At 29.3% G+C, this 243,793-nt stretch overlaps 3 protein-coding genes across 4 annotated transcripts; 2 read left to right on the forward strand and 1 right to left on the reverse strand.

Moving 5' to 3' along the window:
* Positions 1 to 34,315: 34,315 nt before the first annotated feature.
* Positions 34,316 to 57,837, forward strand: LOC129988195 (translocation protein SEC63 homolog). The gene is made up of 19 exons (XM_056096352.1): positions 34,316 to 34,444; positions 37,319 to 37,475; positions 39,125 to 39,227; positions 39,389 to 39,503; positions 39,863 to 39,978; positions 40,083 to 40,144; positions 41,610 to 41,668; positions 41,806 to 41,856; positions 42,664 to 42,772; positions 42,868 to 42,962; positions 43,460 to 43,595; positions 44,124 to 44,216; positions 45,043 to 45,188; positions 45,285 to 45,572; positions 47,479 to 47,664; positions 49,512 to 49,748; positions 53,140 to 53,238; positions 53,946 to 54,050; positions 54,777 to 57,837. The coding sequence occupies exons 2-19, from the start codon at positions 37,352 to 37,354 to the stop codon at positions 54,915 to 54,917; spliced, it is 2,265 nt and encodes a 754-aa protein (XP_055952327.1). The 5' UTR covers positions 34,316 to 34,444; positions 37,319 to 37,351; the 3' UTR covers positions 54,918 to 57,837.
* Positions 57,838 to 68,837: 11,000 nt separating this feature from the next.
* Positions 68,838 to 98,153, forward strand: LOC129988595 (pseudouridylate synthase 7 homolog). Of its 2 annotated transcripts, none has more exons than XM_056096854.1 (16): positions 68,838 to 68,974; positions 71,601 to 71,847; positions 76,067 to 76,163; positions 76,370 to 76,450; positions 77,063 to 77,201; positions 79,581 to 79,686; positions 80,697 to 80,840; positions 80,970 to 81,032; positions 83,632 to 83,757; positions 88,019 to 88,080; positions 88,616 to 88,773; positions 91,566 to 91,698; positions 93,339 to 93,500; positions 94,840 to 94,909; positions 96,708 to 96,859; positions 98,018 to 98,153. In XM_056096854.1, the coding sequence occupies exons 2-16, from the start codon at positions 71,609 to 71,611 to the stop codon at positions 98,134 to 98,136; spliced, it is 1,851 nt and encodes a 616-aa protein (XP_055952829.1). In that variant the 5' UTR covers positions 68,838 to 68,974; positions 71,601 to 71,608; the 3' UTR covers positions 98,137 to 98,153. The 2 variants fall into 2 exon arrangements, with proteins under 2 accessions (XP_055952829.1, XP_055952828.1); XM_056096853.1 differs by lacking the exon at positions 68,838 to 68,974 and adding an exon at positions 69,280 to 69,454.
* A 4,429-nt stretch (positions 98,154 to 102,582) lies between these two features.
* On the reverse strand, positions 102,583 to 242,974 carry LOC129988470 (pro-neuregulin-2, membrane-bound isoform-like). Its single transcript, XM_056096704.1, has 6 exons — positions 242,424 to 242,974; positions 119,814 to 119,976; positions 116,766 to 116,893; positions 113,308 to 113,413; positions 112,750 to 112,808; positions 102,583 to 103,371 (listed from the first exon to the last, which is right to left on the reverse strand). The coding sequence occupies exons 1-6, from the start codon at positions 242,854 to 242,856 to the stop codon at positions 103,352 to 103,354; spliced, it is 909 nt and encodes a 302-aa protein (XP_055952679.1). The 5' UTR covers positions 242,857 to 242,974; the 3' UTR covers positions 102,583 to 103,351.
* Positions 242,975 to 243,793: the final 819 nt, after the last annotated feature.

The following is a 243,793-nucleotide window of genomic DNA, read 5'->3' on the forward strand; positions in this document are numbered from 1 at the left end:
GTAAACCACTAGCCAAAGCCGAAGGTTGCCCAGTGGAGCACGTAAAGAGAGGTGTTTCGATGGGTTGTTTTTACTTGGCTTTGTGTTCTCAATATGGTTACGCTATGATCCAAGACAAAGCTTTGGCTCAAAAATTAATTAAAAAGGTAAAGTTGCGCTCTCAGTCATACTTGTGATTTGGTAAAAGTATTTTTAAATTCAAATATGCGTTCATGTAAAATAACAAAAACGGCAAAGTTTATGGCAAAATCCGCAAGATCCCTCCTTCCGCCTTTTAGGATATATCTAAATAATATGTTGTGTTTTGTGCGTCGTTGTATGGTGAAGAAAATCGGTATTTTGGAATTATCCCGTCGACCCTTTTCGCCAAACCCGATATTATCGCCAAAAAGTAGCTTTGCGCCAATAACCGCAAATTACTTTTTATTATGATGGCACCAAAGAATTGGCGCATTTTAGCGAGCGTTGGCAGGTCGATAGTATAATCCCAAAGTACCAGAAAATCTTATATGTATTTCGGATGCTTCATTTTCAATCAAACGAACTATAATAGAGATTACTTACCAAATTTCATTTATGCAAACTGTAAACTAAAGCCGATATAGGTAGTTTTCCTTCCGACAGAGTGAGTCCAAAATTTGTCATACATTTACAATTCTACTAGTAAAAATAGGACACAAATTTTAACCTTATTTCTCTTCACATATTTTTGTTGTTCACATGCGCACGAACAGAAAGACTTTCGCATAATGCATTTCGTATAAAATCTATAAGATCTATAGAAATGTGTTGTAATGGTCATTTATCAATTTTCATCCGTCTAGACAAGCACATTTATGAGTGTTCGCAAGCAGGCAGACGAAGCGGCATTCATAATTCCAAATATCAGTTTCCCTATCTCATAGAGACTTAAAACGTGAATTTTTTTGCTATAATCAAAGGTCAAATATCAAATATTTTTATGATTTTAATACTTTAATTTTCTCGTATACGTGATTTTGAAAAATGTCTGCCTGTGACAAAGATAAATCAAAAACGCTTTGAGCTAGATGGATGAAAGCTGGTTTACGATTATTATACTAAATTTGTCAATTTATAATAAATTTTGAGCAAACTCTGCCCAGATGATATATGGTGGTTCGAACTTAAGTTAATACGATTATCCAAAAATCGCTGCATATAATTAACATCTATAGTCTAGACACTTTTCAAAATTTGAGGCAAATCCAAGAGGTTGGCCACCTTTTGGCCTGTACTTTCAAAAACATGTAAACATGATAACGCAAAGACGCAATAACTTAAAGATACTAATTTAGTATGGATTTTTGTGACTATAAGTATAACTTTGTGTCAATTTTTTGTTTTAATCGATTATGAAAAATGCGTCTAAAACTGCATGTCAGGGATTAATCACCAAATACCTCGTCACGTATGACACACTAGATTCAATGAAAATGCTAAATTCACGCCAAAAGTTAATGCTTCGTAACTATTGTGCGCCAACATAAGTAAAGCCATGCAAGACGTTCTCTGGGATATCACTTTTATTAGAGAATATGCGAGAACGTTTTGGGAAAACCACTCCAGATGGTTTATTCTTATACTCGAAAAAAGAAATACTACAAAACTAGATAATAGAAATTTGGTGCGTAGTCAAAACTGTTGATATATACCAAAGTTTAGATTTAAGCGGTGAAAAAGACATGTACTATTTCGAAATGCATGTTCTATTCTCTAGACTAAACACGAAAGAATACTATCACATCGAGAAGAAAATGCTCAGCGGGTTATTAAATTTGTCTTTACGATAAGGACATTAGTCTTAAGCCATTATTCTTCCCATGTTTTGGGATAACAGATGATAATTTTTTTTAATCAATAGATTTGATCCTTTTGCCTTTGAAGGACAGTTTTTTTTTTAATTGATGTCGAGTTCATTCCTTTATATACGATTGGATAAAATAACCAATCAGAATACCGACAATAATGGATGACGCTAAGGTTGCATTATCGTCCTACTGATAAACTAATGAAACCAAACACTAGATAGAGTACTGATACATGAAAATCTAGAAGAAAGGAGATTCAGATACTGAAAGTAATTTGATGACACTTTTTTAAAAAAAACAGAAAAAGAATTTTATCATAGAATTGCATTGAAATGAATAAGCTGATCTCTAGAAACACATTTCTTTTACTTTTATGTTTAACTGTATTACTAGAAATACTTTCTTTTTAAAATTTATCAGAAATAAATTTCTTTTACTTCCCTTAAAAGCTAAATACCAAAATATTTGAATAGAACTTCAAGTCTGGACAAAGGGAAAACCTATCCTTAACTGAAATTCATAAAAAAGTTATAGATATTTATTAAAAGTGTGAAGAGGAAATAATTGTTCTTGGGGGCTTTTTTCGCGTCAAATTATTCTGTATAGTTTTCCTTTAACATGCATATCGCGGTTCATTGATTGTCTTGAGCAATGTGTCAAGTCACTTAAGGAAAAAATACTTTATAATGTATTGCTAATCTTTTTTCATCGGCATATTTTTTGGCATATAAAGCAATTCTTTCGTAACGAAATCGAAATGTTCACAATAACACGTTTTTGAATGAGTGGAGCAACGGTTTTTATTGTCTTTTAATCTAACGTAAATATACCAAACTTTATAAAGGACTGATGTTGCTACCTTTGATTTTCACATGAATATAGCTTTTTTGTGTACGCATTTTGCAAACTATTCTCAAACATATTGATAAATGCCTCATGTCTTAAAGCATAAAGTAGGATGGAAAATAAACCTGAAGTCTAATAAATGAAACTGGGGATTTTAAAACTGATAAGATATTTGAAGACATTGTCCTAAATTTTATCTAATGGCATCAAATTTAAATTCAAGAAATATTTTTCAAATTAAAAAGTCATTATATATATAGTATTTCTATTATGATCAATTAAATTTAAAAACTATTGAGAAAAATTAAAGAAGCAGATGTGAAAACTTATTTTAATATATATAAATTACGTGTCACGTTATTTGTCCTCGATGGACTCCTAAACTACTCAACCGATTTTAATCAAATTTGCACACCGTGTGCAGTTTGATCTAACTTAAAAGATAGGATAGCCCTTTTTTTGAATTTTTAATTAGAATTTTAATTATTAATTAAAAACTAACTTTCTCGCTAAAAAAATCTTTTCATTTTCCCCACCGCCAATCAGTTTTTTTTCCCAACAGTCATGAGGCTAGGCTTAAGATTTTTCGGCTGATTATTTGAAACGATTCTATTTATTTTCTTAATGTTTGATGCATTTAAAATTAAACATTGTTAATGAATCGATCTTTCAGATTCATTCTTAAGTACTTTTGAATTAAAATAAAACAGAATAAAGGAAATTAAAAATTTCTAATCTGCATAGCGTTACCCCAACTGGCGTAGAAAAACTCACGCATTTGCGTTGCCGTAACTGGCGTTGAAAATTCACGCATGCGCATTATGTTCTGATTGTTGACATGACAACCATAATCAACGGATGATTTAAATTATTTTTAGGTTAGTTGCATGTTTTTGTAATTAAATTGTATTTTTGTTAGTTATATATTTTTTGTATACGCTTATAGTTTTAAGTACATCGTTTTTTTAGTTTTTTTTAACCTGTTTTCACCCGATTATTTTAAACGATTCGTTTTATTTTCTTAGTGTTTGATGCATTTAAAATTAAACATTGTTAATGAATCGTTCTGGTCATAATGAATCTGAGAATATTTTGTTGACAAATTCTTAAAATATTACATAAATTAGGAAAGATATTCTTTAGTGCCCATAAATTTTAAACGCTCAGTGACTGTTTTCAGTAATCATATTACAAAAAAATACTTTGTTTCAGTAAAAAATATTATTATATTAATTGCAGATTAATCCTTTCCACTTTAATTTAAAGCATAAATTCTACGGGTGCTAACAGAAAATTAGAGAGATACATAATACGTTATGACTGAAGGCGTTTATAATATTATGAGAGAATTATATGCCTATCAAAATTTGATGTTTTAAAATATTTTGATGAAGAAGCTATTAAAGTAGGAATTGCATAAAATATTTAATTATTAAAATTTTAACGAACATTAAGATTGGCGAACCGGCTGGTTTCCAAAGGCGGATAGTTAGTATATAAAATTTTGTAACGTTTCTTAGGACACATTACAATCATTTGTATTGCACATATTTTATTATTTTTTTTCGGTTTTTTAACTTGTTAAATCTGTTTCAGTAAATGCAGAGTATAAAGGGAAAAAAACATCAGAAGTAACTGTCATTTGTACTTCATGTTCATGAAAGTTTTTAATAAAAATTATTTATTAACAACTTTTATGACTAGTCTTATAAAGTTTCTTACACTAGGTGTCCATTGCTAATCAGGACTCTATAGCTAATTTCGAAACTGTTCAGCATATACCTATATGCTTCTAATTAGAAAAAGGCTCTAAATGACGAAAAAAAAAATTATACTTTATTTTATTTGAATCAATAAAATTTCTGCTAAAGAATTTCGAATTCTAAATACCTATACAGTTCAACGGTCATATTAGTCATATTTCATAAAATATTTTTATCGCTGAAAATATTCTAAACAAAAATAGTTCCTATCTCCTGAGATGAAATTTGATCAAGTTAAAAAAAAACTCTGTTTTCATTTATTTTATGCCAATCAAAGGCAATCTTAAGCTATCACTGATCTTTGATTGTCTGATCTTCCTCGAGATCTAAAATTACTAGAAATGGCCTAAAATCAAACAAAATATTAATATCCAAACCTCCATAACTTGATCAGTTTTAGACAAAAAAGAGAAGAGACCTATTGGTTTATAATGTTTATATACTAAGAATATTCCACTAAATTGTGACTAACATACTCGAGAAACTATTTAAAAATGCTGCTAATTTAAAAATAAAAAGTAAACATTTATTGACTCAAACAATATAAAATTTTCTTTACATCATTTACGGTAATTTTTAAATTTTAATTAAGTATTTTTCTCTAATGGTTAAAAAAGTTAGCTATTGAGCCACAATTGGAGTAGACATCCTATATGAAAAAAAAAAAAAAAAAAAAAAAAATCTCATACTTCAAAACACTTCCTGTCAGAAAGTTTGGTCTTAAAGCTCGTTTTCTTATTTTAAACATCACGAATCAATGAGCAAACAGACGAGACAAAAAAATATGCAACTATTTTCAGTAATATTATTACGACTTCAACAAAACACGTTGAACATTTGAAATGATGGGCATAAACGGATCGAATAAAAAAAAAAACTTATTTCTTTTGTATCTGTTAAACTACTAGGTTTTTTTTACCATGTCACCGTCAACTCGTTTGAATGTTTTGTATACGAAGCTTATTCAGATTCATTAATCGCTTGAAGAATAGAACCTATATGCTCACAGTCCAACTAACTTATGTCTGCTTATCATATTCTTCTAGATTGCCAACATTAATATTCAGTATATTCAAGCTTTAGGAAATTGCTTTCGTTTCTTTATCTAAATAAGTCAATCTACCGGAGAACACTTCAGATATGGGGATGAGAAGCTGCATTTTCAGTGGTTGGTTCTCGCTTCCTTGGTGGATAAAACAATAATGTAGAATCAAGTTATCTCCTCTTCCCTCTGTATGAAGGGTGTACAATTGAGTTCCTTGCAATGAGAGCTATAAAGTATTTACCACAGATCCCTATATCAATTTTCATGGCGATTCGGTCATTCAGATTACCCCGGGATCTTTAGCAGGGCGGGGGAGATGATCATGGTTTCATGGTTATCTAAATTAAGATTATCTTCTTTTTTTTCACCTTAAACATCATAAAATTTAATCTTTTTCATAATCTTTGTTCGTATCTGACAATCTATCGAAATACCATGGCATACTATAATAAGCTATATCATTATTCTTTTATTCGATGCGGTCTTATAATTTCTTTAACTGCCGTACAGTTAAATAAATGACTATTACTTCATAGAAAATCAAAATAAAGCAAAATTTTTGGGAAAATATATCTTTCAAAGCATATATACAGCGATTTAATAATGTTGTTCTTAATTATAGTTTTAATACATATTTAAAAGACGTTTCTCTTCTTTTTGATGCAGGCTATAGAGTTATCCCCGGATGTGGCTTACGATCTGCATGCAAAGGCTATTTTAGGCATCGCATGAAAACATCTGCAGAGCGAGATAAGCTGAAACAATTTCCTCTGGTTGGCAAATATGAACTTAAAATTCACAAATTTTAAATGTTTTCACCTGAAATTCAAATTCAAAGCTGCTGTAACAATCATTTTATATTCAAATACAGAAGCCATTAGAAAATTAGCCAATAAAATTAAAAAGCAAATAAAAAATTTTATCTGTTTCTTTTTTTTTTTTTTCAATTATGTTAAAGAGAACATGTAATCGCTACTTTGCTCATTTATTACATATCTAAAATTTTGTACTTTTATATGCTTCCATAGCACTATTTGTTTACTAAACTGCACAAATAATATTATAATATTTTCAAAACCTATTCATAAGCTGATTAATTCAAATTAATTTAATTTTAATCTGGCAATATAGTAGAAGAAATGATCTTTACAAGGTTTCATAACATTTATAATAATGAATTACTAAATAAATAAGTAAAAACTAAATAGCAGAAGATAATAAAAATGCAAAAAAAACAACATACTTTTATGAATGTTTAGAAAAATAAAAAATAATTTCTTTATCATAATTATAAAATTCAAAATAAAATAATAAAAACATGTGGAACTGAAAGCAACATTATGAAAAAATTAAACCACAATGAATATAATAAAAAAGATAATTCTTTGATGTTCATTAAAAAATTTTTATAAAATTTATTACCATTTCAATTTATTCAAAATACTTTGCTCTTAAATGATCTCATTTTAAATTCCAAATTTTTGAGAAATTAATTTCTTCTTAACGAAAAATTTTAAACTTTTTTAACTTAATAATATCTAGTAGCAATTTTAGTTATTTAATGAGTTTTCCCATTTATTTTTTTATTTTTTTAACTTCCAAAAATATTTTTTGGCCTCTTATTTAAAGACAAAAATATTTTCATGATCTCAAATTTCCATATAAATATGAAGTTTGTTTCATTGGTGATAAATAGAAAAAAATTAAATATGTTTATTTTTTAAATTGTACTAAAACACATCGAGTTAAAATGATTTTCGATGTCAATTTTAAATAAAGAAAAAAATTTGTATATCTCTTCTTTAAATTTTTTGAGTTAATACCGTGAAGTATGGCACATATTTCTTAAATATTTAAACGAAATGCATACAATAAATAATTATTGTACTGGCTTCTGAACATAAATTTATTTTTCATACTTTTCCTTCAACAGAGTTTTTTAAATCTAATGTGTAAAAAAGAGCAATGCTGCAGTCTCTGAAAGTACTTTATTAATATAAGTTTGTATTTTTTTACTCAAATAAATTCATTTTTCTTCGATATGATTTAAAAATTTGAAAGGCGGGTGTCCTTGGCACGCGCTTTGTAGATACTTTCCATGTTATCTAATCATCATTTAAAATGCTGAGACTGTATAAAAATAACCCTCCAGCAGTTTCAAAAAAGGATATGTTAACCTAAAATATCCTAAACCTAAATAACCTAAATAAATAAAATAAATTAGACAAAAATCTATATGAAAATTCATTCAAGGAACTAAAATGTTTAAAGATTTGGTTTATGAATTACTTCTCATGTTGCAGTCATGTAAAACATTATTATGGTAACAAAATTTTCGTGACACTTTGTTTAAAAATAACTCCAAGCAAAAATAGTTCAGAAATCCTTTTTAATTTCTAGTATACGTAGAGGAAATATAGTATTTGTCAAAAAATTTGAAGTCGACATTTTGACGAATTCCCACGTTTTAGATTTCCCTTAGTTCGAAAAACACATTTTTGAAAAATTTCTGTCTGCCTGTGACAAAGGTAACTCAAAAACGCTTCGAGCTAGATGTATGAAATTTGGTATACGATCTTCAGATCAAATGTTTAGATCTTTATCAAATTTTCAGCAAAATCACTTCAGAGAAAGTCGGTCTGTCCGAATAAAATTTAATGCAATAACAACAATACGAAGAATTAGATTGTTAAAATTAGGTACATCGATTTAACAACTATAGTATAGACTTCCATCAAATTTTAAGCCAAATCCAACAAAGGGTTAGTTGTCTTCCCTGTCTATACTTTCAGACAAAACATAATAACTTAAATATATGAAATTTAGCATCTGATTTTGTGGCTACAAGTGCAGCTCTGTTAAAAAAAAAATTCAATCGGTAAGGCAAAGTTTGTCTAAAACTCACTTTGGACTTTGGGATACTATTACCAGCATGCCAGGGATTAATTGCCATAACTTTCAAAGAATCAAACGATAGATTCAGTAAAAATTCTAAATTCACACCAAAAATTAATATTCCACTGTATGCCAATGCCATGCAAGTCATTTTATTACAAAGTATGCGAGTATTACGTATTATTACAAAGTATGCGAGTATTACGTATTATTACAAAGTATGCGAGAAAGCTTTAGGGAGATCATTCAAACTGGTTAAATATGACATTTCGTTGAATATATTTAAATGATTACTCTTTCTTTTATCATTAATTAATGTTTCCTGATCTGTCTTCAGATTTCCAACAGAATAGTGGCATGGAAGTAGAAATTTCAGAATCTCAATTTTACAGCAGGCATTTATTTTCACAATATTCGCTGAAAGAAACTAATATAAAGACATTATTATAGAAAATTTACTCACTTCTTTGTAGAAGTATTTTAATATCAGATACAAAACATTCTTTTTCTTTTTAATGTAAAAGAACATACAAACACGGAATCGGCCATGCGTGAATCAAATACCCAATTTTTTATAAATTACGAGCGATAAATAATAATCAAAATACCACTTTGTAACCTGTCCAGATATTTTTTTAAAAAATACAGCAAATGGGTCAGAATTCCTTATAAAAAACGAGTTCAATCATAAAGTACGTGTACAAAAATAATTTAATGTAAAAATAATTATTTTTATTAAATTATTCATCTTTAAAGCTGTATGAAAAAGTATAAGAACACAGAAATACTATAATCAAATATATATCTAATAACAACATAATACAAATGAATCAAATAGATGAATAAAATGGATGAATTAAGAACTCGTTACAAGAAAAAAAAGGATTAGAAAATATAATTAAATACAAAATTGAATGAAAATATTTTAAAAAAACCAAAAAAACACAATGTTCTATTATTTTAATGAAGGAATGCGTTAATGGTGATTCTGAAAAATTATTAGTTTCCATGTTCTGAAAAGAACATTTTTGTAAAGAAAAAAAAATAAATACATCAGACTTTCTTTTTTTTCCATCCCATTTTCTTACAAAGCTGTATATATTTTAAATTATATTGAGTTTTATATGCACGCACCCTTTATTTAAGACTCATTAGTGAGTTGGATTTTTGCATATATCTACACTCCTACTGATATAGATAGCATAACAAATAGAAACAAAATAAAAATTTTAAAAAGCTAAAAAACTATCATTTACTTTTAATCAAGCAATGTATCAATTTTTTTTAAAGTTAATTCTCATTGCTAAAAATAAAAATGCTATATGCCTGAATCTCATTCTTTTCGCAGACAGATACATACTCTCACATTGCCACTGTTTCACTCTCTTTATTTAAGATGTATCATTGGATTAGACTTTACCATCTTGATACATACATATTTTTGATGCAGCCTGTCAGATATAAATTATATTTAGATCTATTTATCGGATATATAGTATGAGAGATGTAAATGTGCAAGTAGATATAGTATGACAGATATAAATATATGTTTTGGTGCATTTGTTCTAAGGTAACACATTATAGCAAATCATAGCTTACAAACAACATCAATTATCTCATATTTCTAAATTTAGAAAAATTGGAAAAACGAATGTAGATAATTTGGGAAAAAACACATTTTTTTTTATCAACTATTAGAAATTAGTTTTGATGTTTTTTATATTTGGGTTGCACATGCTGTCTTATGTATATAGAAGATATGAAAAAAAAATCAAAAATAATAATTATTAATTGTGAAAAATGCTTTTTTTCTTCATTTTTGAGAAATGCTAAAAATGCTTTTTAAAGTTTTGACAAATATAAAGTATGATATTTTACTTCCTAGTTTTCCATCAATGTGTTTAAAATGAGTCGTCAATTTATATACATTAATATAAACATAAAACATAAAAGTTTAAAAAATTATGTAGCTAAAATACGTGCAGTTGCAAAATAAAATATTTTGCTAATTCGGTAATATTTTACTAATCCAAAGAGTAAATATGAACAAAGAACAACAAATTCTTTTTAATATATATGTTATAACCATTCATTAGCATATGTTAATAAAATGAAATTTATTGATAAATATTTTTATACTATAAAATGAAATCAATAGAAGGCATTTTTATTTTTATTTCATTTTTACTTAAAATATAAATACTTACAGATATAATCATCAAATTCATCAGCTTTTTTTTTTCTTATACACCAAAAGTCAATATCAAACAGCAATTCAGATTGTCTAAAAAAAATCAATTTTGTAAACATAAAAATTGTTCCTTTCGATTATATTTCAATTCACTGTTTAATACTCTCAATGTATTTTTGTTCAATTCTCATTTATTTCATTTGCAATCGATTGAAATATCCAATTCTACTTTCAAAAAAGCATATTGAATAGTGTTTTTCAAAAATATTAATATCTTACACAATTCTTTCACAAATTATGTTGTAGGATCTCTCCTCGTCTCACAAGTATATCTCGCACCTTATCAAGTACTCTTCGGAAATCGATGAGTTCATTTTGAAGTTTTGTTCAAATACATTTTCTGCATGGTTTCAAAAGCTAATTTAATGTTTTTCTTTGCCAGTTCATCCCATGCTTTTGTTTTTAAAATTGATTTTCCATGCTTTAAGAAGAATTCTAATGCTAATTTCTTTACTTGTTCATCTTGCTGCTCGTCTGCAAGGATCAAAACATTGCATGCATTGGATTCATTAATATTTTCTGTCATAAATTTCAAACATGCATGTTTGAGTGGCATCACTTGGTAGCGTTCCCCCGCTGAGAATAACTTTTGGGCTTTCTCCCAAGTCATGTTTACCACATTATTGGTGTAAATGAAATTAAGTAAATCTCTTAAAGTTCCTGGGTCCAAATCTGTTAGTTGTATGCTTCTTTTTGATAAATCGTTCAAAAATAGTTCTTTGAACTTCTGAGATCTCAAACTGAGAATCAATCTATGAGCTGGAAAAGTTTCATTTCCAACTGTGAGATGGACATCGCTGAAAGTTCCATCTTGATAGAAACGCTGGAGTTCCTCTTTCATGCTACTTGTAGGCAATATTTCTTCAATATTGAAACTTTTATTATCAAATTCAATAATTGTTTCATCTTCCACTGAAAAATATTCTTCATTTTGTGTTGGAGAAGAACTCTCGTTCATCGATGAGGAAGAATCTTCGCTTGAGACTTCTTCTAGGATTTCTTTTGTGTCCTTTCTTTCAACGTTAAAGAGTTTTGGGTCAGTTTCCTTAAGATCTCTGATAAATTTCTGGGTTGTAGAAATTGTCTCACCTACATCTGATGGTTCTGGGATTAAAGCAAAGGCTTTACCTTCAACAGTAGCAGAAAGACTTCTGTAACCATCTATGACATTTGAAACAACACCAAGTGAAATAGAAATGTTGCACTTTAAGACCAATATGTCGTTATGCAAACAAACATTCCTTTCTGCTATCAATTGGCTTTTCTTCACAAATATAGGAAATTCCCAAACCTTTCCTTCCAAATATCTAAAATCCCGTTTCGAGTAGGCTGCATTTTTAGATGAGTTCAAAACGCTTATTTCACAGTCAGTCATGTTAGGTTCCTCCATATGAGCATGGGAGATTTCGAGCAGCAATGCCTCTTCTGGTTTAGGAGTCAGAGAAAGCTCTATTTTGACGGATGGGTTAGTTTTCCGCATTGTCCGTTTCCTGCCTGAACGGATTTTACTAAAATTATCAATGTTCCAATCGAATGAACTTTGTTCCACGCCAATGACAGTAGTGGCAGAGCAAAATACAGTTTTCTGTGTCAGTTCCCCGGCTCGTCTCATTCTACAGCAAGCCGTCAATGTGTCTTCTGGCAAATATTCAGACCTCTTGTGAATGTAAACCACAGCTTGTTCCACGAATTCCGAAAACCCTTTGTTTTTATCTTTTGTAAATGAAGTTTCTCTGCTTCTCTTCACCAGCGGCATGCCGCAATGATCCAAGAAAGAAAGTTCGAATGCTATTCGAATGATTTCAGGCCCACTGTCAACTTCTTCTCTAGCAAGATAATATTCCATGTGAATACCATTGGTGTATTGCTTTGGCCACAGCTGCAAACACCATCTGGTCTTGTCCATTGATTCTACAGTGAAAGTAGGACTTCTTATCCATGTCCAAGGAAGACAATGACTAAATTTTTTAATCTTCCACTTAAAGCAGAATTCGGCATTGAAGGCATCATCGCCCACCATGATTTGGGAATTTTCCATGAACTTTTTACGCCTTTATGCTAAGAACTTCCGTACACAACGAGTTACAGCGAAAGAATTAAAACTTAGGTACCTCCTTCAAAGTGGAAAGGAAAATAGTTTCATTTTAACTTTATCATCAAAACTGATAACAGTGAACAAACATCGAGCTAATCGATTCTGTCTCCTGATATCTATCTTCATGTTCCAATCAGAATGACCGGAGAATACAAGATAAAAGATTTTCTTTCCATTTATTTTTTAAAAAAATAACTTATCTATAGAAGTTTAAAGTCCCGAGAATCTCTTTCGAATTTCGATAGCCATATTTTATACTCTGGAATTTTTTATTACTGTTGGAAAAGATTAATTAAAAATTTAAAAATATATCATTTTTGTTTTGAACCTTATAAAACTCCAAAATTATCAACTATTTTTCTTAAATACTTGCTGGGTAAAATTAAGTAAAAATTCTGTTTAAAATTTTTGCATAATTTCATATTCTTCTTTAATTAACTTTTTAGCTTTTTAATACTACTTGTGTAATTTGAATTAGTTGTGAAATGGTTTCTTGCTATATTATTTGATTTAAAATTCAGAGTATAAAATATGTAGGAAAGTAGAAAACATAAAAAAGAAGCAGGAATCCTACAAATAATGATCGGAAATGCTATTTAGATTAACTAAAGGCTCTGTAAAAGAAAAGGTTGAAAACTCTTTATTTGGCGATATTTAATATTTGGATATTAGATACAGAAATCTAGTTTGATTGTAATTTCTCAAAATTTTTACCATTCTTAAACGCGTTTCATATCTACAACTCATAAAATGAGATACTCTTCTGAATATACCTGGCATTTGTAGCAGAAATTGTCGAACTTGCAATGAAGTCAGCACGTCCAGCATTTGAGCATTAATAAATTGTTACATTTATCTTTTTAGTCATATAAACTTGAAATAACTAACGCTGAAATGTAAATACAGTGTATCTTCTAGCTCATTTAGTTACTGTTTCTGGCCATACTTTCCTTTATGTTTCGGATTTATTATTATGTTTCCTACTCACGCCAATAATGTGTGTGTCAAATTTTTTTATCATCCTGCATTTAGTAAGATTCCCATGATTTATTTCTTTTATAATGTAATATTTATTGCTTTAGATTTGAATGTGCCCTGGAATTTTATCACCGAAATTAATAACAAAACTATGATGGTTCCAAATTAGGTAAAAAAATCTGTATTTATTTCAGCAATATACTTAATATATTTTATATTTTTAAAAAAACGGGGTCAAATTTATACACCCAAAATAATGATTTTCTGAATTAATTCGCTTTGAAATGTGAAAAAATCAGAAAGGAGAAGATAGTTTGAAAATCTTAACTATAGCCAAAACTTTCACATCAACTACTCTTTTCGGATTTTCCAATATTTTAAGCAGAACAAGTACATAATACCAGTTCGATATAAATTTTAACTATGAAAATTTACTGAATAGCTCGTTTAAGAGAAGTTAGACTGCACTATTGCACTAGACACATCTCTATATTTTCTTCTATCTGTCTTCATTATATAATTTTCTTTAAAAATTTGCAAAGAGAGGTCACTAAATATTTAGATTAGACTCGGCTTCGGTATCGGAAAACTGTTGGTTCAAATTCCTCAAATCAACTAAGAACCATCGCATCTGTGCACTGGTATTCTTTAAATTTGTTGCCTATGAACAAATTTTGCCATATTGCTATGCCGTGGAAATTCAGAGAAGTACCGTCTATGACATCGTCTAACTAGTTCAGGTGCGGTCTATGACATTTGGTCATGGCTTAAACAGAATATAATCATTCCACCATAGTCCTGTAATAATTCAAAATGGGAAGGTTGTTCTAAAAAATTATAATTAGAAAATAAATTGTTTTGCAGAAAACATTAATTAATTAAAAGGACAATAAAAGATTTTATCTTTTGAAAATCTGTATGCTTTTCTACTTTGTTCATAATGCTTTTAATGTTATTTAACGTCTGGGGACACGGCAGTGCCCCCGCCAAGTCGAGCAAAAATAAGCGGAACGGCCGTACCATCCTTTTCTCGAAGCAGTTCAGGCCATTTTTGACCCCTTATAACTTTGTTGTGGATAAAACTAGAAGCCTGAATTTTCAGTAACCAAGCAGGCATTATATAAACACGGTATATTTCAAATTTCATTAAATTTGAACCAGTAGTTTAAGAATTATAACTAGTCAAAGTTTGTGAATTTTGTCACTGACTGACTGACTGACTGACCAATCATCAAAACTCTAAGGCACTTCTATCAGACATAGAAACTTCAAATTTAGAATACAATTCGTGTTTAGTGTATAAATCAAGGAAAAACTAAAGTATGCATGTAATAATGGACGGATGGATAAATTTCTCGAAGTTTCGAGCATTATCCATTTTGTCGGCAAATTCGTCGCCAAGTCGCCAAGTTTGTCACCAAACTCTGGGATCACTGGTTCGGCATCCGACAGCATCCAATACAGATTACTGTAAAACGGTCTTTCTTATGATGACACTATTCGCGATGGGAAGCAAAATTACAGGTTTGTAACAATATCTAATTTGAAATAATTCAATTTGAAGCTGTGGAAGCTGCAAACGCAATAGGTGACTTTCAGAAAATCTATCTGGTAGAAGAAGAGCAAACTGATCTTCAAAGTATGATCGCAAAACATAATGCCGATCAAAAAAGAGTCTTCGATATGATCACAAATAAAATGGACACAACTGATAATAACGCTGACGTTTTACGCTTTTTTGTGAGTGGAACTGGTGGCACTGGAAAGAGCTTTTTAATAAAAACTCTGAAAGTTTGGGTTAAGACTATTTAAACAAAAGAAGTGGAAGTTAGTGCTCCAACAGGAATAGCTGCATTCAATGTGAATGGATTGACTATACATAGACTATTGTAGCTGCCTGTAGAACACAAGCAAATACCGAACTACAAGCCACTTTCTGATGAAGTGCTCCAAGCTCTGAGATCAGATTTGAAAGAAGTAGTGTTGTTTATCATAGACGAAGTGTCGATGATATCCAATGTTACTTTAACAAAATTTTCATTTAAGCTTATCTGAAATATTCGACACAAGCGACGATCAGAATGGGCGGTTTAGAAAAAAACATCTTGTAGTTTTTGGAAATCTCTTACAGCTTCCACCGGTAAGAGAAAAGTCCCCTTTTGAAAAACTATCAACTGCTGAAACAAACAAGTTGTTAGGTTCCCATAATATACCGAATCTGGATTGAACTGTTCATATACGATGAACTTACAATTAACATGCGACAGCTCAATGATTCTAACTTTGTTGAAATGCTAAATAGAATAATATTAGGTGTGACTACACAAAAAGACCGCGACTTACTCTCGATTAGATTAATAACTCTCAAATCCAATTCAAATGAAAACAGATTAATTGAAATAATTGAACACCTCTCGAAACTTCCTGATGATACCGTTTGCTTAGTACCTACAAAAAACATGTGTCAACAATTAAATACTGCAATGCTTAAATCTCTTCCACATCCCGAAATAAAACTTACAGCTGTAGATAGCATAGATTGCCCCAGATACCTAACAAAAAGAGCTCGTGAATGCATAAAGAAATATGAAGATGATGCTTCTATGACTGCAGGCCTGGAAGAGAACATAAATATAAAAATAGGAGCAAAAGTCATGTTAAGGCGAAATATTGACGTGAGTCTTGGTTTAGTTAATGGTTCTATCGGTGTAGTGCAAAGAGTAAAGGTTGATCCAGAAAATACAAAAATAATTAAGAAATTATACATTGCATTTAATAAAGAACATGTTTACGAGCTTAGCTGGTCAAAACTAAATTTGAAATTATTAATAGAGCTTATGTTCATCGCGAACAGTTTCCCATATGTATAGCCTATGCTATAACTATACACAAAAGTCAGGAACTAAGTCTATATAATGCACAGATGGATATCGGCTCTGCAGTATTCACATCCGGTCAAGCTTATGTGGCACTTTCGAGAGTTACAAGTCTGGATGGCTTACATCTAATTAATGTCGACTTTGGAAGTATTAAAGCGCAGGAATCCTCAATTTGGGAATACAACAGACTAAGAAGCATTTACTGTCCAGACTTGTCAAAAATTGTAACATCAAAGCTTACGAGAAAAACCCATAGAGACAGGGAGTGGGCTTTGAGAAAAACTGTAGCTGAAGCTCAAGAAGTAGTACCGGAAAAGAAAAAGAGGAAGACTAAATACAAAAATAAGAAAAGGATTATCTACAAAAAGAAATGAGATGCCATCAAAAACATAACTTGTAAAAAAACCCAAATCTCGTAACTCAGTTCTTCTATCGTAAAAAGTGGTGGGATCCATGTAATACCAAGTCGGTCAGTTTATTCAGTCCCTACTTAAGGGCCCTTCTGTCTTAAGTTATTACGTAATTAGCTAACCTAACAACATCTTATAGTGACCATATCAATATTAGAAATCTTTCATGGTTTAAATAAATAGATTGACTTGGCCATCGCACTAAACAATCTAATTTAATATAATATGTTAATGTAATCTAATTTAATGTAAAGATACATTATGTTTTCATGCGATGGCCAAGTCAATCTATTTATTTAAACCATAAAAGATTTTCAATATTGATATGGTCACTATAAGATGTTGTTAGGTTAGCTAATTACGTAATAACTTAAGACGGAAGAACCCTTAAGTAGGGACTGAATAAACTGACCCACTTGGTATTACATGGATCCCACCACTTTTTACGATAGAAGAACTGAGTTGTGAGACTTGGTTTTTTATACAAGTTATGTTTTTGATGGCATTAGTTTATCTGAAAACGAAACTAACTCTAGTAGTGTTTTTAGCTAAATATTTCAATAGAAAAGAGTTTATGTGCTTTGGTTCAGCTTTTTGATTTTCCTACAGAATAGATCCCCCGGAGCGCAATTCAGAAATGGAAACTTCTGAAGTAGTGGATGGTTCCTGCCTCCCTGGAGGATATAGAAATAATACGTGGATGACTACCCCTACTGATGAGGGACCGGGATTCCTATGGGAGTGGTTGTACTGTGGCTGGTGATGACCCTTAGAATTCAACCATAATGCCCATGCTATCGTGGCATTTCTGCCATTCAGAATGCCAAATAGTCAAGAGTCAACCATAGTCAAATCTCAATGCCTTATGTGGAGTGGGGTGGAGTAGTCTTTTGTGGTTATAAAACAGATGGTATGTGAACCAAGAGGATCGTTCGACATACTAACTAGCATACTAACAATGCAGCTCGTTCTGTTATTTCTCTTAATAGAATTGCCAGGATGACGCCAGGTGGATTTATATTGATGCAATACTGCACGTTTTGCACTTAGTAATATAATTAAAAAACGCAAATATGCCTTTTGGAAGTATTCTCTTCATCCGATAGGGTCGAAAATTGGATACGAATTTAACCTTGTATCCTTGGCAAGAGTCTTGGCTATTAACCCCGGCGTGCGGTTAATGGTATCCAAAAATCGAATTTGTGCTTTAGACTCATTTTTCTCAATCTAATGAAATAAAGAATTGATACAAAACTCTATCTGAGGTCGAAAATTCTCATATCTAATTAGATATATTTAATTCATTGCATTTTTCAACTATCGCGTTAACATTTTTCTGAAAGTACAGACCGAAAGACAGTCAGTCCTTTGTTGGATTTGTCTCAAAATTTGACAGGTGCCTACATTATCGATGTTAAATCTGCGTACTGAATCTTCTCTAGCTCTTTTCGTTTTGAAGTTATCATGTTCACTTATATTCCAGCAGCCGGACAGACGTACTTCTCCTGAACGGAGTTTGCTCAAAATTCGAGAGAAATCTGTAAACTTGGTGTAAAGACCGTATACCGAATTTCAACTGTCCAGCTCAAAAGTGCTTTTGAGTTATCTTTGTCACAGACATTTTTCAAAAATGTGTTTTTCGAATTCAGAGAGTTTCTAAGACTTGGAGATTTCGTCAAAATTTCGATTTCGAATTTTTTAACGATTGTTATACTTTCTCTATACTACGTATACAAGGAAGTAAAAATATGTTTTTTTTACTGCTAGGAAATCTAAAACTTGGAGAGTTATTCAAATTTGAGTTCCGATTTTTTGACGAGTTCAGTCATTTCTTTTTGTATCTTTCGTGTTCAAGAATATAAAAATGGATGCAAAGAGCAGAGAAAATTGCATCGCTTACATTTTTTCAGTATTTATAGTTATTTTTCAGTTATTTAATGATTTAATAATAATTTACTGTTTAAGAATTTGAACTGAATCAAGAAAGATTCCAAATCTCTCATTTAGGAGAAGTGGGGGAAGGAGAGGTTTTTAAATTCTATCTATATGCAATGATTGCAAATAGGTATAAATAATTTTGAGATCCAAGGAATAGTTTATTTCTATGCAATTCTATGAATGTGTCATATAATTTGAAATTAGTCTATAACCAGGTAGCCAGTTGATTAACTTTGATTCATAAGGGTACTATTTCTAAATGAATAGGACTAATAAAGAAATTTTGATTAATATTTAATTTTATTAATTAATCTTAAAATGTTCTTATTGTTTAAGTTTCATTTAAGTAATAAGAAAATTAATTATCTAAATGAAAAATGTTAACCAAAGCAATTCATTATTGCTTCTTTATATCTCCCTCGTGCTCATTCATAAAAAATTAAAAAACTACTGTGTGGCAAGAAAAAGAATCATTTCTCAGAGTAATATTAAGCAAAATAAAGGCAGGAAATAAACGGAGTGACATAGTCATCCCATATCTCTCTTTGGATTGGCTAACAGCATCCAAAATCAATAAACACGTCCGTCTTCTCGTTTGCAGTGTCATCCAAAGTGTGTACAGGTGCGAGACAGAGTACAATATTAATACGGCGTGCTTTGCACTCAGTAGTCGATACATGCTTAAGTCAACGTGATTACTCAGCATATCTGCTTTGTTTAAGTAACAGCTAAAACCCATTCATTGACAGGTGTTTGAGCACTAGTTTTCGCCACACAAATCTCCGATAGAGATTTCCTAATTATCCCTTTCGAACTGCACATTTAGAAAGTATTGAAATCCTTGAAAAAAACTCAGTCTCAAGAACATAAAAAAATTCTGATATTCCAAAACATGACCAATCCAAAAATCCTATTTTCAAATTATGTCTCTTTGACTCTCTATACAAGAATATTATTAATTGAAAGTTCAAAAAAATTATAGGGATGAAATATGGCATATGACTCTAACGAAAAAAATTGCAGTAGACACTTGCAATTTTTTTTCATTGCACTTGATTGAATAATTTAATGTAATTTTACGTATAATCTAATACTTTTTGAGCAGTTCTCGATACGAAATTCATCAAAAAAAATGCGAAAAAAATCTGCATGTTATCATAACTTCTCCTAGGTTCATAATAAACTGAAAAGTGATGCAATTAAATAATTCCTAAGAAAATGCAACATCTTTAATAATATTCAATTCATTTATAAAAGGGATTGAAAAATGCTTACATTTTAAATACATAATTTTAATGGACGATTCAGAAATTGTCGAATTGTCTGAAGCGAATTTTAAACCATCAGTCTATTTGATAGTAAAAATGATGAAAAAATATTATTTAAAAACAATATTAAGCCAATCTAAGTGAAATTTCAAATGCTTTGATTGAACCAATTTTATAAGAATATTTATAAGAAAATGTTATAAATACATAATTATTTCGTTTCATCGTATATTTGTGGATTCGCCTATGCAAAACATTATCTAAATCTTATTTTCTCGAATACGAAGTATACAAACAGAAAATAATGTAATTATTAATATTCGAAGTCGAGATATTGACGATTATTCACATTTCAGTACTCCTCGAGTCCAAAAAACAAGTTTTTCGAATGATGTCAGTCTGCCACTCTGTCTATACATTTGTGAAGATAACACAAAAGCGTTTTCAGCTAGGTAAATGAAATTCTGCATTTGGCTTTCACACTAAAATTGTAGATTTTTATTATATTTTGAAGGGTGTTCCCTCAAAGGAAATCTGCCTGATTATTAAAAAACAAATGAACTCAATAATTACAAAATTTAAAAAGCTAAATCGATAAAATTTAAAACATAGATTTAGCATTTAATATGTAGATCCTATCAAATTTCAAATATCCTAAATCTGTTAAAGAATTGACCATCCGCTAGTGTGTATTTTCACGTGCCTATAAACACGGAAGTTCAAAAAACGCAACGACTTAAAAAAAAATAAAATTAGGCACGTTACCTAGCAATTATAACTGTTGTTCTGCCTTAAATTTCGTTTCCAATCGGTCATACAAAATGCTTTCAAAATTCGTATTTGATTTTCTTTACAAAAAGCGAAACGCTCATATACGGGACACTCAAAATAAAAATCTAAACACTCATGATACTCACTAACCTTGCCCAAGATCCATCCATCGACAGAACATTCAGAGTTCAAAAAACGCAATTTCTAAATCATATCTGTCCATCTATATGCCTGTCTGTCTGTGAACACTAATTCAAAAATGCGTTTAGTTAGAGTGGTGAAATTTGTTACACGTTCTTTAGGACAAGTGTAGAGATTTCTATCAAATTTTGAACGAATTCTACTCAGAGAAAGTATGCTTGCACAACTGGCCAAATACATTTAATTTTACTTACATTAACGTCCCGTTTTAAAGAAACGCTAGGGCTATTTTGGAATGGACCTCGTAATTTTGAACCGCGATCAAATGACGAGGACTACACCTGAGCTGGCACCTGCCTCGCCGCACCAGCGGGAGGACGTTTGGCCCGAACAGTTGAACATGCACCAGATCCGCTTACACGACGATTCTTCGGTGGAATCGGGTATCGAACCTGAAACCCTCCGAACACGAAACCTTGCCCTCAAGCCAACGCGGTCCTTGGCCAAGTCCATGTAAATACGATAACTGCAAAATGAAAAGAGCTAAATAGATAACATTTAGAACGTGGTTTTAGAAAATAAACTACAACTATATACGAAATTTAGAACAAATCCGTGTAGGAGTTAAACGCTTGTCAATCTGTTCTTTTACATGCATGTGATGACGATGATGATGTTGTGTCCGCGTTACCACGGAAAAGGGGTGCAGTACATTCTGTGGGTAAAGACCCCTGAGCACCCGAGGACAGAAGTCTGACTTCTAGCTCATATGAAGATGACACACACACATTCGATTGCATAACCCCTTTTCACAGAGGGGCGGCACATTCACACACCTCACAGATAGAACACAGATGAAGAACAACCATGCCCGAACCGGGATTCAAACCCGGGACGCCCAAATCACGGGGAAGATGCGCTACCCCTATGCCAGAAACGTGATGACTTATGTACACGAAATTAGGTTCTCAGTTTTGTCATCTGAAGATAAATCGTATCCAATTTTGAACCATTTCAGTCAAAGAGTTGACCGACTGTCAGTTTGTATTTTAAAGGACATGTAAACAAGATGGCTCAAAAATTTCAGTGACTTCAATAAGTGAAATTGGTATGTAATCTTGCTACAAAAATTGTTCTTTGTCAAATTTTGGTTCCAGATCATCTTTTAAAAAGGTATTCAAAACGCACATTTTATTCTTTTGTGTTTATATATTAACTGTAATACGACTATTAATCCGAAAGAAAATTCACTAATAGATTCTTGATTATTGTTCGTCAATGACGTGCGGTTAATGGTTTTATGTATCTACGAAGCACATAACTTTCATATGCGAGACTAAATATAAATATACGAGTTCTCGTGGTGCTTATGATCTTAACAAGGTCTACAGTTTTACATATTATATAATACTAGCCCCCTTTGGTGACCAGTTTGTTTGCCCAAATTATTGACTTCTTAGGTTATTAAATGGCTAATGTGAAATGCATTAAAAAAAACTCATTTTGTTATGCGACACGACTGAAAAAGCATGATTTTAATTAAAACGATTTACTGCAAATTATTGCAAATTTAAATTTATTACTTAATAAAGGCGGAAGCGAAAATCTTACTGTGGAGCTAAAAGCACGCGATTGAATGTTTTGACGGATGAATTGAAATTTTATTATAGCATTTAAAGCGATTTCTTAGATTGAATAACAAACTTAATTTAAAAATATAGTTAAAATTAAGAGAAAATTCATATAATTTAAAAACTACTGTTGTGATTCTTAAGATATAATAGGAAAACCATTTTTGTAAGGTGATTGTTTTGAAAAATATGAATAATAATTTCTATAGGCAAGTCATTAACGATTACCAATCTGGCGATGGTGAAGCCTGTTTTTACCCTCGATTAAATATTTTACTTGAAATTAATTTCTTTTATATCTTCATTCCTTTAATTGAATAGATTTTTGGTGACACGGCGAATACTTTGCTGAACATTTCTAAAATTTTGAATCACTATTAATTAATCAAGCGAAGTACTCAATTCAATGCAACTGTAAACACATTCAATGCGGTTTGTAGGATGGTTTGTTCACATTTGACTGCTGTCATTCCACATAAAATAACGATTGGCGATTTCTGGGCCACGTGCTTTATCATTTGATGTATAAAGAGAGATATACATAATTATTGAAAATGGCCTGAACTGCTTCGAGAAAAGGATAGTACGGCCGTGCCGCTTGTTTTTGCTCAACTTGGCGGGGGCACTGCCGTGCCCCCAGATATGCAGTAATAGGATAATATCTTTATTAGAGGTTATGTCAGAAAATTTCAAAATGGCCACTCCCGCTGGTTTATCGCAAAAACTGCTGGAAATTCAATTTTAATTGGATTTCCAATGAACTCAACTCGCGAAAAATTTCAACCATTACACAGATTTTTGTTCTTTTTTTGAGCATTTAAACTAACATTTAGTTACGTTTCGTGTAGTTTTATGTCAATTTTTTGTATCGATTGGAAAAAACGCATCTGAAACCCAAATTCAATTTTTGTATACTTTTGACCGCATGCCAGGAATAAATCCCAAAATAAACTCCCGAAGGATCGGTGGATAGATTCAGTAAAAATGCTGAATTTACGCCAAAGGTTAATATTTCGTAACTATTATGCGCCAATGCCATGCAAGGCGTTCACTGGGATTGCATCTATATTAGAGAGTATGTGAGAATGTTTTGAGGAAATCACTCCTGCTTGTTTTTAAAAAAATTTCTCTTGATGAAAAAGCATTGCTTAAATTTCCGTTCCACGAATTTATGCGAAAGATTTTAAAAGGATATCGAAAAGAGTTTTTCGGTTGAAAACAAAGGGAATTCTCTTCTTCTTGTTAGGCAACACTGTAAAAGAATATTCGCCGTGCGCTGGTACAGAAACAGCATTTTTCCGGAACGATTGAAGCGCAAGGCATTGCGTGACAACCATCGCTGGTTGATTTATTAGCTTCTCCTTTGCTTTCTTGAAACATATGCGTGTGCACTAACAGTAAACACTATAATGTAGTAGCAAAATCCAACTGTTCCGGAGTGATACTACAGGTGGTTACTGATGTGTGAAGTTCAAAGTATATGTTGCACTTTTTATAAACAAAAATCGGTGCTCGTGTTCGTGCGTGTGACCTCTGTCTCCTCTTCACATTTTTTTAAGGACAAGCTCTAGTTACATTGTGAACATGCTATGAGTGTAAAAACTGGCCTTTTGGCACATAATACATTTCATCAATTAGTAAACACGCAGCACGTCACTTCCTAACGGTGGTATGCATCAAGAAAGTAGAAAAGTTTGCAGTATCAGGACAGTTTAATCTACTGAACCCTCTCCAGAGCGGTCCGTTTCAAACCACTTTGGAAGGTCATTTTTGTATAAGGGATTAAATAGGGATGGTAGAAAATAGAGATGGTAGGGATTAATAGGGATTAAACAAATCTTTAACCTCACAAGACATAGTAAATGGTAAGAAAGAAAAAGAAAAAAGAGAGAAAAAAAGAAAAAGAAAAACTTTACTCAAGATTTCTAAGCTTTTTAAAGAAAGATACAATTTATATTTGCTTGAAAATATCAGGTTTTCCGAAAACTCTGAATGACCGGAATGCCACGACAGCATAGCGGGAACTATGGTTGAGCCATAAGGGCCATCACCGGTCACGGTATAACCTTCAGTAGGAGAAACGCCCCGTCATTGGTAGGGAGTCTGTATATTCTCTGTACTGTCTCCACATCATTTCTGTACTCACCAGGGCAGCGAGAACCAACCAAAATACGGAATCTTCTCATCTCCGAATCTGAAGTGCCCCCCACGGTGATCAATTGGAAAAATAAACACACTCATAAACTGACTGCTCCGACCCGCCGGAAGGCACATGGAAAAATTTGAATGACCGAATCACCGGAACTGCGGTTGAATTCTAAGGGCCATTACCGACCACGGTACAACCCTTCCCTAATGAAGTACGTTCCGTCATTTATTAGGAGGAGCCAGACCCCACCTTTTCGTATACTCAGAGAGGTGGCGAGAACCAACCACCATACCGGAAGCTTTTCATCCTCAATTACGAGGTGCTCCCATGGGACGAATTGGAAAAGTAAATCTAAACCAGTCTAAAGAAGTTGCATTTATGCCTATGAACTTTTCATGCCAATCGTTTAATATCAAAGAAATTAAGAATCTCGTACTCTTCGAGATACACTTCTTTTTATTTAATTGCTTTACTTGCTTGCATTCCACCCAAATTGAATTATATGGTATACCTTCGTTCTGTACGCTGATCTTTACAAATTCCATTTCTTTGGACTAGAGTAAATTGAAGCCTTATCAGATCTGCAACTAGGAATTTGAAAGTCAATAATGAAACAAATTATCCATCTAATAAAGTCATTGAAGGACAACAAAAGAAAAAATTCACTAATTCTCTGATTCACATCGCACAGGTTTGTAAATCGGCACTATTTCGTATTAGAATTTTCCAATGCAGCTTCCACCCTCCTGATTGTATAGATGATTAATTTTAACGATTACGTTATAAAAATGTTTTTCTATTCTATTATTCAACATATTTATTTAATATAGGAATACAATATTAATATGTAAGTTCATTTAATAAAACATATAAACACTCTGCATTTTATTTTACATGTTTATATTGGCTTATTTAACTGAAACAGAAATGAGCATTTTAACTTACAAGAAAAGAATTATTCAATTAAATCATTATATATGTGTGTGTGCGCGCGTTACAGTGAAATACCGAAATCAGTAGAAACCCGAATTAACTAAGTAAAACGCTTTTTAACAGCGCTAGGGAGAACCCGAATTAACTAGAGAAAACCCAATCTAATTGACAGTGCTAGGGAGAATCCGTTTCATTGGTGTTTCGACTGACTTGTTAGACATTATTATTTGTATCTATTTAAAAATAATTGTATTTTTTATGTTTAGTCTGCTAGATAAATACTTATAGAATTTAAAATTAATATAAATAATAACCATATAGTGATAACTAGAGAAAATAATAGATGAATAACTGGATAAAATCTGTTCTTCATGGTGCCGCCACTCAGAATGAGTTTTCTCTAATTAATTCGGGTTCCCCCTAGCACTGTTAGTTAAAACACGTTTGACCTAGTTAATTCGGATACTGGCTGGTTTCGAGTCTTTACTGTAACAGTGTAATATATATATATATATATATATATATATATATATATATATATGATAGAACATATAAACTAGTATAACAAATATGGCTAGTTATAACCCTGTGCCTTATTTAACTCGTTCACACTCATTTAGTTGATTGATTTAAATACTTCTTTTTAACTTTCTCGTATAGGAAGTATAGGAAAAGTATTATAATCGCCAGATAATTTGTTGTACCTGGTGATTAATTGTATTACTGTAATTTTAATCGTCGAGATTTTGGGAAATCTTCATGTTTAAGACTTCCTCGAATTTGAAAAACCTGTTTTTGGCATTATGTCTTTCTGTGATACAAAAAACTTGAAAACTCTTTGAGTTATATTCAGGAAATTTGATATATGGTTTTCATACCAAATCTGTAAATTACAATCTAACTTTTGAGCGAAATTCATTCAAAAGAAGTTTCCCTGTCTTATTGTCCGAATATAAGTTAAAACGGCAACAATAAAACGGAGAAAGCTAGATAGATAAAATTTACTTCACAAATTTAACATCTTAAGTATTGATACTTATCAAAATTGGAATCAAATGCATCAAAGGGTTGACACTCTGTACTTTCATAAGCATGTAACCGCGCTAACTGAATAATGCAACAATTTAAATATATGAGATTTGGTATATGATTATTGTGACTACTGACTTACATTTTAGTTTCAATAAATTGGAAACAGCGCTCTAAAGCGCATATTTGATTATCGAGTGCCTATTATTAAATTTCAGGGATGAATCAAAACTATCGCCAAGAATCACATGATAGCTTCAGTAAAAGCTTTAAATTCATGCCAAAGTTCAATATTTCGTAATTATTGTTCGCCAATGTCATACAAGGCATTCTCAGATTTACTTAATGTTTATAATTTTATGTAGGGAAAGGGAGATAACTCGTTTAATAAAGAGTAAGAGAGAAAGTTTTAAGGAGTACTGGATACTTTATAAAATTTTTAAGGCAATTATTTGAGGTAAAATGTCTAGTTATTTTTGGTATGATCTATATTTTCTGGCCTATTCTATAGATAAAATATTTAAATCAGATTGCCTTAGTATCGATAATAAATAACATTTTATCGTTTTTAATAACAAAAATAGCTTTTCTCCGTCACAATTTGTACTATCTATATTTGTGAATTTTCGTACTGCAACCTGTATCTTGAGAAATACGCATGCATAGTGCTTAGAATTTCCTCACTAATTTTTTTTCTATTTGAATATTTTTTTTTTAAGTTGTTGCATTATTGTTTGTAATATTGCAAAAATGAATGGCTGTCTAGTTACAAGCTCAAATTATATTTTTGCTTTTAATCCATTTAAAATTAGCGAAATTATGCGACTAGTTAATTTGCCAAAATTAATAATTGCAAAAAGAATTCAATTGAAATTTATATTATATTAACAAATTTGAATTAAATATTTTGTATAACTATATATTAATGGCTTCCTCGGGCAAATATTTTTAAAATTCAAATTTTTGCATACTTATAACCCATAACATTTTAGAGGCGTTACACCATTCTGCTCATTCTGATTTGCATTTCCCTCATTTTCGATCAATATTTTTTTATATATCCAATTAGAGCACACGAAAAAAGCTGTAATGTGTAAAAATGAAAGACTTTTTAAAAATTTTCGTCTTTACTCTTTTCTGAAATTAAAGAGTAACTGTAGAGCAACAAAGTTTTACGTCTTTTATTAAAAGCCTACTGTATGCTGAAACTTTCTCAACAAAGATAAATAAGCCAAAACATACATACCTTGATTACCAAATGCTGTAAGAAAAGCAAGACGAAATATTTGTGGCAACAACGAAGACGATTTGATTTTCATTACACTATGTGAAGTGAAAATCAAATCGTCTTCCTTGTGAAATAAGAAATAAGCTTAAGGTGTTTTTTTAATTCATTAAAAAAAGAATGGGAAATGTATGGCAAAATATTAATATCATTCAGAAAAGATAATTTTTGAATTTTAAGATGACATAAGAATTATTTTTCGAGTTGTTATACTTTCGGAAATTATCATGAAAAAATGTTGCTTAATTTTTATTAATTAAAATTTCAAAAAATCGCCCCAGATTCCCCATTTCCACCCTCCAAATTATACCTGTGCCAAATTTGGTATCTCTAGGTCTACCGGTCAGTTTTGTGAAGCCCAAACACACACGTACTCGCAAACGTACATTTATTCAATTTCTACTAATAGCTCACACTCTCGCTGTATATATCTAGTTCAAATTTTCAATCGTTAATAAAATGCTTTTTATTCGTCCACTCAAGTTCAAATACATTTTTTTTAAACTTGTAGTGGATGACACTTGGTGTTAATACACATTTTTTTAAAAATACTAATTAATTAATTAAATTTATCCAGTGATTTCTATTTGGGCGCCAGTCGCCAAATACGTCTCCATGTCGCTAGATTGTCGCCAAGTTTGTCACCAAGCTCTGAGATTACTAACGCGACACCCGATCATAAATAATATAGGATATATATAAATAATGTAAGAAAATAAGTAAGAATTCGATTTTAAAAATTTTGCCACTTAATATTGTAATTCTGTCATATGTATATACATATTTATATTAATTGTAATTATTTAATAAGAAGTAATTGAAATAAAAAAAAATTTTGTTGACCTAAGTAGGAATTGACTTAATTTATATATATATATATATATATATATATATATATATATATATATATATATATATATATATATATATATATATATATATATATATATATATATATATATATTACTTGTTTTTTGTAACAGCAGAGGTAGCGACTATAAAATGTTTTTCTTCAAAAATAAAAAAATAAAAATCGGCATAGTAATTTTTAAGCGTCCTCAATCAATCACTGACGCTTCTTGACTACAACTTAATTAACTCATTGCCTAACGGGCCCTAACGAGGGTTCAGATTTAGAAAAGCTCGCTTGGACGTCGTTCAGAAACCAAAAGACTAGACTTTTACCGAAATTGCTTCTTTTTATGCGTTCATTAACTACAGTCACCAGAATTTCCCACTTTGACCGGGCAAAGTCACGTCCACAGCAGAAAATGGGTGATTCATTTCTATTCGATTTCTACTTTTCTTTATGAACGCATCAATATGTAAATTCTACTTTTCTTTGCAAAGTTAAAAAAGCATGGTATGGACTTCATTGTAGACGAATACATCACTATCTCCTTACCATTTGGTGGGATACGAATGGTCATTCCTAGAGAGATGTTTTAACTTTATGTAGAAGGCCTAAAAATTTTCTCGAGAGTGAACGAACGAGATGTTTTACTGTAATTGTGTTTTTTTATTGATAGAAAATAAACCACCCTCAGTCGATGATTTTGTTTTTTTTCGAGGGGCTCATTAGTAAATTATTTAATTCTTTTATAGCCCTTTTATTGACAAGATTACTTGGATACATTTGTATTGTGTGTGTGTGTGTGTGTGTGTGTGTGTGTGTGTGTGTGTGTGTGTGTGTGTGTGTGTGTGTGTGTGTGTGTGTGTGTGTGTTTGCTTCGCTTGTAAAAAATATAGTATAGTTATTACTTTAATAATAAAATTAAACAAAGATGTGATTTATGGTTCCTTAATTAATTTTTAAACAATTATTCAAAATTCCAATGCAAAATATGCTCGTATTGTATCATCAGGCTGTCAATTTTTAATCGTTCGTCTCAAGTGGAATGATTGGAATTATAATAACATCTCAACTTACGCTTTCCCAAATTACATAGGCGGTATCTAATTAAACTTCGAAATAGGCGGTACCTATTAACTTTATTATATTCCACTTTTAGAATATAATGCATATATTAAATTGAAAAATAAAATAATTTTTTTTTAAAATCTTGGCATTCAAAAAATAAATTGCGAAGCAACGTGAGAAAATTATGATGATTATTTTCTAATTTAAAAAAACATATTAATAGTATCAAGTAGCTATATTTTCAAAATGATGTAATAACGCCAGTGAGCTGTTGAATTCTGTCAGTAAGAAGCTGTGAGCTTAAACTGACGCATAACATTGCTTTTAATAGAAAAGTTAAAACCTCAAACTCAGAGTCACCAAAGGAATGAGTTGACAATCGAAAAATCGATAGAGAACCTCATCTAGGGAAGGGATATGTTTTGGAAACAAAAAAAAAACCTTTTTATGCAAAAAAGACTTTAGTGACACGGCAAAGAATCGGAAATGTAATAAAACTTACTACAAGGAAATTATGCATGAAAGGATAATTGTTGTCAAGTCTGCAGTGGCGTATTAATGAGGGAGGAGAAAGGATATAAATCCCGGTCACAATCTTAGGGGGCACCATAAAAATAAAACGTTAGTATATCCCTTTAAAACGAATATCATAAGGGGAAGGAAAAATAATATGTTCCGGCACAGTTTGCATCAAATGAAGATGGGGCGAACGAATGATATTATATCACTATACCACTTCAAATCTCTTAGAATTTGTAACACCAGTCGTATGGAATATTTTTATTTTATTATGTGCTAGCTGGTACACAGCGCGTTGCTGCCGCAGAAGAAATAATTTTGGAAAAAATCGTTTGTCATTGGAAATGGCAATCTTGTTTAATTAAGAATGATATTTTTTTTGTTGTTGTCAACAATGAATACATTCACTGAAATTGAATGTTATATAAAGGAGAAGTATGAATAATATTTATTCTATTTTTTGAATTTATAATTCAAGTACTTTATTATAGACAAGTATTTTAGTATTGGCGTTCTACAGAAAAGAGCATTTGACCTACAGCTACCAAATTTGATACGTGTATATCTTGGAGGTCGGGAATGTGCACCTATGGTCCCTTTTTTTTTTTGAAATTTTAATTATTAATTAAATACTAACTTTCCCGCCAAAAAATCCTTTCATTTTCCCCACCGCCAAATGAGTAAGGCTTCAGTTTTTTTTTTTTTTTTTTCTAACAGCAATGAGGCTAGGGCTAACATTTTTCGGCCGATTATTTCAAACGATTCTGTTCATTTTCTTAATGTTTTATGCATTTAAAATTAAACATTGTTAATTAATATACCTTCCCAAGATGAATCTGAAAAAATTTTGTTGACAAATTCTTGAGATATTACATAAATTAAGAAAGATATTCTTTAGTGCCCATAAGGTTTAACTGCTCAGTGACTCTGTTTTCAGTAATCATATTACAAAAAAAAAATGCTTTGTTTCAGTAAAAAATATCATTATATTAATTGCAGATTAATCATTTCCACTTTAATTTAAAGCATAAATACTACGGGAGCTAACAGAACATTGGAGAGATACACATTATGTTATGACTGAAGGCCTTTATAATATTCTGAGTGAATTGAAATTTGAAGTTTTAAAATATTTTAATGAAGAAGCTATTAAAGTAGGAATTACATAAAATAGTTAATTATTAAAATTTTAACGAGCATTAAGATTGGCGAACCGGCTGGTCGCCAAAGGCGGCTAGTATAAAATAAAAACGGAAGCAGTGAAAATCCTACTGCCGAGTTAATGATTATTAAAAATACACAATCGAATATTTTCGTGGGTCAGTTTTAATTCTATCACATCTTTTAAAAACATTATTTCAGATAGTGTATTAAATTGTATTAAAAATATTATTAAAATCAAGAGAAAGCATTCTACGGAAAGGAAACTGATATCATTAAAATGGTAATCTTTTTAGTCTTAAGATAATACAAAGCTCATTTTTCTAAGACCATTGTTTTGGAAGACATGAATATTAGTTCATAATGATTACAGCTGGACTTGTTAATGTATGGTTGCCAAAACTGAAATAATTTGGAGATTGTTTACTAAATGTAATCGGGATAATTTTTTCAGGCAACTTGAAAAGACATTTGCTACATTTTTGGTATCCATCCAGGATTGCGGATTTTTTGCAGAGTTTTTAGATGATTAGGAAGACTTGGATGGGTTTTGTGAAAAACCATACTGAAGTTCCACTACGATTATTTATCTGGAAACAGTTAAGTTTATTTTTACATTCGATTAAACTTTTTGTTTGAAGCGAATCTCTTGCTTTCTTTTATATTATCTTTCCTTTGACTGAAAGGACCTTTTGCGAACTCTCTCTAGATTATTTCTAATTATATTTCGAGCCTCAATTAATTATCTAAGGGAAGAGTTAATTTCAATTCAGTTTAAAAACATTCAAAGAATGAAGCAGTTTGAATATCATATCAAGGTTTGTTTAAATTTGAATATTGCCATTCGACAACAAGTAATAAACACTATTTTTGAGATACGTATATTAGCGTTGTATACATGAAGAATCTATTTTTATCGTAATATATAAAAGTTTCTTTTACTAATATAATCAAATAAAATGACGTACTCTTTGATTAGGAACACTCATTTTAGAATGCCTTGGTTTTTAAGTAGAAAAATACTTTTATGGTGGTTCATATTCGCATTTATATCATACAAAATTTTAAAAAGAGGGAATTTTTCAACCTTTGAGAACCCAGTATTATAATAAGTACGATCTCGATTTCATTTCTAGAGCCAGGTTGGAAAAAAATGTGACAAAATATGAATTTCAGATTTAATTTCCGTCTTTCTTTTTCTTTTTTTTTTCTTTTTTTTGTAAAAGATAATTTATTATGTGAACCTGTAGGACAAACTATTAGAAAGCGATTTATTTTTTTCTCTCCTCGATTTCGAGTAGATATAAAAGTATTTAATGATATTTTTCAATCATCTCCCTCCCTTTTTTTTTTGATGAAGTTCAATAGTTCAAAAAACAATGGAGATAAAATATTTATCCTGCATATTTTCTTGCATAATAGTACATTGTAAATTGCTGTAGTTTCGCTCACATTGATATAAAAAAAATCTCAATATATGAATAGAATAAAAATTAAAAAATATATAAATCTCAAAATGTATATTTTTAAAGAATTACGTAATAAAGTTATCAAAATTCTGCGCCTAATTTATAGGTTCCTTTAAACCTTTAATTTTTTTATTTTTATTTTGAGCTTTTCTTTTACATTAATAATGTTTTTTAATCAATTTTTCTTCCCCCTTCCCTCTTATTTCATTAAGCGTCCGGGTACTTGAGGTAGTGGCATGTTTCGGTGGCCAACCTAACAAGTTATACTAAAAATGCTGTTATATGTTTTTCTCCTTTAATATATTTACCGACAATTCGACTAGATTATTTTATGCCTGGTGGCATTAAAAATATAGTCAGATGGAAAACAATTTATCTATTATTGTTAAGTTAAATAGAAATTAAAAATATGTACCTAAGAATACTCTTATTTTTTTATTACAGCTGCTCGACGATCAATATATTCACATTAGCAATCTTTCGATAACTCATAAAATCGTGTATCAATTCATAAATCTTCTTAGGAATTTCTCAGGTGCATTGTATTGTTCTTTGTTCAGTCTTTGATTTCATTTCACATATTCGTTTCCAATCTCCGATAAAAATGAAGAGAAGTCTATTCTTTCACTTATTACAATCAGATCATAAACATATTTCATTTGAAGGTTACTTATTATTTAATATTTATTAGGATTAGACAAGCAATTTTTTTATTAGCATTTGCAAGTAATATCAGTTGAAATATTTTTGATACCACACTTTAGACGCCGCAAATATAAAACAATTTAATAATGAACATTTCAATGGAGAATTCAAAACAAAATATGAGGGGTTTTTTTTTTTTTTTTCCCATTTCATAGCGACTGTTTTGCGAAAGTGGACAATCCCTGAGTCTTTATTTTGAGATTGACGTCAAATAATTAATTTTGCTTTCTTTGCATCTCTAATAAACTATCAGAGATGCATCTACATATCTTAAACATAATCTTTTGATGTTTTATGACATTTTAAAGAAAAATATATTTAAACAAAGGAGAAATTGTGTTACCTGCAAGCTCCATATTTTTTTAATAATTTACACGTCATGAAGTTAAGTTATGAAGTTAACCGTCTATGCCGCGGCTAGAGAGGAGAAATCAGAAATCGCATAAAAATGTGTAGTGTGTACAGTATGTACGTCACTGTTGTTTAATTTTGAATTTTCATGGAAAACAGCTAAAGTACTATTAATAATAGAAGTAAGATACATTTATGATTGCGCATATTTTATTTTTAAAATATTTCATCAGTTTTAATATGTTATTTCCGTAAATAAATGGCCGCATAGCTATAAAGATGTTCCTTATTCCTTATAAATTTTTTTGCACTGTCTGTCGTTTGAAGTCAATTGATTGTGCATATTTTGAATTAAAAATTTATGATTGAATTACTCTGATTCGTTATATAAGTGTTCAGTTTTCATTTTGTTATAATCTAAGTGATTTCAATTCTTTCAAGCTGTTTACAATCATTGTGTTCTTTTGATTTAATATAGTTCATTATTTATCGAATTTCAAAAGTCGGCATGTATTTTAAACTATATTATTTGATTAAGTTAATCAATAGAATAAATAAATTGAAGATTTTTATAGTTATATGTTATGTTTCAATTTTATTTTGGAATGCATATTACTATAAGAGTTTTCCTGTATCACTAAATTGTACAAGAAACATAACTTTTTCTGTGTTTTTGGAAATAGAGAAATTTTTTAGTCAATCTGATTGTTACTAATTTGATTTTTAAAGATGTCTTTTTATATATCAAATTATATGATTAAATTTAGTTCTAATTAAGTGCATTGTAATTGATATTCTGTTTTCTTTAAAATATATTTTCTTTACTTTTTTTCTTTTGTTTCTGTTATTATATCTACTGTGATTTAATCAAATTTTTATCTTATGGTAGAAGAGACACTTTGATTAAAACTGACATTAAAAAGATTTTATTGATGACCAATTTCTCGTCAGTCTTTAAATTTATCATTCTGACTAGTATATTTAAATCAAACAATAATTTCAAAGTTTCAACAAATGTAAGATTATTCTTCCATTAATTATTTTAAGAATTAGATAGATTTGTAATAAAATTTGCAAAATATATTTCATTGATACCTTAAGCATTGAGAAATAAATTTCTTTTAATTCGTATGCACCTTTATTTGTAATGTTAGACATTTCTTAAAGTTATAAAAAATTTTCTTTTTCAAACCAAAATATTTCTAGTTTCTCGTATTAACTTTAGAATGTTCTAGAGCAAAATGAACATTTAATCATTAAAAACCAGTTTTTCACCGCTCTTGCATTTCTGATAGTTTCCATTCTTTAAAATAACTTCTATTTTATCTATGTTGTATATGGCATTAAATATTAATTTTCCTATCACTTCAGATATTTAATAATTTTACTTAGTTTTTCTTAATTCCTTACAAAGTTTTAGTTATTTTGAATATTTTTTACTGGAAACAACACTTTTAATATTGCTTGTTTATCTCTTTGTACTTTTAGAATGTATTTAAATAATATTCTATTAAGGTATTCTCAGACACTGAAATGTTAGTTGTCTAAATGCTGTTAAAATTATGGATATGTTACTTTTTCAAATGTGGATTTGTAAAATTAGACTTATTGTATTCCTCGCACTTTATTTTAGAATAAAAAATGTCATTCAGTGATAAGTTATGTGATTCATGCATAATAAAGACTGTAGAACTTTCTTGAAGATGGTCATTTTGCTGAATAGCTGTGTAGGCTGTAAAATATTATTGATCTGTACTTATAATAAAGCTCAATGTGTGTGTATGTTGGCTCTACAGGCCAGACCATTGAACCTACAGCTATCAAATTTGGCATATATGTACTTTGGAGGCCGGAAAACACAAAATTGATTATAATATCATATTGAAGTTTAAAAAATTATCTTTTCAATGATACCAATGTTTTAAAATATAAGTTAAACTTCTATTTTTAACAAACTTTAAAAAATATTTTAACCATATTTTTCAACAATTTATTTCGCTAAAAATAAAATTTAACCTGCACATGCAAGTTACGAAACAATGGGGGGAAATTAGCTTTCATCAACGTGTTGCCATCATATTGACAAAAGCTCAGATTAAAAAAATAAATCAAATATTATTGCAAATTAAACATATAAAAGTGTAATTTCCAGTACGTGTCTATGAAATGAAATAAATATGGAGAAAAAAAAAGCCAAAAAACATTAAAGTTACATAAAGCAAAAACATTTAAATTTAATCGTGAAAATTTGTTATCATTTAAGAAAATACGCCAGAAATAAAATGGATATCATTGAATATCTAATTTTTTATTTGTATAAAAGAGTTTAAAATGTTTTTGCATGATAATATGCTCTGACATTATTGTACAAAAAGTTTAATATTTAGATAAATTTTAAATTAATAAAAAATTGAAATCTCCGATTGCAAATTCCGTGTCCTCGTGTGAAAACGCTATTATTTTTTAAATCATTGTTTGAATGCCTTTGTATTTGTCAGCTGTATAAATATGTTAGATATTTATTGCAAGTGTAAATTTTTTTACAGATGCAACCTTAATATTTTTAAAAAAAAAAAAAAAACCTGAAAAATGCATGCAAATAGCTGTTGTTGTTGTAGGTTTTATGCATTTATGATATTTTTAAAAAAAATTGTTTAGTTAGTTACTAGACTGGGATTTTTTTTTTTTTTTTGCGTTTATATCCAAAGTGAGTTTTAATATTTAAAACTTTGGTCTGAATGTGGTTGGCCTCATTTTGTTGAAATATGTGTAGTCACATGATGCCACGTTTCCATTCCAGGGCTAAATTTTAAATAAATACCAAGATTATTTTTTTTAATACTGAGCTGTATTTATTGTTGCTTTTTAACATATTTTTTTTTTTTTTAATTTATGGTAATCCATCAGTGCCAATATAAATAATAATACTTGACTTTGAAAAATAATCATATCAATCTATTACTCTAAATCTGATATTTTTATTAAAAAGTTCTATTTTTTAAAAAATTATTTTATTAATATTTTTATATGATTTTTATTATTGAATCTTTTTCTAGATTTGAAACTTAACTCCTGATCCCACATAAAAAATGTCGGGTACACGCTTTCAATATGATGAGAGTGGTTCTACTTTCTTTTATTTTCTGCTGTCATTTGAAGCTTTAGTGGTGATACCATGCACATACTACTTCTATCCAAGGTCTTCTACTCGAAGTAAGTAATTCTCTTACGCAAAAGTTAAAATAGTTTTGATATGGAATAAATTTTATTTTATTAAAATGTTCTTATTCATTTCACAGTCTGGTTTATTTAATTTCTTCTACATGAATTTATGTAAACAATGCTTTCTTAATCATTTTGATGTGAGAAATATATTTTTTAATTTAAAATTTCATTACATTAAAAGAGAAAAATAAGTTTCACAACTTTCATTTATTGAGAATATTGTTTGTTATATTTTTTTCTCATAATGTAGGTACTAAATTAGATTTGCAATATATCTTCCATTCTGTTTTTTGCTTATTTTTATAGGCTTAAATTTTATTCACTTGGATTTTAATGTTTTTTTTTATTATCATTATTATTATTCTTTGCATTAAAAAGAGAGAGAAATGTTGTTTGTATGCAATTGAATAATATTTATTCCTCATAATTGCCAATTTCTGGAGTTATAAGGGAAAATGAAATTAGTCGAAAAATCTTTAGTATATATGATAATTTATTATTTTAGCATTGGGTTATTGTAGAATTTCTCAAACTGGCCATTTCAAAAATCAGTTCAATTTGCCATAGAATTTTTGTCTCAAAGGCAAATTAGTCACTTGAAATCCTCAGAGAAACAAAATGGTTGGTTGTTCATTTTCCCTGATATGCATTAAAAAAAAAAGCAATAAATGCCTGCTCTCAAACACAACACTAAAAATAAAATTTAAATTAATTTTAAATCCTATAGTGGATATAAAGATGAGCTTCACCCTTTATCATAAGGAGATACAAAAGGTTGTGGTTTTTAAATGCTGAACAATCTAACATTTTTCATGCAAATTTATCCTTTTGATATCTGAATGATATTCAAACTTGGTTTTCTAAAGTCAGATCAGCATATTGAAATATTGCATTTATATACTAAAAAGCAGTGAGCAAGAAAGTTAACTGAATTTTTCAATTATAGGAAAGCACAAATATATAAAATCATTATCTTCTTTAGACTAGACTTTAGCTTAGCTATCATTTGCTTCTTTAGCTTTTGGGTAAAATTGTTATTATTATTGCTGACTCCTCTACATTTTCTAACAAATCAATTAGAAATTATTTTGAAGTTAAAAAAAAAACCAAACTAAAAAAAATTATAACCTCCAAAAATTTAAAAAAAAACATGAAGATTGAAACTAATGCAAATTATATATTTTTCAGAAAAAAAGAAATTGGTGTTCTTGGATTAAAACAATTTTTCTGGGATATGTTTCAAATTTGACTATGTCAGGATGTAATAAATTTGGGCTTCTTTTAATAAATATTTTGGTTTCTAAAAGGCAACTAACCCCTCTGCTTGGAATGAAGTATGGCCATTATGAAGAAATTTGATTGTATGATTTGAAAATATTTTTTTATAAATAAAAATAAGAAAGTTAAAATAAATTTAGGAGATTAGAATAATCTCCTAAAATTATTTTAAATCTTAGTGATCTAATTTAATTTGTAGCCCATAATATTTCAATTGAATTTGTTCTTATTTTTTATTTTTCTTTAATATTAAAAATTTTCTAGTTACATTATCATTGATTTCATACCTAAAAATTAATAATATACAGTATAGAATTTGATTAGTTTCAGAAATTTACATTACTTTGAATGTATTTTAGCTGAAAAAAGAGAGAAAACTTTATGTAACTGTGACCATTGCCGCATTAAAGCTTGCCGTTTGCGCCTGAAGGAGCCATGGAGGAAAGCGAAAGAAAGATTGATGTAAGTTTTTTTTATATCCATCCCACAGTGTATTTTAATTTTTTTTTTTTTTTTTTTTTTATTTACAGGAAAATATGGGCTTTGTGTGTGTGCATGTGCGCACGCACGCGTACGTGTGTTTTAAAATGCATGATTCATAATTTACTATTTATGAATTTCAGAAAGTTGCTGCTTTTTATTGGTTGGGTTGCTCTTGCCCTTACAGCATATAAAGTCACTCATTTGCAGCATGATTATGTTGCATATGATCCATTTGAAATTTTGGAAATAGAGGCTGTAAGTACATGTTCTTATTTTCAAGAAAATTAATGTAATTATTATTATTTCAATGATAATTTATAATCATATAAGGAAAATTGTATATTGACTATTTTGATAGTCTTGGTTATAATTTATATGAAATGTTATATAATTAATCAATATTTTCTGTTTCAAAGTCAGTAATCATGCCAATAAAGGAATGTACTTATATTGATTTTTTTTAATGCCATTAAGTTCTTTTTATAATCTGAAAATGCATAAATGTGCCCTTTATTTCATCTACTTAAAGGATTGCTGGTAGCACTCTATATACTATCAATGTTAGTTATCATTAATTATAATTCTGACTGTTTAATTATGGCCAATTTTTGTAGGATGCTTCAGTAGCTGAAATTAAAAAAGCTTATAGACGTCTTAGTTTAATTCACCATCCTGATATGGAGACAGGTGATGAAAAGAAATTTATGATGATTGCAAAAGCTTATGCTGCGTAAGTTTTTCTTTCCAAAATTTTCTTTATGTAATCCATTTTATTACAATATTTGGATATTAAGTACCTTTTCTTTTCTTTTTTCTTTTTTTTCTCCATTTTAGTTTAACAGATGAAGAAGCAAGGAAAAACTGGCAAGTTTATGGCAATCCAGATGGTCCTCAAGGTAAGAGTTTATTATATATACCCCTAAACATTTGCTATCTCTAAAATACTTTTGTGTGCTTTTCATAATAATAAAAACCCCTAGATTTTTCGAAGCTTTATATTAATTTCAAAAATGTTACGATAGTTATGTGCAAGGTACGTAATGCCATTAAAAACTTTTTTTTTAGTCATATAAGGGTTTTTAAAAATAATGCTTATTTTTTATACAGATTTTTTTTTTTTTTTTTTTTGTAAAGATCTTTTTTCAAAAAAAAAAAAATATTATTACTTCTATATTAGATCTGCCAAATTATATGAGTATATTTTCGGTTTTCTCATTTTTCTTCTGCATCTGAGGATAATTATAAATGGTTTTCTGTCTGTTTTGAGAAATACTGATAGTGTGGAAGAAAATACATCCCTTTCATTGACTTGAATTCTCTTTCATCTCTTTTTGCTTGTCTAATTAAAGAAAAACTCATTTCTTTTTAGAGAAAATTTTAAAACTTTTTAGGGAAGCAGTAAATATTTCTGAAGAATTGAAAATATCAGCAACATCAGCCCTTAGAGCAGAAAAAAGTCATCTTTTTTTGGGAGAACAGAGGTCTAAAGAATTTGCCATAAATAACATAAGAAAAGAAAGCAATCTAATTTCTTGATATATTTAGAGAAAAATAAATCTCCCTTAAAAAAAGAAAACTCTAAAATTGAATATAAAGCTAATGTACTTACTGAACAAATCGGGTTTTTTTACTAATAAAATTGAAAGTGTTGCAAAAAACTATTAGTGAGGAAACTGAATTAAAAAAGTTATCTCACAGAATTTCTAAAAGAAAAGAGGAGAAAATTTTGTCTACACGGTTCCTAAAATTTGCAGATTTTATCCTTGATTTATTTACTTGCAATCTTCACTTTTTTCTTTAGAAAAATGAAATTTTTAATAAAGTGTCTATGAATTCCTTCCCCCCCCCTCCTTATTTTAGTTAGAATGTTATAAAATAATTTCAGACATGTAATGAAAATGCTTTAATGAATTTTTCATAAAAAACATACCAGGAAAATATTTTTAATATGTAGATATTAAAAGAAAAAAAATGCTTAGATAATTAATTTTTATTCTAATAAATGGGATTTTCTGTGTATAAAATCTACCAACTACAAAAGCAATAAGTGTATCATGGATTTTTTTTTTTTTTTTTTTGTATAGTCATTTCCATAAATAATTAGTGATTTAAAAAGCAATTCAAAGTCCTTCATTGTAATCTTAGTAGGAGTCTTTAGAGAGCAATACACCTAAAATTTTAAAATATAATTTGATCCTAAAATTACTATTTTTTATTTACATCTAAAATTGCTAAAATTTGGTGATGGAAAAAATATTTAATAAATCCATTTCTTATATAATTTATTTATTTTTGTTGTTGTTTCTGTAATTATGCATGATGTGAAATTTACTTTCAATAATATCTTGAACTATTTTTTAGCTATGTCCTTTGGCATTGCCCTTCCTTCATGGATTGTTGAGAAAAATAATTCTGTTTTTGTAAGTATTTTTTTATATTTGGATTTCTGTGTAATCTTAAAGAATTCTTTTTTTAAAGTATTTAAAATATTTTTTTTTCTCTTATATGCATAAATATGTATAATGTTGCATTTATAAAAAGAAAATTTATGTTCCAGGTACTTGGTTTATATGCTCTAGTCTTCATGGTAGCTCTTCCAGTGACAGTAGTATGTATTTTTCTCTTATGTGTTGCTATATGTTTTGAAATATAGATTTACAAGTTGAAGTAACTTTTCTGTAGAAATTAATATAAAGGATAGATAAGCTGCTTCTATATTGAATTTTTTATTATTTCCATATTCAATATTGAACATTTCTCAGAATATAACTTTTAAATTGTTTAAATAAATTTATTTTTAGGTAAAATAAGTTTAATCTTTAAATTATAAATGACGAAAATCATTTGAATACTTTTTCAAAACAATAGTTTTTCTAGAAATGCAAAAATGTTTTTGATTACTTATTTTTTTCAATTTATTGGAAAATAATATTTGCAGCTTCTATGAATCTAGTGATGACACTTGTAGTATGTGATATAACGAGAAGATGCAAGATACTTCAAATATCGTATAGAGAAAAACCTACTAAGTGCTTAATACATATGTTGTGACAGCCTCGTATGCAGCAGAAAAGCACTTACTGCTAAAAATCTATGCTTATTGTTTATAAAATAAAAAAAAAAAAAAAAACCTTTTTATATGTAAAATCAATTCTGTATTAAATTATCCAACATTTCATCATAAATTTAAAATGTGTGGCTTTTGGTTTCCTCAAATCGGTTTTTAATATTAAATCTAGGTTTGTTTATTTTTAAATTTTCATTTTGGGTTTTATATATATATATATATATAGAAAGAATTTAATGCAGTGCTCTTTAACTATTTCTTTTTGTCTATTTTGGTCTCTTTTAGCATATGCAAACAAAACATTTTGTATTTAATAATGTAATTTTTTTTTTTTTTTTTTTCCTTTAGGGAATTTGGTGGCATCGCAGTGTTCAGTATGGAGGTGAACAAGTGCTGCTTGCCACTACCCAATTATATTTAAGCTTTATTTATAAAACACCACACATGATTTTTAAACGTAAGTTATTTCCAATTTGCATCAATTTTCTATGGTGATTTTCTAAGTTATTTTTATTAACTGATTTATAAATATACGCATTCCCTTTTGTTTAGGTGTGATCATGATTCTAGCAGCATCTGTAGAGTTTCGCAGACAATACAATAGTGAAATAATTGAAAGACCTTCCGATAATGTGGAAGTTCCTCTGGTAATTTTCACCTCCACTTAATACTATTGACTGATGTTAAATATAATGTTTCTATCAATCATAAGTTTATAATAATTTTAATATAGTTTATTGATAACTTTTGTCAGCTTTATTTTTGAAAACTTTAATAGTGAATTTTAAAAAAAAAAATCCTGAAAATTTGCTATAATACATTAAAAAAAGGCTTAGTTTTGATATTTAACTTTATTTCTTTTCTTAATTTTAAAAAGTTGTTATAGTCATTGTTGAAAAGCAGTTATGAGCTAATCTTAACAAGGATTGAAGCCATTTACTGTGACCTGTTAATTTTATTTTATACTAGACAGATAATTTGCTTTTCTTAAATGTTTGACAGAATTTTTATAAGAATTTTAAAGAATAGGTTTTTACATTTAGAAAATGCTTACAATAATTTAACTTTTAAAAAAAATTTCATATAAATTTTATATATTTTATGTTATTGTATGTATTAACATCAGCATTTTCTTTTTAATCAGCTGATCAAAGAACTTCCTAACCTGGGAGAGAAAAATAAGGAGCGTCCACTTTGTTTTAGTTACAGTATAAAGGCCCGTGCCTTGCTTCATGCTCATCTTCACAGGATGAAACTACCCAGTAGTAACCTTGAAGAAGGTAATTTGCTACAAGTATTTTTTCAATTCCTACTATTAGTTAACACTCTCCCTATATATATTTATATATCTTGTTCAAATTGTCAATCATTAATAAAATACTTTTTATTCATCCACTCAAGTTCAAATACATTTTTTTAAACTTGTAATGAATGACACTTGATGATAATACAGTTTTTTCAAAAATTAATTCATTGATTAAATGTAATTGATTTTTAATACTTTAAATAGAGTTTTAGTAATGAAAATTAAAATCAACAGGCAGTAGCTCAATCAGTAAAATGTAAGGATTTCAGTATTTTTCATGTGAAGATGAAGAGTGCAAGTTCAATTCTTGTGAAAATCAATAATTTTTTGATACTTAATAATTTTTTTGATAATTATTTAATAAAAAGTAACTAAAATAAAAATTTTCTTTGTTGGCCTAAGTAGAAATTGAATTTTAAAAAATTATATTGCTTGTAATGCATGATTTTATGTGATTTAATGCATTGTGTGATATTGATGTGTATTAAATTTCTTTTTGCAGATCAAATGTACATTGTAAAGAAATGTCCTACTTTGATATCAGAATTTGTTCAGTGTGCTTCACAAATGACAATGCTTGCTTTAGCTGGAAGAAGTAAGCTTTTTTTCTTACATCCTATTGATGCTTCAAAATTTCTAAGTTATTTGGTTTTCAATTTCTATAACTGATTAATTAGTTTTAAATTAACTTTTCTAAGTAATTTTTAAGAAGAATTATTGTAGAATTCTAAATGCATGTAAACTATTTTAAAATACTATTAGGTTATTAATTTAGAATACAATAGTTATTTTCATATATATATAATCATTAATGATTTTTTTTATGCTACATTTTTTTTTTTTTTTTTCATCTACATTAGTTGTTTAGTAGTGTATATACGTTATAAATTTAAAGGATATTTTTTTTTAACTTGACTTACTTGTTGGAACAAATAAAGCTTAAAATAAGTGTTATAATGTGTGTGTTTTTTGTAGATGTTTATAGTTACAATAAAATATATATAAAATAATACAGAATAATTTTATATTCTGCACTTTTTGACTTGAAAAGAATACATGTCTTATTTATCAGGCATTGGATTACTTTGTAAACTATATTTGCAAATTTGGTTATTAAAAATATGCATTTTAGGATAAATGCTTAGGGAACTGGATGAAGAAAATACACATTGTTTAAAATGTTAAATTACAGAATTATATTATGTAAAACTTAATATAATTCTGTACTTTATCTAATTCAAATCCTTAAAAATAGTATTCATGAGGTATGCCATCTTTAAAATATCTATTCATCAATTGGTTATGATTTTTGTATTATTGTGAGTCTTGCCTGTTTCTCAGTTACTGTCATTGTATGAAGCATCTATAATATATATTTTTTTTAATTATGATAGTTTCTCAATTTCATTTTTTAATTTTAGTTTCTAGAATTCCTAATCTTGATACCATAGAAAATGCAATGAAATTATCTGCATGTATTGTTCAAGCTTTATGGGATAACAAATCACCTCTGTTGCAATTGCCACATATTAATGAAGACATGTTGCGACATTTTTGTACCAGAAAGGTTTGTAGTAATATTGAGAAGTTTTTAATTAGATTGTAATTATTTCAATTGTTTCTGTTTTTACCTTTCATTTCATTTGCAATGATTTTTTTGCAGAGAAACATCAGAAGCATAAGACAATTAGCGTGTATGAAAGAGGATGATAGAAAAAATATGTTACGAAATTTAACGGCTGATGAATATTCTAATATTATGAATGTCATTGGCAGAATGCCTATAATTGATGTTAATGTTAAAATTGAAGTTGAAGATGATGAAGATAACTCTACAATCACTGCTGGAGCATTTGTAACTGTAACTGCAAATCTGATGAGAAGCAACATGTCTACTTTATTTGACACATTAAATGATGAATCAGCAGAATTTGTAGAAGAAAAAGATGAAGTAAGAATATGTTATAGATTATTCTTTAACTGACAGTATATATACATATATTAAAAAGAATCCTGAAAATTCAATTTTTAAAATGTAATTTAAAATTCATAAATTATTAACATTTTAAAAAAAGAAATTAAGTGTATCATGAGATAGGGTACATTGATTTTAAAATTAGAATGCTGTACTTAATGTTTTAAATTCTACAAAAAAAAAATGCATTTTTAGAAACTTTTTGAATGTTTGTTTTTTTTTTTACATCATCCTAAATTTAAATTTGAAAGATATATAATATTGAATTGTGTTGTAAAAATTTTGAAATATAGTAGAATTCAGTTTTGGATTTTAGAATTTGCTGTTAAATTTAAATTTAACGAAGCCCAGTTTTTGATTAATTTTAATTATTGGTATTTCTGTTTTGTCCCTTCAGCATCAAATTACCCAAGTACCATTTTATTGGTTAAAAGTATTAAATAAAATTAACCAAATGAAATAAAACTCTGGTGTTATTCTTTGTTTTGCATTTATGGAATTGTAAGAATTTGTTTTAAATACTTTCCTTATAGTTCCATTTACATTTAGAATTTAAAAAGTAAAAGATCTCTAGTCAAACAATTACATCAACCTTTTAAATCAATTTCTTAAAAACTAAAGTAATTGCTATTGTTGCCAAAAAAGTTGGAGGTTTAAATTTAAATCCAAATTTAAATTCTACTCCAATTTAAAAAAATCAGTATTTTTTTTATATATATATTTTTATGTGGAAGTATAATAATAATAATAATTCGAGATTTACAAAGAAGAGTAAAATCCTTTGATTAAGTAGTAGGATTAAATTATTGTACTAAATTTTTTAAGAAAATTGATCTTTCTTTCATGAGTCTGGTCTCACTTATAGTTACTGTCATATTAAACATTATCTTTATATTTTATGAAAATTGTCTCTAAATGAATTTATAATGACTTGAGAGATTATTAGTGCTTGAAGATAGATTTCCTCCAAGTAACAATTTGAATGCAATCAAGTTCATTTACTGTAAAATCTTTAACTCTGTATATAGCTTTAAACACTATGGAATTTCCGTAATTGGTACGAAAATTAGTTGTAAATTATGGAGTTGCAGATATATAGTGAAAAAACTACAAGAAACAGATATGTATGGAAAACTATAAAAGTTACCAAAAATACCTTCTTCGCAAATGCTTGGTCATAGCAATGGTGATAACAGTAAAAAAAGCATGGTGTTTTAAAAAAAAATCTTGTTCTAGCATGAAAGCAAAAACAATGGAGTGTCTTCTCATTACAAAAATGTATATGGAAATTTGTTGTGAATTTAAATTGAGCAATAATGACTTGAAAATGATAAAAGTACTTAACCATTTAGTGAAAAAAAAATGTAAATGTCTGACAAATAGCGTTAATTTGTTTGATCAACAAAATAATATATATATTTTTTTCCAAATAAAATTATTTCACTTATCTAGTTAGTCATTACTAAATGTCTGTCAAAAAGAACTTGAATACTGTTTGCAAATATTTGCTTTAATAAATTAAAATTCTTTGCTAATATCTATTCTTTAATAATATGCTATATGTAATATATCTATAAGATATCTAATGACTGGGTAATCAATGCAGGAGTGTATGTTTGTGTGCTGTTAAGTTGTGCCCACCAATAATTCATTTTTTCTTGGATTTTTTTTTTTTTTAAGTTCATGAATTGTTTCTTTCAAATTTTTATATATAAGCATATAACAACTTATTTTTTAATGGTGGCAGTTTTATCAATTATATGTTTTTAAGATTATTTAAACTTTATTTTAGCTTGGGTAAGAACTAAATTTTTATTAATTTATAAGATTGCCTAGTTCCTTTTTTCTTTGGTTAAAATTAACTGTTGCATTTTCAACACAGGCTCCTGGTGTCACCGAAGAAGTGCAGAAGCCAAAGTCTAAAACATCAGATAAATACAAGAAGAAAAAAGGAAAAGGAAGTAGTAAACTAAAAAAGAAAACTTTTACTTCTAAAGCTGCAGCTGCGGTGAAAAAAAGTGAACATGAAAATCACTTGAAAAATGGCATTTTACATCGGTCAAAAGTAGTATGTAATCTTTGCTATAATGTTTTTTTTTTTTTTTTTTTTCCCCTCTTTATTGTGTATGAAAAATTTGCATATTAAGAATTTCAGCATTATCATTATGCTTATTAATTTGAATATTATTTTTACAGAACATTATTTGTGGTAAATTGGATTACTTTACCTTTGTTTTACTTATAAAAAACAGTTGATAAGAGAGAACAAATAATTATATATGTTAATAATGAGTCTTTTACGAAAGTACAATTCATTATTATGTTGAAAATTATTTTTTGAATATAATTTAGGATTAATAAGAAATTTATAAATTTTAACAAGAATAAGAATTTCTTGGTCAGATAATGTGTAATTTGCATATGTGGGCGAATTGATAAGTCTTATATTTTTTAGATGGTTCCACAATTACAGTTTTCAAAAATGCAAAAAAAAAAAAAAAAAGTTGTCAACAATTATTTTAAAACAATGCAAAAATTGTTTGATTCCAAATTGGGGTGTGGTTTGCTGTGACATCACAATTCATGAGACATATTTCGTATACCAGTGTTTACATTTTGTTAGAAAGCAGCATTTGTATTATATTAACTTCCAAATTTATTTTAGTTTCGATCTTAATATGTCTAATCTAGTATAATCTAGGTTCATTTCTAGATATTCAGCTTGAAAATTACAAGATGATGTTGATGGAAGGGACACTGGCGGTGAAAGTATCTCTTCAATCAATGATAAACGTTGACGTTTCTTTGCACCCTTTCTCTCAATGGGAGATGTTTTTTTTTTTTTTTTTTTTTTTTCCCCATTCAAAATGGTGAAAGAGTCTCTGGTTTCAATTTCAACCTCTTCACATTTTTTGTTAGCTTTCATTGACAGTAGATTTCCATATACTCTTTCAACTAAAAAAAGAAGGTAAAATTCAAATAACAGCAGAGTGAATGGAATTAGCATATGCACATATATAAGAGTATGTCCTTAAATAAATTTTTTAAAAATATGATTTTTGAATATGTCCCTCCAAATTCAAATGTTTGTACTAAGTTGTCCTAAATTGAACATTTAAAAAAAATATCAATTTGGTACTATTTTGTGAAATATTGATCAGTTATGTAATAAGTCTTATGAGCAACTGGTATTTTAATAGTCATTTCAAAAATAAAACATCAAAAATAAAAATGTTTGATGTTTGTTCATAAAACAAACATCAAACATTTGATTCTCATATGCAGCCAAATTCCTTTTTGTTTTCTTATAAAAGAATTATAATATTCCATACTTATAAAAATCTTGCAGTTTATGTAACAGTGACATAGAATATACCTAATTTCTATCAAGGTCATATAGACGAAATTATACTTGGAAGTGAAGAAAGCAAATTTAGTTTTGCAAATTGAAATTTTTCTGAATAATAGATTGTTAAAAATTAGAATTCTTAATGTATTCGAAAATTTTCAAATGAAATTCGATTCCAAAAGAAAATTAAGCTTTTTGTCTTCATTTCCATTCATTTTATTATATGAGTTTTAAAATTTGGCAAGTGTGAAATGTTATTAAGATGTAAGCATAGCCTTTATATAGTTATACATTAACTTTTTTCTGTTTCAAAAGAATGTGTGAAGATCAGTATTTTGCTAAAATAATTAAATAGAATTATGGAAAATGCAATGTATTAGAAATAGTTTGTTTCTATTATTAAACATTGATCTTTGTTATATTAATATTAAATTACTATTACATGCTTGGAAAGTATTGGGATTTTTATTAGTTTATTACATTTTGTTTCATTAGTTTTTAATTTTATTAAATTTTGTCTTCATTGTTTATATTTCACTTAATGTCTCCTCTTATCATTAACTTAGGATGAAGAAAAAGCTTCAGATGACAGTGCTGCTGAAAGCAATGATGATGAAAGTGGTTCTAATAGTGGGCATTCTGGGTCTGAAGATAGAGATCATGACTCCAGAAAAGATAATAAACATGAGAAAGAAGAAGATGAAGAATGGGAGAAGTTTCAAGCAAAAGTCAGCAAAAGAGATAAAATATTAGAAGGAAAATCTAGAAAATCTCATCCAGTGCATTGCCCATTCTTCCCAGATGTAAGATTCAATTTTTTTTTTTTTTTTTTTTTTTGGGCGGGGGGTCAAATTACAAAGTCATTGACTTTGTAATTTTTATACTTTAATGTCATTATTTTTTAAAGAACAATCAGTGCAGTTTAAAAAATGTTTTTAATCTTTGTGCATTTCTTGCATTTAAAATAACATTCTGTTTTTATTCAGTGTACTCAAATGATTGCTCAGAATGACCCTCAGCAATAATGATGACCGATAAAGCATAACATTTACATGGCCAACGTTTCAAAATGAATCACTTGCGTATTGATGTAGCTCTCAGCAGTAAAGATGTATTCAATGTTAATTTCAGGGGTGTTTGTGCTCCGGGGAAACCCCGGAATTCCGGGGATTTTGAACTTCGATCCCCGGAAATTCCGGGGATCGTCGTTCAAAAGGAAGTAGGAATAATAATGAATTATTTATTTTGATCTGGGTAATTTTGTTTGCTTTTAAAGTAGAAAACGCAAGGTCAGTGTGTGTGGTGAAAACTTTTCCTTTCTTTCTCCAAAGGCAGTGATAATGCGTGAAAAGGGGGAAAAAACTTCTTTTTTGTTCTTTCCTTATTGCGAGTTATGACTCATTCCCCCGGTTCTCGGACATTCTCTTCTGGATTCTTTTCGGCAAGTAGGCGCGGCAGAAAAAAAAGGGGGAGATTTCGTTCGACCAGATGTGCGATAACGTGACTCTGGGTTCAAAGGTCTTATCTCTACTGGCGTGGCGCCAATAAGTAGAGAAGGGGGATTTTTCGCCGTATTAGCTATTTGTCATTGATCGCTTCGGAACTTTTTCTTCGCTGTGTAAAATTTTCGTTTCATTTATTGATGCACGTGTAAATTTTTCGTTTCGCTTATTGAAATATTTTTTTATTTATGTACGCAAGAGAATTTCATTTAGAAATTTCAGCATATGAAACAGAAATTACCCCTTAAAAATTCATATCTAATTAGTTTTACAGCATTAGATCCAGAGCTAAGAGGTAAAACCAGTACAATATTAGCTTTTGAAAAATTATCATCTTTTATGTCCCATATTTTTAGTGATAATGAAAAGTCAAAAGTAGAAGCTGAAATAAGGTTATACCAGAGTGATATTGATATCAAAAAAGAAATGCTCTACACATCTGATGAAAGTGGAAATCAAGTCAAGTGTACAATTGATAAATATTGGTCTAAAGTTTTTAATTTAAAAGATGATTTCACAAATGATTATAAGTATCCTACATTGGCTAAATTGGTCAAAGCCTGCCTTAGCTGCTTCCATGGCCCATTAGTGGAAAGTGCATTCAACTTAATGGATACACTTGTCACTGACTATAGAACCTCTCTTAAGATTGATTCCCTAGATGCAGTGCAGACTATTAAATATGATTTAATGGCTTCTAAAGAAACCTCATGTGAAAAATATGGCTCAAAAAATCCAATGACTGATCCAATTCACAAAGATCTCTTACTTAATATGAACAGAAGTTGGAAAACATATCAAGAGGACTTAAAAACATGTATTTCAGATGAGTCACCTATAAAAGTCTCTGAAAAACCTTCTACATTAGCAGAAAAGCAAACTGCTTCTACCTCTGCATGTGCAGTTCTCGAGGAAATTTCTTCAACTGTAAATGAGGAAAATAAAAGTCAACCTTCCTGCAATTATGAAGTTCACCACAAAAGAAAGACAAGCCCACAAACATCAGAAAATAAAAAAAAAGCAGCAGAAATTAGATAATTTTTTTTAAAAGAATTAATTCAGGTAATTTAAAAGATTTGCATAAAATGTAGTAGTTTATATGTTGAAAATTTATGGTTATTAATTTTGCAAAAAAAGTAATTCATTGAACTTTTATAATTAGGTCATTCAATACTTCAGAATTGTAATTTTTCATTTCTCCCCCCCCCCCCCCCCTTCTCGAAACTCCAAAATGCCGGTAGTAAGTCCGTAAAAGTTTCCGGGGATTTTTTGGGGTCCCACAAACACCCTTGTAATTTGTACGCTCGGCATGAAATCAAAATTAGGAACTAGCATTGTGTCTTTTGAATAGCAATTCAATATTTTTTGAACAACTCATGGAAGAAAATTTCTTTATATTTTTATAATGATATAATTTTTATTTCTAAAGGCTACTTTTAAATGAACCAAATAAATCATTTTCATTTTTTAAAAATGGGCAGGTTTATGAAACATTTCTCATTTTCAAAAGTTAAAAATTGCTAATGCTGCAGTTGCATGTCTGTATTTGTATGATCTATACATAAACATTCATGCCTAACTGAACAAGAAGAGGAAAGAATCAAAAACAGAATTTGTTTGTTAAAAGTATTGGAAGTGATGGCAAAATTGGATGAAATACAAAAATGATTTTAAAAATGCTATATAAATTAAACAAAATTTGTAATTAGAGGTGTATTAGAAAATGAATTGAAATGAAAGTATTAAGTTTTAAGAAGAAATCATGTAATTAAAGGTAACCATGATAAAGGTGAAAATTGTGAATGATTCATTATTTACCATTTAGGATTGTGGTAGTTTTGAGTTGTTTTGACTGAAAATATCTGCTAGGGAAAAAATTTTCTGCTTCTGAATTAAGAAGATGATTTAGATTCTTCTTAAATACCATTTGACGTTGTATTTTACATCATTGAGCTTATTGGACTATCAGTTATTTGAAGAAAAAAAGAAAAGACAAGGAAACAGTACTTCATTTTGATACCTGCAGTCAAATTTATTAGAATTAAAGATAGATTTGATATATTTTCATATCTGATAGAGGTTATCTTCTAATATAGCTAATTTTATTATATTAAAGGCAGAAAAAAATAGAAATTTATATTGTGATAGAAGAATGTTAAAAATTATTATTGTTACTGAAATCATATTTAAGTCTTTAAAATATCCATGGCAGAACATTATAGAAGTTAACTTTAAGAAAATCCACAAAAGGGAAATTAATGTATAACCTCTTGTGTATTACATTAAAAAAAAAAGCTATTAATCTTGAACTGCCATCTACATCTTATACAATTTACTCTCCAGTAGCAACTGATACTATGTGATTTCTGGAATATTCTTCTCTTTTATTCTATTAATAAATTCCTGAATATTTTTTTCTATGAAAGACAAAAACTTTATTACATTCCTTAATATTGGACATCGTTGTGCGAGTATGAACTAATTATAGAATTTTATATGTGATGACTCTTTACCAATTAGAATATAGATTCTCTGAAAGAGAGGTATTTGCTTATGACAATTAAGGGTTTAATAATCATACATAATACTTATTTATCAGTTTTAAATATGCTTATTTATTATAATTCTTTAATCTTTAGCCATTGATATAAGTGTAAATTGTATTTTTCATTTTAATTTCATTTCTTTACAGGAAAAAGAGGAGTTCTGGTTTGTATATTTGTGTGACAGAAAACGACATTCTTTGATCACAGCTCCATATTTGGTTACTAATTTGGTGTCAAAGGAAGAGGTATTAGTTTAATTTTATTATAACTGTAAAAACATAAATGAAATGGTATATTTTATTTTGTGTATTTAAAGTCCATGCAATTAAATTTTATTTTTATGTAAACTGTGATTTAAAATATTTCCAGTATTAAATTTATTTCAGTTGTCTTCATTTAAAATGAAGACATGCTACAATTTTGCTCCCATTTTTTATTGTGAATTCTTTTACTCTTGCCTGTTACTGAAATCAATATAGATTAGGGGGGGAGGATTGATTCATTTGTTTTGAAAACTGAAGAAATAAGTAAAAAAATTAAAGAATGCTCTTAAAAGAATTTTAAAAAACTGCATTTTCAAAAAAGTTATATAATTCTGTTGTCAAATTTTCATTGCAGAAACCTTTTTAATGCATAAAAAAATATCAATTTTTGTTTCTATGATTATCTCAATGTTCATCCTACCATCTGTTAGGGATTTAAGTAATTAAATTATCAAAGCTGTTCATTTGCTAAATGCCAGCTATGTTATCAATTTCAAAAATCATTTTTTTATGGATTTAGTAATAAATTTTTTCTTTCTATTGTTTGAGAAAATTGTGTTATTATTTTTTTTTCTTTAATAAGCATAATTGTTTTATTTCTTTCAATGTTCCTTTTTAAATCTTATTTCAGTAAGGTGTTTAGAAATAGTTCCTCTTCATTAAATTCATACTTAGCTTATATTCTCTAGGTTGAACTAAAATTTACTGCTCCTGAAAAACCTGGCATTTATACCTATTCATTAATGGTGCGTAGTGATTCATATTTGGATTGTGATGTTGTAAAAACGATTAAGGTAAGCTTCCACTATTGAGTTCATTCAATTTTTATATTTTTAAAATATAAAATTTTCCATCTTGCCTGTGCTTTTTATAAAGAATGTCATTTTTGAATATTTGACTTAAAAAAATTTTTTAAGGATGCTTTTTTATGTAAGTGCGTGATAAGTTGCCATATCAGTATAAATTCATCTTAAATTTAAACCAATGTGTGCTGACAATCACTGCGCAAATTTAAAATTAGACGTTAATGTATAAATGAATATGTATTTTCCCTTATTTTAAACCATACCTTAGTATCTTGAAAATGGCTGTATTAAATATATAAATTGTTAACTTTTTTCCATGTATATTATAGTTATGCAATTTGATGTATTTATAAAATATTTTATTTTAAAGCTTTAAGAATTAGTTTTGTATGTTTGCATAATATATCCTATTATTTTCCAATGGATATATTTGCTATGAATTATACCAAGCAAAATTACATTTAAGTTTAATGTCTGTGTTTATTATGTAATTAACTTTTTAATAACTAAAGTTTTTGTCAAATTAAATGATAGAAAAATATTCGTTATTTTAGTATGGGCATTTGAATGGTTGAAAGCCTTTTAATTTTTGAATGAAATTTTATGAGTAGCCCTTTAATGTACCTTAAGTTATATTAAGTTAATATGTAACTAGAATTAGTTATTTAAAAAAATAAATTTTTAACTCATTTTTTTTTTTTTTCACTTGCTTAGCTTGATGTGAAAGAAGCTAAAGAAGTAGACTTGTCAAAGTTACAATGGGATGTATCTGAAGAGGAAGAAGAAAAGGATGAAGAAGAAAGTGCTGTGGAAGACTCTGATCTAGCAACAGATGATGAAATTGATGATGATTAAAGTGATATCTGTCATAGTGTATATTTAAAAAAAAAAATGACAATACTTTTCAAATCAATATTTATTGAGCGCTGGAAGCTTTCCTTTCATGGAGGTCTATAATTTATACCACTTATAAGCTTGGAACTTGCAGGCAGACCAAGCACTCAATGACTGGAAAGAAAGTAATTAAGTTGGGTCCTTTTTCTAAAGATCATATTGTATACACTTTCTATAGCTTAAGTTCTTGATTGTAAAAACTATTTTTACTAGCCTACTGAATTTATAATCAAATGTCTTTATTTCTACATTTCTATTGTGTATATATACATATATAGTAAATTGACCGTAAACTTCTACTGTACAATATAAACACTTTTTTACAGCAAGTTGAATCAATTTTTTATCCCATCAAATAAATTGACATGTTTTTGTATTGTATATACTGACAGATAAATAGTGTCAAATTAATTTCGAATACAAAAGTAATATTGTGTAATTTTTTCTAAGATTTATTTCTACTAAATATCTTCTAGATCGTGTACACCAACGAGCCTCATTTGTGAAAGGTAATTTACAAAGTGAAATGTGGCATACATTTTTCTTTGCATTTTTAATTTTTTTTAAATATATATACTTTAATTGCAAAAGGGTGGAATAATAAACTGATAACTTTTTTTATATTTAGTCACTTTGTTTTATTTTTCTATCACCATAACTATGTTGTTTGAGTGTTCTCTGCTATTAATAAAAATTTCAAAGCTAAATTTTTATCTATTTCAATTTTTGCATATTTTCAGCAAAAATTTGTATGTTAAATGTACAAATGTGACTTATTTTTCTATGCATTGAATTTATTTTTATTTGAAAAGTACATTAAATCTCTTAGCAATGGCTTGTAAGGTTTATTTCCAAATTGAATATTTTATGAAATATGTACCATGTAAAAGCATTAAAAATATAAAATTTAGGAAGCATGTTCATAGAAAAAAAATATAATAAACAATGAACAATATTTAGCTAATTTTGTATTCTGTGAAAGTGTATTAATGAAATGGCTTCATAAAAAATTTGTGTGCTGCCACCACTCAGTACGCACAAAATTGCTGTATCCAAAATACAATTTTGATGTTTTTGCTTCCTCTAATGCAAATATCTCGTTTGCTAATTATTTATGTGAGTCTCGATTACCAGAAGGTGCAATTGCTATTTGTTCTAATTTTGGCTATGTGTGATATATGCTTTCAAGCATGTTGAATACTCCAGTTCTACTCTGAGAGGATTTTTCAATGTTGTTTGTATCTATTAATTGTTGTATGGGTTTGCATTAAAATTTTAATTATCAAATAGTGCTAGGAAATAATTTATTTATCACTACTTTCTTCAAACGAAAGTTCTAAAAAATTTGCACATATAAAATTATTTTTTTTTAAAAATTCAGTTCATAAGGATTTCACAAATACTTGCCTGTGTATTGTCACTGTATGCATGTGTATATGTATGTAATATTTTCTTGCAGTATATATGTATGTATGTAATAAATTATTTCTGAATTTTCATGTGTAGATATTGTTTATTTTAAAAAAGTGTATTGCAGTTGACAGTTTTACACATTTTCAGATGTTAATGCATTCTATAAATATAAATCATAGCACTTTTAATTCTCTTTCAATTATTCTGTACAATAAATTGGGGAGGGGCGATCATAAAAAGTTTATTTAAAGAGAGAGGGGAAATAAAATTAATGTTATTCAGACAAAAAAGTTCATCAAAAGATCTGTTTGATGCATTTAATTTTAATGATTTCAAAACAGTTATTGGTTTTATTTTGTAATAAAAAAAATGAGTATTTAAAATTTCATTTGAATCATAATCTATCTATAAAAATAAAATAGCTTTTGAACAATGAATTCCTTCAAATGGTGGTTTGGTTTGTATTTCAAGTTCTCTGAGTTATAAGTATGCAATGCAGCTATTGGTAAATAATACTTACTATAGCAATCTACTCTTCTGCTTTATGGAGTGAGTAGGCTTTGAATTAAAATTTATTTTTTTACTTAAAGGTAGTATTAATTATTGTAAATTCAAATGTTTTATCCTGAGAAAACTAGTTGATATTGTATCATTACAAAACATGTCTTCATCTCGGAATATACTCTCAAACTATTCTTTTGTTATTTCTTCTATCCTTCTGACATATTGGTAAATAAGGAAGTTAAATCATATTTATTTGCTATCAAAGACTCTCTAAGAGTTCTAATTTTTTTTCTCCCAACCTGTTTATGTTTGCTTTGCATTTAGTGTTTTAAAACTTAGCCTATATTTTCTCTTTTTATTTTTAAATAAAAGTGAAACTGTCAGCTGCACAACATCAGAAAAAATGTCTACTTATAAAGTAATTAAAATTTTAAATACAAAGGTGGCAGTAAGTAACATCTATGAAGTGCCCTTATTCTTAATTAATTTCCTACTTAGATATATTTTCTCTCAAGATAAAATTTATTGGTGCAGAGCATTTTAATTTCTTAAAAATTATATATGTTGTATGTATTTCCTAAATTCACTCTGGAGAGAAAAATAATAAGTTTAAAAAAAGATAATTTATATCCTGAAAATTATATATTGAATGTTTGTGATGTGATGGTATGAAAATGTGTTTGTAAACTATGTATTGGTTGTTATAGTCGAATATGAGTTGTCTTAAATAAATATGAATTTAATTTATTGTTTTTTAGATATGTATAAATATATTGAAGATATGACTCATTTGTTATAAAAGCATATGTTTATATATATAAAAACTGTTTAACACCACATTAAGTGTCAAGTGAATTTTCCTGCATGGCTTTTTATTTTTTTTGTATCCTGTTATGGATCCTGGTTGTGGAAAATTTTAAAGCATGTAATGTGATGAAAGAAAAAATAAATTATTTTATAGATATTTTTTTTTAATTTATGAACAATTTAAATTCTTCTTGGGAACACAAAAAATACATTATTTATCTTAAAGATTGTAGTTTTGAATCCATACTTGCTGTTGATATACTGGCTTACGTGTATCCTCGGGAGTATATATTTTAAAAGAGTTATAGCTAAATACTAATTAGTGAACATTTTTAAAATGAATAACAATAAAATTAACAAATAAAAAATAGGGAAGTATATTAATTTTTTTCAAAAGAATTTATTTCATTTTTTGTTATGTTTTGGAATCGAGAACAGAAGATTTAATTTAAAAAAATAACTTAAAACAATATGAAATGTTGAATGTATACTTCTATTAGCCAGCCGATCTGCACATTAACTAAGATGATCCGTTAAAGTGCGGAAAATCGTTTCATTTCTCAAATTACCTGAATACTCCGGAAAGCACGAATAATCTCTTGAACGTACGAAAAGAGTAAGTATCCGATAGATGTAAATCTAGCTGGACTGAAAAAAAGATTGTTTCATTTCCAAGAGATGTGTAAAATGCCAGAGGAAATTGAGACCGAAAGTTTTGAAAATTTAATTAAATAATATATTACGATAAATCGTCTCTATAAAAAATGTGACCTAGGATGTTTAAAAAAGAATCTGTAATAATGTTTTTTCTTACTTTTTCAATCAGAATTCTATTTTTCAATGTCAATCTCACTTTAATCCCTTCAATATATCTGAATTTAATTCATAATTTAAAAAAATGGCATTATTATGTTTTATGAAAAAAGATATCTCCCTTTCATAACCACAGACATGTCTGCTTTAGAAGAGATCACCGATTGTTCTATTTGTGTCCCTTCGATAATGATCCGTTCAAACCCGAATGCCGACGTCCCTACATTCGTTCATGCATTCAAAGATGGCTGTTTCAAAATTCCACTAGTAACTGCCCCAAGTTCAACGGAAATTCTTAAGGGGGTGGGAGGAATACACGGACTTGCAGGATGCCTGTTTGTATTATGATGAAAAAACCACCATCGGAAAAGAAGCAATTTGCCCATCTTGCCATTACCTATTCAACAATTTGTTTTATTTGCTTAACAGTGCCCATAATGCCAGTAAAACGGTCTATTTTTACATACTATATCGATGAAATTGGATCCGATATCACCAGGATCTATGGCAGGCAGCAGAATTGAATTGTTTCACACCTGCTGAACCGTTCCACGGAATTATTTCTGCTTTTGCACACGTTTTCTCTCGTCAGCCCGATACGATTTCATAGATGACGCCTTCCGTTTCGTCGCTTACCGGAACACTGATCGCCGGCTGCTGAGGAAATGAAATCAATGAAACTAGTACATCGACGGTGGACGAGAAACGATCGGTGATAATCAGATTCCGGAAGAAGCTCTCGATTTTGAGAACTACATTCACGTGATTGATTTGACATAGAGGGTCGGTGAGATCGAAACAATCATTGAACTGCTGTCGATTTGTATTCTGGAACAGTTTCAATATTCCAATTTCTTCGATGACTGTCGGTATATTTCGGTATCCTGATTTGAAATTTCCAACAGACCCCATAGGGTCTGGAGAAAGAATGAAAAATGTGCCGTTTTTTCCAAAATGCCCTTTTGCAAAGATTCCCTTTTGTTCTGTTTTTTGTTTTTTTTTTATCTTTTCGCAGGATGAATTCGATGCCGTTATGAAAGACAGCTATGCAATATGTCATATCTTTTTTAAATTTTATTCAAAACCTCTCGGAAGTCTTTATCGAATTCCTTATCATGCGATTTTATTCGAGCGCTCAAGAGTGCCTTTTCGAAATACTGGCTCAAATCGTTCTCGATTCGTGCACTCTCGTCCGAGACGGAATGAACCTGAACAATGTTTTCTATTTTGCCATTTTCGAATTCCCATACTTAAACGTCTTTCATCGGGATTTCCGAAAACAACGCCTCGACCTTTCGGTGGGTGGTATCCGATGGGCTATATAGAAAAGTGGCAATAACGTATTAAATGCTTTGTTTCTATAATATCCTTGACACCGAAGACTTCCGGTAACTATAAAACAGAGAGAGCTAGATGGATAAAATTTACTTCACAAATTTAACATCTTAAGTATTGATACTTATCAAAATTGGAATCAAATGCGTCAAAGGGTTGACACTCTGTACTTTCATAAGCATGTAACCACGCTAACTGAATAATGCAACAATTTAAATATATGAGATTTGGTATATGATTATTGTGACTACTGACTTACATTTTAGTTTTAATAAATTGGAAACAGCGCTCTAAAGCGCATATTTGATTATCGAGTGCCTATTATTAAATTTCAGGGATGAATCAAAACTATTGCCAAGAATCACGTGATAGCTTCAGTAAAAACTTTAAATTCACGCCAAAGTTCAATATTTCGTAATTATTGTTCGCCAATGTCATACAAGGCATTCTCAGATTTACTTAATGTTTATAATTTTATGTAGAGAAAGGGAGATAACTCGTTTAATAAAGAGTAAGAGAGAAAGTTTTAAGGAGTACTGGATACTTTATAAAATTTTTAAGGCAATTATTTGAAGAAAATTTATAGTTAATTTTGGTATTATCTATATTTTCTGGCCTATTCTATAGATAAAACATTTAAATTAGATTGCCTTAATATCGATAAAAAATAACTCTTTATCCTTTTTAATGACAAAAACTTTCTGTTTGAAAATTTTTTTCTATTTGAATACCTTTTTTTAATTGATGCATTATTTTATGTAATATTACAAAAATTAATGGCTGCGTCGTTATAAGCCTTAATTATGTTTTTGCTTTTAATCCATTTAAAACTAGCCGCATTATGATAGCTAGTTGATTAACTACTAGCTAGTTGATTTAACAAAATTAATAATTATAAAAAAATTTCAATTGAAATTTATATTATATTAACAAATTTGAATTAAATATTTTGTATAACTATATCTTAATGACTTCCTCGGGCAAGTATTTTTAAAATTCAAGTTTTCATAAACTTATAATCCATAACATTTTAGAGGCATTACACCATTCTGCTCATTCTGATTTGCATTTGCCTCATTTTCGATCAATATTTTTTATGTGTCTAATTAAAGCACAAGAAAAAGCTGTAATGTTTAAAAATGGAAGCCCTTATAAAAATTTTCATCTTTGCTCTTTTCTAAAATTAAACAGTAACTGTAGAGCAACAAAGTTTTATTAAAACATGAACAAAGTTCATGATATCTTTTATTGAAAGCGTACTGTATACTGAAACATGCTCAACAAAGATAAATAAGCCAAAACATACATACCTTGATTATCAAATGCTGAAAAAAATCAAGATGAAATATTTGTGGCCACAAAGAAGACGATTTGATTTTCACTTACACGATGTGAAGTGAAAATCAAATCGTCTTTGTTTTGAAATAAGAAATAAGATTAATATGTTTTTTAATTCGTTAAAAATTGGAAAAAATGTATAGCAAAATATTAATATCATTCAAAAAAGACAATTTTTGAATTTTAAGATGACATAAGAGATATTTTCGAGTTGTAATACTTTCAAAAATTATCATGAAAAATGCAAAAATGCTGCTTAATTTTTTTTTAGTTAAAAAAATTATAATTAAAATTTTTAAAAAATTGCTTTACATTCCCCATTTCCACCCTCCAAATTATACCCCTGCCAAATTTGTTAACTCTAAATTTACCGATCGGTTTTGTGAAGCCCAAACACTCCCACAAGTACATTTATTTTTATTATTCACAGAGGTTACGGCTATACTTATACATGTTTTTCTTCAAAAATAAAAAATAAAAATCGGTGTAGTAATTTTTAAGCGCTCTCAATCAATCAATGACGCTTCTTGACTACAACTTAATTAACCCACTGCCTAAACAATCCTGACAAAGGTCTAGATTTAGAAAAGCTCGGTTGGACGTCGTTCAGAAATCAAAAGACTAGACTTTTACCGAAATTGCTTCTTTTTATGCGTTCCTTAACTACAGTTACATGAGTTTCTCACTTTGTCCGGGCAAAGTCACGTCCCCAGCAGAGAATGGGTGATTCCTTTCCATTCGATTTCTATTGTTCTTTATCAACACATCAGTATTTAAATTCTACTTTTCTTTTCAAAGTCAAGAAGAAAAAAAAAATAGTATGGATTTCATTGTAGATGAATGGATCACTATCTCCTTACCTTTAGGTGGGGTACTAGTGGTCATTCCTAGAGCTATATTTTAACTTTATGTTTATGGCCTAAAAATTTGGTCGAGAGTGGACGAACGAAAGGTTTTTCTGCAATTCTAGTTTTTTTATTGATAGAAAATAAACCACCCTCAGTCGATAATTTTGTTTGAGGGGCTCATTAATAAATTATTTAATTTTTATTTATAGCCCTTTTATGGACAAGATTATTTGGATACATTTGTATTGTATTGTATTGTGTGTGTGTGTGTGTGTGTGTTTGCGTCTTTTGTAAAAAATATAGTATTGTTATTATTTTAATAAAATTAGACAAAGATGTGATTTATGTTATTTATGGTTGCTTAATTAATTTTTAAACAATTATTCAAAATCGCAATGCAAAATCATCAGGCTTTCAATTTTTAATCGTTCGTCTGAAATGGAATGGTTGGAATTATAATAACATTTCAACTTACGCTTTCCCAAATTACATAGGCGGTATCTAATTAAACTTCGAAATAGGTCGTACCTTATTAACCTTATTATATTTCAGTTTTAGAATATAATGCAAATATTAAATTGAAAAATAAAAGGAAATTTAAAATATATTGGCATCATTTTCCAAAAGTAAATTGCGAAGCAACGTGAGAAAATTATGATGATTCTTTTATAATTTTAAATAAAACATATTAATAGTATTAAGTAGATAGTATCAAGTATATTTTCAAAATGATGTAGTAACGCCAGTTAGCTGTTGAATTCTGACAGTAAGGAGGTGTGAGCTTAAAAAGATGCATGAGATAGCTTTTAATAGAAGAACTAAAACTTTAAATTCAAAGTCACATAAAAAGTGAGTTGACAATCGAAAACTCGATAGAGAACCTCAACTAGGGAAAGAATATGTTTTGGAGATTTAAAAAAAAAAACACCTTTTAATGAGAAAAACACTTTAGTTACACGACAAAGAATTGGAAATGTAATAAAACTGACTACAAGGAAATTATGCATGAAAGGATAACTGTAGTCAAGTCTGCAGTGGCGTATTAATGAGGGCGGACAAAAGATATTAATCCCGGTCACAATCTTATAGGGTGCCATAAAAATAAAACGTTAGCATATCCCTTTTTAATGAATATGATAAGGGGAAGCAAAGAAAATATGTTCCCGGTACAGTTTGCAGTCACTTTGCATCAAATGAAGATGGGGCGAAAGAATGATATTATGCCACTATACCAATGCAAATCTCTTAGAATTTGTGACAAGAGTCGTATGCAATATTTTTATTTTATTATGTGCTAGCTGGTACACAACTCGTTGCTGCCGCAGAAGAAATAATTTTGGAAAAAATCGTTTGTCATTGAAAATGGCAATTTTGTTTAGTTAAGAATGATAGAAAGAATGATATTTATTTTCTTGTCGATAATGAATATATTCATTTATATTAAATAATCTAAAAAGGAGAAGTATAAATAATATTTTTTAATATTATTTTTTACTTTATTATTCAAGTGCTTCAAGGTAGACAATATTTTTTGTTTTCCCATCTGCAGCAAAAACAAATAAATTTCATGGCGACACATGGGCATCCAACATACAACTGGCCATGTAAAAAACATGGATTTTCTATGTTCAAAACAAAAAGTTGGCAAAGTTTAATTGGGTGAACGGTACGGCAGTGCATAAAATAAGAACAAACAAACATTCATTTTTATATATTAGATATGATAACTGTTTAGTTTATAGGCACTATGCCTATAAACTTCGTGCAAGTGAAAGCAAATAGAGATGCATAATCCACGATTTTTTGAATAACAAATAATTTTTCCATTGTTATTTTTAAATATTTGCTCCAAATATCTATTATTTCAACCATATTATTGATTAAAAATTATTCATTAGTATTAAATTAAAATTTATTAATTGTAATTAATACTTAATTTACTAATTTAAGCAACGTGTGATTAAATTAATTTATCTATTTCAGCTTACTTCTTAAATTTGATTTTTTTTTTCAAAACTATTTATTTAATTTCTACTTCATATTTAATTTCTACTTCATTGGAGTAAACCATTTTCTGAAAAATTTGAATTAAATATATATGTCATTTCTTTAAAATGGTGACTTTAGTTCTCTGTTCTACCAATAGATGGCGCCAGCAGTAAACAGAATATATGCAATCACACAAGGTTATGAAATCACACAAAAATGATTATGGAATAGAGCATCATCAAATGCGAATATTGGAAAGTCAAGGTCACTCCCATGAAGTGGAACGGTGACTTCGCACTTTCCAGTGAAGTCACCGCTTCGATAAATTTCAGTGATATACAATTCAATGATACGATAATTCGAAGAATAACAGGCCCGTTCACTTCAATGGGTAAGGGACTTTCCCTATTCATGATCGAACTCTTGTTCGATAGCTTCCATTGGACAGATCGTATCGATTGTTACTTTCTATAGTGATCCAAGACCTGTAATCGGAATATCACCAGTAAGATCGTATCAAAGATTTGAATCACACCCCTCTTTGAAAAATATTGATCACTGGTATTTGTGACATTTTAATATTGGTTACGTAATAACCGCTCGTAAAATATTCTTCAACCCAAAAAGCAAATTGGAAAAGTTTTATCGCAATCGGTTGAATAGTACAGCAGTGCATAAAATACGAACAAACAAAAATTCATTTTTATATATTAGATTATATTATCTCGATACATACCTAGCTACAATCTTTATTTGTTATGTTTCCCTTAAGCACTTCATATCAGCATATTTCCAAGAAAATGATCAAATTTATTTATCTTTGAAAACTTCATATCCTTCCGAAATTGTATTTTCATTAATTAAAAATAACTATGGTATACTATTATAATTTGAGATTAACTTAATTTAGTAATAAATGAAAATTGCGGCCATGAATTATCTCAATGGAATTGATTCGATAGTTTCAATAAAATAGGCTAATTCGTCGCATTAATGCTCATCAAGAATAAATCTCAACATATGCATGCGACCATTTTTATGCATTTTTGGTGAATAGCATATAAGCCAGTTAACAACTCTTTTACCCGAACGATCGTTTTGGTATAATTGTTAAGTTATTGGACTGCTAACTAAAAGGTCCCAGGTTCTATCCTCACGCATCACGTACCGCTAAACATTGTTACCCATTATTTACTACTATAAATAACATAGCCGCCTTTGTCGACCAGTTTCTTTGCGCAAAATCTTGACTTTTTCGTTTCTTAAATGATTAATATGGAATGTATTTCTTTTCTTCTTATTTTTTTTTTTTTTTCATTTTTTTTCCGAAAAAAAAATACAGCATTTCACCTTGTTGTTTGATACGACTGAAAAACATGAATTCCATTGAATCTGTTTTACGCAAATAAAAAAAGGCATATATTGAAATTTACTTATATGAAATGAAAACGGAGGCAGTGAAAATCCTACTGCAGAGTTAATGATTGCTAAAAATACAAATGGAATGTTTTCGTCGGTGAGTTTTAATTCTATCACATCATTTAAAAACATTATTTCAGATAGTGTATTAAATTGTATTAAAAATATTATTAAAATCAAGAGAAAGCATTCTACGGAAATGAAACTGATATCATTAAAATGGTAATCTTTTTAGTCTTAAGATAATACAAAGCTCATTTTTCTAAGACCATTGTTTTGGAAGACATGAATATTAGTTCATAATGATTACAGCTGGACTTGTTAATGTATGGTTGCCAAAACTGAAATATTTTGGAGATTGTTTCCTAAATGTAATCGTGATAATTTTTTAAGGCAATTTGAAAAGACATTTGCTACATTTTTGGAATTTATCCAGGACAACGGAATTTTGCCGAGTTTTTAGACGATTGGAACGACTTTGATGTATTTTGTGAAAAGCCATGCTGAAACCTATCTGAAGTTTTACTACGATTTTTTATCTGGTGACAATTAAGTCTATTTTTGCATTGGATTAAACTTTTTGTTTGAAGCTAATATCTTGCTTTCTTTTATATCATCTTTCCTTTGACTGAAAGGACCTTTTAGGAACTCTCTCTAGATTATTTCTAATTATATTTCATGCCTCTTTTAATTATCTAAGGGAAGCGTTAATTTCAATTCAGTTTAAAAACGTTCAAAGAATAAAGCAGTTTGAATATCGTATCAAGGTTTGTTTAAATTTGAATATTGTCATTCGACAACAAGTGATAAACACTATTTTTGAGATACGTTCACTAGCTTTTTATATATATGTCGAATCTATTTTTATCGTAATATATAAAGGTTTCTTTTACTAATATAATCAAATCAAAATGATATACTCTTTGATTATGAATACTCATTTTAGAACGCTTTGATCTTTAATTCGAAAAATACTTTTATGGTGGTTCATATTCTTATTTATATTATACAAAATTTTAAAAAGAGGGAATTTTTCAACCTTTGAGAACCAAGTATTATAGTGAGAACTGTACCGATTTCGTTTCTAGAACTAAGTTGAAAGGAAATGTGACAAAATATGAATTTCAGATTTAATTTCCGTCATTTTTTTTTTTTTTTTTTTTTTTTTTTTTTTGTAAAAGATAATTTATTCTGTGAAACTGTAGGACAAACTATTGGAAAGCGATTTTTTTTTCACCTCGGTTTCGAGCAGATATGAAATTATTTAAAGATTTTTTTAAATCATCTTCCCCTCCCCCTTTTTTTCGACGAAGTTCAATAGTTCAAAAAACAATGGAGATAAAATATTTATCTAGCATATTTTCTTGCGTAATAATACATTGTAAATTGCTATAGTTTCGCTCACATTAATATAGAAATCCCAATATATAAATAGAATAAAAATAAAAAATACGTAAATCTCAAAATTTATATTTTTAAAGGATTACATAATAAAGTTATCGAAATTCTGCGCCTAATTTATAGGTTCCTTTAAACCTTTAATCTTTTTATTTTTATTTTGAGCTTTTCTTTTACATTAATAATCTTTTTTCATCCCCCTTATTTTGTCAAGCGTCCGGGTGCTTGCTGTAGTGGCATATTTCGATGGCCAACCTAACAAGTTAGATATGATTGTTAAAATCAAATAAAATGCACAAATGTAAAAGACAAAAACAGATTTAATATGAATAAAATGAGCTGCTTGAAAGCAATATAAAAAAAACATTAGTACAAAAAGGAATATTATTTTGACAACCACTAAAATAGCTAATAAAATTGGAATAATTAAAAAGCTGGATGAAAAGCGCAGTGCCATTGTAGATATTGAATTTATTAATATTTTGGTGAAAAGCTTATAAGCCCGATAACTGCTACGAAACACAGGCAATTGCTTTTATCTTGTGATCTTGTTACTCGGCTGCGAACCACAAGGTCCCAGGATCTTCCGTCGTTCAATTCAATCCGCTACAGTATATTTTTAACAGCCAGGATTAGAGATACATAATCCACGATTTTTTGAATAACAAGTAGTTTTGCTATTGTTATTTTTAAATATTTGTTCCAAATATCTGTTATTTCAATCATATTATTAATTTAAAATTATTATTTAATATTAAATATAAAATTTATTAATTGTAATTAATACTTAATTTATAATTTAAATAACGTGTGATTGAATTAATTTATCTATTTCAGCTTACTTCTTAAATTTAATTTTTTTCAAAACTATTTATTTAATTTCTGTATTGGAGTAAACCATTTTCTGAAAAATTTGAATTAAATATAAATGTCATTTCTTTAAATTGTTACTTTATTTCTATATTCTACCAATAGATGGCGCCAGCAGTAAATGGAATATATGCAAAGTCAAATCACAAGCAATTAAGAACGATTTGTATGGAACAGTGCATCAACACATACGAATACCAGTAAGACCGGTTACTCTCATGAAGTGGAGCGGCGACTTCACACTTTCCAGTGAAGTCACCGCTCCTATAAATTTCAGTGATATACAATTCAGTGAAACGATGATTCCAATAACCGGTCCGTTCACTTTTCAATCCGTTCACAGATTTCTCCTTTTCTGTTATGTTCGAGATAGAGATGCATAATCCATGACTTTTTGAATTACAAATAATATTGCTATTGTTATTTTTAAATATGCTTTCCAAATATCTGTTATTTCAATCATATTATTAATTAAAAATCATTACTTAATATTAAATATAATATTTATTAAATGTAATCAATACTTAATTTACTAATTTAATTAACGTGTGATTGAATTAATTTATATGTTTCAGCTTACTTCTTAAATTTTACTTTTTTCTCAAAACTATTTGTTTATTAGAGTAAACCATTTTCTGGAAAAGGTGAGTTAAAAATAAATGTCATTTCTTTAAAATGTTTACTTTAGTCCTATATTCTACCAATAGATGGCGCCAGCACTAAACCGAATACATGTAATCAAAGTCAATCATGTCATGAGCAATTAAAAATGATCTGTATGGAATAGTGCATCATCAAATACGAATATCAGTCACTCTCGTAGAGTGGAGCGGTGACTTCCAACTTTCCAGTGAAGCCTCGCACTTTCCGGTGAAATCACCGCTCCGATAAATTTCAGTGATATGTAATTCAATGATACGATACGATAATTCCAATAACCGGACCGTTCACTTTTCTATCCAATCACAGATTTCTTTCGAGAACTTCTATTGGACAGATCGTATCGATTCTTACTTTCCATTAAAGTCACCGCTCCAGCAAATTTCTGTGATATCGTATCGATTATTACTTTCTATCGTGATCCAAAACCTGTAATCGAAATATCATCAGTAAGATCGTATCAAGGATTTGAATCACACCCCTCTTTGAAAAGTATTGATCACTTGTATTTGTGACTTTTTGATATTGGTTACGTAATAACCGCACTGAAAATATTCGTCATGCCTATCAAAATATCACCAGTAAGATCGTATCAAGGATTTGAATCACATCCCTCTTTGAAAAGTATTGATCACTTGTATTTGTGACTTTTTGATATTAGTTACGTAATAACCGCTTGTAAAATATTCGTCATCCCTAGCCGGGATATCTATGTCTATGATCGTTTCATTGGGAACTAATAAAAAATTTATTTCCAACATTTTTCATGAATCATTTAGCTTTGAATGACGATATCTTAGAAATATGCAATCTTTATTTGAAAATTTCCTTTATTATTTCTTACATATCAATGACCATCATGAATTAGAGGTAAAACCGTAAATTTTTTATGTGTTTTCGCTGCTTCATTTGGCAGCGATTCTCGCCGGCATTGTTTGTTTACGTTTGAAATGTGTGTTGAATCGCTTTTAAAAACGAGTCTACATGACATATTTCATCATCGTTGTCGCTGAAAATTTTCACGCAATTCTAATAATTTTGTAACACGTTAATCTTTTTTATGTAATTTATTTTAAAAACAACAACTTGTAGTATTGAAAATTTGTAAGTGTGTTATTTTGTTTGTGAGATCAAAAATATGTTTTTGTGATTATTTTGAATAATAAAATTAAAAAAATAAATCTGTACATGGTAGTTCATAAAGGAATTTTAAACTATTTAGTTAGAATAAAAAGGAGACGTATGAGTTATTATGAAAACAAATGCTTCTTTCACTCCATGATAAAACTGTGACCAATCATATTTATTCTGAATTTTATGTATTCATAGAAAAAAAAAGTCCCAAGATGTAAGAAATAATAATCTCTTACATCTTGGGACTTTTTTTTATTGATTGCATTATATCTATTTATCGGAGTACTTGATACTTGCAAATACAATAATATTCTTAAAGAATTCATGTTGCTTAAGGCTACCTATGATTTATTTTAATTAAAGACATCTTAAACAGTGAGTCATAACTTAAAATATGGCCATTCTTTATAATATACTAACAAATATTTCGAATTCAACTTCTTTAGGATTGTTCAACCTTCTTTATCAAAATTAGTGGGGAAAATTTTTGAACCTTAAGCTATTAGATTTAGATGTAATAAAAAGTATTTTAAATTAATTTTATATGTATAGTTAATTATCCAACATTTTTTTTTCTTATTTTAAAATATTGAGCCATGAACGATTTTTACATTTGAAAAGATGATCTAACTGGAAAAAATTTAAAATCTCAACTATCATAGCAATCCAACAAAGAAGAGAAATTGTTCAAATAAAAGTACTTTTCTTCATTTAAAGGCTAAGGTTGTAAAATAATTGTAGATCTTTCCCAGTAAGTACAAAACAAAAAGAAAAGGATTCTTATTCTTTTCTCCCTCTTTCTTTCTTTCTTTTTTTCTTTTCTTTTCTTTCTTTCTTTTTTTTTTTTTTTTGCTCTAAAAAATGTGTCTCAAGATAGATTTTTACTTTTTTTTTTTTTTTTTTTTTTGCAGTTGAAGTATAAAAAAAGTTAAAGTACTATATCTTAAAATTAGTCTTTAGATTTTAAAGAGTTGGAAAAAGTTGAGATTAAATTGTTTATCAATGTACATGATGACTGAAACATACAAGAAAACTACACAGAGGGGAAATATAGTACATTGAATGTATTTCAAAATCATGGTTTTGGATCCATTTTGCCAAAAACATCATATTCTGAAGCTGTAATCAAAAACAGCATATTGTATTCATATGTGAAGAAATCAAAAGGAAAACATCCCTGCTACTTATTTTCGGACATGTTAGAAAGAAAAAGTAATGTTAGATTGTTGATTATGTATTTAAATATTATATGTAAGATGTAAGTAAATCAGTAGTTGTTGCATTTCTTCATTATCTTTATATAAATAATTCTTGTAAGAAATTTTAAAAAAATCACATTCAAAAGTGATTGCCTTAGTTAATTAAAATCTTCAAACTCTCGAGTGGCAACTATTATAAAATGTAAAAATATAAATTTTTGAAATAATTATAAAGAATACGGGGCTACAGTGAATGAGCCACCACTGTGATTTAAATTAATGCAAATCAGATTCTTATTTTTGATCCATCTATAAATTGTGTTTTTTGCTTAGTCTACCAATGATAACTCCATTCAGTATTCGTAATTTTAGTTTTATATTATTTATTAATTTTTTTTCAATTATAAAATATAATGAATATCTTACAGTCATCTCTCAAATTAGTATTATTGTAATTGCATTTTGATTTCTTTGCCATTTTGTCTTTGGTTGAAGAAAAATGATATGATTGTATGCAAAATCAAAAGTTTTAGATTTCAGCAAATGACCAATTTTGTGAAAAAATGACAGTAAAGAGTCATCAGAAATACTGAACTCCTTCAAAAAGTTTACCTTTTATATATTTTATTTTAGAATAATAATTTTAAGATATTTGTCTACATAAATTATTTCTAAAATATTAAGATTAAATCTCACTCTCTCATTAATTTTGTATATATTTATTCAAATGCTCTATGATTCATTTATTATCTGGCTTTCCAAATTCAGTTTAAAAAATAATAAAATCCCAATTAAATATGAAAATATCATTATGTTTATGATAAACATTTATTTGTTATATTTTATAATTTATTATACTAATATTTTCATTTAAAAAAAATAATGTATTTTGAATATTCTTTTATACATATTTTTAGTGTAAAGAATGGAATCAAGCTGTAATTCTAAACACTCCTTAGATGATCTAGAAGCAGAGTCTCCAAATAAAAAACAGTGTTTAGAGTCTGAACTTTTGCTGAATAATAAATGTGATGAAATTCCTGGTTCTGACACACTTGCTTTTGATCAGAATGAGAAAACTTTTAAGAGAGCATCTGAACATGATGTTGGTATCACAGAATATCTGAGTGACTTACCTGGATTTAAAGCAGTTATGAAGGAAAGGTATACTATCAAAAGCATGTTTTTTAAATGAAATTATAAATTGTTTTTTTATTTAAATTCTGAATTTATGTTTATTGTAACAACTGTTCTTGTAAATCAGCCAATTTATAAAATCAGTTATTAATAATATTTCCTAATGAATAATTTTTAATATTCTTTTTTATGCTACTCATTTATGCTTATATTAAGCATTTATATATACCTTTTTAGTATAAAAATTGAATTATAAATCTTGTAATTCTGCTGAAAAATATTTAAATTCAATTCGAGTCAAAATTTAAAAAAAAAAAAAAGAAGAAAAGAATGGTATATCAATGTCCAATGATGATCTTTGTTTTATGATGTTTCTTCCTCAAAAAAAGGGGGGGGGGGGAATGAATTCTTGCAATTTTTTTTTTTTTTCCAAATACAGGGCAATTTTTACAAATCCTATTTTAAATTATCTATATTATTTGAATGCTTTGCTTGTCAAATAGTAGTAAGTGGTCTTCTCAATATATTATGAAAGAGAGCCTACTTTCATTGGAACTTGACAACAAAACAATAGTGTGTAACAAAATTGGAGACCAGTTCTCATTTTTTTTGGGGGGGGAGGGGAATGAGGAATTTGTGCTCAATAAATTATCCACTACCCTTGTAGCATTGTAAGTTTACTGGGATTTGGACCTTTGGCAATAAAACTTGGCACGCATCTAGAGGGGTGACAGTTTATTCGTAAACCCAGTTTTGCATATTTAGCTGCATTTCCGGTCGAGCTAATTGGTGATAATGGAATTGCAGAAGTAAAATGCACAGCATCCTGTGAAAATATTACTTCAAAGGAATCAAAGCTAAAAAATTTTCATTTTGGAAATTAAATAAAGGTAGAAAATAAAAATCAAATATTATTTTCAAGTGCAGGGCCAGAAAAAAAAACACACACACAATAAGAATGTTTTCGTAGCTTTTTCCCCTCTGGATATTTTTATAACTGTATTTTTTAAATATATATATAATTCAGAAATCAATGCTATTTTGTCGTTTTTTTTTTTTTTTGTTTTTTTTTGTAAAAATTTTATGTGATCTTGTACATACATTTATCTTATTCATATATCTTGCAATAAATGGTAATTAATTCTATTATTAATAGAAAAGTAAGACCGTTTTTATCAGAAAAATAAATAGCAGAATTAAATTCATTTAAAAAGAAGTAAGATATAAGAGAATCTATAGCTGTTTTATTTACTAATATTTGAACAATCTCATATTTCTGAATGAATTTTCTTGAAAATTGCTATTATCTGTACTAATAAAAGGGAAAAAATGCGTGTGTATATATATTACAATAGTTCACTAAGCAATATCTTTATTAAGAAACTAGCCACCTTTGGTGACCAGCAGTTCGCCAGTATAGAAGATCTCTAAAATTTTCAATTATATATTTGGTGTAACTTGATTTCTTAATAGCTTTTTCTGCAAAATATTTAGCTCTCAAAGTTTGAGAGTTATATAATTCAGTCATAACTATTATATAGGCCTTATATAGTTCTGTTCATTGTATTACTTACTAATTTCTGTTGGAGCTAATAAAATTTGCATGTTAAATTAGAGTAGAAATGTTAAACTGCAATTAATATAAAAAATTTTTTTACTGAAACCAAGCACATCTTTTTTGAATATGAAAATTGAATGCAGAGTTGCTCAGCATTGAAGTTGTATATGCAGTGCAGAATAATTTTCGTAATTTATATAATATCTTAAAGAAGTATTCAACAAAAATTTCTCTAATTCATCGTAAAATTCAGTTTTTAGTTTTAATTTCAAAACATCTAAATGATGCAAATGAAAATATTTTATTTGACTTCAGTCAATAAATGTTCTTATGAAAAAATTATGAAGTTTAAATTTTACACAGTATTTAAAAATATACACAGTATTTTTACACATTATTTTTAAATATGATTCAAAGGTTAATGTAAAAGGGTAAACATGTAAAAGGATTACAAAGGGTAATGTAAAAGAACCTATGTAAAAATTTTAAATTCTTAATTCATCGGAGCATTTATTGACTCAAGTTACATAAAATATAATTGTTTAGTTCATTTAGACCATTTTGTTAGTAGATGCGTGCCCCTTCTTAAAATTAACTGATAGGTGCCAATTACAGTGATTATCCTATAGATATATTAAACCAAGTTTGTCTTAAATTTAATTGTTTGATTCAATTAATAATATAGATATTGTAAAGGGTCATAGAAATCTTTTCCTCCATTTACTTTTTAGAAAATATATTTCACATTTTTTCGCTTCATACAGACACTTGCTGAAATTTGCACTTTTATTTATTTAATTTACAATAATAGTTGATTTATTTTTTAATTTGAACTTCTGTCAATGTGATGGCAACAGGTTGATAAAAGCTAATTTTCTCCCATTGATGTGCTCATGCAGATTAAATTTTATTTTTATTTTGTGCGAAATACATTGTTAAAAAATATGGTTAAAATATTTTTTTAAAAACATGTTACAAATAGAAACTTAATTTGTAGATTAAAGTATTGGTATCTTTAAAAAGATAATTTTTTGAGCTTTATCTTGGTGCAAAAATGAGTTTTATGCTGTAATTTTTTCGGAAGTTATAGCGTTGTAATTTTTAGAAAGTGTACCCATTTTTAAATCATGTTACTCCTTAATGTAATAAATTATTGGATGTATAAGGATCATTGTTAGTGAAATTAATTAATATTAGATAAGAATATTATCTGTAATGCTCATAAACAATGCTGAATGAGAATATTTTTGCATTAGTTGAAATTTAAACGCTTTTATTTTTCAAGTTCCCATTTTTGTTGAGATTACTGAAAATTAAGAGAAATGCATTGTACAAAAAGCAGAATGGTATAAGGTTTTAGTACAGTAGTAAATATTACATGCCCAATAGAATTTGAAGTTCAATATGCTTTTGTGAGTAAGCGATCAAGAACAAGATAAGTAAATTTTAGCAACCCTAAATCTGAATTATAAAATTAAGGTGGTCATTGCTTTCATAAAAATGTTTTAAAAATGCTTTTTAATGTGTATTAGCATTTGTGTAACAATATATTTTACGACTATTTTTCTTCAATTCATGGTTATATAGGAGTAATCATAATTTCTATTTTGAAAAAAAAAAAAAAAAAAAAAAAAAAACCAACATTCCTACCAAGTTATTTAATTTAATCTCTCAAAACTTTTTATTTAATTTTTGTTACATACAAATGAACAAAAATTGCTAATAAGCATTCAGAAATGCGGAACAATCTTGACTATGCTGAATGCCAGAGAGAAATGTTTGCAGTTTTTTGTTAAATGTAAGTGACCATATTATGCATATTGTGAAATATTGAAAAAGAATTATTTAGAAATTATATTCATTTTTTAAAAAAATTTCTAGTGCCTTTTTATCATTTCATATTATTTTTTGATGTAGCATGTTTAGATGTTGCATTTAAATGTCGTTTGCGGTACATTGGATTATGTATAGTTAAATTTCTCTTGAAAATTAACCAGCAGCTGATTTTAAATTATTAATATGATTCCTATTTAGCCAAAACTCATATTATTTTGCAAAAAAAAAAAAAAAAAAACCCCTTATTTGAACAGCTTTAACGTAAAAAATATATTAGCTCATTTCAAGTATCAGCTTGTGGAATGCATATACATAAAAGCATACATACATATAGAAAAAACTAAACATTATTGATATCCATTTAAATTTGAATTTAAAGCCCTTTATATATATATATATATATATATATATATATATATATATATATATATATATATATATTATTTTGTTCTCGCTCTCATAGTGATTTGATCACCATTTGACGTACATTGTAAAATTGCCAAATCTTACTTGCAAAGATAAAGTTTATAATGTGGTAGCCTTTTTTAAGGCTTGAGCGGAAAAGACACCTTTTAATGAGGTAGGGGAAAATTTATAGAGCTCAAGTACCACACAACCTATTTTTTTATTCATTTTTGTTTTGTTATTTTATTGTTTTTCTCTCTCTCAGTACTGGGCATGTGTATGTCAAATATCATTGAAAAAATTACCTAATTATTATTTGAGCTGTTATATGTATATGTATGTTATATAATATATTATGTGTTTGTAACCTGACATTTAGATGCTAGTATATTATAATAATTTACTATGTTTTAATTACTTCTACTATTTTTTTCACTTGAATTTTAGATATTCTGATTTTATTGTGAATGAAATAGATATTGAGGGAAACGTTGTCAGACTGACAAATTTGGAGAAACCTAAAAATCCTGAAAGTGATTTGAAAGTAATTATTTTTATATTAATAGATTTAATTTCTTCATTTCTTTATCTGATTTCTCTTATTATATTTTCAAACAATTATGTGTTCATGTGCTCTGCAATAAAACAAAAATTTAAATTCTGTTTTAAATGTTTAAAAAAAAATGTTGTGAAGCATTTTATTCTTTTTATTTTTGTGTGATGCAAGTTTTGTCTTTATTCAAAAACTAGGTGGATGGTTTATTAGATGATGAAACTGTGAAAAGCATAGAAGAGCTTATTGCAGATGAAAGATCTGAAGTGGAAATTAATGTAAGAATAGTTAATTGGTTTCAGTAAATGATTTTGTTATTTCTAAATGTAATAAATAGATATTTCTATTGAATTAATTTTAATTTGTATGGAATTTGTAAAAAGGAATCTATTAAAAATCATAATTTGTGTATATAAAATCTGAGATTAAGTACTGAAATAAAATATATATTCTCATCTAGTTGTTTTAAATTTGTTGCAAAAATAAGTTATGTGTAAATATCTATTTCTTCCATATATTTTGTCATTGATAAAATTTCTTTAAAAGCTTAAATAAACATAAATTTGAACAGAGCATGAAAAATTTTAGAAATATAATTGTATGAGAAAAGAAAAAGTATTTTTTTAAAAAAATTCTTGGTGAAAACAATTTATATATTTTTTAACATATCTCTTGCTCTAAATATATTTTACTTGACATAAAGAAAATAAAAATTTTGTCTCAGCATTTTGTTTAGTGACTGAAAAATATAATTATTTGTTTATTACTTCCATTCTCTGACTAATGAAAATTATCAGGTGATCTTTTTCATTAAGGAATGTATGTGAGTTTTGTATTTTGAAAATATTTAGCAATTTTTAACTGTATATATTTTGTTTCCATTTTATCAGGTAACTGACAAAGACAAAGATACAAGAAAAGAAATTCATGTAGCTATACGAAAAATGTTTAATGGTGTTGAATCTTCTACAGAAGACAGAGGCCCTGAGAAGTTTATATTAGTGAAAAAATTTGCCAAGCAAAAAAAGCGTTAGTTATTTTGAAAAAATTCTATATTTTGAGATCTAATTCTTTTTGTAAAACATTTATTGTTTTTTTTTTTTTTTTTTTTTTGCAAAGAAAAGTCATGTATTTTTTAAATGTTGAAAGGACAGTTCATCTAAAAATCTCAGTTAACCATCTTTTATACATCTTCAATTTTTATATTTCAGTGAATTAATGGAAAGAATGATAATAAAATTTTAAATGAATCCTAAGCCTAATTTTATGTTTGACTTCTAAAGATAGAAATTAGAACTTATATTCAAGTCAATATCATTATTACCATATATACTATTACCTAATTATCCATATGTACTATTTTTTGGGGTAGGGGTATTTTTGTTCATATAATTCCTATGCTTTAATCCTATTTATTTTAATTATTAAATTTTTCATTTAAAATTTAATATTTCATTTCATTTTTTTTTTCTTCTATTTTATTCATTCTGAAAATGAACTTGTGTTTTGATATGAAATGTAACAAAAGAGCAAAAGAATGTAGGAATATTCTTTTTAATTAATTATATTTTGTCTGCCTATATATTTGTTCTAAATGGTCTTTTATATTTCTTTCATGCAAATGCTTTTTCTTAAATGACATATTAAATTACATTATTTTGTAGTTTACTGCACTTATACTTGACCTTCCCCGTTTACTAAAAGAGCATAATTTGTTGTATTGGATTTTGTTTTGAAAACATGGGTTTTTCCTTATATATATGTTTGCTAATATAATATTTTTAAATCTCTATTTAAGAAATCATGAAAATAAAGACCATTATAGTAGAATCACAGTTATTTAACATGAATGGAGATGATTCATATCAGTAGACAAAAATGTTACATGATAGGAAAACAGAAAGGAAAACTCTCTGTATATAAAATACTGTTTAACAAATATTAAATCTAATGCTGTATAATATGTATCAGTGTTAAAAGACTAAAAGTTATGAGACCAAATATATAGATACAGTAGACTCCCGATTATCCGCGGGCGGGTTATCCGCGCCTGCCGCATAGTTGTTTTTTTTTGTTTTTTTTTTACTGATTTCTTTAAAAAGGTGCAGTTTTACAGTTATGCTTTTGTAATAACATAATACGTTACAGTATTAAAACAGTACATATGTATTAATTTTTCTGTGTATCCTTGACGCCTCTTGTAAGTACAAAGCACTTTTCTGTTTTCATTAACAAAATGCATTTTAGGTTAGTTTTGAGTGATATACTAAAATATTAAGCGTTAGTTAAACATTTCCTGCTGTTTATTTTACGTTTTATTGTACATAAAACGATTTTTCAAAGTTGGGATGACTATTTTCTCTTTTGCTATACCCGTTTGCAGCTTTTTTCGGATTATCCGCGATTTTTATTATCCGCGGCGGCCGCGCCACCCAATTCCGTGAATAATCGGGAGTGTACTGTATAAGGTTTAGCTTAATACATAACTTTAAAAAAAACATTAAAAATGAATCTGTAAAATCAAAGCAGTGTTTTTTATTTGTTTTTAAATTCTGATTATATTTTTTGTCCTTGCAGATGGATGATTCTTATCTTTTGTATAAAATTATCTTATAAAAAAGACCATATCCATGATTGAGGATATGCTTACTTTTTTTTAATATTCTTTATTCAATACATTTTCTCATCCTTATAACACTTTCAATCCTGATCCTCCCAAACTCACATTAAATTACTGCCACAGTCATATAATCGACTTGTAATTTCTGATAATACTAACTGCACAGTCACCTTAGTCTCATAGCTTTCAGGCTATACAAGTAGTGAAATAAACACTAGTCTAAGGGTATTAAAAGCTAAAATATATTACAATTAATTAAAAATTGATGTGGTTAAAATGGATTGTCAGATAATGATGCTTTACTGCAAGTAAAGCACTTCATTATCTGATAATGTATTCACCTTAGAATACAAATTTTCCATCTTTTTGATTTTATTTTGGAAGTCATTTTGTTTAAATTTTTCCTCTTAAACTAATTTTAAAAATAAAATAAGGAAAAAGATATCTTATTTTGTATTTCTTCTCCTATATAAATATGAATCAATACAATTCATGCCTTTAGAATTTTTTTTATTTGACTGCTAAAGCTCTGTGTAATTTCAAGAGTAATTTGCTTTCATATATTATTTATTTTAAAGGTTTAAAGGAAGTTGCTGAAAGTTTTTGTTTTTGCTTAGTAATAACAGTTGGACTATTTTTTATTATTTTTTCCTATCGTGTTATAAAACAAAGTGTTTTCTTTTATATAATGTGTTTTCATGATTATGTTTAAAATACCATTATATTGTTAATTTCTCAAAAGTTTTTAAAAGTATTCTCTGTCTTGTAATTTTTAATGTTACTTGTAGGTCGGCGATGTCAACTCTCAGTTGGTGGAAATTATTTACATTTTGTATTATATAAAGAAAACAAAGATACAATGGATGCAATAAATAGCATTGCATCATTTCTCAGGTAATTTTGTAAGATTTCCTTTATCATTTTGAGTAGATTTTATTCATATATTGCCCAATTTCCATTTTTGGAGAATTTTGTTTCATTTTTTTTTTTTTTTTTTTTTTTTTATGGAAATGACTCTATTTAATAGATTTTCTAGATTCTCCAAAAATCTGTTATTTAAATCAGGTTTAAATCATTAAACAAAAAAAAATCAAATTGTGCCTTATAACAACAATAAAACATACTATTTTATTTAAATGATTAAGTGAAAGATTTGTTAATACAATTTTTATCCAAAATATGTAATATGAAATATATTAAACTGAATCTGTTAACTGTTTTCTTTTATATAATTATCGCCATTAACAAGGAGGTCATCATTTAAAATAATATTTTCATTGTTTGAATTTTACCAAGCATAAGTTTGGCTTCTATTTTCCTAACTAAAAAAGTTCTTTAAAGTTCTATATTTTAAAGTGCTTGCTTTTAGCTGCAAAATATTTATAAACTTCTTTATATTTTATTCTTTATCAAGCCTTATGCATATTTCAGGAAAGCATAAGTTTTATGCATATTTCATTCTTCAATTAGTTTAGATCTAAGGTACTAGCTTAGTCTAGGTCTTTCATAATTCTTTTCAAAATAAAGTAATTATCTTTTCTTTCCCTGGGTGCCTTGAATTTTTGCTTCCAAAATATATATAGCATATTTTAGATACCATTTTCATTGTATTTGTATCAAATTTTTTTTCATTCAACAGTTATTTTTCATTATCTCCTAAAATGATATCAACAAAAATCATACTTACAAAATTTTCTCCTTCTAACTTCTACTGTTGGGATTCATTGCACATTCAAGAGGATTGATTAAATTTTTGCTTTGAATTGATTCCTAACTAATTTTTCCAAGCTAATAATGTTTTGAGCCGGGTTATATACTGTGATCTTTATATAGGAATTACCTGAATTTTGAAATATATAATTTATTAAAAAAAAAAGGATTAACAAAATATTTTTGCATTTCAGAGTTAATCCAAAAGTTTTCGCATATGCTGGTTCAAAGGATAAAAGAGGAAAGACAAGTCAGTTGGTTTCTGCATACCAAATCTTTCCCGAGAGGCTTCTTAAAATTAATTCTGAATTCAATATGATCAGAGTAGGCAATATAGTGTGAGTAAAAATCGATGCTGTAGTTTGATATGTGATTTTTCGTAATCTATTTAAATATTTATGCTTTATTATTTACTTTTTTTCTTTTTTAAGTTTACAAGTGGCCTTTTTTTTATTATTTCCTTTTAGTTTTAAAAATGAACAACTCAAATTGGGTGACTTAAGAGGAAACCGTTTTGTTATTATTTTAAGGTATGTTGTTTTCTGGTATTAGAGTAAGCTCACTTATTGTAAAACATTACATATTCATTCTATGAAACATTCTTTATTTTAAAATTTGTGGATTGTTTTGAAATCTGCATGAATATACTTTTATTACTTTTATATTCTACTTGAAAATCTCTTAATTTTTAGTGTGTTTTAGAAGAAGTTTAAATTTGTTTTATAATTTTCCTAGATTTATTATCTGGCTTTGCTCAAAATAGATTCAAACAAATTTTTTACTGATTGTAATTAATTTTATTTGCCCCATTATCACAAAGATTTGGCTAAGTCCCATATTTTTGGTCTCCTGTTTCTCATTAGCAATAATTAATAATGTTGGTGGATGCTTTCCCTTAACATTCTCTCATCCATTTAGTTATTCACGTGAGGACCGCTTCTGTGTACTGACCTATGATTTAAGTTTGTGACTCGAAAGATTATCGTTATATTTTGAGGATTGTGATTGAAAAAAAAAAAAAAAAATCAAAGAGATTATTGCAATCATTAGTAAGAAAGCAGCAAATTATTGGCAATGAATAGTATTCTTAAGTATTAAGATGAGGGTTAGATTAAAGAACACAACACAGTCGTCAGATTATAACTTTTTAAGGCGATAATGTCAAATTATTGATATTATTCTATCAATATCAAATTATTGATATTTGTTGTTATATAATGATTATGGTTGTTATTTTCAACCATTTAGCCAAATTTGTTAAAAATCTGTCTGTATTCTTTAGTTTCACCAAAGAGTGTTAGTTCTCAAATATCTTAATTAAAACAAGTGTTTCAATATGAGCAATTTTGTTTCATTTTTTGTTTGTATTTATATATTTTCTTGTTTTCCCTCCCATTTATCTTTGCTTTTATGCCTGCGTCCTTTACATTTGAAATTTCTTCCATTATCAGTTGTGTACTGACTTATGTTTGTAAGCATTGTGGTATACATGTTGGCTCACAAAGAGTTTATTCATCAAGAATTTAAAAAAAATGATATGAGAATGTACTTCCTTTGTACTCTAAATATAAAGTTTCTCAAAAGGTCAGACAGTTTTTCAACACCTGATGATGTAGAGATCACGAAATATTTTTATACATAAGTTAATTGTCCTAGATTAAGTTTTTGAAGACTGGGCATCAGAATTGAACATTCTGGACTAGCATCGTCTGGAGAATGTTTGTCTCTCGTGTCATTAAAATTGTCTTCTGGCTCAGGTCCAGATAGAAACCTGGTGAAGGAATTAAGTGCTTTCAGTTCCTTTTATAGATATGCTTATCCGAACGAATAAAGTATGGTCTTGGGCATGACATTTTCTGTAGAACTTTTCCTATTACTTCTCTGTCAGTAACCCAGATGGTCTGATCTTGATCTAACTCGACACTATCTCTGACATTGTTCATAACATTCAGTATTCAAATTTTATTTGTACTACAAATTGTTTTTCATAATTTAAAGATTTATTCTGCAAACATTTATCTAATTCAACTACAAAATTCTGTTGCATTCCATTAAAAAAGAAATATCCCAGCAATAACAATAATAATATATTTTTGTATGTTTAATTATATATTGCATTAAAATGTAACAGTGTTTAAAAAGGCATTTCAAAAAATTTTCCACCATTGTTTACTTATGAAGTTAAACATTAATTGTAAGCACAACAGATTTCAAAAGGTATATTAAAAGCATACTTTAAATAGAAACCTACTTATTATGGAAAAATAAGCCATGACTTCATGTTTATCATGAACAGTGGAAGAGTAATCCAGACTGAAATCTTTGTAAAATAAGGAACACAATTTGAATATTGGGAATGAAATGAAAAAGACACAACAATGAAATATATTGTTATAAATTTTTCTTAAAACATGTTTCAAAATTAATTAAAGATGTTTTAAAAAAATTGTACTGCAACTAAAAAGGTATCAATGAATGAAATATTGAGTGTATTATTTTTATGTATTTTGAAGATGATATAAAAAAATTATTTTTGTGCTATAATTTTGGATTTTATAAAGAAAAACTTCCCTTAATTTTTAATTAGAATTATAATTAATTTTTAAAAAAAAATCATTCTGAGGTCATTTTTATCTTATAAAGTATATGTGTACCAAATTTGGCAGCTCTAAATTTGATATTCTATCCTGTTAAGAACCTATACCCATGCATGCACACACAATAATCTCTATTATTAGTAGAAATATATAACAATTTTTTTATACATGTTACAAATATATTAAATAGTAATGAACATGCTTCTGACTGCTCCTTTAAATTTAATCAAAATTTCTTATTTTAAAATTTTTATGAATCTTGCATATTGAAAAAAATTTTAACATATAATTAAAGGTTGCTCAATGAGTAATTATTATTCAAGGATGTGAAAAACTTATACTCTCAGTATGAAAGTTCAAGCATATTTTGTATGTTCTTTTTCTAATATATGTATATTGATTCTTCATTTTATCTTTTAATTTTTCTATGAAATAGAACATTAGATTTATAATTTGAAGCTAGTATCAACTTTATATATTTTAATTTTATTCATTGAATAGTATTTCCAAATTTTTTTTTCAATTTTTGCAGACAGTTAGAAGGAGATTCAAGTATCATAAGAAAAGCCATTGATTCTCTTTCTACAAAAGGATTCATAAATTATTATGGTTTACAACGATTTGGCACATCATTCGTTCCCACACACTCCATAGGAAGGTAAAATTTGGCATTTCTTTTTTTTTATTTATTTAAATTATCTTATTATTTGTTATATATTGTGATTGTAGTAAATTTCATAGTTGCAGCATCTACAATAGGGTAGAACGAAAACGGCGTTCAAATTTTTTTTTTCGATTTTAATTTGGTAATAGTGGGGAAAAGTTGCTTTTTAGATTCATAAAGAATAATTGAAAATTTGGTTGCAATATTGCAACATCTTGAGGTGCTGCAAAGAGCTTGCAATGTATAAAAAAAAATGAAAAACTGACAAATTTTAAAATGGGCCTTTAAATTTATTTTTTCGATTTCGGTTTGGTAATAGAAAGAAAAAAAATGTCTTGTAGGTTTTTTTTTTTTTTTTTTTTTTTTTTTTTAATTTGGTTGCAATACTAAACATCTTAAGGTGCCACAAAGAACTTAAAGTTTGTAAAAAATTATAAACTTTGATAAAAAAGAATTTTATGAATTTTTTGTGGATATGATGTTACAAAAGGTGGTTTTAAATACATATATAAACACTACAAAAAATTCTTAATTACAAAATATAATAGTAAAAAAAATATATTGAATGTTAAATTTTGTTTCTCACTTTTGTATCCTTAATGATTACAAATGCTACATTTCAAAATCTTTTCTTCTACTTCATTGCCTCATTAAACTGTTTTTTTTTTTGTAATAAATTTTGACATATTCATACGTGAGTGAATTTTTGCTCTTATGTATCCTTCTGTTGCGACTGAACCACAGACATTTTGGCTCAATTGGGTTACCAGTTTTACTACTCTTTCTACAACTTGCGTGTGACAAGGAAGCGGGAGAAAGTTGATAACCGAGTCCACTGTATTATTTGGTTCAACTTCAGATGCCTTCAGTATGAAGTCTTTGAGAGAGCCACTGCAAATGTTTTAACAAGGGTGAGGGGAGTTCAGTTATGTCATTCCATGTAATCCTTTGCATCGAAGTTTATCTTTGGAGCTTTGAACTTCCTAACTTTGTCTCTACTTTCTGTTTTTGCTTTTAAAACACGTTGTAAACCAAGTTCTCTCTGAATTTTATGTTCATCACTTAGCATGGATAAAAGGATATTTTCTGGAGCTGCAAAGTACTCATTTCTTTGAATAATTGGGTCTATAAAGTTCTTGAGATCGTCAGAGAGATAGCATGAATATGAGATAAGATTAAGATTAAACAGATGTTTGGAACCATATGTACATGATGTTTTAACTTACTATTAAAACATACAGGCACATATGCTACCACAATGTACTCAGTCAGAGTCTTAAGATTTTCAGTAGCCACATGTAATCGAAGCAAGCGATTGGCTAATATTAACCACCCGGAGTAAGCATGTTTTCCAGGGTTTCTTAAAGATAAATCTAGTGAGCAATTTCCATTTGATACAGCGATACACATATCCAATAAATATTTTTGGTCTGTACTTAAATCATTTTTGTCTTCCATAGGAGGAAGTTTATTTTCAATTGGCAAGAAGGTAACCACAGGAAGACTAGTACAGTTTTCTAGCTGCTGATCTATTTGGCCTTTAAACTCATTGGGTCCTTTTCTTTTACCATCTAAATGACAAAAAAGATATCGCAATGGTAGCTTATTTCAATGGAACAAACAGATTAACCATTGTAAAGATCTTCCTATTTCCTTTTCCATCAAAGAAATCACACCATTATTATACTCAGTGTTTACAATGGTTCCATTACACCCAACAGCAGTAAAGTTCAAAAGTTGTTTGTTGTGTTCTCTATCTTTAAGAAATTCCAGTATACTGTCTGCTATGACTTTTACGGTGCCAGATTTAGGTGTTATATGGCCTAAAAACTTTGACTTTGGTTACTCTATTAGTGAAATGTGCACTTCTGAATTAACGTTTTTATACAACTTACTACCTCTCTTTTTTTGGACAAATGTTATGTCTTTTCTCCTGTCAAAAAACAATCCTCTATTTTCGGTTATATGAGTATAACAATTGTCTTTAATGTCAACTCTTCGATTTGTTGATCTTGCTCTTCTAATTTTCATCCTGTCTATTACATAAGTTTTGTCTTCTTCTGTGATTACACCCAAGTTTTGTATAGCAGCAGTAGCTATAGCTGTAGCAGCTTTATCTGATATTGCAATACGGTCAACAATGGAAGCTACAAATGCAATTTAATATGCATTTGAGTGCTTTTCTCTTCAACAGTTTCAAAAGGTCTGGTAGTTTTATCTCTTCTTGTCTATTTGATGGATCTGGTTGGTCTATCTCTTCTTGTGTGTGCTCTCTTAAAGAACATTATTGTTCTTCAGCTCTGTCAATAACCATTTCTGGCACACTAGTATTTTTTGCCCGTTCTTGATTAGACTTAACTATTCTATGTATTTGTTTACTTTTTCTTCCTTCTCTCTTCCGCAAAGCGCTTGTGGTAGCTATATCAATGTTACCTATAACCATTTTCCTGTTACAGCGTTGATCGTTTAGAACCTTTTATTCCATAACTGGTACTTTGTTTTCTTTTATGCAAGGGAAAATATTAAAAATTACAGGCAGAAATATCAAATAAATGTTTAGCTTCCTCTCTAAATTTTCTAAGGTTAGAATCAAACTTATTTGAACCTTTTCTGCTTTTAGATTTTAATAAATTCCTATATTTAGCATGATTAATTTTTATCATGTGTAAAATTTTTTGCTAAAATTAACGCGAATAGAAGCTCTTGACCATATTTGTTCTATTTTGCGAACTCAAGTGTCACATATTTCACTTACAGAAGGATCCTTCTCTGAAGCAATTTTAGGGTTGTGTCTAATATAACAATAGCACTTCATTACAGATCAACTTACAAGAAAATCACTAAATTTCCCCAAAACAGGATATTCTGACATTTGTCTTGTCTTCACTAACACACCAGCTCTGATCTCATCACCAAACGCAGACATAACTCTGCGTCCCCTCAATAAGATCTACTTCAGTGTTGACTCAGCTTTCAGGATGCCATACCAACGCAAGAGTAAAATTGTTTTTTATTTTTCTATTCATATTATAACGCCTATTTAAAGCTTTTTATATCTTAATAATTTTTATAAAAATCTTTAAAAAGTTGCAAAAAGTGTGTTTTTATGAAAATTTAACTTCCATGTGGCACCACAAGATGTTTTTATAATTTTTATTTATCTTATCTATACCAAAAGACATCCTTTCCACGCTATTACAAATTAAAAATCAAAAGTTGATTATTTCGTAAAAAAACTTTAAAATGTAGCAAAAATTTCAATTTTATGAAACTTTAACACTCTTGTGTCTCCTGAAGACATTCTCTAATATTGCTTATATTTATAATTTATTTTATCTACACCAAATGGCAACTTTTCCACACTACTCCAAATTAAAAATCAAAAGTCCGTTTTTTCGTTCCACCCTAGTCTACAATCTTTATTCTATGTATAAATTCATTTATTTTTTCATAAAATTTTAAGTTTATTATTATTTGTTTAATGCTGTTTCTATAAGCATGGCATTATTTGCTAGCAGCTCTATTATTATTATTATCATATGTTTTTGGTACCATAATTCTTATTCCATCATACTCTATAACTTTTTTTAAGGTTTTACAACAAAGAATAATTTAGATTGTTTTCTTAATCAAATTATTGTTTTCATAAAAGTTCTGGTGGCAAATTATATTATATATTTGTCTAAAAAGTGTTTTACAATAACAATAAAAAAATGGCTTTTTTAATTACATTATGAATTAAAGTAGAAAAAAAAATACTTGCAATAATTTCAATGATTATTATATATAATTACAAAAAGAATGGGTTAAAAATTATTAAATTTTATTGATACTAATAAATAATATTTATTTATGTTTTTTATTTAAGTTATACATGTAAATTTAACATTGCAAGTAAATTAAATTTTGCCTATTCATGTATACTTGTTTTAAAAGATAAGTACTCACACATTATCGAGGTACAAGTCACCTTCAGTTACAATATTAATTAATAAATCTTTATTCTAAAAAAAAATATTAAAATTATGCAGAAATGATTATTTCAGCTTCTTTGTATATATCTGAAAACAAAATTGTTTATGTTTCACAAAATGTCATTGAAGTTCCATACTTCTCTCTATCAATAAGAAGGCATAAACTGTAGCAGAATTTTATTTATGGTTTATTAATTAACTCAACATTTTTCCTCTGTTGATTTGCATAATAATTTATTATTATTTGTGAGTTGTATTCACATATGCAATTTTTGTTTTAGATTAGTTCTTCGTTCACAGTGGAAAGAGGCAATAAATTTAATCTTAACTCCAAGATCTGAAGGTAATTATTTATTTAAGCTCTAAATTTTGATTGATTTTCAGAGCTTATACTCTTATTTAGGGAACACTCTAATATTATTTGTTCATACTGTTTAGAATTTAATGTAAAATTGTTTAAATCCACTTTTTGATAACATTTTTTAAAGCTTACTCGTTTTTGTTCAGAGCACTTTTGAACATTTTTATTTAAATTAATTTGCTGCATATTTGTGAATATTAATTGTTATAATTGATTCTTCTTTCACTTTTTATATATTAAAAGTCTGAAATTTTGCAGTTTTGTGTTCCTGGTTCATTAAGTGAGTAATTCTCCCAAAGATAATTAAGAGATTTCTGTGTTTCTTAATTTTTTACAAACAGCATATATGCTTGATTCATAAATTAGCTTACAAATGCTCTATTAATTTGTGTGAATTGCTTTTGTGAATGCTAAATCAGAAAAGTTGGGTTACTGTAAATTTGTGGTATTTTTACTGATTGGTATCATTTAAATAGATTTTCTTCTAAATTTTAATCCAAGCTTTTATTTATCTTAGGTGATGATGAATTAAATGAGGCCAAACGAATCTGGGCAAAAACTGAAGATGCAAACTTGGCTCTGAAAAATCTGAGACGGAAATCAAGTATAGAGGGAAAATTACTCTGTGGACTTGCTTCTAATCATAAAAGAGATTTCTGTAATGCTTTTGGAGCTGTAAGCAAAATTGTATCATTCCTTAAAACCTTTCTGAAATTGCATGATATGCAGGGAAAGTAAATTAGATAAAACAGAATACCTGCTAAAAAGAGTAATGCAAAATTAAATTATTTATACAATAAGAAACATGAATAATATAAATTTAATCAATCACACACACAAAAAAATCCCAATATAAATAAATAAGTTATACAAGGTGCCCAAAAGTGTGAAATAAACACTTATGTCCTGAAATATTGTATCTAGACATATATTTCCACTTACAAAGTTTCAATAAATGAAGTGGGAAATTGTATGGAAACATTGATTTCTGTAGAGATTGATAATAAAAAGTTAAATAGGTAAATAGGACATAAGCCAGAAATGTGAATTAGGGAATTCTCTATATTACACTCATCTATGCACATATAAAATTTAATGCTTTTATTTAATATAATTTTCAGAAATCTGCTTAATTTTTAAATTTAGATGCAAGCAGATTTAGAAATAATTTGATGAATGATGAGCAGATTTAAATTTCAGAGATTCAAATTTAGTTTAGTGAATTCAGGAAAATTGCCATATATAAATACTCTTCTAGTAATTTATCATCCAATGATCTTGATTTGAAAGAAATTTGCTGATCACATACACTGTCATTCATTTTGATACTGTCATTCTCATATATTATTGGCCAATAGTTGGAGCTTTGACTTTATAAGGGAAGGAATGGAATTTAATGTTTAAGATATCTCTCCTAAATAGTAAAATACCCAACAACAAAATTAAATTCTTTGTTCACAGTTGTATGCGAAGTATGAAAAGAATGACATATGAATGATCGATGAAGGTTTCAAAATGCTGTATGCAATCATAGTCCTAACATAGTTACAAAGAAACAAACATTGTTTTTCTAATTCTTGGCATCCTTCTTAGAAATGTATTTAAAGAGTGTTTTAATGCTTGCAAATTACATGCTCCATTCATTTCCTGGGAGGATGAGGTGCTATATGGGTGATACTGAAATTGATATTTTGGCTTATTTTCCAAGTTATCTTCCTGCTACTGTATAAACAGTCAATTCTCAAAACTCATAATTCCAAAACGATTGCCCAGACGGCCCTTCAACACAATAATTGACATTTATATAGCATTTATGGCCTCTATTGATAACTATAATCAAATCTTTCTATCCTGAGAAATGCAGTTTGTGCTTATAAATGTCCTTTAATCAAGGATGAAAGCATCAATTATCAAAACAATCACTGTTGGAACTATAGAAGTTCATTCTTAGTTTAAGAGGTTTATAATCAATATCAGATTTCTATTAATGCATGATATGACAAATATCCCACTTTGCTCAGGCTGCATGCTGAATAGTGATTTAAATATTCAGTTAGTTTTAAATTGCCTATATTCTTCAGTGTGCGCTTGTCTCCTGTAGGTGTGAATTCATTTTTGTCAATGAATTCAAGAAGCCTTAATATCATTTGTATTCAAGTAATGTTAGAAGAATAGAACTTTGTATAATTGTGAAAGGTGCTCATTTGGAATATGATTTGAAAGTTCTTTAATTAATGAATTATTTTGCTGTTTTCTTAAAAAAAATAACATGAATTAATAAATGTATTTTTTTTTATCCTGCTCTCTTAATAACTTATTGTGATATATGTATTATCCCTAAAATATGCAATGAAAGACCTTTACAAGTATCAGACTGAGGTATTAAAAAGTGGTCTTCTTTAATATTTATTTAAAATTAAAATTATTTTAATATGTGTGTAAACTTTGCAGTTCGAAACTTTAAACTCTGTCTTCTTATAGATGAGTGTAAGAGAAAAATTTTACTGATTAATATTTTTCATTATAAGGGACATGTAATAATTTAATTTTTGTAGCTTGATTATCAACTTCTGCAATAAATCAAAATGTTTGCATACAAGTATTTATTTTATTTGATGAAACTTTGCAGTTCTAGAGTGACAAACGCTTGTTCTATGTTTTGGGCACACACTTGTATACACATATAAAGAACAACAATACAATTCCAAACATTATACATAGGATATATTTAAAATATTTTCAATCCACAATCAAAAACTTTTGCCTGTCTATTCAATTAAACTAAGGTTTTTATTAGTAGCATTTTCTTCATCATTGCATCTGGAGAAAAAAAAATTGTCAGCATTAATTAAAAACTCGACCAATTTCATTTTGCGGTGGCATATTTTCTTATTTAATTAACTAAGACAGAACATTTTAGTGATTGTTCTTCGTGATTCAAAATATAATTATTATCTAACAAAAATTTGAAATTGAAAAGTATATGATTAATATTCAGTACAAATAATGCAGATATTCTGAAAGTTTATTATTTTATACATTATCTTAAAAATTTGATTCAAAACAGTTTAATATAGATTTGATTTGAAATATGAGTGTAGTAGAGCATTGATTATGATTGCAAAATTAAGAATCTATCTGTATTGATTCTTATATAATTTCAAAATGTGATTTAATGAAGCAAAACATTAATATATTTATTGTACAAATAGAACATAAGTATTTGATAACTTTTTGGCGATTTTGAAATCCATACATTATTATTATTAATATTACTTTTTGGTTATGATTAAATTTTTATCTTCCCCAAATGAGTGGTTTTTATTTTTATTTATTTCTTTTGTTTATATTAGCATTTACAAGTATTATATTCTTATCAAATAAAAGTATGTTTTACAGTTTAATTATTAAACAATTTTTTTTTTCTGCAAAATGCAGTAAATTATTTCATATATCTTTAAATTTAGATTCCTCGAAATATGCGACTTATGTACTTACATAGTTATCAAAGCTATATTTGGAATAAAGTTGCCTCAAAAAGAATAAAAGAATATGGTTTAAAAGTTTTAAAAGGAGATTTAGTACCACGAGTATCTGATGGTAAGTAATTATGTTTTTATTTTAATATTTACAGTGTTAAATATTCTGTGAAAAAAGTGTATGTCTTATTTCTTTCTTAGAAACATATGCCTTATTTATTATATGCTTGAAATAAAGAAGCATATAATTGAAATTAAGGAAAATAAGGATTGGTTATCAGATATCAATTTTCTTCTTTTGTTTATTTAAATTTTTGTTTATTTTTATTATTTAAAGTTGAATTACTTAAGCTTTTTTCATTCATTATGTTCAATTCCAATGCAAATAAATCATATTTATTTATATGTATTCTTAAATCTATTTTAATAAAATATTCTTCAGATATTTGCTATATATCTAAAATTACAATGTCTTGTTTGTAAAGGCTCATTTTTCAGAGCTCAAAGTTATTCGATCTAAATAATTGATGATTTAAAAGGCGAATGTAGTAATTTGTTGTGACACAATTTTTTGATATGTCAGTTTTTTAAGAGAAAATTTTAGAAATGAAACAACTAAAATATTTATATTGTTACGGAATTTCCGGGGTTCGTTTGGATAGTGGGAGTTATATGGTGTGGAGAACACTCAATCAGCAGGCGGCAGTAGAAAATGAAACAACGCCGTTTATTTACACGAAGACACACAGGACAGCACAGAAGACGATTATCTTCAGCCGAGACGTGCAGCATACAACAATATACACAGCAGCATACAACAGTATACACAGCAGCTCTACTCCGTCGCTGCTCCGCTAGTCCCCGGAAGACGAGTTCTTCACCATCGCTTCCGACTACTCTTCGACTCCACTGGTCCACGACCACTCTTCTCTGTCGCTTCCGACTACTCAATTCACCACTCGACTCACCACTGCCCAGCAGCTGCGGGTGCTTCCTTTTATAGGTCTCAGGAGGCGGGGCTAGAAGCCTCTCAACCAATCAGAAACGTTCGAGGCGTATCTCCGTTCCTACTGGACGGATCGGGAAAATTCTCGATGTTTCCGGTATAATCTATTTTGGCGCCAGAGTCGCCAAATAGTCGCCAAGTTTGTCGCCAAGCTCTGGGACCTCCCATGGAACCAACTATGCTGGAAAGCCGCATCGCAGATTCGTAACAATATGTTCATTAGGCAATTTATCAAATCTTATATGTCTGATTTTACTCATATTTTTAAATGAATAAACAAAGTCATGGCAAATAAAAAAATATTTTTTATTAATATTTTACTTTTTTGAAACAATTTAAGATATCACAGAGTTTTCTTGTTTAATGTGTTGGATACATATACTATATTTAATGTACATTAAATCCATCAAAATCAGATGTTGTAGCGTTGATGTAGTGTAAATATTTCAAATATGGTTGCTATATTTAAGTTCAGTCCTGAACATCTGATTGCAATTCAGAATAACCATCCACTAAAAAATAGCACCGTGATGGGGATATTTTTCCAATGCTAATCTAATTAAATTAAACTGAGCACTGAAGTGGACAAAAAGTTCTGTCATGAATGATTCAACTGATGGCTGAAATAAAAATTGCATGATTCATTAAGCAATTTATTTGTTATAATTTATGCAGTTTATTTATTTCATGTGTTATTATTTCACCTGAAATTATTTAGATTATTTAATTGTTGATTAATTTACATTCTTTTAAAGTGCTTGTTGATAACTGTGAAGAAGATAAGGAAGAAGGGAATAGAAAAGCTATGCTGGAAAGCATTGTTAAAGTAATTACTGAAGATGAAGTTGATAAATATCAAATAAGTGATGTCTTATTGCCTCTTCCTGGACATAGTGTTGTATTTCCAGATAATAAAAGTGAGAAAATTATTTTTTATGCATTAAAAATTAGTTAAAGATGTGTGGAATTAGTATCAAAATATTTTTTATATGTTACTTACATTATATAGTTTTCAGTTAAATTGAATTTTTGAATATCATTTTAAACACCACCCACACATATAAATGTATATCAACAAAAATTTTAGATAGTAAAAAATGTTTTCAGCTCTATTATATTTTGAAATTGAAAAATATTTCCTTGTTAAGGCAGTATATTAAAATTATAGATTTTGTATTAATATTATTGAGTTTTAAGCCTACATAATTATTAAATTTTTTCTCATTGCTTTTATTCATAACCACTTTCTTTCTTTAATTTTATCATTAAGGGTAGTTAATTTAGATAGATAGGAAATAAGATTAGTAATTTCTCCAAGAAAATACTATTCTTATTTCCTACCTGTCTAAATTTTAAAAATAGTAATTCTTTCCTAAATTAATTCCTAAAAGTAATTCTTCTCCTAGGAAAAAGAAAGGTAGTACATCTGACTGTAACTTTTTTAATTTTATGACATTTAAAAAGTTACTATCAGATCTACTATCTCCATCTATTTAAAAAAAAAAAAAGATGTTAGAACCAAAGCAAAAATTGTTAAGTTTTGATTTTTAGAAATGTGCTCATTTTCTAAACAGAAAATATTTGTATTTTTTAAATACTTTGGGAAGTAGACAAACAAATCTCAGGAGAGAAAATTCAAATTTAATTTGAATGTAAATTTATGCTGAAAGGTTCTTTTTTAATTTAATAATAAGACCAAATATTTTTTTCAATTTATGTATATGGCAGAACCCTGTTCTCAAAAAGGGGGGGGGAGTTCAAATGAATTGTGATACTGCTATCAAATTTTGTGACAAAATAGATTCCAAATTTTGAAATGTGGACAAAATAGATATTGTCCCTTATGTAACTGAAGAAATATAAAATCCTTTGTTAGTGAAATTTATCCCTTTTAAAATAAGATTTTCCACATCAGTGAATGCATGAGGAACAATACTAAAATAGTTGTACATACTTTAGTGCTGTCTTTCAGTCTTACACTAATTATCAAATATTTTAAATTCTAAATGTAACTGTATAAATAAAATGGATAAGATGCATATATATAGATATAAAGTGAAATGAAATACTGTTATAAATTCTTATACAACTGAATCTCCCTTTTTATATGTAAACTCATAATTTGATTCCTTTTTTAAAACTCAGTTTTACTTGTATTTAAAATTAGTTATTAAAAAATTCATGACCAAGTTTAATGAATTTTGGTAATATTAATTACAATATTAGCATTTTAATGTTTTACAATACAATTTTCAGCTAAAGATTGGTACAGTGATTTCTTAAAAGAAGATGGAATGGAGTGGAGTGATTTTGATTCAAAAGTGAAGTAAGGTTAAAGTTTCCTTAGTTATAATTTAGATATAAATTTCCCCAAAACTTTTAAAAAGCTTTATAGTGTTAGGAAAATTTGTGATGAGTATTTAATAAAAATTATAATTAACTTGAATATTTAAATTTTGTATTTATTAAAGAATAACAATTTCCTGGCTCAAAATTAGATTCAGATTTATTCAAAGAAAGATTCAGAATTATATTCTTGTTCGGAATTTTATATTTATAAAAATCTTTTGTTATTATTCCTTTAGAAAAAATTTAAAAACCTGAAAATTGTAGTAGAAGTTTTTTTTTCCCCTCTTAGCATCACAACTTTTTTTTATTTTAGATTTTATTATAAATATTTTTAAGTTTAATTTTTTTTATTTTGCTGTGTATCAATTTTTCGATATTTTATTTGATGCTTTTATTTACTATGTCCATTTTGTGACTAGTTCTATGAATAATAAACTTTTTTGTCATGATTTGGTATAGTAATGAAATAAGTAATATTTTGTGAAAAAAAATTAAAATTCGCAAAACAAAATATCAACACATTTTATAGCTTTTTCCTAATTTTCTTTTAATCTTTCATTGGAATTCCAAGGGACGACCAGATTAGAAGAAAAAAAATTATATTCAAAAATAAGACAGAAAAGTTACTATTATTACATTTGCATAGATTATTTATTAATTTTTATTGATATGAGATACAGTATCTGAATCTTTATTATTATTATTAACTGTTTATAAATTGCTATTATATGAATTGAAAGCTAATGAATATTAACAATGATATGTGTGTGATAGGAATTCATAAATTCTTGTGTAACTTCTTGTGTAAATATTTTATAAAAATTCTTGTGTGAGAATACATATAAAATTTTTTAATTCCGACTGAATAAAATATTTCATTTTCAAAGATATCTTCTAGCAATTGTTTATTTCTCATTTTGTCATTGGCTGCCTTATATAATTAAAATTTATGCTTAACAAATTTCATAATTTTTTTAAGCATGAGTGGAAATTAATGTGTGTGAGAAAGAAAGGGCTTAAATGCAGCCTTTTTTATTTGTAAATATATAATTTTTATTTATTTAATTAATAGTAAAATTTCTAATTGACAGAAAAAGCCAGTATATTTTATTTCAATCAAAAATTCTATGTATTCATATATATATATTTAAAAAATTATCATTAAAATTCTGATATCTGTTTCAAACGTAAATTTTTTTTGGTAGTTGTTATTTTCATTTGTATCAATATACAGAATTTATTTATATTATAAAATTTGCTTTGTTACTTTGTGATCTTTTTTTCTATTGAAGACACTGGCAAATTAAGGAATTTTGTGGCCCCAGTCAATGCACATTTTGAGATATCTTTTTTTGATAAATTATTTAGTTTAATATCACATTTCAACAAATTTTTAACTTAATAAGTTAATAATTTATTTTTGGGTGTGTTTTTTTAGTAATTTTGTAAACACACGGACACCATGACTGTCTGTAATAATCAAATGAACATACCGACTTACTTGTTAGGAGCCTGACAATTTATATTGGACAAAATTTTAATCTTAATATAACTCCCAGAATTTGTATTTTTATATTTACATTTGTTTGGAGGCTAATAACATCTTTCCAATCTATCTTATTCTGTCTCATCTAACTGCCTGATTAAAATTCTTTGATTTATGGATTTTTTTTTTTTTTTTTTTTTTTTTTTTTGTCTGTTGAAGTTTTTTTTTTTTTTTTTTTTTGCTGCATAAGGTATTTTTAACTATCATGTTTATACTTAACTATTTTCAGAGCTAATTCACTCAGTGGAGCTTACAGAAAATTAATTATAGTCCCTGAAGATGTGAAATGGGAAATAATTCCATATTCTGATGTTACTAAATCTGTAGTTTTGAGTGATTTAGATAAATTACAAGGATTACCTGATCCAGTAATTGAGAAAGGTAATTATATGAAAGATTATTTTTCTTTATGATGTAATGATTTTTTTAGCTCTATTTTCTCCCTCTTGAATAATCTGTAATTGCGTCTTAAAAATCTAAGAAGCATTAGAATTATATTATTACTACTTATTTTGAATATCTGTAGAGTTTTTTTTTTTTTTTTTCTTCACGATTGTTACTAAGCAAGTGTTTTTTCGTTTAAGTTATCTTTTTCAACCTAATTTTTTTATGAGTTTCAAGTTTAGAAAAGTAACAATTTCAAGAAAGTATTGCTATTATTATCAGGCATAAAAAAATAAGGAAAAAAAAAACCCTCTAGAATAATTTGGATTAAGAAAATCAGCATCATTGTCAGTTAAAATTACTAAGTGAAAAGTTAAACTAAAACAGCTTTCTTTTTCCATTGCATCATGGTGGACCAAACTTGAACAAAAATGATTTTTTTATTACATCTGAAATCTTTTATTTCATATCTATATTATCAATCATTTTGAATTGTTAGAGGTTCTGCAGTTATATTTTGTATACAAATGTAATTCTCAAGAAATATCCAAATTATTATCAAAATAAATTGGTATTTGTCATCTTTTTTTTAGAGTAAATGCTTGATTTCAACAAGTGTATTGAAAAAGATAAAGTAAACCTATAAAGGTTATGCAAATTTTTACATTTATTAATTCACTGTTTCATAATATGCAAGTATGCATTGCTCTCTAAAGATTATAAACTAAAATATTGCAATGCATTTTTGATTTTTAAAAGTAATAAAATCCTTAGTCAGATTTTTAATGTTTGTTTAAAGTGTCCAGATTTATAAATGAGATTTGCTCTAGAATTTATTCAAAACACTTTTAGATGAGTTGAATATTTTTTATAGTATTTTAAAATGTAGCATTATGGTTAATTTTTTTATTAATTAATTATTATTATTATTATTTTAGCTTTTAGCAATACATTTCTAAAGAGTTTTAAGTGTCAAATAATCGAATGTTATATGCATGTAATTCTTAATTTATTGAGCTGAATAAATAAGAAATTTTTAATATTTATAAAAATTTAATAAAGGCTGTATTTTTATTTCAGATTTTTTTTTTTTGATGCTTCCCTCATTTTTATTTATGTATGACATATTTTTTACCTTTTGTCCCTCATTTTCAGATGGATTACTGAAGGCTTTGAAGTTGGAATTCCAGTTGCCTCCATCTGCTTATGCTACGATGGCAATACGAGAAATCTCAAAACAAAGTACCTGTTATGTGTCACCGAGTGATAAATAAAATGTGTTTTAACTGTATCAGAAGATTATTTTTAATTTTGCTTCACAAGCATCTACAGCTTTTAACGGAGGCTGCAGGTGGAAATTTTATTTTAAAATACTAAATTCAACAAAAAGCAGTTTTTTTTTAAACTAAAAAAAGATTTTATTTAATCTACTGAATCCTAGATTTGTTTAAATATTTTTCTACATTTGAGTTGTGAAAGCATTTTTCCAGTGACTCGTTACCAGATGCCGCTACTAGTACGGAATCAAAATTTAATTTAACTTATCTATTTATGAATTATTCTAAAATTATTAAAATTCTAATTTTCTGGAAATAACTCACATCTATGTACCACAATCTGTGTATGTGAAAACTCTAGCACATTAAGAAGTGAGTGAAAAATCGATATTAAAATTCCATCTTTATAAATATGAAACAAATCAAGTTCAATAGAATTGTTTCATAATACACAAAAGTGAAATTTATATATCCACATATCTAATCATAAGACATTCCATATTTATTGTTTCACAGACGAGAAAGCCAATATTCATGGCGAACAAAAGTAGTCATCAAAAGTGGCTAATGTTTTAAAAATGGATTTAAAAATTTGCATCTGTGTTCAGTGGAGGTGCTGAAAGAATTCCAAAATCGGTGCCTTTTTAGATATTTATGTGTTTTAGATATAATGTGTGTATATATACATACTAATTAAACTATTTACACTCCTTCCAAATTCCATCCGTTAGGTTCGGTGCCTGCCACGAAAGTCCCCGTTCTCGGGAGGGGGTGGGGGAGGGCTGTTAACAAATACTATGTAAGCAAGAGACGGAAGCGCCATCTGTGCACAATCCGCAACAAAGGAAGAAGTTCATTTTGTTTCAATTTAATTTGGCCAATTTATTTAAACTTAACTATGCCTAGGAAAATGTTACTTCCTCCTGTAATTTGAAAAAAGAAAATACATATAGAAATTCTAAAAAATTTTTTTAAATACTTCTACATTATTCATTTTTTTAAAGAAAATTAAATGATTTTTACTTTCTTGTAAATGGAGAGTATTGTAATCGTAGGAAAAGTCAACCTCGAGATTTTGGTAAATTTCCACGTTTCAGACCTCCTTGATTGTGAAAAACACATTTTTGGAATTGAGTTTTTCGCTCTGTACGAGCACAAGTGAGCACGGTAAATTGCCAAACGGAAAGAGCTAAATAAATAAATAAAAATTTTTTACTCATTTCTACCATCTAAATTACCCTATACAGTCTTTAACCCCAAATATGCCAACGTGTTGACGTGTTGCTTGCATAAAAATACGATAATTAAAAAATGTATCAACTTTAGATTAATGAAATTTGTTATGTAATCTTGCTACTAAAATTGTGTTTCTGTATCAAGATTTGGCTTCAAGTGGACAGTCGGAAAAAAAAAAGAGGGGGGGGTCTAAAATGCATCCTCAGTTTTCTTTACTATATTTATACTTAAAAAGCTCAGGTGTCATCCTCGTTATCTAACCGCAGTTCAAAATAACGAGGTCCGTCCCAAAATAGCCCTAGTGTTGCTTTAAAAATGGGATTTTAATATACTTAAACTAAACTAAACCTACTGGTTTCCATTGTCTTATATGGTGCGATTCTAAATATTGCATTATTTTCGTTAATTAGAATTTTTTTATATTATTTATTTTTTCCTTTCAGTATTCTTTATTTTCCTTCTTTATTCATACCGGGCAAAAAAAAAAGAGTTAGATTGCGTAATTTTCTAGCATACAGTATTATGTTTAGTCATTGATAAATAGTCTTAGAATTAAAAATCTTCAATATCTCTAGGTCTTATACACCAATTTTCTTAAGAAATTCTTAAGAAAAGTCATTGATAAATAGTTTTAGAATTCAATATCTCTAGGTCTTATACACCACTTTTCTTAAGAACTAGGCCTACGATTTACGTTAATGTTTTGTTCATTTTCCTGCATTTAAGTTGAGCATCACATAATTTATGTTAAAATATGAACAGTTTATATCCTTTAACTACCTTTTTCTCTAATAAATTCTTGAAACGTGAAATGCTGTATATAAACATACAAACTACTAGTACAGAGCATTCTATTTCATCTCGACACGTTACCGGCAACTGCTTCTATGATTCATCGGGCCGTGGCTGCGTTAACATTGAGATAAATGGAGAGTTTAGTATTCAATAAGAAAGAAAAAACGTATTATAATAGTGAGTTTTGGTATAAACATTTTGTCTTCTGGTAGTGGTTGGCAAAGAAATAAATTCATACAACTCCAGCCTATCAGGCGTTTTTGTTAATATTTAATATACATTAAATAATAAAATGATTGTTTATTTCGTTTACTGAATCATTATTTATCATTTATTTCGTTTAATCATCATTTTCAGGCATCAGCTATCATTTTGTGGATTTCAGGTTCACTATTTTGAGCTGTGTGTAAGAGTATATAGTTTGTTATACAGAACTGAATTTTTACAGGTTATGTAACGGGTTACTTTTAATGCAGTTATTAACATTGAGATAATGCGGCTATTTTAAATTTTACTATATATTTTTCGAGTTTAATTCGAATTGAATAGTTCTAGTTTAGCTAAATTTGGAGAAAAAAAAAAGTTCGAACCTCTAGCCTGAAACCTTGTGGCATAACATTCAATATTTGATTCGACCATCATTATTTGATTTTTAAAAAATTTCGTTTAACTATATGGCAGATTTAATGCATATTCAAAGAAGGATTCATCATCGTCGTATTGCAAGCATGTTTAAGCGCAATTAACAAAAACAGTAATAAGTATTATTCTAAATTATGCTTTAAAATCTTTTTTAAAAATTATTAAATTAAAGGGAAAGATGTGCAGAAATGAAGCTGGTATCACTAGAAGTTAATTATTTTAAATTTTTGGGAAAATTATTTGTATGCAATAATAGGTTCCGAAAATATTGAGGAAAGACCTTAACATGTCGATTAATTTTTATTTAAAAAATGTAATTAAAATTTTAAAAAAAATTGCTATTGAACACCAACTATACAAGAAATAATTTTATATCGGATATGACACCTTATGGTCGAACCATTGGCCATGTGTGGCAGTTTGAATATTTTATTTTAAACTGTGCAGTTACTAAAAATATAAATATAAATGATATTATTCAAAATTTGTACCTAACTGCATCGAGCTCTAATGCAGTTAGTGAAAAAGTTTGCTTTGAAACTATAAGATGGAAAAAAAAAATCGAAATTATTATATCAATATTCTTGTATATTACTGTATTTATATTATATATTGCTTCAAAATATTTTAGTGAGACGCGTCCGTGCATTTTTTGGATAGTGTTGTGTCAATCATAAGAACTTTCAGTCGATATAATTTATATTCGTTTTCAACAAAAAGTATTAACCCTTAACTGGGGAGTGCGGTTTCTCAGATCGCTAAGGATGAACTTTCAGCTTCCCTTATTCTGTTCTTAGCTCAATCGAATGAATTGACCCTGTAGCTTCTTGTTTCGTTACCTTCACTACACATGCACTTTTCTAACTGGTTTCAGTTGATGCTTCCAATATTTCAGCTATTCTTTGCACGCCGCTTGTGAGACCGAACTCCCTTTTAGTATTCCAGTACTATGCAAGGCCTAGCAGATGGCTCTAAAACTTGATGCTCAAAATATCATCCAACCTACTGATCCCCTTATGAAGCAGAGCTCCAAGGACTTTTAAATGAAGGAGATAATGCCTTTAGTGGTGAGGATAACTGTACAGAAGAATTTTTCGCATTCGACTGATTCTGATATGTATGTTCAAATATAATTAATATTTCTAATGATAATGTATTTTGAAAAATTGCTAAAATATATTAATATACCAAGAGAAATATCTACAGAATTTATACTGACTGTTTTTTTTTTTTTATATTAGTACTTAACTTGTATGTTTAAATTCCTTCGAAAACTGTGCTGCGAATGTTTACAAGTTTCTGCATAGAAATGATGCCGATAAAAAAGAGTATTTTTTTTTTCATATAATTGTTGAATTTTTCATTATATTGTTTTCTATATAAGTTTGTATATAGAAAAGTAAAAAAGTAATATGTTTTTTTTTTTTTTCAAGAATATTATTTGTTGTAACATGTTATTTGAGAAAAAAATATATGCTGAAATGCAATTAATTTTTTCAATGATAATATATTTTTAAAAAATTTCTAAAACATATTTATATATCAACAAAAGTATCTGCAGAATATATTGACTGATTTTTATATTAATACTTTCATTAGAAAATTTAATTTGAGTGTAAAGAAAATGCCACATAGACCACACCTCCTTAGTTAAGGGTTAATATTTTAATGTTACAATTGTGCATCTTTGAATAAAATAAAAACAACTGAACGGTTTTTTTCTCTTCCTGTATAACAACACGTGAATAAATCAGAGGCATGTTTGTGCAATCACTTTATTCATCAGTTCATTCTGGTCGAAATTTTCATATGAATAAAGTTTAATTTTTCTGGCACAAATGCAAAGTTATAACTATCTTACTAATACATTTTGTTAGTTTATACAAAAGTGTGAAGGTCACATGAATGACTAATGCATACACCATTAATTATACATGAACTAAAAAAAAAAAGAAAAACAACCTTTTCACTGTATGATAATTTCATTAGTCAATCATTTTTGCTGAAAAGCATTGTGAATGATTTTGAAGTTGATGAAGTTGCTTTTGAAGTTGATGATTCTCAATTCCAGCAACTATCAGTCCATGAATCCTTCAGAGAACTTATTCCATAGAATGTGTATCTTCTGTTACAATATGCACAAACTTTTTTTTCTAGTTGATGAAAGTCACACATCGATCAAATTCCTGTAGGTCTAGTTCCAGTTTTGTCCAATCAGACGAGCGAGTCCAGATGTGTTGAAATGAAAGAGTGCATGAGAAATCTAATATTTCGCAAAGCCACGCATGAACAGTCAAAAATAATTTAACAGCACAGACAAAGATTTGTTCTCTGAGTAAGAAAAATTCTAATTTTGCATGAAGGCACCAGTGTCGTTTGTGAGTCATTAGTTCCACGCACTGCTTAGCTGCCTGCCAATCCCTTGCCTTTAGCTGGTTTTAACTTAACCTCATCAATGCGTAATAAAATACGATGTGACTATGTACATGAAAACATGAGAACCAGCTCATATTTCTGCCCGTATCTGACCAGCAGATGTTCACTCTCCTTGAAAGTCAACTGAAAATAAAAAAAAAGAAACAGAATGAGTTCAGCTAGTATTATTAACCGCTTCGCACACAATGCCAAGACTGAATCGTGCATTTAGCTACTGAATTTTTAGATTTAAATCTGCACTTAAGCAAAAGAATTAAATATTTTAAAATTAAAAAAATCATTTAAAAGTGTTTCAATAGTTCAAACGCTTTTATAATTATAGGAATTTAAAATAATAATAAATGTCTGAGATAGGATATGTTATCTAATTGTTAAATAAATTCGTATGTCAAGGGGGTTAAATCCAAAAATTATAGCAATAAACTACAGTATAAATTATTTTGCAAATACAATTTTCAATACAGTAATATTACCGCGAATGATGTTATTCGTAGTTCAATATCTATGGGAGTACACTTTTATTTGGAAACACTTGCTTACAAAAAAAAAAAAAAATAATAATAATAATCTAGCGTTCCATTTATTTACAAAATCTATTCATTCTATTTTCATCCAAAATGCACACATGTGAGACCGTACAACATTAACAGAAAGAAATATAATCATAAAGTAGTTTCTGAAGATTTATGATATGATCCAAATTGACAGAATTTTGTGAATTGTTTTGCGTCGTAGAATTAAGCAGCGTTCACACGTGACCAACTACTGCGAGCAATAAAATGTCCCGCTTACTTTTGGAAGATTTCGTGATCCCAATGGGACAATGGCAAATAGTTGTCTCATCGGGGCACTATTTGTCATTGGCCCACTGGTATCACGTGATCATCTTAAGGTAGGTGTGACCTTACTTACCCTTGTGTGAACGCCGCCTTATAGATGGAGCTCCGTGAAATCATTCAATTTTTAATTTAAGTATAAAAATTTGTTCTACTGGAAAAACTAAATCTTTATGATAAAAAAAATATCAATTTCAACTTCAAACCAATATATTTAATTCTTTTCGGTTATAATGAATACAGCGGATTAGTTAAAACTCAGAAATGGATTAAAAATAAGCCTGGCATGGGGGAAAAATTTAATTCCATAAAATTGAGTTTAAAAAAATATAAGGCCCAGAAAATTCTATTTATTTTAAAATTTACATAAAAAAATAAAATACAATGAAAATTTGTTACATGTTTATAAATAATTTATTTACGAACGATATAATAAGTACATGCCGTACTTTAACTGCAAAATAAAAATAAATAAATAAAGCGTGCTTTGATTTGTAGAATTAATCCGTTTCCGCTATTATTTCCCCAATCTTGATGTTTCTAGTATTAAATCTTTTCTTTTAAATTTGATATAATATTTTGAATCTCAAATAATTGTTTTGCTTTATTTCAATTATATTCAGGAATATTTCCCTATAATATCGAGTTATCACCAACCACCTTATATAAGATTCTGACAAAATCCCGTGCTTTGAGTATCCCTGCTTTTTCAAGCTTTGAGGATGCGATCCTGTTTGGGCTCAAACCCCATAATTTAAGAATTTCACGGTATAATTGATACTAAGTGATGTTTTTTTTCTTCCCCCGTTTGTTCATTCCGTTCTAAACCCTGCCGTTTAGCATCGCGGAGGCAGCAGCATAGAAGAAGGCAAATGTCATTAATTGAAAGAATTGACAATATTCTGTAGCAGTTGTTTGAAGCTCTTAGAAAACCGGATATTTGTTTAACAAGTTAATTACGCTGTTTCGTGGAAGCTGAGATGCAGTTCTTAACCTCTCAAGTCACATCTCCGTTTCCGAATGTGTAGACAGCACTTTCAAAGTTTTTTGGAGATATTGTTTACGCAATTCAGAGATCCGAATAGGAAGTATGGATAATTCCGAACATTCAGGCTTATAATTTTCACTTTCAAGTATTAGGTGCTTGCGTCTATTTCAATCATCGACATCTATTGATAAACATGCGAAATATCTGTATAAACTACAATGGTTTTGGGTTTTACCAATTTACTATTACTTTATTGTTATTATTTCGAAAGTTTTCCATTTAGTATTATTGAGTTATTCAGTGTATAAAGACTCCAATCATGGAAGGGTTCTATTGCATTTTCGGCATTCACTGCTTTTTTTTATTTGTTTGATTTAAAGAAATCTGCTGCCGAAGCCCATCAGACATTTTTGGAAATTTATGGTGGTGCTGCTCCTTCATATCCCAATTATCGGTTTGGGTTTCAACGATGTAAGAGTGATGATTTCGATGTCAATGGCAAAGAACGACTTGGAGAACCAAAAAAAAAAAAAAAAAAATTCGAAGACAATCAATTGCAAGACTTATTGGACGAAAATGGTAAAAAAGTTGTAGAAAATGATGGAAAATATTTGGATTCATATATATATATATATATATATATATATATATATATATATATATATATATATATATATATATATATATATATATATATATATATATATATATATATATATATATATATATATATATATATATATTTTCAATAAATACCTTTTTTAAAGTGAAAAAATAATAAAAATACATACACCTACTATACATAGAGCGAAAATATGATATTGATTTAAAAAAAAATCGAACTCGATGTTTTGACGAATCTCCGATATTAGATCTCCCTGAGATTTTTGGTATTATTCCTGTCTTTCAGTGACAACGTAACTTAAAAGTATTTTGAGCTAAGATGATGAAATTTGGTATGTGGATTTACTACAAAATTTGTAGGTTTCAATCAAATTTTGAGAAAAATCGGTTCTAGGAAGTCTGTCTATCTGGCTGTTTGAATGTAAGTTAGCAGGATAACTAGAAAATGAAAGAGCTAGAAGGCTAAAATTCGTTATATAGATTTAACTTCTCTAGTGTAGACACCTATCAAATTTTGAGCCATATCCAACAAGGAGTTGAATGTCTGTCAGTCTGCACTTTCGGAAGCATGTAAACGCGATAGCTGAAACATGCATTGATTTAAATGTATGAAATTTGATTTGTAATTTTGTGATTGCAGTTGTGTTTCTGTAATAAATTTTGGTTTTAATTAGTTGGGAAAAACCATCTAAACTGCAAATTCGTCTTTATTAGAGAATATTCAAGAAATGTTCTTTATAAATGGAGGAAGGGAATGATGACAAAACGCATGAAGCGGTATGCGGGAACCCTTTTTAAATATTTACTCTGAAAATAGTATATGTTATATTTAGGATAATTATTTAATTTCATGAAAACTGCATTGGCGACATCCATTTTCAAGTCCTAACTCAGAATTGATATCTGTTCAATATTTTTTAAGAAAACTTTTCCTCGTGATGCCCGAAATAAAGGCTAGTGAAAGGCTATATTCAATAAAATGCAAATCTTCTTATCGAACATTTCAGATTCCTTCGAGGGCCTTACGAATACGTGGATAAGAAGTTGTTAAATAAATAAGCCCTTTCTCGCTTCCAGGGCTTTACTGTAATGATGTTGTGGCTACCGCCATTGATGGGACATACCTCCAACATAGGATTTGTATATGTGTCGATGATGACTATTTTGTAACTGGTCATAGTGCATCTGGTGGTCGTGATCGCCTTTCAAATACACTGAATGGCCAAATGCCAAGGTGGGGTGATATTCTTTTATGTTTTCATCGAGCGTTTCAACCGGTAATATTCATGATAAATGAAAGCAAATTATTATCATTAACAAAATATATCTTTCTTGAACGATTGAGCTCGTTGAAATGAATGTCATCAAAGCAAAAAAATTCCATGATCAAGTTCTATGCTTTGAAATGGTATTTTTTTAGCGTAGAAACTAGGTAATATAATATTGTACAAAAATGTGCGATATTATATTATATTATTCAATACTCAACAATATTATTTTATATTGAGAATATTGCTTGATATTATTGAACCTTGTACAACATATGTGTGCTACTAGAGAATGTGTTCCATAAATTGCTCAACAAGTATTCAAGTGCTATCCAAATGAATAAAAAATTCTTCTCATTTTTGCTATAGGATTTCAGATAAAATTATATATGTTTTACCGGTCAGAAAATTGATTCGTTACATCTCTTGTAAAATATTCATTAATATTCAATAATTCATTCGGGGTCATTAGACTGGTGAATCCTTATAATGAAATTCGGGATAATCAAAACAGTTTCGGTAACCTGAAAACAAAGCAAATGAAACCAAACTCGCAATATGAAATTCAAAATTGCTTTTCGCAAAATTTAAGATTGTCTCTACTAATAATAAAATAGAATGTGTGCCTGTGTACTGCCGGCAGGTCATTAGACCTAGAACTACAAAATCATGCAAAGATATAATTTGTAACATATTCATCTTGGAGAATTTTTTTTTGAAAGTTCATTAATTAAATATAATACGAAATTTTATGTTTTTCATTGACAACTTCCAAAATATACGAAAATAATTTTTGCATCATCTTAAAATTAAAAGAAAATCTTTTTAATGGCTAAAATTAAATTGCTGTGCCATTTTTCTTGCATTTTGATAGTTTTAAAAGATATTTTTATAAATATTTATAACAATACTTTTCATTATTGCTGTGAAATTTTAATGCTTAAATTTTTTTACGAATATTTAATCTTGCATTTTTTTTCCATTGTTCGAAACTAAGAAACAAAAATATTCTATGGCAAGTTATACTTAAGTGGGAATAATTAGATATGGAAAATTGGAATGACTTAACAAGTAGTGCACCAAATTACTCAAAATAATACAATAATTAATTTTGAAATAATGCAGTTTTTTATTTTGTTTCTGAAAAGTTTATGAAAATGGCTATTTCTTAAACTGTGTGAATTATGTCTGTGAACTGTGTCTATTTTGAAGTAATTTTTAAAGAAAAATTCTCTAAGGATACGATATGGTAAAACTGGGTCAAAAGTAGCGGAACTTTCGGAATAAATACGTCTTTTCTTTTCCCATTATCTGAAGCACTTTAAAATTGCATCGGGCAAATTAACACGTTCTCAACATTAACTCAAGGACTGTGCTCATGCAGAGATAGATATCTGCTTTTTCAATGAAGATAAGAGCATTTCGTTTTACTTTTTATTATCAATGAGTGATACATATTATCGGAGTATGGGACATATGAAGCTATTGCTCAATCGTTGCTTTACTTTCAATCGACTAGAATTTGAAATGCCAAGGTCGTGAAGTTTGATAACACAACTGCTTTTTTTTTCAAATACTTTTAAATTTTTATAGTTAAAAATTGCAAGAATATACTATTTTGGTACATTATTGTGCAAAGCTAGTTCTATCATGAAATGTGTAGATTATGTTCATAAGTATTATCAAGTATATAGAAACGAGATGATCCCAAAATATTTAAAAAAATGAGTTCATTGTAATATATTTTTTAAACAAAAACATTATTATGTTTTCAATCCAAATAACATGACAATATGCTCGCATATTAAAATTCGAAATTATTCTGCCTTAAAATGCAAACTTCATTGTGATCAAAATTTATACAGTTTTAATTTTTTTAATAACAAAATTTCTTTGTTTCATCACAACAAAAAAATTATTTTGATAATACAAAATTACACGCTTCCTTGTCTAATGCCTATATCTTAAATTTCTAGCGTAATAATTGCATAGAATATAATTATTATTTTTCTTTTTCCTTATGTATTAAAAAGTTCATTTACTTTTGTATAATTTCTTCTGTTTAATTGTTTATTATAGCTTACATTTTGTTTTTTAGCCTTTTTTTGTAATCCTTATTAGTGTCACAACAAAGACTAAAAAACAAAATGTAAGCTATAATAAACAATTAATATTGCCAATACACTAATAAGGATTCTAGACTTTGGCTTGTACTAAAGGTTGCAATTCTGCATAGTAAAATAAATGAAAAAAAAACATTTTAAAGGATATTTATTATGAATTTTTATAAATAATTATAAGCAATATTATTTTTCATAGCATTTCCTCTACAAATTTTAAATAAAATATTGTCTTATTTTGATTTAAAAAAAAAACAATATTAAACTAAATATTAGTAATTTTCTTATTCCTTGAACATGGTATTAAAGTCAGAAACTGAATTCTTTATTTATTAAATAAAGCGTATACAAAGAGAAAGAGAGGGAGAACAGAATCGTTAGGAAAACAACTACATATTTCAACTGAAAATATCGTCTGCAAAAACATTTAAATATTTATTTCATTTGTCTGACAATGTATGGCAACGTTTACAGATTTACTTTTCAGGAAATTATTTTTTTTTAATTTTTATTCCATTTATTGAGTGTTTCAACTGCAGCAAGAATTCGTGTTTGTTGGAACAATAATTTGCTGAAATTCTTGCCCAAGTTTAATTCGTTAAGAAGACGAGTCGTTCAAATTTTTCATAGGCAAGTGAATTCATGATTATTTGTTTAGTTAGTATCATATTTTCTTCGAATTTATATTAGAAAATAAGGAGATATCTTGACTTTTTTAGATTATTTAACATAATTCAGGATTATAACTTATTAAAAATTCAACTATTTTTGCATTTAATTGCAGTTTGTAAAAGAAATAAAATACAACTTCTATAAAATTATTCAAATTAACTTCTGTAAAACTAACGATTTTTTTTTTTTTTTATCGAAATTAGTGCTATAATTTTAAGACCTGGGGATTGGGAAAACTTGATATAATATTAGAGCCAATTTTGTTTTAAAGAATTTCGCAACGAATTTTTCTTTTTTTTTTTCCAACAAATTTAAGAAACATCCTACTTACGATTCAACAATTCCACCCACCAGAAAAAGTTCTCGTGCCATTTTGGATCATGTACTCGAAACTTCCTCACAATCATGGGAAAACAAGGGAAAATGGGATTTTTTTCCCAAATTTTATAAAATAAAATATGCAGTTATTTAAAATAAAACACAAATAAAAACACGTTACATATATTATGCGAGACGATAACAGTTTCAAGAACCCTGAGGTAAATTTTTGTTCAGTATCACCTTAAATTACATCGGTAAAAAAATTAGCATCGTGACACTTTTTTTCTCCATCTAATCAAATTATATTCGTTTAATATTATTTTACCATTTTTTTTAAAATTGCGATAATAATCTTGTATATTTTAGCATTTTTGATTTCTCAATAAAATTATTTTTATGAGACAAGACTCTCTTAACAATAATTTAATTAAAGTTTGTTTTATATCTAGAATTGGCAATCTGAAAAATATCTATAATAATTCATATAATTCCGATGAAGGCGATTGAAAATTTTAATTATTTAGCGATATTCCGCACAAGCACATTCCGTTTCTCCCTGCCAACATTCATGTTATCTTAACAACTGTAATAAAATGTCACTTAAATTATTAAGTAAACTATCACTGAAGACTGATTAAAAAAATTAAAATTTCTGTCATAATATTATCGGTAAGTATTGAAAGGAGAAAAACATTTCTATCAAATTTTAATAAAAAATTAAATTAAAATTTCGAAAACTCTTTTATTAATGAGTATTTACAAAGTAACTGCCATAAATTTAGTAAATCAAGTTCAATAACCTGCTTGCATGTTCTTTTGCAAATTAATTAAATCTCTAGCAAAATAATTTAGCTGTATTCCTTCCAGCAGTATTCCGCTTATCGTTGCCAGCAGCCAAGTTTTTCAAAGCATTAAATTGTTTGATTTCACATATTATTTGTACAATGTCTTCACATTTTTAAACGATTTCCGTAATTAGTTTTATAAAAAGTTGATGTGTTTATTGATTAAACATTCAATATATAATATTTATCATTTGTATAAAGTTTAAAAATTTTATGAGATGATTTACTCATCTCAATAAACTTTATACAGAAACCCAGATTAATAATAATCTCAATAAAAATTAATAATCACAAAATCTGTTCTAAAATTTTTTGATATAATAATGTACATGTGAGTAAACGTTGAAATACTTATAACAGAGGTTAAAATTCTCACATATCAAAGCTGTTGACAGTTATTTGATATAAATATCATATGCAAAATGTTAACAATATATTTAATGCTAACGAATACAAACGCAGAACGCATTTTATAATTTTAAATATTTTTAATGTAAAAATGGTTATTGAGTAAAAAAATTATAACTCGTGAAACCTTATCGTTTTTAATTTTGATTTTTAATTAAAATGAGATTATCAGTTGCACTAATCAACCTTTAATTCTCAGAGTATCCAGAAAAATTACAAAATTGTAAGAATTGATTTTTAAAAACTGTTTCAAGCTTCCTTTTTAGCATATATTATCAATAATTTTTAAATAATGATACAATATTTAATTAAATATTCAGAGTGGCTATTCAGAGGAAAATAGATCAAATAATTTGGATTATCCATCATATTTTTTTCAATAAGAATGGAGACACTTAATTAAATAATCTTTTCATTATATGGTATCATAATTTTTAATTCCTAAAATGAACTATTTTATTAATAAACAAAAAGTCTTTTCTGCACCCTTCCTGATTCTTTATAGTATTTGTGAGCAGAATTAAAAAAAAATTAATCTCTTCTAACTATTGGAACTATCTTTCTAACTATTGTATATTTTGAAATTCGTTTTTATTTATGTTGCGCAGAATTAAAATTTGGATATGTGCTTCATTTATTGTCTGAAGATAATAAATGAAAACCTATGATAATATAATACTTCTTATTGAAACTTGAGTCATATTTAAAAGAGATTGAAATTTTATGAAAACTGTTAACGGAAAAGGCTTAATCCAACAAATAAATGGAAATTAAAATAGAACATGAGCACTTTAAAAAAATATTTTTACATTAAATATCTATTTAAAGCAGACTCATGTAATTACCTCATTAAAAGGAATAAAAATGTATTTCTAATCAAAATATCTTTTTAAATTGTGTTACAGAATTTAAATATGTTTTGATATAAATTTCAAAGTTTTTAACTTCTAACAGAGGAAGTAAGTTTCTCATTTCTCTTGTTTATATGAAATTGATTATTCTATTCTTTAAAAATATTTTGAATGGTACAATTCCTTTAATATACTAAGATGTTAAGAAAGAATTAGTTCGAGAGAAATCAAAGTACAAAGTCGTGACGTACTTGTTCGCTACTTCAGGGTACACCGGGAAACTTTTTTGAATTTTAAACGCTAGATGGCAGCAGCAAAATTTAAAGAGTCATCTTTTGAAGGAGCTTATATAATGTATGAAATGTTTATGTAATTTAACCAAACAAGAGAAAAGTAAAAAAGAATTATTTTATATTAATTATGTATAACAAGAGAATTTATTAATAACTTTTAAATCTTGGAAGAAAATTCTGGATTTTGTAAAGTTTAGAGAATTACTTAAAAATTTTGTGAGATTAATTTTTAAACTTAACGCGTGATATTTACAAATATACAGTTAGATACTTACTACTCAAAGTGGATATGACTTTTGTTTCGCATCTTTGACCTCCGTATCCATCGGCGCATCTGAAAGACAAAGGAATGTCTAATATATTCATAATTGAAAGGTAAATTTCAATATACCTGACAATTTTCTTTTCGATAATATTTATTCTTTAAAAAATATATAATAATATTTTCATTTGATTATTAAAATTTCTTTTTAAAAAATTAATATAATTCATAGGTTAATATACATAGTTTTCATTCACGTACTGATTAATATGCGATTCAATGCTGACAAATGGAAGTATTTTTATTCTTATTTCAATTTTTGAAAAGGACGTTGTCCACAATTTTCATGAAATAGTTTAATAGTTAAGAAAGCACTTTTATAAATACAGAATGCCGGCTATTTATGTAATACATACTACTGGAAGCAAAAGAATGCCATCGCAAATATTGTCGAATTATTAAGATTTCAGAGTTTTTATATTGTATTCTAATATTGATAAATTTAAATTGCTACAGAATACATGTCTATCATTTGAACTAAAAAGTCAGACTTACTTAAGAAATTACTTACTCGCATGCATATTCCTTGACTACTGCAAAATAGATGCACACACCGCCATTCAAACAAAAATTTCTACGTGGACATGGATCTTTCCTTAGTTGCCAAAATGGAGATTCTAAAAAAAAAAAAAAAAAAATCAATATACTACTGTGAATTTAGATTTATTTCGAAGTGCATGCATTGCTCTAATCTAAATTCTTCTTTTTATTTTTGGATAATCAGTCGCATAAATACTTTAATTCTATTTCGATTTCTTTCAAATTTCAATTGAAAGCCGCGCTTACGCTAAACAACTGTTTCTATTTTGGAAAGCAACTAGTAGTATAAAAATGCAATTAACTTATTAAAATTATCCTGTTTCCAAGCCATAAATCATATAGTTACTACAAGATTCAGTAAAGTATGTGTTATTACAAAAATGAACTTTCAAGAAAAAGAAGTTTAGCAGCGTGTCATCAATTATTGTTTTGTTAAGCAAAGCTTTGCTACAAAACTCGAATTAAATCAAAATAATTAAAAAAGACAGTTTAATCATTAAATAATATCATCGGTAACTTTTCTTTGAAACGTTTCAAATGTTTTCAAATTACTTGAAGAATATGCTATCTATAGAAAAATATGAATAATTTAATAAAGTAATACAGAAAAGTTGAGTTATAAGAACTTCAGATAAAAGATTAACAATAAAGTCTTTATGAATAATTTACAGAACGGAGCTTTAATCTTTGAGGTATATGAATTAAGAAATCACAAAAATCTTTAAATGGGCAGATAAAGGCAACAGATCTTCATTGCCTTATCGAAGAACAACACAGTAAACATTCAGATAAAATAGATTTAATTTTAAAAGCGGAAAATGAACCTGATCTTCTCATTCTTCGACATCAAAACTTTCCTTATTAAGCTTACAAGGTAAAAAAAAATTTTTAAAAAAAGATGTGTGTGGGGGGGGGAGAAGAAAAGATAATTGTGTCTATTATTTATTGTGTTGTTTTATAAGGCAACAGATCTTATTTGCCTTATAGAAGAATAACGCAATAAACATTCTGATAAAATAGATTTAGTTTTAAAAGTGGAATATGAACATGATCTTATCATTCTTCAAAGTCGCAACGTCAAAGCTTTCCTTATTAAGCTTACGAAGTAAAAAAAAAAAAAAAAAAAAGTGTGTGTGAGGGGGGGAGGAGCTCAGGGGTGAAACTCTATTATTGTTTTGACGCTTACATTAAGACTTATAACTAAGACGCGTAGAAGTCGAGGGTGCTTAGCATTGTTTTCAATGGCATTCTGCCGGGACTTGGGAGAAAAAAGTGACGTATAACTTAGAGTTGTACAAGTAACAGCCATATAACTGAGCGGGTTCATTGTACTCTTCCAGACGAGAGGGAAGAATTGATAAACTCTTTTTTAAAAAAATATTCTTATTTATTGACGGAGTACTACGTAGGTCTCTTTCATATTCGCTCCAGTTTGAAACATAAGGTCAATGTATCTTAAAATTTTACTCAAATTTCTATATGCTATTAAGGGAAAGTTTGTTTATTTTATGTTGATTTTAATAATAATTTAGACGATACGCAGAAGAGCCTTTCTTTTAAATGGAAATATTCAAGATATACCTAGAAAATGTGGTTTTCCTGCAATTCGCGGAAAGACAATATGGAACCTTTCATTTCCCTTATCCCAAAATTCAATTTCTTCATGCTATTTTGATGTAACTCGTGTAAAAAGAAGAAAAAAAACCCTTGCTAGGTGAATATTTTTTTGTATTTATGTGGAAAATCACTTTTGCTGGCATGTATTTTTATCATTTTTTCACTTTAAAAATGTATTTATTGAAAAAAATTGATACAATATATATCAATCAAAATATTTTCCATCATTTTCTACAAATTTTTCCCATTTTCGTACAATAAGCCTTGCAACTGGTTGTCTTCGTATTTTTTTGGTCCTCCAGAATCGTTCTTTGACCTTGATATCGAAATCCCCGCTTTTAAATCGGTGAAACCCAAACCGACAATTGGTATATGACGGGGAAGCATCACCATGAGTTTCTAAAAGTGTGTGATGAGCTTTAGCATCAGATTTCTTCAAATCAAACACACACAACAAAAAAAAGCAATGAAAATGCAATTTGAAGCGTTCCATTTTTGGGGTCTTTATACACTGAATAACTTAATAATACTGAATGGAAAACTTTCACAACGATAATAATAAAATTATAATAAATTGGTAAAAACCCCAAACCATTGTCGTTTATATAGATACTTATACCAATATTTATATTATGTTTACAATAGATGTCGCTGATTAAAATACATGCAAGTACTTAATACTATAAAAATGAAAAACCAGCCAGTAAAATGCGGAAATTGTTCGAATCTTCATTTCAAGTTCGAAACCTCTGATTAACTGTCATGCTTGAATCTCACCACATTTTTGAAGCTAATTTTGCACAAAAGTGCAGAATAAAAATGCTCCACCTCCCAATATAGCTAAACATATTCTTAAAATGTTAGTTAGACTCCAGAAAGGAATGTGACAAACACAAACCTCGTTCAAACATGTACTTGAAAAAAGAATCTTGCAATCTTGATCACTATAGATATTGAAATATTTAAATTGTTTACTAAAACACTTTTTAAGCTAGTTCACATCATTTAATTGAAAATATAGAAGTGAGTAACAACTTCAGAAAAAAAGTCAACCATAAAAAAGTATTCGAGAAAAGCATGTTTATGTGCATTAACACAACAAGGTCTTCATTTTTTTCCCATCGTTATTCTTGACAGTCTTAAAAAGTCCCTTCATATTTGCGTACTTAGAAGTAGCAAGTCTCATTAAATTAAACTAAGGAATCAAAGGCACTATAATTAAAGAAACTGAAAAAGAAAAAAGATATTAAAGCAATCTTTTCCTTCGTTTTACATTAACTGATTAATGTGATTTAAGTATTACTACAAACATCCATATTACAACAATCATGTTTTTCTATAGCTTGTTGATAACAGCATGAAACTTGACGAAGCTTACAGAAAATTTCACATTATATATTGCACTCTTTGATTTTGACCCCCCCTCTCATTCCCACTTTCTCTTAGTTCATGGTAGTATAACCGTGGTATGTATTACTTTATACCTTCATACATGGTAACCATTAGTTTAAGCATAAAGTAAAAAAAAAAAAAAAAAAAAGAAAGAAAGAAAGAAATGATAAACAAATGTAAAGTCATTTTTAATTATTTTGCGAAATATATATTGAAATATCTAAAAGAGTTTTTGGAAAGATGTATGAAGAAATACTGTGGTACCGTAGAAATATGTTAAATGAGCAGACATTTTTCCTTTTATATTATCACAAAATTTTGTGGCCTCAGCTCCCGACATATTTTAAAATATAAAATATTTCTGTTTCGCAGTAAAAAAAAAAAAAAAAAAAAAAAAAAGACAAATAAGTAAATATTTACCTGTTGTTGTAGTAGCGGCAATGACATTTGCAAACGCTGTTGCATTCCCTAGTATATTCTTTGCAATGCATTTATAATGTCCTGCGTCATCTAAGCTCACTCGGTTTATAATTAAATGTGAGTATCTCCTGTAAGATGAAACAAAGCACTTTCTTTTAAAATTCGCTTGATATTCAAAAATGTACTTACATGGTATACTTAAAAAAATTTCGGAAAAGCACTAATTTATTAAATAGTTATGTATGCATAAATGGTGTGAAACACGTTCCAAAAATTAAAAAAATAAATCATAAATTGGATAAACAGTGTCATTGATTATTTTTAAAAAACTTATAGAAAAACAAGGATAAGAGAATACATGAAGCATGATAAAAAGCAAAATCTGTCTATATATCAAATAAAAACAAGAAGTGTTGTGCAAAAAGATATTACAAGTGTGCTTATACGTTATACCATAGATAATAGCTCACATTATTATTATTGTTTTATCGTATAAATTCGAAATATCTCTCAAACACAGAAGAAGAAGCATATTTTTTAGCATTGCAATAAGAAGATTGTTTTTCTCATCATATTTTTTTATCATAAGGATTTTTATGATTTTGAAAAGGTAGTTTATGAAATTATCTTTTAGTGGCTGATTTAAAAATAGCGCCTTATAAACGAGACTCTGAAAGAAATTGACAAATCAATACAAACATATAAAAATTAATTTTAAATTGAGTCACAATCTTTACAAAATTTAATTCAATACTACAGATCCATATGATGCATATCCGCACCACTTACATTTTCGCATCCTCTCAGTTAACTTGAAATAATTTAATAATTAGACTTTAATTTGATTTAACAAAAATAGAATCTCTTAAATAAATTTTATTATAAAAAAATCCCTTTTAAAATGATTACCTTGAGTTGGAAATTCAGATTTGCATCAACTTTATTTGCAACTAATAAGCTATACAAGATGAATACAGATATTATATCTTTTTGTATTAAAAAAAGGAATCCACAGTGAGAAAGCTAATTAAAAAAAGAACTCGATTTCTTTTGAGTTTCTCTTTTCCACTAGACCATCCATATGCACGTTGTGCAAACATTTGTAAGAGATGTTCACTAAATTATTGCAAGATTCGTAATGCTGTATGGTAAAAAGCATTCTTTGTAGTTTCACCCCTTAAATATTATCTTAAAATTCTGCGGAAAAAAGGTAGACTCGAAGAACAGAATACGCATTCACTCGAAATGAGTCTTTCCATTTTGACTTTGGAATTTATTGCGCATTTTACAAGAGAAAAATATTTATGACATAATAACAGAGAGCAAGGAAATCTACTATTAGATGTTAGTTGATATGCTCAATTACGTTTGTCTCATGACTGTGTCATACTTCACTGCAGGACACTCCAACAAAGGGGATGAGAAGCTTCTGATATGATAGTTAGCTCTCCTTTTCATAGTAGGTAAAGTAGAGGATGGAGCCGAGTTACATTAACTTCGAAGCCGGGAAATATTCCCTCGAGAGGAACTGTACTAAAGCCAGTGATGGTCATTAGAATTTAACCGTATTTCAAATCGCCGATAATTATGGTTATTCGGTTCACTTCGGATGCTAAGACAGGGCAAAGATAGCTCTGTTACCGTTGCGGTATGACTGTGACATCAACTAAATTGATTCCATTGCCAATCATAAAACTTATCACAGCTGATTTTTCTCTTCACTTACTCAAGAAATATAAAGCTGTATCTTTGGTTTGTCATGTGTGTGATGTTTATGCTTAAAGAATACTTATAAATTATATATTTAGCCCATATTAAATTCATTCTAAAATATTCTTCTATTTCCTCATCCAATTCCCACTTTTTTATATAATTAATTCTACACACGTTATAGAAAACTAATGGTTTCTGAATTTTCTTACATTCTGAGTGAAAGGATATATATCCTTAATATCCCTAATGCTAACAATATTCTTTTAAAGATATCTAAAAGATACCTTTTCCGATATAAATGTGAAATTATTAGACGAAAATCAAACTTCAGTAGATTAATAGAATGCTTTTTACACTGTTACATTTTATTTTAAAAAAATCAACAGAGCTCTTAAGATACTTTTCTCCTTCTGAAATCCCGATTGTGGTTCATGCGCTCAGTGTTTAAGCAAGAGGTAAAATTTGCTCAATTTTGCCTCCTAGTGTAAGAAATTTGCGAGGTATGGACAAAGTTTTGTTTTGATTACAAAAAATATTTGAAACCAGTAATACTGACATTTAATGTACCGATTCATCCTTAGACAAATAAATTCAAATTTTCAAAAATACGTTTAAAGATATTGTGAGAATTAAAAGAAATGTTTTTTTTTTTCCAGTTATTGATTTGGAAGTATTTTGATAATGTTAAATGTATTTTTTTTTACTAATTTAAATTTTATGTTGATTCTTTATTGAAATTATTAACTTTGAGTTTATTTTAATAGAATATCTGTTGCAACTTTTGTCGTAATATAAAAATTTATTATCCAACTGTCTGGCGATGAAGATATCTGATTGTGATATTTAATTATAATTCCTACCTGAAATTTAAATTTTGCAGCTTTTTGCTTTTTAAAGGATATTAAAAATGCTTCCTATATAATTCTATCGTTCTATTAAAGAGAATTAGAATAAAACAGATGATAATAAAAACTAATGCATTGAAACTTTAGCAAAATATAGAATTAATGAAATCTTTAAGTTAATAATAGTAGGTAAATTGATTTGATGACTGTTTTTAAAAAAATGTTTATTACAAGAAATCGCCTAATTTAGTGCCATGCATTGTATGACGATTTAAATAATATGACATATTCCGCTAAATGAATAAAAACGATTTTGTATTCTCATGAACGATACAAAGAACAAGTCCGAAAATTTTATTTTAGATCAGGAATATATAATAAAACAAATTTGCAAAAAAAAAAAAATTATTAGCAACGTAATCAAATAAGAATTGTTGTTATTCCAGTTTACATCAGAAAAATCGAACACAGTTAACAATAAAACACATACCTTTTGGACCTTAATTTTATTCTACCATCGGCTTTCAACTTGAGCCCATTTTTAAACCACACTACTTTCGGCGGTGGATTCCCTGAGATTCTGCATTTCAGTTTTAATTTTGAAAAAATGTCTACTTTCACATCATTCAAACCTCTAATGGACGGCGCTTTCGCTATAAAAGAGAAGAAGAAAAAACCCATTAGTATAAAAAAAAGATAATAAAAAAATTTAGTAAGTATTTTACTTCTAGAACAACAAAACGCCTATCAAATTACCTTTAAAACTATTTTAAAATTTGGACAAAATGAAAGGAATGAATATAATAATTAACCACAACACAAGTTTCACATTACGCATTATTTCCGTAAATTAACATTACGCTTTATGATTATAGACGAATGCAAAGCCAAATGAAAAAAACAAACAATTTTTTTTTATTTAAAAGAATTAAATATCAAAAAATGTCACTCATAAAAAGAAAATAAACCTTTAAACTGGTCAGAGATTGATTGCATTTAGGATTTCAGGAAAGCACAATTGAAATTTAAAAAGAAAAACGTTAGAAATACATGAATAAAAATAGACACATTAATTTTTTAAAATAATTTATTAATGGTAATGATATTTGATAAGAGTAATTAAGTTGCTGTTTTCATATGACTCTAAAGCCTTACAACAACTTATTTCTTATTGAAAAGCAAGCTTTACAAGTAATCTCATCGCACCATCCTTTACTCTCCTAATGAGAAACTTGAGACTTAAGCAATTTTTTTAGTTTCCAGCTTTTCATCATTTATACTTAAAAAAAAATCAATTTGAAAAGAAATCAGAGAAAACGGACCATCTTAAGTTTTTTATTGCTGTTTTTGGAAGCTAGAATTAAATGTGAAAAAACATCTGGCAAACTCATTATGTTTCACAGAAGCAAATATTGCTAGTATTGTAAATGTATAAAAGTTGGGGAAAATTAAATTTTTTTTGTATTTTATACTAATTAATACACCTAGCATTGCTAGGAATGAAAATAATTTCATATTTTTAGTTCATTCAAACTCATTATGTTTCGCAGAAGCAAATATTGCTAGCATTGTAAATGTATAAAAATTGGGAATTATTAAACATTTTTTTTTTTGCATTTTATACTAATTAATATACTTAGCATTGCTCGGAATGAAAATAGTTTCATATTTTTAGTTATTAAAAGAATTCACTGTTTATTTAGTTATGAAGAAATCATCACTAAATCTTTTTTATTTTTAATTATATATGAAAAAAATTTGAAACATAATAAAAGTTTCAGCTATCACATATTTCGATGATTACGTAATGTAAATTTGTCATGAAAGAAAGTAAAAATAAATTTAAACTTAGCACTTGATGGAATACCAGTGTATATTTAAATACATTCTTTAACAATAAATATTTCATTTTAATGCAAAGTATAGTTTCATATTAAACATTATAGTAGATGAAATTATTTTATCCTTTGAAAATGTTTTATGATGGGAATATCGGTTGCACTTTAAGATTTTCAACTTATAGTTTCTTGAAAAGTTATACTGTTTCAAACAACTTTTGAAAACATCCTAGAGCTTTAAGCCAAAAAGTTTTACAAAAATGAAATAATGTTATGATTACGAGTGGCAACTCGGAGGAAAATAAATAAAACAATTTAAACTGTTATATTTTCATTCAGAAGGAACGATAATATAATACATTTTCTATGCATAGAAGGATAATTATAAAACAGTTATTTAATAAACTGTATCTAAATATTCATTAAAACATGTTTTATTCTTCGTATAATTTATTACGAAACCTATTGAGTAGTCTCAAGGTATAAAGTGTTTATGAATTTCAGTTTTATTTATGTAGATTTATGCATATTTAAAAATATGGATTATTGGCATGCTGTTACAAAATCGCGTGCAACTATTTTTTTTAAATAATGAACTTTCTATGTCTGGGCTTTTGAGACCTCATTCGATATTCTGGAGGAGGGTCGTGACATTGTTCCACTTGTATACCAGCATGGACGATATTTTTCTCCTAACTCTCACGTGTTTACTTTGGTTCTATTCCCTATTTCCCAGTCACACTCATAATTCCATCAGCAAGTCACAAAGTCCATCGCCGCCCTTAGTCAGTCTGCAGTGAGAAACTGTATGTCTTTTTGTAAGAGATGAAAAAGAAAGAGAAGCACCATGTTTCATTTTGTAGGAAAGGCCGAGAACGGTTTAAAGCAAACAATAAGCAGTCGTCTGGGAGCATCATGGCGTTATTTCTGCTGGGCACATGCCAAAATCCACTTTTTCTTTTATTTCCCCAACGTCACTCCCCATTTATCGCCGTCGAAAAACGATGACTAGGGATCCGCGACATCATCAACAGGTCATTGGGAACCAAAAGTGCGCGTGTCTACAATGTTGCAACTTTTTCACTAACTAAATTTATGTTCGGCAAACGTTAACTCGTTTTATGTGAACATGCTTCAAAGGTATTTTTATGCACAGGTGCAGGTAGTCATTTATTGTCAAGGGAAGAATGGAGAGCAAATTAATCACGGAAAGCTGTCGCGGTCTTCTTGAAGTGTCAAATGGAAATTTGGTTCAAAAGAAATCGTTTCAGGATTGAATCGTGGAAATATAAGTTTCAGTTGTTCAATTTCTGTAATTATACTTTAACTCAACTAACAAGTATGCGGGAGCAACAACAACAAAAACAAATGAAAGAGAAAATAATTTAATCATAAATACTACACATATCTTATGTAAAGACATTCAAAGTTTAAAGCACGTGTATTCCTTTCTAATGTTTATATTTTTAAATTTCTTTCTCATTTAATGGCAAAAGCAGTGTTTGGTTTTCATCAACTTTCTTTTCACCACATTAAAAGTATTTAGAAACATTTCAGCATGTAAATATTTCGAACTTTCTTCTAATTTTTTGATCCACCGACAAAATATACACTTTCTAAAAATAGCTTATTTTTTTTAAACGTATACATGTATTTTTAACATACATACATGTATATGTTTAATATATGTATATACATATAGTATAGTCGCTGTTGTATCAAAATGCAGCATGTAAAAAAAAAAAGACATACTCAAAATACACAAGATGATGATGTAACAGTTACACCACTACCAACATATGGTATTTCGTGGCAATGCATAATAATCATATATTTTATGCAACAATTTAAACTCAGATATGGTAAATAATCATATAATGTTCAATGAAATGTTTTGATAAATTTTACTTAAAACATTTTTACATAATCATGACAATATTTTGAGTTATTCCTGCTTCTGATTCTTACAAATATATTCCAAGTCATTAAGTCCAATGAATTCATTAACTATGTTTGTTAGCTGTGATAGCTAATTAAGTCTGTCGATTGCATCATGACAAACATCAAAGAAAACTAACGTCTGTGCATAATATTTGAAGACCGCCATAATACATTGTATGAACTGTATTTCATCTGCGCTTCTTTGAGATAAAATTATATACTTTTAAAAATGCTTCTAAAAATAACCATTTATAAGCATTACCATTCCGCTGAGAGCTGTCGAATATATTTGTATCAAATGCATTTTAAAAATAAATGGACCTATTAATCATATTCTGTTCCAGTTTTTGATATAAAGATAGAAGTCTCTTGCTGTATAATCCATATTTTTCAAGATAAAAATATTTGATAGTGAATCCTGGTTTCATTATTTTAAATTTCAATAAAGAACATAAGTGTAGATTAAAAGATTATTAATATTCTAGGAAATTTTGTCTGGCAAATATTTATTTCCAAAAAGAAGTTTCCCCCAGAGAAGAACAGTGTTTCCCCCAGAAGCTCTATGTATTCATTCACCTTTGAGAAAACCTCCCAATCAACATTAGAGTGAAACCCGATCTTAAAGAATCAGATAGCATTCGCATTTCATCGTGGGAAAGTAACACGAATGCAAATTACAAATGAAACCACCGTCTTTTTAAGTGAAAAGAGATGCCGAAAGTTAAAGGTTTTATTTAATTAAAGATAAGTATAAATGTCTGTCTGTCTGTTCGTTATATATCATTTTCAAGTTAGCCTCTATTTTTGTTTCCGTGATAATGGCAATAAACTCATATTTTCACTTGGATGTCTGAATATAAGAGAAAAACAAAATTACTTATGTTTTTCTTATCATCTCAAAGATGAAATGACAATGTAAAGATTACTTAAATAGCTAGGACAGAAATTGCAAAGTATTTTCTATAAAAAAGTAAAATAATGAAACTCATGAAGGCCAGTGGCCACTTTAGAAATTTTGTGGCCCTAGGCAGTGAGTAATATAAAGTTCTTCCTTTAATAAAATACTATATTTAATTTCACATTTCAGCACATTTTAAAATACGTTAATAATTTATTTTACGCTAAATGATTGATATGAAATCGATCTCACTGAATTATTTATTTATTAATTATTATTATTAAATAATTAATTACTGAAAACTAAGATTAAAAAATAAAAATTAATTATTTAGCTACTAAGCTATTTTTAAAAAATTTTAAAGTGACCTTAAAAATTTTTTTTAATAACACTAAAGATGTTGAAAAACATCTTTAAAATTAAGATTAATTTTTCAGTTAATTAAAAATCTATCTAGAAATTTGAATACGCATCTTTAATGAGAATCTACTGTCCAGTAAATAACTAAGCCCAAAATTTGGTGGATATTAATTAGACTGTTCTATGCTCTATAGAACAATACATTCTATGCCCCACATTGCACTTTTTAAAGATTTTTGTGCTACATCGAGAAAGTATGCCATCTTTACCAAACTGAAATTATGTCAGTTTAAAATAATTAGAAAATAAAATTATCCGCAGAGATTGATAATGGCATTTTAATACCTTGAGGAAAAGGATTTTAACAAATTCTTATTAGATATATATTTGAAATGATCTTTGACATTCGCTATATATCGTTCAATTCTTACTATTATTATCTCTCAGCATGTTTCATAATTTCAGTTAACAGAACTTCACGTTAAAATTGCCATGTTAATAGAAATGCGTAATACTATATCAACCTGATATTTTGTATCATGTACGCAAAATTATCAGATATGCAAAATTGGTTTATGAGTATAGGGCATTCGATATCAGTCTTCGGACTCGATTGATACCGATCTCGACCTCATTCGTTTTCAATTGAGAGAGAGATTTTATATCAATTAGATACGAAGAATTAAATTGATATAACTTAATACTTTATATCTGATTGATATAAAGTATGAATTGAATTGACGATCAACTTAATTCAGTTTTAATTTCACCATCATGTTTCGGTGAAGTTATGGACATGCATGATGTTTTTAAAACTATATATTGGGTATACAGCTTTGCTTCCGATGTTTTTATCTCAATATTTGAAGTTTTATTCTTACAAAGTGATTATATACTACTTTTCCAATCTTTTTGGCAATTGTCAAATAGCATCTGGAAGCAATGATGCGTCTTTTGAGGCGATTCACTCATCTATCCATTTTTGAACTTCATAAAAGCGGAAATGCTGCTCAGACACCTTGCCACCAATCAAAATAAATGGCAATTGGAAGGAGCAACATCTGGAGAGTATGACGGCGGGAGGAGAGGGGTGGGTAAGACCTCCCATTTTATCTTTCCCAAGTATATTTTGACCGGTCCTCAGACATTTCCTGACGCATCATCACGTTGGAGGATTAATTTGTCATGTCTCTTTTGCTACTGTCGCCGTTTCTCCATCAATGTTCAGCTAAAATACTTTCGATACCGAAATTCTGTGATGATTTCACTCCGTGTTAATAGCTCATAATATATCATAAAGAGCTGGTCCCTCCAAATGCAGAGCATTACCTTGGCACCATAAACATTTGGTCAGAAGCGCTGAAACCCTTCACCATCCTCTATCACTAAAAGCAGACTCACCGTCAGTACTTGAGTACATCCGATGGGCTTCAACCACAGTTTCCTTCAAATTGGAGCAACAAATTATCTAAACTTTTTGTAAATGAATCCGGTTAGTATCTTCGATGGAGAATGAATTTTTGATGAAATTCACTAATATGGTACAACTGTTTATATTGGCAAATATCCAAACTTATTGTAAGACATTTTTGATCTGCCTCTTTCATTCAGCACTTACCACTGCAGCTATCTATCGAAAAACTACGTAAGAAAAGTTATACACCTATTACATTTAATGTTCAGGCATTACTTATTTTTACTGAGTATAAAGATACACATACCACTGAAAAATTCACCCCTCCTATACTATAATAATAAAGCATTTCCTATCCTCTTCTCACCTATCCATCAGTCACTGTCAAAACCAAGGCCACAGGCACATCGTTGTCAATACCTCTTCCAATGTAGCGAAATCACAATTTGAAATCACATTCGTATCAATAGCAGCTGCCAATTTCAGTTCTATTGCGGGATCTGATACCCACCATATATCCAATTTAATTCCGACGTGAAAAGAATCTGTTAACTGGCTGTAACCATCACGAAAGTATCATAATTGAGTATCAGTATTAACTTTTACCTGAAACAGAAAAACAGGGCATAAACCCAACTCTGCGTAATAAAATAGTATTAAAAATTCGTTTTGTAAAAGGAAAGACATGAAAGTAAAATCAACATAAGGCAACGTGTATGTTACATCCTATGTGATGTCCTCAATGTTACATCCTATGTGATGTCCTCAATGTTACATCCTATGTGATGTCATTTGAAACTCTTCTATTGAAGACATGGCTATTGAAGTCTTTTATTAAAGCAATTAATAATATTTAAAATTCGTAAAATTCAGTATTACTAATATTTGAAAAACATTCAATGTTTTTTCATTATTTTATTTCTTTATGGAATGCTTTTTACATCGATCACTTGATTGATTAATAATGCCAGTTTATTTACTCATCTGTTCGTTGGATCTACAAACAATCAAAAACATAATGAATCTATGATCTCTCGATTAAGTTTAAGCATCCAGTATTTTTCTATCAAAATTAATGTCTCCCGTTAAAAGTTATTCACATTCCAAGAGATCTATACTTATAATAAAGCTGAATGTGTGTGTGTATTGAAGCTCTACAGGCTAGACCGTTTGACTTACATCTACCAAATATGGCACATGTATACCTTGGATGTCGAGAATTAGCTCCCGGAGCTATTTTTTAAAATGATTAATTAGAATTTTAATTAATTAAAAATTAAGCGAAATTTTGGCGTTTCTCCGCCATAACTTCCAAAAATATTACAGCACAAAATTCATTTTTATATCATACTGAAGATCAAAAAATTATCTTTTTAATGATACTAATATTTTAATAAACAAATTAAATTTCTATTTTTAATGAATTTAAAAAAATATTTTAACCATTTTTCAACAATTTATTTCGCACAAGATAAAAATAAAATTTAACTGCCCGAGCATGTCAATGGGAAAAAATTAACTTTTATCAACGTGTTGCCATCATATTGGCAAAAGCTCAAATTAAAAAATAAATCAACTATATTGCAAATTAAACATTTCAAAAGGCAATTTTTAGCACGAAATTAAATAAATATGAAATTTAATAAAATTAAATATGATTTTTTTTTTCTAAAAAGTAAATGCAAAGAAAAGTTTTCTATGACTTTTACAATATCTATATTATTAATTCAATAAATCAACTTTACTTAAGGCAAACATAGTTTAATATACATCTTTTCAATTCAAGATCCAACGACTAATTTGCAAACTTTTAATAATCGAAATACATGTATTAAAATGGTCTAAATAAAGTAAATAATTATATTGTATGTAACTTGTATCTATAAATGCTCTAATAAATGTAGATTGTTTAGATTTTACCTAGATTCCCTCCTCTGTGAATCATATTTAACATAATATTTTTGAGACACTAATATCTATGTCTATAATCTATACTTTTATAAAGCTCAATGTGTGTGTGTGTGTGTGTTGACGCTCTACAAGCTAGACCATTTGACCTACAGCTACCAAATTTGGCAAGTGTATACCTTGGAGGCCGGGAATGTGCACCTGGGAGCGATTTTTTCCATTTGAATTTTAATTCATTAAAAATTAAGCGAAATTTCAACGTTTTTTCGCTATAACTTCCGAAAATATTACAGCACAAAATTGATTTTTGCATCAAATTAAAGTCTTTTTAATGATACCAATGCTTTTACTTATATATTCGATTTTTAACGTATTTTTAAAGAAATATTTTAACTATATTTTTCAACAATATATTTCGCACAAAATAAAAGTAAAATTTTATCTTCGCGAGCATGCCAAAGGGAAAAAATTAGCTTTTATCAACGTGTTGCCATCAGATGAATAGAAGTTCAAATTAAAAAATAAATAAACTATTATTGCAAATTAAATATATAAAAATACAGTACGTGTCTGTGTGAAGTGAAAAAAAAATTTGAAATTAAAATATAAAAAATATTAAATTTGAAATATAATATTTTCAAAAAAGTAGATGGAGGCAAAGTTTTCTATGATCTTTTACAATAAAACAGTTTAATTTAAGGCAAACATGGTTTGATATATATAGGATAAACACTCTAATCAGCGCCCATCAGCTAATTTGGGGCTACATCTGCTAACAAAATGGTCTAAATGAACTAAATAATTATATTTTATGCAATTTGAGTCAATAAACGCTCCAATGAATTACGAATTTTAAATTTTTACATAGGTTCTCTGTCCTTTGAATCATATTTTGCAAAATATTCTTTAGACACCAATATTTTAAATAAAAGTTGTTGAACTCCAATCAACTAATCAATCAGTAAAACTGACTAATTTATGAAATTTGAATGTCAGTCTTCTATAAAAACTGGCCATTTTAAATCACTTCATCGACCGTCTCGAAGAAGATACACCAATACTCTGCGAGGATTTCCCGACAATGATTGGTGTATGATTATGAAAAAAATGTTCTAAATTTGGCATGTTCTAAAACTGATATATAAAAACTTCATAAATCGGTCATATTTGATCGCAGAAGGTGGAAACGCTTATTTATTTATTTAAAAATTGAAGTGTCAAGAGTATTTCGCAGAATATGATTCCTGGGGACCAAAGGACTGTGTAAAATATAAACTTCATAATATTTACATAAGTACATTTAATGACTGAAATAAAATAAAATATTTTTTTATTTACATCATTTAAATATTTTGAAAGTAAAATTAAAAAAATGAATTTTACGATGAATCAGAGAAAGTTTTGTTGAATAATTCCTTAAGATATTATATAAATTACGAAAATTATTCTGCAGTAGACATGCAACTTCAATGCCGAACGACTCTGCTTTCAATTTTCTTATTTAAGAAAAAAAGACATGGTTGGTTCCAGTCTTTTTGTACTTTGATTTAAAGACTAAGCGAAATAATTTGATTTTAATGTCGGACAATATGAGAAATCATGGACATGAAGTGTCAAATTGTCCGACTTATCTGAAATTAAATATAACCAATATTCTTAACGAATCAACCAGTCCATAGAAGTGATTAGTTTAAAATAAAAAGGAGCCAAGCAGTAGAAGGCTCAAACACTTTCCTCTGCTTGCTTTTGAAATATGATGCTTGCAATTTTTCCTGCACCAAAGCAGGGTGTCAAAATCAGCCCCCCCCCAACATCTTTTCGAAGAAAAAAAGAGGGAGATAAAAGGTTAAATGTCTTAAGTCAGGGCTGCTTAAATTACGGGTCGGGACCTCAAATAGGATCCTGTAGAATGATATTGTAACAGCAAAAACTATACAACTTCTTTATCGTTAAAGTTATTCAATATTGAATATTTAGGATTTTTTTAATACAAATAATTCCAGCGAGAAGACATGAGAACATCAGAGGGGTCAATATTTTCGACGAGTCTGACTCATTAAAAAAAAAACCTCTATTCTTGTTAATATGCAGAGAAATAATTTTATTCTGTTTCGTTTTTAGTGAATTATAAAATGAAAATGTTTTCAGCATCTCGTATCTATTCATATGAAATATTCTTTTTTTCATAGTTTGTTTGGTGATTCAATGTTTAGGATAATTTATTATCTGTAGTTGAGTCGGAAAGTGCTCAAAAATTAAAACTAACAATTTTTCAGGAAAATAAATATTTTATAAAAGGGGAAAAAATATTGTTAAATGAGAAAAAACTTTGCATATTTCTTGCTCCTAAAGGAAACAACTCAATAAGACATATAAAAATATATAAAAAAAAAAACGGAGCATCATAATTCAGTTGCAGTATGAATGGAATAAACTAAATTAAAATCAGTTTCTTAATTCATTTATTAATGTACTAAACAAAAGAATATTTTTATTTTATTTATTTTCTAGTTTCTAATCTTAAGAATAATTTTTTTCTCCAATTATCAGATGATTACGTTGGTACGGAATTAAAATTCAATTTAATGAGTGATTAAGTGAAAATCATGTTTGGGAAATATTAAAACATTGCAATGTCATCGAAAATATATAAGTGAACAAAATTTCAAACTTCTAACAAATCAGAAAATGAGTGAAAAAAAAATGCAGATTTCGAAACTCCATCTTCACAAATAAAGCAAAGTTAATGAAAGGGCTTCATTAACAATTCGGAAAATAATTCTGGTTGTATAACGAATCACGGCTTTTTAATTAGTATTTATTGTCCATCTAATGTTTGCTTTCGGTCTTACTAAATTAAGAAAAATACAATTGATCATCGCATTTAAAATCAATGCATTCTCTTTCAATTCAAGAAATGTAACCAGCCATTTTCCTCAAAACATTCTCGCTTTCCTTCTAATAAAAATGAATTTGTGTTTTGGACGCGTTTTTTCCCAATCGATTCAAATCTAAATTTGAAATAGAACTACAATTGCAGTATCAAATTGTATATATTTCAGTCATTGTGATTTTGAGATATTACTGCATGCATGCGTTTACATGCATTCGAAAGTGCAGCATTACAGACGTACAATTCCTTGTTGGATTTGTTTCGAAATTTCATAATTATCTACGCTATAGATGTTAAATCTGTGAACTGAATTTCATCCATCTAGCTCTTTTCGTTTTGTAGTTATCGTGTTAATATATTAGAACAGCTGGATGGAGAGACTTCCACAGAATAGATTTTACGCAAAATTTGATATAAATCTACAAATTGGATGTAAATACAATATACCAATTTCATCAGTCTAGCTCAAAACGGTTTTGAGTAATGTTCGTCAAAGACAGACAGACATCTTCCAGAAATGAGGTTTTTGAAATAAGAGAGGTCTAAAATGCAGAGATTCCTCAAAATCTGGAGCTCGAATTTGTTTAACGATTGCAATACTTTTATCTATACTTCGTATACGAGAAAGTAAAAAGTCGAAGGCAAGACTTTCATCATCAAAACTAAACCTTGATCTTGAGTCGTGTTCGGGGGGTGCCCAGGAATAGAAAAGCGGCGGATTGTATTTCAGTGGAACGGTATAGTTGCGTTCTATCAAAAAGTCACTTGAGTGCCAAATTACGAATGTTGCCAAGTCAGGCAGGTTTATCGTATGGGTCGCAGGAGGCATAATATGCTTTTACTGGAAAGGGTACTCTTGAATCGCATCATCAGCTTGCTACTCTAAATCACTGGCTTCTTTTAGAACAGACATTTTTTTTTTTTTCGTTTTTCTTTTTTTTTTTCATCCCGCTTCACCCCTGCAACTTTTTCTGTCTAGACGATGTCGATGAACTGGAAGTGCGAAAGTGTGCTCCCCGTCCAATTGATCCCAGGGGTGCTCGCCATGAAATGCTGTTCAATCAAATTTTATGGTTTGGAACGAAGCTTTTAGCATAGCATGGTATGTCTCACAGGTACACTGGTTATACCTTTAATCTTCCAGTAAGTCACATCTTTGAATGATCTCAATGTATCTCAAAGATACGAAACCTATTCTATGATATTTTCATCTAATCTTGATCATCTTCCCTTAATAATGGTAGTAATTAACTATATGTGCGTTTTATAATTCAAGTTATTGTGTTAGTTAAAAATAGAATCAAACAAAAGCAAACGAAATAACCGAATCTGGGATGCTTATCTATTAAATATCGAGACCAAGATGGGTTATAAAAATAAGGAAAATGTATGCAACAGTGACAAAAAAATGAATCAAAACGTATAAAAATAAATAATTAAAACGGACTCTAACACGCTTGGAGATGTAAACATTTTTATAAATTAAATAAAAGATTGCTGAAAATAAGTAAATGGGATAATCGTCCTTAAAGAAATCGAATTGAAAAATGACTTCGCACTTGGCATAAGTATAAAAAATTGGAATCGAGATTGTTCAGATATAGTAAATAACTTTTCACCCTGAATCCTCTTCAAGCTAATGAGAATTCCCCTTCCGGCTGTTTTCCCTGACAATGGATGGAAAATAAAAATGAGGAACAAAAACAACAAAAGTATATATTTTCTTGAACCATATATTTCTATTTCTTTTTTTCTTGAACCATATATTTCTATTTCATTTGTTCTTGAACCATATATTTCTATTTCATTTTTTATTTCACCATATATTTTTATTTCATTTTTTTCTTGAACCATATATTTCTATTTCATTTTTTTCTTGAATCATATATTTCTATTTGATTTTTTTTCTTGAACCATATATTTCTATTTCATTTTTTTCTTGAACCATATATTTCTATTTCATTTTTTTCTTGAACCATATATTTCTATTTGATTTTTTTTCTTGAACCATATATTTCTGTTTCATTTGTTCTTGAACCATATATTTCTATTTCATTTTTTTCTGAACCTATTTCAAAGAGCAGGTAAATTATTCCACATTTCAAAAACAAATTAGCAAGTGTGCCAATAAAGCATAAAATTTTGTGATGATTTTATAGCTTTTGAAATTTAAATATATCCTTAAAGATTTGGTAAAATCTTTGATTCGACTTTTCTGTTTTAAAATATATTCCTTGGGCAGAATTCGCAGAATAATAGATTTCAAATTTTAGATTGACAAGTTTCTGCTCAAAATAATTCACAGTATCCTGCTCACTTTAAAAAAAAAAAAAGCTCTTTTGTTGAATTATTTTACAGTTTACAGAACTGTGATAACTTGAATGATTCTTGCTGATTTTTATTCATAAATAAAGTCTTTTTTTTTCATTCGATAAGTTATTATTTTCTTTTATTTGTTTCATTTGCAATTTAGAATTCATTCTTTTAGAATTCTTTCCTCTCCACCTCATATATTAAATACTTCTTCATATAATAAATAGAATAAATATTTTAAATATCTTATTTATATAAGGGGTTCCTGTATTATTCTGTTTAGATAGTTTAATTTAAGCAGAACAATACAAGATACCACTTATTATTAATTTTCAAATACTACCTGTTACTTTTTTTATTATAAAAAAATAATTCAAGAAAAGCGTTTTTTTTTTTTTTTGCCTGAATTTAAAAAAGCCTTAATATTGTATAAGATAAAGACAAAATTTTCAGTAGCGAGAAAAAGGGGGAAAAACATTCCCAAAAATCCGTTTTTGCCAATACGACTGAAATTAAATTTTTCCTCCTCCTTACTGATTTTTATGTAGAATAGAACTGAGTACATGAATATTGTTTTCAGCTTTATTAGTAAATTTGTATTTAATATCAATCGCAATGTATAGCCAAACACTGCTTTCTCGCTTTCATTACCTCTTAGCAGCATATGCTTGTGTGAAAATGAGCCTGTTTCTTTCGCTGTGACTGTTTTTACAACTCCTCATTAGAACGGGATGGAAATTGATGACAACCTGCCATTCAAAAATATTCTCAGTAACAGAATTTTATTTTTCAAAATCTGAAGAAGAATATTACGTTTTCATTAGAGTTAATATGACATGACACATTTCATTTAATATGATATGATATGAATTTGATTTTTACTAATATAAAAAATAAACACATTTTGAATAATAATAATAATAATAAAAAGGAACACATTTTGAAACTAAAGCAATGACATGAAATGTGTCTTTGATAAGAATAATATGCTGTATTTGAACCTTACGATCATAAATTTTATTTATAATTTATTTAATTTAATACTTTAAATCTTTATTCGTAAGGATTGTCAAATCATTTTCTGAATAAGTAATTAAGATATTTACGGAAAATTATATCAAATAAATTCGGACTTCTGCAATAACAGAATATTTTAGAGTTGAAAGTAAATAGTTCAATACCATTTCAACTTTTACCCATTTGTGTAAAATTTTGATTAGTCAATTTACATATCTTATTCTACATAATTAATAACAAAAAAATTAAATATTTTTATCTAAAAGTTTGAGGAATTTTCTCATTTCAAGTTGTAATCAGATATTATTCGAAGGTATTTCATCGAGATACAAAATTGCATTAATTAAGGCATGTTAATGAAAAATATTAAGAAATAATTAACTATAAGGAAAAAATATATAAAAAAACATATAGTAATAATTTAAAGATTTAATAAAAATGTGTAGTCAGAAAAATTGCACAATATTGCAAAGCAAAATCATTTTTGAGTTCTAGTTCTGAGAAATGAGTATCTTAATCTTTTTTTCGTTTTTAATAAAAAAAAAAAAAAATTAACACATTTTTTTCTTGGCTTACTTAAAAATACAATACTTTTTCAAATCTAAAGCATGAATATTAAAACAAAATCTCAAATAATGGCCTTTCTCGTGCATTTGTCAAATACGGGATTTCTAAACTTATGACATATATTACCACAAGTGGCACAATATATTATTTTTCGTGGTACAATTTTTGCACATAAAATTTAATTGCGTGTTCAAAATGAATATAAAATTGCGTTTTCTGACATAAAAGCAGAAAAAAATTCTGCTTTTTATGCATTCTGTTTATATAATGAATCAGGAAGCGAAATTATATTACGGCGAAAGACAGCATGCAACTTGAAATAGATTACTCAGACACTTAAGTTTGAAAGAAGGGTCATGTATACAATACAGAGCAGGTGTAAATCTATTACAGTAACACAGCTTTAATGTCAGAAATTCTTTGTTGAGAGGATCATGAACATCAAGTAGTGCGTAAGAGATTTAATTGGAATTAAACCAAACCAATTTTTCCGGCGAATAAATCGGTCGCCAAAAGCGATTAGCCAATTATAAATAACAATATTTGCTGTTTTGTATTATTAATAACAATTTACTACGATTATACTAACTATATTTATATTTTATTATAACGCAATGTTTGCTTAATTTAGAATTACGATTGTATCAATTTAAAATAATTTTATACATTGATTGCAAGCATTGCATACAAATTGCTCTAATTTTTTATTTAAAAAAAGGTTTTTATGGTGGAACATACATTTTTGATTTTTATTTATTGATACAAAATGTAAATATATTAAGAATGTTGGTCTGCTTAAAAAATCAATACAAAAGATCACCGAAAAAAAAAGTGAAATATTTATAAGAAAATTATAATTTAATATTAATTATAAGCATAATGTAATGAATAAATTTCAAACCAACGATTATCAAGCACATCGTAGATGAAGAATCAGTTTTTTTTTGTGTGTGTGTATGTGTGTGTGTTTGTGTGCATAGAATACATTTTAGTTGAATCATTAGAAACATCAAATGCAAGTGACCCATTTAATAATGCTGTCGTGATGTAAAATTCAAGGTAACAATCTTACCAATTTATGATAAAAATAATTACAATGCTAAAAATAAGATTATAAAGTTTTTATAACTCTTTAATAAATTCAGAAAAAAAAAATGCAGTAGCGATGATTGGCAGAAAATGCTTTTAGTTAAACGGTTTGTTTAACAGTAAAATTACGCTTATCTGGAAACAAAATTAATGAGCAATATATATTTACAAACAAAAAAGCCTTTAATTTTTTTTAGAGGCAGTTGATGGTTTATACGAATTGTAGCTTTAATTCACAAAGAAAAGCCTTATAGAATTAGGAAAATAGTTTTGTGGATGAGATATCACTGCGAATGTAAACATTGATGCAACGAAATGCATAAGTGCAAAGTACTCATCTAGGAGAAAACTAATTAAATAAGGGGGGGGGATTGCCTCTTTGCTGTAAGCATGCAACCTGTATAATATCTATATAAGACTGGATTTTTTTTCCACTCATGCGTTGCCATTATTTGAAATCTAACTATTTGCCATTAAAGAGTGAAAAAGAGTTTTATTTTAGTACCATTTATTGTGATTTCATTTTGATGGGGTTATAAACTTTTAAACAAATTTTAATTATACATTTAACTAAAATTATATATATTTAAGGGCTATAAATAGACTTACTACATTTTCATAATTATCAACTGCGAGTCATTTAATTTCAGTCATAAAAAATTAAATATCACTTAAAATATATTTTGTATTAATTTTATTTTTTTTACAAATAATAACAAGAAATAAAATAGAAGTAATATCTTACAACGTTAATTATATTTATATATTGCTATTATTGGTTTTCGTTATAAAATAATATTGATTTATTATTTCTTTTTATTTGCACCGCTATCTGATCTTAAAATGATATTCGTTTTTGGTCCAAAATAAAATAAGTAATCACACATTGACTATTCCGACCCGCTGTGAGGCACATGGACAAAATTTGAAAGACCGGGCCCACGCTACAGCAATCTACGGAAACTAAGATAGAGTCTTAAGAACCATAATCGACCGCAGTACAACGCTTCCCATAGGAAGCACATCCAGTCATCGGAAAAGGTCAGTTGACCCCACACCATTTTTGTACCTACCCGAGTGGCGAGAACCAACCACCATACCGGAAGCTTTCTCATTGTCGTATCTGAGGTGCTCCTCGTTGTGATAAATAGAATAAGCAAGTTTATCTTCAACATGTAAAATGAAACAAACATAACATGTATCTATGGAAATAGGTGTTAAATCACTTTCATAATCAATCGCTCCGAAACTTCTTCGATTGGTCAATTTTAAACTGACAAAAGCATTTCTTTGTTTTAAAGATATTAAATATTAACGAACATTAAATAAAAAAATTAAATTAATCACAAATTATGCGATAACTCATTATAAAAAAAAGAACTTACCCACTTTTAAAATAAACGGTCTATGTTACGAAGCCCCTCTATAAATAAATTGATCATTTTAGTTTGACATTTTAACATATTTTTAACTTGAGCAATATATTGATGGTTTATTTTAGGCTAAGTTTTTTTATTTTGTTAATTCTGCCAAAGTGCATTTTTTCCCTTTAAATAAAATTTCAAGACTACAGGTTATCTATGTTTGTACATATTAATTCTAAAGCAAATAACGGTGTTTATTAGAATGATAAAAAATATAATTTGTATATGTATTAATTAAGTGAATGTAATGGAACGAATTTTATTCTGTAAATTGTTACTATTATCTAATATTTTATAACTCACGGAATTTTTTTTATAAATTTATATATGTCAACTAGGAAATTTTTTTTTTCTAAATTACCACGTTTGAAGGCCCCCCCCCCAGTTCAGAGGTTCTAGTTAACAGCAAGTCTGTAATCAGTCACTGGGAAGAGGAGGTATAATCTGAAATATAAGTTTCAGGTACAGTTGTCTCCGTGAACCATAAAAAGACATTTTTATAGTTTAAAACTAATTATTGCATTATAAATAGTCTATTTTGCAAGTTCAGAGTTGCAAGTCAGATGTGAAATCTTGTAGAGTTTTTAGTGAACTTGAAATTCATAAAATAATATCTGTCCCTAGATTCAAAAAATAAGTACTTCAAAAAGATAATAAATGCAATTAGTGACATATGCCATTCCATTTATTTATTAAAGTAATTCGGTTTAGTAAAATAATAAGCTATTCAACAAAACAATCCGAACGTCATTCGAATTTCTTGGCTGAAATACCGCAGCATGATATTATTTTGGACTTAATTCGTCTGTCTTTATTCATTAAAAAAATTTACTCTAACCAGAAACAATAACTGAACACATAAAAAAATGCATTCGTTATCGATGCATTGCGCATGGGTATAAACGCATTAACAAAAACAACAAATATAGTAAAATACAGTTAAGAATATTTTTTGAGAATTTATACAATCTAAAGTAAAAATGTACAGAAATAACGTCGTACAGCTGGAAAAATAATTTTCCAAATTTTGAAATAGTGTGAAGATGAGTTTTTTTGTATTAATATATTATGAATTCATTGAAGTAAAACGTTAAAATGTATTTTAATTTTTAAATAAATACAAATTTAATTAAAATTTTTAAGGTAATTTTTTTTAGTGAACACCTATAAATCAGTAAGGAATTACTTGCCAAATTTAGTAGCTCTATATCCAATGGTTTGCCCTGTAGATAATATTGCACGATTTTTGCATTATAGATGTTGCATAGCGTAATTGAAAGGTAGTACGCGACCTTCACTGAACCTTATCATGCTGATAATATTTTACTTAATGAAATTCTTAATTAAATGTTACGCTGCTCGATTTACTAAATGAAATTTTATTTATCTCATTAAAATATAGCGCGCAATCAAGCCTCGTTTTACGGAGCATCTGCTGACAGACGATAATTCCTGCCGAGTAGCGCGAGCCTCCTCTCTAAACAAAGTAATGCATCTCGCAGAAACTAATTTCTCCGAAGAAAGACGGCGGGCAACCCTCGATTTTAAAGCTCTATCGGCAACTGACATTTGTTAGTTTTGTTTGAAAGAAGTAAAAAGAAAGAGAGGTTCTTAGGGATCAGCCATCGTCTAGCACGCTGACTAACGACGTCTGGCGATATAAATAGAATCTTTCGCGAGGTGCTATAACTTGAAGAGAAAAGACTCGAGCTCCTAAAAATAACAGAGCTTTTACCAATGCCGGCATGGATGGATGCGGCTGCTTTTTAAGTAACGTCCTCCAGCGCATGAGAAATGTATTAACTCGACTCTCATCAATTTCATAAGCAGTTGCGCAAAGACCCGGGGGATAATGCAGCGAATCTGCGCTCATTCGTATAGATGCATCGATGAAATAGAGCCCACAGGTGTAAAATCGCACCATAAAAATATATCCATTGCTCATTCTTCGGATTTACTGAAAAGCAGCTGGGTTTTAATGAAATTTATTAAAGAAAGAGCGAAAGCTTCTCATTTTAGCCTTTTTTTTTGTTGCAATGCAGCTGTTTATTAAATACAACTCTCAATCTTATTTGTTGTAACTATAATTTTAGATGTTCGACCCTGAAAAAATATTTTTTAATATAATATATGCAATTAAAGTATACTGAGAATTTAACTTGAACTGCTTAAATCTTTTACTTTTATAAGCATTGAAAGAGCAGATTTTGGTTTTCTGCAAAACATATAAATTCTTTTAAAAAAATCATATTAATAGGAAGCATGTTTTTTTTTTCATCTTTGAAAGTTTTGATTTATTTCATAGAGTATAATTTTCATCTACTCTATAGACACAGTTTGATAAAGAAATTACCAGAAAGTTCTAATTTTAAATTTTATGCAATGGACAAAATGCTCAATTTATGCAATTATTTTTTCACCCATGGCAAGAGATTTTCGCAGGCTTCATTCTTATCGAAACGTCTTACTTTTTCACTTCTATTTTATGCCAGCGAGCGCATTTTTGCTTATAAAATGCATATTGGAAATCTTCATTCAAGATAAACACATTTAATATTAAAACTGGTTAATTTTAATTTGAAATTTTCAAAGAATTTATTTTTTTTATTCTTTTGCAGTGCAAAAGACAAAAAGGATTAGAAGTGCCAATAAATATATTAAAAATCTAATGCAATTAAAATAATCTGCGGTTTCATTTGGAACTGCAATCCATTGTTTAAACAAACTGCCGTAGCCAATATGACGCATAATTTTGGCACTAGTAGAATATTGTGAACTGCAATCCATGGTTTAAACAAACTGCCATAGCCAATAGGACGCTTAATTTTGGCACTAGTAGAATATTTTCCTTTTCTAGCAATCGATCGAAAATGAGTGAGGGAGACTTCCGAGGGTTTAACTGACTTTTTCTAAAAGATTAAGCAAATGAATGTGACCTTGAGGTAAGGCATAAAATTCCCTTCCGAATAATAGTTTCCAACAATTTAGCAAATTTCAATGTAACAAAATCTGAAATGTTTCATAACTCTTCGATCACAGCATAATGATGTGAAAGAAGCTGGGAACACACACAGAGAGAGAGAGAGAGAGAGAAAGAGAGAGAGACGAATAATTAAAGAGAAAATCCAATCCAGTCTATAATTTATTATACTATTTCATTCAACCACTACACTAGGCTCTGAGCTTCAATGAAAAAGGGTTTCTATTCTTAGATTCGTTCACCCGCTGGTGTGGTGTGGAAGTTTGGATAGCAATATAAAGAGTTTTATAAAAGCACTTTATAGCTTCCAACAATGCATTTGCACAAAATCATTTTTAATATTGCCCCAATGACAAAGTAGTTGAGAGGTTAAAATTGAGTATATCTAAAATAATGCAATAAATGGAATTTTAATATTAAATATTTTTTCCAAAATAATACACTGTTCTGAAGAAACTTTCTTCAAATCGTTGGTTGTTCAATGAAAGTAAACAAATTTTAAACAGATCGATGCAAGATGAAGTTTTTAAATAACTTTTTGGGTCATAAAATATATAATTGAATGACTGCTGCTAAAACATTCTTTCACATTTTCTTTCCAAATTCAAGATATATTACTGAACCTACAATAAGATTTTGAATATTCCTGATAATAGAGTTAAATTTGAACTGAGAGCATCGTTGCTTTAATCTTATCAGTAATTTGTATTATAGTTATAAGTGTTTTCATAATTAATATACATAAATGAATATAATTCATTTTTAAATATTTAACCTACTGCATAATAACTGCTCCAAAATGATTGAGTTAGGGCGTTATTTCTTCTATTTCAAACCATCGAGAGCTATTTCTCGAAAATTACTTACCAAAAACAATCAATTAACAGTACTTACAGATAATATTTATAATTCAGTTTGATATGAATTAATTTATAATAATATTATAATTTCAGTTCCTAAATTAAAAAATATGCCATTCTTCAGAAGGGTCTTTTTCAGATGAGTGTTTTCTTATTTCCTTTTATGCGAAGAAAACACATTGTAATTATATATATATATATATATATATATATATATATATATATATATATATATATATATATATATATATATAAAATCCACTTTAAGTATTGAATGAATGAGCATGTGAATATGACACTACCAAAATGCAAACAGAGGTAGGTAATTTTTGGGATATTGTTTTTTTCTTCTTTCCTACTTGCATATTCGCTATTAGAATTGTTGATCTCTATGAAATTTTGGATTAAAAACAAAGATAGGTTAATTATCGGTCGATACATCAATTTCTGAGATAATTTTACATGTTAAAATTCGAGAAAATGGAATTTAGAGAAACAACGTTTAAACAGACAATAAATGAGACACTAAAAATACTCGAGAAGAAGGTATTTTTTTTAGATATATAATTTTGAAATATTCTTTAATTACATTCAAATATATGTGTCCAGTTATTTTCGTAAAGCATTTTCATCTTTTTCACAGATTATTCATTTAATTCCTTGACAAATACTAACTTTATTTTTTATATATAGAAATGGAAGTTGTATTATCACAAATTTAAAAAAAAACATTGGAAAATTCCGCACTCATTATCGATTTTTGTTTTAATTTTTAAAATTAGCATTTGACTCTTTTATTCAAATTTATTTGCATTAATTAGAATGCATTTTATCCTTCTACTGTTCAAAATTTTAAAATGAGTATTCCGCTCTTTTATTTAAGTTTATTTATTAAGTGGAATGTATCTGTTCTTTTATGTACAGAATGTATCCTTCTATTGTGTTCTAATATAAGAAGCAGAGGAGTTATATCCATGTTTTTCCCAGCTGTGCTTTTACTGAGAACAGGTGATATCATTCGCATTTGCAAAGAATTGTATAAACGAATGAGGTTGAAAGAAAGTTTGCGAAGAAATGCTTGAAATATCTACATGAGAAACATCTCTATTTATTTACTAAATTTTTTTCGACCAATCTGTTTTTTCAGTTTATCAGTCATCACTATTTACATCAGAAATTCTTAAGTTCTGAGTCATGACCCCAAATGGGGTCAAAGGAAAAAAAATCTGGCGCTCACGAAATATCCAACAAAAAAATGTCTTGTTTTAGATTCTAAAAATCTGTCTTCTAAATATAAACCGAAATCGATTACACTGGCTGTACTATACACGTGTTTGATATCAATCTTTTCAGGATTTATTTTCAATGTAATAAATTCTGCGAAATTATTTTAAAGTATATTAGTGTCTTACAGTATTACAGTAATGCACTTCAATATTATTAGTATTTCCAAAATTTTATTGAATTTCTAAGTTATGAACTAAAAATAGCTTGAAGTTCCTGACATTAATTTCTGTTATTTATCTTTATTAAATAGATTATTTTAATTCACTGGTAGCTAATGAGCTGGTGAAACCCCATATTCAAATCTGTGAAATGGCTATTGTGTAGGATAGAAACATTAACTAATAAAAAAAAATCTTTCTTAATCTAAAATATTTCATTACAGTTCGATATCCATTTTTGACTAAACTTCTTAATAATAATTACAAATTAATAGTTGATTATTTCATTAGTATTCTTTATGATTCAATTTTGAATTTGATTCTTTCAAACTGTGGTGACCGGATAAAATTTTTCAGAAGGAAATGGCAATGTCCCCGCATCTCCGAAAACAGTTCACGAATGGGAAAAGTTGGAATCTTTAGTTTGCGTGCATCAATGAATCCCAAAAATCTATTTGCGTTAATGCCACTAATTCGAGTTTTTCCTGCTGATGAGTCATTAAGTGAAACTGAACCCCTCCGTCCTCTGAAGAAGCATATATGCTACTCGCTGATCGCAAAGGCATTAATCAATGCACCCCGTGACATGGGGATAATTTCAAAGAAACTCAATTAACTGCATATGTCAGTGATTTTGGTCACTGGCTGTCTCATTCCTCTCTATGTTTGAGATTTATTGGCAATAAGGATGCCACTCAAAGTGTGGCATGACCAGGCATGTGGAACACACAATTGCAAGTGTTAACAACAATAGTTTATTACTGTTAGCGAAATGCATTTTAGAAGTGAGAGGATGAGAAGTATCTTTAGATTTTGATTTTGGAATTTTTTTTTCAAAACAAACTTTTTGTTCTTTTTTTATTCTTCTTTTTGACCTTTTATTCTTCTAATCTTTTTTGTTGGATATGTAAATCATACAATTTTATATCTATAAATGGTGTTCTTCCTTTCATTTCAAGAAATAATAGCAAAATTAAGAGTAACAAGTTAGATGTTACCCTTAATTTAATTAAGAGTGATAAATTTGTTTATTTGAAACAAAAATTCTTGTATTTAACTTGTTAACCAAATATTATTCTGAAAAATTATTGTCATTAAATGAAGAAACAGGAAATTTCATGCAAAAAACACACGCAAAGTAAAACCACAATCAAATAGCCTAAAATCAAAGCAAGTCCCATAATTTTTTCACTAAGCAAAAGTGGTGTCTAAAGCAATCTCAAGTGGATAAAAGCAAAGATAAAAGAAGACATTTTGTAGAAATTCTGAAATACCCATTTTATGAAGAAATACTTTAAAAATAATCCTTTTCGATGTAACTTACTTCAAACTTTCATAATGGGAAAATAACACATTTGGATATCAATAAAGGAAAATAATAGCTGTTTTATAAGAAATGAGAATTTCTTAATAATTTTAATTAATAATTCTAAAGTCTTATTTCTACTGTAGTGTTTCATTTGTCATTTAAAAAAAATATTAATATTAGTTTAAAACTGTGAAATACTATTTTGAATTTAGATCTGTAATTTAATCTGTAGTTTAAAATTTAACAAAATTTGTTTTGAAAAATATAAAGTTTTAAAACTAAAGTTTAAAAAAAATGATTTTTTTTCCAAGACTTCTTCAATGTTGACTCAAAATATTTTAGATTACAATAATCATGAAACACATTTGCAAGCTGAAACTGTGTACTTTAAGATGATATTGCAATATTTGAAAGAAAAAAAATTCTAGAACACACACACACACACACACACACACACACACACACACACACACACACACACACACACACACACACACACACACACACACACACACACACACACACACACACACACACACACACACACACACACACACACACACACACACACACACACACACACACACACACACATATATATATATATATACACACACATATAATGCCCAAAATATTGATAATGCTCATTGCTGCATGATTGTCTGAATCTCAAAATATATTTTTTTAGACTTTTTTTTTGTAATCCTAAGGGGAAAAAAATTAAAATCACTTGGGATTTACAAAAGCGGCGTATATATCAAAATTTCTTCAATTTTTACACTTTAGATTTTGTTTTGGCTCCTTATTGCTATTGATCGTTTTTAACAACAGCATACACAAAATTTTACAACTTTTATATCCTCCAGTCACTAAAAATCAAACCCTTAGACAAGTTTCTAATAGCCTAACTTCATATTCATATGACATACAGGATGTTCATAAATGACAATTCCAACTTGGAAAGACTATTAAAAAAAGAAGGAAAAAAAAACCCGAATTCATTATTAAAAGAAAACAAAACTAATCGGAAATCAAAAATTACAGTTGAAGGTTTAAATTCAATGCAGTTACAAGAATACAATGTGAGCTTCTCTAGAAATACGAACGATAACTCATCTTGCACTTTTTTCTAAATGTTTGACGTCAAGTTTTGAAAAGAGAAAAAGGAAAATTCTTTTATTTATTTATTTCAATACTTTTCTAACGTCATTCAAACAGCAAGCGTTTATTCCACCACTACCAGCCGAATCTGTAAAACTTAAGACGTATATTTGCAACCTATCAATGTTTCGCACTAAACATGCAGAAAAAAAGTGTTGGATGTCCGGCCCAGTACATATCCCGGCTGTTTTTCAGTTTAAACAAAAAGATTTACTGGGCAAAAGTAGTAACTTTAAAATTAAATGAATCTATTGAAAGCGATATTGTTTTCTCATTTTTTAAAAAAAATTCTTTTGCCAGTTGAGTTTTTTTAAGGAAAACTAAAATATAATTATAATATTATGCTTTACGATATTTTATTTTCTTCGTGTTTTTTTCAAGTTCTATTATAATAATTTTCTGTAACTTTTCGTATTTTGGGACACCGAAAACAAATTCCCCTTAGCTTTTTAATTTTTGAATAAGCAAAGTATACAGACAGATCCGTCAAAACAAATGAGGATTTGACAAAATCGTTAATATCCAACAAAAATGTAATATCGAGATTCTGATATATTGACATGTCTTAGGCCTCCTTCACTTCATAAAAACACGTTTTTAATACTGTATCTTTTTGTCTGAAAAGTACAGATTAAAAAATAATGAGCCGTGGAAGAATGGAATTAGAGGACATCTGCCTTTGGGGATTCTATCTTCTTATACGTCTATGTGCATTTAAAATCAATAAATAAGAAAATACAAATAAACATAATATGAAGCTTGACAGGTAAGATTTGGCACTCTGCTTTATCAGTGGATTAGAAAATCTGAGTTTAAGTTTGGAATTTATTCATCAAATGGTTGTTTATCTGTCCGTTTGTCTATTTGTTAACATATGAAACGTTATAATTAAAAAAATGTAACAAATTACAAAAATGGATTTAATATGCGACAGAATAAGAGTTTCTAAGCCAATGAATCAAAAGCAAGAAGAGGTCCCTAATATGCACTCGATTCTTTTCAATGCAAGACGAAGCTAAATACAGAATACGTCATATTGTGGAAGTATACGCGAAAGTCTAGAAGGGGGCATTTCCCATTTGTTAATTATTAACGCGCTTCTTATTTTTTGTAATATAAATATTTATTAAACGAAAACATGGGTTATAATTCAAGCTTCATGAATAATTGTCAGTTTCTTCGCTCGGAATAGGTCTATCATGATAATCGAACTATTCATAAATCTTAATCACTGTAGTCGTATTCTCAAGCTAATTTGAAAGTTTACCAAAAGCGTCCAATCGCAAGCAAGAACAATGTTCGGTGACTAAAATGAGTGGTATGTCAGTGATGCCTTGTCAGACGTTTGAGTAATGCTTGGCTAAACATTCGGTGAGGTTAGGTGCTGTAAAATATTTGGCGGGGTGCTGCGAAGGGATTGCCAAGAATCCTGACTGAGATGTGGCGTGGCGTGTCACTGTTTCCAGACAGTATGGCTCTCTACGCTGATAACAACTGCAGGGCTCTGGTTCAGCTTCGAGTTATGTTAACGACACAATTACCGTCATTGCCTTCTGATATCGTATTCAAGACAGGGCCTCCCCCCCCCCACTGTCTGCTGGCTATCCATCATCCTCGCGACAATTAATTAATTGAGTCACAGCGCGTTTGTTTCACTGAGATATTTCTTGCTCAATTGTATTGAAATGAGCAAGACCTTTAAATATACATCTAAGGTACAGAAGCGTATTTGTGTACCTTCGAGGTGTAGGACATGATGTCACTTTCAACAAAATTTACAGCGAAGCAGTTTGACGCAATAGGAAAGTGGATTTAGTGTTTCTTTTATAGCATGTAACTTCCGAAATTATTTTAGCCTGTAACTAAATTTTCTATACCTTTAGGTGAAGATAATATATTACATATAACTACATACACTTGTTCAATTTCTTAGAAAAGCACTCTCAACTTGCGAAGTATATTTAAAATAAAATGATAAATAAAAAGGGCTATTTGGAAAATATCTCTCAAAGTCTTAAACTTAAGTATTTATTTTTTTCGGATATGAAAATATATAAAGAAAAAATATTGTAATCCCCCAAAAATTCGAATTAATTCGATATTTTGACTTGTCTACTTGTCTTCCCATTTCAAACTTCCTTGAAACGGTAATAAATAGGTTTGAAATCATATCTATTTCTTTATGAACACGATAACTTAAAACTGCTTTGAACTAGACGAATGAAATTTGGAATATAGTCTTAATACTAATTTGAAGACTTCTATCAAATTTTGAACGAAATCCGTCCGAAAGTTATTCTGTCTGAATTTCCAAACAAATAAACATAATAATTATAAAACGTATAACGCTAGATGAATACAATTTGGTACTTAGTTTTGCTATCTAGAGCATAGATTCTAATAAAATTTGAAACCAAATCTTCCAAGAGATTGACCGTTTGTTGCCCTTCACATTGGCATGAATGTAAATATGATAATAAAAAATTTCAAGGATTTAAGTATACGAATTAATTATGTGGTCTAGATATTAAAATTTTAGTTTTGTGTGAAATTTTAGTTTTAGTTGGTCGAAAAAGGCATTTAAATTGGACATTTGATCTTCTACCTTATACTACATACATTGAGGCACAAAATGCTCATGTGTAAAATTCTGAAAATAAAATAAATTCTGAGCTCACGTGGTGTCTGTGGCCTTTCTCACGGTCCACAATTTTTACTGGGAAGGAGGAGGGGGGGAGGGAGGATCTTTTTCAGGACTGTGCAAGAAAGTTTTGAGAAGACTATTCCCGCTGATTTCTAACATAATATGCGTTCAAAAGTGGTGTGTTTACGTGCTAGCAGAATTCGATTATCTGGGCACCGTATACACAAACCGCTGGATATTCGAAGGACTGTTCTTTCTCGGATTCCGAAACCCTCAGCGTTTATGCGCATGCTTAAAGGGGCGTTTATTTCGTGAAAAAAGAGTATGAGGCAAGATGAAAGGAGGAAATGTTTACATTTAGCAATAAAAACTGATTATTCGCGGAATAAGGAGGCGGAACAACTGCTTACCTTTCTGCGCACTACCCTTTAACGAAATACAACCATCAAAAAGTGCCAGTCTTGGGATCCTAAAAAGAATAGAAGACATTTTCCTTGTCAGTGATCCCCAGGGCTGTCGTATATGGTCATCGGTTTCTTGTGTAGGAATTAGAGTAGCACAGTGTAGAATATTGCTATTGCTGACAAGATATCACCTTCATACAGTCTGTTGCTACCGGGGATGTTATGAATATATCCAGGAGTTTTGAAAATATATTTGGTATCCATGTGCCGACATTATGAACTACATGTTCAGATCATAATTGTTGAATTGAGAAACACTTATTAAATAATTTGCTTATTTTGTATTCCGCTACCTTTAAAATTATTCCGATACTCAATAATTCTTTGAGTGCAAAATAAAATGTGGAATAAAGTTGCGTTTTATATCTCTCCCCCTCCCCAAGTTTATTTGATGATTTTAGAACACTACAAGGTTCTATGTTTGGCGAATTTTGAAAATTATGAATTCTAGTCGTAGTGGAAATTTATCGCCAAGATGGTGACCAAACCCTCACTGGAAACTCTCGGATAAAACATTATAGCGAAATCTGGTATAGTTTTAAAGTCACCCAAAAAACGCCAGGCGTCGCGTATATCGTTGTTTGGCGATAAAACCTAAGGGAGGGGTGAGTATAACACGCAAGTAACGAAATAAACTTTTGGTGATAATACAACCATATGACAACTGGTAAAGAAACACAAAAACTGTATCATAAAAATACTTGACCAAAGATAAACATAATTTGTAATTTCAAAAGATACTCCCCTCGAAATAAAATAGTAATGAAATTAATAGAAAGGGGAAGTGGAAGTGTTGAAACAATCTCGATGGATGTGTTATGATCTTGTGTAGGCAATGAGGAAAAAATATTGAAAGTTTAATAAAATAATTAAAGAATAGCTAGAAAGAATCAATATTTTAATAAAGGAAATCAAAGCGCATTTTCTTAAAAGTAGAACAGTCAGAAATGGTAACAAGCAATATCTTCTGAAACTTCTTCGTATCAAAGAATCATGCTTGAAATGGTCGCAGTAAGACCAGAACCATTTCCAAAATTCATATTTTAATAAATATATTTTTAGCATAACCTTCCAGAATGTATCAAATTCATGCATTGTTGTAAAATTAATATTTATTTATTGATAGACTGTAATGCAGAATTATTTTTATTTACTTAATTGTTATTTCAGTAATTGTGTTCTATCTTTGTTCAAGATTCTGATGGATCATTGATTTAATTTTACGACTTCTATATAAACACATAATTATAAAATTTAGTAGAAGATTCTAAAATGAAATGGTTATTGTTAAAAGTATTTTGTTGGCACTTTAAACGTAAGGTAAATAAGAAAAAATAGTCATAAATATAATTATAGACAAAACTTTGTTGATAAATTTAAACATTCAGCCAACCGGAAATACAAAGTTACAGTACATAGAATAACAGTTATGCAGTTCTATCTATCTATCTACTAAATAGAATTTAAGATATTACATAATTTGTGAGGCATTGCACCGAAGTATTACATAACAAGTAGTTCTTTTGATCAAATAAAGATAAAAAAATATCGAATATCAAGATAAAGATTCTATAAGATACAGACAAAGTTTCCCAATCTTTTCTGAGAATAGACCTTGTAAGTTTGATCCATACTCAGATGACGATATCAGTTTCAGTGTCCTACTTTCTGAGTTGCTACATTATACCAACGTAATTACATTTTGGCAATGTCCAGATTTAACTCATCCACTACAATACAATTGAGGAATCTTAATGAAACAATAAATTAGCCTTCAAGTTTGGAACTTCATTCAGGTTATTTTGATTTTGTGTAGTCCAATTTCAAATATTATTAATTTCAAAATTACTTGGGCTATATCGTATTTAAAATCAATCCACGTATGAAATACGTTTTACAGGTATCTTGCAGGCCTTCGATAGTGGAAAATCGAGATTAACTTGTGATTTTCAGGTCATGTGTACAGACATACTGAAGAAACTCAAATTCACTTATCATTTGATCACGGTTTAGAAAGACAAGGTTAGAGAAATGGAGCCTTAATATAGCAAAAACTTAAAAAATTACCAGAAGATCGATATTCTATAAATAAGCACTTTTCTACAATTGTTTAAAAAGAGAATCATCTATCTTTTATGATTTTTGTGTCATTAGCTCTTTAATGGACCTCCACTTATAAAGCAATTAAAATTAATGTTGTGTTTATTTTCATAGTAGATTATTATTACTAAATTTACCTGCAATAAAAAGTAAATTTATAAAATTTTCATTATATCATGTGATTTGATTATTATTATTAATAATAATAATAAAAAGAGATTCGGGAATCTAGTTATAAATACCTAGCAAGATAATATTTTAGCATAGTTTTATTTTATTTTTAATACTTAAACTTAACTTTACAACAACAATAACATGCATATACACACACAAAAATTGTTTAATATTGACACAATGCAAGTGAATAGTAACCGGTAGCTAAAACAATGAAAAATATGGCTATTAAATATACTCAAAAATGTTTTTAATGTTGATTGTTTATTTTTTAGAGAAAAATTTTATGAAAACAGAATTATTATCTATGAAAATCTTACGTCTCCTTTTTATTTCAAAAATGTATAAAAATGGCTTTTGCTAGATAATATGCTGTATATTAACTAATAATGTTTGTTCAATAAGGGAAAAAAAAGGCATTAGAACATTGATAAGTTTTTAATTAAAATTTTAATTCATATTTTAAAAACTTTTTCTTCGCGAGCTTCGAGTATCCAAGAAGTAATAAAGTGCCTAATTTGGAAGTTATAAATCTTTGTAAATCATTATGAACGAATATTTTTTACTACGCATGTCACAATTTATACTTGGTATGAAAATTTATAGATATTATCATAATACAAAATATTTATATACTAGACAAATAAAACTACAATCTTAGAATATGGAGTATGATTTACGCTTTTCAGAAGTGGTGTCTGGGTAATATCAACATTTTAAAATTTGATTACTGAATATTCCCTCTCCCACACATAAAAGAATTATCGATAGAATGTTTGTATTTAAACGCCCATCAAATTGACAATCCAGGAAAAGCTCAAAGATAACCCTAGAAAGAATTATTTTTTTAAAAAAATTATTTAGAACAAATTCTGTTCTAATGCATTAAAAAATTATTAGGGAATTAATTAATTGATTTCCTGATAACCCTAGAAAGAATTACCCTTCGAACAAAATTAATTAGAACAAATTCTGTTCTAAGCATTAAAAAAAAGGTTATCAAGGAATTAATTAATTAATTCCCTAATAACTTTGTTCTAATGCATTAGAAGGAATTAGAACAAACATTGTTCTAGTGCATTAAATGCATCAGAGTCGAAACCCGATACATTTAATGTCTTAGAACAGAATTTGTTTTAAAGTATCTGCTATAAATATTTTGTATAATAAATTCCATAATCAAAAATAGTTGTTTAACTTCATTGAACTCTCATTTATTAGTTTAAAAAACTTTGATTCACTCTTTATATTATCCATAAGTAATGCAGCCATTCGTTACGTTAATTTCAATCTTCACTTACGAATATTGGCGACAATATTATAAAATTCAATACCAAATGAAATCCACTGTGTATACGAAAACGAATAAATACATTCATATGACAAAAAATAATTTGTATCAACATGTTTCAATGGCATTCAGATCTTTTGGTGAACGATAAGAGCTCGAAAAATCATCCTTGGACGCGGAGCAATCAGTCCTTCGATCACCATCAAATAATCATCGGACTGCCGGACCATTCGGGAAAAACTAACAGGCTTCAAAGTCCGTCGATGTGTGGGGAGACAGCACGGATACTTCGAGTTCAACGGTTAGGGAGACCGAGCAATTTTTATCATGCCTTGAATCTACCAATGATAAATGAGATTTTTTTTAATGACCGGTGTACATGCTGCCGTGTGACAGACAGGATAGAAAATTACTTCTCGAATAAAAGTAACGGAGTTCTAATTTTTAATATATTTTTTTCTTTTTTAATTGGACACGTGGAGCGATGAAATATGTTATTAGCTCACCCATTAAAAAAATAATTAAATAGAAGTTCCTTAGGGTATCCGACTAGGTTCGGAGACGAATTTTTTAAAAAAAATGATACATAAATATTTTTTATTGTGCCAAAAAGCTAAAGCAGACTTCAAAGGTCACTTTAGAAGAAAAAAAAATACATTCATTACCTTTAGTTTTTGAAAAAAAAAACTTTATTTAATTAAAATTTAGCAAATTTTTCAATATTAGAAAAAGCAGAGTGAATCAAAAAATAATGGAAATGTTTAATTTTTATTTCACATATATATAGCTGAAATTACATAAAATGTAACAGACCACAAGATAAAATTTATTTTATTAAATGAAAATTTTATGAGCATTCATTAAATTTCCTTAAAATCCGCGGTCTATCACACACACAAAGATGTATTGGGTGCAGGCATACCAAATTTCATGAAATTTTATTGAATTGATTTTGAGATATCACATTGTCCGTGAATCAATCACAGTGAAATATTCATTCCTAAGAAAATACGTTTAGATATTGTACATATAAATTAGTTCATCCAAATGCGTAGGGAAAAATGTAGTGTTCACGCTTTTTTAACTGAAATGCCAAAAATAAATAAACTATGGCTGAGTAGGTAGAGAGAATATAAACATATCAAAAATTATTTTGAAGAATTTGACGGTAAAAATAAAAGAAATCACTCATTATAGGCTAAAAATACCACTGTTCCGATTTCATTTTTAATTGTTGCGTATTATTGAAATTACTGCATCTACAGCTCTATTTTACATATATTAAAAACAAAGTCTGTTTTAGGATCTTCAAGGTTTGGACTTTATTTTCAGATCATAAAAAAAAAAAAAAAAAAAAATTCTGCAAAAATCATTTTTTTTAATCTAGTCGGGTACCTTAATATCCTATTATTCATGGTTTCGCTACGTTTCATTTTAAATTGCCAAAAAAATTTTAGACTCAGCTTGTCAGCGGAATAATCCTATTCAGTTTGAAGGAAAATGGGTCAATAATTTAAGCTGAATCTGATTAATGTAATTTAATATATTTCCTTCCTACACTTCACTTAAATGATATGTTCCATATGCTCGATTTAATTATCTTGCTTACTTATACTAAAAATATTGAATAATCCTGTACTCTTATTGGGGATCAGGATACACAAATCGTTTTGAAGAATTTTAAACGAGCATATTTAACAAGAAGGAGAGTGAGTGGAAATTATTTCTTTCGGGTTTTTTAAATTAATTTTATTTCCTAAAACTGTCTTCTAATCCAAATTTTTTTTAAAAAGATTCCTCTATTAAGCTTTTTGGAACCAATGCGCTTATTATGGATTTCTTTTTCTTTAAAAGCGTTTAATTCTGAGTAAAAATATACAGATAAATTTTTTCATATCACACGGTATTAAACTTTTTATGCATTTTTATTTAACTTTATTTGTTTTATATTCTTAAAGAATGATTTTTGTAACCTCTTCCTCATTCGATTCCTTATGTGCTAGAGTTTTCAAATTTTTTTGGTATTTGTGTATTATTGATGTCACTGAACTATTTTAATATTTTCAAAATTAAGCTATTAGTTAATCGATAAATTAAAACTTTTATTCAGTACTCGTGACAACACCTGGTTGTGAATTTAAGAAGAATTGATTTCAAAAATCCATAACATTTATAGTATTGAGTTAAATTTATAATTATTATAATAAATTAAAGAATAAAAATGAAAGATAATTAAAATAAATAAAAGAAATATTGGTAAATTGTATTTTAAAAGATTGTTTATATAAAATTCATTTATGCAGAAAATCATATGAAAAAAAAATCTCTACGCATTAAATTCATGTTTTGAGTAAATAATTGGAAACTTAATGACTTTTATAAATCTTATGCTTTGCATTGGAATAGTCAAAAGCAATCAGTGGTTTTCTCATTGACTTAATCAGTAAAAATTAAAAAAAATTATAACTTAATTAATTCGAAATATAAAAACATATGTATAAAAGTTCTATATTCGAAAAATCTTAGGCTTAATTTTGAAGCAATCTTTTTGGCGGCATATCGGAGACAAAGATTTCATAAGGGCTGTTGATATAAAACCGAAGAATCTTGGAGAAAAAAAATTGCATACAAAAAATATATATCTTTGGTATCAGAGATAAAAATTTCATAAAGGCTCTTGATTTAAAATAGCCCATTTCCGAAGAAAATCTGTTTCTCGCTTTTTCTCTTCTTTTTTCTATCCAATTACAAGTTTGATCAAAATAATTTTTTTTCTTTTTTTTTTTAACAGTGAAGTGGATTTTATAAAAGGGATGATAAAAAAAAAGAGTTTCAATTTTTATATTTTTATTACATACACTTTCATCCCAGTATGTTGCGATATAGTAACTTAATTAAATCTCTCGAAAGTGCACTTCTGTTAATTTACATTCAGTCGATCGAGTATTCGTTTTTAAGTTTTGGATTGAATTCTTTTGCTTAAAATCCTATCAAAATATAGTTAAATATTGTTCTTTTGGGTGTTTTAATTTCGAAAATGTCGATCTCTAATTCATCATTCAAATGAGCACTTCTGCACTATTGAACTTTTGTTTATTTACAGTCAGTCGATTAAATATTCGTTTCAAAGATTGGACTGAATTCTTTTGCTTAATATTGTTCTTTTTAACATTTTAATTTCGTAAATGATATCTTGCTTCTTTTCACTTAATCATTAAAAAATTATTTATAGAAATATTATAATCATTTTTTTCAAAAGATAAATTTCAGTTTTAAACCAGATTTTTTAAAATCATGTGCAGCAAATAACAAAAACAATAAAAACCAAAATGAATTTAACCGGAATTAGAAACCACAAAACGGAAACATAACCGACGATCCCCCCACCCCCTCTTTTCACAAGTCTAATAAAGGACTTATAAAACAAGTCATCTCTTTACTGGCTGAAAGGGAGTGCCCCTTTTTCCTCTTCCTTCCCTGCCTGGAGAAGAAGACATCGCGCTTTCTCATTATGGGAACTGAACAATCACGTGTATGAAAGCCTGCCAACACAGCCAAGAAAACCACCTATTTTGAGCTGCGAGACTCAAAGAGCTGCAGCAGTAGGAGAACGGGAAGGGGGGGGGCACTACTCCAAAGGGGATGGCGAAAAAAAGAAATTAAAAAAAGAAAGGGCGGCATAGAACCGTGTGTGACCACCATCGATCACAGAGCAGTACGTTCTATACCTACACCTATAGATAGAGCGGTCTGAAGTCGTCACGCAGTCTAGTTAGGTCTGTCTACACACACACACACACACACACACACTATCTCGCCCTTCTTTTTCTACTGTTCCACAGGTGAGGTGAGCGCACGTCTAGTTTCTTCCCCGTGGCAGTTTTCCTTTGCGCACACCGCCGTATCGTTTGGTGGTCCCGATGATTGCAGAGAGGACGTCTCCTTTCCCCATACGTCCAAGACGACTTCTTTTTCTTCTTTTCTCCGCGATTTCTGTGCAGAATTGCGTGCAAGATTTGTATTGGCCAATGTTTCTCTTTATTTATTTATTTATTTTTTCTCTTTCCCGCTATGTAATTTTACATAAATATTTGCCCCAATCTGTTGCATCCAGTTGAAATGTCGCCCTGCACGCGGTAGGTACGATTAAGTTAAGTTTTTCAAGCAAATAAAAGAAAAAAATGGGATGTACGGGGCCACCCAAGATATTCGTATGTTAAAACAGCGAAGACAATTATCGTGGTTTTGCTTTTCTTTCGGTTGGAGTTCACTTTTTTGAAGGCAGCCTCGTTAAAAAAAAAAAAAAAAAAAAAAAAAAAGCTGAAATCGATATCAAAAAAGAGGCAAGATACTTTAGAATATTTTGTATTCGTATCCTTGGATGACGGACATAATACTCCGAATACATATATTATTCAAGATGGCTGAAGGCATATGAACCTTGAAATGGAAGTCTGTATCTTTGCAAGCAAGCGTCATTTCTCAGTTTCTATATATCTGGAATATATACAAATACATATCCCTGATGCATAAAACAATAGAAAAAGACTATAATTTATGTATCATATTTGCGTTCGTTGTTTTGAATACTCTCCTCCCCCCAAAAAAAAACTTACATTTATATTCGTTCTTTTCTATGGCAGCTGCTCGGTTTTTCTACTATTTTCTGTTTATTTGTTGTGCACAGTAAATAATGGGAATGGCACTATTAAAATTTTATTTATTAACATGATTATGTTTATAAGCTAGCACACTATGTGTAAATTGCATCAGGCAACATGCATGATAAAATAATCATTCAAAATTTGCTCTACAATACAGAGCATTAGATATAGAGATATCAAATTGTTACTAGTTATTTATTGAGTAAAAAATACTAAATATAAAAAGATTTATTTCGATTTTCAACCAAAAATCAATCAAAATGTTAAGAATTCTTTCTTAATAACTTCGGGGTATATTACTGCATAAAAAACTTTTTTTTTTTCAAATTTTAGTTTAAAATTTGTTTTATTAAATTTTAATAAGACTTCATTAAAAGATTAAAGGGTCGTAGGTATGAAGCCTGAATTCTAGATATGTTTAGTTTATATTAAATCAATTGAAGATTTATTCGCTGTTGAAGTCTCGATCGTATCATTAAACTTCGGCAACACTCGTTCCAAAATAACCCTTGCGAAATTTCAAAATTGAGTGTTATTACTACCAAAAAATATTTCAAAAGTACAAAAAATTGGAGAGAAGGAAATAATGAAAAAGAAATGAAATTTAAAGCTTTATCTTAATTCTGCTAAAATTATTATAAAAATAATAACTTTTTCAAGAATATGAAATAAATCCAGAGAAATAAACTAAATAAATTCATTCTTTTTGTTTCCTTTTGCAAATATTTTTTTTTCACATATCTATATTTTGATTGAATTGAAGAATACAATTATGATCTGACAAAAAGATATTTTTAATCATCCATTTCGGAAAACTTGCTGATACAAAGTTTACTTATTTCTTTGTATTTCGATTCAGAAAAAGTGCTAAATGTTAACTATAAAAAATTTAGTTTATAGAAAATTATTTTCTTTAGAAATAAGAAGAAACGTAGGAGCCAAATAAAAAGTCAGCAAACCAAAGTATCTACAAAGACATAAATAGGAAGCATATATAGTATATATATCCCCGAATGGCCGAATGGCGTTTCTGAAAATAGCAATTATTTTGCTAAAATATCGACCGAAACTTTAAACTGGATCAAATTATTTATCGCTATTCGTCGTTTTTGTCATTTAAAATTTCAACTAAAGTAAAATTAAATAAATAATCCTAATAATACCAAGAAACAACCAAATGAACTCTGTAGCAAGTAGAACAGGAAATGATACACAAAACTTCTTTTTTTTCAAATTATGCTAAGCAAAATGCTGAAATAAACATGCGAACGACCTTTTACGATTGCTGAATTCTTTTATCAAAAAGTAAATAATGTTAAAATCTGCCCGTTTCTGTTCCTTTGATATTAGAATTTTAGCGGTTCGAATTGAGTAGTTTTTTAGATTTAGGGTAGAAATTTGGAAAATTTCGTTTCAAAATTTTAATGAGACTATTAACAGCAGAATAAAACATGAATAAGATATAAGAATCCAGTAAGAAAAAGATATTAATTTTTATATTAAAATATTTTATGAAATATTTTTTTAAACTATCAGTAGAAAAAAATATTATTTGAGGTACTCAATAATGATATTACATTTAATGATTTTGAAAAATGGCTGTTAAAATTTTTCGAAAAGTTTTTCAGAACATTCTCCCTGAATAGTTTCTATAAAGGATTTAGCTGAATCTCCCCGTCTAGTGTAATGAACTCTCTCTTTTTTACGACTTCATAAATAAAGGATATTTTTGTAGCATTCCTCAGAAATTTATTATAAACCTTGTTCTATATTTTGGAAGTTAGCGTCGCCATTAATAACAATTGAAAAAGAAATCCAGTTTCTAGCCTGGACATTTTTGGAAAAACAAAAATAATCATTTCAGAATGGAATTTCTAATTCGAAGAATATACGAACAAATATTTTTAAAAATGTGATTTTGCATGAAAAATATTTTTAATGATATCTATATAAAATTTTATTGATTTTTTTGCTTATTTATTTCACTAATAAAATGTAGGCAAAAAAATGTCCCAATAAAAATGAGCAAAAAACAAACATACCTACGTTAAATTGGAGAAATTAAATTATTCTAATATTTAATGGCAGCAAAAGAAAAAAATCGTTTGCACTTCGAAGCAATATTTACTGCTAAAATAAATTAATCAATGTAAATACAATATATTTCCTCTTCCCAGACGTTTTTACCTACTTGGAATTTTGACGAATAATAAGCACTTTTAATAAAATTCGAATTATCTTAAAGCAAACGTATATCTCATCAAGATATTGACGTTATTCTCATTTATTTTTTTAAAAATAGGATAGTCTGAAGAAAATGAATAGCTTCCATGAAGTTAGAAGCAGATTTCTAAGATATGCATTAAATGTAAGTTTAAATTAAACATAAAAGAATTTGATTAAGAGAAATTCTTCTAATATGAACATAAAATAAAATATTGAAATAATTTGATAAAATATAAAGGTAAAAAGTACGAAGTTACTGAGACATGTGGGAATGCCAGCTGAAGTTCTGTTTCAACATTTCTATTAAATACATTTTAGGTTAAAACTTAAAATTTACAACTTTAGTAATTATTGTACAAAAGTAATTATTGAGAAATCTTTCTTTAATTTTACAAAAAAAGTTGTTTCGGCAATGATAAGATTTATTTTCATATTTTAAAGTATGATAGCATGACGCTAATGAGTTAGTAAAATCTTTTTTTGCTTGCATTTATAATTTAATGGCATTACAGGCGACATTTTTGCGGCTATCATTAGAATGTCTGCAGTGTCGTCTAATCCTTCCTTGCATGGTTTTTCTAAGAAGTGGTCAAACGCCGGATATCGAAACAATGTACCAAGAATTAGTAGTGGTTTCGTTTTTTTTATCAAATGTAAAACCAAGTAGCAACTTATAGATGTTAAAAAATGTAGATATTGATGAAAGTTAATCTAAAGATACATTTTAAAGAAATTTATATTTCACCTATTTTGTTATTCAAGCTAGTATAAAACAATCTGAATTTTGAGTTTTCGTTAGTTGCATTTAGATGCTTGGTGTAATAGGTTTAAAGGGGGAGGGGCAATCACAGCTTATTGTATCATCGTTTAAATACGACAAGAATTTGAGTCAATTTTTATTAAATGTATTTACCATACTCTGAATAAATTTATTAATTCAATAAGCCACGTGTATGCGTATTATAGTCTAAGGAAATTCAGTAGGATAGATTGCCGAAATTTAAGCAATTAATTAGAATTAAATATAAGTGAATTCATAATGTATGAAAAATTCGACAATGTGATATTTAGACAGAGTTTTGTATCAGACACCAGTGTAATAACAATAAGTAAGTATAAATAATAGTAAAAAATGGAATAACTCTGTAGTAATAAATGGTATAACTTTATATGATGCCATTCGTTGGTAGTAAGTCCGTTCTAACTATATACATATTGCCCTAACTATCTGCATATTGTTATTTTCAATTATGATCGACTGTAGAAATGAATGTATGCTTAAGGCATTAAGGAGCTATCAAACTATCTTGTCAAAAGTAAGAGAAAATTTGAACGGTAAACTTGCATATTACCAAGAGTTAAAAAAAAACCCGAGGAAACAAACAACATATTTTATAGATGTATCAAAAGCTAAAATCAGGATACAAATCAAAACGTATAAACCGAAAAGCGAAAGCGTTCAGCTTTGCTATAGTGATAATTTATTTCAAGGAAAACTACACTGATCATGTTCGTATTCTTAAGTGGCTAATTGTGAAATAAAACATTTATAAATAAAAAGGATGGAGACGCTTTGAATAAAGGAATTAAAATTTCAATGTATCTTTTGGTGAAAAGATTAAAGTAGAGACATCCGATAAAAATGAATCATGTTTCTCCAAACTAATTAGCCATTAGTGCTTTGTAAACACTTTCGCACTACAGCAATCGGATGCCTCCGATTTGCGATTAGAATTCTATTCACTTTGCGTCTCCTGCAAAACGATGGTTTTCATACTCTTTTTAGTTTGATTCCGAAAACGGTCTATCACTCACTATACGGTATTACACTAAACATATTCACTCAACATAGCAACTGTCATGGGATCTGCAGATACAGAATAAACTTCATTCCGTAAGCCTAATATTGGTTTGTGGCCTATTCACCCTATACGAGAGGTTGATGCCAAATTGACTCGCCTCCGTATAGGTCACACTTGCTATTCTCATCTCATCTTGGGTGAAAGGGTGCCAATGTGTCCCACTTGTCATATTGGTTTTAGTACGAAACATATTTTAATTGAATGTCCTGATTTTAATGTTCATCGTCGTAATTTTTTTTTCTACTCGTCTTCTCTTAACTTCTAAGACCTGGTGGTTGAAACATACCATCCAAATAATTTAAAATTTTTAAAAAATATTGGTTTCATCAACTGCATTTAACCCCTTTTCCGTCTGTTGGTTTTTCTTTGTAGGCGTCTTCTTTACACGATTATTTTGCATTTGCTTTAATTATTGTTTTACTTTAAAATAGTTTTATAATATTTGTGTCGACAAATTTTATGTCGTTTTAACTGTTTACATTTGCTTTTAAATGCCTGTTATTTTAATAGTCTCTTCTAATTTTACCGTATATTAGGCGCAGTATAGCCAGTAAACCAAACAAACAAGAACAACCAAACTAATTAACCATGAAAGCCTGGAAATTATAAGCATATTCATCTTGCATGCTATTTTTATGCACTGTATATGAGATGGATAAAATGCACACTATATTGGGTTTTTTCGAGCTTTATTTTTGTCTGATTATTGGTTATGCTTCAAATTATTTATTCCTTGAAAATTTTATTTTACTGGTAAGGAGATATATTTAATGACATATTTTTCTTCTATCGGAAATCGCCTCCTCCTCTTTTTCCAAACAGCTGGAGGCGCGCTTCCAAGAAGGAGACCCACAAATGAACTCCTCAAATCAGCTAAGCATATCAACCCGATGACAACCGGGCTCCCATTCGAACCGTAATAGAGAGGTCAGACCTCATTAACGACCATTCTGCTTTCCCGCATGCCCTTTTTTTTCCCCGCCGAAATCCCTATTTCTCCCTACCTGCGGTCCAAAAAGTAAAAGAAGTGGATGCACCTGAGCGATGCCGCACGCGTTGCCCACCCAAGTGCTCTCCATTTGCGCATGCATCAAAGGTGGACGCAGTTTCTTCCGCCTGCCTCCTTATAATAAGGAGCCCTTTGCCGCGCACACACAAGAAAATTGATGCGTTTCCAGGCTCCCCGACACGGCTATTGTCGCTTTGTTAATCCGTGTCGGAAAGGCTACCCAAATGCTTGCTTTTATTCGAAAGCAGGGGGGTGGTGCCGGAGATTTCTAGCGCAAAGGAAAACTTTTACGGTCGGTTTTGTGAATCGCTTACTTTTCTACGATTCCCATTCAAGGTATTAGAAGGTTTTATTGGATGCTGTCACTTATCCGTTTTGAAGTACTACCTGTCAGAGGGTACTGAAGCTAGGAAAACATTTTGATTATTTCCGAAATTATTTAACTGTACCATTGTGCAGTTTCGGCACGTCTAAGAATTTGAAAGGGGCCGGCTCATGGATTTGTGTATGAAGTATGCTTTTGTCAATGCCGCACACTCTATAGTTTCCGCTTCTTATATATTTTCTTTCACGGCGATATTCTATCTGTAACTAAACTTTAGAATAATTAGATTTCGCAAACGACTTTTTCTTTCTTTTTTTTTTACATGTGACCCTATTTGTAATGATAGTTGAATTTTTTTTGCAGTATGTTAGCTTTCATCGAATCTTTTTAATATAAATTATGTCATCATCTTTAATAAATCTTCTAAGAACAAAAACTTCATCATGGCACTCCAACATTTTTTTTTTTTTCCCTTCTGATAACACTTTTTTTTCTTTCGAATTTTAGAAAACATTAATTTTTTATTCTTTCAAATTTTAGAAAACACCAATTTTTTATTCTTTTAAATTTTAGAAAACACCAATTTTTTATTCTTTCAAATTTTAGAAAACGCCATTTTTTTCCCTTCCGAATTTTAGAAAACACCCACGAATTACAAGCATCATTATTTTTAAGAAAAATTAAAATGTACCTTAACAAGTCGGTCTGTTTTTAACATTGCATATGTTTTTGACTTTTTTTTATTGTGTTAACAAGACAATTACAAATAAATTTATGAGTCTGAATTTTTATGCCGTCTTTTCAATCTTTTATCTCATCTGACAAATAGATTTTTTCTAAATTAAGAAACTGTAAGGGAAAACTACATATCTAGTAAAGAATATATAATTTATAATATTTTAACTCTTGAAAGCTTGAAAATTTTAAGTAGCACAGTACTTTTATATTCATGTGAAACAATGCAAACTGGTTTTAAACAAGTTTGATAATTTTAAAACAAGAATGGGAAAAAGAGAAGAATAGAATATGTACTAATGATGTACCGAAAATGAAAATATTTCGTATTTCTACCGTAAAAAAACTAAAGTTTATTTAAGACTATCCCAATAGTGCTATTTTAAAATCAAGGATCCCAAAAATACTTAATTAAGAGAAATCCTTAACTAAGTATTCTTAAGCCTCTTTTGCTAGTCTCAAAGGCATTAAATAAGAATTCCAGATCTGAAGAATCTTTGGATCTTTCTTTCACACGAATTTTTTGAGTATCATAGTAAAAAATATTTTAAAAAATAATTTTTAGTGTAATACAGAATTCCTTGAATACTAACAAACTATGAAGAAAAAAGCATTGCCAGTATAAGCGCTTCCTTCACATAAACAGATTTTTTTTTCAATAAAAATAATAAATAATTTGGAAAGCCAAACTGGCTATCAGCATGTCCTTAACATTTTCTAAATGAACACAAACAGACAGACAAATATAATACCAAAAATATTTTTCCATTTCAACCTTAGGAAGTCTTTAAACTGGAAATTCGTCAGGATTTTGATATCGAAAACCTTAATGATAAGAATACAATTTTTCAGTACACTTCATTACCAGAAAGTATAAACTCTATTTTTCCAAAAACAATAACAGTAACAAAAGATTGTTTTTTTAAGATCTATCATTGATTAAATTTTCATTTGGTTATCTTTTTTCTGTTTTAGTGGCACATTCTGAAGTATCCCAATTCTGCATGACAGACCTCTTAATTCTGATCTTCCACACCGACTGCCGATGCCACAAGCACAACTGCTATCAATTACACACGCTTTCTGTTTGACCCAGCCGAGATTTATTACACAAATAGTTTATGCTCTATAAACAATCCATGTAGCACAACTAACGATAGTGTCACTTATCTTGCTCCCCCCCCCCTCTTTTCTAATAGAGCAATGGTTTTTATGGAATTCCAGCGGGGAGGGATGAGACCCCTAGTATCTATCAGTCTGTGGGAACGAAAACAAAAAGAGTGGGCATTCCGTTAGACGAGCACTCGGTGGTTCTGAGTGAAGAAGAACAGAAACTCGTAGTGACGCAACACTTCTCCCTCAGGGACAAGATTAAAGCGAGTCGAACAAAAATTGAGTTGGAAAAATGGAGACCTCCTGGCTAGTTAATGAAGTTGTTTGCAGTGCTGTTAGGTGCCGCGTAGATTGTTAGTAAACGTTTCCTTGCCTCTCTTCGCTATTTATCGGTCGTGCACCGGGAGCTCGGCCAACTTTCGACTGCTGGAGGAGGTATTAATGAACTTTTATACGAGAACTTTTGCACAAATTGAGTGCACAAAAGTAATTAAATATGTACTGGTGAGAAAGTTATTGTACTGTCTATTGGCTTGATGATCATCTTAAACAGCTAGGTGTGTTTATCACCTGTATGCATCATAGACATTTGTATTTCAAGAACAGTATGTCTTTAAATGTAACTTAATTTAGTCATAGTTAAATGATTAATTATGATTGATTAAGCAATAAATTCAAAAGAGAAGTAAAGAAGGGGAGGGAAATTGGAAAATGTAATCGAGATTTAAATAATCAAAAAATAATTGTTAAATGAAAATGAACACCAATGATGGCTTAAACAATAATTAAGTAATATTTCAAGGATTTAGAGGACATTATTTTTGTTATTTGTGATTTAATTATTAATTTGGCATGGATAATATAATAATAAATATACTTTCATATATATTGGCTATAAAACTCATTCTGAAGTGCCAGCTTTTTTTTGCTTTTGTTCAAATTCATCTCTTTGGAGCTAATGGTTTCAAAAGCTCATAAATTATGCTGATAAATTACAATCTGTACTTACTGTATCTGATGCCCGATTTCGTGCGCTTGTGAAACTTAGAGACAACACATCATGCTAATAATATTGATCGATATTACGTAATATCATACAATATTAAGTAATATCATACAATATAATACAATATTGTACAATATCTGTACGTTACCATGGACTATTTAAGTGATAAAAATCCCGATTTTGACGAAATTTTGATATGGATTTTTGACAAACTTGAAAAAAAGGATGCCCTAGATGATTCCGCGTTTCACATTCAAGGCAAATGATTCATATTAAAATTTTTTAATAAAAATTAACTATCCTTGATCTTAAAAAATGAAGCGTTGATGAATTTCTATTATCAACTTTTAATGAAGATTTGAAGAGAACACGGCTTCTTGATTCTAATGAATGATGGCAGTGCAATACCGTAATTACTAATTTGAATCAGTCTAAGCTGAATTCTTTGATACGAAGTCTTTTACTGCAACCTCGTAATTAATAAAGATTTCTTTTTCTGACTCCTAAACCAGACTTAACTTCAGCCAGACTTAAAATGCTCTTTAATTAGATTTTTGAAATTTTTCACAAAGTGCTGTTTTACATTTAGATTGATGAAAAATACAATAGTTCCGCCACTCAATCGAATGTGTAAATCTAGCATAAATCTTAAATCTTTGGGATACTCGTTCAATTTTCAATTGAAATATTACTAGTTACTATTTTTAATGTTGTTTATTAAAACTTTGAATATTATCAATTATAAATACTTTTAATTATCATAATGAATAATGGTATTTTCCATCTTGAATGTTTTTAATAAGCTTGTGCAACCAGAAGCAGTGGTGTAGTAACGTGGGGTGGGGGTGGATCCGGGACATTGATAAAAAAATGTCGGCTCGCTAATATTATTTGTTGAAAATAAATGCAAGTAAAGGGTGAAATAAATATCATGCCCTGAGAGCGATTTAAATCTGTTAAGTTAATGCTATCAACTGGGGCAAACACAATAACTTTCGCTATATATTGATGAAATACCAACTTTACTTAAGGTTACGCCCCACAGTTTAAGAAATACTGAACAATATGACATTACGACTGAACTTCACTAAATCTGGCAATTTTACTTTTATGTCTAATTTATTTTCACTTTTATTTAAATTTCTTTAAAATTTATTTGAAGTACCGAGGACATGAAATATGGTTCTTCGTAATTTATATGAAATTTTACTTCATTAATTAATAAAAATATAAATTTTGATTAAAAATTATAATTTTTAACCTTTATATTTCTCCTAATGTAATGATTATTCCGCGTTCTTTGTAATTAATGAATTCAATCGATGCCAGTAATTGTTTTGTGCCAGCGAATTTAATCAATATTACTTGAATAAGGCACTCGACTGAAATGAAGTTGTTAAAAAAAGTTCTATCTTGATGACTGATTTGGTGATTTCGTGAGTTATTGGTGTATTGAGGCACTGAGTTTTCTTTCGTGATCTGAGATGAATCGGCGCGTGAAATGGATGGTGAGAGAAACAAGCAATCCCGTTTTGTTAAGACGGAACACGCAGAAGCGGCAAGATGTTGGCGGAATAATTATTCCAACTCATCACACATGAGTGTGCTAAGTTATTATAAACTATAAAATGCTTTACAGAAAATAAAAGTTAGCTGCTAAAGTTTGCTGCATAATATATGTTTTAAAGCTATTTTACATCTTGAAATGCGACTTTCTGAAATTATCAATTTTGATAGAGTTTTCTTAGAAAAATATCGCAAATTTAAATCTAATTCAAAATTTTGGTTCAAATTTGGCATAGTAATTTCTGAATAGCTCTGTAGTTCCTAAATAAGAGAATAAGCAAGCTCTTCATTTAGAAATATTCGACATTTGTTTTAATGATTCACAGTGAGAAAAAAAAATGAAAATTTCTTGTAATTTTTTAGTCGACACCCAGTAATTAAAAATTAGAAAAAAAAGAGAGTTTCTTTTTTTAGTTTAAGAAATATAATTTTTTTAGCTATTTAGCTATCTGCAAAATTTTGCGAAAATCATTTGGTAACATTTAAATTAGATGAAGTTTGCTTTATAGTTTTTTTTAACCAAAAATTCCACATTTTTTGCAATTTTTTTCTTAAAAACTTTTGGCATTTAATAGAAATATTTTGATTTCATAGATGGTGGTTCAGTCTATGCAAAAATTCAAAATTATTATAATTTTATAGCGGTTTCGAAAATATTTACTCCAAACCTAGTCCCATTAAACCTAGTAACTGTTGAAATTACTTTCAGAATGTTTTGATTGAAATAGAAAAAATAGCATAATAGTAATTAATAAATTTTAGGTCAAATTTAAACTATTTCCCTGCCAGTATTGCAGAAGTGCAATGCATTCCCATATAAATTATTTGAACAAAATCTTTACAAAATATTTTGGACATTAATTGGATAACGAACAAAACTCCTTTTATTCGCTATCCAATTAATATACAAAACATTTTGCCTGCTGTCTTTTTTATTTTTTTTGGAAATTTGTCAAGAAAATAAAATATAAATTAATGCTATAATAAAAAAAATGAGTATACAGCAAATTTGAAGAAATGTTTTAAGATAAATAAGTTTTATAAAATATTTTTGTTTACAAATAATATGAAGAAGAAAAATGTGAATGTTTTCACTATTCTATTTTTGATAATGACTCTAATTTAATTTAAGAAATGCTGTAATATAATATTTTTTATTAATTTAATTATTTAAGTTATCAATCCATAATTTTTTTAATTAAATAATATTTTTGTTTACAAATAATATGAAGAAGAAAAATGTGAATGTTTTCACTATTCTATTTTTGATAATGACTCTAATTTAATTTAAGAAATGCTGTAATATAATAATTTTTATTAATTTAATTATTTAAGTTATCAATCCATAATTTTTTTAATTAAATAATATTTTTGTTTACAAATAATATGAAGAAGAAAAATGTGAATGTTTTCACTATTCTATTTTTGATAATGACTCTAATTTAATTTAAGAAATGCTGTAATATAATAATTTTTATTAATTTAATTATTTAAGTTATCAATCCATAATTTTTTAATTAAATATTTTAAATTATATAATCTTCAACGTTAAAAGGATTAAGCAATAATAGCTCTCGTGTTGCATTTTGTTTTTCAGATTAACCAGAAATAAATATTATTATCATAAAGGTCATTTAATACGTAAAGAGAGAGAGAGAGAGAGAGAGTAACAGAGTAACCCTGTCTGAAATGAAGTAATCTCAAAAGTGACCGATGACTGAACGTGATAACTATTCATCTTGACTGGTTCGCGTTAAATAGTTTATTAGAGAATAATTTGAACCATCTACTTTCACACATTCTCTTCGGCTTCTTAGACCATTTCTGCCATCCTGTTTAGTCTTCTGACTTCCTATTGTGTCGCAAAAACTAAACGCAACTGAGAGCAGGGGACAGTAATAAATTGAATTTATTTTGCTAAATTTGTTATTGGAATTTATCTGCTTGAAAAACATATTATTAGCAGGAAATATTATAAAATTCTTAAGACTTTTAAAGCAAACTTATTAAAGAATTTTAAATTTATTTATTTGTGTGGACAACCAATGCTTCATTTGTGTAATTCTGTGAAAGATTTTGTTTTCTTTTCTTAAATTATATTCGCAGCATTGCATTTGTGAATGCACTTTAAACATATTTGTTTCCGAAAATCCGTCAACTTAAAACGTTTTTAAATATTAAAATAATAACATTTAATTGTGTTTAAGTTCTAGCACGAAAAACTCACAACCTATACTTTTTCAAAATTATAGAGTAAAACAATTTATTTTCATTAAAAAAAAATATCTAAGAACTATATGAACTAAACTAAAGATATTTTCTGAACTTCGAACTTTTATATGAGAATACGAGACTCTGCTTAGGGGGACGCTAAAATGTGGTTAATTAATAAAAAATAAATAAATAACATAAACAATTTAGAGAATGTAAAATTATTAAGATTTAAAAAAAGTCAGAAGAATTAAAAAAAAAAAAAACTGCGATGTTACGTTTCCCTATAACTAATACACTATAATTTTTTATGGATGATTAATCGATTTTGCTATGTTAGATGGATTCTCTTCTAAGTATAATTGAATTTTGTACCATGGAAAAAACAGTCAGGAATTAATCATCTGAAAAATCTAAATTAGTTAATATTTTATCAAAAAAATATTAACTAATTTATATTTCTGAGATGATTAATTCCTGACAGTTTTTAATATGATGTTTATATGTTTTCTTTTTATTGTTTTAATATGATGACTGTTTAATATGATGTTTTTAATATGATAGATGTAGATGTAGACTGATTTTAATAGATGTACAGAGGTGATAAGTAAAAAAAAAAACAATCTGTGGCATTAGAATAAAATTGGGGCACTTTTTCAATCTCTATTTATGAGTCGCTAATCGGTGGTTTGATATAATTATTTATATATTTAGCAAAACCTGAAAAAGATATTTACTTAATTTTTTTAATTAATTTTTTCACCTTATTTTTTTAAAGCGTGAATTTAGTTAATTACTTAATTTAAACTGTGTCGATTTATCCGGGATATAACAAAAACTGAAAGGTGAATAAACTTCTATTTTATTTATTTAAAATTGGCTTTCTCATTTAATTTTTATAAAAAAAAATGTCTAATTAATTATGCAATTTAATTTATTCATTAAGTAAATTGTTTAGTTATTCCTTCATTAAGTTATTGATAAGAAAATTAAAAAAATCCTGGACATTTAACTGAAATTCGAAATAAATCCTGGATAAATCGTTAAATTTCGTAATCATCTCAGCTAATATTAAGCACCTACTTATTTTTGCCAGATTACTTCAAGGAAATCCTATTTAATATTAAATGAACCCTTTCGGGTAATTTTTATGAAAAAAGAACATAATTAATTACGAAATTTAATTAATTCATTAAGTGGTTTACTGATGAACAAAATTTCACTAAAATCCTAGACATTTAACTGAAATTCGAAATAAATCCTGGATAAATTGTAAAATTCCGGGATTCTTTCTATTAGCATTAGACATTTAGTTATTTTAGCCAAATTCATTCAAGGAACCCCAGCTTTGGGTTTAGTTATATATGCAACAGGATTTAAACCGCCACTGCAATCACTTTTCATCGCAAAATCGTCAATATCATTTCAAAAAACGGAACTAGTTCTGATCAAGAGCAGACAGTGAGAACGTTAAGCTGTGTATTTATGAGTGATTCCTCTCCCTCTAGTTAAGCTTCCGTTCCCCTTCAGGTTTCGGCACATTGTCAAAAGTGATCCCACCACGCCCTACCAGCCCCTCCCCCCCTTCCACCTTGTCCCCCCTCAACTTCTCAGCGTCGATGCGGAAACTTATTTAAGTGACGACAATCCGGAATGCTAATGCACGAGAAAAGCGGAGGCCCGATAACGTATAATTTAAGTCGGTACTGCAAAAGGAAAAGTTTTCCCACACAGGTCCAGAGCAAAAAAAGAAAAAGAACTCGCCGAGCAAAATAGGAATATAAAAAAAAGAAAGGTAACAGCAATTGCGTAATACATCTGTGTGAACCGCAAGTTTGTTAAATGGTGCTCTCTTTGAATCCCTGCGAATGACGAATTTATGATGTTTTGATTGCTAATTAAACGATGGACGTGTCCTTTTTTTTCTTTTCTTTGATGCGTGACTGGGAATGAAGTTATTTATCCCCAGACTGCCGAATAGCTGAGATTTTCAGCATATTTCTGTGGTTCATTTATTACGAACAAATTAGGCCTGTCCCCGATGGACAAGCTTTGAAACTTGGTCGAAATCTGGGCTCTCTTTTAAAAGACCTTGTCATTATTGGAAGTAGTACAAAGTGCCAAATATTCATTTATTTTATCGATTAAGATAATTCTGCTAGCTAAAAATACAAAATTTTATTGTTTCATAATAGATAAATAATTGAAAAATGAATAAATAATAGACTAATCGATAAATTAATTATTAAAAGTAACAAACAAATAAAAATATAATTAATTAAACAGTTAAAATTGAAAATGAAAAAGAACCAGATCTTCTTCCTAAATATCAATTTTTGTACTTCTTGCAGCAATATATAATGTGAATTTGTGCTTACATTTCTCATACTGAAACTTGAAGTTTTCTACCTAAATTCTACATGTACATAAGGTAAGGTGCGAGAACAAAGAGGAATAAATAAATAAATAAAACCTCAGCACAGTGAGATAAGAAATTGAAAGAGAACAGTTTCAATGAAAACTATCGATTTATGTCTATGATTTAATGGTTGCATGTTAGATGTGACACATGAAATATAGATGATATTCCGAACTTTGTATATTCTTCGCTGTTACCTCGTATTTGGCGTCAAAAATATAGAAAAGCACTAATGCGTTGATTGCATGACATCAAGCCCTGAATAGTTATATCCCCAAAACGAACATTACATTAATGCCTATTTACCAAATTAGAAACTCATAAAAAGTTATTACTATACAAATAATAGATCTTCGCTCAGGCATTTTTAAAATAATTCTCATTTCAAAAAGTTTGAAGATGTGCGCGGAGGAGGAAAGAGAACAGAAGAAAAATTCAACAGATGAATATTTCCAAGGAAATGCCTCATTAAAAAGCAATCGACGTTAGGGCTTCAACTCTCAACTTCTTTAAAATGGATTTATCCAAAAAAATTTAATATAAAAGTCGATATTTTTTATTAATTTTAATTGAAGTCTCTATCTTTAATAGCAAGAGGAAAAGAATTATTTCATTCTTCCGCATCACTTCGACTTCCTTTGAGTTGGAGACTTTCTTCTCCGTACAACAGATTCATCCCTAGCCGGATAAAATACAATGAAAATATCAAAGAAAAGATATTAAAATTTTTCTACAGTCATGCCATGAAAACGATTATTATAGGTGGTCTAGAAAGAATCTTTAAAATTAAAATTTTAGGTATATTGTAATAAATTTTCTTACTTCATTGCTTTTTTTGTCTTTTGACGTCTTGATGGACATCTATATACGTATGGAGATATTTATTTTTAATGAAAATGCCAAATCAAAGTGACAGTCTTTGCGCCCATCAAAAATTCAATCATCTTTTATCAAGAATCACATAATTCCGAGGGAAAAAACTTTACATATTTAATATTTATTTATATTATATTGCTTAATCTACTAAAAACTTTTATAGAGTATTACTTTGCGAATCTAAATCAACTCGAATTAGCAAATTTCATTAAAATGAACACATTTACTTTAGAATAAAATATTTTATAATGATTTTCCCTCTAATTCAGAAATATGCTCTATTCAAATATAAATAAGTGAAATCTGAAGTCGGCTCGACTAAAATCATGAAAACGTGGTGAAATAAATGTATCGTGAAACCAATACCATTTAAATGAGCTATAAAAAATGAAATAAAATATCTTTGGAACTTTAGGTATAATTAAAATATGAAATGGCCTGATAATAATCATCACCAGCATCACTTTTCGAGATTTTTATTATTAATTTTAAATATATTTAAAAAGAATTTGGTTCATTCCGTTTCAAACTTGTAACTGTTCGATATTGCTCAGTCAGAAATCTGAAACTTTAAATGATAAATTTAAAATTCTTGTGAGATATTTATGTAAGAATTTTAAAATGGATTAAATACGTTACGTATTCTATGCTAAAACAAAAATGTTCATTCAATGGGAAGCAAATAATTTCGGTTCGTTCAGTGCCTTTTTCCTTCTTTATAATCGAAGTATAGGGATTTATAATCGTGAAAAAAAAAAAAAAAGTGGAACTTGAGATTTTGACGAATTTCTGTTTCAGATCTCCCTGGGTTGAAAAACACATTTTCGGCTATCTGTGATCAAGACAACTCAAAAACGCTTTGAACTATTATAAATGGATGAATTTTGTGTAGGAACGTACGATAAATTTGTAAATTTCAATCAAATTTTGAACGAAATTTATTAGGAACGAAATTTATTTGAACGAAAATATAACAGATAAATATAAATCTTATCTAATTCTTACCAATACATAAAATCTAATCAATAAAATATAAATCCTTATCTAATTCTATACCAAATCTGAAAAAGGGTTCATCGTCTGTCGGTCTGTGCTTCCGCAGCCATGTATACGCAATGACTTACATCAATAAAATTTGGTAAGTGATCTTGTGACTGCAATTGTAGTTCTATGTCAAATTTCTGCTTCAATGAGTCAGGAAAAGTGCCTTCAAATACATGATCACACTATAGATTCAATAATTAATTCTAGATTTACTCCCAACATTTATATTTTTTAATGTAAATGCCCATGTAAGGCATTCGAGGTCTTATCCAAGGACCAAAAATCGGCAGAGGGATATGATTTTTATTGGAGAGTATTTGAGAAAGTTTCGGGAACTGTAAGTTTGATTAGTTAAGATATTGTACTATGTCATAACTTTGTATGAAAAATGAAACTTGAGCATTATTTTTAATATGTTTTTTGTTTTCATTCTTTTTTAAAAATAACGTACGGCGCTCTACAAAGTAGATCGCTAAATTATCAAATTTGGCATTTAGTTTTTTTTAGAAGTAAATACTCACTAAAAAAACTTTTGATTCAATTTTTCGATAATTAAAGTCAATTTTTCAATAATTAATTGAAAATTTAAAGATTTACTTAAATATCTTCAGATTATGTGATTGTACAAAGTCAATACTTTAAAATTTAAAAAAAATAACTTTTTATTGATATCAATGTTACTCCCAACAATTTTTTTCGTTAATTTTATTATTTAAAAAAATTAAACTGAATTAGGAACAATGCATTTAATTAGTGTAATGAAATGAAATTAATAATTATTATTTCATTAAAGATTTCAGTTGTATATTTTTACACCTATTAACATTATAATAAAACAGTTTTTTTTCCTTAGAGATTAAGCTCAAAGCAGAATTATACCGCTTTTATAAACAACATTTCATTAATTTATGATAATGTTTTTAGTACGGAACCGTTGCTGTTAATTGTGCGATGGACATATAAATATGCATAGAGTGCAGTGGACCAAGCCAGGCAAAGGCAAAATTGACGAATTAAGCTTAAAAAGTATTAAACATTCAGAAAATATGATAAAGGTTTTGAATATTCTTTGTATATTTTGCATCATTTATAAAATGACAAGAAATAATAAACACTTGAGAGAATCAACTGAACTTTTTTTGATTACTGTACTAAAGACTGATTACACTTGAAGTAAAAATAATCCCCACTAAAAGACTGTGAGAATAAAATAAGTGAAGATAATTGATCAATCCAACATGCCCTGTAAAGGTTATATGTTCCACTCTAGTTGCTTTGCTCTATATTTTTTTCACTTTTAAAGAATAATAAACAAATACGAACTGGAAGTTTGCTTTCTTTCAGGTGCTTGTAAACAACCTCAGGTGTTAAGCGCTCTACAAACGTACCGTCGTCATTCAGATCCGCCTTCTCTCTCTTGATATTAAGCTATCGTTGCGAAAAAATGAAATGAATCAAGAAATAAGAGAAAAAATTTTAAAAAGATAATTTATCAGATGTATAATTCGATTTGAAGTTTATGAAGTTTAAATTACTAGGTAGACATCGCGAGAGGTGTTTCTTTACGGTTCCAGGATGTGCCATACAGATCTCGTATTATATTTTTAGGATGCCGAAAACACTCGGAAACTATCAAAAAGTTAAGATCCCCATTCTTTTTTATTGTGCCGCTACCAGCTGATGGGGATACTTCGGGTAAGATAAAAGAAATTCTTCCGCCTTCCCATTTTCACGACAAAATGCTAATAATTGAAAAACATCCCTTGATGAAACGGCCAGATGATAGAGTCAAAATAATTTTAGACGAGACAGAAATAAAAAGGAAAAAATATATATATATATATTAGCGACTTATTTAATGTACTGGAATGGCCGGCACGATTTCACAGGCACTAATCATATTTTTTTTACATATACACAAAAATTATTTTAAAATTAAAAGAATTGTGGAAATCCTAAACTGGTTGGAGTAAATACCAGTTTACCATCCGCCAACATGGAATTGAGTAGATATGTTTGATAATTACCCAACTGTTTTCCCATATTACATAAACCATCTTCTAATTAAAAAAACAAACAAACATTACAATAAAGAAATTACGAATTACGTGGTGGTTATAGAAATAATCAAAATGTATTTTTTTCAGATTCTCCATTGATTGACTTATATTAGAAATGAACACGAATAAGCCCTTTTTTGTGTGTTATTTCCTAACGCAAAATGAACATGCGATTAGGTTTCGGTTTCTTGATTAGAAGCTTTTCAATATTGAACGCGAGGGCATTTAACTTTATACTCTTATATTTTAAAATAATTTTAAAAAACATTGCTTTGCCAGACTGTATAATTAAATCCAATGGGGGGGATAGTATTAGGTTTAAAATTAAAATACACTTCCGGTTGATGGCATGACAATAACGTGTAAAACTTTTATAAGCAATTGCGACAAATCAAGAAATCGATATTCGCGATTTCGGTAAATAAGCGTTATTTTGCTGTGACACATGCCACAATGCTTTTATATCATAGGAAAGACCACTAAGAATGAGTCTTTATTTTAAAACTCTTCTCAGAGTACAAAGAGTCAGAATTAAAGACAATAATTTTGATCAGCTGCAGATGATTTATTAAGCATACTAAATACAAGAAAGTAATGTCCTTTGAATTTATGCAGTATACCACATGATGGAATTTTTTTAAACACACAGACAAAATTAAAAAATTATGATAATATTCAATGGACTAATTATACATTATTTTAAGTTTTTCGTATGAGAAGTATAAAGAAAGTACTGTAATCATCCATTGAATAATATGCCGAACTCCAGAGTTTGACGAATCTTCACGTGTTAAGTTCTTCCTGAGTTCGAAAACCATATTGTTGGTATCATGTCCATCTGACTCTGACAAAGACAACTCGAAAACCCTTTGAGCTAGACGGATGGAATTTGTTACATGGTCTTTACACCAAATTGGTAGATTTCTATCAAATTCCAAGAAAAATCTATTCAAAGGAAGTATGTCTGTCCGTTCGTTGGAATACAAGTTTATACGATAACTACAAACGAAGAAAGCGAGAGGGATTAGATTTAACACCGATTTAACATCTATATTGCAGACATCTATCAAATTTCTACGAAGAGTTACCTCAACCTCAATCTGGCTACTCCGATCCGCCGGAAGGCACAAGGAAAAATCTGACTAACTGGACCGCCACAACAGCAACACAGCGGAGTCTGTGGTTGAGTTCTAAGGGCCATCACCGGCCACGCTACAACCCTTCCCTTGGGAAGTACGTCCCGTCATCTGTGGGAGGCGCTAGATACCCACCTTTTCGTGTACTTACAAGGGTGGCAAGTACCAACCACCACGGTGGAAGATTATCTTCAATTACGAGGTGTCCGCCATGTGATAATCCAACAAAGGGTGAGTTATATCACGGACTCCCCGCCCCGCCCGAAGGCACATGGATACATAATACTGAATGACCGGACCGTCGCAACAGCAACACTGGCGGGAACTGTGGTTGAGTCCTAAGGGTCATCACCGGCCACAGCACAACCCTTCTCGAAGGAAGTATGTCCCGTCATCGATGAGAAGAGCCAGATCCCCCACCTTTTGTGTACCCTCTAGGGTGGCGAGATACAACCACTGTGCTGGAAGCATCTCATCCTCATTTGGAGGTGCCCCCCAGGGGTCCAACAAAGGGTTAACTATTTGTCGGCCTCCATTTGCAGAAACTTTTAAACGTGATAATCAAAAACGCAATGATTTAAATACACATTTTGTGATCACAATTGTAGCTCTATATCAAATTTTGATTTCAATCGGTTCGGAAAAAACGAGTCTAAAATACAAATTCCCTTTTATTAAAGAGAAAGTTATTTATACTACCACAAATGTGTTAAATATGATCTTCCCATCTTGATGCTAATCATATTTTCTGAATGGCGATTAAGTCTGTAAGATAGATGTGAAGCATTCTGCGAAGATAAGATAAATAGGCTTACAGTATTAATTATAAACATTAATCGCAGGTGATTTTAACAATCAATGGTTTTAGTCACGAGTAAATGAAATTTAAATTTGTTGACTCACTTATCTTTCAGGATTTCGAAATTTAAGAAGTATTTTACTCATTATATACAAAAGCAAATTAAGATGCACTCGGTATCGACACTTAGCTGGTAATAAATAGTATCGCCATCGATTTTTCAAACGACATCGCCTTTACCTGGTATTTGGTCATCCATTGTATCTGAATGCCCAATCGCTGCAAGTAATACAATATACGCTGCTTGTACTGACGACTATGGTTCAAGACAAAGTTAACACTATATCCGAAGGATAAATATAACCAAAATGTCTTAAAAATAATACATTTCTGTAGAAATACAAGGACGCCGAAAAAAAAAAAAACAGACCAGAAGACAATATTTATTTTAATTCATTTACTTTAAATTAGAAAAACGTACAGAACTGGAAAAAAATCATACATATATCATTTTTTAAGCTTTCTTTAAAAAAGTTATTGAAGCTAACAAATTTTTTTTTTAGTTATCAAGCATTTATTGGATAAGCTATTCGTCTGAATAATTTTCATCAAAAGATTTAGCAGGCTATTGGAATTATCTTAAAGTATTCGTCCAACCATTCTTTTCCCTCTTTTTTCAACACACATTCCATATATCCATCCTTTCTGTATCGTTTTTGTTTAATCTTCCATTCCTTCGGATTACAGATCCAGCAGCACTCTTTCATTCCAGCAATGATTTAAACAACATGTTGAGAATTTTCAGTATATTCCATAGTCTCCCGCTGAATGAGTTTCGGATGATGACCATACTCTTTCAGAAGATCGCGTTTTTCTTTCGCGCACAACATGCGACGTTTGCTCATCGTGAGACTGACAATGCTTTCTGATCACCACCGTACGCTGACTGATTGAAAGGAACATAACTCTATATGAGGTAGAGACGAGGAAGGTTGGTTCAATGGAAGTAGCGATAGAGAAAAAAAAAAAAAATGACCCCCCCCACCCACCTTATTTTGTACCTTTCCCTTAGATCAGTGGTTCTTAACCTTTTTAAGCCGCGACCCAAATTTGAGAAATATGTTCATGTCGCGACCCAAAAAAAAGTCAAATTTTTTTCATTGCTTTATTTTAGATCGTATTTTTAAAAAAATCTTCAATCCTACGATGATGATTTTTTTTAACTTACAAATTTTTTATTTATTTTTTAATAATAAAGATAAACAAAAGTACTTTTCGATCCAAGGAAAATTTAATTAATAATCAAGTGTTTTTAATAATTTTTATTGACCAACTTGTTCCGGTAATTGTTTTTGATTACACACAGAGCCGAAAAACCAGCCTCACACATATATGTTGTTGCAAAGGGATCTTATATTTTTTGATCTTGTTAATAACATTCATTTTCGATTGTTGATATTTATTCAGGTCGTCATTTCTAAAATGTCTGAAATTTGGTGTATTACTAACTTTTTTGGTTCGACTCAGCGCGACCCAAGAAATATGCTTCGCGACCCAATTTTGGGTCGCGACCCATAGGTTAAGAACCGCTGCCTTAGATACTACCGCCGGTCTTCAACTCTCGCGTCCGATTATCGAAACTCATTACTACCAGTGAATTGTTGATCACTAGAACCGATAGATTTTGTATGTTTCTAGATAGGGAGGTCTATTCCACGCTATTTTGATCAATACAACCGACTGTTCATTGCATTCATTATCACTGTTAGCGGAGACTACTGGAATCGTACTTAGAAAATGGACGACATCATAACCAACTCTCACTATCTTGCATCCATTTCACACAGAGATAATACCGTCATCTGGCAGTGACCATTAAAATCATATCTGCATTTTTGTGCCCTATATTATAGCGAGTACCCATTTATTTATCTGGATAATTTTCAGAGAGTACATTTGAGGCATCCCCGTCAAAGGACAATATGTTGTATTACCGACAACATATTTCCAACTATTCAGTACAAGAAAATCTATAAAAATGTTATGCGGAAGTATACGAAGTTATAATGAAACAAATGCTTATTTCGCTTCACTTAGAATTCGAATTTCATAAATATTTATCAAAAGCATGTGAGAATAAATACATTTTATAGAAAAATAAGTCAACAGTTGCAATTAAAAATATTTTTGAAATTGAAAACTGTCACGCAATAGTTCGATTATTTATGAAATGAATTTTTTAAGAGCAACGTTTTTAACAATAAATAATAGTAACTAAATAAAAAATAACTTTTGCCCTAGAGTTAATAACCATTAAAGTTACCATTCACTTATTATTTCGCAAAGAAACATTGGTTTTATAGTAAGTAAATATGAATGACATATCCAATAAATATTATCAAATTATACTTCGGATCAAACTTTATTTACTTGGACTTTATATTCCAACGATTTCAATTAGTTTTTATTTTTGTATTTTTTTTTTATTCACTATATTTTAAATACAGAAAAAAAAAAAAGGCTGATATGAAATTTTTTAAATAGGGTTCAGTCAGGCAAGGAGAAAATAGAAACCCATTTAAAAGAAAAATATTGTAAACGGAATACAATTATGATAGAAAACAATACCTTTCGAGTACAGTTTAAAAAGTAATTAGATAATTAGCATGCTGAGTCCAATGAGTCAATTTTCAACTGATATTTACTGGAAGTAAATAGTTATACCATCTTATAATTTGCCAGTATTAAAAATGCTCAGTATTAACATTACAGATTAACAATAAAAATTGTTTTTCAGTAGATTATTGTGTCTCTTTCAGAACAATGAACCATGACGGCGATATTTTTCATATTTAATTGGTGACAGTAAAGAAAGCATAGCATTAGGACACTTAGCGATGACGGAGTACATTTTATAATCTGTGATAAATAACTGATTAATAATGTTTGGGATAATTATTAAGAAGAGCACTCAATTCAACTGAAATACCTCTTGTTGGCAAGACTGAAGTCGAAGATGATACCCTCTATGATAAGGTGAGTAAGTTACCTACAATCACGACGCAAAAATAATAAAAAATTGCAATATCCTGGCATGCAATGGCAGGTATTTTGGTTTAATCAAAGCTTTTAAAACAATGCGAGGGCTATTTCAAGACGGGCCTTGTAATTTTAAATAGTACTTAGAAGAGAAGTATGAAACCTGAAAGAAAAGCTTTGTCTCTAACATTTTGTACCACCCTAGCGAGAGGATGTTTTACTTTCGACAAATTTTATATGATTCATATCGGTATATATGAGAGGACTTCTATATAATTGAGCTTGAAGCTTGCGATTCTCTGGTCTCGAAGTCTAGTTTTTATCTTGAGTTCAGCGTGTCTTAAACGAACGAAAAATACCAAAAATTAAAAACATACCTACTGCAATGACTTTTTTCTACGAGTACGGTTACTGACTCTCAAATTCAAAACGAGGTTATATCAAAAAACTTTACTTTTAATAATAATAATAATAATAATAAAACCCAAAAAAACCGTTGATTATGATGAGGCAATAATTCGTTTAACTTGCATAAATTTTCCCTCTTCGGTAAGGAAGGAAAATAGGGAAGTGAAAACATCCATTCTCTTCCATAGTTTTCTTTCTCTTTGAGTTGGATGACCCATTTATAATTTTTTTTAAAGATTTCTACAGCCTTAAACAAATTTAGTCAAAACCAATTGAGTCGTCTTGTTCATGCGTTTTCTATAAATTCTACTCTACCAGGGTTAACTTGAGGCCGCTAAACTGAGGCCATTTAAGAATTTTACTCTCTTATGAGGCAAATAAGTAAGTTTGTAATAATTACAGCTTCTATGAATGATAACATTTTAGAATACTATCAAACCTCGCTTAGTGAACATCTCGCATAAAAACAAAAACGAAAACAAAATGTGAAAATGTGACTCACTTAACGAGCGATGTTTCACAGAAGGAATGGAGAGGAAACAACGTGATGTCACACACTGAATTAACTTGTGTCAGTCTGTATTGAGCATTTGTTTAAAGAAAATCCTTATAACTTAAGAAAGAAGTTTTGGCCAGATAGAATTATAGAACGTGATTCCGAGAGGTTCGAGCAATTTTCTGTGGAGACTTAATCGACGAGATTTTGCCTCTGGCCAATATTATAGGGCTGAAGGAGAGGGGCTAGATAGCAACGATATCGATAAGCTGAGGGAAGAAGATAGTTATAATTACCGAAGAGATTATAGAACTGCATTCTGTGTCACAGCAAAAAGCTGTAGAGGAGATTTGATCAGAAGAGAAGGAGTAAATAAAAGACTCAAAATAGCAGCAAATAAGAGAGATGCTGAAAACACTGTAAATTATTGCATCTTATGTTGAGAAGCATCACCTTCTCAATATAAGATGATAAGACAGTAGTTATGTACTCGTCAAATTCATTTGGCTATAACGCTATGTTTCATTTTCGCCAAATTTTGAAGCGTAGCCAAAGATAAATGTCTTTTAGAAATTTTCTTTTTTTAAAAGTATGCATTATAAATAATAAAATACATTATTGTAAATTTGAATATTTTTTCGGAATGAAAGAACGTATCGTTCAAGTTTACATGGATTTAAATACTTTTTTTGGAATGAAAGAACGTATCGTTCAAGTTTACATGGATTTGATTATTTTTTCGGAATGAAAGAACGTATCGTTCAAGTTTACATGGATTTAAATACTTTTTTCGGAATGAAAGAACGTAACGTTCAAGTTTACATGGATTTGAGTATTTTTTCGGAATGAAAGAACGTATCGTTCAAGTTGACATGGATTCCAATGAAAAAAGTGTTTCGCTTCACGAGTGTTTTCATTATGTAAAAGATTTGCTCGTTAAGCCAGGTTCCACTGCAATATTAAGGCTTAATCAAGCATAATCTGCTATATGTCTTAATAAGTTCACTTAGTTCTTAGCATATTTATAAAACTGAGCATCTATCTCCATAATAAAGTGCACAAACCTGGATGCCAGCCGGTATAGAATCGTAATGGAAAAATAGAAACAAATACATACTCACAAAAGCAATGAAATAAAAAAAAATTAACACTTATATAAATTATTAAGATATTAGTAATGTGTTAAAACATGAATCAAATCGGTTGTCTTAATAAAAGAGCGAACATTGCCCAGTAGTTTCTCTAGAACGATTTCAGTTTACATGTTGACCTTGATGAGAAGACAGTAGCATCGATTTCCGTATAATCTCGGGAACGCAGCATACAGAACGGTTATTAAACCATATCTGGTCACGCTAATTTTAAGAAATAAAAACCACAAAGATGTTTACAGATGAGTAGTAAATTCAATTAGAAACTATTAAATGCTTATCAATAAATAAGTTGCAGATCACTTAATAAATAACTTTTAAATTCAAATGAAAAATAGAGGTACTGCAAAACTTATTTAAGTTGCAGTATTTATTCGTGACTTATAATAGTTGTGCTTGCTGTTATTAACCATTTCCTTAAAATTTTATGCTTATCCATTTAAGTACTTTGAAATCTTATGAAATTAATTGATCCGTACCCACCGAATCATTTTTCTGTGTATTAAAAATTAATTACTACCCATGTGAATTGTAAATTGGAGTCAACACATGAAACAAACAACAGAATTCAAATTTTATAGTGACCTTGAATTGAGAAAAACTAACACGGATATTCAGAAAAGGATGATTCATAGCATATTAAATACGTTTAAATTTAGTTTATTCAGTTGATAGGATTACTATGAAAATTCGATTTATACAACAAAAAAGACTAATTAAAAAAATTAATTTAAAAAAAACTAATTTTAAAAATGACAATTCATAATAACTATCTAATAGCAAATTATGAAGTAAAAATAGCAGAAGAGAATTATTTTTAATATTTAACACTCATAATAAATATTAAAAATGCAGTTAAGTATAGATAGTAGATAAGTAGCAATTAATTTAAGAAAAGTTAATAGTAAATATGATAGACAGGATGATATTCATAGTTTTAAAAGCAGTAAATAAATAAATGAATTAAGTAAATAAATAGAACACGTCGCTTTGAAATATAATTCATATGAATCATGACATTTATATGAAATTCAAATTTATTGGTAGCTTTATCATATTTCTTTAAAAAAAATTAGTACTAAAAGTATTGATTTTTTTGTTTTTTGTTTTGAGAGTATTTCGTTATGTTATCAATATATTCATAAGATTCAAATGATATTCCTAATTCAAAACTATTGAGAATTTGGTAACATCTCCAGCATAGTTTTTAGCTGAAAGAAGTTCCATTCTTATCTGTTTTCATTCAGTATTAATGCACAAATTTTCGTACATATCCACATGGGCACTTTTCAAGCCAGCGATCACTCTAATTTGTCTTCACATACATTAAGTTCTCGAGTCCTCGATCTTACGAAAACGAAACAGAGATAGAGACAGCTTAGCGAGGTTAAATGGAGCCCAGGGCATCGCATCATCTTCCTGAACGGTAGTTTACCAAAGATAAATTGCGCGATTGATTTTTTTTCGCCGTTTTGACATACGATTCTGCTCTTTCGTAAAGCGGTTTAGGAAATTCCTGCAAATGCTGCAGTGAAAACTACTAAATTTCAAACATTAAAAAATGCATTTTTTTTTATATTCGAATAAAAAATTCCAAAATTTAATTTATTTTTATTATATCAATAGCTCAAACTTTAGTTTACTCTGACATGGTTATAGATGTAGTAGCTACTTTCGATACAAGATATAATTTTCCCCGATATATTAGAAGTATTCTTTTAAAATCGCGCGGAAAATTTGGATTTTTTAAGAGAAGATTATTTTTGTAATAAGTAAGTTTTAAAGATTTGGTATTAATGTGTTTTCTTATCAATTCTAAAATATCATTGTCTTGTCTGGGATACATATTGTATAAATTGTGTAGAATTCTTTAGTAAGAGCAAAATCCGTAACTTCATATATTGTTTTATATTCATATTCATATAATTCATATATTATTTGTTTTTAGGATATCATATCTTTCTCTCAATATCTGTACGATACCATTTCAAAATAAACGGTATAATTCACATTTAATGTGTTTAAAGCTTTTCAAAAATCTGATAAATTTTTAAAAATCATTTTTCGGGGAGTATATTGCCACGTAAAATAAAATGAAACAGATGTAATAAGACACAAAATATGGGCATATTTAACTCATAAAAATAAACAAAACAATTTCTTATAAATTTTAGCACTGACTTCGAATCAACAAAACAAATTTGTATTATAGATGACATTTAACATCATGTTATTAAAAAATTCATGGGACCAGGAAAAATTCAAATAGCTTATGAATTCGAATTAAAAATATACAAGTTTTGTAGTTTCTAAAAACGCATTTTTAACAGTACTTTCCTTATTATTTCAGATTTTAACAATTAAACAATTATTTTAACAATTATTTCAGATTTTAACAATTAAATAACTCGCAAAATTCATTTTCTTGGAAAATTAAACTTTTACACTCATACATAAAGCCAAATAGGATATAAGATTTATATTAGAAATTTCGGTCATGAGAAAACATATTTTCAGAATGTCAGTAAAGACAATTTCCTTTGAAAATGAGATGAAGATATCAGGAAACTGGAATTTCAATAAATGAAAGAATTTCTTGGAATAACTATTGATAGTCTATTTTATAAGATTAAGACCAAATTTTAAAATTCCGAGGATTATACGACTATCGCTTCTAAAAATTCAAGAAGCAATAGTAGCTTCAGACTAATATAATTTTAAATTTTCATCATATGCGGATAGTGACGTGGCGAGGATAAATTGCACCCGGGACATAATAGGATTTTATCGCTTCAATGGCTTAGAAAATGTAGATAGCATCCCTAACGTGCTATTGTTTTTGTTCACTTCCATGAGAAATTTTATTTTAAATGATCTAATATAATTCTCACACTTTAATGTTTGTCTCTCTGATGTTTCATGTGACTACAGTCTGGGGAATCTGTATCAATTTGGTATGTCTTCCCTTTGGACACTAGGTACCGAAAAGTGGCAATCAGTGGGGAATCCATAGACAGAGTAGAGTCGCTAGTCTATGTGGGGGGCCGCAAGTAAGTCAATTAATATTCCTAGTTGTCAAATGAATAATTTGTAAAAACAAATTTCATGAATAATAGGATAATAATAACAACATTTTGTTAAATAAAATGGGTCAGATACTTTATGTATTTAGTTATCAGATTATTGTCTATTTAGTTATCAGAATAATTTTATACGCCTATCTTCTCTTTCGATAATATTGTGTACGAATGTAGATGTTGGATAACTACTCATAAGAGATCAATGAAAACCAATGTATTTTCACAATGATAAAATAAAACATTTGTAATCTAAATTAAACATTAATAAGAACGCATTAAAATGGGAAACTAAATTGACCAGTTTAGGAAAAGAGAAGCATTATATGCACCACCCTAAGCTCGTAAAATACCTAAATCCGCCATTCGCAGCAACCAATATTGTGTCTCACTTTCTACATATTGGTTGGCGGCTATTTAACAAAGTTTTCGCATGCGTAATGGATTTTGAGGTTATGGGACAATTCAAAGTGTTATATTATGCATATCAGTAATTCTGAACCTTCGATAGGAGCCACTAACGTAATAAATTAACAAAAAAAAACAGCTTAATTGCTGAAATCAAAATCAGATACAATACATTGTGTTATTACAAAAATGAAAATCAATCCGATAAAATAGGGAAATGCATATAAGTTACACAAATATTTGCGTCGATAACTTATATGCATTGGCATTTTGGAATTCGATAAGTCACTGGAACGGATATAAAATTCAGTAAAAAAATATTTGTCACGATAGAATTATTATAGAGTGAGGGCAATTTAAAAACTAGAATATACTCTCTAATATTAAAAGGTTAAAAATCGTCATAGTTAATTTTGATTGTTTTAAAATATTGTATTGACTCTATAGAAAATTGCGCGATTGGTCCGAAAATAGACCTTCTATTTTCAAAACAAAAGCAAATATAACAATGATTTCTGAAACGAGCCATTGATTCCTTTAAACATTTACACCTTTAAATACAACTGTTCTAATGTAGTATCTCGAGTCAAGACTAGCAATAGAATAGCTAACATAGACAGTGCAATTCGCGCTTCTCTCACAGAATGCGGAAATAAATTTCCAATTTCTACAGGATCAGACTTAAAAATATTCGTTGTGAGTTTCAAGTTTCAACACTTATTTGATGGCAAAATATCAATGCATTATAAACTGTAAATTCAGACTTCCTAAACTTCATTATATTAAATTCGAAAGGGGGAAAAAAGATTCCTTAAACATAATGACTATGATAATTAATGGCCCCTGCAAGCAAGCTGACAGTAAACTGTTTAATTCTTGCACCAATCAAACCAAAACTTATATCTCTTTCCATTGTTGATAAACGCAGAAGCTTTAGTAAATTTTATATAAAAATGTTTTGTACTAAACAAAATTTAATCATTTGATTAAAAAAAAGATACTAAATTGAAGATGTAGTATAAGAATTCTAAAAGAATCATTTGTTCGGTAAAAATAAACATTAACTTCTTTCTTATTTTCTTTAAGAAAAAAAGAAAGGAAGAAGAAAGCTCAAGCTGCATTCATAAGTTGATGAATTCTGCTTAAAGTTGCTAAAGACATCGAATTAAATTCTGACTGTGAAATGCGAATTCAGATTTCGATTACTTCATCCAGAAGCGTTAGAGATAGATAGCAGCTGAGGGCAAAATTTCATAGATTCGAGATCTGTGTTGGCGGATCGCGTCATCGGTGATTCACGAAGTGGCAATTGTCCCAAGCATATAGAGATGTCTTCCAGAATCATTCGAATGGTGAGTCGTTTATCGGAAATGGTCATGTTTAGTAAAATGGGGTCGACTGGACAGTATTAGGAATGGGTTGAGCGCAGGCAACGCCCTGGCGATTGATGAATAGGGCTGGCAACAGGTTTGTCGAGTCTCATCGCTGAAGAATGGATGGGGAGATATCCTTCTCCCTCGGTGGCCACTGCGCCCTGTGTGGCCCGTCTCTCGCCGGCAAGGGCCCGTCTGCATAGTGTGCTCCCGACGCAGGTTCCGAGAAAAACACGCCAGCCCCCGCCTTGCGGAAAGATCCTTGTAGGTTGTCCTCTTTCTAATAGCTAGTCTATCCTTATGATTTGATTATGCGTGTTATGACGTGTTCCCAGAATACCGATCGCTTATTAACCGACGGTAGGCAGGCATATTTAAACTTAGATTAATGCATTAGTTCAGTATTAGATTAATTTTGGGTCTGCGGTCTTTTGCTTTTGGTTACAATTAAAAGTTTTTTAATGATATACTACTGGTTATCAAACATTGACCTACGGTAATGGTATTTCTGTTAAGATTTACCATTTAATTAGTAAACTGATGACACCGATTTTATATAGCTTTGGTTGATCATTGGCAAAATTTATTTCGGTGATTTGATTCTTAAAGTTAAATTATTATAAAACTTGACGTTTTTTTTGAGAGGGGGGAGAGGGTTATAAGTTTGAGTTTATGAGTAGAGTATCTATAATACTCCACTCATAAACATATTCGCATTTTTCGCTTATTCCTATTTTTGTTCTTTTTCAATCTTGCTTAAAATATATGGTAGTTATTTTACCTCCTCTATTCTGGAATATGATCATTTTACTGATGGATACGGAATTTTCTCTGTCAATAACTTACATAACTCATCCCCTTTTGGGACGTGAAGAGTTGGAGCTGAGAAATAACCCCCTGTTCCTTTTTGGTTCAAAAATTATTTGATGCTCCGATGAAGCCGCGTTTTATACTTTAAAATTAAAATGCTTGAAAAACTAATCTAACAAGATAGTTTTCCAATGTTTTTGCAGAAAAATTGGCCACAGTTGATTCTTTTTCTTTTAATTAATTAGCTAAACTTAAAAAATCGGATTTTTAAAATACCATTTCCAATTTTTGGGCATAATGTTATACTAAATTTTTTTTAAACTTGAAAATTATTATTCTTCAAAGAATTGCTTCTTCAGAAATTGCTTAAGCATTGCTTACAGAAATTGCTTAAGCATTTTTTTAAAATTTAAAATATAAGTTAAGTCTAGTGGATATATTATGAAATATGTCATTATATAGAAATAATTTTTCTATATTTCAATTTTTTCGTTTTTTCACGATGGCAAAATGCTGAAACATTAAATTTACAGACGTACATTGCCATTCAGCCTAAACGAAAATAATTATCATATTGCCACTAACAGTATAAAAAAAAATAGGAAAAAAAAAAGCCTTTTTTTTGGGGGGGGGGACTTTTAAGATTGCGATGTAGCGGTTGCATAACTCTGTTACCTTCTCTTTTGATACAACAGATGGCATTACCTTATTAACATCAAAGTATATTTCCCATGATTCTTCATGGAAATCATTATTATACTGTATTCTAGAAATTGTCGTTTTTTTTCTTGTCCGCGTTTGTGTTTTTCTTGTGAAATGTGGAACTTAGAAAATAATTAAATAACTGTTCCTGAAACTCGTCTAGTATTTTCATATCCCTCATAATGAAGTTATAAAAAACCTCGCCTCTTTACAGCATGAAAATTTATTTTCTTCAAAGAGTTTTTCGTAACTACTTCGAAACGCATAAAATTTCTAACTAGTAAGCGGGATTACTCTCCATACGACTGTCTTATATGAATAATCTGACGCATTTGGTGTTAAGTTTTGTAACATGCTTATAAGAATTCCGATGCATTTTGCACTTCTTCCCTTCCACCTTTTGCGTTCAATTTCTTTTCATACTGATCTATATTTTCAATATTAAAACGGCATACCAAAGTCCAACTATGCAGCTTGTTATACATTTCTGGGCTATCGAGTTTATTTATGCACAACAAATAGATAGATAGTCAATGGATTGGGTGCAAACTACGATTTATTCCATATGTCAAATATCATTTATGTAGCTTGTTATATTTCTAAGCTATCGAGTTTATTTATGCGCAACAAATAGACAGACAGTCAATGGATTAGGTACAAAATTTGATTTGTTCCATATGCCAAACTATATCCATGCAACTAGTTTCGTTTATTATTATTATTAAGTTTAAAGACTCAAGGATGGACAGATGAACAGATTTCCTGCTCACAGATTTCTTTTGATTAGGAAATATTTGGGTGCATATCGTTTGGAATAAATGAGTGCAGGGTATATGTGACATTCTAATGTCAAAGTATGCGAGAAAGTCAACTGACGAGCAATCCAAATTTTTGTGAAACGAGAATCGTAGAAAGAATTCTTTTTTTTTTTTTACACCGTAAAACAAGTAGTTCAACCAATTCTAGATATAAGCAGCGAAAGAGGGTTAAGAAAGACGGAAGAGGCAATAAGTAACCTCGAAATCCTATGATACAAGGCCAAATCCGTCTGTCACACAAAATAAACCACGCTAGCGTATATTTATATCCCAATAAATTCATCTTCGTTTTAAATTTCACAGGCCCAGCCTTTTTGAAAAAAAAAAAAAAAAATGAAAATAGAAAAGAAAAAAAGAGGAGTCTCTCATGCCTTTTTGTCTCATTTTCTGGTCTGTTAATATTACAAGATTTTAAATATTAATCAGATTCAAGGGTATCTTCAAGGACAAAAGTAATGAAGGTTAAAAAAAAACTTTGCTTGAAAGTTTTTATTTTTCTAATAGTTTCGTTCTAAAATGCTCTGGAAATTATAAATAACAACTACACAATAACAAATGCGTTAATTTCTGATATTTATCTTTGATTCTATTTTTTTTTTAATTTCTCATATTACAAATATAGAAAGAGGAAGTATTGTGATGATCAAAAAATTCGAATTCGAGAATTTTAAGAACCGTCTGATCTCAGATTTCTAGAAAAAAAGTATAATGTACTTTTATTTAAATAACTTTTTTTTTATGTTTACAAAAAATAGAATTTTACTATTGATAATTCTCTTTCTCTTGTTCTTATTTTGAAAATTTGTACACGTGCGTATTCTCAATGGCATGATATTATTTTAATGTTTCCAAATATTGGTCATCAGCCTGTCAATTAATATGATTAAATTTTAATTTCTAATATACAGCAAGCACTACCTGCTAGTAAATCTGAAGAAAAAAATTCAATTTGTGATTCTATAACATTATTAATAGCTTGTCGCCTTTCAACATTAACATTCCAATAATAACATTCCGCTTACCAAACTAATAAAACTAATAATTCATTTTGTGAATAGAGAAAAAAATCATTTTGTCATTTTCAAAATGTAATTAATAACTTGTCGCGTTTATCAATTAACTTTTCGCTTGACAAATAAATAATAATAATTTAATCATACCAACTTACTTTATTGTACCATAATTTATGACTACAGTAGAAAATACTATTTTAAATTAAACTTGGAGGATAAACAAACAGTGAACTAATCAATTCACTAGGTTTCAACATGCTAAAAGTAAGTAATGAATTCGGTTAAGGATTCAGCTAAAATGTCAAAATCATAGTTGTTATGAAGGTTTTAAGAATGGTTCTTTAGTCTTGCCAATTATTTTAAATATATAAATAACTTATGAATTAAAAAATTAAAAGGATGAGTATGATTAAATAGGAAAATAATACTTTTTAACATACGAATAAAAATATACTTTAAAAAATTGCCTTTATTAAATTATTTAGCTTGATTTGCTTCTTGTTTGAAAGAATGAAATTTTGCTATCCATTTTTTACTCACTTTTAGATGCGCTAGAATTTTGGATATTTTGTATGTTAGTGTTTTCTCGATAGTAATACAATATACTCTAATCTTTCAGAGATTGATTGCCATATTACCGATTGATTTAATTAAATTTTTATTTAGCAGAAACCTTTTTATGAATTTCAGAAACAAAAGACTATCAGATTCCATAATATTTATGATAACTTATAAGATCGAAATGTAATAGATTGATAATCATGTGATCTTTCAAACTGACTAGTGTTATTCCAATGACAATTTGATTTATGAACAACGGCCATTAGAAGTTTCTCTGGCAAAAACATTTTTCTTAAAATATTAGTTAGGAGCAGCTATCTGATTTTTTAAAAAATACTAGTACTTAAAAGTTACTAAAGAAATTATCTTAATAAAAAGTATTCCATCGAAATTTCCGAAATGATCAACGATTTGTTTTATTTTCCACGTGCATAACTAATATATTTCTGTTTAGTGAAAACAGACAGACAAACTTTCTATGATTGAATTTCGTTCAATTTTAATAGAAATCTAAAAATTTGATTTCAATTCCATATATCAAATTTCCTTCAGCTGGCTCAAAAGGGTTTTAAGTTATAGAGTCACAAACAGATACACTGAGATAATGTCAAAAATCCATTTTTCAGTCACAGGGAGATCCGAGATTCATCAATCACAGTTTTTGAATATTTATCTTTGCATATGAGAAAGTAAAAAGATTGCTAATTAATGCTGTAAGGGTATTTTGTAGTAATCAGTTCTAAAGTAATTAGTGAAACTAAAAAAGTAAAGTTAGATTATTAATTAAAATCAAAACAAAATTAATTCATTAAGAAAAAACGAAATGATTCCTTGCCACTATGCCAAAAAGAAAATTTTTTCAGCGTGAGTTCAAATGTTAAGTGAAAACTTGTAAGTACTCAAGAAGCACAACTCGCAGCACTTTTTTCTTTTTTTATATATGTAGTATAGAGAAAGTATAGTAATCGTCGAAAAATTCAAATTCGTGATTTTGACGAATCTTCTATCAAATTTTGAGTAAAATGTGTTCAAAGGAGATCTGTCTGTCCGGCTGTTTAAATATATGTTAATATGATAATTACAAAACGGAGAGAACTATATAGATAAGATTCGATACACAGATTTAACATCTATGGAGTATATACTTGTCAAATTTTACATCAAATCCAACAATGAGTTGACTGTATGTTGGCGTGTATTTTGAGAAAAAAGTAAACGCGAGATTCGAAAACGCTATGACTTAAATGAATCAGATTTGGTATGGGATTTTGGGATTACAAGTGCAGTTTCATATCAAATTTTTATTTCGATCGGTTGAGAAAAACGTGTCTAAAACACTAATTCGATTTTTGGATACTATTAACGCATGTCAGGGATTAATCGCCAAATAACTCGCCAAAGATGACACGATAGATTCAGTAAAAATGCCAAGTTCACTCCGAAAGTTTATATTCCATAACTATTGTAAGCCAATGCCATGTAAGGCCTTTACTGGGATAACACCTTTATGACAGAGTACAGCCGACCACCCCGCCACCACTGAACGAGGCAGTATCGACAGAGTATATTAGAAAGTATACGGGAAAGTTTCTGGGAGACTACTCCAGCTGGTTTTAATGGGAATTAAAAGAATAATTTGGAACATATTTTTTTCCTAACAGAAAATAAGTTAAGAATGAAAAAGCCTTCAAAACTATGTTGTATATAATTATTATTACAACAACGAACAAGTAGAATCTTCCAGCTACAAACTTGTGATGATGAAAAGAAAATTATTGCAGAATGGCTTCATATTTACCACATCAAATGCCATTTACATCGTTTCGCTGAAGAACAAAAAAAAAAAAAAAAAAAAAAACTCCGACTTTTTTCTTTTTTTTGCCAGCGGAAAATAAGCATTCAAAAAGCACTCTACGGCCCATCCCGCTGAAAGAAGGGAGCAACACCATTTCCCATGCTCTGCATTCGTGCTATCAGTAGCAGGGTGTAAAAAAGAACACTACTGCTTCTAAGGAAAGAAAATGACCGAAATACGGGCACTTATCCGAACATTTCTCTTATCCGACCCTCGGGTGGGAGTGTCGATTCCGAGAAGCAAGCGATCCGAGAAGGGGTTTGAAGCTGAGCAGGCTCCCTTCCACCAACAATCCCAGCAACAAGTGGTCGAGAAAACTGTTTATGTGGCCCCAGAAACGCGTAAATGCTTCCACAAGCGGTTTTAACCCTAGAATGTATAATTTCTTTTTTTTCTTTTACAAAAAAATATGTGTTTTGAAAAACTGCATATAATTTAGGAAAATTATAAAAAAAAATTTTTGGCTTATTTTTTCTGGTGAAATTTTAACAAAACAATTAAAATGTGCGAGTTGGCTACATTATGGATTAAACAATATTCCAGTGGCACATATCACCTAAAAACAATTGTGCAGTCCCTTTTTACCAATATATTTTTAGAATGCAAAAAGACAAAGCATTTTAAAAGTATTTTTTAATGGTAGTACTAATCCTACACCATCTGTTTTCTAACTTTCCAGTTTAAATCTAATTCTAGTTCCGCTCTTATCATGATCGGTGTTTTCCGCAAATGTTTATTAAAATGCATTTAATAATGGATTTGAAAACACTTATTGTTGCCCTTTGAAATAGTGAGGTGAAGCTTATAAATGGAAATAAAAACATATAGCCAAATGGTTATATTATGCACAGTAGGGTTAAGACGAGAAATGAAATTCAAATTGAAATGAAGCCGATGACAAACGTATATTGTATTTTTTAACGGCAATAATAGAATACGGAAGAATATGGAGCTGTCGGGATCAGAATAATATTTGAATCTATCCAAAAAATTCAAATCAAGATAAATTAGACCAAAAACTGAATGCAGCAAATAAAAGCGACACATTTTAAATTAAAAAGGACAGTAAAGAATTATTTTAATGTAATGATATTAATAAATAATCTGATTACCAAAAAAAAAAACAAAGATTATTTTTTTGTTAATAAAATAATAATAATTGTAATTATTTTTAATAATTATTAAAGTAACAATTTCAATAAAAATTGAACTCATTTTGATAGGTATATACAGAATTTGTTCTCTAAAACTCCGAAATATACAGAACAATCAATATTAACGTGTTCAAATATCTTTAACAAAACGAGAGACATATGGATTGAATTACTGTGAAGCAATAAAGTTCTCGAGTGAAGGGAAAGTCACAAAAAATGGGTTTGTTGATGATGGGTCAGAAAATAAGCTACTTATACTAATAACTAATAAAAAAAGTTTAAAAAAATAATAACTATCTGACAATTTTTAATATAAATTTCGAGTTAACTAAAATAAATTCGAATTATCTGACTATTTTAATTATACATTAATAAGAAACTGTTGGGACCAGAAGAAAGGTTCAAATTACCAACGAATTTGAATTCAAAATAGATTTTATTGTGTGCACCGACTTTTAATCACTGCAGTCGTTTTTCATGAAATATCTTTTCACATGCCTTATTGCTACTGTGTTAAGCCATACTGATGTTATGTGCGTCAAATGCATCGAGCCAATTTCCTTTGCGAATCTCTTGTGTAACTAAAAAGATGACAAAAGACTTGATATCTTATATTCCATGAGACAGCAAATCGAGAGAATTATCATCAAACAAACGCGTAGATTCAGATCTTATTTGTAGTTACATTTGTCACAGGCTAGTGTTGCCAAGTATCGTCTGGCTGATATTAATATTCATCAGTCGGGTGTCACGTGACTAGAATCAAATAGTCAATATGACAAGTATTTGCGTTCTAATTACAATTACTTTCTGTCGATTGAAAATATTGATTGTGGAAACAAGTTTAAATTTTATTCATTCATTTTTCATACTTCAAATATTTTGACATTGCCATGGCGAAGAATAGTCAAATGACTGAATATTAGAACTGAGAGGCACGAGATAACGACTTATTGCGCTATACTTTGATTTTATTTTAAGCTATTACCATTATATCGTACAAGCACCTGGTCCGGAACATCTTAAATTAAATTGTCTTCTTCAAAATTGAAAGTCTAAAGTGTAGAGGGAAGGCAAAAGGAAATTATAAATCTAATTTAAGAAGTCGAATGATTCAAATTTCTTAAGACGGCCCTGGGTATAGATGCACCAGGTGCGATTCTCTGAGGAGGTCATGAAGACAACATTTTGCGGTTAGTTTAAATTTTTTAAAATCAGGAACCGCTGACTGAGACTTGATGTGGGTCCAAAAATAAATATACTAGTCTCTGTACCCATTTTCTCTGCTACTCCACTGGTGTCTATGAAACGTCTTCTCTGTTTAAATTTGCTCAGAAACTCAAAATTTAAACTCAGGAATTTGGAGAATTGAAATTTCTATAGAATGTAATAAATAAAATATCTTCTAATCATAGAAATATTTTTATAACTTGCTGAAGATATTGATACCATTTGAAATGAACACAGTTCGCTATTTACAGTATTTCAAATATTGTAAATAGAGAACCATAGTTCTCTAGAAAACAATAATAGGATTCAATAATTACCACTCATTCATTTTCTAACAATGTTTATTCGTGCACGCGGAAGTATCGTGTTCATGGAATGTTTCAACTTGATGGGTGAAAGATAAAAATGACGTCAATCTAATATTTATGTGTTAAAAGAAAAGAAAGCCGATGGAAAGTCGATAGAAAAAAGGTCAATTTTGATATTTTAACTGAAATACATCGAAGTGAATAGCGTTTGAATAACAATAACTGTATAATAGTAATCAGACTCACCTGAGGAAAATAATAATTAAATTCATTAATGACTTTACATATTTTTATGCAGGGAGTTTGCTCATATATTCAAGAAAATTTGAAAAAAAAAATGGTGTAGATAACCCTTTCTGTAAAAATAATTATTTTATTCTATCGTTACATTTTTTTATTAAAATTTGAAATTAGAAAAAAATGGAGGAAAATAGAAATATTAAGAGAAAGAGAGGATTTTCAATGGCAATAAAGTTTTATTTTTAAAATATATTAGTCTTATATAAAACAAAACATAATTAATGTCTAAACTGTGAGAACATTTAATAATTAATAAAATCTACAGCTAAAATATTTCAATTCTATTAATAATGACTCATTTCTTATAAACCGTAAAAAATACTTTGAAAAACTGATTAGAAAAACTTCAGAATAAACAGATCAATTCATTTATTAACATCTGACGGTTCAAAAAAAAATTCAAACGTAAGACATTTTTTATTTCTTTTTCCATTACACTCATTGTGCAATAATTAAATCCATGAATGTTATGAATCTTAAGATCGTACATTTTTCTAAAGGTACAAAAGCATAGATTTATTTTTAAAAAAAATCGAGTTTTCACTTTAGTTTCGAGTTTCGATCGAGTTTCATTTATTAAAAATGAAGAATATAGGCAATACCGTATCTTGACATTAGTAGGAGAATCGAAGGATCATAGAAAATTGGCCTTATTAATTCGGATTAGAAACATTCGAAATTTCTTTTCTAATGTATTAACCTTTTCGCCGTCCTCTCTCCGAAAATTTCGGTTTTCCCTCTATTTTTCGTCGCACTAGAACAAACAAAAATAAAAACTCAAACAAGTAAACATTTATAAAGTGTTTTAAACGCTTAAAAGTTTTTAAAATGTAGAGGAACGCTTGAAGCGCTTTACAGCCGCCCTGCAGTAGTTTCACTTGAATGCACTACGGACGACGAAGAGGTTAAAAAATTCAGTTTTCAAACAAATAAAATGAAGAAAGCGAAACAATTTAGGTTTTTTTTTTCAAACAGTCTAATTTATAATGAATTTTAGAAATGAAGAGTAATTTATTTTTAAAAAATGAATATTTTTCCTACAATTTCTACATATTGACTTTGAATTTATCAAAATAAGTTCCATTCACAGATGATATTTTAACAATTCATTAATAGAAAATTAAAAGGGCATGAGGAAAAATTAAATTGCAGACGCTTTTTTGTATTATTCGGCTCCTTCATCTACAAATTTACTTGACCCCCAAATTAGATGATACACCCTATTTGAGACATTTTATTATTATTTTAATATCTATAATAATATAAGAGCATTTGAAATATTGAAACGCTTTTAATTAATTTTTGCATTTTAAAATACTTAAAATTTTCACTTTGTTGCAGATTTAAAATCAAAAATTCGATTCGCGAATTAAACTCGTCCTAGCATACTAAGGGGTTAATCAAAGGTATAAGTTTTTTTGAATACTTTTGTACGCTTTTTGTTATTGTTACATTAAATAAATTGAATACCAACGTTATTAAATTTAGTTCCTGCTTGGAAAAAAAAAAGCAAATTCTACGCAGAATATCACTTAAAGTCAAATGAATGTGAAAAAGTTTATGTATTCATTACATTCTTATCAAAAATCACTCCCACTGACTGGTGCTGTTATATTTGTTATTTGTTTATGTCGATATAACCATTCATATCAAAAATAACTTTCACTGCCTGCTGCGGTTATATCGTTATTTTCATTCATACCGAAAATCACTTCCATTGACTGCTACGGTTATATTGTTTCTCGTCGTTCTGCGCCATGCTCTACTTGAGCGAGACTGAAAACCGATATCTGGCCGAGATGAGCAAAGCGCAGATGCCACTGCAGACAGATTTCAGTAAACACAAGCCTCAACTCCCGAGCCCGTGGGGTGGTCCCCCGTTTTTACGCGGAAGAAAGAACCGACCTTCCCGGTGACCCCTCCCCACCTCCCTCCGCATCCCAGCGAGAAGAAAAGAGTTGGCTGTGGATGCCGAGGAAGAAGAGGTTAGCGCTCTACGCAGACAGTCCCGTTCAAGGCCGCCGGTGCAGAACTTGCCAGGAAATGCACTAAAAATCGTGCAGGTTGTAAATCAAATATACAGATGGATAAGGAGGCCCTTGTTCAATCGTCCATATATTTAAGAGAATAAACAGCATTCTGTGACTTTCATATTTCCTAGATTGCTCTACCGTCCATCGAAAATCGTTCGTCATTCGACTGGCTCTTCACTGAAATACAGCCTTTTAAGATTCTCATCCCCGTGACTCGAACTGGATTCCTGATGCTATGATTCATATTACGGATTCAATAATTCGAACATCGTTTATTTATAAACAAATGTTTTGCACTAACTCTTTTTTTACCCCCTCGTAAAAGTATTGTAATCGCCAAAAAATTCGACCTCTAGATTTTGATGAATCTGCACTTTTTATTTAGACCTCCTTGAATTCGAAAAACGTATTTTTGGAAAAATGTCTGTCAGTCTGTCTGCCCGTGCCAAAGATATTTCAAAAATCTTTTAAGCTAGACGGATGAAATTTGATGTATGGTCTTTATATCAAATTTGTAAATTTCTATCAAATTTTGAGCAGGATCCATTCAGAGGAAGTCTATCTGTCCCGCTGTTCGATTATAAGTTAACGCGATAACTACAAAAGTAAGAGAGCTAGATGGATAAAATTCGGTGTATAGATTTAACATCTGTTGAGTAGATATTTATAAAATTTTGAGTCAAACTTAACAAGGGTTTGACCATATGTCGTCTGTATTTTCAGAAACATAAACGTGATAACTCAAAAACGCAAGGACTTACATATATCAAATTGGGAATACAATTTTGTGACTGAAATCGCAGTTCTGAGTCAACTTTTGGTTTCAATTGGTTATGAAAAAAAGTCTAAAATACAATTTCACCTTTATTAAAGTGTGCCTGAGTAGGTTTGGGTTTAAGAAGATAATTCAGTGAAGGACAAACTGTGCTGCGATCCGGCCTGCTTATAGGTTCTGTCAACTCAGGGTCGGTTTTAGATCATATTCCATAACCGATTTCCAAGGGGCACAATAATATCGATATGTTAAGTCACTAAAGAGAACTCTATTGATAGTGCGTCACGTCAGAAATAATCAGTCCCCCAAAAATATTTATCAAGGGATTCTGTTTTATAAGGACTTGAGTCTATAAGTAGGTGTAATTTTTAAATTTCAATACCAGATAGAAATTTATTGTTATCCAGCATCGCTATATCTATTATATTCCTCAAATTCTTCTTAGAATTTTTGCAATCATTTGGGAGATAATGTAAATCATCGTATATTTACATTGATGCATGGACCCTCAACTGCATCAATGCCAACATAAAGTAAATATGGGAAAAAAATATTGGGAAATAAAAATTGGGGAAAAAACACTTTTAATAGTTTTGACTTTTTAATAGTGTTCAAACCTACCTGCCACAAAATTATATATATATATATATATATATATATATATATATATATATATATATATATATATATATATATATATATATATATATATATATATATATATATATATAGTAACCAATCTAAAGTAAGAAAAAGTTTGAAAACGAAACAAAACAGTTTCGAAATCGCAACTAAAATTTATTACCTATTTAAACTAAAACCAAAAAGGAACTTCATAGTATTTAGAGAGCGCAATTGCAGCTACTTCTAAAACACAGATGAATTGATACAAAAGTATTAGAATCAAGTTAATAGGAAAAACCAAAATCAAATAAAAATTAAACCAAAAAAATTATTAAAAAAAGAATCCGGCCTGAAGACTTTTTCAAGGGTCACGAGGAATCATTATTAGACAATGTCTGTATGTCCTCACAGAAAAAATCCCTTTATTCGAATCCCTGCCTGAGGGTGACCCTTGAAAAAGTCTTCAGGCCGGATTCTTTTTTTAATAATTTTTTTGGTTTAATTTTTATTTGATTTTGGTTTTTCCTATTAACTTGATTCTAATACTTTTGTATATATATATATATATATATATATATATATATATATATATATATATATATATATATATATATATATATATATATATATATATATATATATATATATATATATATATATATATATATATATATATATATATATATATATATATATATATAATTTTTTACTATGTCGAAAGTTCGAAAACATAAATTTTTGAAAATCAACTTTCATAGTTTTTTTTACAAGTAATAGTTTATAAAACTTTTAATCTTTTATAAAGAGCTTTATAAAATGTGTCATCCGAATAACATTTTTAAAAATAACTTACCCTCTTTGCCCCCCCTTTTTGAGCAGAGTGGCTTCTAATAAAAGAAAATAAATATTCAATAAATTAAATATGTTTCTGTCAGGGTAAATTCACAATAGCCAATGACAGAAAGCAAAGAGGTATAAACACTGAGAGAACGTAGAATTTTAGATGGGAGGGTAAGAAAGGGACCTGTAGCTCGTGCTTCAAGGTGGATCTGGAGAAAAAACAGCTCTGTTATTTCTAAATACAAAGAGAGAAAAGCTTAGTTTTAGTTTTCAAATCAATCTGTTAGTTATAGGCACTATACCTTTATTGGGATGCAGAGTCACTAGCTGGTTAATTAATTTATTTTCTTTTCATATTTTCTTTTAATATCCTCCTCCGGACACACGTTTTTTCATTGGTTATTGGACTTTCAATCGGATTGATAAAGTGACCACGGAGCATCGAACTCGCAGAATGGAAAAATTAGTGAGTCAGTTAAAAACGAGAAAGAAAATTAAAAAAATACTTTGGGGGGTGCACCTTAATAAACGAAACCCCAAAATGGAATTGACATTGATTTGCCTTTCGTGATAAATATTGGTTTACAAATTTTCCCTTTTTAAATTATTGTTAATATTTTATTTTTACTAATCAATGTAACTGTCTCTTTCTTTCACAATGCACACCAATTACTAAATAATTTCAATGCCAAGTCAGTCAATTATCAATTATTTCCCTCATCATCTGTTATGTCCGGAGATTTGGAACTTCGAGTTCAAGAACTCCATGACTCATCCCTTAAATCTGCAAATCAGCTATAATTGTATAACTATTATTTATTACGCCCTGAGGCATTAGTGCTTAAAATGTATGCAGTATGCTCAATTCGGCTTGCTTTATTTGACAACACAATTGAATATGCAAATATGATTTGGTAAGGGGGGTATAAAACTATCTTATTCCGGGGCGCTACGAACTTTCGTACCAACCCTGAACCGATAACTTTTAGATTTCTTTCTAAAAATCTTCCAATAATTGAAGTTAATATCATACTTCCCTTTGTATGTTCTATTTCAAATCATTTATGATGAACTTGTAGAACAGCAAGACATTGCTTTTATTAAAGAGATTTAAAATAATATTTCATGTATCGACATTCATCCCCCGTTTTACTAACACACTCCTAATTTTTTTTCTCATCGTGGAGTAATAGATCAACAAAGATGGAGAAAAAATCGAACCCCCTTCTTTATTGTGAATAATGAATATCTGATTTTTTTTCTTTGTTACAACTTCAATGACATTCTCAAAATAATTGCCTGAAATGATTGTATTCAAGCCATTCGATAAAAATTCACTTGTGCAAAGACTGCACTCAATTAATCAGCTAATATTATAGTAGATTGTCAGGTAGTACAGGTGAATTAAGAGGTTAAACGAGTATGAAGTGATCATTAACATTTGTGAGCGGTAAACGTTCCGGGAAGGGGATATTGTAGCATTTAAAGAACTTATCACGGCTTTGTTCTAGATGATATCAATTTTTTTAATCATTTATTATAAATATTTTTTTGCATATCAAATTTGAATAAAAAGAGTGTTTTGTTTTTTTTACTAACTTTTGCACAAGGTACATGAAAAAAAACACAAAAAAACTAATGTAACCACCAATAAATAAATAAAATTAATAAAAAATATGTTGAGCATTCTATTCATTTTATTCTTTCATGCGTCAGAAAAATAGAACTTTCCGTATTATATCTTTGATGGCCTGTGTATAAGCATGGCAACTGAAAAATTCAGCAAGTCGGATAGTTGAAATTTGGTACATATTTATCTTCAATGTTTCAGAATTATATCAAACTTTAGATGAAATCCATAGAGTTTTCCTGTTTGTTGATGTATTTTCTTCTATATATGAGAATGTGATAAAAGAAATAAGTTAGATAAATACATTTTAGTATGGGACCCATTTAATGTCCAAATTGTGGGTCTGCATTAAATTTTGAGCAAAATGCGTCAGCAAATTGATTGTCAACCAGATTGTAGGAATTTGTGCGTGCATAAGAAATTTGAACTCACAAAGGATTGTGTACACAAGGAATTTGCTCAAACTTTATTCTGTACGTAAGGAATTTGTTCAAACTTTATTGTGTGCATAAGGAATTTGCTTAAAATTTTGAAGTAATTTGTGTGTGTATAAGGAATTTGTTCAAACTTTATTGTGTACATAAGGAATTTGCCCAAACTTTATTGTGTAATAAAGAATTTGTAAGGAAAAAGGAATTTGTTCAAAATTTACAATGAATTTTAATAAGCGACCGACATGATATCCAAATGAAATCTATATCAAATATTAGACAAAGCTTGCCAGTGAATAGGCAATTTGTTAATGCGTATGAATACACAATAAAAGCAATGCTCCAAAAAAGTAAAGAATATTTAGTACGGAAACCAAACAGGTACTCAAATGATACTTTAGTGTCAAATTTTGCATCAAATCGATAAACAAGAAGATATCCAATGGAAAAAACATCTTTGATTCTTTTCAGTTTGCAGCGAATTTAAATACAAAAGTATCAAATTTTGAAAATATCCGAAGAAATTAAATATAGGGCTGAATTATGAAAATAATATACAGAATTATAGAAGAATGCTGTAAAAAATGTCGTTGTGGTGGATCTTACGAAAAACAAGCTTCATTCAAGAAATATCTATCACATTCTGACGATTGGTTCGGCGTCCAGCAAGTTCAAAGTGCGAGGCGTTGGATAATGTTTTGATCTCTCTGTTGATTATGACGTCATTTATCTGCCAAAAATACAGATTAAATCTTCAACATGTACGGATTTTTCTAGTTCAGAGATCATCAGTAATGCTCATTTTAATAGTAAACGTTTTATTTCAAAGTCTTTGAAGATAATCCATAAAGTTTTCTTACAGAAAGATTTAAATAACTTTTCTTTAATACTGGTATTATAATCTGAATACTCTTTCGTTTGTTATATATATTTTGAGAAATCCTTGGTATTTGCAAACTGTGCTAAAAAATTCATCGGCTTTATTTAAAAATACAAAAGTAGTCAAATGTTCATGTTTGGCTTTTCTGTTTTTCTTTTTCTCGCAGCGAGGAATTTGAAATCTGGCAAAGTTGTTTTCTGACAGCAAATGAAACAACTGTCCTTTTTATTCGAAAATTTTATGATTACAACATAATGGCGATAATAAAGCGCAGTTTTTAGCTGTATATACATGTGAGTATATATATATATATATATATATATATATATATATATATATATATGTATATAGAATCTGTAAAAGTTATTAAATATTTAAATCTTGGAAAAATATTTGCGAAGTATGAAAAAAATTAGCGTATATATATATATGTCATTAAAGAAATCGGTTATTTTTCCAAGACTGGCCTAGAACTCCAATGTTTAGTAAATAAGTCATTCATTCTGCAATCATATTACCATCTGTGAGAAATATTAGTTGATTTTTTGTGAAAAACCAGTATATTCATTGCGATCCCAACTGATTCGTTCATTTTTTTAAAGCTGCAAATTCACGACCATTCCCCATCATGGCGTTGGATTTCTAAATTCAATGTTAGTGCGAAAAATCACTCGGAATTTCCTCGGTGTAGATTAAAAGATAGAATATTCAACCCATGTCAATATTCTCTCAGTTCATTTTTATTGTATTAGGCGTTCATTGAAAATAAGTGAAGAGATAAAAGTTTGGGGGTGCATGAAATGAAGGTGGGTGGGTGGGGATGAACTTTCAAGGTCACCGAAGGGGCTGGTGCGATTTGAATGACCAGCCTGAAAGTATAGTTGAGAAAACGAAATATCTTGGTGAGTAGTGAATGTGAATGACCGGTTTTACGCTATCCATTAATGCATTTATGGATACACTGAATATTTATAATTCGTCCTTTTCATTTAATATTTTGTTGTTTTTTGTGGCAAAGGTAGCAGTAGTGGCGTGGTGAAGTTTCGGAATCATTGGCTCACGAGTTCGAGAGTTGATTTCATGGACGATTCGCTAGATATACTAGCTTAACGCATGCTAAATCTGTCGAGGTTCTATTATCTCCCAATAATAATATGAATATAAAGAAGAGACGGTAACTCAAGTATTCAAGGTTCAATATTAAAAAGGCCTTCCCAAATAGACTTAGAATAATTTTATGATGGACTATTAAGTTATCAAAAAATTATTACATGTTAAAATGTTACTACAGTCAAAGTTCGCTTAGCAAGCACTTCGCATAATGGGCGATTTGTATAACAAACAAAGCAAAAAAAAAAAAAAAAAAACTCGCTCAAAGAGCGATGTTTCGCAGAACGAATGGCAAGAAGACGAAGTAACTTCACATGCTGGATTGACCTGTGTCAGTCTGTGTTCAGCGCATGTCTAAAAAGAACCCATATATCTACATGGAAGATATTTTGGCCTGATAGCGTTGGCGAACATGAGTCCGGGAGATTTGGGCAAGTGCCGGTGAAACATTAATTTAAGTGATTGTGTCTCTGATGAAGATAATAAGGCTAGAGGTGAAAAAAAATGACATCTATAAATTGGTGGAAGAACACAGTCATAATTACTGAAGAAATTGTAGAGTTGCATTTTGTGTCCCAACGAAAAGCTGCACAGGAGATTCGTTCAGGAAGGATAGTAATAGGTAGAATACAGAAACCTTCTAATAATATAAGAGACATACTGAAAGCATGTGAAATTATTGCATCTTTTTGTTAAGAAGCATCATCCTAATAAGATAGTAACTATGCTTGCGGAAAATTCATTTAACGATAAGGCTGGATCTGATTTTTACCAAAGTTTGAAACGCAGTCAAAGACAAATGTCTTTAAATAGTTTTCTTGTAAATGAACAATTGTTAAAAAATAATTATAAATAATAAATTATATATTTATAAATTTGTTTGATTTTTTGGAATGGTACGAATTGCTTTAGTTTACAAGGATTTCTATGAAAAAAATTGTTTCGCTTCGAATGCTTCCAATTACTTGCAAGTTTCGGGAATAAATTATGCTCGTTAAGGGAAGTTCCAATGTATATTGCTCAACTATTTATTTCATACATATAACAAGATTTTGGGAAGTAATTTCACGTGAAGGCAAGTTCATTAAAAATATTATACCGAAAATCAAACTGAAAATTTAGTTTAAAACAATCGTTATCGTTTAGCAACTTTTAATGAAACATTTAAAGCCAAATTGATCAACAATTTAATAATTCCCAAATGTTGTACCCTAATGCAAGTACAATACGGTACCTGTACTTTACTTTCGCGCCCCTACGTGGGGTCAAGATCAATTGTGTCAGCTGCTGTATAGAAAGTAAAAGTTTTATTTCTTTTTTGAATAAAAAAAGAAAACTTTTTAATTGTGCAATACCCACGTAGGGCGGCGGGACACCTTCACTGGCCGGCAAGTGGACGTCGTTTAATGGTCGAGTAGGTTTCCTTTCTCAATTAGACAACACATTCGTCCTGCCGAGATGAATGTAGATGGCAAGGCGATAAGCGCGAAATTGGTTAGAACTTCTGAAAGGTCGTCTTCGGGCTTTCACAACTGGTCGACTGCATCGAGTGACCTTCACCCCTCTTAACGTGGAGATAAATGCGTCGTCAGCCCTTCGCCTGCGCCAGAAAAGAAGAAGAAGCGAAAGCTCCTCCGTTGCCATAATGCACAATCGGTCGTCCGATTGCAGAAAGAGGTTCGGAGAACAGGTGTGACTGCTTCGGGAGGGCCTTTTGATTGTCTTGACGCTAAAAATGGACTTCGATTAAAATTCAATCCAATGCTGATATCTCCGGATTTTAATGATTCTATCCGAGGGACAGTTAAATGTATGGAACATTGACAATGCTATCGATTTTTTTTTCTCAATTTTGTGGCGAAACAGTTTTCTCATAATTCTTTTCACAAGAAGGTAAAATATATCGTATTATATAAATTCATTAGACCTTTACAAGGAAAGAAGGACAGAATTTACATATTTTTTTCCGATTCGAAATGAAAACAATTGTAAGAAATTGCAGTAATATCTACTGGATGTTATATTACTTTTGTATGTTCTACCCCTACTAGTTTTCTCATCTAATAAAGCTCATGAGCACTAGACTTTCAGATTAATAGTTCACTAACATAATAATAATAATAGTAATAATTCATGAAAATCTTGTGAGATTCTACATGAAGCATGTTTTTTTTTTCTCTCAAAAATGTCGATTATTTGAAATTAGGGAGCTTTTAGGCTTAATTTATTTATATGTTAAAATCTTACTTTGGAGCAACAAGAAGATTATTTTCGGATACATGTAATCATTCTAAATCTATGTTAGATGACGAAGAGGGATCTTAAACCGACTCTTTCATTCTAAACTTCTCACCTTCTCAAGAGGAGAACATTTAACCCTCATCTTTTCTGATTTGTAAAAAATCCCGAGTCTAAATTATTTTCTCACGGTAATACGTAACTTTTTTGGGTCACATAACGTTTTGAAATTTCTTTTTTCAATTCAATTTTGAATTATTTTTATTACACTCGAAAAATTAAGCTTAAAAAAATACATATCTTCGATGTGGTATTATTCCTTTCATATTTTCATTTAATATCCATTGCTGCAGGGTGAATCCTTCCCAAGCGATAAGAATGAAATATAGTAAAGGTGTCATCATTTTAATCAATTGGCATTCAGTGAGCTGTTAGGCTCACACACTTGACGTAACGATGGGTGGAGAAAGGAGAAATAGATGAACCAACTATTTTTATCGATATTCTGCAGGGCCGCCGCGAAGTCAAAGTTGGTATTTTGTGTTTAAAATGAAGAAAAGAAGGAAATCGACGATTGAAACCGAGAAGAGGATTAAAAAATAGTATATACCGTACACCACTTATTCTAACCATATATATATTGAATTGAATTATAGAATATCGGACATGCAGCTCTACATTGAAGTCAAAGTAGAAATTAATTTCAAAATAAAAAATAGTATATACCGTACGCCACTTATTCTAACCATATATATAATGAATTGAATTATAGAACATCGGACATTCAGCTCTACATTGAAGTCAAAGTAGAAATTAATTTCAAAATAAAAAATAGTATATACCGTACGCCACTTATTCTAACCATATATATAATGAATTGAATTATAGAACATCGGACATTCAGCTCTACATTGAAGTCAAAGTAGAAATTAATTTCAAAACAAAAAATAGTCTATACCGTACGCCACTTATTCTAACCATATATATATTGAATTGAATTATAGAATATCGGACATTCAGCTCTACATTGAAGTCAAAGTAGAAATTAATTTCAAAATAAAAAATAGTCTATACCGTACGCCACTTATTCTAACCATATATATATTGAATTGAATTATAGAATATCGGACATTCAGCTCTACATTAAAGTCAAAGTAGAAATTAATTTCAAAACAAAAAATAGTCTATACCGTACGCCACTTATTCTAACCATATATATATTGAATTGAATTATAGAATATCGGACATTCAGCTCTACATTGAAGTCAAAGTAGAAATTAATTTCAAAATAAAAAATAGTCTATACCGTACGCCACTTATTCTAACCATATATATATTGAATTGAATTATAGAATATCGGACATTCAGCTCTACAAAGTAGAAATTAATTTCAAAATAAAAATATCACTTAAATGCGTAAAAGTATCTCAGATATGCTTTACTCTTTCACGCGGAGCAATGAATGTCCACATCAGGGGTTATCCTTTTATTAGGAGGCTAAATAGATCCGCAGATCAAGATGATATTAAAGTGAGATAAATTAAGTTTGTTTCCATTAGTCTGTAGCAATATTTGAAATAGTGCCAAAATGTTTTAAAATCTTATCCTAACGTATTCAACTAGTTTATCCTCGTTTTATGAAAAAGATAATATCTAATCTTTTCTAAATGTCATTAATCTAATGTGCTCTAATGTCACTTGTCTAATGTCTAAATGTGATCTAATGTCACTTGATCAACAACACCATGTGCGTTTCCAAGAACAAGAAGGAAAATTAAAACTTCATAACTAATAACAAATATTTCTGATTTTTATTTCACATCTAGTAAGAATATCTGACCATTTTAAATGCCAAGAAAGAGGAAATTGTTGAATTTGTTTTTTAAGCGGTGATATATTTCGCTGACGAATCAAAAGGTTGGTTTTGTTTGATATGATATGATATAGTTTACAGGTGCAAAAACCATTTCTTGATTATACTGCGTCAAATATAGAACAAAAGGTTGGAAACTAGACATATGGAAAAGATGTTATTGGGCATTAAGATGTTATTGTGCAGTCATAATCCCCATTTGGAGATTTTTGGAATTTTACGTCGCTAAAAATATACTTGATATTTTATTTTCATTCTCTCTATATATCAGTTAATATTGCATGCAGCAGAAAGTGTATATTCCGTGATTGGTTTCTCTACAACAAGTGAAACAATTTGAAATTCGTCCGTCATTTGAACAGAACAGAATTGTCACGTTTGAAGCATTATATTTTTTATTCTTACATGTATTTTGCTTATATATACTAACGAAATATCGGAAGTAAAATACCTAATTTAGAGCTTGCAGCAACGATCTGCTAATTTTGTTTTTTATTGAAGTGATTTTATTGATCATTGAATAACGATATCCCTTTTCAAAAATATCCAATATTTTCAAAACAAAGCTTAATTTGAATATAATTATACTGTTAAAAAACTTTCTGTGCAAATATACATAAATTATCTGATCAAAATTTGAAAGAATGTTTTTTTTTTTTGGTAGTTAAGGGTAGAATTTTCTTAAGTAATAAATTAGTAAAAGTCGTGAAATATTCACATTTTTCGTAAAACGCTTTATATATTATAATTATGGAAAATTATCTATAATAATTAAAATTTTAATTATAATTATATTATATATAATAAAATTATATTTACGATTATATATATTGTAATTATATTACAATAATTATCTTATATATAATAGTTAAAAAATTATACTGTCGTTCATAACTAAGACTCTTAGGGAGAGGTTCTTATATTGAAGCCTCAAATTGTAGTAGAATTAATTATATGTAAATGGTTAGATGAGTTGAGGTTTATTTCAATTCGAGATGCGTCCATTACGTCCAATCCACAACGTCTGAAGCGGGCATGAAAATATTTTATCAATGATAAACTAATAGACGCAAACAATACCCCGACCCAACCAGAGGTCATGCTGGAAATTTGATGGGGCCGCCGATGAGCAACCCCACCTAGTACGAAGGAACAAACAACATTTGATGACATTAGACACTATCAAACAGCAATGAACCGTCTAGAGAAAGCGCATGTTGGTAAAGAAAAAAATAATAGAAAAAGAAAGCATTACATATTGCATCAAGATATTAAATTGTGAAACATTAAAAATGCATAAAATACATTAAATGTAAGTTATCTTTTTACATTAGGAAAGAACTAAAGTCAATAGCTTTGACAAAATGTCCCTAATAGAAAATTTAATGGCTGGGATTTTTGTGAGTTCTTCAACGTCAAGAGACATACAAATTCTTGGCCATCAGAGTCTATGTTCTCGGCTGCTCTAGGCTTTGATCACGTGATTTATAGATCCTTCTTTGGTGCCACAGTGACAAGTCGAACTTTTGTCAAAGAAATGACTTTGATGTACAGAAAATGCACTATGTTCAGTGTATATTTGGTTAAGATAAAAAATACCCCTCACCTAAACGTTTTTAAAATGTTGATAGGTTGTTCTCCCCTTAATGGATGATGAACTAATAATCTTCTAAATCGAAATGGCGCATTTATGTGTTTAATACATTCGGAAGGAGGTGCATTATCAAAAGCCACTCATAAACAGCGGTGCATTCTGCTCGCTTTGGTGAAAGATAACAGTTTACCGAATGGGAACTTAAACGGCGGTGTGGTAATTGAAGCATCCTCGCGTTTCCGGTCATCTGACTCAGCCCCAGATACAACAAGCGATTAATTAGCCGAGGGAGTAGGTAGCGGCCGGGCCAAATGATCGCCTCATTAGTATAAACACAGCCGCGGAGGTCAGAGCCGTGTTTACTCCTCCCTTCAGCAAACCCCACCAGACGATGAAGAAGCGCATCTTGCCCGTTTCGAAGGAGGTCGCTCTTGTGGAAAGAGAGAGAACTCTGGGGAGAAAGTCACTCTACTTACATTAGATGGAAACGGTTTCCTTCGTATACATTCACTAACCTATTATTGAAGTCCCATCTTACTATTGAAATCCGACGGTATTGTGAGATGGTGGGTCACGAAGATTAACTACGAATTTATTTCACTTACTAATGAGTGACACAACCTATTTGAGACATTTATTATAATTTTAATTCTTATAATAATATAAAGTCATTTGGGATATGGAAGCATTTTCTGCATTTTAAATCACTTAATACTTTCAATGAATTGCAGATTAAGAATTAAAAATTCAGTCATCAGTGCGCGAATCAGACTCGTCTTTGTATGCGAAGGGGTTCATTCATTTGTAGAGTTAGCCTTGAAAAGTCATTTGCACATTTTTGGGCCTATTTCAGACATGCAAGAAAAACTTTGGGGAGAAAGTTGCCCTACTTACAGCGAAAGCAGAGTTGGGAAAGGTAATATTGTCGGTTGACGGGACAGTGGGATGAGAATACTAACCCCTTGGCCTACGAATTTACTTAACTTACTAATTAGATGACGCAACCTATTTGGGACATTTATTATTATACTACACTCCAAGAGTATTCTGCCTAATGTGGTGGAAGGGCTGGCCGGATAATAAAAATGCCGGATAGACCAGAGTTTGAATAACTCATTTTCTTTACTCACCAGTATCAGGAGACAAAGTTTTTATTCCAGAACTCATTGTTATAATACGTATTTTCTCACTTTTTATTGAGTGCTAAGCTCTCCATTTATCACAAGCCACGTAGAATGTGGCCTCGGCCCGGTGAATCATAGAAGCAGTTACCGGTAACGTGTCGAGTTAAAATATAAAGCTCTGTTCTGGCAGTTTATATATGTTTATATACTGCACTGCACGTTTCAAGAATTTATTAGAGAAAAAGTAAGTTAAAAGATATAAAACTGTTCACATTTTAACTAAAATTCTGTAATGCCTACCTTAAATGCAGGAAACATAAACAAAAGCTTAACTTAAACTGTAGGTATAATTCTTAAAAGAATTGGCGCAAACTGATTTTATTTTTTCACTGATAAATGATTACACAGATATTAAAAGGTAACACTCACGCTGCTTTTTTCCAGTCACAACTTGTATTTTACACACGACACGTAAAAGGATCATGGCAGACTCCCGCTTCCAATGCCTTGTCAATGTTACCAATGCAACGCCTGCCTTCCTCATTGAATTAAGATAAAAGAAAACTGGGCCGGGTAATCGCGAACCGCATACTTGGGAGTGTACTGTATGTTAATTCCTATAATAATATATTTAGGATATTGAAATGTTTCTTGCATTTTAATACTTTTAATGGATTGCGGATTAAAAATTAAAAATTCAGAATTCGATGCGCGAGTCAGATTTGTCTTTGTATGCGAAAGAGTTCATTAATTAATACAGAGTGCCTTGAAAAGTCGTTTGCAGAGTTTTAAGACTCATTCAAGCATGCAGGAAAAAAGTCAGTTTTACATTAGGTTGGAAATACCAAACGAAAAGAATATAAGGTCTAAGGTTCTATGTGAATTTAGCGAAATATAAGGATACACAACCGAAAAATTGCAATAACAGTAATCGAATCGCATAAGATCTTCTATTCTAATCACATCAAGATAAAATGAACGAAAAATCTTCTCAGAGCACTTTATCCATCGCTTTAAAAAACAATTAAAAACCATTTAATTGTGGTTTATGGTCAATTATTAATGGTTTACTTATATTGTTCTTCATTTTATTGTTTTTAAAAATTAACTGAACAGAGCTGCATACCGGTTTTCAAGTTATTAAACTTCTGATTCAGTTTGATGCTTGTTGAAGTGTTTTCTTCAACATTCGTTTCCGTTGGTATAATCACATTTATTGCTTGCATTGATCATAAATTGTTTCTCATTAAAAAAAAAAGTTACTAAGAATTACTAATTTTTTACCTGCGTCATAACATTGCGATGGTGCGAAAGTTTTGTTAAATCTTCACACCTGTTAAGAATTTTAGTTTTATCTTTAATATCCAAATCAATTCTTTTTTTATTCCTTTTATTTTCATAATTCATCGCAGGTAAGCAATATTTATGTCTGCTAAATGAGTTTCAATGCATAGTTGTCCATTAAATCGGATCCAGATTGCTCTAGTTCAGATAAAGGAATTTGAACTCTTATAAATAGAGAAAGAAATTTCATGACGGGCAGTCATTAAAGCTTAAGGAGTTAATTTTTCTTAAAGGTACAACATGCACTCTTTTTCTTAGCAACAACTAGCGTTTTAGATTTAGCATTTTGCTCTTGTGATATTGATATATTTGATACCCATCTTGTTTTATGGAGTAGATAATACTTAAGTACTTTTATTTTGACATAGGTTCTAAGACTTTTGTAAAGAATTTAGATGTACAAACTTATAAAGTAGAAATTATACAAACGAAATGAATGTCTTTATTTGTAACTCATAAAATTTGTATTTAAAGATTTATGCAACTTTTATAAAATGGAAAGAGGTGAGTTATTATTGAATTGATTTGATAATGCCGTTCCATTAAAAAAAATTTCGAAGTAAATTTGTGTGGACACAATAACTTTGTCGAATCGATAAGGAAAAAAAATGTTGCATTTAACATATTTACATAATTATATAGGCTCATCCACATAATGTCAATAAAGTGTGTTTTAAAATAAACATATATATTTTTATAGGTCACTAAGAACTGTATCTATGAAATCGCTTGCATTATTTTAGTAAAAGGGCGAAGCGTAGCGAGGCTTAACGGTATTGCTTTGATTCCCATTTGATTACAACACTCATTCTTTTTAAGTTGTGAAAAAATACTCATTCTTTTTAAGTTATAGAAAGACAACTTTCACCCTTAAACCTCCGGGGGAGGATCGACGTATTTCACTATCAAAAATGAAGCTAGCTTCTAAAGAAATATAATGATTAAATTTGGCTAAAATTTCAGGTCTCTAACTAGAATAGTTTAGAAAAAATGCCCCCCCCCCCAAAAAAAAAAAAAAAATTCCTTTGAGGACAGTAAATTCTGATATTGTTGTTAATTGTATATTGTTCTAAAGAATATGTATGTCAAATTTCAAGTTACCCATGTTAGAAATTTTCAAGTTTTTACATTTTATTCCTTAATAGATTTGAAGTCTTTAATAACATAGGCTTTAAAATTCAATGAAATCTAAGTAAATGATTTAAATTAATTAAATTTTTCATACCAAATTTCGAATTTTTCTCTGTGTAGGTGGTGTATTTCATCTTCTTAGAAAATAAAAAAAGGGCTTTTTGCTCTTTAGTTCATCTTAAATCGTTTTAGTCGTTGTTATAACGTTATTGCAGAAATTATTCCTCTTCAGTACTAAGGGAAACAAACGCTAAGTTTCTTCTAATTTTTAAGGAGTTATGCAAGTATCAATCACAGATTTTCATTTTTTTTTATAAATAAAATATTTATCCAGTTAAATTTTGGAAAATTTAAGCAGTGCACATTATATGCACTTTTTTATCAATTTATTTTTAATTGAATTGTCATGTTTATAATTTATTTTAGGTTAATTTTTTATTTCGGTAACTTGCAAAATATGCATATATTTGTGTTTATTTATTTTTACTTATAACAGTGGCATCCACCTTTATATCTAGAATTTTTTATCCTATGTTACTACATATAAAATATTGAGCTAAGTAAGTGAATGGAATATAATGGACCGGTAACTATTAAAGGTTATTTCGTACTTTCGTAAGATCAGATCAATCTGAATGGTCAGAACACCACAATAGCATTGATGAGAATTATGATTGAGTTCTAAGGGCCATCACCGGCCATGATATAATCCTTCCCGTAGGAGGCATATCCAGTCATCGATGGGGAAGTAGCTAACCTTACACCATTTCTGTATTCACCGAGGGATGAGAGTCAACTACCACGAGAAAAGATTGCCATTCCCATTTCTAAGCTGACCCTCGGGTTGGGGGGGGGGACCTTGATAAAACAGATTGTTACTTCGCTAATTATACTTATTACTAAATTTACGTTTTATAATTAATATTTTTAGAATTTTGTATTTGTATTGTTTATAAATTTATTTATTTGGCAAAGTAGGTTAACTCGTTGATGGATGGTACGAACTCAGGCTTCAAGCTCATGAAAACGATACAACAGAACGCTTTACGACGTAAACGGTCTAATCCGTTCTGTCATATCACATAATTTTATAATTATGCGTTGTGACGCTATAGAAAATGTATGGAATTGAGTAGTGTATCAGCAGGCGCTGCCACTAAGGTTGTAACGTGATAATAATAACTTTTTAAATCGATTGTCCTGTGGATCTTCTCCATCAGCCAAGTGGCTCTAGGTAGTTGCCCAGTTGGAAATCCGCCAGCGTATTTACCCGAGTAAACTGTAAAATAGGACCTAAAGCAACTCACCCAAACATGCATATCGAGCATAACGAACAAAACAAAATACGTGGGAAACGAATAAAAAGGTTTTGAAGATGAAAAAATATGCGAAGGAGAGCGATGGCAATGAATTACCCTCGTTGAGAAACGCCCTAGCAGGTTCTTCAATCACAAAGTCACGTGTTCTCATGACTGTTGGCCCATCCTCATATTTCGAGGAGATAAAAGAACTTATCGCAGTCGAGAAAAAGTGGAAATTCATATAGGGAAAAACATTCGATCGTTTGACGATAAAATGCATAACAAACAAAGAAAACTAATAAAGAAAAAGCGATTTTTCACTAATAAAAAATTAATATACTAAAAAAATAATAAAAAAAATCTACGAATTTATTCAACGAATAAGAAATGCTGAAATGCCATTTTCGAATCTATTTTGAACTGGAAGATGTTTTTGCTAATTATTTATTTATTTGATTGTTCCTAAATCTATTATGAGATGTCCGTATTAACAATGGGTTGGGAAAGAATGGCTTTATTCTATAGTGTTTCCGTTTCGTTTTACAAAAGGCAGCTGTTTTATTTTTTTATTGGAAGTTTCCAAAATCTTTCTTGGCGTTTTGAAAATTTCATCTTTTCATGGAATTTCTCAGGACAATATATATATTTTTTTAATAAAGAAAGGAATTTTTTAATATCAAGAAAACTGATATTTATTTTACTTAAATTTTTCTTATGAACAGAAACCAATAAAAAAATTTAACAGAAGAAGTGTTATCCGAATCTTGATATTTTTAAACTGTTCATTAATCTTTTGGGCGTCAAATATTTACAGCAGCTTTTATTTTCCTAATTTGTCTTTTCAATATTTTTAAGATTTAGAGTTTGAAACTCTTAGAGTAGTGACGATAGAAATTTTTCCAATCAAATTAAAATTATATTTCTTTAAAATGTTTACAAAATACAAGCTACGCTAATTTGTGTCTTACAATTTAGAGGCAACTTCTTTTATGCTATCGAAGAAAAACTTCATAATGAATTTATAACGTTTAAAATGAATTATTCTCAAACAAAAATTTTTAAATCCCCAGAAAGTTTCACTTCATTTTGTAGTTATCGTTTTAATTTATATTCGAACAGGCAGCCACCCGGCGTCCTGGCATAGGAGAAGTGCGTCTTCCCCGTGACGAGGGCGTCGAGGGTTCGAATCCCGGTTCGGGCATAGTTCTTCTTCTGTGTTCTATCTGTGAGATGCGTGAATGTGCCCCCCTGTAAAAAGAGTTGAGCAAGCGAATGTGATGCATGAAGTAGCTAAGACGTACGCTTGGCCTAGTTGGCGCTACTGAAAAAACAAGAGACGCTCACTGATCTGAAATCGCTGGCAGATAACTGTCAGCTGGCTTGTAAAGCGCCTAAGTCACAATAACAGCCAGCTAGGCAGATTTCCTCTGAATAATTTTTTCTCAAAATTCAATAAAAATCTATAAATTTGGCGTAAAGACGATATAGCAAATTTCATCCGTCTAGCACAAAGCGATTTCGAGTTATTTTTATCACAGATAGATAAACAAGCAGATATTTTCCAAAAATGTTTTTTTTTTTTTTTCTTTTTCTTCCGAACTCAGGGAAGACTAAAGCTTGGAGATTCGTCAAATATATGGAGTTCGAATTTCTTTGACGATTACAATACATTCTCTTTACTTCGTATACGCCAGAATAGTTCACTAAAGCTCAGCGATAGCTTTAGTAATGTTGAATTTTGCTTCCGAAATGAAATAAAGCCAGGACTTGAGACTGATGACAACTGAGGTTACATTAACGGAAAGGCTAAAACTCAAGACTGTACTATGGATAAGTGGAAGAGAATTGACTGTTCGGATGAATCATGATTCCTCATTCATTGTTTAGATATGACCGTGTCTCAAGGCTGGATCTCGGCCTGTAGTTGTGTTAGAACAGATCATGACATCTGAGGAATATCTGAACCTAATTGCGGATCAGTTGCATCTTTACATAGTGTCTGTTTTCAAAACTGGAAATAGAATCTTCCAGCAAGACAAGTTCCGTATTACAAAGCTTGAAATGCTTTGGAGTGTTTCCAGGAGAATAATGATGAATTCCAATTAATGCCTTGGTCACCTAACTCGCCGTATCTGAATCCGATGGAACACTTTTGGGATTGTGTTCCAAGATCAAACACCACCATATCGGAATATCACGAATTTGCGTGGTCGCTGCTTAGACATTTGATATTATCTGTCTCCAGTCATCTATCAAGGATTTGTGGCGTCCATGCCAAGATGCATTGCAGTTGTTTTGCAGGCCAAAGGTGGCAGAACGCGTTATTGAGAAGATAGTCATTATGTTTTGGCTCTTCAGTGTATTCATCTAAATTTGAATATTCATTGATCTTACCCTAATCGAGATTTTTAGACTCTTTTCAGTGACGTATGTATATTATTATTGATACTACTGAAATAATCTCCAGTTCTTCTATACATTTATTGATTTTATGTGTTAATGCCTCAAAGATGAATCACTTTAGAAAGCATACACTAATTTCATAGAGATATTTCTAGTATGTTTCTTGATAGTGAAAAAAGATCCCCTCTTTTTTTAAAAAAAAATCAAATTTATAAGTCAATATTATCTAAGCTTTTTCTGTGTTTGGAAATTTACAGAGAATCACAGAAAGTGGGAAATATCATATATAATAAATTCAATCTGATTGAAATCTATTGGTCACGCATATCAATATCACCAGCGGATTCTAAATCCTTAGAGCCAAAAAAGCAATTGAATTGTAAAATATTGTCCTTAATCAACTGTTTTGATAGCCATTTTTTTTTTGACGACTTGGCTTCTTTTGGGATTTAAAGGGAAGGCAGAGCACTGGATTTCAACAAATGCGTCTTTTACTTTAGCAATGCAAGCAATTTTCTTTAGTCTGGCTTGATTTGGATTTCTGCGTTTAGGTATTCACAGGGAAACAGAGCAATCAATGACTTTGACATAAAATTGGACAATAAAATCTGAATATCATGATATCAAGTTTTTATCGTCCGATTAATTGAGTCATTGTGTTTAAATACTTACAGACAGTATTCCTGCAAAAGAATTTCGGTCAAAATTTAAAACGGAACAACAAATTTATATTAAACAAATGCCAAAACAATGCTAAATTCCATTTATCTAACTCTCCGTGCTGTTATTGTAGTAACAAACAAACAAATATACACTAAGACATGATTTTTTTTTTTAAAAAAAGTCTTTTTTCGGACATACGGAAACCCAAAAAGTTGATATTCATTAAAATCTTGAGAAATCTTTTTTTAGAATTACAACAGTTTTGCTTTGCATACGACAGATAAAAAAAATCTCTTTAGTACTGACATTAGAGAAATAATTTTATATGAAAAATAAATCCAATAAACTCTACTAGATGGTACTCTTAACAAATTTTTAAACCCTGAAATATAAGCTGTGGAATGGCGACATTTGCACCTACTTTTTTCCTGTGTGATAATGAAAGTCTTTATCTATGTAAAGTAATTACTTTTACTAATCAAAACGACCGTTCATAGGGTAAAAGCTGAAATAAACGAAAACAAAATGCCAAAACTGCTGTGTTTTTAACAAGAGAAAAGATTCACTATTTTTCTTTTCATATATTATATTAATTTCGTTCTAGTAGAAATATAGTCTAAAATTTGTGTTTAGTGAAATATCAATAGAAGACAATAAAAGAATTTGACCTCAGATTTAAAATGTGATTAACGCCTTAGGTAGCCGATGAAAAACAATTAGTGGAAATATAGTCTATATATAATCTAGTGAAAATGTAATCTACTCGTACTGAAAATATAATTTTTTTTTTTTTTTTTTTTTTTTTTTTTAGTAAAACATCAATGGCAGATAATAAAAGAATTTTATCTCTCAGATTTAAAATGGGATTAACACTTTATGTAGCTGATGTAGCAAGATGATGAAAAGCAATTAATGGAAATATAGTCTAAATCTAGTGTAGTAGATATATAGTCTAATCCTACTGGAAAGATAGTCTTAAAATTTTTGTTTAATGAAACATGGATGGAAGTTATTAAAAGAATTTCATCCCTCAGATTAAAAAGGGGATTAGCACTTTAGGCAGCTGATGTAGAAAAACCGATGAAAAACAATTAGTGGAAATACAGTCCAGATATAGTCTAAAATAGTCTAAATATAGTCTAGTGGAAATATAATCTAACATTTTTGTTTAGAGAAACATTAATAGAAGTTAATAAAAGAATTTTATCCCTCAGATTAAAAATGGGATTAACACTTTACTCAGATTTAGAAAATTGATGAAAAACACTTTAATCCCTTAATTCTGTCAAAAATAAAGTTTCTTTACAAAATATTTGATTAAGACATATGCTATTTTTTAATACTCTTATAATTTATATATAAATTTTATGTTTCACTAAATTTTATCTTGAAAATGAAATGATCGCGATTTCAGCATTTTTTTTTTGGTAAGGCTTGACATCTACAAGAGAAAGCGCCGTCTTGCACAGAGCCCACATATGTCATCATTTTCAAGGCAGCGTAACCTGGTGGGCGAATCGAGAGATAGGATAAACCACAGACTCTTACATGAGTTTACAATTAAATATCGCGTAGGTGATTTTGAGAGAACGCAGATGCATAATCTTCTTTTAAATGTTATTTATGCGACTAACTAGTTTACATTTGAAATACGGTTTTTTTCGTTCATTTCTGAAATACTTTATCACGCATATCGTTTAAATAAGTATGAAATTAGATCCCACTCCAACGTTTAAAGAAGAATTTAAATCGGCTTCTGAAGGGAAAATAAAAACTCTTAAAATGGAAATTAAGTGTTCATATCATTGCATACTTCGTCCATCCTTTGAATTTGTGCCAGATTTTGAAATTTCCTAAGATAAAAATAACTGTTTTAATTATCTCATTTTAGAAAAGAAAATGAAAGGAACGACAATGTGAAGTAATATGTTTATTTCTTAGTTTAAGACAATATAATGCATTGCACAGTTCCTAACTTAATTTATTGAAGAATTTTTAAATTTTCATTAATGAAATTCATCTTCTAGAGACCTGAACTTGCTCAATGTATGAAAAAGAAGAATTTAAATCGGCTTTTAAAGGAAAAAACGTCGCTGAAACGGAAAATTAAGAGTTCGTATTATTACTTCGTTCATGCGTTTAATTTGAACTCCGCTCTTAATTTTTTTGCTCTAAAATTATCTGCATTAATTATTTCATTTTAAAAACAAGAAGACGGCAAATTAACAGAATGATAATGAAAAGAAAGGCTTTTATTCCCTATTAAAAACAATATCATATACTGCACAATTCCTGATTTAGTTTATATAAGAATATTAATTATTCATTAACCCTTTCACTACTGATCGGACCATTCTGCTGTTTAAATTCTATACTGGTGGGCCGGTTTCTGTTTCAAACGAGAAGTATAGGGTGCAAAGCGAGCTGTCACCTAGGATGTCCTTCAATTTCATCTTGCATCCGCGTTTGAAACAGAAACCGACCCACCAGTACAGAATTTGCACAGCCTAGCTGCGTTAATAGTGAAAGGATTAATGAAATTCAACTTTTTGGAATCGCATTTGCTTAAGGCATATAAATTTCGATATGTTATTCGACAAGTCGATCGTCGACAAAAAATAAAGCTTATCTTAGATTCATTTCACTTTTTGAGGTTACAAAGAGAATGCACAGGAAGAGATCTCGCTTCTTTGTAATGTGCCAGAACAAGATAATACATGAGGTAACACTCCCTATCAAAACTTTTACTCCACAAACATTTATGTTGTATGATTTCGAGAGGTTCTTTTCTTTAATTATTTCCTTTGTTGAAACAGAATATATACAAACAAGAAATAAACATAAGGCAATGCTGATACGTTAACTACTTTACGACACAGTAACTAAATGTAAAATGACAAATCCTGAACTGCTGAAAATATTTAGTCAGCTTTTAAGACTCCAGAAATAAAGATATGTACGTGGCTTCAGAACAATATAAGAGGTAATAAAATGTTGATGTTCATTTTTTATACAATTATTTCATGCCTTTTTTTAAGTCGCTTATGAATTCTCCAGAACTTGAATATAACAGGTATTTGCCTAGCTCACATTTATGTATTAATACTTTTAATTAAATATTGGATAAGTTTCCAGAGTAAAAAATGTATTGCAAAATGTTTGATATTACTTCTGCTGGATGATATAGAGAGAAAGATGTGATAAGATTCTGATGCAATGGCTGCTATCCAGATCGAAAACGGGCGGTGTTAAAAACGGAGGATAAAAAATGAGCAGCAGTGTGAAAAGAAGTAAGAATTAAATCAAAAATCTTGAAATACAATCGAAAAAGTAATTTTACTTATATTTAGCTAAAGAATTTTAATTACAATTATCTGAGTTATATTTTAGATTATTAATTTAAATTATTGATATAATATCCTCACATAAAAGGCTGCGATAGCTTAGTCGGTAGGGAGTCGGATTCGCATCCCTTGGGTTGTAAGTTGAAGATGAAGACTCTCCGTGTACATGGTGGCTGGTGCTTACGTGGTGGCTACATATAAATCTGTCGTAGTCACAAAGTCTCCCATGTCGAGACAAAACCACTGGGGGTACTGGGTCAGAGGTAATCGTTCTTTGATTCAGGTATAAATTACGATCTGTGGATGAGTGAATGAAATGTATGAATGAAGTCCGCCCCGTGAAAAGGGCTGTGACGCATGAGTACTTAAGATATACTCTTGGCCCTAGAGGGCGCTACTAAAACAAGAGACGCTAAAAACTCGGTTTAAAATCGCTGGCTTGTATATGACAAGTGCTATAAGCAACAACAACATGTCCACAAGTGCATGAATTCTAATAAAAAACAAATAAACTAAAGACAGAAAACAACTCGCTATATACTGAATCCGATTAGCTTGCATCAGGAAAACTAAAAAAACTTTAAAAAAAAACGACTGACGAGCAAAAGCGACGAAATAAAATTTTTTAAGGGAATGCGAATTTCGAGTAAGAACAAGTAACAGGTAGGCACATGCTAAATCAGAGCCACCGCCAGGTTCAAAGGGGGGGGGGGGAAATGTAGACTTTTGTCTTCGGATGTATCAATTCATTTTGCGCAAAGAGTGAATTTTGATATTTCTCAGAGCTCTTCAGTTTGCAGTTCAATCTATGCTTTTACTCTATGTGGATTGAAATCCAGTCTTTTTTTCTCCGTTTTTATTCCTTTTTCTATCTTTATTGTTTATTGAACTTGCAGTGTGGAAATGTTACCAAATAAGATAAAATACGAAAATAAAGTTTTTAAAATAATTTTAGAAGGTGATGCTGTCTTAACTCTTAACTGCACGATTATTTGTTTTGAATTTAAAAAAATCAGTTATTATAGGAGAACAGTCATAGGTTAATTAAAAAATAAATAAAATAATCTCGGTAATAATATGGTATATTTATTTTAAAGGAAGTTGTATTTAAGCTTTTGCCAACATGCAGTATTTCCCAAAAATCTAGCTAACATCTAATGTAATTTTCAAATACAACATCAAACATTGATAGTTTATCTGACAACAGATGAGAAGTAATTTTTTAACAATTAGATAGATCACTCCTTTATAGGGAACTCGGCAATAGAAACTATCTCCTCAGGCTATCTCCTGAAAAACGATATAACGTACTCTCCAAAAGTAAGTCAACTGTTTTCTTTCACACATGATTTATTGCCTATGGTTCGGAAACGACACACTCAGGTTTTTGAATAAAATTGAGTGGAACTGAACACTAAGACAATTGTCAACATTGTAGTTGTAGACACATTGTAGACAATTGTCACCAATATATATTTAAGTGTTAAATGGAATACTATATCACTGCCCTTGCACACCCAGGTTTGATGACCCCTCCCCCCCTTATCGATGTCGCCGGGTTCTTGCAATGGTCAAAATCATCAAATATACAAGACTATACAAGAACTATACAAGACTGTACATCTAACTATACAAGAATTTTGTAAAAATGTAAAATTATAAAACGTCCGTTCGCTACCTCATCTACGCAACCGATTATCTGTTTTTAAATCACAGTCGCTGATCACAGATATGCGACTGTGATCACTAAGATCAAGATCACAAATGCGACAGATGCGTTGTTAAGAGTTGCCAAGTAATGAACGAATGCCTTTTTGGGAAACTGCCATGCATTGTGAATTACCTAGAAAAATTCCCCTTGCAAGAAACAAAACAAACAACAACAATAATAATATTAAAAAAAAACTCTTATGAATCTATAGAACAGTTAACCACCTGATTTGTCCTTAGATAACATACCATTATTTTTTATGACGAATAGCTATAGTATTTTCAATACTTCAGCGAGAAATGACCTTAACAAAATTCATAAAAATATTTCCAGGATATATTCTGGAATTCAATAATAATTTATCATTTATTTTTCTCAATGTAAATAAATAAATAAAAAATAAACTTTGAAAAGCCTCAGAAAGGAAACAAATGCCGCTTCAAAGGGACAATCATACATATTTTAATGTTTTGAATTCTTAAAATGCCTTTTTTGGCTTTACCTTTTCTTTCTCAGAACAATTTGAATTGATTTTGAGCTTCAAAATGTTTATTATTACTTATTTTTTTTATCATTTTTATTTAACTAAAGAAGAAAGAATATAACTGAAGAAATTTTATGGATAATTATGTTTTGAATAAATTCGTTTAGGAATGTACTCTTTAAAAAGAAAATAAATGCACCAAACAAAGCTGAGTGGTGTTACAATAGGAATTTATTGTAATACTTACATCCGCAAAGAAGGTAATAATAACACTATGATGCAGATGTTATATGAAATAAATAATCTTCCGGTATCAGCATGTTTAAGTGAATCAGCGAAATGATATGAATCCTTCAATTTAAGATTATGCTGCCAAGATCTATTAGTTCTCAATATTCCGATATAGATTTTATTTAAATCATATCAATAAATTCATACCTTTCTATACTCTCTATGAAATGGAGAGTATAGAAAGCTATCGCTTTCTAATCCAAATATTAACATTACAAAACCTTAAAATTTGTAAAAAATATGTTTTATTCAAAGCCGATATAGATTTGGTATTAAGTATAGATTTTCGGTCTCTGAAATGTTCGAGACCCGATTACATGAAGAACCATCGTGTAAGTGGGTCAGGTGCACTTTAAATCAGTCTGGGGTAAACATACTCCCACTAGCGTGGTGAGGAAGTTTGGAGAGGGGGTGCCATCTCATGTGTCGTCCTCGTCATCTGACCACGGTTCAAAATTACGAGGTATGTCCAAAAATATCTGTAGTGTTACTTTAAAATAGGACCTTAATATAATTGAACTGAACTCGGTCTCTGAAATAGTTCAGTAGCAAATTACGGTAAAATTTTTTTCATCATTCCACCGATGAGTTGCTTAGACTGGACTTAAGACCCCTCTTTAAGAAATTTATTTGAAAGAAGAATAAACCCTTTCAGATCATTTATTATTAAACTGCTCCAGAAATTTTTAAAACGATAGACCCCTCCATCAGTATCATCAACAGAAAAGCTATCGCTTCAATAATCCGAATATTAACTCTGATCTAAAAATTATCTTAAAAAAGTTTTATTCAAAGCGGATATAGATTTGGAATTAAGTATAGATCTTTGGTTCTGAAATAATTCGGTGGCAAATTATGGCGGAATTTTTTCCTCATTTCCCCTGGGAAGTTGCTTAGATTTTACTTAAGTTCCCGCTTTAAGGAATATATTCTAAAGAAGAATAAAGCATTTCAAAGCATTTTCTAACAAACTGGTGCAGCGATTCTTAATACGACAGAGCGCTCTATTCATATCATCAACAGAATTGGCATTGTTAACAGATTTTTTATAACTTCTTTAACAAATTGTATATATAATTGGTTACTAGGATGGATTGAAATGTTTCAACCGAGCAACAAACTTACACTAGATATAATTATATGATTGCCTTGTAGTACTTATTTACTGATATTTTTTCTACGCTCTTCTTTAGTTGAAATGATTTAAATTGATGTGATCCGGAAGAATTAATTTTACTTCATATAAAACTTGTCATATTGGAAAGGAAAGGACCATAAGATTATTAGCTTGTATATAACTATGAGCCTAAGATTCACCAATAGTAGCGAACTCACTGTAATGGATTGAATGAATTCACGTGACTTTGTCACGTGATTCAAGTCGACTGAAACAATTCATGGGACATCATAACCAAATGACAAACAAAATTGATCATTTCATCAAACCGCTCGTTGTCTGATCATGTTATGAAATATCAAATCGATTTTTTTTTCTTGCAAATGGGCAATAGAGTGAAAATTAACATCATTCTGATTTGACTCTTAAATGTGGGCGTCAATTACTTTCATCATTGTTGGCAATATATTTCTATTTAATCATCCAAAAGTTAAAGTTTACTTTCTCACAGATTTTTCATTATACTTGTTTATTTAACTTTACGGTTGCATCTTAAACCTGTTCTCCAACCATTACATACAGTAAAAAGATCCATAATTTATCTATACAGTCAAACCTCTTTTAACTAGCACTTCCCATAACGAGTGATTTGCATAAAGAATGATGCAAAAAGACAATTCTCTTAATGAGCGATGTTTCGCAGACCGAGTGATCAGGATACATCGTGGCGTCACATGCAATACTTTCTGTCTCGAATATCAGTCTACGTTGAGTGCGTGATTGAAGAGAATCCTTCTGAGTGGATGGAAGAAACTTTGGCTGGATAGCGTTGTCGAACGCGAGTCCGAGAGATTTAGGCAAGTGGATTATTAATGGACGAGATCATTTCTATGGCCACGATTATGGGGTTAGAGGTGGACAGCAAAGACACTGATGAGCTGGTGGAAGAACATAGACAAAACTACGGAAAAACTTATGAACTGCATTCTATGTCATAACAATAAGTTGTGGATAAGATTTGATCAAAAGAGGGAGAAATAATAGTCTCTGTAAAGCAGTTAAATAAAGAAGATCTTCAGTTAAATAAAGAAGATTATAACATCGTACTCTGAGAAACATCATCCTAATCAGGCAGTAGCAATGTAGGATTCAAGTTCATTAAATGATAATGCTATGTCTGATCTTTCGACAAATTTTGAAGCGCAGCCAAAGATTTCCTTTAAACAATGTTTTTAGGCGAGTTTCTTGCGAAAAACACATACATTATAAATAATAAATTGCATTATTATAAATCTGTAAGAGTATTTTTTTCTGAATGTCCTATTTTAAGGAAATTATTAACCTCGTTATGTATAATAGATTGACTGAAAATTAAATACATCAATATTAACGATGTCCCAGTCGGTCAAAAAAGCCGGCCAGTTGTAAACAATAGAAACCAAACTATGCTATACTGGGATGTCAACTTTTACTATTTGTAAATATTGCAATACATCCAAATCGAAATTTTTATTTTTTACGCGTTCTCATAAGCTTAAAACAATAATATTGAAATGGAAGAGAGATAGAAACAGGCTTCATTACTAAATGCGCGAAGATAACATTAATAAAAATGAACTGATCATGATAATCTCAAAAATAAATGTTTTATGATATACTTATTATAACGTGCAGTAAATCTGCTTTAATTTTGGAAGCAAAAGCTCCACAGAATTTCGACTTCTGATTCTAATTGAAAGAAAAGCGAAGAGTACATAAAAGGTAATTAGAACGAGCTGGGTAATAGGTTCCTCCCGCGGTTCCCGAGAGTGAGGCTTGTCGAAGAGGACGGATTCTTGAACTTTGTTTGCCAAACGTTTTCGCCGCGGTAGGGCGAAAATTATCTTTTGCTTGACTCCAGATTAGTGCGAGCTTTTGACATTTAACCTGATTTCGATGGCTGATGCAATAATGCGCCTTTCTGAAGCGAAGCAGCAAGTGCTATCAGAATATTAGCAATTCGATTATTTCATTATTGTAAATTTCAAGGTCTCCTTGAAAACATTAATAATTGGCAAACGAATTTTGGTAGGTTACTTTTTTAATTAATTGTTGTTGTTTGAGTAAACACAAATATTATTTTCATGGCACCTTTTATCATTGTTGATGCAATTGGGCTTCTTTCAGGAACGCAGTAGCAACTACTAAAAAAATATTAGCTTCTCAGTAATTACACAATTTTAAGTTTCAATATCTTCTTAAAAAATATTATTTGTTGGTGAACGAATTTTGGTTGGTTATTTTTAAATTAATTGCTGCTGTTTGAATAAATACAAACATTATTTCCATACTGTCAAGTCCCTTTTATCATTTCTGATGCAATCAGGCACCTTTCAGAAACGAAGCAGCAAACACAAAAAGAATATTAGCTTCCTAGAGATTTCTCTCTTTTAAGTTCCAATACCACCGTAAAAAATATTATTTATCGGTAAACAAATAATAGTAACTTAATTTTAAAAAAATTAATTATTGTTGTTTGAGTAAATGCAAGCATTATTTTCATGCAACATAATGTATGTGGAAGACAAATTTTAAATAGTTACTCTATTTAACAAATTCATTGCCACGACTTGCGCCTGTGATTCGGAATTCTAATTACGTGAATTCATCTTTGCTTTTGCTAACTGTAGAAGAGAAAAGTCACCTAATTAAAAAGTCCGAGTGAATCATAGACAATTCACGGGCGGCCACTATGTTTATCGTCGCTTAGTCAAATGAATATCGAGAGTAGGCAAACGAATTGCATTCCCTGAAGTGAATTTTATAATCATTAGGAGATTGTGAATTGTGCAATTTGATGGATTTTAACATGACTTGTAAATATCTAGTTAATGCAACAAATACAATCAAAATATGGATAAATAAGTTTAAGTCATCCATAAGTAAGTCTCCATCCGAAAGTAAGAAATTATACATTGGATATAAAAGAGTAGAACGCACAAATTAGAGAAAATAGCGGATCTTTATGAGAAGTTCTAGTTTTAAATAACTAGAGTTCCTTTATTTTTTTTTTATCCTCTGTACGTTATATTAGAATGGCCAGATATCTCAGATTGAAAAAAAAAAAATGTATCACTATCTAATTGAATTTTTCGCATTGACCTTGATTATATTTATACCCTGACCTTATTATGACCTTGATTACAGATTTCAATATGAAATTTAATTAATATATTTCAATTTTTGAAAGATGGAAAAATAAAAGCCCCTTCTTCTTTTCACTTAGTTAATATAAATTGAATAAAGTTCCATATTAGCGAAGACAGTCCTGATTTTTAGCTATTTGAAATTTCTAAGGAACTGATTGTGTATTTATTGAGAAGGTGTCATTATTTGAAATGAGATATTTAGATTGTACAGTTTATTAATTATTAGGAAAATATTAACCGGATTTAATTTTTTAATAAAATCTTCTTGAACAGTAACCTCATTCCATTAATTTCACCTCTGTAGATAATATTCATCTTAGATAAAAATTAATAAAAACTAATTGAAAAATATTTTATTTATACTTTCTTAGGTTTTACTGCTATTTCTGTTTGATTATCTTTTTTGTTACCATATCATTATCTATTAATATTATCTTTTATAATTCGCCATTTCATTATCTATTCATATTTTAGATTTTTCTCATTATATTATGTTACCTATCTTACTCAAAGGGTGCAAAGCTTGTCGTGTTGTCTTACTTGTATTCATAGTGCACTTCCTTTCCTCTAATTAGATGCAACGCGCGCAGCAAGATGCTTTTTAATTAGGCAAATTCGCGTTGATTTGATTATGAATGTATTATGAGATTAATTGGAGTTGCTTCGCGAGATCTTTCAGTGAAAGTGTCAGATTCCTCGTCCCCGCATAAAACTCTGAGCTCTCCAATTTCATTTTCGAACGTGAGAGTTGTGTGTTTCGAAGTATAGCAAAGAAAGCCGGTACTTGTGTAATAACTGCATTCCACTGTCGACCAGTAGTTATGAAAGATCGATCTTTAGAACGAATCGAACTTTTTTTTAAAAATCTAGTTTGATGTCTTTGGCACGCGTTTAATACACAAGTATCAGAAAATCGAATATGTATTTTGGATGCCTTTCTTCCTACCAATTGAAATCAAAATTTGGTATTGTACTACAATTGTAATCTCAAGAGCACATAAAAAAATTCGATTTGTTATGTGATCAAATTGTTTGATGTATGTTTTCTGTCTGATTTGTGTTACAATTGTCCTTTGATGTATATTTCAAAGTTTTTGAATTATTCTAATTACATGGATACGAAAGTACAGAGCGACTGAGAGCCAATGCTTCGACACATAAGGCTCCAAATTCGATTATGGTTCTACATTAAAGATACTATTTCACCCATCAAATTTTACCATTTTTGTCTCCTTATGTTTCGTAGATATCAAATTCCCCTGTATTCAGTAAGCCAAGCAGACAGATTCATGGATTTCATACAAAATTTAATAGAAATCTGCAAATATGGTATAACTATCATATACCAAATTTCATCTTTCTAGCTCAAAGCGGTTTTGAGTTATCCTGTCCACAAATACTCAAAGTGACATAATACCAAAACTGTGTTTTATGGATTTAGGGAGTAAAATCTCGAGCTCGAATTTCTTGATAGTTACAATAGTTTTTCTTTGCATAATTCGTAAAACAAAAAGCAAAAAAAGAAATAAAACCCGATTAAATGTTGCTAGAAAATAATCCGGTTGTTCTAAAGATATTATGGCTGCCATATCGACTGTCCTAATGAGCGATAATCTTCTAATATATCTCACCTATACATCATTACATATCTTCATTGAATGAAAATAAAGATAGTGCTTGATAAGAATATTACAAATTTCTAATTATAGTGCCATAGTTTTTGTCTTGATTACTAAGCAACTATCACAAACAAAGAGATAAAAATTGCTGTTTATCATGTCATGTTTAAAAACATTTAATTTATTTCCACTTCAGCTCAAAAAAATTTACTTTTAGACCTCCCAAATGTTTTTTTTTTTTTTTTTTTTTTTTGCACCAAATAGCAATAAAAGTACGAAACGTGAATGTGCTTGATTTTTTAATTAAGCTTGATGAGAATAGAGACCTGGGACCGGTTTTCTTTTTACTTCCTTTTTTACCACGTGCTCTTGATTCTCTTAAGTACTTAACAGAGGTTTATTAAACGAAAAATGGGGTTCATGATATGAAATGTGTGATGCACTGGTCGATATGAAGTCAAGTGGATTAAAAAATCTATTGTACACAAGTAGAATTTTTGTAGTTAAAATAATCTTATCAAACGAGGTGATCCGTACTAAATAGTAATAAACTGACCATTTATAATGCATTAAGAATTATTACAAAAAAGATTAGCTTTATTAACTTATTGTTAGCTAAAAATTCCCGAAATTAAAAAAAAAACATCATACATAAATATAAAGAACGGATTTAATTAACATAAAACTATTTGTTATGAAACAGGGCATACGAGGGAATTGTTTAACGTGACTTCCATTTTTTTCAATGTGTTATCCAGGTTATCCTATTCAACTGGTTATCATATTATTATTAAAATTTTATATTTATACGAAGCAAATGGAACACTGTTCCTACAAAAGTGATTTTCAACATTTAAAAATTGGCCTCAAAGCTTCTATATCAATGATAATCCAAAAAATGTGCAAGTTTTATTATGTTCATGATATTTTGAAAGGAAGGATTTAAAAAAAAAATTCAAGTTCGTTACAGTTCTGTTCTTAAACAATATCTACAAATTTCCTCACATGAAGATTCTTCTTTTGTACTACCGGCAAAAACTCAAAAACTATTTCAGTTCAAAGTTTTGGATGAATTAAAATTCAGTCGATTACCTTATAAAATTAAAATCACCTTCAATATTTTTCAAGTAAACTTTGAAATATTAATAAGTAATTCAACAAATAATTGCCAAAAGATTTAAAAATGGAAAAAAAATAGCATATTTGTTAGAAATTAATACAAAAATTTCAAAATAAATGCTTTTACTGAAAGCGAAATTAATTAAAAATTTAACTAGATTTTTATTAATAAAAGTCTGATATATAAATTATGGTTCCATACTTAACATGGATCTGAGTTTAGGAATGAGAACAGTAAGACATCAAGCATTTCGATCACTTTCTTTTTAAACAATAATCTGAAATAACAAGGTGCATCTTGCGCAGTGATTTTTCCCTAAAGGAAAAAGTTAAGGGAAAAATAAAATTGTTTTCGGTACCCCAAGAGAATTTTTAAAATTAAGCTGAACCTATTCTCAGAATATTGTGCAGATTGGATTTGGTTCTAAAACATGTGGATTTTCAATATGAATTTTTATATATGTTCCATAGTTTAGTGTTAATAAATATTGAAAAAGACATATCTTGTAGCATGAATTGAAACTGATTCGACACATTCGATTTATTTAAAAATATTTAAACTAATTTTTTTTAAATGAATTGAATTTAGCAGAACTTTTTAATTTTAATTCATACTAATATAGGGTGTTCATTAATTATTGTCGGGGTTTCCTTACCTCATAACTTTCGAATAAAAAATATTACTCAAAAACCGATTACGTATTCGTAAATTACAACTGAAAGAATTTTATTAATGATATTAAAGTGTAAAGCTTGCACAATTTGCACTTTGTAGGCATTCAGCTGAAGGCGATTATGTATTTGTAAATTCGCTGAACAAATTTTGACTTTTGATAATCGTGCGGGTTCTCCGAGCCCCATATTCTACAGTTATGTTTATTCACTTTTTCTGACACATGAAAAGTGGATTCGTCACTGAAGAACCATTTCCGAAGGTAATTTTCATCATCCTCAATCGGTTTTTGAGTAATATTTTTTATTCGAAAGTTATGAGGTACGGAAACCCCGACAATAATTAATGAACACCCTATATCATATTTGTAAGATACATTTTGTTTTCCAGTACGTGATATCAGGAAAATAAATGTTAGAGCAAAAAATGGTGTCGATTCATTTTTTTGGAGTAAAATTGTGTCGCCTAAACATGTTTAAAAGTCCTGCATTTTATAACCAACGAATTAAACTGTTTAGTTATCAAATGAATTATTGATCACTATTTAGATAAAGTTTTTAAAAGTTAGATGCTATGAAATGATGAAAAGGCTAAAAACAGGGATTTATAATTGAATGAAACAAGTTTCAGTAAAAATTGAGGTATTTTTTTCAAAATAAAAAAAAATAAAAATTAGGTAAACTTAAATTCCAGTTTGGCTTTTGACTTCGTTGATTGCGATGTAACACTCCTTCTTGATCTAGAAATCAGATAATGCGCAAAGACGTGTAAACAGTTAGAGGTCAGTTAAGAATACAGTTATATCTGAAGAAATTTGAACTATTTTTTATTAGAATTTTAGATAAGTTCTTTTTCATATTATTTTATTCAATAAAATTAATTGTTGTCTATTAATTATTTCAAATTAGATATTTATGTGTACTATTAATTAAAAATAAAGCGTACAAATTCTAGAAGGCCTTGTACTTCAATCAAAATCAGAAATGATAAAGGAGGAAACTAAGTTATCGTAAGTGAAAAAAAAAAAATTAAAACATCTTCAATATTTGCTTGTCAGAAGTTTCAGAATGTTGGTATTAAATCCTATTATATTCAGCAACGTTTTTGAGAAATTGTAATGAAGTCGTTCATGGTCGGGTGACAAATATCAACTGTGCTTGTGATTCAGTTTTGAAATCTAATCCATATTTTTAAAAGGAAAAAGAACATGAAGTCACAGCATATAGTAAGACAGCGCATGTCAAAAGGCCTGCATAATGATGTTTGTCATATGACAAATTATTTAATTAACAGTTTCTTTTTATATACAACGAAAGCCATTTAAAGAGTACACTTTATTAGCTTACTTAAAGGAGCAATACAAAGCAAAAATTTTTTCCCTATATGATATCTCAGACTTAATGTTTTGATAGGGTTATTTTCAATATTTTATGCATTTACGATTCTATTTTGATTTTCGGATTTTTTAAAAATCAAGAACTAGCTGGTATCCGAATTTTTTGCCACGGCGGAAACAATTTTGGAAATATGGTATGAAATTTATAACAGCTGACAATATGCTGTGTAGATGACTATTCATTACCAAAAAGGAAAAAAAAAAAGAATAGCGCTTGCACTAAATATTTTGGATTTTATTTCACTAACATTAATTGGCATCAATGATAATAATTTTATTTTGTTTGATACATGTGCGATTAAATTCGGATGACATGTGCCGTTTACAATTCACTATTTGTGCGAGTTAGCAAATTGTACAGACTAAGTCTATGGCAAAGGATACCAACGTGCTCTGATTGGTTTAAGCCTTGGCATCTTTTTGGCAATGTTTTGCACTCATAATAGTGTAGTTTTCGCTTATTTGGCTCAAACCTTGTACCTTTCATTAGTTTTATGGAAGATACGAGTGAATATCAACACGATCTAATTTTAATTAATATAATTGTTTTCTCTAAATATTACTAGTAATATTACTAATACTAATTAATAATAATAACAATAATAATAAATATTACTAATAATACTAGTAATACAAGTAACTAATGTTGTTTATGCACAGAAGTATAAAAACAAAATGAAAGTAATTACTCAACATATAATGCAGCAAATAAATAATTCTTATTTTTCTATGATTTTCGTACCTTTATTCGATAATTTATGCAGTCGTTGAAACTTTTTGCTGAACGTTTGTTACTTTCCTATCAACTATGAATGGGAAGATGATTACTTAATGCCCAAAACATCTAAATATGTAAACTTTAACGAAATATGTGATTTCGTAGCTAATTTTTTTTAGTTATATCAAAGTAATATTAAAAAGAAACACATACAAAAATATTTTTAATAAATTGCAATTTTTATATTTCCTGAATTTAGGTTTCACGATTTGATCTTTTCTGCTGTATAGGTGTTCCAGATTAATATTACATGTAAACCGTAAAAAATAGGGGGGCGGGGATAAATTCACAAATTTTATTTATTTTTATAAAAATATATTTCGGTATGGCATTTTTTTTGGCAAAACATTGCCAAAAAGATGCCAAGGCTTAAACCAATCAGAGCACGTCGGTATCCTTTGCCATAGACTTAGTCTGTACAATTTGCGAACTCACACTATTTGTCTTCAGTCAATTGTCAGTTTTAAATTATAATCTTCACGCAAGTGCAAGCAATAAGTTAGCAAAGTTTCATCGAAAGCGGTTGAATGGTGCGGCGGCGCTTAAGATACGAACAAACAAAAATTCATTTTTATATATTAGATATGATACCTGTACTATGCCTATAACCATCGCGCAGGTGCAAGCAATAAGTTGACCAAGTTTCATCGCAATTGGTTCAACGGTATACGGCAGCGCATAAGGTACGAACAAACAAAAATTCATTTTTATATATTAGATATGATACCTGTACTATGCCTATAACCATCGCGCAGGTGCAAGCAATAAGTTGACCAAGTTTCATCGCAATTGGTTCAACGGTATACGGCAGCGCATAAGGTACGAACAAACAAAAATTCATTTTTATATATTAGATATGATACCTGTACTATGCCTATAACCATCGCGCAGGTGCAAGCAATAAGTTGACCAAGTTTCATCGCAATTGGTTCAACGGTATACGGCAGCGCATAAGGTACGAAAAAACAAAAATTCATTTTTATATATTAGATATGATACCTGTACTATGCCTATAACCATCGCGCAGGTGCAAGCAATAAGTTGACCAAGATTCATCGCAATTGGTTCAACGGTATACGGCAGCGAATAAGGAACGAACAAACAAAAATTCATTTTTATATATTAGATATGATACCTGTACTATGCCTATAACCATCGCGCAGGTGCAAGCAATAAGTTGACCAAGTTTCATCGCAATTGGTTCAACGGTATACGGCAGCGCATAAGGTACGAACAAACAAAAATTCATTTTTATATATTAGATATGATACCTGTACTATGCCTATAACCATCGCGCAGGTGCAAGCAATAAGTTGACCAAGTTTCATCGCAATTGGTTCAACGGTATACGGCAGCGAATAAGGAACGAACAAACAAAAATTGATTTTTATATATTAGATATGATACCTGTACTATGCCTATAACCATCGCGCAGGTGCAAGCAATAAGTTGACCAAGTTTCATCGCAATTGGTTCAACGGAATACGGCAGCGAATAAGGAACGAACAAACAAAAATTCATTTTTATATATTAGATATGATACCTGTACTATGCCTATAACCATCGCGCAGGTGCAAGCAATAAGTTGACCAAGTTTCATCGCAATTGGTTCAACGGTATACGGCAGCGAATAAGGAACGAACAAACAAAAATTCATTTTTATATATTAGATATGATACCTGTACTATGCCTATAACCATCGCGCAGGTGCAAGCAATAAGTTGACCAAGTTTCATCGCAATTGGTTCAACGGTATACGGCAGCGAATAAGGAACGAACAAACAAAAATTCATTTTTATATATTAGATATGATACCTGTACTATGCCTATAACCATCGCGCAGGTGCAAGCAATAAGTTGCCCAAGTTTCATCGCAATTGGTTCAACGGTATACGGCAGCGAATAAGGAACGAACAAACAAAAATTCATTTTTATATATTAGATATGATACCTGTACTATGCCTATAACCATCGCGCAGGTGCAAGCAATAAGTTGACCAAGTTTCATCGCAATTGGTTCAACGGTATACGGCAGCGAATAAGGAACGAACAAACAAAAATTCATTTTTATATATTAGATATGATACCTGTACTATGCCTATAACCATCGCGCAGGTGCAAGCAATAAGTTGACCAAGTTTCATCGCAATTGGTTCAACGGTATACGGCAGCGCATAAGGTACGAACAAACAAAAATTCATTTTTATATATTAGATATGATACCTGTACTATGCCTATAACCATCGCGCAGGTGCAAGCAATAAGTTGACCAAGTTTCATCGCAATTGGTTCAACGGTATACGGCAGCGCATAAGGTACGAACAAACAAAAATTCATTTTTATATATTAGATATGATACCTGTACTATGCCTATAACCATCGCGCAGGTGCAAGCAATAAGTTGACCAAGTTTCATCGCAATTGGTTCAACGGTATACGGCAGCGCATAAGGTACGAACAAACAAAAATTCATTTTTATATATTAGATATGATACCTGTACTATGCCTATAACCATCGCGCAGGTGCAAGCAATAAGTTGACCAAGATTCATCGCAATTGGTTCAACGGTATACGGCAGCGAATAAGGAACGAACAAACAAAAATTCATTTTTATATATTAGATATGATACCTGTACTATGCCTATAACCATCGCGCAGGTGCAAGCAATAAGTTGACCAAGTTTCATCGCAATTGGTTCAACGGTATACGGCAGCGCATAAGGTACGAACAAACAAAAATTCATTTTTATATATTAGATATGATACCTGTACTATGCCTATAACCATCGCGCAGGTGCAAGCAATAAGTTGACCAAGTTTCATCGCAATTGGTTCAACGGTATACGGCAGCGAATAAGGAACGAACAAACAAAAATTCATTTTTATATATTAGATATGATACCTGTACTATGCCTATAACCATCGCGCAGGTGCAAGCAATAAGTTGACCCAGTTTCATCGCAATTGGTTCAACGGTATACGGCAGCGAATAAGGAACGAACAAACAAAAATTCATTTTTATATATTAGATATGATACCTGTACTATGCCTATAACCATCGCGCAGGTGCAAGCAATAAGTTGACCAAGTTTCATCGCAATTGGTTCAACGGTATACGGCAGCGCATAAGGTACGAACAAACAAAAATTCATTTTTATATATTAGATATGATACCTGTACTATGCCTATAACCATCGCGCAGGTGCAAGCAATAAGTTGACCAAGTTTCATCGCAATTGGTTCAACGGTATACGGCAGCGCATAAGGTACGAACAAACAAAAATTCATTTTTATATATTAGATATGATACCTGTACTATGCCTATAACCATCGCGCAGGTGCAAGCAATAAGTTGACCAAGTTTCATCGCAATTGGTTCAACGGTATACGGCAGCGCATAAGGTACGAACAAACAAAAATTCATTTTTATATATTAGATATGATACCTGTACTATGCCTATAACCATCGCGCAGGTGCAAGCAATAAGTTGACCAAGTTTCATCGCAATTGGTTCAACGGTATACGGCAGCGAATAAGGAACGAACAAACAAAAATTCATTTTTACATATTAGATATGATACCTGTACTATGCCTATAACCATCGCGCAGGTGCAAGCAATAAGTTGACCAAGTTTCATCGCAATTGGTTCAACGGTATACGGCAGCGAATAAGGAACGAACAAACAAAAATTCAATTTTATATAGAAGATTGCTTTCGTGCATGTAAAAGTGAGTTTTTTAAAATTTTATTTTTATGTATTTTTTTAATTCTTCAACACATTTCATAATTTACTAATATAAATATTATTAAATTATAAAGCTATTTTTTCTAAAATTCACAACCAGATGATGTCGCTCATGCGGAATTAAAATTTAACTAAAAAGAAAAGATTATCTGATAAATAAATAAAATATTAAATTATTGCATCATCCTCTGGGCACACACTAATGTGTTAACTTTTAACATTCTAATCTGTGCGTGAAGAATTGATTACAGTCATTAGAAACATGAAAAATCTAAGGTTAAATAACACATGTAAAAATGATATTCATTCATTCTACCCAATAATACATAATATTAATATCTAATTATTTTACTTTAAATCTCATCTGAAATATATTAAAACCTATTTCTTTTTATTTAAAAAATGTTCGAAATTTGGCGACTACTGTTTTAACTAAAAAGAATATTATTTTCTAAAGAATATTCTTCCTTCCTTCTGGTGTGAATTTTGTGCAAAAAGTTCACAAACAAATTTGTCTTCACTCCGTGCATTATCAACTTGCCCTGAGTTATCAACTTTCTTTATCAACCTGCTGTGAGTCACAGAAAAAAAACAACGAGCCCTTCTTCAAAGTAGGCATGCGATATGCAACGGACATTGGCAGATGTCAACACTCGCATTTTTAACGCAGAATGAGTGTCATCGATGTTCAGCAGGTTGAAAACGATGGACATAAGCCAACACGCGGAAATCGTTACTCGGTTTGAAATTTAACACAATTCAGTTCTTAAATGAAATAAAATAAACAGAAATATTCGTTTTTCTCGGAAAATCATGTTGGTAACGGTTATGATTAAATTTCATATTTTGAACTGGTCTTCATTTTATTTGGGTTATCTAATATATAAAAATAAATGTTTGTTTGTTCGTATTTTATGCGCAAAAGCGATATTTCACATTTCAACGTACCTTTCATCCGATGGCAATAAAACTTTGCCAACTTATTGCTTTGAACTTAGAAAATCTATGTTTTTGCCAGTTGTATGTTGGATGCTCACGAGTCGGACAGCCAAGAAATTTATTTGTTTCTGCTGAAGACGGAAAGACAAAAAATATTGTCGACCCTGAAGTATAACTTGAATAATAAAGTCAAAAATTAAAATAAATATTACTTATATTTCTCCTTTATTTATCATTCAATTTCGTTAAATGTATTCATTGTAGACAAGAAAATAAATATTCTTTCTATTATTCCTAAATAAACAAAGATTTACACTATTTCACATTTCAACGATATTTCCGATTCATCTATTTAACTTTTCAACGATATTTCCGATTCATCTATTTCACATTTCAACGATATTTCCGATTCATCTATTTCACATTTCAACGATATTTCCGATTCATCTATTTCACATTTCAAACGATATTTCCAAAATTGTGTCTTCTGCTGCAGCAACGCGCCGGGTACCAGCTAGGACTTCATAAAAACAAAATATGTTCAATCAGATAATTTTTTTGTAAATAAAATAATTTCGCAATTAGAATACATATCGCACTTATTTTGGTTTAATCCTCTCCCATTAGTTGCCAAATCAAATAGGCACGCATGCAGTTTGTATCTATTAGGAGCAATTTGAATTTTAACAAACTGCAATTTAAATTTTGAATGATTTCTTGACAACTATAACAATTACAATGAATGATAATGTAAACGAGCTATTCATATTTATTCTCATTACGATTAATTATATAAAATAAAAAAGAAATAATTATATAAGAATTATTCTTATAAATGAAAAAGAAATTACGAAAACGAAATGGAAGTACTATAGGATGCGCTTATGTCCTTGAGATGTTTACCGATCATTGAAAGACGAAAATAATAGCGACTAACAGAGGGTTAAAACTGCACAATAAAATTTCAAATGACTGTATCTAATAAAAATTCTTTACTTATCAGAAATAAATATTTCATTTGCTTATTTAAATTATTCTTTTTAGAATTGCGGATATTTTTTCGCAGAAAAAGTGAGTACAAAATAAAATTTAAGAATTTCTATTCAAGAGAAAAAAAAATAATTATATAATAAAAATCGCAATTTTTTTTTAAAAAAACTATTTATATCACATTAAAATGATATGAAAACTCTTTAAAAAATTCGTTTATTTAAAAGAAAAATAGGGGAAAACATAATAACCGGTTACATAGAGGCGTCGAGAAATTCGTCTTGATTGATACCTTTGTAAAAATATCTCATTTAAATAAAAATTAAATTAGGGACTTCAAAAAGAATTGAAGTTGTATAAATTATTTCCGACGTTACTACAACTTCAATAATACTGAATAAGCTTCAATGGATTCTTTAAAAGCCGAAGAAAAAAAAAATAGGCTATTTTGATTACAAATTTTTATTAAAATTCACTTTAATTAGAGTTTATTCTGTTTTGGATTCCTTATTTTATTTATTTATTTCCTTATTCAAATTATTTTTCTATAAATAAACAAAAGAGTGCGAAAAAACATTGTTAGGGGAAATTTTAGGGAATTGGGAAAAAGTTCTGTAATGCATAACTAAGCACTGACTAAAAAATATATCCACAAAAATCAATAATAAATAAAATATATACAAACAAAATAGTTTGAGTTGTGAATTAGCAAACTTAAAAAAAAACAAAAATTCTACTTTAAATGTAAGATAATGTGCAAAAATAAATAATGTTGTTGCTAATATGAAAAATAAAAAATAAAATACTGCTACTGTTGAATTTCTTATTTTCATTTTTAATGCATTCTCAGAGACCATTTTGGGTGAGAATGGGGATCTGTAAGTTTTGCAAAGAAAATTTGACTTACCAGTACAAATATATGAAAAAGTAACAATATCTCTACCAATAATAAAGAAAAGTGTGTGCATTAGCACTCTACAGACCAAACCAGCTACAACTACCAGATTTCGCACATATACATCTTAGAGTATAGGATTGTGCACCTCAGAGAAATTTTTTGAAATTTTAATTAGAGTTTCATTTAATTAAAACTTTAACTGAATTTGGGTTTTTTGCATATTATTTCCAAAAATATTGTCACATAAAAATAAATTTTACACTGTTTTAAAAATACTCAATTGCGCAATTTCCTTCCATTGATGAAAGTTATAGAAAAAAGATTTGTTTAATATCTGTAGTTTACGAGATGGATAAAAAAGTAAGGTAAAAACGGATGGTTATAGAAGTAAGGTATAATGCAAAATTTATAAGATCGATGAATCACACATTTAAATTTTAATAGCGCCATGATGTCATGGGATTGATCCTCATTAGAAAGTTCATGCACAAAATGAAAGGATATTATACAGCCGTCAAAGTCGACTAACATGAAAATATATAAATGCAACAATCACAATTTGAGTTATGAATCCTCGAATTTTGTATTAAAATTTTTTGTATGTTTTATCAGTACAAGAAATATTGAAGGAATCAGATTATACAACTGCTGCTACGACTGTTATCAAATAATCAATTTTTATTCATTATCTTTATAATGACAATAGTTAAAATGATTCGCGTATTTTTTTGTAAAGTAATTGAAGAGTAAATTTGCTTAATCATTACTTTTATTGCATTGAAGCTGTCTGCTACAGCAGAATTTATTTATCTACAATTTATACAACAATTAATAGTTAGAGCTGCTGAAAATCGTACCGAAAATAATCCTTTGCTTCGTAACTTAATGATCAACACAGATACAAATTGCTTTTTTTATGTCTTCCATTTTGAGACATCTAATCACTTTTAGGCAATTTTAGGCGTCAACAAGGTTATGGCTTGCTTTATTTTTTTTATTACATTGATTTTCGCAGAATGGAATTCTAATATATCTATTGCGGAACATAACCTATACACGCATGCTTGTATGAAAATGTCATACACTTTGGAGACATCTTTTCTGGGTTAATGAGGTGACTTCCGAAGAAACTGCTTTGCCAGACAATTTTTTTTCTGGTTATTCAGTAATTAAATTGCCAACAGACGAGGATTTTAAAAAAAATGAGATTTTCAAATAATGACTGCCGTTTTTGTTCAACGTAATTAAAAAAAGTACTAATAATGACAGAAAAAGAGGGCATACATACATGCATATTTAAATGACATAATAGATTATATGAAACATAACGGATTTTTTCCCCAGAAATCAAAAACTCATCTTTGCTTTGATTGAGATATAAAATATTCTACTACATATCTGCAACATTTACAATGTTCTAAATTTTGTTCAGTTAACTGTTATATAAAATGAAACATTATAAATTATCATCAGTGATCATTTAATAATAATAAAAAAAAACCCTCTTGAATGCTTAAAAAAAAAAACACCCTTCAGACTAAATATAAAACAGTTTAACTCTCTTCTTTTTTTGTCTTATGCAATCAATTTTAGAATTATGACTGCGGAATCTCAAATAATAATAATAATAATTTGTAATCTACTAACTTAGTATTGCCATTATATCGTAATTTTTAAATAAATATACAGAATAAAAACATATTCAAAATATGTTCATTAATCAATTGATTTATTATAAGTTTCATGCATTTTAAACATACGGACATTAATATATATATATATTTAATATATTAAATTAAAATTATACCACTGCTCCAGAACGATATTTTCCTCGGTTATAAAGACTAGTACTTGAATTTTGTTCTAAATAAAGATACACTTTATTTAATAATATTATGCTTGGATCCTCCGTATCCATATAATGTATACGGGGGCATAAAAGAAACTGCTTTAATTAATAATATCTTTTTCTTTTTTTACTTTTTCCCATACCTGCAGCGGAAGCTCAATTGGAATGTTATTTTCCTGTTTAAAATCATCCTAATCATAACCAAAATTTCAGAAGCATTCTAACAGCTTACTTCATCGGATTGTTTATGAAAAAAATGACTGTTTGCAAGCCACGCGGTTGAATTCAGAAAATGCAACACTGAATCTTCTACAAATGATTAGATATGCACAGCGTTGTTTGCTGATAAAGAATCGCTCGTGTAAGTGCGACGGATCAGTTCTCTCATACAGATCGAAGCAATTTTACAAGCAACTACTCCGTTCATCGTTATAGAAACTGGTGCGTGCGTTAAAAAAAAAAAAATCATTTTTGAAATTTTGCAATTTGATCTCATATTATTAGCCTTTATTAAAATATAAATTAATTGCAGAATAAAGAAGTAAGATTTTTCATTATGATTTTGCAGTTAGTTGGTAAGAAAATGTTTGCTTTTGGACTACAGTTTTATATACAGAAAATCCTTTCGCGCGTTTGCTTTAAATTTTGTTTTCTCTAACTGAAAAATTCACCGAATAAAATGAGTGTTAGTTTTAATCTGAATCCTCAAAATATTTGAATAATTGTTTCTTCGATTTTAAGTTGGGAAAATTAGCATTATGCAATTTATGAATAAGTACTTCATTACTCGTTGTTGTTAAAATAAGGTTTTTAATGATTTTGACTGCTACCAGTTTCCGCATACATATACTTAGCTCATTAGAGAAATTGTCCGAAAAGGGGTCTATTTTATATTTTAACTGGAATGTACTTGAAAAATATTGAGAAGGTAGTCTATTAAAATAATTTATTCAAGATGTATATTGAAAGCGGAAGTTTATCAATTGATACATTCACAATTAAAGAGATTTTGGGATTGCATTACGAGTGACTATATAACAGCTTCGTTTACAAGGGAAATTGACATTATCTTGTCTGGAGCACCGTGGTCAGGAAAAGGGGATAAGTTATCCACTCACCACAGTTCGCGCACAGTACTCTGGAGACGGCTTTCCTCTTGGAGTAGGGCTCAGGCTGTGTCACGGCGATCATCTTGCTCCTGTACTGCCTCCTGCGGGCCGCAAACACCACGTACCTGTTGGCCAGCTGCAGCTCTCCCTCGGTGTAGGGTGCGCCCCTGCACTTGCTGGAGTTCTTGCGGTAGGCGAACTCCACGACGACGCTCTTGGCGAGCGCCTGCGGGCTCTTGAACACCTTGTCGACGAGGAAGGTGGCCTGCTGAGCGGGCCCTCGCCGTGCCAGGGCTACCAGCCGGCCGTGGAAGACGATGGGAGCGAGGTAGGCCTTGGTAGGGGCGTCGGTCACGCCGTCCCCGAGCAGGGGACAGGTGGCCGCGGCGGTCGCAAGGAGTAGCAGGCTCCACCAGGGGAAGGGAGAGCAGCTACAGTGCATCGCCGCCGCTGATCCAGGAAGTGTGGCGACTCATTCTCGGGCGCTGCTCCTCCGTCTGGGCCGGGAAGCGAACTTCTGCCGAGAACGACGTGCTGCGCAGGAATGAACTTGACCGGCGGAACGCTCGCTCCTCTCTCGAGTCACGCCCTCTGCATCTCTCTCTCTCTCACTTCATCTTTTCTGCCACTCGACTCTTGATCGGCAGGCACTCTGTATCTCTCGCAGTCCATTTGATACGATAGTCTCTTAAGACTTTACAAAGAGGACACAGGGTGGAATTTTTCAGAAAAAGTAGGAGACAGAAAGAATTAAGGTGTATTTGTAATGATTATAAATTTGATAATCTCTTAAACTTTACAAGGATGAAATCAACACATCTAAAAATGAGAGGACAAGTGGTGGAATTTTTTGGGAATAACAGGAGAAAGAAAGTAATTAAGGCGTATTTAAAATGATTATAAATTTGATAATCTTTGAGCAGATGAAAGTGAAAATGAAAGGATACGAGGAGGATATTTTTTTTGGGAAAATAGCAGGGAAAAAGTAATTAAGGCGTATTTTAATGATTAGTTATTTGATAATCTATTGCACTTTACAAAGAGGAAAGAAAGCAAATGAAAGGACACATTGTGGGATTATTTTTTGGGTGGAAATAACAGTATCGTAATTAAGGTATTTATAAAGATAAACATTTTTTAAAAGAAATTCGAGTCGCTAATCCGAAACATTTAATGATTTTGGGCTTGATTCGTCTCCTTTTATATTATTAAGAAAAACTTCCCTTAATTATATCGCATACAATTTTTATTTTAATATTATGGAACATATAGAAATGCATTTGTTGAAATAATGAAAAGTATAGAAAAATATAATTATCAGAAATTAATTCGATTGGAAATATGTAAAAATAAAATTTTTTGACGGAAAAGCTAATTTT

Source organism: Argiope bruennichi, chromosome 10 (genome assembly GCF_947563725.1).
Source record: "Argiope bruennichi chromosome 10, qqArgBrue1.1, whole genome shotgun sequence".
Classification (NCBI taxonomy): Eukaryota; Metazoa; Arthropoda; class Arachnida; order Araneae; family Araneidae; genus Argiope; species Argiope bruennichi.

Bases quoted from the DNA above. Each gene is read 5' to 3' on its own strand.
- LOC129988195 (XM_056096352.1), top strand. From the start codon at position 37,352: ATGTCGGGTACACGCTTTCAATATGATGAGAGTGGTTCTACTTTCTTT. The intron at 39,504-39,862 runs GTAAGTACATGT...CAATTTTTGTAG, and splicing joins AAATTTTGGAAATAGAGGCT to GATGCTTCAGTAGCTGAAAT. The intron at 42,773-42,867 runs GTAAGTTATTTC...CCTTTTGTTTAG, and splicing joins ACCACACATGATTTTTAAAC to GTGTGATCATGATTCTAGCA.
- LOC129988595 (XM_056096854.1), top strand. From the start codon at position 71,609: ATGGAATCAAGCTGTAATTCTAAACACTCCTTAGATGATCTAGAAGCA. The intron at 81,033-83,631 runs GTATGTTGTTTT...CAATTTTTGCAG, and splicing joins CGTTTTGTTATTATTTTAAG to ACAGTTAGAAGGAGATTCAA. The intron at 88,081-88,615 runs GTAATTATTTAT...TATTTATCTTAG, and splicing joins CTTAACTCCAAGATCTGAAG to GTGATGATGAATTAAATGAG.
- LOC129988470 (XM_056096704.1), bottom strand. From the start codon at position 242,856: ATGCACTGTAGCTGCTCTCCCTTCCCCTGGTGGAGCCTGCTACTCCTT. The intron at 119,977-242,423 runs GTGAGTGGATAA...TCTCTTTTATAG, and splicing joins AGTACTGTGCGCGAACTGTG to CGAAAGCGCCGTCCATTAGA. The intron at 103,372-112,749 runs GTAAGTATCTAA...TTTTATTTTCAG, and splicing joins AGTCATATCCACTTTGAGTA to TTGACTTTCAAGGAGAGTGA.